Raw genomic sequence first — 288,358 nt, forward strand, 5'->3', positions numbered from 1 at the left:
GGAAACAAACAAAGTTTTTCATAAGCACCAAAAAATAGTTATTATTTTTTTATGATAATGTAAAAAGGTCAAACAATCCCACCAAAAGCGTCAATCTGTAACCTAGTCCATTCATTGTGTTCAGAAATAATCCTGGCAGTCAACAGACAACGCAACCCTTCTCAAAAATAAAAGTCACCAAGCTGAAAAAAGAAAAACATGTAGCTAATTCAAAATAGGAACACATTTGAGCGCGTTCACAACCATATCGCATCAGCCGCATAGAGCTTGAATGATTGTTTAATGTAGCAGAAGTGAGCAAATTCGTTTTTAAACGGCTATCAGCCGGTCATTAAAATGGCTGTGAATGCTGTTCGGAACGCACTCTATGAACTGTCATTTTTGTAGAATAGGGTGACAATGGTTTTATGGATTAACGGATGATTTTGTTAGATACCGTGTTATTGATGGTATAATGATTTTTTCAATTAAGTATGTATTAATTATTATTTCATTTTACTTTTTTTTAAGAGAAGGTTTAATATTTAGCTATATGTAGTTTATTTTAATTAGATTGTATCCATAGTGAATTCCAATTTAAAAAAAAAGATTGAAATGAATAGTTTATTCATTTCTTCTTTTAACGTGCAATAATGGTTACCTTTCATATAAAGTATGTTAAGAGGAGTAAAAAAGACAGATATTCAATCAAAATAGCACAAATAACACACCTTTAATATTTATAAAATACATGTTATTTAAAAACAATTGAAACAAAAATTCTGCCGAAGTTCTCAAAATTGTTTTTCAAGTTGTCCCTAAATCGTGTCGCGTATACAGACTCTATCACTATTAGTATATTAAGTACTCCCAATAATGGACATTTTGACAAAGGCCGCGCGTTTGTCACCGACTACAATAGACCTACAGGCGAAGTCAAGCATTCATGTTTGGACATCTGGGGTATATCGATCCGTAATGGGGAACACCCCATTTAATTCCATTTTTTTTTAATTCTCGCCATGTCATTTCACTTCTTAAGAATGCGGTCTAGAGACGATCAATTGATCATTCAAACGTTCGTTCATTGATTGGAGGATACTAAGAACTTACAATAGGTTTTGATATAGTGATTTCATTGGAAGTTTGTTTTAGACTATGGCTAGTACTAGTTGTGAACTAATTATATAATTTTCATTTAAACAAATTAAATTTAAATTCATTACACACAACATTAACAGCTTATTTTGTTAATTTGAAATTATAATTTTAACACCAAAGATCTACAATTTTACTAGTTACAAGAAGTTAATAAAAGTAGAAAATTACCATTATAAAATGTTAATTTAGTGGCTGATTACTGGCTCTGAAATTGACTCTGAAAAAAGTGAAGAGACAAATATGTTAGTACCATGAAAGTAAAAAAAGAACTAAATATGTTATTTCATAGTTCAATGTACTTACTACACTTATTACACTTACGAATCAAAGCAAACCCATATAACTTTAAACTAACAGTGATAATTAAGGGTAATTATGAACTCCAAAACTGGCAACACCCAATTCATGAGCTTGTTCCTCACAGCACCGAACGAGTTTCAACAACAAGCAGCATTAAATTTGAACAGGCCAGTAATCATGCAAACACTTTAAAACACCCCACTTTATACCGACCACCAATATTTATTGACCCCCAAAAATGTTAAGCACATCCTCTTGTACGTAAGAAATTAATAAGGGAATAGAGGGGGGGAGAAGGCCAAATTTAAATGGTCGTAGGGTAAATCACCCCGGTCTCGGGCTCTATTAAGTGATGGGTAATTTAGGAATACATAAAGTACATAATAGGATCCTTAACTTGGGTTAATGAGGTGAAAACGGACCGTTTACCCTAGTAGGTCTCAGTTAATGTTCGTTCAATCGTTTCAACTAAATATAGATTAACCCTGTATTATCTATGGAATCCATTTAACTCAGTACCTATTGATTGAAAGCAATTTAATTTGAGTGTTAATTTGAATTAAAGTTACTTAGACTTTTTATTTATCCTGCAACTATAATAGATAGAAACCTAAATCACTCTATGAATCTCAATTCCATTAAATAGCTTCAAGTCTTGTGGACTATGGGCTCTATGATTTTCTGGAAAGAAGCAAGCACGATATATAGTGTAAAATATATCGTGAAATAGTTACCATAATAAAAGGTTAAAATTAATAATAATAATTTAAAATTAACTATTTATTATGGTTGTGTGTTCTCACAAAGACTAAAAGGCCACGTTCAGCTGTATGAGATTCAAATAGCGAAAGGTTGCTGGCCCGTCTCCCAAAGCAATTAATAGCAATAAATTAGTATATCCTTTAGTCGCCTTTTACGACATTCTTCCACAAAAGACATGGAGTAGTCCTATTCTTAAGTTCCGGGAACACCCGATTCAATAACAAAATAAAATTTTGTAATGTTAATACTAAAAACAAAAAACTGGTTGTGACCTTTGAAAAAACCGTTTCAAAAGCGTTCACCGCCAGCAGATGTCCCCTGATTTTATTGCGATTTAATGCCATAAATAATTTGATTAGTCTCGTATTTATCAACATAAAACCATCTTATGGAAAAACGTCACCCATTCAGAGCCCTTTCATTGATTCAGGTATATTCATAGACCATTGAACGGTCCAGACAACCATTTATAAGCCACTAATGTTATCTAAATATCTTCACGGGAAGAAGACATCATATTCACGGTAAAAAAAAAATATAAAAAAATATTTAAATTTGAACTGTAATGCTTCGGATTAAGGATGCGAAGAAGTCTTTAGATTTAATTTTATTGTTGTTTATAGCATTTTTTTCGTGTAACCTTTTTGAGTTTGATATCAAAAGGTGTAAAGGTACACAAAAGGTCGTTTTTGCACTCGTTTCTAGCACGCGTTAAAAATTGAACACGAAATTCTTTGAAAACGATGAAATAATTTTTTGTTGTTGTTTTTTGTTTTATCAAGGAAGAGTGTTGATTTTTTTTAGGAAATAAACATTATGTACTTAACACTCCCACGTAAGGTTTTCCTTTTTTAAAGGTTCAAAAATTATATAAACAATTGAAATCAATATTTTTGTTAAAACCTCACTCACAAACTCACGAGTTCTAACGGGTTTTTATCTCATATGGCGATTGGTTATCTGAATCCCATCATCAAACGTTCTAACTAAACGTAACCTAGATATCTATCATCACCTTAAAGGAGAATCTTAGGTTTATATGATAGACGTTAACACACCCCATGTATTTTCATCTCTACCAGATAAGTAAGGACAGAACCATGCACTTTATGAATGTGCTTAAATTCCCTTAGTCGCTTACGACATACACGTGAAAGATTCAAGATAAATGTATCGTGAGCGTCTCATCCTAGAAATGCGGGAAACCATACGATAAGTCCCTACAAATTCATTCTTTGACCAGACCCCACACGAAGGCTAAACAGTAAAAGGTGTTAATGCGAAAAGATCACACAATTCCATTTATAAATTCAAACATTCGAATCTCGTTTAAACACTATAATCTCCTTTAAGCTCAGTGGCGCCCCCATTTGTTTACTTTAAACTTGTTACACTTCCCCATTTTTTTAAATAGCTACACGTTCTTCTGATTTAACTATATTTGTTTGTCGTATGATGTGGCCAAACCTAATAGACCCCTGATTCGTCTTGTTTTACACACTGTTAAGGTTGGTTTAACTACCTATTTATATTGGTCGCGTTAAGTGATGCTTAAGTAGCGCTGTTCTGTTGTTTTAGGACTTGTTTAGTTTTTCGTTTAAAACAAGAAAACAATTCAGTTAAACAGATTTTTGCAGATAAATGTTTATGGTGTTAGGTAGGTATAAAATATTGTCTCTTTTCTCACTGGTGTGTAATTACTATCTCTATATATACAGATAATTTCTTCTATTTTAAGCTAGAAAATTGTTTTTTATTTGTGAAATCTATTTTAAATATAATATTTTCAATATTGTCATTAAATTCTCTATTCTCACAAAAAATCTAATGAAAGTTCGTATCAGATCTTGGAATAATAATTCATTACGGCACATTAAATTTGCTAATTCAAGAAAATTAAAAAGCTAAGGGTGATAAATTGAAAGAATAAAACGATTCTTGCGAAATTAAACCCCGCATTGCCACCCCTGGCTGCTGAAATAGCATAATTTTCACCTACCCGTCTCCCTCGAGCTAGGTTTTCCATCATTAAATTTATTTTGGGAATCCCTAAAGATCGTATACTTTTTAAAATTTGATAAATGTGAAACCATCTATCAGACCATTAGTCGTGCGACAATACATAAGATCTGTACTGTACAGTATTTAACGGAGAACAAAATATTATTTCTGCTTGGAATACTACTTTTAATTTTTTTAAATATTAAGTATATTGTTATTAAATTGAAAGCTCCGCCCTTGAATTATATTAAAAATAGCGCTTCGACTTTTTTTCGTGTAAATTAATGAGATGTATAAATAAGAAAATTCATTACATGTGTTTCATGTTAGAATTTTCATGAAAATTACATTGTAGAGATTTTAGGCAGATCGAAAGACTAAAGACAGACAAATGTCCCGGAAAACTTGAACATCATGGTCACCGCAGCTTCCTAACGTTAGGAGGTTATTATGAAAATGTCACCAATTTTCCCGCGCGAGCGGTGGCCATTATTATAATTTAGGTTTGTTATTGCCTCTCTCCACTTCCCGCCATATTGCCTAATTGTACTTTTTTTTATTTTTTGATACTTGCCTATTTTATTATTACTTGTACTTATATAAGTACAATATAAACTAAGTTAATATATATTAATTTAAATATACCTTTACCTCTTACCCTCCTTTTCAATACCGTAATTTTCTTTTCATACACATATTTTACATGTCTATCTGACAGATCCATAATCACTAGAATTGAGATTTTTTTCTCTATTTAAATCTCATACCTAATTTACTACGCTATACATAGGATTAGCGCTTGATTAGGGATGAGAAGAAGCCAATTTAATGGAATTATTTGTCTGCCCCTCCCTTAAATGACATCCTAGATACGCCCTTGGAAATAGGTATACTTATTACTTGTAAGGAAAAGTAACAATCGTGGAATATTAAAGCGGGAAATGTTTTTACGATGACAGCGGCACGTTTTATTGCTAAGGTTCCTCAGCATACAGGGTGATACCAGGAATAATTAAGAATTAAAACAATTTTTATGTTTGTTACCTAACTCTTTATCTGACGAACAAAAGCGTACTTATGCCATCTGGGGAACAACCCAACTCTATGTAGTTGCAAATTTCAATTTATATGAGCTTTATTATAAGGAATGATAAGCAAAATACTGATGGAATTATGAATTTCGAAATACACAGCTGTTCTATCCTCCTTTATTTATTCTTGATTCGGTATTTCATTTAGATAAGTGTAGATTGCGCTAAATTGCACTTATGATAACCAAAATGAAGTAAACCAAATGGAAGCAACTGTAAACTCAGCCTCAGAAAAAAATGTGTCGCGCATTTGAAATTTTTCAAAAGTCCACTTTAACATAAACTACAACCAAGTAATAAACTAACTAATTAAAAAGAAACAGCCTGTAATCTCCTATAAAAGCGAGCCTCAAGTGCTAACTGAAACCTCATTTCGCGGGCGAGGCGCCCCACCACTATCAACTCGAGTTTAATAAAAAATTCCTCATCTCCGCTAAATTGTCCTCACCCTCGAGAATATGAAGCCGTTATTTAAAAATACCGCATTTTTGCGTATTATTTCGGTATAAATTTCATCTAAGTCTAAAGCGCCATTTTATTACGTCTCGCGACAATTTATATTTCAACTATGCAGATTGTCAAAGATAATTAAAATTGTTATTTTTTATACTTACGCGCCGAATTTTGGGAAGAAAGCCTTTAATTAATTCTGCAAAGAAACTGGGAATAACCTAGTACTTTTTCAGTTGGAAATATTTACAAAAATTTCAATGTTTGTATACTTTCTTTGCTTTAGGAGTAACTAAATACTTACAGTTTCGTTATAGCCCCACTTCTTTACTAGATCAAAAGGTTAAGGTTTTTTATTGTCTGATCTGGACGTCAGCATTAGCATCCAAAGGCAAATGTTTAACTAATATTTTGTATAAATTTTTTTTAATAAACAGATCCGGCCTCTGTGGCGCAGCGGTAGAACGCTTGTCTGTGACACCAGAGGTCCTGGGTTCGAATCCCGGCCAGGGCATGATGAGAAAAGAACTTTTTCTGATTGGCCTGGGTCTTGGATGTCTATCTATATAAGTATTTATTATAAAATACATTATCACTGAGTTAGTATCTCGTAACACAAGTCTCAAAGAACTTACTTCGAGGCTAACTTAATCAGTGTAATTTGTCACGTATTTATTTATTTAATATTAATATTACTTTTGAATTTGCGTGTAATTGTAGCCCTTGTAACTCAAATAGGTATTATTAGTTAATAAGAGTACTTTCTACCTATCCTTTGAGGTTTTGACAAATGAATATATCAGTCAATTAATATACCTACCTATGTACTTACACATATATATTTGTCGTTTTCTTATAAATATTATATCAACTGTAAAAATAAATATTGCAGTAGGCAGAAAGATTAGTATCCTAAAATAATGTGGTTAGGTATTATCTGGCAAAATTTTCCTGAAAAACAAATATGAATTTAACCATTGTTATTTTTGGATCAGGGATGTCACTATATCAGATACCTATCACACTCTTTCAATTAAACCAACGGTAATCTCTCTGTGCGATTAAATTACATTAATTGGGTAGGGGGCCGCCCTGTGGCACTACTCACTTAAATGCAAAATCTTCTCTAGACTAACGAGATAAGGTTCCAATTTGTCTAAAGTCGTTAGAACTGCGATCGTTCTTTGTTAATATTTGCGAATTGGCGTCAATTTTGCGATCGACGCGTTATATTATCAATCTATTTTCGACTATAGTAGTGTTAAAATAGGGTATTTTTTTCAATTTATTTATACATCTCAAAGGGAAAAACGTTTTGGGATGCACAAAGAGATGTTAGATACTGGTGTAATGCGATTAACTGTGTGTTAAGTGACAGGGTGTAATGATATGATTTCGAATGATTCTTTTCAAGCTATCAAAGTAATCGTTTATTTTAATGGGAAACGGAGATTAAAAATTATTTCAAGTCATTAGCAACAGTAGGTACCTACCTAATTGAAAAGTTACAAAAGCAATTGTACCTACCTATTTTTGAAAAAATGTGGATACATTTCATACTTTTTTATTTTAATAATTTCGTAAATTACCTACTTAATAAGTACTTAGCTAATACTTATTAAGGACATCAACATCCTCCTGGCATTAGTCCCGGTCGCATCCTCACCTCACTGAAGGCGATCCCGGGGTCCGCCTGCGACCACGAACCTACCTCCGTAATATGGCACGCGCGACGCCGTTCTTATGGCATGGATGTGAAAAGGGACAGCGATAGTTCTCGCGCGATAAAAACGGCGTCGCGCATGTCATACTAGAGGGGCTGGATAAGGTCACTCAGGTTTATACACAAACCGACTTGTGTCTGACTTATCCTTTGCAGGAGTACCTTACCTTTTATAGATCATATTTATTATACATCCAGTTGCCAGAATGCGTTTCAGGTTCCAGGATTTCACACAATTTATTCGCATTTTACAATGAAGGACAAATTAAACTAAATTGAGCTCTTTGGAACATTAGTAAGTACTAAGGTGAAGACTGCATGTAGGTAATAAACGGAAAATATTTACCTAAAAAATTAATAGGTCCATGCGTTTTTTGCTAACCGGGACATTTTTTGTATTTTTTAACGGAATTAATGACTTCTTTTATGGTACTTATTTGATTGAAATATTATAAATAACATTTAATTTTACTCTCTCCGGAAAAGTGTATAAGTATATTATGATCACTCTATTCATATAGATGTTTTAAAAGATGATTAAAGTAGGTACTCTAGTGCTGACAAACGATGAATTAGAAATCCAACCTATTTGCGCAAACTTTTAAACCAACATCTGAGAATGCGGTCGGGAATACCTATTCTTTGATGTCACGGAGTTCTTTTGTTTAAAGCAGGTTAAATTTAAACTTATAATTTGCAATTCAATTCTCCATACTTTAAGATATAGGTATCAAGGTTGACATGCGGAAAATCGCTATTTTAACGCATAATTGCTTTGGATGTCGTAGGTAAAAGGCGACTGAGGGATACGCTTTTAAACTTCAGATTCTTCTTTTAAGCGATGGACTAGTAACATGTCACTATTTGAATCTCAATTCCATAATTAAACCATTACGTATGTTTACGGCTACTAATCCAACTTAACTCGTAGTACTCTATCCAGGTAAACTTATATCTAAACTTGTGAACTGGAAATAAACCGTGCCAATTCTCTACACAAGTTGTCAGATCTCAAACCTACAATGTATTGACACGGAATTAATTCTACAGGCGTGCCAGCATTGAATCTTCACTTCCGAGCGCGCTGCCAACTGTCGGAACGTTTAGAACCGTTCTCACCTACGGAACCCGTCATAAACAAATCAAACATGGCCGGCCGCCAGATATATTAATGAGACAATGAGACATTAGCTCGCTACAAAATGCCTCCGCATTCGCGAATAATTAAATCGTAAAGTCCCTTCTACGCCCGCCTCCAGCACCCGTCTATTTACTCCTTTTTCATTCAACACAATAGCTGCTGCAATCCGACATTCGTAGTTCCGTTACGTCACTTTGATAACTTTGTTTATTTGCAAAACTGTACCTTAACGCACAGAAATAAAATCCAAATTAGACAGCATCAATTTCATTTTATAAGGCGTATTCCGTAGAGACTATTAATTTGAGCGCGACGGACCCCGCCTACTCAATATCGCGTTTACACACATGTCGGATTGTATCGTCGTCTCGTTCGCTCCGCGCCGCTTATTAAAATTCCTCGGTCGGTAGCTGCGTCTCTGTCGCCTGCGCCGAGAGGAGAGGCGGTCCGCGACCGCGGTTTGCGCCCCAATGCTGGCGCGATTTTCACCGCGCTTCCACGCGAATCGTTACGCGGACGCGGCGCGATTCCGAACATATTCGCAAACCAACCCTAATTTTATATTTGGACGCGAGAATTCTTATTTGGAAATTATATCTGGTGTGCCTTGTGCTAATACACTGTGACTGTTGTGGTCGATTGACTAGTTGTGGCACTTTACGTGAGTAGTGTAATTGAATTAGTATGCGCCGTGCGTACAGATGTAAATTGCTCAATCAAATATAACGGACACCCGCGAGTTACTAGCTCGTCCATTGATAACTAGATCGGACTGGCAATGTATCAAGGAGAGTTATAGGGTCGGGGTGCTTAGCTGGCGCTTATTACTGAAATGTCATCGAGCAGATGAAATGAAGACGTCGCTCGAATGCGAGCGCGCCGAGACCGCCGAAAGCGGCGGCAAAGGCCGTATATCGTTTAGCGTTGACTCTTTGCTCAGAGGGAAAGCCGATACTCCAGTGAAAGAAGCGAGCATAACTGACGCGAATAGCAATGATGCGGAAAGTACCGACGCGGCGCCGGAAACGGACGATAGTGACGTGGACATCGAAGATGTTGAGTCGAACGTCGGCGACGACAGAGACGACCGCGATGAGAGGGAGATGGGGAATGACGGGGAGGAGATGGAGGGTCGCAGTGGGGTCGTGGTGCCTCAGCCGCTGCTGCCCAGGTTGTACCAGGGCCATGCACCGCCACCGACCTGGCCCTTCGGAGCGTTCCCATGGATGGCACCAAACCCCATGTTTAGGGGAGGCTCACCAAATGGTAAGTCAAGTCTTTGATGTATTAGATCTTTCCTCTAGTTCGAGAAAAAATTGTATTTTCTGTATCACTACTTTTTGGTACATGGTCACCCTAAAAAAAATTTATTATTTGAAATTGCATTTATTGCTTAATCCAAATTTGTGATATTGATTGTTGACGTATAAAATGGTCTGTAAACTTAAGTATGTAAGGTAAATTTAAATAAGTACTTGGTTTTCAAAAAAGGATACCTACCAATAAGGTATCAAAATGACGTCAAACGTAAGGTTAAAAACATTTTTGGAGAAACATAATTTAAACTACATACAGGATGCGCCTTTGAACCAAAATCTAATATGGACAGGTTTTATAAGAAGCAACTCCCGTCTGACGTCCGCAACCATTGCAGGAGACCCTAACCCATATCATCATGGCACCGAAATGCTACACTTAACTTTTTAAAGCTAAAAATGCAAATGGTCCAGCTCACTGCGTTAATTTGTCCAATCAATTAAAAAGCTGAATTCAATTTACTACTTATCAAAGTTCAAAAAATACGAATATGAAGAGAAATACCTATACACAGATAACGAATAAATACATAAAATCACGCCTGTTTCCCGGAGGGGTAGGCAGAGACTACCTCTTTCCACTTGCCACGATCTCTTCATACTTCCTTGGCTTCATCCACATACGTAACTCTCTTCATGCAAGCTCAGCGGTTTCGGATAACGAATCTTGGAAAATTATGAAATTTACATTATTTTCTCCAATATGCCGAATATTGTGCCGTGTGGTTCCCGGCACCAATACAAAAAAGAATAGGACCACTCCATCTCTTTCCCATGGATGTCGTAAAAGGCGACTAAGGGATAGGCTTACAAACATGGGATTCTTTTTAAGGCGATGGGCTAGCAACCTGTCACTATTTGAATCTCAATTTTAACTTAAAGCCAAATAGCTGAACGTGGCCTATCAGTCTTTGCAAGACTGTTGGCTCTGTCTACCCCTCAAGGGATATAGACGTGATTATATGTATGTATGTATGTATGTTCTCCAATATTTAGCAAATTCAAAGAATGGATAACACCACCTCAGCAGCTGCATGAAAAGTATCTACTTGAAATGAAATTAAGTCTTCTTCTTCCTCCTGGCTCTAGTCCCGGTTGCATCCTCACCGCTCTGGATAGGAGACCGGGGTATGCCTTTGACCATGGACCCTGGATTGGGTGAGTCAGGTTTTTACACGAAGCGACTCCCGGCTGACCTCCGCTACCTTTGCAGGTAAACCTAACCCGTATTGGATCGATCATGGTTACACATCCAGTTGCCTGAATGTGCAGACTTCCTCACGATGTTTTCCCTTTGACTCTCTATGAACTAAAATGAAGTATGTAGGCATAATTTATTACTGTAAAATACCTAAGCTTATTTTTTAATGAAAATTGGCACGTGCACTTGCCTTAGTCTTGCCGTGAAAAAATTATTTAATGATTATTTGATGACGACAAACTGATACCTAAACCTATTTTTATGTTCGCCGCTTGGACAGGCAAATAATTAATCATACGAGACCAAGTTTACCCAATTTTTGAAAAATACGTAGTAGGTACCTACAGTTTGTTAAGTGTTGTATGTATTTCTATTTTATAAATCGCTTTTACCCAGGGCATCTCTCCCGTGGGAATTTCCTGAAAACAGTAGCCTATGTAAGTTTACCTCCCAAAGGTCTGCCTCTCGTCCAAATTTCGTTGCAATCAGTAAAGTTGTTTTTGTGTTTACTTGTTACAAACAAAAATGCAAAAATACAAATCTATTCTCTTTATAATTTTAGTTGGTTTAATAGATACCTATAAATAAATAAATGGTTTGGACATTACGAATACAAAGATTATGTATAAAATTAATATAGTTTAATTGATAAAGCCTCAATAAGATAAGATAAAATAAAGATATTTCGTTTTTGGGCTAGCACAATGTGCGTGTAATTTGTCCATACATTTACGAGTGTTGCCAGGGCAAAACTCTGGTTTAGTTAATTAGTTACAATTAAAACAAAGGAAATAATCTACATACAATGTGGAATCAAAATAAATTAATCATATAGAAAAAAAACAAATTATTTTTCGTGAGTGTGTTACAATAGAACATGCTAATTAACGATTTGAATATCCATACATATAATAAACTAGTACGAGTAACTGACTGTACTTAAAAATTATTTTCAAAAATCGTTAATATGATGGGGTATCTACTTATTTGAGATGAACAGAAGCTGAAAATGTGATTTTTAGAGTTGCTGTATTTTACAGACAGTTGTAAAGGATAAACATATAAACTTGGGATTCCTCTTCAAAAAATACTTCAGTAATTGAATTAACACTACAATAATATAAGTATTTCATGAATATAATTTAAATGCCAAAGAATATTTAAAATGTAATCACTATCAGGTCACAGGTTAATCACTCTTTGTATTGTAATTAAAAACATCCGTCCGAATTAGATCCAAATCAATTTAGTTTTTGACAATGAATATGTAAGTATGTTTTAACGGTACTAATACTTATATGAAAAAAGATATAGTGATAGAAGAGAAAGAGGAACGCTTAGAAGATTTGTCCATGTGGAGAGGATGAATGAAACGAGGTAGGCTCAGCAAATATACAAGGCCATTGTAAATGGGAATTTTAACATGGGAAGGCCAAGAAGATAGTGTATACACACATACATAAAATAAGTGATTTTTCCTTTACAGCGTAGACAGAGCCAACAAACTCGAAAATACTAAAAGGAATTGAGCTTGAAATAGTTGTTAGTACTTCACTATCATTCGAGATATTTACATAAGTACATACATAAAATCGCGCCTCTTCCGAAGAGGTAGGAAGAGACCACATCTTCCCACTTGCATAATTCTACGAACTTCTTTCGCTTTATCAACTTTTATGCAAGCTCATTGGTTTCGGCTACTCTTGACTTGACATTTTGCCAGGACGTCCCTGAATCGATAGAGGTACGTTTACCCAGCCTTTCCACACTACGGTTTCCATTCGCACTCTTCTTCTATATTTTTACTTCTTTCTAATTATAACCTCAAAATGACATGTGTTTTCAAACCAATCATTAGAGTAAATTAGATGCAACTTTGGTCCCAAGCGACTATCATTACTAAACATGCACGCTAGTGGCGGTGACATGCCGTTTATCAAAAGATTAATTAACAAATAGATAGCAGACGCATAATAAATGATTTTTCGGAGAAAAAAGGTGTTGACAACAGGCGAGAGGAAAAATATGGTAATTTACTAAATCTATAATCTATCATTTGACAATTTTGACAGGAACGGCATTGGTTTTTTTGTTTTGTTTTTCAAATTTATTAGTAACCATAATTAACGGTAATAAACGGTAAGAAAACTGTAACGAGTTAATTGTCCAGTAGTAAGTAAGTACCTATTCATTTACAGTTAAGTATTACGTAGCAAATATTACTGTTAATCTTATCGACAATGTTAAATTTTAAGGCAAACTAGAACCAAAGGGATATGGTGCAATTCACACTAAGTGTCTCTAAAGAGCTTACATAGAAGAGTAAGTACCTTGTAAGGATGTGTGTGTCTTCTTACTCTTTACGCAAAAAATTGCACAGGTGAAATATAACTTAGAATAACACATAGGGTAATTTTCATCCTAGTATTTCCACGAGATGCCCAGAGCACAGTATTTATTTTCGTGTAAAACAATCTTAAATTTTGAGTCGCTGTATTACTTATGTGTCGACTCGCCTTTAGTTTTAGTGTGATCTGCCCTCAATATTATAGTTATAAGAGGCATGCATATATGATACCAAGCTTAGAACATTTTTTTAACTTTTCATCCCCACCCTTCGCACCTTGCGATTTGCTAAATCTTTTATCCTGCGAACCGCTGTGATTTGAAGCTCCTTTCCCGCGTCTCTTTTCTTCGATACATTATACAACTTGGGGATTTTCAAAACAAGAGTGAATGCGCATTATTTAGCTTGCGTACACCACTTTGCTTCATTCTTGCTAAAATCATTTATAAAAAATAAACATCTGTTACTCAAATGCATTTTATGATTCCTATATTTATTAACTTCAATATCGTTCTGTTACTATAATTCAATTATTCCATTAACGCTATTTATTATAACGTGAATCAATTCGATGCACTCACGTTATTGATTTAATATAATATATATTAAAATTTATATATTTCCTTTATTGATTTAATAAAACATATAAATCATAATAGAACCGTAACTTTATGATTAAATTTAGAATTATTTGTATTTTAGTTCCACTTGAAAAGACTGTTTTAATTATACAATGCTAACTTTTGCCCGCGTTTTCGCATTAGCTGGAATTTTCAAAAGTTTTACCTTTCCTTATTTTATTGTATAAAAAGAACTTTCCACTCTTTAAGTTCACTACAATCATTCAAAACTTTAAGTCGTTTAATGTTTTAGTCAACTTATCTTATGAGGTACGTCAGCAATTGAGTAGGTATAAAGAAAATTATAAGAGTAAAAAAAAAACTACAATACCTTGCTAAAATAGGTAGTTATTTCTTAGTTAGAGTTAGATTACTTTTTCGAAATATTTTAGAAGATTCACGTAGGTAATATTAATTTATTCTTCAAGGAACTCAATAATGCGGCAAAAGAGGCTAATTTGAGGAAGGTTGATAAACTTACTGTTGACTTACATCACGATAATTTATTTTTAAACTTCAGTTAATAATGATCACTACAAATAAATCAGTTTCGAACACAAAAAGAAGCGATTTATCACGTTAAGTCAGCTCCAGAGAAACATAAAACTTACAAAGTTATGTTCTTCTGATGTTGACTGTAACAATTACCTGCGATCTTTCCCACAATCTAGCTAGACCCTAGCTACATTGAGCCATAGATCATAATGTTAATATAGGCACAATTAGTCATGTTTCATTACTGCATGTGATATTGAATAACACACTTGAAGTATTGACTTTGCACCTATCACTTTAACCAGACTCGGGCTTGACCACTTTTTATGACCACCGGAAACATTGAAATAGTATATGATGATAAAGTATGGAAAGTACAGAAGTGCCACATCTCCCTCAACGATCTTCACTGCAATATCTCTAGTAGTAAAATTAGTCTTGAGTCTACCTCATACACCTTATACGTACCTATTTTTAGGTAGAGAGCCGAGAATCTCGAAAAGACTAGATGACCAAGTTCAGTTGTAGGGCTTAATTATTGAACTGAGATTCACAAAGTGAGAGGTTGTTAGCCCATATCGCCTAAAAGAAGAATCCCAAGTATGTAAGCCTTTTCCTTGACTTTAACAATCTGTGCAAGAAGATTTACATATTCGCATGCTGTGTAAAATGGCAAAACATGTGAACTTTTTTTATTTTGTAACACCTGATGTAACTATGTTTTATGTGAATAAAAAGTTATTATTATTTATTATTAAGAAAAGTAGCTAGCACACACTGTTTTTTCAGACCAGCATAGACGCGCACACAAGATGAATGTGCACCTATTCTTTTAACTTTCACGACATCCATAAGATAGAGATGGAGTAGTCCTATTTTTGAGTTCCGGAACCTTAGAGAACCTGAAAAATTTTTCTTATTTATTTCGTATCAAATCAACACTGATCTGAATACCCATCTACACTAACTTTAATCTGTATTTGCTAGAGTGATTTGTCAATTCAACTAGCATCCTCTTAAAAAATTCGCAGTTCAGGCATTCATCTCATTAAAATATCTAGCAAAATAAGGCACAGTAGTAATAGGCACTTTGTTAATAATTAATCACTTTATATGCATTTCTATCGAAGTATAAACTGTCGAACGAAGTGATATCTATCTAATGATGCAAAAGTGTGAACGATTGTTGAAAAAAATTATGTTCACAGATCGAATTAAACTTAGAGTAAGTTTCAAACTTATACTTTTAGCGGAAATTTATTTTATTAGGTACTATTATATCAATAGGTATTATTATATTATTTGTTCTTCCTCCTGGCGTCAGTCCCAGTTACATCCTCAGCTCTCTGAAGAGGAGACCGGAGTGCGCCTTTTAATCATGATACAGAATCAGGTAATTCAGATTTTTACACGAAGCGGCTCCCAATCTGACCTCCGCAACCGTACTAACTAACAATACTACCTATATAGGTTCGTCTGGCGGCCCATAGAAGCATGTAAGTCCCAAAATTAATGTATGGGAGTGAAAGTTGGTTGTGGCAGAAGAAGCACGAAAGCAGAAGAATAAATAACAACGTGATACGGGAATGTTGTGATCAGAAAGAAGAAAGGTATTAGTGACAGGAATAGAAAAGGGAGTGCTTCTATGGTCATGTGGAGAGGATGAATGAAAGCATTGACTAGGTAAATATACAAGGCGAATTTAATTTTAAAAGGGAAGGACAAATGAGCGTCAAATAATCAAAATAGGTCCCTGACGTAGCCATATTAATGGGGATAAATTCCCTTTTCTATAGATACATTTATCAAAATATCATTTTAATTCTTATACTCACAGTAATTTCTAACAATGTGAAGATTTTTATAAAATGTTGATATTGATATTTCTAACGCGTTGATGTCTTTTGCTACATTAGTAGGTAAATAATGTTGAGGAAAATCAAACAGATTGACTAGTCTGAAAGTATTAAAACTGAGATTCAGTGATAGATAAAGGTTGCTTCCCTATCGCCTAAAAGGATAAGTTTGACTTCTACAACCTGCGCGGTAAAAGAAAGACTCACTAGCTCTCTACCAGACAAGCATAGGAAGCATAGAAAACATAACATAGGAAGCATAGGAAGGAATTCTACGATTAACGCTCATAATGTATGTCCTTTCTTCTTCATCGTCGTGCCGAAAACCCACCTCTCCTACCGAGTCCCGTTTGCGCCTTTTGACCATGATCCTGGAATGGGTAAGCCAAGCTTTTATCATGGCCATTATCACATATTAACACTAATTTGTTGTTTGCAGTTATTTCTACAGCGATTCATTCTATTTCCTTTAATTAAATTTAAAGTTTTTTACCACTATCGTGGAATCTAAGGTTTGCGATAATTGCTCAAACATTCAGCCTATCCATGGGAACTCGGTCGCTTTATCGACTATTTGTGAGAGATTGACGATCGGTTTTAACCGTATAGCCACTAAATACGAAACAATCTAAGAATTTTCAAAAGTCGCTTCCAATGACGCATCAGGTGTCATGCTCACTAAAAATCTGTGGAGTTCACCAAACTCAAGGCAGAGAGCCGGGACGATGATGGTACAGAGAAAAAATAATTGATTGGATAGCATCTTTTCATTTAAAAACTATCGTGTAAATCCATCCTTCCATATTTATTTTAATTATCAGTGACACCTTTAAAAAGTCTGCTGAGTAATTGTAAGACATGTTTTAACCAGTACTGCGACATTATTGTTTAAAAATTTAATTTTATTTATCCATTAAATTAAAAATGAAAAATGTCAAAAAATGATCATTATTACCAAATATCGTTCATAAGAGCACATTAACGCGCCAAGCGGTAACAACAGTACTGCCAACCGAAAAACATTAAATGCGGTATGTGAATTGTGCCCAAAAGCGTCCGCGCGGAGGATATTAAATAAATAATTACACATTTGTCAGATACTCCTAAAAAGCGAAATGGTCGCGACGACTGGTTGCCTTATTTGGCGCGCGCTGTGCTGGCAACACTGGCGAGGCACAGGTGAACGCCAATTATTGGAGAGCGCAAAAACCGTTCTTGGACAAATTGTGAAATTGTAAGCTAGCCTTTCGAACGCTTAGTCGAGGAGTTCAACTGATGGCTGAGCAGTGGGGCCAATTTAGCGGCATAATTCGACCGCCATCTTGTTTTTCTTGTTCGCACCTTTGGATTTTTATTATTGACAGTATAATTCTGCTGAATGCTAAGTTCAAATTACTGAATCTTGTGTTGTGGTTAAAAAAAAATTAACCTACCACTAAATTGCAATAAATCTGTAAAAGTAAAGACAACAATCTATAAGGAACTCCGCTACAAAGAGTAGTAGATACTTTCCGCTACAAAGAGACCGGTGTTTGCTTTCCTCTACTTTCTTTGGTCTTTGGCATTCTCAATTTAGGGTCCATCATACTTATAGCAAAGGTATCGCTAACAACTTAAAACTTTTTGTCCAGTTCTCTGGTATTAAGAGAAGCACAATTTACATCCACTTAAAGACGAGTAGCAAAATTTGTTAGGTTTTTTTTTATTGGAAGTTTGCGTGCGTTTATCTCAGTCTGCCTAATATTAAGCAAAATGGTTTTAGGTTCCTCAATATCTATCGCGAGATAAAACGACGTTGCGCGTGCCTGACAGCAAAACTGACAGGTTTTATAACATTTTATTAGGAATTACTGACAATACAGACACAGTCCCCACATGAAAGATAGCTTAGTACCTATATAATTACAAAAATGGGACCGAAGGAATTAACTAGCAATCCCTACTAATATTATAAATGCGAAAGTAAGTTTATGTGTTTGTTTGTTTTCTGGTCACGCATTATCTACGGAACCTAAATTTTGCGTATAAATTCCTACGGGAACTATAGTTATTATCGTTCCCGTAGGAATAAATACGCAAATAATATATATATTATATAGGTAATAAAGGTTATTTTTTTTTTAATCTGGAAAAGGATTTGAAAAAACCGGTGATGCAAAAAAATAGGTGGCGCTAAATTCGCACAGCTGTTTCTTTGCCGCCCAATTCATTCTATTAAAACGTTATTTTTAAAAGCACATTCGGTCAATAAGCGACGTAAAGATGCCCATTAAATAATTATCTGCTCGCATTAAAATCTCAATAATGTGTAATATTAGTCATTTTAGTTCGAGCAACTGAAATTGGCTTTTAACTTTTATTCCAAGAAGATTTTATGTCTTAATTATTCCTTGCTATAAAATAAAGGCTGCCGGGTTATACGGTCGATGATTAAAAAACAATAACACTGCAATAAATTACAATTAATATTTTCTGAATATGATTTTGTTTGCTAAAGATATGTCTGTAGTTTTAATCGAACTTTGATCCTGTTTTTTTTTTAAACTAAATAAGTACTTTTTCCGAGTTAAATAAGTAGGCACTTTTATTTTGTTATTGTTATAAACTTATTTGCGATAGTGTGACAAAACCCTTCAAATTACGATTTAAAACACACTTGGCACACTGCCATTCATATAAAAACCTACTGAAATTACTGGTATATGGAGAACAATACTTATACCCGGTACGAAACCTTGGCTGGAACAGAGCAGTTACAGGATATTTTTTTAAAAACTGTAACTGTTTACTGATTGACTAATAAATCACTCTCGACCGAAATACCTACCTAATTATTTGATAGATATAGTTGAATGTAAGTTTGTATTAAAGATTAACCTACATAACATTATATTATGATACTAACTACCTTTATGTATAAGTTAGTTTTATATGCATTTTGGTCTGTGTTAACCAATAGAAGAAAAACCCGAAAGAAATGTTGCCAGGTGACAAAAAGAAATTGATACGAGTATTAAAGAAAATAGCCTATGAGGCAAACGATCCAAACTCGCTACTTGTCAAACTTGACTTAAACCACTTCCATATGAGAAATGAGGCTTGCATGTTTTATTTATTCGCACGAAGACATTAGCAAAACATTGCAATTATGCTGAAAAACAGCAATGTAGGCATTACCCATTTACCAAGTTAGTCGTGAAACCGAACTATTACTCCTAACCACGAAGTATTTATGACAATTTGAACAGAATAGCTTATAAAAAACATATTCTGCCTTATCTGTACTATCATTAAGTCTACGAGTGGTATTTACAAGTTTTCGCAAAAAGAATATTTACTCTCTTTAAGTCTCCTAACAACTGCGTCGAAGATTTTTTTCATCGATTAACTTCGTGTAGCTACGATTACCAGCATTCTTCTATTTCCTTGCTCGATAAAGTATAATCGTATGCACGCCTACTTTTTCTCGGATGCATTTCAGAGAACACAGTATAAAAAAGTTGTTGAACAGTACGCTACCAACGATACTTATTTACCGGAAAATGGCTTAGGATCGCATTTTCTTGTTAATTACTCATTCGAATGTAATCTTGTTGCGTGCGAATGTAATTGGACGAAATCACGGATCGGATACATGCATGAAATTTGATGATAAACCTAATGAAATTACGTCGGCGATTACGTTTTTACGCCTTATCATAAATTACTGCGCATTTAATAAAATAATATGCAAAGCATCGATTCTCAAACTCGTAAACAGCTTCATTGCAAGTTAATCAAATAAAAGCTTGAAGCTGAAACTAGGTTAGTTAAGTGTAATAGGTACTTACATTTTAAATCTATTTATCACTATATTTTATAATTAAATAAAAAAGAAATGAATGTATCAGCTTGTATTAAGTACCTACATCGAATTTATACTGGGATTCAACTTCATGTATTTTTTAACAAATCTAGAACCATTGGGAACTTTTTGACTTGATGAATTTATTCGTGCTTTTAAACTTGCTCCATCAATAAGAATGATGCAAGATTTCCTAGTAAGTACTAAAGTAAAATATCTTCAACAAACTATCTTGCGCCGACCTTAAACAAATCAATGCAACCTCGAACCACAGACAATAAAAAAGGAAGACTCTACACAAATGCCTAGCCTTATTCGCCCGGTGATAAAATACAACAATCCTACAGGCACCCCACCTGCAAACCGCGCGGACACATCAATGGTAGCTACTGAACGTTAATGAAGATATAATATCCATCTCCAAACGTATTTATTCCCTCGCGCGCCAAAGCCGCCATTTTGTTTTGATGACAGTCCATAGAGCATTTTGTGTAATGGCGGCCAATTAAGCCGCTACTGGGATTACTTAATAGGATTTAGTTGTCAATGTCGCGGTTTAATTGGATTGTTGTAATCTGTGTTGTTGAATCTGCGGATTCATACTTTACATTACATGCCTTTACATTTTGATAATCATTAACTAGTTTATTATTTTGCGGTACCATCGACTTCTTCTTGTGCCTTTCAATGTTGGTATAGACTACGAGTAAGGATTTGTCCATTAGTATGTCTAACTCATATGTAGTATTTGATATTCCTCATATATACCTATAACACATCTTTTACCTATTCGATAACACTGGATTTATCAAATAAATACGTATTTAATTCAAAATACTATTTGAGAGCTGTAAATTGGAAGTTACTTTCCCAATGAAGGATCTTGGCGCACCCCGGACTCCTCTCCAGAGTGGTGACGATGCAACAGGGACTAAAGCCTTAAAAAACGAGGAAGAAGAAACCTTAAAAAATTTTGCGAAATCTCTTGTTTTCATGTGATATATGCAACGTAATTAGTGACTGAATGATGATTCATACCTTTGAGGAATAAAATATAAACAATAAACTTTTTAATTTACTTTTATTATTACAATCAACACAGAAAACATTGGATTGTAACGTCGTTTAAGAAAATTAAATCTAAACTTTTAATTACGATTTTACATCCGCTTGTTTCCCATTAAATTTAAATAAACCCAAAATAATGTGTAACTTCGATCCACATTTGGTTCTACTGACCATTAACACCATAATTGAGAATATAATACTTACTTAAATATTTATGGTTAAACTGCTACATTAAATGCTTTGGACAACCCTTTATGGATGTATCCTTGAAACAAGCGCCGTTGTTAACGACCTTCGTCAAGTCATCATCCTCCTGGAGTTTCTAGAGATGAGCCCGGTGTATGCCTATGATTAACTTTGAATAGATACATCAGATTTTTACTTGAAGCAAATCTAAACTGACTTTCAAACCAGGGGGAAACTTACCCATATTGAATCATGGTTACACATCTGGTTAGTCTCGCTTGCGTCACCTTTCCAGAGCCGAGCCCGGGGTCCGCCTATGATTACGACCATAGAGTGTATACGTCAAGTTTTTACTAGAATCTTATCAGACCTCATATTTTCATTTATAGTAAGTTACTATAAATTATTATTTCATATATATTCATTTTAAATTTAAAATAAGAAGATAAAGATGTTTCTATCCATCAATTAATTCGTAGTATGTCAGTTACAACTAAAAACTCGTCAACCATAGGTAAGTATAAAACCTCCGAAACCTACTTAGCGGCCGAACTGAACCTTTATTGGATCATGGTTATAATCCTCCAGTATCAACAGGCACATTTTGTAAAACTATCAATAAATTTACTATTTATAAAGAGGGCAAACCCCTTAATTCCTTGTTGTGTGTTAATAGAGGTCAAGATGGTAATTTTCAAATGTCAGTTGCAATATTCAATATTGAACATTATTACCAAAAGGAAATTGAAATATTACCATACGGATTGAATTAATTACCGAACAATGCTTAATTTAGAATACGCGCATAATATCATAAAATTGATTTAATGAGGGCAAAGTCTCTTAATAGGTTTATACCTATTAAGAGACTTTGCCCTATATGCTATGCCCTTTGCCAGAAAAAAAAGGAAAAGAAAATATTCAAATTATGCGGCCTTTGGGTGTGTTTTATTTTCAGCAATATAAAAGTTTTATATTTAAGAAATTGGGTAGTGCCTTCGTAGATCATAAAATGACTATTTTATATGATATTTGGCAATAGGTAGGTCAGTACATGAATAATTATAAAATTTAATATTTATTTCTTATGCATTCTTTATTAGATAAGTAATACAAAACTTTAATCTTGAAAAAATCTGTAAAGAAATCTATTCATAAAATAAAGATAATTTTACCAAGAATAAATTAAAGAAATTTAATTAATTACTGATTAGAATTAGGTATATTCTTTATAACTCACAACACATATTTACAAAAAAATTTAATCGATAAGAGAGGCTAATCTTTTTTGTTTATTAAATAAAAATCAGTATTTATGTGTATCGAAATTTGGAGCCGATTAACCCAAATTATTCACAGCGGAAGTTGGCCAATACCCCGACCACTCGATTATACACGCGAGTGAATCCATGCATCGATTCTGTATTCATACAACGATATTCATTAATATAATATGGCTAATGACACATTTCTTTGATTGGGTCGGCGCTTTTGTTTTTAACTGACTTTAAACTTTGGCGTTGCATTATACTATTTATATTGTACAGATATAAAACGCAGATAAATGGAGAAGAACATAGAGTATTTTTCTCATGGGATTTATTCTTATACAGGTGCCACTAAATTCGCGCGTTTATGTGGCGCTGAGTTCGCTCGGGATAAGCTAGGAAATTAATGATTTTCATAAATAATTCATTCGTCCATACATCGGAACGACCTATTTAGCCATCACTAACTCGACTAAACTGTTCTAGGCTTCCTCTTAGACTCGCCTATAAAATTAAGAGTCGAATTTCACACCATGCCCGTGGCAACCAGGAATAGAAATTGCTTTTCCATTTGGAATAAACAATATTTTCATACTTAGTATTGTATGTTACGAGTTAAGTTATACATTGATTATTTTTAGCTTTGTATCAATGCTTATATAGAACGGAAAGGTCAGCCATCAGGTCAACCGAAGAGCTTACATAAAAAGGGTGATGAATATGGACGAAGCGAAAGATATACGAAAGACGTATACAGGAATCGGCACAAGTGGAAATGTAATATCTGCTTAATCTTCCAGAAAATAGACGTGATTTTATGTAGAGAAATTATGTTTGTGCTAACATTATATTTTTTAAAAGTTCATTCATTTTTGTAACACGTAAACCTCATGAAGTACCATGATAGCAACTTCCACGCGGACAAAGTCGCCAGCAACAGTTAAGTAGTCATATATAATATAAGTCATAAAAAACACAAAAGATATATTGTTTTTCGTAGCCGTACAGCACAAAGTAACGCGCTATATTGCACATTTAGAATGTTGAGCTCTAATTTTGTGGTACAGCCATAACACGAAATTAGACCTTGACGCAGTTACGCAATGTTGCCAGTAAATAAATCCTTACTACCATACCATGTAGGGCTGATGCTTTTGGACAATTTCCAAATTTCGCGTAAACTAATATATTTCCCCTTTTGCCGTGTGGTTGCCGGCACCAATAGAAAAAAGAATAGGACCATCTCTTTCCTCGTGGATGTCGTAAAAGGCGAGTAAGGGATAGGCTTATAAACTTGGGATTCTTCTTTTCGGCGACAGGCTAGCAACCTGTCACTATTTGAATCTCAATTCTATCATTAAGCCAAATAGCTGAACGTGGCCATTTAGTCCCTATTTGAATATCAGTACTAGTATTATACATTCTTATTTTTGCAAGCTTTTGTTCTTTTGAACTTTGCTTACTTTTTATTTCTTACGTGCTCTTTTCAGATCGAACATGGTTTTTGATACATATTGTCTAATTTACCAACCTTTATCAAATTATCTTTTTTATGCTTATGACCGCCAATTACGAATTTCAATCTATAGATAATATGAATTCAAAATGCTTTACATACAGCCCTATTTTATTACTTCACCTGACCACCCACAAGACGTCCATTTCAGCGTGAAGGATGGTGACCACTTAAATTTGTTAATTTACTTTGTAATTTGCTTTGTATTTGATTGTTTTAAGTTTCTTCTAAAGATAATCAAATTCATTTTTATAAGATACAAAGGTTAAAGCATTTTCATTCTGTATGTTTAAAAAAATATTGACTTTGTAAAATCTTTATTCTATATTTCTATACATGCACAATGTGGGACTTAGAGTGGATATGTAACAGACAGGCAAACAGGTTAGTTTCCAAAATGATTGTATTGAGATAGTTTAAAAAAAGAAAGCAAATATAAAATAAATAAAATATTTCACCTAAATTACCTATACCGCTATAGACATACCAAAATCCAGCGGTGCAGACTATTTCAGCTTGACAGAACGGCAGATGGACAGACATACTTTCGCATTTGATATATTAGTATAGAATCCTAATCCACATTATTAATAAATAGAAAAAAAATGTATGTTTGTAACGAATAAACTCAAAAACTACTGGACTAATTTTCACGAAATTTGGCACACATTTACATTTTTTTATATGGTTACATAGACTTTTTTCTTGAATTTTCTATTTAGGTATATAATAAATGCGAATGTTTTTGGGAATGTATGGATGTTATGATATTCTGTCACGCAAATACTTAACAAAATTTGATCAACATTATAAGTAAGTACTTTTTATCCCGAAATTCCACATGGAAGCGACCTTCGAGGCGTAACTAGTTATAGATATGGATGAATAAATAATCCATAAATAAATCGTATTGCCCACATAGGAGTATATCAAAGTGGGAAAATTCGATTATCGTTGGAGAATTATCGGCACGAGGAAGAAGTAAAATATACTGTAAAGATAGAATTAAGCTTCTGAAATAAATAAATACCTACAGCACCTTTCTTGTCTCTTGTCCACTTGAGAGAGAAGAAGTAAAATATACCTACAGCACCTTTCTTGTCCACAGCAGGTCCCCCGACCGGCCCCCCAGTGGTTCGCTGCCAGCTCCGCAAGCACAAGCCCAACAGGAAGCCCAGGACTCCCTTCACGACGCAGCAACTCCTGGCCCTAGAGAAGAAGTTTCGGGACAAACAGTACCTGAGCATAGCGGAGAGAGCCGAGTTTTCCTCGTCTTTGAGGCTCACGGAAACTCAGGTAATTGTTTATTTTCAATATACTTATGTGTATTTTTATGACTGTCACGGTGAAGGTTTGAGATGGAGAAGATAAGAAAGAATCTTGACAAGGAACTTTATTGAAAATCATTAAGGTACATTTTCCATGGTCATGCCCTCTTAATTAACTTGACTAGACCTTGCCTAGACAAAATAATTCTAGACCTAGTATTTTAAAACATCTGTTAACATTAGCTGTATTGTTACATATAGGGACTGTTTTTTTATAACAAACAATAGCTTAGGGTTAGACAAGTTATTAATACTTACGTTTTAATTAGTGAATCACCTGCTAACTTAACCAATTAAAAATACATAAATACATATAATCTCTAATAGATCAATTATATTTCCAGGTAAAAATTTGGTTCCAAAATCGGCGAGCTAAAGCGAAACGGCTTCAGGAAGCTGAAATTGAAAAACTCCGACTCTCCGCGCGGCCCCTACTGCCTCCGTCCTTCGCCCTTTTCGGAGGGGGAGGCGCGCCCCCCCTTTTCGCAGCCATGGCAGCAGCCACCAGACCCCAACTCAGCTTCCTTGGGGGGCCGCCAAGCCACCAACACGCCATCAACATGAATATACTGAACTCCCTGCAACCGCATTGACGGTTAGAACACGCGGGAACGCGTGCAAATAGTGAACAGCCGCCATCTTCGTGAGATGTGTTCTGAAATCAAATTAGTGTCGCCGGGACTCATTTCAATTTTGGAAGAGTGACTGAACATAAGAATATTAGTTTTTTTTCCTCACAAAGTGTTTATGAACCTAAGTAGAAAAAAAAATGTTGAAGTGTTGTGCAAGACTTACATGAATATGTAATGGCGTCATAGAGTGTCTGTAAAAATACTTTTTTAGTCAATGTAATATAATAGGTATTTACTAAATCTTAAGGTTCAATTTAGGAATTTAAATAGTATTTATTCATAGTATGATGTTTGTTTTTACAAATTCAAACGATAAGTGCAATTTTTTAACTTGATGTAAGTGACTATTATGTAATTAGAAATATGATATGATTACTTACATCACAAAACTGTTTCCTATTTTAATTATAATTTTCTTAAAACTATTAAATATATATGTTCAAAAGAAAACACAGTTTTAAAGATCCATACAAACTTTAGTCAAACAAGATAAGTTTGCCTAGTTAAAATCCAAGGATACCTAGTTACATACCTTTGTTTTTGATCTTCTCCAAAACTTGTTAGGGCAAAAACCTACAATACATGTACTTATTTATTACTATAATACAATATGTCTATAATATATTGTTACTTAATCTCTAATACATTAATGAAACACAAGATGTCATACAAAAACAAGCGAACATACAATGTAGGTAAACTTTATTACTAAACTGTTATTTATTTTTTTTGCATTTTAACATATCCAGCTTTGTCGACTGTTTTGTAAGATATATCAAGAACCTATCTTTCTACAATTTACCTACTTACGTTGACAAATCAATACAATGTGAAGAAAATATAATTTTTCACTGGGATTATATTGTAATCATGTGTAGAGGGCTCTAGGAGTGATAATTGCAAATTTTCTGAGGTTCGAGTCAGTAAAAAGTAAGTACTTTAACTATACCAGTGTATCGATTAGTGTCCATAGAGTCAGGGTTGATAATTTTTGACATTTTGTGTTCAGACTTCCGACTAACAAAAACCATATTCAATTACAATTACTATTATAGCACGTTTGATTTTTATAAATATGAGTCTGAAACCCTAAATTCCTCTCTTAGTGCGCACCTAGCCAATAAAGAACTTTACCTACAGGCCTAATTTTAGGTATCTAAACCCAGTGATTAGGGCTGCGTATTTCAGTAAAACAGTCAGTCATTAGAACACAGAATGATTAAGAACGCACTATTTCTCCCCTTTTTTATGAAAAGTCACCGGCGTGTGCCTGAAACCGTTAATTATCACATTAATGATCAATTTATTGAAGCCTGCCACACTTTTTCATAACAAAACAACCCCATAATTAACTAATTTCACTTACATAACGCACTTCGTCCCAGTACATTAGTTTTCAATGACTCCGTGAATAGCTTTATTATAGACATTCATTGTGTATCTAATAACATAGCAAAAAGTTAGCAAATGATGACACGACCACATATTTTAACCATTGAATTTCAAGCAAAATGTAACTTACTTTTACGGGATGGTTAAGTACTTTTTTCATGGATAAATAGTATGTGACGTGCCATTCTCAAACTCTTACTACACACATAGACTCCTACGAGGTAGTTATATTTTAAATCTTATATGTTTCGTGTATGATTGTTTGTCAAACAATAGACACACAAACAAGTTTGACAAACTTTTGTCCTGTTCGTATCTGCCAATCGTGTCGATAGAATTTTAGTAGTTTCGTGTAGTAGTTTTTAATTCACGAATATCTGAAATATGAGCTTGAGCTGGGCTAAGAATGACAACTTGAGAACTGCGCAGAAATATCGCACGATGCAATTCAAGACGATAAAAACACATCATTGCTGTAGTTTGAAGTACAAAATGGCATTTCAATTCCGTTTTTTATTTAGATTCCTATTATTTCATTGGCTTTGTATTGCATTGGTACTTTTTTTTTACTGATTAGACCCTCCAGGAATGGTAAGACGGATATTTGCAGTAAAGATACTACGGTCTACCAACTCACTAGGATTCAGATTTCGATAATTTTCACACTACATAGTTATATAGTTATACTATAATTATTGTGTAAATAATTGTTAGTAGTATTCAATTAAATTATTGTATACGTAAGTTTAAGATAGAAAGCCTAAACTATTAGATTTTTTAATACAAAATGTATTGAACTACTGTGAATCGTGTATTTAAGACACTTAGATTAAAATATATTTTCTTTATTTTTGTGTATTTTTATTAACTTGTCTCAATGTAAATTTTTTATTTTCTACAATAGAAAAACTGTTAAATCTATAATTGGTATATTTTGGTCAATATAGAATGATGTTTCCACAATATTTAATGTAAGGCAACGCAACGCATTTGTAAATTATTGATTAAATTATAAATTCGTTATTAGTACATTTTCGTCGTTTTCTTTAACCTAGCATTTAAAAGATACTAGTTTATGGTGATACATCACTAGTTATCGATAAAAACTAACGTCAGGAAGTTGTCATAACATAACTCAATCAGTAAGAGATATCGCTACTCTACCCCTAGTCAAACCACATAGCTGAGCAAGTAACGCTACAACAAATTCTCTAAGAAATATACCATGACAGCCGCATATCCTATAATTGACACTAGATAAATTATACATTAAAAGAAAACATTTCTATTCCAAACGGTAAAGGTTCATTTTAGCGATACTGGCAACACTCATTGCCACCATACCTCATAATATACTTCCTGTGCCAACTAATTGGAAGCGTCAGAATAAAAAACCCGTCGAGCATCCATAATACCATAAAAGTTGGCGATACTTTAATGTAAAGATTTGTATGCCGCGTCGATCCTCGTTCCGTCTTCGCCATTAATTACTAATTTATTTATTTACTTACCAAAATGGCCGCTTATTTCTATATGTGGCCGGTAATTTATTGTAATTGGTCACTTATTCGTAATGATAGCTGGCTGAATAACCTATGTGGCCAGTGTCTTTTGAGCCGTGTGTCTGCCTTTTTGTTTGGATGTTCCAAACAAAAACTAACACGCAGAAAGTTTAATTTGTTTAAGCTTTCTTTGTTTACGTTGTATAATGATGAATAACCAAATCCAATGAAATAAAATTTGATGAACTAATTTTCCGACATATTTTTATTGGTTTTTCAAATCTTTTTATTGAACTTATGACAGAAAAAGTAATATCTATGTAAATCTGATCATTATCATATGATCCAACTCTGAAGGAATAGCGATGAAGATGCAATCGATAACTTAATTAGGTAATGATTATTGATGATATGACGTGTGTGTGTGTGAAAAGTCGACTTTTGATCAAAACCCTTGTGTTCAGTAAGGAATGACCGCCTGACATACATACATACATACATACATATGGTCACGTCTATATCCCTTGCGGGGTAGACAGAGCCAACAGTCTTGAAAAGACTGAATGGCCACGTTCAGCTATTTGGCTTAATGATAGAACCGAGATTCAAATAGTGACATCGCATAGCAAAACTACTAAGGAGAAGTTAATATTTGATGTGTAAGTATGTACCTAGGTATGTTTTAAAATGTGGAAGCTAAGGATGATATCAATAAATTGTCACGGGAACTGGAAATAAACGACATTTTTCATACTACGCAGGTGAAGTTGCGGGCATAATATAGAAAAATATAAATCTTAAAATAAAAAAACTCGAACACATTTTCTATAAATGTTAAAGTCTTAATTCCGGAGATTGTCCCGCAGGCCCCCGTGGCGCCGGGGAATGCAATGATATCAGTCAAGAGATCCTTCTACTTATCATATGCTATGCCCACCGTCTACTTTCCCATAGTGATGTGCCACAGGTCTGTCGCAATTTGCTGTTTTCTCAATGGCACCTCCTTGCTGGCCGATCTATGTATGGATTGGCATTCCTTTTTATCGCTTTTATATAACCTTACTTTGTTTCATGCATTACGTCGGGAAATTGATGAATTGTTGTTGAATATCATTGTCTTAATTTTTCCATAAAAGTATGTTAGCGGGATTAAAGGTAATCTTGCGTTGATTAAAAAGTATCGTATATATGTAATTTTACGTATGTTACATGAAAATTTGCATATGTATATGTATATGTATTATAATATATGTTTTGATTTAGTATGACATAATCATACTTATGAAAAAAATATTAATGTAATTAATTTGGTTACTTAAAGAATTTAATGCAATTTAACCCTCGCTTACGATGTTATCTCAAAATGGTCAGTGGACAAAAATTCGAACAATCCAAATTGGAAAGGGTTAGCATTTGATCTGATAACACATAATTATGTTTAGGCATAATTACGAGCCCTAATGGCTTCGGCGAGTGGTGGATGGAATTTTTTATTCATTAATATGACTAATTGGCGACTTAACGAAAGTTAATTTTTAAATTAACATAAATTTTGGTTGTTAAATAGTGCCTCTGCCCACAGATTACCCCAATATTATCTTTTCACAGATTACCCAATATATAGTGTACAGTGGCTTGTACCCACTATAGAATGGTAAACTATGATGCATAATAGTGAAATTATCACAAAAATATACGAAATTATGCTAAAAGTTCCCAGAGATAATAAACTTTATTCATACAAAATTAAATCTAAGACGGTTCAGCAATTTAACCTGGAAAGCGTACCAAACATAGACAAATTATGGTGAACCCTGGAATCTCTCCCGCGGACTATAGAACAGGGATAAATTGCATAAGAGAAAATCATATTATGCTATACCTCAATGTTTTTGGGCGTCTGGTTTTCATTTAGAAGCAAGTAGATTGCATGGCGATAGTTATTAAACTAACAAATAATATAAAAGCTTTATCAACTGATCAAAAATGAAATTAAATCCTAAATCATTTCAAGCATTTGGTTCGATTAATTTAAAACAATCTTGGGTGCCTACCCTTGGTCCTCACTTGAGAATTAATTCGAGTTTACAAGAACTGGTTACTTTTGAGGTTGTTACTTTTCGGGTTATACTTCCTTTTAAATAACTGCTACTGATGGGCTAGCATCATTACTTGTCTCAATTTGAACTTCAATTCCACCGCTAAGCCATACCAGCTGAACTAGGGACTTTAAGTCATTGACTATTGGCTCCGTTGGCTCCATAGGGGATAAAGATGTGATTATATGTTTGTGAAAGAACATTTTGAATAAAATTAAATTTACCTAAATCCTAATAAGCACTTCAATCCCTCAAGAAAACGTGAGAGCATGTAGTAGACTCATAAAACCCATAGTAGCGCCCCAAACAGTCAATTTGAATTCAGTTGTAGTGGGCGCGGTCACATAATAGCCGAGTGCCTATAACTAATCCGCGCACGCCCCGTAATCGATTCATTTGTCAATCGATATGAGTACTCGATTATGGTGTGGTGATTGCATCGAGTGGCGCTTTAGATTGAGATGTTTTTTAATCATGCTGAATTTTGAACGAGGTTCGTAATCGATTAATTTGTCAGGCGGCCATTGATTGAAAAAATGAAGTTCGATCGCAGATAGGGTATCCGTATACATACCTACAAATTCTTTACGAGAAGACAAAGTCAATAGTCACAAGAGTTAAAGATGATGTAACAGAGATTTGGAGAATAGTGACAGTTGCTATAGCCCATCACCTACAGCATAGGCTACGAAATTGAATTGACTTGACTTTCACAAACTGCGCGGGAAATAAAGCAGCTGGTACTCTTTTTTTTTTGCTACCTGACAAACACATGTAGTCATAGCAGCATGTTGGTAAGCATGATTATGTTTTTATAAGTTATAATGTTTAATCTCTGTCTCATCGATGGTAGTCCTGATTCTCAAGGCTTCGTAACTTATAAGCTGTGTAAGTAATTAAGCAGATTTTTTAAGATCGGCTATATTCTAAATGATTTTGTCCTTAGCCCATTCCGTCTTCATAAAATGGAAAATATGCAGTGGGATTTTTCGTTGTCCAAAACACGGCTAACATTAAAAGCTCATTCCATTAGTCAAAACTCAGGGTCCAAACGGGCCCAAATTAACAGGAGCAGTCACCGCCATTTTATGCCCAGGGCGAAATTTGACGGCCAAGACAAAATATGAAAGATAATCTGTCGAGAGCACGGCCGGTGCTTGCTGATGTTTTAATTAGCCCACAGGCAACGGCATTTAGCCGTAGAGCGAGTTTAGACTTCTCCTGTAGGGCTGGCAGCTTAGAAAATCGCTTACGAAGGTAGTTTTAATAGATTCTGAATTGAATTATGCTGAAAAATTAAAATATGTCAAAATAAAGTATGCCATACTATCATCATTGCTATCATTTTCAGCCCATGTCAGAAACCGCTTTCAATTACATTAGTAACTAATTTTTATAGTAGAATTGTTTTGAATCGTTTCACAGGTTGAATATTGCTTCTGTAAGTATATTTTGCAAATAAATAACCCGTGTTGAGCTAAAAGTATTTAAGTGAGTACTTAGTATTTTTAAAACAAAGAAATTGCAATTAATAAAGTTTTTAAATAAAACCATTCCAATTTTAAATCCAATCACAGCCCTATTCTGGTCAGTAACAGTTAAGGGCGATGAAAATTGTTTTACGCCTTTCCAGTGTCCGCGAACCTCTTCATTTGCTTTAAATTGAAAACCTGTGTTTAACGGCCTCTGTGAATGTGCGAGTATGCATTTCTGATTGCACTAAGTACAGAATTTATTTTTTAAATATAAAATTAATCAAGGGAAAGGCTATGAACTTGGAATTCTTCTTGTAGGCGATGGGCTAGCAACTTGTCACTGTGTGAATTTCAATTCTCTCATTAATCCATAGAAAGTGGCGTTTCAGTGTTTTCGAGACCGTTGTATACTCGTACGAGTATGTTTGTATAAATGTAGACTCAATACTCCAACCTGCCTAGACCAAAAGGATGTATGAATCTTTTTTCTTTGCCCTAAAGCAATTAATTGCCAAAATAAATTTTTTTATTACTCATATTCAAGTACTAACATACATACACGTATGTAGCTATGCTTCTTTTGTGGAGAGGTCGGCAACAAGTTTCTCCTTACCACGATCCCTGCATACTTTTTCGCTCCGTCCATATACATCACTCTCATGAAAGCTAGAGATTATCTTTTCCCAGAACATTCCCTATTAACGATTCAATGTATTTTTATTAAAATTTAACACAAGGATAGCTATAAAAATGACGCGGGTGAAGCCGCAGGCGCACATAATAAGGAATGACGGTAATTATTTACAAAATCTAATTCCCCAGCCTCCCGCGATCAAGTAAGTTATCATCGATATACCCGTGAAGCAATTATCCGATGCTCACTTTATTCCACTCGATTAATCGACTCGCGATTTTAATATCGATACCGATCGCTGCCCAATGAGTTATGTTTATTTGTTTTTGGTATTCGACTCTCTGTTATTATTACAGCATTTAAGTTTGAAATAAATTCTTCTTCTAATATTTATGAATGCGAAACAAAATTTATCCTATAACGAACTTTTGTGACAGATTTTGGTGACTTTTGATTCTATTCTGCCGCCCGTTTAGCTTCAATCTTGAAAACCCACTATGGCAAGTTACCTGAGTCCTTAAATATTTGTCACATGCCAGAGATATACTTACTTGAGTAAAGGTAAATCACTTTTCAAAAATTTGATTAGCCTCACATACCATTAGATCTCTCTTCATCTTCTTATTTAAGTGCTTACTCCTGTCGACGGAGTTAACCATATCGAAATGGAAGAGAGAGTGAGATAAAAGTACTCGTATATTCAACCAATGTTGTGAAACCAAAAGATATGACAATAATAATTGTCATGGTATGAAGTGGCCCACTTCATATCATGACAATTATTATACTTATATAATAATGAATAAAAAAATTTAATTACATTACATCCTGTTTCTCTTGGGGTAGGCAGAGACTATGGATTTCCACTTGCTAGGATCCTTATAGAATCATTATAAATACTTACCTTATTATCTTACATTTATTACATTAAAAATATAATTTTTGCCAATGTCTATTAAAAATGGACGAATCATCGCAATAGTAAGTTGGGAATAAGTACTGATTATGTTATTGTTTCACCTTATTTTCTTAGACCGGTTAAGATTTTATCTGACCTAGAAAAGAACTAGATAAAGCTATAACCAATACCTGTTCGCAATTGATCGATTAATGGGACTTTCAAAATGATGCCAACATGGCGATGCAACAAAAAGACCGCCTTACTATATTTATATATGTCAGTGTTGCCAGCTTTCCTCAGCGCCCCACAGCGAGTGTCGCGCCCATTATGTTCGGTAGCGTCAGAAGAATAAACCTAGTTGAATATTTTTCTAAAGGTGTGAAAGTTTAATCATACTAATATTATCACAACAAAAGATTTAAACTTTTGTATTTGTTAAAATAAAACTACTGCACCTATTTTAAGAATATTTGGCACAGATACAAGTAAAACCTTCAGGACTAACATTATAATTAAACAACTTTTTGAAAATTGTTTTTATTTATTCACTAAGCATTATTTAGCAACGTAAGTACCTTCTTTACATTTTATATTGATTGTTTCTGCAAACTGTCATAAAATGTACTTACTCCTCTACGAATTTCTTAAATAACTTAACGCAGAATCTTGCACCTCTAATATAAATAGGTACCTTGGTACCTCGAGTCTGCTCATAAAAAAAATTCAACAATTTAACATTACGAAATATATTTTAACATTAATTCCCTAACCGTACCAACATTTACAAATGTTGTGAACTAACTGTGCAGTCTCCGCTAATTAGCCAAGTTCGATTCCCAGTAGTCGGGCACCGGTTGTTTTTTGTCTGATATAATTTTTAGCCAATAAAGATAGTTATCATACACTAATTAAAGTGTTTTCTTGCGATTACGCATGCCTCTTATATAGATCTTGGCTGACCAGTTCGTTTCCATTGCCTTGTGTGGTGTGCAATCGAGAATTGCAATTTTCCGATAAACGCGGGAAAGTGAAATCGATTAATTGACATCGATACTTCATTGGTGTGTGTGTATATGCAGTATGTAGGTTTCATTATTCCTGCCATCCATACTTCAATTCAATATTAAGTTAACTAAGATTTTTTTATGTACCTACTTAGTTTACCTAGTGCTAACTAAAAAATCTGGAATCTGTTAGACCGATTTTAATAACGCATAGCAGAGCTTTGCATAGATATGTAAAAAAAAATATGGAGAAGCGCATTTATTATTATCAAAAATACAAAAAATATAAGATTGGACCAATTCATATCTTTTTCCATATATGACATTAAAGGTCATTAAGGGAAAGGCTAATAAATATGGATTTTTTCTTGTTATACAGCTAAACGTGTCGTTTCAATCTTTTCAAGATTGTTGGCTCTATCTACCCCGCAAGGGATATAGACGTATATATATGTGTGTATACATAAGTAACTTTAATTGTGTACCTACTAACTATTTACATAGTTAATGAAAGGAATACCTACGAAGATTTCTACTATTTATTTTTTTGGAAATTCTAAAGGATTGAAACCACAGACTAAAGCTAGTGAAATAATAAAGCCGTGCATTTAAATACGTTAATACAAATTAGGTACTTTTAATTATAAATAAATTAACAAGTAGCCAGGTTGAATTCCCCAAACGGCCGCCATCACGACAGAACTCACGTATTTTAATTTGCGTTCGAAATTTTAAGTGATACTTTTTCTTGATGTGCCTGGGCGTTGTCGCGGTAAAATGTTCGTTTTATAAAATTATTAAAATGCCTATGTATGTTTAAATAGTATATATTTTATTTAAATTAAGAATTAAACTCTGTCTGATTCGTATTTTTTTTAATTAAGTTGTACGCTCTTTTACTCATTACGTAGGTACAAAAAAATTATATTTCAGACAAGGCCTATCGTTGTTTTCTTAAAAAAAGAGGCAAACAGAGGTAAACAAGTAATTAGTTTCTTGAATGGTCAGGAGTAAATTCTCTACTGTACTTTCTTTGGTGAAGGTAAGTTAACAATGTATTATGTAAAAACTCATAGCGCTCTGTTAAATCAAATCATGAACATAGTTCATCATTATAAATTACAATTAATTAGAAATTGATACTGCTTAATTAATGTAAATAATCGGAAATGTTCGAAATCCCACCCGCCCACCACACTGGCCGGCCAGAACACGTAACATCTACTTTTTCCCACCCGGTACCCAAAGTACTTTGTCACACTCACCAACTTAAAATAACCCTTGATTATTGTACAAAATTGTCAGAGCTTTTACTTCGAAAAGGTTGTAAATAAAGTTCGGTGTTGATCTTAAAATCCGGTAGCTAAAAGCAATTTGTGAAATTACGTTCTTAGAATTGGAGTCAATTAAGGAACGTGTATGTAACTTTGGTTGTTGGCAGGCTTGAACGCTGATAAAAAAAAATTGTTATAACATACCTAAACAATTTTATTTTATATAGGTATTTAAGGGGATATTAGCCCGTTGCCTAAAATGTTATATCTACTTAATGTAACTAGAAATTGGAAACAAAAGACGAATAAGCTTAGTCCAAGAATAATTCAGTAGTCGTTCGTTCGGTAGCCATTTCAGCTAATCGGTCGATCAGCGAGTTTTGTTTGTCGCGGACGATTTTCGGAAATCCGATGTCTGGCGCACCGGGCAGAGGTTAGAATACATTTACAGTTAGTTTAAATTAGTTTTGTTCATAGCCGTGTGGTTTCCGGCACCAATAGAAAATGAATACCACCACTCCATCTCTTTCCCAAGGATGTCGTTTAAGGCGACTAAGGGATAGGCTTATAAACTTAGGATTTTTAGGCGATAGGCTAGCACACTGTAACTATTTAAATCTCAATTCTATCATTAAGCCAAACAGCTGAAGGTGGCCTACCAGTCTTTTCAAGACTGTTGGCTCTGTCTTCCTTACAAGTGATATGTAGACGTGATTATATGTATGTAGTTTTATTCAAATAGATATATTCTGAAGAGTAGCAAAGATTGACTCGGGCTTATTTAATTCGTTGACCGCGTGTGTGAAAATATAAATTGTAATGTAAATCGAAGGTACCGTGATGAAACCTAGACCCAGGTAGATGTGGAAATAATCCAAATTGTTACAAATTATACTTATCTACTATTTAACCCAATACAGAAGCAGGACTGCAGATTAATACCTAAATCACTTAATTTATAAATAACTGATTACTGAATATGGCAATTTCTGAGCTTCAAAAGGACATTGAGTAGGTAATTGCTTTTCAATCACTAATTGGAATAGGAGTCTTTGCATAGCCATGCATTTGAATAACAGACATTTAAGGACATAATTATGCACAAGAGGAAATGAATACATTATCTTACGTACATAATATGAATTTTAACTATGTTTGTGATACTTAAAAAATTATTCGTATTAAACCTATCATCAGAATATCCTCCTAGCTTTATTTATCAGGAGGTTGCACTTCACCTCTCTGAAGAGTAACTCGAGGTCCATCTGCGAATAAGGCCCTGTTGGTTAGCCAAGGTTTTCACAAAGCGACTCCTGTCTTACCTCTGCAACCTTACGGGGAAACACTAATAAATGCAGTTACCTGAATAGACAGTTTCCTCACAATGTTATTTTATATAAATAAATAGAGCAGCGGTTAGAAATCTAATTCTTATTTATAAAACTCATCTTCATGTCATAAGACATCAAAAATGTACTTAAATGTTGTAATTTCTTTATCTGTTTATAATGGCTTATCTTGGGAAATTTTGCATAGCAAAAGAAAGCAGATATCACACAGGATTCTATTATTATATAATTATTAAATAGTTCTGCGAAACACAACTAAATAAGTGTTCACGAGAATCAAACTGGTTTACTATTAAGTTTACACTAGTATAAATAGCAAATATCATCATATTAGTTTTCTGTAATATACACAAATTGTGAAGATAATAACTTGTCAGTGCGATAATAAAATAAATTGTTCTGTGTTATCCCAAATCTTCGGCTATAAATCTATTGTAATTACACTTATCTAATATTCCTGTTATAAAATCAGCCGGCCTTCTGGTTAACCTGTGCTATGGCAGAGATTCCTAAAGTGGGTGTGGTGTAATTAGTTACAATTAGGCCACAAAATAATTGAGCTGTGCCTCTGCTGTGACTCTGATGTCTTCCCGCTGATGTAGAAGCAGCTTAAGGTTGGTTCACACCAGAGACGGGACGCGAACCAATATTTTACAAGAGCGACTTATAGTTAACTTTATGTGAATTACTATAAGAAAAATACACATTTTCACAACACAACGCGAAAGTTGTCGCGCCTCGCGTCTCGTCTCGTCTTGATGTGAACTGCTCTTATGATATAAGCCACCCTTGATTCAGACTGATACTGGTCGTACGCGGACTGTTTCTCCTAGATGGACCCGGACAAACTGCATGGATACAAGCATCAATACAAGGATCAGGAAAGAATTCATTTTTATTAAGCCTCGAGCTGTTTGGATGATTTTATTAAGTGTTTTTCGACTAAAATGTGTTCATTACTTAGATCTAAATTAGATCATTTAAAATTTAAGTTTCGGCAAGCATGAACAGTTTGAGAATCACAACTTTGTCTATCGGATGCCCATGTGTCGACTTAGAATATTTTTATCCAATTAACTTGTTACATTCTCGCTTCCGAAAATATCTAACGCGGCAGCTATAAGAAATATCAAAGAGTTCCACGAAATTCGACCATTATCCACCGGTACCTCCCAAATAGAGTGCGATCAAAATGTCAGATAACCCCCTTCACTTGGACTCTACTAATTGGTGCAATAAATTTGAGACGGCGCAACAACTCTGAATACCCATTACCTGCCCATCTTGGACCCTATTAGGAACTACCTATACTTCGAACTGTCTCGTACGCGCGACGATCTGTCAAAATTCCTCTCGTCAACCGATTCTCATCTCTATTCGCTCAAATTAATGAACGAACGTGATCCAAATCGTCTCGTAGACTCCGATCGCAGCAAAGAAATGTCATCTCGTTTAAATTCCATTTTCGAATTTTAAAAACAAATGTTCCGGCACGGAATACTCGACTCTATTGCGACTATTTAAAAATAAAAATCTCTAATGAGGCTCGTTCGGAAACGTGACATGCCTGTGACAAAATGTTGAACAGATATTGGCCATTCGCAATAAAATATGAGTCTTGATACTTTTAAATAGAGTAACATTTTCTTTAGAAAATTTTCGGTAAAAATCCTATCGTTAATATAGAGTCGTCGCGAGCGCGACCGTTTGGACCCGCGTCATGCGGACGGACGCTTTTTGTCGTTTTTAATTATATTTATTGTTCTCGTTATTTATTTATTGTTTTTGCGTTTTGTACCGTTCCTGCTACTGTGCGTGCATTTTAACGATCGGCCCGGAGATAGTGGGTGCATCCAAATTAGGCCGATTGTGGTTTGGGAGGATGCAAATGTGGTCCTTTGCATACGCAGAAAAAGTCTGATCGTGATTCAAGACGGCCACAAATGAAAACATCATTAATGCTATGCAAATGATCATGAGAACGTTTTGCTTGCTGTTAGCGTTTATAATCAGAATAAAATATATTACCATATGATACGATACGTAGCTTGTTATAAGATACTTTTTCTGGATTGTATGTTACTCGTTTTTTATTAAATAAAAATGCATTTTAAAGTTTCATTACTTTGTTACCAACACTTAAAATTAACTAACTTTTTGTAATAAATCCAGTTGCTCTTTAAATATAAACTTCACTTTTAAAGATATAGCAATCAAGGCTTTAACTAGACTATTTAAAAATTAAACATACCTACGTATACGTATGTACGTATCCTACGTATTTACGTCGTAATGAATAAGATTTTTTGAAGACCAAGTCAATATTTCAGCATTATACCAATGTCAATTATCCGAAAAATTCTCAAAAAATCTTTATCTTTCGTAATTGTTTTAAAGTCCGACATTTGCAAACAAAGCGCTGTCAATTTCGCAATAAAATCGATGAGACGCGTAAAGTCAAATTGTACACTGGTCGAGTAAACAGTAGAGTTGATTACTAACTCGTTGAAAAATAATATGTAATAATTAATAGATTAGTGACAAATAATAAGCTATGCTGGTCTGACGGCAAAGGGAAACATAGTGTGTACCAGCTGCTTCTCTTCCCAATTTACACGTTGTAAAACACAATCGAAGAAAAAGCTAATAATCTTGAGATTCTTCTTTCAGGCGATAGGCTAGCAACCTGTCACTATTTGAATCTCAATTCCATCATTATTGCATACAGCTGAACGTGGCCTTCAGATTTTAGAGACTGTTGGCTGTGTACACTAATGATGTTATAGGTGGCATGTTTAAAGGATATCAATTGGTGCTGTGGCGCTAGTGTAATGGGTACCTTTGAGCCGGGAATAGTCTGTGTTCGTATTTTTGTTAAATATAAATAAACAACAAAATCATCTGCAAGTTTAACTTCTTTTACTTTTGAGAACTTTTTTAAAAATTGAGTAGTTAGATGGTGTTGGCAATAGCTCTGCTATCAGTATAGATTTTTAATCTCATCAAACCACCAACTACTCAATTTATTGGCATGCTTTTTTAATTAAACACAAAATCTAAATTCACTTTCAAATTCAATTCAACTCTACCATTGTACGCATAGTTACTGGCACAGTATGTGATAAGGACGAATTACTAGCACAATGAGAGGAAATGTCAATGTAACGATGCGTCTGAAATTGGGTACTTTCATTTGCCCAACTGTTTCAAAAGTTGATCATGTAAACTACTGTATTTTAACGTAGGTACTTATTATAATACCTTTATGTAATATGCAATGTGTTTATACCTTAGGGGTAGACAGAGCCAACAAGCTTGAAAAGATTGAAAAGAATTGAAAATTAATTCAAATGAATCTCAATTATATGATTAAAACAATTTCAACCAAACCACTAGTCACTACTTATATGACTAGTGGTTTCTAGTCTATCGTCTAAAAGAAGAATCCTTAATTTATTAGCCTCTACCTTGATTGAATTTTTAAATCTGCACATTTATATAGAGATATTCGGCTATATGTAATACACAATCGAATAATTTAGAACGTATTCCTTTACTGAAGATGACTCCATGGATTTTTTTATTCCAATGTACACACTACTTAAACCCAACCATTTTTTTTTTCAATTCAGTTAGGTATTATTATGAGTTCTATCAATACAGTTACGACTAAATAATGAATTGGTCTCTGTTATAAAATTGCACGCAATAATTCAAAATAAACGTTATTTCACTGTGGGCTGTCGTCGTCAAAACATCGGTTTTTGTAACCATTACTGTATCTTTATCGATGTTTCTTAGAAAGCAATTGTAATACTAACGCCAAATAATGTTGCAAATATTAACTCTCGAAATGGATGCAGAATTACAAATTTTGATACTTGTAAAAAGCATTAGGTTAGGTAAATTAATTTATTTTTAATTTAAATTCTCTCTATCTTCATTTTATTTCTAAATAACCTACTTACGTGCATAAAAACTATTTTATAATACGTAATTTAATCTTTAAAAAAAATTTCCTAAGAACTTTAGATAAAAAAATAAAATTTGTTTTATGAGTATTATTAGTTAAATTATGGGAATAAGTACTTTAATGTAGGTAATATAGTAACATTTTATACTTAATTTCCCGCAAAATTGTGAATGTCAACCAGGGTGGAAAGGTCTTATAAAGAGATACTGATTCAATTTCATCATAAAATCATCCAACTTACCACGGTCCTCAAATTCGGTTAGTAATAATGGCTCTGTTAACTGGTAAGGTTAAATTATCGAAAAATAACAGATAGTACCAAGATTATCAAGTCACAATAAAATTACTCCATGAATGAACGACATCTTCAATGACGCAGCAGGTTGTACGTATTTGAGAAAAATCACACTTTTATGATCAAAAAAAATACTATTAATTATGTTCTGTAATATAAACCAACGAGCTGGCCTGAAAAGATTAATGAATGTGGATGTAGCAACAGTAGGTATTGCAGGTATTGTGGCAAGTGGAAAAGATGTTTTTGCCTATCTTTCCGGGAATAAGACGTAATCAATGCATCGTATTTAAGTATGAATTAATTTTGCTAGCATAAATTGATGATATTAGTCACCAACTTATAAGCTAAGTGAAATCTGGTTAACCCTTCGTTAAAGCCAAAGTTAGTGATATACTAAATACCATCGATATTCGATGGTATTAAGCGAAGAAAGCAGTAAAATATTAAAAGATTAGTATACAATAGACAGTAAGTACCCATAAAACTCCCACCATAACCTATAAAATTTCCTTAATTGCAAAATAGACGGTTGCCGTTACCAGATATCATTGTTGCATTGAATAAAAAAGTAACATGTTATAAGAATTGCAAATCATTGCAATCATTAGCAGATGATTCAGACGCCATATTAACATTCTTGGCGGGAAAATCATGTTCCCATCCGCTCTTTTCTAAGCTTGTCAATTAATTGTTATGTGTTCCTGGTAGGTACAGCACATTTCCTACAAATTACCGAGCGCTGGAATGGGAAAGTTGGTAGCTATACAGACTTTTTATGATGCAGCTTTGCTCTTCAAGCAGAACTCATAATTAATTATTTCTCAAAGTTAGACCATCGGAATGTAAAATTATAGAAACAACTGATGCAAGATTTAAAAAAGACGTGCTAAGTTTATTGGTGTCACAACCACCATGACAACCACTACGCCGAAGTCTAATTTCACCAGTAAGTACTTCCATGGTATATTATTCTAGAGTTCCATAAACCATCCAAATAAATTTTCTTTCCTTTACTCAGAACTTAGTATTTGTTCGCTTCGAATGGTAGGTAGTGTCACAGCTTCGCATTCTCAAACGAGAAAACACCTTTATATAAAAAAACCAAATTAATTCGGTTCGATTAGGTAAGGGGTAATCACAATTCTATAATGGTTGACGCATAATAAGCTAACAGAATGGTCAAAAAGGGACTTCATTTCATAGAGATTAATTTGGCTTGCGAATAGTTAAAAAGGGGTCGAAAGATAATCATAAAAAATATGAATGGTCCATTGGCGGTGAAAAATTTTATTTAAAAAATATATTTTATGAAGAGTCTATTTCACGGTATCACCTTAGTGTGGCATAATAAATTGATATCTTAGCTCCCACGGGATAAAATGAAATCTTAATTCATGGACTTCACACAATGACGACGTATGGGCACTCAGATTTTTTGCATTTCTCGAATGAATGAACTTTACTTATGAATGATAATTTTTTCATTCACCTGTGCCAGAGACAAGTTGGCGACGATAAAAATTTGTATTGTAACGTTTTATTATTTATGGTTTTCGGTTTGTGAATGGACACATAGTTTGAGGAAGAAAAAACGTAAAGGACTAGAGATTTTGACCATGAATGAATTATATTAGTAGGTAGTTAATGAAAAAAATATGAACTGTCATAATCATGAACAAGTTTATATACAAATTATATAACTAAAATACCAATTCTTTCTATTTAAAATGAATTTTAATATATGAAATCAATTATATTATCCCAATTTCCCTCTAATTTAAAAAATCGACTGTTAGTTACGTGTCGAGTCTACCGCTCGTAGAGGAGACGTAAATAGCAAAGACATTTCACTTACTTAGGTAAGTTAGAGCGCCTTTTACGTTACAAATACTAAAAGCTTTGTCTAAATAAACGACAAATACAACACAGAATTTACTCAAATTAGTTAAATATAAAATATACGCCACTAATTGCATCTATTAGCACATTTTCCTCGTTTTATTGATTAAGTTAACTAAATCATAGACCCCAAGATCTCAGTTAGACCAAATTAGAAAAAAATAAAACATTTTCCATCATTTATTTATTAATTTGTTTGCGGAACTATTGATAACCTAACCAGAGACCGAACCTTTTGATGAAGCACAATCAAGCACTCAATCACGGAGTGGATTACACGAAGTGGTAGCTAAACGTGGCCTATCAGTCTTTCAAGATTGTTGGCTTTGTCTACCCTGCAAGGAATATAGACGTGATTATATGTATGAATGTTTACAAAAAGGTACAAAAATGTCTATGATTGAAAGCTTGAATATGATTTTTTCGATTTCGATAAAAATCACCTCAATACATTTTTGTCCAGTAGATCGCTTTCGTTGGAATTTTCAGTAAGTAACCTGTGTTGGACTTCGGGTAATAGGCTATTTGACAAAGTTCTAAAAACTATCTTAGGGTATTTATTTGTTTATAAGGAGCCCTACAAAAATACTTTTCTGCCTTTATTACAGCTATTTTATTAAAAAATCGAAAAAGAAAATGAAATATTCAAATATGCCGCCAAAACGCGACTTTTAGCAATATGGCGGCCATGGCATGAAGTGACGTAAATTTCGTGTAAATATCATACAAAGCTTGTTGGTGTTTCGAAAAGTTTTGATTTTCTCTTGTTTTATTTAACTTGTGCCACGTCATATGTGTGAAAATTATTAAAACGAGTTCCTATAAATGTTGTGCAGTGCCTCAATGCACTAATACAACAATAAAATCTCCTACGAAACTGTTTTTTTCTATGCCGATGGATTTGAATATTCGCAAGAAGTGGTTTCAGATCATGATCTAAGATCAGTGGTTACCAAGATATACCTACTTACATTGATGTTTTCACATTCCTCAGTTCGGCAGCATAGAAATCTGGATTGTCTTTGAAGAAGACAATCCAGATTTCTTCTTCCAACCATTATTGCGACCACTTTTGGTAGGTTTCGACTGTCAGCTTTCGCGGAATTGGTTTCCATTATTAAATACTATGTTATCTGAGTAATCCTGAGCGATCAAACACTTATAAAATCTTGAAAAATAATAGCGAACACTAAGGAACGGTACGATCGACAGTCTGTTTATGGATAATTGACGTCATAATAGAAATAGCCAATCACGTTCGTTTTTAGTCACGTGACAGCTGCATATAAAAACCTAATTTTCTGAGACGGATTTTGTTTAAATAATGCAATATTTTTATCTCGCGTTATTACAAATCGCTCCAAAAAAATAATATAAAGACTGATGACATAAAAGAAATGTATATTTTTAATACAGTCAAATAGCCTATTAACTACATTTTACACAAAATTTGCCGTGGAAACATATCTAAGACAGACAGACATCCGCATTTATTATATTATTAAGTGGATACCTACCAGAATAGAGAAAAACAAAAAGGCACAACTTATTTCATAAAACCTTCAAGGTAAAATCGTAAACACAATTTAATTCGTCTCCGCCGAAGTTGTCTCAATGGCGTCGGCGAGCGATTGTTCAGTTGCGGGTAGTCAATACATTCCGGTAGCGAGTGACGCAACGCGGCCGACGTCCTCGGTCGCCATTCAGCGCCCGTGGCGGACGTGTAATGTTGATGCTGGATATTATTGCAGTTTTTAAAAACAATTTAAAATTAATTATTATAAAAAAAATTGTTACATTAAACAGATAATTTAACACAGAGTAAGTACTTAATTTATATATATACATGAAGTAAATTAAGATTTTTATATTAAACTCTTTTTAATAATAGGCTCATCAATATACAGGCGTACATAAGTTGAATTAACACAGACATACATATAATCACGTCTTTGTGTCTTGCGGGGAAGACAGAGCTAACAGTCTTGAAAAGACTGATATCTGGGCCACGTTCAGCTGTTTGGCTTAATGAAAGAATTGAGATTCAAATAGTGACAGGTTTCTAGCCCATTGCCTAAAATAAGAAACCTAAGTTTATAAGCCCATCCCTTTGTCACCTTTTACGACATCCATAGGGACGTGATAGAGTGGTCCTATACTTTTTTATTGGTGCCAGGAACCACACGGCACAGTAAGTTGATATAGTTGCTTAAAAAAAGCTTTATAATGCTGAGTGTCGTTCATTTTTAAAAAGCTTTAAGTTGAAATAAGATTTTCTATTCTGAGCCTTTAAAAAAATAAGAACAAACAGCCGCTCTTTATTTTTTTTAATTTGTAATTTACATTTTAGACCATCCAAGAATCTAAATTGAAGAATACAACATAAAACCATCGCATAACACGATAAACTATAATAAAAGGCGCGTAAACAACCTTTACACTAAATTTCCTTCCTGAACAAATTCTCTTCATTACGTGAAAATTAGACTTCCATTACACCTAAATGAAGTTTCAAATAATTCGAGCGCATACAAAACACTTTCGGGCTATTTGGCAAACGCAATTTTCCCCATCGTAACGGCACACGCTCGCATAAGTAGTAAAACTCTACATGCTAGACAAGGACAGTGATACACCATCCCGAAATACATTCCCCGCAATAAATGTGCGGGAAAGAAAGAGACGTAGTAATAGCCGGAAATTAGCACTCGTCTATCTTTCATTTTACACCCCAAATTTTCTTATTCCAATTTCCTTTCGCTACGAGGACCTTCATTTTACGGCAGTAACTGTTCGTTTTCGAATCAAGGGAAAATGTAACTTGAGTTTAACATATAAGGTAGAAAATTGTTTTGGTGCATCAAGACTGTTTCAGTCGTTCTATATTTGTTGGCGTTTTAGAACACTCTGTCATTTGAAATGAGTCATTTTCTGATAAGAATGCCCTATTGGTTGAGACGTGTGCGCCGCGAGCCGCGGCCCGATAATGCTATTTCCGAACGTAGATAGCGAATAACTTGGGTGTCGGTTTTTGCCAGTTTTAATAATAAAGTGTAGGGGAGACGGCGAGATATGGAAATGAGCGTGTGGAGAGAGGAAATTTGAATTTATACACCAGATAGTTTTTATTCACAGGGTGCTGTGATTAAAGAGTAGATTTGGCGAATATGGGTCGCTTTACATCTTTTTACGACGATATAAACCAAATTAATAATGCGTGAAAATATTTCTTCTGTGTCAGGTCAGGTAGCTGAGCAAAGGTGCCGATTGATTTTGGCGTGGGAATGGAAGTGCGATATGTGGGTTGGTGTATGTTACCTTCGAGTCATTTGCTCTGAAAGTAATGTGTAATGTGATGTATCGCTGCGGTCAATATAATCAATTTGACCGTTTTGTAGTGTAGTGACTAGTAAGTAATGTGGGAATTGAAGAAGTGCATCAAATATATTTTTTTTTGCAAACAGGTTTGTTCGTTTGTTTGTAATATCTTTATTGAACAGAAATATACACAGTTACATAAATAGTACATAGTTATAAAAGAAATAAAGCACTTGCAATGGCGGACTTATCCCATGGAGGTCAGATTCATGTTAATACGAATACCATCCATAAAAATGTGATTATACCTAGCTACTCACTCATGGCACTACTTATAAAAAGTGTGTAAGTATATTGTATCTAAAAGAATTGATGACCATCTATGAAATAGATAACAGCCTGAATAGCCTGATAAGAATTTCTGAAAATCCCTTAAAAATGCAGCCCTGGGCAAAAATAGATGTGCACTCTTAATGAGGATGTTTCCAAAATATTATTAAGTATGTGGTACTTAGGCACTTCATAAAAAAATCGTAAGTATCTTTACTTTAAACTAGCTTTTGCCTGTGACTTCGGCCAGATGGTTATGTTCTTGGGCTTGGGCTTCTCAAGGTCAACTCTATCTCTGTACCAAATTTCATCAAAATCGGTTCAGTGGATAAGGAGTAAAAGTGTAACAGACGGACGGGTTACTTTCGCTTTTATAATATTAGTAGGGTTGATCCTTCAGTGAAAGTTATTTCTCAGCCTTATGTAGCATTTTAGCATTGACAGCAACCTTTCGGGCATTATTAATCGATAGCCACGATACAAAACAATGAAGTTTACAATAAATAACCACAAAAGTTCAGAAATTACTTACTTTACAAAAAACAAAAGCTGCACATGCACATTTAACAGCATTAATTTATTTAATGAGATGAAAACAAATGCTATCAAATTAAAATTCTCTCCGATAAAAAGGCAGACATAGCAATTAATTCAAATCGATTTCCACTTAAACAAACCCTCGCCGTGAACGATCAGAATTTCAAATTCGACTTCCAGAAAACGCAGCCAGAATGGTGTAAAGGTTCTTTTTTGATTCCAATATGCCATTTAAACGAAACGCGCCAAAAGAAATAATAGTTGCAGCCCAGTTAGGTTGGCCAGCCTGATGCTATCTTGGCAGTTGGCACACCTGACCGACGCTAATTGGACAATAAATCAATTCTTCCCCGCTTCTTATTGGCGAATCGTGGCATTCCAATATTGAAAATTTGGCCGCGCGATATTGACAACATGATAAAAAACAATAGGGGGCTATCTTTTTCTTTTGTGTTCATCTCAGGATCCCGGTTCCTATTAAGGCTCGATCGTTTTATGTTTTGTTTGTGTCCAACCAATGTCTTATCGGCAAGACAATTTGTTTTTAGAACCTCGTTATTGAATTATTAATATTTATATTTTGTACAAATTTTATTTGATGTGACAGTTACAAATCAAAATGTATCGATCGAATGTAATTTTGGTATTTTTTATTCCACTTTATCAGCATTCTGCGAAGACAACCAGATTTTTTAATTAAACATTGAGTACTATAAAAGAAGGAAATAGCATTAATGCGGCGAGTGCGCGGGCGTCATCCATTTTAGAGTTATTAACAAAACGGAACGCGCGCCCGGCTAATCTGGGCGCGCTTGGAGCGTAATTAAATTCTGAGAACAAGCGAGCTATTAAAGCGAAACGGTAGCGCGACGCCCATTACAAAACGGAACGTGAATAATTATTTCGTTCCCGCCTTTTTTACTTTTTCCCAGTTCGATTTTCGAAAGCCCGCGTTAATGTGGCGTCGCTGCCCTTTGGCACGAAGCTCCGTGAACAATGTTCTCGTAAAATCTTATTCAATTACTGGAAGCATTCACTTAATAAACTGATAACGATTTTATTTTAGTTAATCATTTTTAAGGATTTTTGAGTGGGACGGAGGGTTTGCGTTTTTAATTAAAAGGATATTTATAACTTTATTAATAGAGCTTTTTAATAAGTTACCGTAGTTTAAGTACGTTGTAAGTTTAGTAAATAGAATTAACCTACTAAATCACTTCACTTAAACACATGCTTTATAAAAGAATATCTAAAACAATTGAAAAAAAAAACAAAACATACCTAAATAATAAAATCACTTGTAACTATCTGTCAGCATGATTAATCGACGCGTTTACAAACTATTTGTAAGTAGCTGCTCACAAAACATAACCATTACTTTGATTTAAACGTACCTCTTTATCAGACACCGTAAGTCGGGAGCTTATTATAACATCCGAATTGTATATCATCATGCCCAGATGACGCGAGGCGATACGGGCGCCAAACTTATGTCATATGTCAAAATATATGTTAACAGAACGGCCGATGAGGCAGCCTGATACCATGCTTTGAATATTTTAAGGCTGTCTCACAGTGAGAGGAGCTTTAATAATCAGATATTATTGCTATATGACCATATATTCTGCATAGACAAGCTTTTAAAAGATTGTGGATGAAGCCTAAGCTACTTGTGCGACGATAAGTCTAATCATTATGTTGAATATGGTTTTATTTTTTATTAAAAATATTTATTTGGTGTTAAATGTACCTATTTAGAAATGTAGCCAATAGTCAACTGTAGTTGTGAAGCTAGTCATTGAAGTGGGAATTATAAATATGAAAAATTGAATCCCATATTGTACTGAAACCGAAAATGAGGGCAAAATACTTAAACACAAATTTTTGCGCAGTTAAAATAAAGGTATCAAATTCATTAAAGAATTGATATGCAAGATGAAAACAAAACAAACTATAAAAGAATGGTGTTACAGTTATCACTGTCACTTTCACATTACCTACCACATATATAAGTGGATTTTATAATTTTCAAATTCTATGGAATCAGTAGTAGACTAAAATACCTACTTATTGAAAGCTATATTTATTAAGTCAAATAAAGATAATATCGTTGCAGTGTATGCCAGCCTTAACAAATATGACAAGCTATGCCTGTCATTTGACATTGTTTATACACAGTTAATGGCACTCCTCATTTGAATGCGTTGGTGGTCCGCTATGAAAAAGCTGGCTGCTTTTTGTAGCTGAAAACACAAGCAATCTGAAAAACTTCTACTAACTCTGCATTGGGTAATGATTTGAGTTGACAAGCTTTTTTCTGCGTCTTCACTGTCACCTAATGTGGGTACAACAAAATTTTATAATAAAAAATAAATAAACAGGACGGCAGATTGACCGTGGAATCTATTATAGGGGTGATGTTTTCGTGATGCATCTAATATGCGATGGAGTAAAAATTTATAGTTGCAAATCTTACTTATTGTTCCCAAAGGCTATATTACTTATTACACTAAAATAGCAATAAAAACAAAAAAGGCATTAAATAATAGGATTTAAATAAAAAAACATATATATATATATATATATATATATATATATATATATATATATATATATATATATATATATATATATATATATATATATATATATATATATATACGTATCACGTATTCACGATTTTATCCCTTACGATACAGACAGACTTGTGGCGACATCTCTACGCCACTCGTCACAACATCCAATCTCACAACTACTGTCAATCATCGCGAAGAAATTGACGCGCTTAACCAATAGCAGCGAAGAACCCAAATCGCGATTTCAGAGATTTCAAGGATTGGAGCTATATATACAACCTCCGACTCAACATCGTCGGAAAGCTGTCGGAGGCCCAAGTGCCACCAAGAATGGTCAGGGTTTTGGCCTCCTTCCTCACCGATCGCCGAGTTCACGTCGCAGTGGAAGACGCCGTCTCCTCCGTGCGCCCTGTGCGCGCGGGAGTTCCGCAAGGCAGCTGTCTGACCCCGGCCTGCTACGCCGCGTTCACCGATGACATCCCTGCCGTCGGCCAGCTAGCTGGAGCTAGCGCTGTACGCTGACGATGCGGCGTACTACGCGTCGTCCATACGCCCGCTGTACGCCGCCAAGAGGCTGCAGCCCACACTCGAGGCTCTGCCGGGCTGGCTCTCCAAATGGAGGCTCTCGGTGAACGTCGGCAAGACCCAAGCGATCGATCATGACGGGGACAAGACCCCACCCGCCTCCACTGCGACTGCTCGGCGAACCGGTGCCGTGGCGGCCACACGTCAAATATCTGGGAGTTACCATTGACCGGCGTCTCACGTTCAAGAAGCACGTGGGAGACGTCGTCGCGAACACCAAGGCAGCGAGAGGGAAGCTTCACGGAGTCCTCTCCTCCAGCCTCCCCCTGAGGACGAAGCTCGGGATCTACCGAGCATATGTCAGATCCCGCCTCACGTACGCGGCCCCGGCGTGGTACGCCTACTGCTCTGAGACCAACAGAAGTAGACTCAGAGCCCAGGAGAACCTCAGTCTCAGAGCAGTCGTCGGCGCCCCGCGGTACGTGAGGAACTCGACGATCCTCAGGGACCTGAAGTGGGAGGGCCTTGACGACTTTGTGGCCAGGCTGGCCACGAAGATGTTCGAGAGGGCGGACGCATCTGCACATGAACACCTGCGCGGCATCGCGCCACTCCATGCCCGCCCTCCGGACCGTCGCGTGAAGCCCTCACCTCGCTGCCTTGCGGCAGACGTCGTCGCCCAGTGATGACGCCGCCGCCGATGGGAACTCCCAGAAGACAGAAGAAGAAGAAGATCCAGGCCGCCACGGCCGCCCCACTGACCTGCCTACAGCTGTAGGCAGCGATGAAGCCAACGAAGAGGGTCAAAAACCCTGACCGTTTGCTCCAACTCCTACACAAGGAGTTTGGGAGGACTACACGACCGATCGTCGGAGCCGCGGTTCCCCAGGCATAACACCTAGCCTGGCGGAAGATCTTCCCTTTGGTGGCGGTCGAGCCGAATCATCGCTCCCGCTACATTGGTGACCCCGACGTGATTGGAAGCAACCTTCATCATCAACTCTCCAATCCTCAGTATCACTCCTCACTCTGCAAGCAGTCTCACAGCAAGCCAGCAACTGGGTATCGCAGCAGGTCCATCGCAGCCAACTCAACAAGCTTCCTGGTCCTGTCTCCACCCGCACTTACTCTCATCGTCTTCAGCGACCGACGCATCTACTGCAGCCCACGCCTGGATCTCTTTGACGGCCGCTCTTCTCTCCAGCGTGGCAGCTCTGCATGAATCTACCGGCGCCAACAAGTCGACTTCGCTCTCTACCGTCTCGACTCACCGCAGACTACGAGCAACGCAACGGCTCACTCCTGACTCACTAGGACTTCGAGCTACTTCCGACTCACTGGAAGACAACTGGCACTTGCAAGCTACTGAAGCACAGATTGCACAGCAAGATCAAGACTTCAGACCTCCGGTCTTGGGGGGGAGTACTGTGGCGACATCTCTACGCCACTCGTCACAACATCCAATCTCACAACTACTGTCAATCATCGCGAAGAAATTGACGCGCTTAACCAATAGCAGCGAAGAACCCAAATCGCGATTTCAGAGATTTCAAGGATTGGAGCTATATATACAACCTCCGACTCAACATCGTCGGAGCCGCGGTTCCCCAGGCATAACACCTAGCCTGGCGGAAGATCTTCCCTTTGGTGGCGGTCGAGCCGAATCATCGCTCCCGCTACAGACTCAATAAACACGAGACTTAAAGTTCAAAGTGATATAGGTAGGTACGATAGCTCCTAGATAATAAAAAAAATATCTAGTTTCATTCAATTTAGTTCACACCAAGTCTTAATAGCCTACCTTATAATAAATACCTAAGTTACTAGAGAAACATTTAAAAAATGAAATAAGTCTAGATAGTATCTACCAACCAAAGATTTTTTTTCGCTCAATTCGACATGCTGCTTTTTCCAAGGAGGATTTGTTACCACTAACGCCATCTGTCGTATTATTGTGATGGCGGGCCGCGCAATGCAAATCGTTCCGAAATTGCAGCAGAGAAAAAACGCAATCGGAAAAATCTGGCAGGTGTTCACTTCTCATTAGGTCCTTGTACGCACCTGCCTTCGCAATCTGCACGTATTACATTTTCACGAGCCGACCTTTCTAGATAAATTATTCTGTTCGTATGTAGGTAAGTAGAACTAATTAACGTGAAATTGAAACTTACACTACCTGCCTACGCCCTACACTGCTACATGGTTATCGATGCATAATAATTATCATTACGTGAAAGGCCTTAGTACTAAAAAAATTTAAAAGTCATCGTTTTTTAGAATAAATGAATATACCTATTGATAAACATAACATAGGGACTACAAAGTACTCAAATAAATTTAATTTTGTAAAACCACCTACTAAAACATACAGTAGGCCTGCTGCAGTCTACATTAATTTGAGTGCTAATCGATACTCTTATGGTGAAGTAAAAACAGTGAGAAAACCTGCCATGATACAATTATAGATATGTCTGAAATGACTGACGTGTCGCCTTCTTGCAATGCAGGAAATTGTAAAATTAGTTACCTACAAAATGGAATAAAAAACGTTACGGTAAGACTACACATTTACATAACAGTCCTTATACATAAGAACATACAGTCATATAATCACGTTTTTATCCCTTACGGGTTAGACAAAGCCACCGTACGAAAAGTCTGAAAGACCACGTTCATGTCGTGTCACTATTTGAGTCTCAATGCCTTTGCCAGTTGCCTGCCAGTCACCTAAAAAAAGAATATTAGTTTTGAATTATTTCGAATTCTATGATGTTCTCTTACATTTCCATACAAAATCTCTAGCATGAGGTCTTTTTTATCATAACTCTAAAATATAAATAAAGGCACGAGACACCGGCTATCGAATATGATGGATTGGTTTCTACCATTAGAGTAAGATCCCAGAGCCGTAAGACACAACTTATTTTCTAAAGAATGGATCTTTCGATTCTCAGTAGTCTTTCATGTACTTTTAATACCTGCATGTTTGTGAGACTTGCCCAGTGACACCTGCGCAGGTACCAGGCGAGAAAGGTAACTAAAAATCACAGTTACTTAACTTAAATTTTTATGACTGATTTTTATATATATTTTATAGACTATTACTCTGAAGTCATATCAGAGAAGTCAGACGCTTTTCATGCGCCAGAACTTTTGTCAGACGCTTTAAAGTTCTATCAAAAAAAAATTAACTTAATTTATTTTTAAATGTCTGACTTTTATATATGTTATTCAGATAACTATTACAAAGTTGTATTAAATCAGTCAGACAGTTTGTAATGACCAAACACCCCTTAAACACAAGAATTACTCAGCCTCGAGTATGAGCGCGATAGCACAATGCGCATGCGCGTCAGAGTAAAATATCTAATATTTGAAAAGTACTTACTGTTTTCAATTTCATATTTTTGCATATCTATTCAAATACGATGAAATTTATAATTAAAATAATAATTAATCATTTTTAAAATAATATAATATATTGCATATAAATAGGGGAAAATGAATTTTTTTGTAGCAATAGCCTTTCAAAAAGAATGATTTTTAATTTATTTAAAAAAATATATCTATTATAATAATTTCAATAAAAAAATAATTAATTATGATTAATCAATTGAATAATTATTTTATTGTCTCTTTATCATCTTCATCATCAAAATAATCATTTGAATTTTCATCATTTATTAAATCTCAATACTGTCCACTCAAGTCATCGTCCTCATCATCAGTTAGATTGTCGTTGCTGGCAGAATATTCCGTAAAAATAAAATCATAAACAATTAAAAAATAGTATAGTTATAGTAAACCTATAACATATAAATATAAGTGAAAGGCGACTAAGGGATAGACTTACAAACTTGGGATTCTTTTTTAGGCGATGGGCGAGCAACCTATCACTATTTGAATCTCAATTCTATTATTAAGCCAAATAGCTGAACGTGGCCATTTAGTCTTTTCAAGACTGTTGGCTCTGTCTTCTTCGCAAGGGATATAGACGTGACCATATGTATGTAGTCTACTTTAATTTCGACACCACCGCAACGGCTTCGATGGTCCAGTGGTTAGCGCGTGAGACTGTGAAGTTGGCGGTCCGAGTTCGAGTCCCAACAATAACAAGATATGTATTAATTTTTATTAAAAATATTTTTTTTGTGTTGTTTGAGTGTATTTATTAAAAAAACTGAAAATCAAAATACTACATATAATCATACGGTAAAAATATTTTGTCTGTACATTTAATATTTTGACTGAAACAAATAGATAATTTTTTTTACATTTTTATTTTTATATACAGTATGCAATATATTATATTATTTTAAAAATGATTAATTATTATTTTAATTATAAATTTCATCGTATTTGACTAGATATGCAAAAATATGAAATTGAAAACAGTAAGTACTTTTCAAATATTAGATATTTTACTCTGACGCGCATGCGCATTGTGCTATCGCGCTCATACTCGAGGCTGAGTAATTCTTGTGTTTAAGGGGTGTTTGGTCATTACAAACTGTCTGACTGATTTAATACAACTTTGTAATAGTTATCTGAATAACATATATAAAAGTCAGACATTTAAAAATAAATTAAGTTGGTTAATTTTTTTTTGATAGAGCTTTAAAGCGTCTGACAAAAGTTCTGGCGCATGGAAAGCGTCTGACTTCTCTGATATGACTTCAGAGTAATAGTCTATAAAATATATATAAAAATCAGTCATAAAAATTTAAGTTAAGTAACTGTGATTTTTAGTTACCTTTCTCGCCTGGTACCTGCGCAGGTGTCACTGGGCAAGTCTCACAAACATGCAGGTATTAAAAGTACATGATAGACTACTGAGAATCGAAAGATCCATTCTTTAGAAAATAAGTTGTGTCTTACGGCTCTGGGATCTTGGACTACATGGCTAGTATGCTCGGAACTCGCTTTTGACAAATACATATCTGTGAGGCCTTGACACGTGTCTAACTGTGCTTTCTAAACAATTAATTAACTATAAAATATTATGTGATGACCAACTACCGACCTACTTACATACTTATTGCTTTTTTGTTCTAGCAGTGTTAATGCCGTTTTTAATTAGGTAAACCCGTAGGTATTTGCGTTACGCGAATAAATAAATTTTCTTTATCAAATACTTATATACCTATCAGAGTAAATTGATTTGTGATATACCTATACTTTAACGATGCAATATAATTCAGATAATTCGAATAGCCAAATAGCTGAACGTGGCCATTCAGTCTTTTCAAGACTATTGGCTCTGTCTACCCCGCAAGGGATATAGACGTGACCATATGTATGTATGTATGTAATTCTAATTTGATGGTAGGTACCTACAGGTTAAAATTTTGTTTAACATTTTATAATAACTACTTCATCTCTTGAAGTAAAAAGCGACTAAGGGAAAAGGCACAGTTCCTTCAGTGGAAGCTATCAGCCGCTTCTCTCCCCGTAAAAAGCCTGGAGATTCTTCCTTCTCCAGTTAAGGAGAGCCCTCAACCGTCCAACTGAGTAAACTTTACCTGTAACTATCTCTCCGTATCTCACTTCCATCCATAGTGAAAGATTATATTATGGTGTAGGTGATCATTAGGTTAGCCGATGGCACCGTTTGGTTTTAGTGGGTTCAAGCCCCACATAACCCATTCGGCTTCCCGTAGCCGGCCGGGTAGACCAAGGTCTTTCCAAACGTAAAAAAAAAAAGTTGTTCATTAGGTTAGCTGAACGTGATGCCTTATTGATTCTGTCTACTCCCGTAAAGGACAAATAGGACGTGATACTGTAGAGTAATATGTATTATGATAAAATAAAAAATATCGCTAGTTCTTAATATAATTATTAACCCACTGTGCATAAAAATGTAAAAGTTTAGGCGCGAGGAGTAGTGCAGCAAAAAACTATATTATCCACTGTCAATGTCAAAGTCAACTAAACAAATGTCATTTGTCAATGTCCATTGTTTGTCCACAACAAACCAACGACAGACAACAGACAAATACAAGCGAAGCAAAATAAAAATCGGCTTCGTTTTTTTACGATGAAAAGTGATAATAACTCAGATTTTAACTAATTATGCATGTTATATGCAATTAACTACATACAAATCATACTTTTTAATTTTTGGTATCCCAAAAAATGGCAGACGAAGAAGGTTAGGAAGTGTATTTTTCAAGAAATTTCTGCAACAATATTTCTTATTATTTGCGTTACGATTAATCTTGTTAGCTTGTCTGATAATTATATACTGATGTCATTAAATATGTTGGTCAATAAATCCATTTTATTTTTATTTTTCAGCGCCATCAGACAGTAGTCTTTTGGTCATAGTAGTAGACACAAATCCGAACCAGCGTTACATAACAGAGGACCCCAAAGTCCTGACAAACTGCCTCGATGCCGTCATAGCGTTTGCCAATTCACATTTGATGCAGAAATCTGCCAACCAATTAGCAGTTATTGGGTGTCATTTTCATAAGAGGCATGTAGAAAAAATTCAACATAGTCAACTTATAAGACCAACCAGGATAACCTTTAATTAATAAAACTATCGGTTTTTTTTTCAGCGAATACTTATACCCCTCTCCTGGAAAACCTCTAGATGTGAGGCAAATAGATGGACAGTATGAATTGTTCACGTTGGTGGAGAAAACTATTAAAGCAAGGCATGTCATATTTACTTACTTATTTGTAACCATCACACAAGGATATCAACATGTATCCTGCTTTTTGTAAAACCCTACTGTATCAATCTCTTTTAACTGTGAAAAGAATAGGATATATTTATCAACAAATACAAAGATGTCAAAGATGTGAATTGGCACAAATTATTGTTAGTAATGATGTTAATGACTATAATGCATATTCTATTCTGAAAAAAAAATATTTTTGCTAATTGCCATGGGAAAATACTCTAGACTTTCATCATAGCATATTATTATGCATTTTATCTCCCTATGTCATTTGGAATTTTATATTTTTCAACAACTTACTTCTTCCAGCAGAGCCTGTAGCTCAAGCAGTAGCTTACAGTAACAAAATACATTATCACAAAGATAGGTTTTGCTATAATATATTTTGTAACTAAAATTCCAGATTTTAAATGATAATTAACTTACAATACTTTAATTTTAGGTTAGTGAACCTAGTCAAAAGTCAGCCGCTTGAAGAAAAGCCAGGGGAATCACTTCTTGCTGGGGCTCTCGCGATGGCATTATGTTACATAGCTAGGGTAAGTTCACCCATTATTGAACACAAGTCTAGATTTTTTCATTTTACCTATGAAAAGAAACCCTTGCATTTACATATAATAATCTTTGCTGGAGATGAGGTAAGCCATGTCTCATATTGGATTATGGGCACATACTATGGTTTCCATCACTATTAAATCATTACTCACAACAGAATGATTTGTACATAACCATGTGCATTATGCTTTTTTATTTGGGCACTGTAAACCATCTGAAGTGTCACTCTTTTATTTAATTTTAACTTCTTGTTGTTGCTAACTAAGACCACACAAACACTTATTTTTTGTGAAATTGCAAATATCTCAAAGTACTTAACCAAATGGTTCTAGAAATTTTGTAAGGAACATTCATAAAATTTACTTTCCCCTCAATTTGATTGGCAGACTTCACTTGCTTTGCTTGCTTGATTAAAATAATAATTGGTCACTAATATTATAGTTCTTATTATTTATTTAAATTTAAATTTTCAGATGCGTCGTCAAGCAGCGCCAGGCCTGCGCATGAGCAGTCGCATACTCATAGTGACTGGTAGTTCCGACACCGCAGCGCAGTACATCAACTACATGAATGTGTTCTTCACTGCTCAGGTAAATAGGTCATGAAATTTTAAATTCTTTTACTAGCAACAACTCTCTTATCTTTGGGTCTTCTCTTCATTATTTAGTTTATTTTTTTATTAGATTCTTTACATACATATAACCACGTCTCCTTTATAAGGTTATATGAGCCAACAGTCTTGAAAAGACTGAAAGGCCACATTCAGCTGTATGGCTCATTGATGGAATTGAGACTCTTATAGGGACATATTGCTAGCCCATTGCCTACAAAATCCCAAGTCGCCTTTCACATCATCCACGGGAAGATATGAGAGAGTGGTCCTATTCTAAATGCCGGGAACCACAAGCATATCATTGTTTTTAAATACCCATCTGATGATTCCAGAAGCAACAAGTGCTCATCGACGTGTGCTCGTTGGACAAGCACCTCAGTTTGCTGCAACAGGGCTGCGACATCACGGGCGGGTTGTACCTCAAGATACCAACGTTAGAAGGCCTATTACAGTATCTTTTGGTATGTAATTTAAATTAAAGTTTACCTGGTGAAAGATCTGGTCAAGGGTACCGAAACCTCTGATGAAAAGTAAAGTATTGGATCGTGGTAAGTGGAAAAATAAAGTCTCTGCCCACTTCGCTGGGAAAGACGCGTGGTTTTATGGATTTGTCATTTAAATTGAAAATATTACATTGTTATTATATGCATGGTCTGTTAAGAATAAGAGTCGACTTTGTCTAGATTTCATTACTTTTTAGAGATAAACAAACAGCTCCATTGGGAGCATGCTAGTTTTTTAATAGAGAAGAGTGTTTTAGTGTGTTGTTATTTGACAATTTTATGCATGTAATTGTCAACATATTACAAAGTCTGAAGCAGATTTAAGAAGGATTATATAAATATTGAAAAGCAATGGTCTTAAAATTGAGCCTTGAGGCACCCCACCGGCTCGTTGCAATACTTCTATTTCATGTCAAATTGATACTTTTATTAATTAACTGGCGACCCGCCCCTGCTTCGCACGTAGCATTTATACATATAAACCTATTGAATTACCATCTATAAAAAACCTGCATCAAAATCCGTTGTGCAGTTTTAAAAATCTAAGCACTTGATTGAGTTAGCCTCGAATTAAGTTCGAGACTTGTGTTACAAGATACTAACTCAACGATAATATATTTTATAATAAATACTTATATAGATAAACATCAAAGAAAATTTTTCCCATCATCCCTGGCCGGGATTCGAACCCGGGACTTCCGGTGTCTCAGACAAGGGTACTACCGCTGCGCCACAGAGGCTGAAATAAAACGGAAAAACGCGAAAAGCTACTTCACTTTATACTATATACCTAGTGGTTATGTGATTTCCCAGTGGGTGTTTCTGCCCGACTGCTCGGAGCGCACGAAGCTGGTGCTGCCCGGGCGCGGCCGCGTGGACTACCGCGCCGCCTGCTTCTGCCACCGCGACCTGCTCACCGTCGGATACGTGTGCTCCGTGTGTCTTAGCGGTCCGTATATATCCTGATTATATTATTAATGCGAAAGCTTGTACTCACAAGCTTTCGCATTAATAATATAATATGATTTAACAAATTAATGTATATAACAAACATCCATACCCACATACTCATGTGGGTATGGATGTTTGTTACTCTTTCACGCTAATATGTACTACTTAACCGTTAACGATGAAATTTGACGAATTACGATGAATATATAACTGATATATTTTATTTTACAGTGTTCTGCAAGTTCAGTCCAATATGCACCACTTGTCAGTAAGTATATTTCTACTTATTATTTAAAAATGCAAAGAGATATGAGATTAATCTTTTAAAATTAATTATGTTTCATGAATTGTGACATATTAATGTTTTAACTCATACACGTTTTCAATAACAGTCTCTTATGTTATTCAGTAGGTACTAGATTCCCGCGTATTTGCTTGCATATAAATTGCATCTTTTGCGGTAACCTGATGTATAAGCTGTAATGTTTTTTATAATTTGTTGCATATCTTGGTACTAATAAGATAATAATATTTTTTTAATAAAAAACAATTATCTTGATAAAAAGAAACAGAATATATTTCTGTCCAAATAAAATAGCCACAGCAATTTAATTGAAATGATTGAATTTTTAAGTATCGTTCGTTAGTAAGTATTCCAAAACGACTTACTCTAGGGCTCAGCTCAATTTGTGTAATTTGTTCCATAAACATTTGTTTATTTCATTATAGCGACAGTAAATTTAGTTGTTTTTTTTTCAGCACCGTGTTCAAGATCGGTGGCCCATTGCCCATGATGAAGGCGAAGAAGAGGAAGAAGGTGTGAAGAGACTGATGCGTTTATGTAAATATGATTTAATATACATTTTTAAGTACTTATCGAAATAGTTTTATTTTTATCATTTTGATTTATATTAGTTGCGACTGGTGCTTTCATGGTGTGAGAAAATATTGTGAAACCTGCACTTTCAGGCAATTAGTTGTGTAACCTGCAAAGGTGCCCCTGCAAAGGTAGTAGAGGTCAGATGGGAGTCGCTTTGTATAAAACCTGACTCACCCACAAGGATCGTGGTGACAGGCTGAAAAAGATGAGTTTTAAATTCACACCATACATAATTATGGTATTATTTACATACCAAGTTGAAATAATCTTTTGTTCATAGGAAAAGAATAAGTTCTAGAAATTATTCTTACACTATGACTTGCAATATTTCAATTATATCATGAAACCATCCGGTTGAACGTGACTTTTCAGTCTTTTCGAGACCGTCGGCTCTGTCTACCCCGTAAGAGGTAAAGTCGGGGTATATGTATGTCCTTAAAATATAGTTTTTGCTTAGGCGTCAAAGCGTAACGATATCTTCAATATCTTTAAATGCAATACAATCACAAATAAACTAATTAGGCGATTAGCTGATTTAAATGAGATATGGAAATCGTCTTTATGACGGTAGGCTTTGTTACAAGGAAAAGTTTATCGGAGATTGAAATATCAATTGCCCTTGTCTAATACGAAACTCATTATAATAGAAAGTGCAGTGACATTGCATAAAGCATAAATTGTTTTCAAGGATGGCACATAAGGTCACACTGTTTTGTTAATAAAAGTAATTAGGGTAGATATTTATATAACTGCCTAATTATTTATTTAAAAAAAATCTAAATCTTACGCTGCGACCACGTTGCAATGCCTGTTTTTAACTAAAAAAATTGACAATTGTTTTTATTTTTTCTAAAATCTTGACACCTGGGATTGCTTTTATTTCTGTTGTAAATTACCAAAATAATAAAGTTCACCTTTTGCTAAAAAAAAATATATGAAATAAATAAGATAAATAAGATTTAAATACATGAATATATAATAGATTGAAATAAAAAGATTAAACATAATCAGTCTGTATATTTTTGAGTTATCAAAAAAACAATTAATTAGCTTACATTTAGTGAGTCGCCATGATTGATAAAATGAATTACAACATTATGAAGCCTTAATTTTAACCGACACGTCCTAGATTCTATTGTATATAATCATGAGTTATAAAAGTAGTTTAGCTATAGGTAATAAAAGAAAACAATATAGTGGAAATAATATCCTCTTTTATACACTTCAATTTGTGTCCAATTTTTTTTTGCGAAGCTGACTGAAACATACTTTTTACAACCGATAATTTGTCGATAAACAATGCATTTATATTAACTATCTGACTGATTAATGATGTTATTGCGGTTGCAATATAGATTATTTAGTGTTAGACGCGATAAAAATATTTAAATCCAATTTAATTTTTCACACATTTGCAGAAGTTCGAGATAAAAATCTATACAAGATTAAAATAAAGTAATGAATTGACATTGTTATACCTCTGATTTCCTTATTGATAAAATTTGAAACGCAACCCTATAATACGCATTATAGGGTATTATTAGAGTTGTGTATAATCTTTCTTTTCAAAGAACGATGAGAAAGAATTTTCCTGATCGGTTCCGTATTTCCGAAGATTACCCCTTACTTTATTGATTTACTTTTTTACTTTGATAATTTACTTGATTAACTTTAGTCCCCACGTGCTACTTGTCTATCTTAACTATGCGGAGACTAAAATGACGAAGTTAGTGGATAATGGCTAGCTGTAAAACGGAAACAGTATCACATAATAAAGATGGCTTATTATACTTGAGTCTTGCATCGCATCCAGTTTTCTGCCCCAACCATTGCGACCAGTTGCGACGTCACATTGACAAGTATTCCAGAAATTTAGTAGAGTATGTTTGTTACTCCTTCACGGAAAATTTTACTCTTTCACGAAAAATCTACTGGACATATTTTGATGAAATTTGGTACATATTATGTTATTCCCGGTTACATTCTAAGCTCTCTAGGTAATTGTTTTACATTATAACGATAAGAAACTATACCTAGAAAAAAACCTGGAGTGTGACAAAATACTACATAATAGCATTAACGCGCACGTATCGTTCTATTATTTTATGTCGAACGTTTTGAATAATGTTCATCACAGAGTTAATGAAAACCGGTAAGGTGCGCGTTTAATACTTGTATTATTTTTGAATAGTATGAAGCAACGCGAAAGTTTAAAGTCAGTTGTTACAAAATAAGCTAAATAAAAAAGATAATTTCTTATCGGCTTCCGCCCCACTTTGTGTAGCCAGTATGAGGAATTTCCAATGTGTAATTTTGCTACTTTTCTATTCAACTTCATTTCAATACAATTATATCGAAGCACTTATTTCATTCAATGATTAATAACAACTAAACTTAACAAATGGTCATGGCCTTAACAAGAGTTAGAGATGAGAAATGAATTCAGGATGGCAAGTTGCTCGCGTATGATTTCCCGAGTTAAGTTTATTGTCTAAATCATGGTTTACTTTTCAAACAATCTTAGTTGAAGGCATGTTATTTCTAAGCAATTAGTGTTCTAATAGACTGTCGATAAATTACAGTCGAAACTTGGCCGTAACTTAATTTTCCGTCGTAAATTATTAAAACGACTAAAATCAATGATCTTACCTCAGGAAAGCAAACCTACAAACTTGCCGATCTATATTTGCTATGTTTTGTCGATGGCTTCGAAAGCATTATCTATTTCTGTTTCTAATACTCTAGCATCAGTACTAGGTCTTCTGTCTACTACTGTAGGGTTTAAATTAGTAGATTTTTCGTCCGTCGGTTCCGCCACTTTGGCGTCGGCGCTCCATCTTCGATTACTGTCGATTGTGATGTCAGGTTTAACTGGTTGGTTCACGTGGTATTCCATCGTCTTTGGCCTTTCTGCTGGTGTGTAGTTCTGAAAATTATCGGCTTTTAATAATCGAACATGATGACGAAAAAAGTGGGGGGAAACGACCCAGAGGCCGCTGATAAAAGCGGTGGTCGGATCAGATCTCTGAGAGGTTGGAAACAGAGATCAGCGTCGCGCTGCATCAAGCGACGGATCTCAACCGATGAAAACAGTCACACAATCAGAGTCACGCTCACGATACTCGGTATTAAGTGACTAGTTAAGGATAGATAGAGAGTTATATAGGCAGTATAAGCACCTTATTATAAAGGCAGAGAATACATCTATCCACTTGGCACGATCATTGCATACATGTATATTTGCTTCATCCACATTCATCAATCTTTTCACGCAGGCTCGTCGGTTAAGTTTGACCTTGATCGACCTTACACCAGAACACTCCCAATTTGATACACTACTATTTGATAGGTGTGTACCTCAAAAAAAAAAGAATAGATAGAGTCAAAAAACTTCTCTTCAAACTTTATTATCTAGGAGATAACCGTTAAATTATTTTTACATCTCATCTTTTTCAATAGGTAAGCTGTTGTAAATTTTTAGTTTATAAGTTGTCTTATTGTCAGCTTAAGTATTCATACCTCTCCATAAAGATCCTTGCTCAAGGAATGCCTCTTCTTGTTGGCCTGTTTGAGCCTCCCAGACCTGGAGATAGACAGTTTCCGCCGGCTATCCATGGGGGGTTCACCATCTTCCAAATCCCCTTCATAAACAATCGTTCGAGATTTCTTCTCGCTTGGGGTAAATAGGGATTTCAGATATTTCGCCATTTTGTTATTTCATTACGCGCTGGAAATTATGAGATGTTAATTTAGTATACATTGATACCGTCGGATGCCGTAAATGGTAAGTAAAGGAAAAGTGCTAACAGCTGATTCATTTCCAGGACGGGCAAAGATACGGCAGCCAGCTTCTGTACTAGGTAATACTACACATAAAGATAGCCACATCTAGGTAGGTATATCCCTTGCGGGGTAAACAGACAGTTTTGAAAATTAATACTACACATACCTTATTATTCAAATACCAAGAAAATATATGGTTATAATTGACTAACAGCAAATAATGGAATCTGGGTAAACATATATTTGGCCAAAGCATTTAATATAAAAATACGCCAAATTATTTTTGTTCATAAAACGTAGTGCACATGTACTTAGCTAAAAGAGCGTCCGTATCGTGTATACCTGTATCTCTTTAGAGAAATGCGTCTAATCTACGGAAACAAACTCTACAAATTAATGTAGAAAGCCTATAAAAAATTGCTGGCTTTGGATGTATGGAATTGAACTTTGGTATCTATACCTAATAAATAGTAATAAATAGTAGCTACCTATCTCTTTAAAAAACTTAATGCAAGGTTTTTCTACATTTCACAAGTTACATACAGACTAAAATTAACCCCTGCGATGCCAGGGCGGAACACTAGTTTTAAACAATTGAAACACTATCTCGAGATATGAAATCTAGAATATAAAATTTCACCAAACTCAAGGTCTCACCCGTTCAACCGATAACCTATCGAAGTCTTCAGCCGATCACAAAATTAAGTTAACATTACAAGTAACCAGGCAGGTACTTACTGTTCACTATTGCTTTTCCGATAAGGTTGTTTGCAATTTAACAATGCAGCCTCCGCCCGCACGACTAAACACGCACTGCACTGTAACTGCCACCTATTATTTACCATAATTTCATCTTGTGATAAGATAGTGATAAATTATCTCCGATAAGCGTTTCTTTTGATAATGAATTAGAATTACCTTTATCTGTTAATGATTGTTAGTTTTTGATTTTTCGATTGCATTGTGGGTTACCCGTTTAATTTTATTTGAGATTTGTTTGAATATTTTGAGTATGAAAGCATAAAGCTGTCATTATGAGTGCACAGCAACAATCCAGGATGCATGTATATCTTTCCCCTGAATTCATCGTAATATTCATGAAAACCTTATCTTAATCCCTGAAGTATCAACTGATAGTTTTCGAGAGCGATATGAGCTGTGGAATCATTTACAAATTGTATACACAACATTTGATATGTATGTAGCAAATCCCTATGAAGAAAAATTGTAGTATATTAAGGTATGGGTACCTAGGTACCGTGATAGGGGAACTACCGTGGTACTAGTGTCAAAGAACGAACCACAATATAAGTATTTCAAACTGTAACATCTGTTTATATTACATAAATATCTACCCATTTTAAAAAGATTTCCGTACATATTTTAAATTTTGGTCTCAGCTTTTGTCTTCAGAAATTATGAGGTAAGAAAATTGAAGTCGGTAAGTAATTTTAAAAACGTTTATTAAAATAATTTCAAATTATGTACAAAATGAACAAACTCAGTATCAAACTTGGTAATAAGCACCAATAACATTCCACAAGAATGATCAAATCATAAAACACGCCAATGTATTAAACATTTTTCACAACAAAAAAATAGCCTAAGTACTTGTATTGCATTTTTAATAACATTTATTAATTTTAACCGAAAACAAAAATACACGTTTCTTTTTGTAGGAAGTACTCATTTCTATATTCTGTAACCGCCTTGATTAATTATGCCAACAAACAAATATACGTAAGAGTACTTGTGAATATTTAAATAATATATATATATATAAATTAAATAATATATATAAATTGGAAAAACTTATTGATAGTATATTAAATTAATGTGATGAGAAAAGAACAGAGTAGAGAAATGAAAGAGTTTGTAAATTCATGACAGTGTCTTTAAAGTTAGGAGAGCTTTGAAAGTTTGCGGACAGGTAACTAAGTGCAAAAAGTAATAATATAATATAAAATGATACAAAATAGTGATATAATAGCAGTAACATAGAATGTCAACATTTTGAGCACGCTAAACAAAATTTATAACGTACCTAGTTTATTTGGTAATAGAAGGCCAATCATCCGATACATATTTACAATATGTAAGTTGACAATGTATACACATAAAAATTTAGAATATATTATATAATGTAAGTAGACATAGCTTTGTTTATTCAATGCATTATATTTATTTATTAATTATAATTATATTTATTAATATTATTCAAAAGGTCAAATTACAACGGCGTCAAAAATATAAAGGTACATTACAACCCACCCTTTAGTTTTCAGTACAAAGGTGCCCAGAACACTTGCTGCATTACCACGCTGGATAGCTATGGCCGTTCTTTGCACCAAAAACGAAACAGAGCAGGAGTCTCCAGTCTATTATATTATGTTATATTTAAGAGCAGGCCGCATAATTTGGAGGGCATTCATAAACGTCCACAAATGAATCTTCTTTCATAAAGATATGTTAATTCTCAAGAATAACAAATGAATTTAATGTGCTTTATTAATAAAAAACACGACCGATATAATTGCATTATCTCGTTAAACTTCATTATTTATAATATCAATAGGTAGGAAATAGGTATCTACTAACTATTAAGATATTTAATATATTATAAAACATTTTTTGTATTGCCACTAGTTTAGGCACTCTTTAAACGAAATGTGATAATAATAAATTGATTTATGTAACAACTAAATGGATATTATACATAAAAAAAGCTAACAAACTAATCGTTGTCATGATCTTATGAGCAAATGAAAGTAAAAATAAAAGCCATAAAAATTAGGTGAATTTACATTGAATGAAAGAAGGTAACCTACCCTACATTTTATATACAAAATATGTACATGTTGTAATTCTCAAAACGCTATTTATTTTGAAAAACGCGAATCAAGGCGACTTCTATCATAAATCTACATCACAGCAATTTTCGCCAAGCTAAAAATTTTATGATGACAATAATTTTTTATATCGGCCTCTTTCAGAGCTTTGATACATTATATTACCAGAAGGCTAATTTACGCTGAGACAGTATTTTAAAACAAATTACTTTGGTTTTTGTTTTGTCAATTATTCCTACTAAGATTGCACATTACTATATAATAAGATTTATGATCAGTCAATTAAATATAATTTTAATATAATATAATTATATATATAAACATTAATATCGTATCGTATTAAAATTGCTATGGAATAGACATAACATGTAACTACAATAAAGTATGCTCTCGCGCCTTTTTGAAAAACGGCCAAGTGTGAGTCATGAGTCGCGCACGAAGGATGCTGATCGACCAAAAATTGCTTAAAAATATGAAGAAATGCCATGCAATTTCTTTAGTTAAATAACACGCGTCTACCTGTAACCATTCTTAATATTGAGCAAAAAATACGAAAAAAAAACACGTTTGTTGTATTGGAAACCCCTTAACGTATTTAGTATGTATTTGTTTTTATAGCGGCAAAAGAAATACATAAGTAATTTATAAAAAAAGGAGTTTTCTATCGGTCATGAGATACACCTGGTGACGGACAGACAGACAGCGGGGGTTTAATAATAACTCATTTTGTCCTTTTAGGTACGGAACATTAAAAAATGCTAATGGAAGCCTCTCAATGGATCTCTTTTACTGCTAAGTAGACAAATAGCTACCTATAGGAAGGTGAATTATATTCCATATCTTATTCAAAATTTTTCTGGCGTTTTCAACGCTCAGCAAATATTTTTTGTTACCTTCGTTCAACTATAGATACACAGATGAAGGCAAAAATACACTCACTTTTATACGTCATTTTAAAGTAACATACAATTAAAAAATTGATCTTAATGTATTGCAATAAAACACAAAATCCTCAAATATAAAACTTTTGCTCATTATGAATTTTAGCTCAGCAGCTTTATATTTAAGCATTGTGTGCTTAAAAGAACAAAAAGATCCATTTTCGAACCGCGGGACCGATTTGTTTGTTTCGGATACTTCAACGGGATTGAGTCTATTAAATAGAAGTCAATGTTTTTTACAATCACATTGTCATATCGTCTGTGTCTGAGCGTAAATCCTCCCTCAGTGTTACTCATTCCTTTATTTACATAAATAACTATAGCTTACACTGTCTGCTCAGTGTCGTCCCTAGTACTAGACATAGCGTCCGAAGTATTCATCGAAGTAACCGTTCTATACAATTTTAGGTTAGACTCTGTATAGTCTAGAATCTTCCTACTGGAATGTCGGATGTATAGCATTTGTTTATGGTATATTTTGAGGGCGCCTTTTATGGTTATATACGTTAGGCCACCCAGGATGGTCCTGTGTAAGTTGTTTTGTATGGACCTGAAGAAGATTTTGCCAATTATTGTGGATATAGTGGGGAGCAGCAGCGCTGAGCAGAATATTCGTGTTGGTGACAGGTGCGAGTTGCCGTTCTGGTTCTGGTTGTTGTTCTGGCCTGTCACGATGGCGCCACGGTCGCCTTCCACTCTGAAACATTGCTTCCTTTTTAATTTTCATTGTAATATGAGCTAAAACTTAGTTTATGCGACAGGAAGATTCAATTTTAACAGTGGGTCCCTGGCTTGGGAGTTTTTTATGCTTTAAAGATATAGCGGCGATTTTTTACACTGCTAAAATTCATATATCAAATTTTAATTCACACTATTTATTAAGGCTTAAAATTGGTTAGAAATAAAACTATCATCAAAAGGTCTTTATTTAGAAGGCATCTGTAGCGCAGCCATAGTCCCACGAACTAGAAAATTCTATTGACAGATCCTACATTCTTTTTAAATTTTTTCAATATCAAACCAGCAGTTCGAATGTTATCGCGTAACAAACAAACAGATAAAATGTATTTTCATCCCCAAGTAGGTAAGTAGAAGATACAAAACAAAAATATAGTCGTTGAATTAGTATGTATCTCGTAACACAAGTCTAGAACTTAATTTATATTTTGCAATTAGTAAAAACATGATAAACATATACATAACGATAATAATCTTCCTTGGCCGATTAATTTCATCACGAACAAAAATAAATACGATAGCTTTAACATGGTCAGTTAATAAGTTAACCCCAATACTACGTAGCAAACAAAGTCCGCATACGAAAATCCTATCAGCTGATAATATTGACAAAACATGCAACCGTTTATCCACCGAGCAAGCAACTGGGAGAATATTTTATATTGTCATTATCCAATAGCAAATCGTTTGCAAATGTTAAACCAGAATAACATTTCTTGGCTATAAAAGAAATAGACAAGACATTAACTCAAATAATACAAACAATTAACATCACGGCTCTTTCCCGAAGCGGTAAGTAGGCGGCATTTTTACAGCTGCACACTTCGTTCGCTACGTTCAAACTCTTTACATGCAATTTCTTCACATAGCCTTCTTTGCCGTGTGGTTCCCGGCACCAGAAAAAATAATAGGACCACTCTATCTATTTCCCATGGATGACGTAAAAGGCGACTAAGGGTAGGCTTATAAACTTGGGATTCTTGTTTTAGGCGATGGGCTAGCAACCTGTCACTATTTGAATCTCAATTCTATCTTAAAGCCAAATCGCTGAACGTGGCCTTTCAATCTTTACAAGACTGTTGGCTCTGTCTACCCCGCAAGGGATATAGACGTGATCATATGTATGTATGTATGTACATGAATATCCCATTTTATGTTTATGAATAGACCACAGATACCAAGAAGTTAGTTACAATAATAACTCTTTCATTTAGTAGGCGGTAAAAAATAGGAAACTTATATTGAGGCATGTAGCACATGTAAGTACATAAGTACTTCCTATTTTTCAACACAATTGCAGTGGGCCGGTCATGCGTAAACAAGCAGCTGTTTTTTTTTAAACAATCACGCTAGACTTGGGTACGAAATTTATAAATCTAACAGTTTCGAAGAACTATTCAAAACCAGATAAATCTAACAGGAATCAAACCATAACGTACATTAATAGAGTACCTATACAGATCCACTACACACCTTCATTATTTTCAGTGTATGAAAATGAAGCGATATTTGTATGGGGCACATTCTAAATAAGTAATAAAGATCGTTTACGATCTTTTAGTGATAAAGTCACCTTTTGCTGCAATATTTTTTAATACATGTGAATATGCTGTAATTTATTATGGTGCAATAAAGAGTTATTGTATATTTGTAAGTAAAACAATAAACATTTTTCCCAGACAACTGAAAAACATCTTTCCACTTCCCATGATCCCGACATACATTTTGTTTTTGCAAATTCAAGGTTTAGGGGACGTTCATTCATTATTGACCTAACCTTTCCCCGGAATTTCCCGACCCTAGTCTACATATTGTACCTACTTATATACAAAACTTAACATCCATATGCATTAATTATACATTCAACATTCCTCAACAGCCCTTATTGCAATCACGAAGACAAAACAGACAGACAAAATAATTTTAAAGTACAAATACTTATAGTACTCACCCGCCAAAAGGTAGTATATACGCCAACGCTGGTATCTTAGCACAGTACTTCCTCAAGAACAGAAGAACGGAGTCCTCCCAGTTGTACATCTTGGCGCTGATGAGGGTCACAGGTATGGTGGGGAGGAGGACCAGCAGCACCAGGGGGTCGGCTGACTCCATCATCTCCAGGCCCTCGCGGTGACCCACCACCTGGAATTACAGGTTAGGGGTTCATAAGTCATCTTTCTGTCGTCATTGATCAGATGAGAAATATATTAAAAAAGACATAATTTTTTTAAATACTGAAAAAGGCTGCATGTATTTATCCCTCGTCGCAAGTCAATACGGCCACAGAGGTATTGAGAGGTTGCTAATCCTGTATTGCGTCTAATAGTAGAATCTCAAATTTATAAACCTCTCTCTGGCAACTGGCACACCACGTTTTTTTCGCTAGTGCATGGCTGCAGTTCATACAGTTCTAGTCTAGATGGACAATCATGAAAGTTGCAATGGCTTGTACACTTTTCTTTGTGACCCATTGCAGTACGTAGCGTTGCGAAATGTGAATGAATTGACTGATATTTTCGTCCTGACACCAAACTCTCTTAAAGACGTTTCGATACATTAGTTGTCTTTTTTTAACTCGGTAAACCACAAAATGTAATTTTTTACAACACAATAAAAACGTTACAATTGAATGAGCTGGAAAGCGGAAAACAAATGCATAATGACAAAATTACATCCAATTGAGTTGTGAGAGAAAGTAGTAACGCCAAATCTATCGTCCTATTATGTAAGCCAAATAATACCTCACCGGTTGAATTATACAACTTAACATGTGCAATGGATATAGTTTTATTTGAAGACACTATATCACATACTAAAAACTACTGGGAGTCACACTAAGTCATACAAAATTCAGAAACGATACCTAAATGACCTTGATTTTTTTAAATTTCATTTCTTAGAAAGCCTAGTTCCTAGTTCGAAAACTCTAGAAAAATCCACAAAACTTCATTATTAAAATTTAACAATCACATATATAATTAACACAATTATAATAGCGTAGAATATAACACGACATGTGTGAAACAACAAATTCAAGTACAAAATTATGAAACCAGTCGAAAACGAACTACAAAATCAAATAGTTTAACAACTAAAACAAAATGACTCATATTAAATTAACATAACTAGAATCTGCGCGATACTTGCCCCAAAACATGTTTATTGGCATTCAGACTGGGTTTTTAAACATTGTTTTCTATATATTCGCCTTTTACGACATCCATTCATGGGAACGAGATGGAGTGGTCCTATACTTTTTTTTTATTGGTGCCAGGAACCACACGGCACTTCTATCTATGTTTCAGCGAAACCCATGTTTCGGCTGTAACTTTATAAGTCAGCTTACCCTTTTTATATTTCTATAAGAATGAAGAAAAAAATCTTTCAAACAAAAATTAATATGAATAGGAATACATTTTGAAGAATAAGGAACTGAATCATGGATCAAGTCAACAAACACTGACGATCCTAGAATGTGACTGATTCTACTCTTTGATTACGAGTATTAATTCCGGAATTCCCCGCAATAGAAGGATCTAGCTCATTTAAACCATATCTATTTCTAATATCATAGTATTTGGATTTCCCGGAATCAGGCCACTGAGAAGTCCGGTTCGAAATTTAGATTTTGTATGCATGGAATAACGTGCTATCCATCTGTTATCTGCTAATTATGACGTCAAACAACCGATTTTGTTACGCACGTAAATTTTTGCGAGCACTTGCTAAGTACAATGAAATCCTTTATTCACCTAATACGAATCCGTTATCTATACAAGCGATGATCCTACGTCAGGCTAAAACCGTTATGATTAACCCTATTTATATTTTACCGTAAATGCTCTTTGTGCCGAAAATTCGTGACGAGATAAAAGCATGTGTGAGTACCTGCTGTAGACTAGCTGTCATGTTAAAAGTAGTGACGAAGTCTACAATGTCATCTGTTACTTAGAATTCAGCTTTCAAGTAGAGAAAGAGATCTTTAAATCAGTGCAAAATAAAATTTTTCCTTTTAAAAATAAATTGGGATATAAATAAAAACTTAAATGGAAAAGAAAACATTAAAAATTAGTATGTCGCCTGGATAGCCCGTGTAAATAGGGCCTATCCTGCGGGGAGCTTAACCGAAAAGAAAAGTATGAGAAAAAGGAAATGGAAAAATATGATATTATTCAAGGCTAGACGACCGTATAACTAGGCAGTTTAAAAGGTACTCACCAACATCCACCGTGCAGAAGAAATCCTCGCAGTGAGACTGACCAGGGCTCTGGGAGGCTTCTAAGTTCTGCCGACCGGCTATTTGTAAAGTCCTTGAATAATACTGATTACACCAAATGTCTATGTTCACTTCACAAATCGAAGTAGTATAATGACTAACGACTTAATAAAACTCATAAATTAACAGTTCCAGTCGAAGATCAATTAAAAGAACGGAGAAGATAAAAATTCGGAAGATTCCGACATTAGAGATTTTGACACAATGTTTTTAAAAAGAAAAACAACACACTATCGCTCATGTGGCCAGTCAGACGCTAACCAAAGAGGCCTTCCGCATTAGGTTTTAGAAGGAGGTACCTCGCCACTACCTAGATGGTGCTAGCCTTGAATGAAAAACCTAAAGATATGGGTAAATAAAAATAAAAATGAAAAGATGGGACATATCGGTCCAACCATTCTCCCCGGCTTGGAAGTTCAAAGAACTTTCAAAGAAAAGAAAGTTGAAGTATATTAATTATTACAATATATGATGAGAGAGAACACGGCTGAATTAAGAGACAATTCAACAATTAACGTAATTTAAAAATTATATTTTTAGGCAAATGAATTAAAGTTATTTATTGAGTTTATAAATGATAAAATTTAACAACCGGTCTTTTATAACACCGTATTTTGTTTTTAACTAAGGCAACTCTGATAGTTTCATCATTGCCTGGATATAATTTTATAATTAAACCTATAGGCCAAGTAAATGAAGCGAAGTGAATGAGATGAGACCCGAAATAAGTATTACTTTTTTTAAGTTTAAATCTTACGACAGTTCTAGCATCTAATATCCCGAACTTTAGTTTCAGAATGTAAATAATTAAACCGAAACAAAGAAGTTTATCAGCTTTGATTAACTTTATATGCTTATGGAAATGTACACTGTGAACGACACGTAGTAAAAGTATTTCACATATTAAATGTGCCTTAATATTAATAACTGACACCTTCTTTTTGAAACGCAATACATAAATCGTAGTACGCAAAAGTTTCTCCCAGGAAGAAAAACGTTTAGAGAACTCATATAATACGAGCGATTCATTTTGATAAGTTAAAACATTGACTTTGAGTTCAGGTAAATAATCCATATTTGGTGGGTTGATAAACCAAGGAAGGTAATTCCACCACAAGCTATTGGAAAGCAATAATTCAGCATATAGTATGACTGGGGCATTTACACCTTGAACATCGAATGAGCGAGCTACAATAGAGAGGATATTCCTCTTAGTACATTTATCATGTACATCGCAAACAGTAACAAACAACTTGTCATCACCAGGCTCCCACGCGAGACCTAACACCTTGGAAAAATTCCCCCCATTAGAAATATTCACCGTACTTCGGTGAAACTCGGGTAAGTGGGACAACAGCTCAGAAGAGTTGCTAGTCGACTTGACAAGGTCGAAAGATCCTGCCTTAAATAGGGAAACCAATTGTTTGGACAAAGAAACTACAATTTTATCATTAGGCACTGAATAAACTAAATCGTCTATATGAAGCCTACTCTTAGAAGCAGCGACTGCTTCAGGAAACTCATGAGACGTACCCTCAGCTAACTGCTTAACAGTTCTCATAGTGAGATAAAGGCTTGACTTCAGTCCAAAAGGTAAAGGACTGAATTGAAAAGTATAAGTAGGTGGGAACGACTCATTGAATCGAAACAAAATACGCCAATATTTCCGATCATTTTCGGGATTTATAATTTGTAAATACATTTGTTTCACATCAGCCGTCATAGCTATTGGAAACAATCGAAAATCAATAAGTAGTAAAAATAAGTCCGCCTGCAAATTAGGGCCAACGTAAAAGATATCATTCAGAGAAAGACCAGTATGCGTTTTAACGGTTGGATCTAAAACGATACGAGGCATAGGCTTGTCTGCACGAATAACCGCGTGGTGAGGAATGTAATAGCCCTCAACATTTAAAGAAGATTGGGGAACTTCAGATAAATAGTCATTATCGATGTAATCTTGAATTACAGATGTGTAATTCTCCCTTAACCCGGAAGTATGTTTAAATTTTCGCTCTAAAGCCATAAATCGACGAAGAGCAATAGCCCTTGAATTACCTAATTCTGAAGGCGTGCGACAGAACGGCAGAGGAATGGAATAGCGGCCACACTCGTCACGTGACACCGAAGATGTGAACAAATTTTCACATTCTGTTTCTTCCGGACTTAGATATTTCATCAGCGGTATCTCCTCTAACTCCCAGAAATTCTGAAGGACATCGTTAAGAGCGAACCCAGTGAACGAAGTAACAGAGGATGTTTTGGGTACATCACCCATTAAAACATAACCAAAGGTAGTCAATACAGCGGGTGGCGCGCTAGTGCCTGATTCAACTCTGTCACCTAGGTAAATATAGGGGAATAGCTGAGCGCCAAGGATTAAGTGTATATCCCCGGGAATGTTCCAGGTAAGGTCAGCCAAACAAATATTTTCTAAATGAGTAAAATCAGATTTATCAATAAAACAGGATGGCAATTCATCCGTTAGACAATCAACCACTAATGCACTAATTTGGTATGACTGTTTGCTGTCTACACGAGACTCAATATTTAAAACAACATGCCCATGAATAGGACGCGTTGACATACCAATTCCCTTAACAAAAGAATTACTTAATGGAATTATTGGTAAGTTCAATAATTTGCAAGTGTCGGTTGTTATAAGGTTATTCATTGAAGCATTATCAATCAAGCAATGAATCAACATCTTACTCGCATCCCTACCCTTGGCGTAGACCTGTGCCGTAGCTAGCAAAATAGCGCTCGAATGCACTTTAGCATTAAAAGACATCGAAGCGGCATCGGTAAACAAAGATGACGTCACAGGGGCGGGTTGATACGGCGGGTTCTGCGCGCCACTGGCGGAGTTCATACTCAGGTTCGAAACATTCTCTACGACCTGACAAGCGGGCCGCTGACTAGTGCACGCGCACTCGACTCGAGATGAAGAATCAGTTTTACCGACTTGCGAAGTTTGGAAATGAGTTTTGCTTTTAATAGCATTTTGCTCAGAATTATGTACTCTATCGAAATGCAACAAAGTATGGTGTCGCTTGTTACATAATCTGCAAACAGCTGACGAATTACAATTGGAAACAGTGTGGTTTAATCCACAACAGTTAACACAACCGTTCTTAGATTTAATAAAATCATATCTACTTTTAGGTGAATCTAAATTGCGGAAAGATGAACAGTGATACAACGCATGCTTATTGCCATGACAACAAGGGCATTTCTCAAGTGACACGGAATCAACAGTGTTGTCACAATGAGACAACAACGTGTACGTATTCTTCTTACGCGAGTTATTAGAAGACTGAGAAAGAGGTTTATTGACGTTCGAATTTTTAGAGCTTAAATTATTTGAACGTTGTAATATTTTAACTTGATCACGAATAAATGTAACTAAATCATCAGAGGAAGGTATTTCTTTCTCACGTACCGATAACTCGAAAGCTTGTACAGATTGAGTGTCTAAATTACGTAATGCACAATTGAGGAAAATAAAATCAGACAATTCCGAAATCCCTAACTGTTTTAATGCTAATATAGAAGCAGAGTATTTCTCAATGAATATCTCTAAGCTCTGTGCAGTATAAGAAGTATTTTTCAAATCAAAAATATTAGACAAATAATGTGCACCTAGCGTGCGTTTGTCTTGGTATCGTTTAACTAAGCTATCCCATATTATTCTATAGGTTTCGCCAGTAGGTACAATTCCGGCCGTGATCTTGAGGGCGTTGTGCGTTAATTTACCTATTAAATATTGCACCCGCTGAGAATCTGACAATTGAGTATTATTATGTATGTTAGATTTGAATGACTCATAAAAAATAGGCCAGTTCTCAGTACGTCCATCGAAACTAGGGATCTCAACGGCAGGAAGTTTAATATGAGTTTTTTGATTACATTTTGATACCGTGGGCTCCTTGACCTTGACCTCGTCATTCACGTTATTACGAACACGTTTGATACGACAGTACAGATCGTCAAAGACGGCCAACTCTTGATAATTAGGAACAAATTTAGGGTTATCTTCCAGCATTAGCAAATTAATTTTATCAATTATTTTTTCAAAATTACCACGCAAATCGTCAATTGTCTCTGACGTGGCCATGAAACTTTCACAGGATTTTAATGTATAACTAGTAACCTTCTTTGAAAGTTCAAATATATCACTAATACGGGAAAAAAGCATTTGTTTTTTAGAATTCAAAAGGGAAATTTCGGGATTATTCTCCATTACATCGGATAAAGCCATTATGGAGATAGAAATGAAATAAATGAAGTCTTGTGGTATTTCACAAAACCAATTAATAATTATTATTGATTATTTCGGTATGAAATAATATCAGAAAACCGAAAATAACGTTAAGGGGAAATGCTAAAAATTATGCAAATATGACAAATTTTATAATATGGCGACAGATGAAATGTTCAGGGATGAAATCCCTTTCCTCCCTGAAAGAATTCAGCTTTCAAGTAGAGAAAGAGATCTTTAAATCAGTGCAAAATAAAATTTTTCCTTTTAAAAATAAATTGGGATATAAATAAAAACTTAAATGGAAAAGAAAACATTAAAAATTAGTATGTCGCCTGGATAGCCCGTGTAAATAGGGCCTATCCTGCGGGGAGCTTAACCGAAAAGAAAAGTATGATAAAAAGGAAATGGAAAAATATGATATTATTCAAGGCTAGACGACCGTATAACTAGGCAGTTTAAAAGGTACTCACCAACATCCACCGTGCAGAAGAAATCCTCGCAGTGAGACTGACCAGGGCTCTGGGAGGCTTCTAAGTTCTGCCGACCGGCTATTTGTAAAGTCCTTGAATAATACTGATTACACCAAATGTCTATGTTCACTTCACAAATCGAAGTAGTATAATGACTAACGACTTAATAAAACTCATAAATTAACAGTTCCAGTCGAAGATCAATTAAAAGAACGGAGAAGAGAAAAATTCGGAAGATTCCGACATTAGAGATTTTGACACAATGTTTTTAAAAAGAAAAAACAACACACTATCGCTCATGTGGCCAGTCAGACGCTAACCAAAGAGGCCTTCCGCATTAGGTTTTAGAAGGAGGTACCTCGCCACTACCTAGATGGTGCTAGCCTTGAATGAAAAACCTAAAGATATGGGTAAATAAAAATAAAAATGAAAAGATGGGACATATCGGTCCAACCATCGCCTACATTTCCCAAACGCACACCAAAAACTTTTATTTCAACGCTTTATATTTTGACTAATCCCTTAATACTAAATTTCGCACACACATGATTGGTAAGTACTTTTCAACCCGGTAGAAACTACCGTTCCCGTGGAAGCAATAAACAAAAATTCTCGCCGGCGAAGTAGCGTATAAACAGTCGGAAGAATTAGTCGAAAGAATTGAGAGAACAGTCGGAAGAAGTGAATACAACGAGAAACCGCAAAGATTAAAGAGAGAGGGAGAGAGTGCCTCACAGTTTTCATAAACATTCTTCTGTCGGTCAATCGTCTGTAGGTGAAATTCCGTAAAAAATTATATATTGATTGACAACAACAAAATTATGCAACACTATGACTCATGTTTCGTATTGGACAGATACTGATAAAATATCTCATTATTATTCATATTACTACTATAATTAATAGTTTATCTACAGTTCATCTTGGTTAAACATAAATAGCGAATATGTTTATGCAGGTACGTCTAGATTGCAGTTGAAAACGTGAAATATAACAGCAATTTTATATAGATTCTTTGTATTATTGCTACTTTTAACTTCCAAAATAATTGGAGGAGAATTTCTTGCATTTGAAGGCAAGATGAGCTAGGACCTATTAAAGACTTTATTTTTAATAATTCCATAGCTCTTTCTTTGATTATTATTTATATATTTATCTACATCAAGGAATATAAGAATAAAACTTAAAATAAAGAGAAATCCAGTACAATTGATTTTTATTTTATAGATTTATTAAACAAAGAGAAGCATGAATATTTCGGCACAAGTATAGTCTTATCAAAGATGACGAAAGCAATCAACACAACAATATGATAAATTAATTCAGATATAGGTACATATACTGGCAACAATAACTCCATGTCCTTTATCACCTTGAAAAGTCTCCAACTCATGAAATATAAATCAATATTTACCACAGTTTCGATACTTACTTACTTAAACGTTATTAAGACGAAGACACCATACGTAAATTGCCAATTATCATAGTTACCTACGTATTAACGAACCAAAATTGAAACAATACATTTGACGCCGACAAATCATCGTAATGGATTGATTTCAAGCGATTTTTCACGCTTTATCAACGTGGATGTTTTGTAAACAGCGCAACACTTGATAACTTAGTTATGTATTTACCAAAATAAGATTTTTAACGTGTTAAAGAAATTCTATTTTTTTAGGAATACATAAATTAGCCATTATCTGCAACCAACAAGTTTCATTTACCTTTTGACCTTTTCCATCACAAGTACTCTTTTTCAGAACATTTTTTTTTTATTCGTATAATAATGCAGTTGTATTTAATACGAAGCGGTATCTTTCACGCGCACGTATCATTTTCAGTTTAAAACATGCAAAGACTTCAACACAACCAACCTGAAATAAAGCCAATGCACCAATGGCAATCGCTGTCAAATACTCAGCCACAGCCATCACAAAACTGCCAGCTCCAAGCACAAGCTCATTAAGACTCTCAAACTCTACTGCATACAGTAGGTATACGGAGCCACCCGTGATCAGCACAAACATCAATGCTAGTATGTAAATGCCTACCTGCATCACAGTAACAGCTCCGTACGTTATAGCAATCCAGTATATAGATCCCAGTAACACTCCACCGGCGATGAATGGGCAGATTTTGTGGGTGATTTCTTCGACGGCGTCTAGTAATGCAACGAATGCGCCCATAGACGGGAACACCACTATATATTCTGCTTTGCACTGTGGACACAGGACCTTTCTGGCAATGTTGCCTCTTTGCTTTTCATCCACCCACCGCTGGAGGCAGCTCTGATGTACCTGGAACAAGCGATTTGATCAATGAAACAGATAGTGCAGAATATTGTGCCTATATTTTTATATGCAATCTAACTATTTGTAATGGATGTATAATTCCAGCCTCAATAAAAGATGGTATACTTTAGAGTAGAACCACTTCATATCTTTCCCATGGAAGTCATAAAAGACGACTAAGGTACTCTCGTAGGAGGGCTAGCAACCTGTCACTATTTGAATCTCAATTCCATCATGAAGCCATACATCTAAACGAGGCCTTTCAGTCTTTTCGAGACTGTTGCCTCTGTCTACCCCGCAAAGGATATGGACGTGACTTTATGTATAAGCGATGGTAATATGAAATTGTTATAAAGGCTTTGGTGGCTTTTTTTAAAATAAAACAAAACACGAACTAAGCATTTGTGTAAAAATAGATAGAGTTATAATTGAAGGTAATTAACTGAATTATAATATTATCAAGTGCTGCATTGTCGACGATAACGTTGCTATTAAGATAATGATTGATCGTTTATCATATAAAGAAGCAAATAGAGTATACGAAGTTGCTAACACGTACAGTATCCAGTAGTAACTAATCAATTATAATTTAATTAAGTACCGTAGTCATTACATTGTGCCTACCTTACATTGTTTTATTAATAATTATTTTCTTACCTTGTGTAATGTAGAATAATTAATATTTATGTATAATTTTGCATGCAAATTTTATAGCTGCGTCAACTTTATGGCATTGTCTTTTTTTATATATCCTATACTTATTCCTACTATTAGTATTTACTATCAATTATATATTTTATTTATTTATTGGACGTCCTTTATCTTTATATTATACCCGAATAAAGCCATAGCGTCCGTTTTCATGACACGCCTATTATAGGCAATAATAGGCGTGTCATGAAAACGGTATACATATAAACATATACATATAGTCACGTCTATATCCCACAGTTTCGAAAAACCTAAAAAACCACACTCAGCTGTAAGGCTATATGATGTAATTTAGATTCAAATAGTGACAGGTTGCTAGCCCATCGCCTACAAGGAGAATTACAAGTTTATTAGCCTTTCCCTTAATCGCCTTTTACAACATCCATGGGAAAGATATGGAGTGGTCTTATTTTAAAGCGCCGGGAACCACACGGCACTTTAAAAGAAAACGGCATGTCGGTAAAAAAAATACAATCTATGCCCCACTGTATATTACCAATGCATGATAAAAAGACCTTCAATAGCGTTTCTCGCTGCATTGTCTTTGTATAAAATTTTCATAAATTAGTGCCACGTCGGTAATTGAACAGAATAACAAAAGTAATTCATCACCATTCCTGCTCCGAGGAAGTTTAACCAAAAAAGCCGGCTAGCCATAGCATTTCGAAATAAACGACCATGATATTTTCCATGGAAAAAAGTACAATTTAATCGAACAACATGTATTTAACTGCATATATAGAGTTATAGTTTATGTGTAGTATATATATATATATATAGGAAGATTATTTATTATTGATTGACCGATGTATCAAAACACAGCCCCAGAACGCTTGGTCTGAAGATATGAGAGTCTTCATATCTAGTCTAGAGGTGTACTAAGAGAGGATTTCCTGGAATTCTCGCGGGAAGGTAAACTGCCGGGATTCTCGATTTACGCGGGCGAAGCTGAGGGCGTACTCTAGTCAAAGAATTGTACTAGACGTAGTGTAATCTAATTTTCTTAAGTTTCTTCTTTTAGGCGATAAGGTAGGAATCTGTCAATGTTTTAATCACAATTCCATCTTAAAGCCATACATCTGAGCGTGGCCTTTCAGACTTATCAAGTCTGTTGACACCGTCTAAATGTATAATATACTGTATGTTTTCATGTATTATAGGTAGTGTTATCAAAGGCCATGGACGACATAGCAACCTCTCCGAAGAGGCTAGGTACCTACAAACAGAGTTATGTAGGTACCTAAATTAGTTTGAGTACTAACTGATGCTCATACGGCGAGGGAAAGTATGAACAACAAGCCCCATTTTCTAAGTGGGGCACGATAACAGAGATTTTTTTTATTTTGCGAGTGATGAACAAATTTGGCTCAGCCAAAGGCCGGAAATATTGCAAAACGCTTCAATCCTAACATCCCATGAAAACCTACAATCAACGCTTCTCCGGCGTCGAAACTGTCACAGTACAATGACCGCGGTCAATGTATTGACATTTAGGTACTTACCTTGTGACAATAGAAATTCATGTTTGCTATTCGCAGACGTGAGACATCGTTTACTTATACGAACAGGCTAAGGCGAGTTCTCATTCATAAAACGTCATGCTAGTGGCATTTTATCCTTAAATCCGTCGTATGTTTATTTGTTAACTCTTCACAGCTAAACCATATAACCAAAAACATACAGGTGAAAATGTTACCGGGATTAACGCCAGGAAGAATAAGGAGTGTGAAATACGCAAAAGGACATAGCTAGGATACTTTTCACGTGGGTGGAGCCACGGGCGAAATCTAGAACATAATAAACAACACCCCTCTTTTCCGAAGGGGTAGGCAGCAACAACGTCATTACACTTGCCATGATCCTTGCATACTTCTTTTGCTTCACCCATTCATTAATCTTCCTAGGAATAAACTTGCCAACTGATAAAAAAATACAGACAAAGTAAGAGAAGACTTTCCAACTACCTTTACTGAAAAATATCTAGCTCATAATCCCATCTCAAGCAGTATTAATAAAAGATATTAAATATGCAAACAAAAAATCATAATAAAAATTTTCTTATCAAAACATGATAACATTCTGTGAAAAAAACGCAATTCGCTTTGTGTGTTGTGATTTTATATTTGAGAAAAATCTGTTAAGCACAAAAGGTATTGTTGCTGTCAGATAAACTCCTACAGGACAATAAACACTGACAAAGAATTGGAAATTTCACATTATCTTAGTGTTTTATCATTATGAATGTATAGAAAATTATCTCAATAAAAGCAATGATGATAATTTTCACAGTTGTGCACATACCTTATGAATCACTCTTTATTTAAAAAATACAAATTCCATTGAACTTCAGCTTTCATCAGACCTCAACTCAACTACAAAGGAGAAGATTCTCAACTCAAGTGCACATGTGTTAGTTTTGAAAGAAATCTGATGAAAGGGTCTTAAAAAAATAAACAGATACCAACTTCAAATTCTATGGCTGAATATATTTAGAACATACATATGTTGTCATGTCTTATAGACAGAGTCAACAGTCTCGAAAAGACTGAAAGGCGACATTCAGCTGCATGGCTTCATGATGGAATTGAGATTCAAATCCAAACAAATCCCAGGTTTATAAGTCTATCTCTTAGTCGCCTTTTACAACATCCATGGGAAAGATATGGAGTGATTCTATTCTAAAGTGCTAGAAACCAAACAGCATTGTGTAATTTTCAGATCAATTTGGATAAATATTTTTTCATTTTATTAAATGGACCTCTTGCAATTAATAGCCTGACTTAATAACTTGACAAGGCTTATGTTTTATCTTCCGTCTCTATAATTGAGATCTATCAAGTAGGTAGATAGAGAGATATAGACACACATTATTATTATGCCTTTGACTTTATTACTGGAAATTTCAAGAGTTATCTACAGTATTCAGATTAACTTTCTCCCTATTATTGGCAAACATTTTGCAGCCTCTGTGGTATCAACGCATCTTTGAGGGCTAAAATAGTGTTGAAAAACAAATAGAAGGAATATCTACTTATTCCAAAAAAGGGATTAAAATCTGTAAAAATTACATAGGTAATAATGAAAAATGTAGTTTCTTGATAAATTTTTCATGTAAGACCCAAATTTTTTGATTGCATGATAAAGTATTTAAAACATTGATACCATGTGTAATTTTATTGTGAGAATGAAACGCAACAGGAAATGGAAATCTAATAAACTTGGGATTTATTAGTAAGGTGATAGGCTACCAGCATTATTTAAATCTCAATTCCATCCTAAAGCTGAACACAACCTTAACATTTAGATTCCAATTGGAGTAAATATTTGAAAGTAGTTTTTTTAGAATCATGATTAAAAAATTAATTATACCAAAACACCTTCCTATCAATACGTCAGCTTACGTAAAAAAGGTTCTTTTTCAAGAGATACTGAAAATTTTACGCATTTTGCGCAAAATATAAAGCAATTATATTGATAAGTTATGCAATTTACAGCCTGCCGCGCTTTCACCGCAGTATAACAGTAACTTGCTTAAATGTTGCATTGGCAAAAACTTACCCATTTTGTGGTTCCAATACATTTGCAAGGTTGCACCCACGCTGCCAGCTTATCGTCGGCCTCTGTAGCAAAGCATACCCAGCAAGACTTCAAATTCTCATCATCAGCAGTTTGCAAAGCTTGTGATTGCGAGGTGCCCGTTCCCATATTTGTTTCTTGTGCTGGAGACTTTTCACTTGACATGACAAACTGCGTATCCACAATAATAAAAACACAGACGTTGTTATGTTATAGGCACGACCACAAAATACTAAACGCAAATAATGTATAATATCAATACTTTGTTTTTGTTATCAAATAAAATTACACAAATTATGTTTCAAAATTAAATTTCAACTCAGCTGTTTTAGAGTCGTGTCCGACATGAATGAAATAAATTGATTAGATTGAATGAAAATTAATATTGTAATGCAATGAGATGTACTTGTGTGACATTGACATACGATTGTCAAAAATCGAGTACAATGAGATAGACAATCGATAATTTTAAGAAAACAATCGTAAAAGTCGTATTAATAAATATCAAATCTATCTGTATATCTACATTATCGATACCATTTAAATACCTACAAACACGTCCTAAATCCTTACTGGCTATACAGAGTGAACAGTAAATAAACCGAAAGGCCATTTAAGCTAAATAGTTCATGATGACTTATTCAGATGAGATTGACCGCCCATCAGCCAAAAACTCAAGTTTAACAGCCTTTCTCTTGATTGAATTTTACAATGAAAGGTATGAAGTGGCATTATTTTAGAGTGCCTAAAACCAGAAGGCAGTGAAACTACTAGGGCCAATCTTCGGAAACACTCAACCGTTCTTGAAAATTCTTTCACCGTTAAAATGGTACTGTGGTGACATCACTTAGGTATGTCACACACTAACTGTCAATCATCGCAAAGAAATCAGCGCTCAGCTAATATCAATGAAGAATCTAAATCGCATAAACAAAGATTTTACGGATTGGAGCATAAATACAAACTCCAACTCAACATTGTCGGAGCTGCGGTCCGCCAGGCATAGCATCGAGCCTGGCGGAAGATCGTCCCTTCGGTGACGATCGAGCTGAATCATCGCTCCCGCTACAGCTTTGGAGAAAAGTACAGTGCGTGTGCGAGCGGGCTTGCATGAACAGAATTATGAATGTGGATGAAGCGAAAGAAGTATGCAATTATTGTGGCATGTGGAAAGTTGTAGCCTCTGTCAATCCCTCTGGGAAAGAGGTGAAATTTTATGTATGAACACAATGCATGATGCTTCAAATGGAAAAAAAACTAGCAAAATCCAACAAATTAAGTTATTTTTTAAAGTGTGTGTGTGTCGTCTATTCAAGTGGAATCGCACCGCAAAATATACTAGATTCTAATCGATTCAAATCGATGAAATTTTACACTTTACAACACCAAAAGTATGGTATTTTCTTCTTGACAAGTTTGTTTTTTTAAGTTTTTAAGCCTCAGATAACAAAACATTTCCATCATTAACATAAATATCTAAAATAAATACATAGGTACCTTTTGCGGATATAAATACCTAACATTGAGTAAAACTCAAAATTCCTTATTCTTAGATACCTTGACATACCTATCAATGTGATTTCGCCAAGATCTAACTGTGACGGCTGAGAGAAGATGATGGCCAGGCAAGAGAGCCTTTGAATCAATCAAAGTCAACGTGTCAATATCAAGAGATTTCTCATTTCTATTTCACGAGTTAGAATCATTCTTTAATATTATCTGTGGTTAGGATACGAGCAAAGCAACACAACACATTGCAATGCAATTAATACTGCAGTCCAAGTGGAATTGGTGATTTATCAAGGAAAATAAAATATTATTAAGTGAACAATTATAAACATATTCACCAAACCGTCAAGCAACATTTCGTAAGTTTTGTTTTAAAAAATACCTATCAAGTAGGTACAACATTAACTTCATACATTGTCGTTTATAAACTTTCTTTTAGTTAAAAAATATAATACATACACTGTATATACGTATATTCTTTTTACATAAACAAATTTATTATATTTTAATTTACTAATTTTCAGTCAAAGTTTTCAGAGTAACCGTTACGTACTCGTTTACATAACTGCATACCTTTGCCTGCATAAGTTGAAGTTTGCAGGAAAATAAAGTATAATTTATAAGTTAAATAGTTATTTTTCTTGTATCTGTATTTATTCTTGTAACTATCTCCTATCGGAATACTTTCTGACAAAACTAAAGCAATAAATAACACTGACCCATCAAATTGAGTTTAGTTCACAAACATGATGTAATAATGTGTTCATTTGATGCTGGGTAGCCCTTAAATATAATTTATTAATAAAGCCTGTTGCATTTTTTGACATTTAAGATCCACATAAAATACATACAAAAATGACTCTTTCCCAATGGTAGGCAGAAACTACATGTTGCCACAATCCTTGCATACCTTCATCTCTAATTTTATCCATTTTCTTAACTCTCTTCATGTGAGCACTTCAATGCTCTGCAGAGCTAGCATCGCTTTTTATTATGATGTGAAACAGGACAGTGATAGTTAATAATAAATGCGCGCCCAATATAAATTTTGCACATGTCATGCTAGCCCTACAGGTGGGTATTTTAAGTAACAGATCCAAGCAACCTGAATTTGAGTATAGCCTCATTCAGATGTAAGAAGATTCAAATAGTGACAGGTTGCTAGCCTGTCGCCTAAAAGAAGAATCCCAAATGTATAAGGGATAGGCCCTTAATCGCCTTTTACGACAACCATGGAAAAGAGAGTGGTCTTATTCTGCTTTTCTAATGGTGCCGGGAACCACACGGCACAAAACAATGTTCTCACAATTCAATCTGTGCATGACTAATACAATTTTATATATTTTTAGACAGTATTTAAGCTAGCTGCCACAACTTATTTTTTAGCCTTTATGGTGTTCGGCCCAGGGCTAACAGCTATAAGGATTATTAAAATAATGTTACATTTATTACTATAACCAACCTTAATCACTGTTTGGGAAATATACTTAGTGTTCTTTTTCACACCTTTTTACTCTTTTATTGAACAAACATCTTTAACATTTCTATACAGTAAAATTTTAAATATATAAATTAAGATTATACAATGTGGCTTTGGCTGTAAAGATTATTTTATCTTTAAAAAAGGAATAAAATTAAAGCACAATGTCCTTAATTTATTATTGAAGTATGTTTGTTCCTTATCAACTTTTCATATTATCAGAAATACTCCTGAGCACCTGGTATATTTATTGAATAAGAAATAAGTACTTGAAAGAGTTTCATAAATTTGTGTAAATTTTTTCATCAAGAAATACCATAGGTATGTAATGAGAATTTATTTAAGAATAAAGTTATAATAATACCTAGCTGTTTTGCCCAAAAATCAATTCATCATTGCAATTTGTTATCTGGGCAAAAGCTAGCAATTTTATAAACAAGCATTATAATCTAGCTTTTGCAGGTTTGCTTCAGTGGGAATTTAGTTAATTTGTTTCTTAGTTAATGCTTAGTCCAGCATAATTAGGTTGTTTTGTTTGGCATACCTTTTCCTTTATTTATGTGCAGATTTTGGGCACAACTGCTTTGTCATAGCAGTATATTATGACTGCTATTATTCCATTAATCAGCTTTTACTAAGAAATGAAACTTTATTATTCAATAGTTCGCTCACATGGAATTTACAGAAAAAAGTAGCCTTTTTTATTGATAATTTCCTGGTCTATTCTATCTGTATATCAAATTTCATCAAAATCGGTTTAGTAGTTTTTGAATTTATTCATTAAAAACATACAGAAATACAAATTTATTTCTATTTATTATTAGTGTGGATATGTTGTGATCTATTATTTAATTATTTATAGTCAGAAAGGATATATTTTTATATTATCGGCGACTGGATAACCTTGGGCGCGCGCGAGACAAGAGGGGACGGACATTCGTACCTCAAGCCAATCAAGTTCCTCTCCGCTTCACCAACCCAGTCGTGTCGCACCACGCGTTGAAACCGCGCGTCTTCCCGCGCAAATTTGACATTTGTGTTTTTTTTACTTTCTTTTTTTTCTGTGCCGCAAGACCCTGTAGTGTGCCGGTTGCGTCATTGCCGTGAACCTAGGTGAGACGTGATTCCACTCGTGTACAACGCTAGCTAATCGTGTGAATGATCTACCTGCCTCTTGCATGAAGTACCAGGTGTATGGATGTGTTTAAGCAGTATCGTAATGACGTCAAGAAGTATTCATATTGGTATTTATGGATAGTGACAGTACCTATACTTACCTTTGAGTACCTATTACTAGTACTTCCACATGGCCGTGTTAGGTTTTCCCGAGTTTAATTCTTCCTTATTCCATTCTTAACCTGGATGTATTAGGAATTACATTATTAAATTAATCAAAAAATACTATTGAGCGTTTCCAAGAAAATAGTGAATTAGGCATGAAAATATATTGTTTTTTTTAGGAAGCATTGGTCCCAGTCTCCTACATGTGGTTGCGATGAAAAGATTACATTCACGTCAGAGTCCGTGAGGTGGTTTAAGAGAAAGCTCGTAGATAACAAACCATCACAGTTTGCAATGTAGGTGGATCTGACACCGCTTCTATAAACAAGAAATATCTCAAAAAGATTGCAGTGCGTATCATATTGCTATTTCTGATCGATATCTGGTGTGATAACTTTTATCTCATACACCTATCTTTATAAAGGTATCCATAGTTTAGCGCCTTGTGTATTATGTAAGGAAGGAGAAGACCATAGTAAAGTCCTTTTAGTTACTATCAAGTTTATGCTGTATAAAATCACAGAATCAGTAAATTTAATGTACAGAACGGACTTAGACTTAGTTCTTCTTTAAGGTGATGGGCTAGCAACGGTACCTGCTACTATCGTTCTAGAGTCTCAATTCCATCTTAACTTAAAACGGCCTTGTCTAGCCTTGGTGTGTCTTTTCGAGATTGTTGCCTCTTTCCCCGTAAGAGACACCGTTGCACTGTGCTGATTGGCTGATCAAAGCCGTGTCTTGATGTATATGCAAACCTGATATGCACTGTCTTCAGACGCATCACAATACATTTTTCAATTGAAACATACCTACTGACATCGATCATAATGATCGAAGCCTACTGAAAATTAGTGTTGAGTAGCATTGAACGACAAGCTTTAATTTTCATAATTATACCTGTTTTATGAGATCGTTGAGGTTATCTTCATTGAACTATCAGTAACTAAGGTTGGTTGTGTATTCGTTGTATTATCACGTCAAGACATTCTATTCTTGCAGGTACGAGTATAGTGAACCGTAATACTCGTACATACACTGCAGATAAAATTGAGTTCTCAAACTTATGGCCTCGTTACGAAAATATATTATCAATGAAAAACTATACCAAGTTACTTACCAATCTTTCGCAATAATATAGAAATCTTTGGATCTGAAGTTCTCCTAAAAAAGAGTTGAGAAAAAAAATAGCTAATTCTTGTTTTGTCTTTTCAATTTACTATAGTAAGTACTACCTACTACTAACTCCTTACTGATATTATATTATGCGAAAGTCTGTCTGTCTATTCTGCTTTCATAGCTAAACCGCTGGACCGATTCGAATGAAATAATAGTTAAGAAGCCGCGTTATAACAAAGAATACCTTTCTTCAAAAATCAACCCCTAAAATACTAAAAGAAGGCCTAAAATTTTTATGAAAATTATCAATTTTACCCGTGTGAAGCTGGTGCGGGTCGCTAGTACTTTATAAACTTTAGGGAATATGAAAGTACCTACCGAAGCCTTGGATTGGATTACTCGCAAAATGATCTTTTAAATTGCATTGTAAAGTCCAAAGTCAATTAAATTCCGATGTTGGTTTGCCTTGAAAATGCCATTATTAACTGCATAAAAGATGGAGAGTATAGAGTAGGTTAATTTTTTTTCCTACGGACAGAAACTTAAAACATTCATTTGTTTTGGGCCTTGGCGTGATTCTTTACGAGTTTGCTTGTCTTCTGTTTCATTGTCAAACCATAATTTTTTGGTCTGCCATTTGTACTCAAGCCATCGCATCAGCATCATGGCGAAACTTTAATTATTCTGCATCATGTGAGCAGTAACGTTAATTTGATACAGACTAATAGACAGCGCTACCCTCGTTATTTTCTCAGTTTTTTTTATTATTACAGTCAGAAACTAGGTCATTCTGGTAATAACCCCTTACGTGACGAAAGGATTCGAATAAACAATTTTAAATTCTCATCAAATTTAAATCATCACTCTGGAAAGGAAACTGTAAGGAACTGATAAAAGAAACTGTGTCCCACAGTAGTTAAGTTATTATTCTTTTGTTCTCGTTTTATTTTGTGTTTACCGGATACTAAGGTCACTTTGTCACGCAAAAAGTACGTCGCTGTTATGGCTACATTATGACACTGCATTTTATTACTGCCTCTGTAGACTCAACATACATATATCATGTCTATCCATTACGGAGTAGACAGAGCTACAGTCTTGATAAGACTGAAAGGCTACAATCAGCTGGATGGATTACAGATGGAATTGAGATTCAAATAGTTTCAAATAGCAAGTACAGGGTGGGCCATGAATTTGTTTACATTTGAATTTGACTTCGCGCGCAAACAGCAGAGGGGCGTGGTGCGGGGAGAGGTCTAACAGCTAGCTCAGTTCTTGGAAATTTAGTTGACATGGATCGCTTCACGGGACCGCAGCGTGCCTTTTGGGTAAAGCAATTTTATTTAAACAATAGTTCGCTCACTCTGTGCGGCGTCTATTTCGCGTGGAATTCCATTTACACGACCTAAATGAGTGCCCAAGCTCAGTTTTAATAAAGAAATGGGTAAACAAATTTGAAAAGACCGGATCGACGCTGAATGTGAAGCAAACCGGCGGCCCACGGACTTCACGGAGTGATGAGAACGTGCAGAGAGTTTCAGCTTCAGTTCGGCGCGATTCAAATTTGTCGACGCGCAAACGCTCGGCTGAATTAGGCATATCTCGCACGTCTTTACGCCGCATTTTGAAATGTGATTTAAAATTACATCCATATAAGATTCAATTAGTGCAAGAACTAAAGCCTAATGATTTGATTTTACGCAAACATATGCTGAAACAATGTTGGATCGCTTCCGTAACTTTGACAACATCTTGTTCTCTGACGAAGCCCACTTCCATCTCAATGGGCACGTCAATAAACAAAATTACAGATATTGGAGCAGCGAAAATCCCAGGGCTAAACAACAAAGGCCTCTTCATTCCCTTAAGGTCACTGTATGGGCAGCCATTTCAGCTACAGGAATCATTGGACCTTATTTTTTTGAGGATTTTCGTGGCTGTACGATCACAGTAAACTCCTCCGAGTATGTGAAGCTGCTGAGAGAATTTTTGACACCACAGCTGCAAGAATTTGCCGGCTACAATCGGCAGACGTGGTTTCAGCAAGATGGAGCGACTTGCCACACGTCTAATGAATCCCTACCGGTCGTCAAAGAAATGTTCCCAGAAAAGCTCATTTCCCAAAGAGGTGACATTCCGTGGCCACCTAGGAGCCCCGACCTAACGCCAGCCGATTTTTTTCTTTGGGGATATCTAAAACATCGTGTCTATACCCACAAACCAAAGACATTGCTTCAATTAAAGGCGAAAATAAGAGAAGAAATGTCAGCGATCCCACGATCTTTATTACGGCGAGTATTCGAAAATTTTCGTGCTCGTTTAGAGGAATGCCAACGCCGTGATGGTGGCTATTTAAATGATATTATTTTTAAAAAGTAATTTCCATTTTATAAGCTATCTCTTAAATAAATAATTTTTGATGTAAATATAATAGTTTTTTTTTAATGAATTTTTAAAATGTTAACTAATTCCTGGCCCACCCTGTAGATTATAATATATACCAACATTGTAAGAAAAAGCTCAGTATAGGTTACATGTTCTACACAATGTTAAGCCGCAGAAGTCTAAGAAGGTATTATTATTTATGTGGCTCTTAGATATTAGTAGTAAAAAGTTGACCATATTGACTATGACCAAAGTAGTACAATCAATTTATCTAATTGATACTTATGCATAAATCTCATAGGTATATCAACAGCTGCGATCAACAGTAAACTGGTAACACAATTTGCGCAACTGTTCAACGTGACTTGTCTCACACGAGGTTTGACTTTCAAACCAGTTTGGATTTGGCCACTAGCGGGAATAACATGTGAAAATAGTGGCATTGAAGTCCTGGGTTAACGTCGTCGCCAGAGTTGATTTGATATGGAATAGCTAGTCATTTGATAGAATATAATAAGGATGCCCTGCCCTCCTCATTCATGAACTTTTACAACGCAATATGCCGTATCATCTCTTCTATAATTTCGGATAACCAAACAAATCTAGTTTTGCCACCTCACGGCTTTGCCTGGCAAGGTATGACTTACCCAGCTTCGTAAAAAGAAAGCTCCAATGCAAAAACGACCGAAGGTATGATTAAAACGAAACGGAATGTTTTCCACAGCAGATCCCTTGCGGGGTAGACATAACCAATTGTCTTGAAAGTACCGAAAGGCTTTACATCAGTTTTAAGCATTTGTTTTATTTATAAACATAACCTTTAGATGACTATACGATACATATAAAGAGATAAATGGATAAAACCAATAAATCGACCGATATAAATAAGGAAAGTAAATTATTTAGCATTTGAACTGCAATAGCTCGTAATAAACTTTCCTTATTTATCTTGAATTGGAACCTTTGACTTTAGTTTATTTACGGCAAAATAATCGCAGGCTATCGATCTTAGTTCATCGGTACTTTTCTTACGGATAGCCTGAAGCACATATTTCAAGAGATAAGTTTGAGTTGGACACTGAATGAACGACGGACATGTCAACGCACAGCCAAACCGGAATTTGACAAATTCAGATCTCTAGACCGAAGAGAGGATTCCTCGAATTACCCGCGGGAAAGGAAAACAAGATTTTTCGTTTTACGCCGGGGCGTAATAATTTATGTTTTTACCGACTTTACCATTATCAATTACCTTCCACCCAGTAATAAAAATAATGTCGTCACAAAGTGCACATCGACCAGGAAAATCCTACATAAATTAAGACTAGGTATTTAGATTATTTTTATTTGTTTCTGCGTAATTAACCTAGGTAATAATATTCGATTGACTATATTATTGTTGTCAAGATAACCACATATTTGTTATAAATTTATTTAGTACATTATTACAATCCAATCTTCGTTCCCCAAGTTTCAATAGAAGCGGTAGCCGAAAAAATAATAATTTTACAAATCATCACCGATTTGATTGTGTATTATCAGCGTGAGAACATTGCACTACAATATTGGGTAAGTCGGTGATGTAAGTCGAACAACTTATAGAGCACTCTTTTATATCGTTCAGAAACCGTCACACTTCAATTAAAGTGTGCAAAAACCAATGATACACGGTTATTTTTTATAATTTTGTCAACATGCCTAAACAATGATTTGAAAAATTTTCTTGTATCATCTACCTAAATTTAGTATTATTTTTTTGCTTTAGAATTTCGGTTTAAAGCTTTTAGAAAGTGATATACATATACAATTATGTATAGCCAGCCCTAGATTCAATATAGACATTGAAATTCATTATTACGCCGCCATTTGTCGTGCATCCCTGACCGTATGATAATACTTTATAAATTAATTGCAATTCATACTATCTTGTATTTTTTTCATATCTACATATTATACTTGTGTGTGTAGTAGACGGCAACGTAAACAAATAAGAATACATAAACAATTATTCATGTTAAAAATTGTTTAAGGGCTATCAACCTGTCGTCATTTAATTTAATCTCAATTCAATTAATAAGCCATACAGCTGACCGTAGCCTTTCAGTTTTGTCAAGACTGTTGGCTCAGTCCACCCCGCAATGGATATCGACTGTATGTATACGTGATATGTTACAATGTATAAGGCATTTAAATAATAGAGCTATAAAGATCTACAAAAAAAATTATAAGAAATATTTATAACGGTTTAAAAAATCTTATGAGAAGTACAAAACTAAAAACAGAAACTTTATTGTAAAAAATACAAATGTATAGCACAATTGCCGGATTTAATGCTAGGAGCATTTCTACCAGTCAACCATTGGGTCTGACAGAGAACTTTATGTGGGGTCAAATATAATTATATTTAAACCAACACATATATTAACAAAGGATACCTATTTATCAAGTGCTCTTTGTAAATCGTCCGTATTAGACTTGCCGACATAGCATTACAAGACTGGCTGTAAATTAGCCATTGTTCTCAATTACGTCCTGTCTAATGTTATTACTATTTTATGATCAATACCAGTAGATACTACACAAATTATTAGTTAGATTAGTTGACCTAAGAAGAAGCGTAGTAAATTAGTATGGTAGATAGCTATACCTTACAGAACTCATTGTTATAGCTAAACTATTTCAATTATATACCTATTATTCCTCATCAGAAATTTACATCCCATTAAAAATGGGATACAAGGTAAAAGCAATTAAAAACTTACTCAAAATTATACAAAGTAATAAATTACATCACGTGAAGTAGCCATTTGTAACTGATCAAATTACATCACCTTGAATTACTTAGAAATCAAGAAATTTCGGAACTAAATAGCGTTTTAATATGCAATACCTTATTCCATCAAGATTCGCAATTGTTATTCCAATATTTTTTGTCAATTCAATTTTAATTGCTAATTAAGTATGTAATTAATATTAATAGTGCTATTGATTATTTTAGGGTTTATTTCTTCAAAAGAAAAAACTAAGCATCTACGAAGGTTCGGTAGTGTATGTCCGTAGTAGTTCCTGAGATTAGCGCGTTCAAACAAACAAACTCTTCAGCTTTATAATATTAGTATAGATTAAGCGTTGACAAGAATCTAAAGACCGTAAATATGTATTTCTAGAATGACAGTATTTTTTTTTTCTTATTATTCTTTATTATGCAATTTACAAGAAAGGGGGATACGTGACTTAGAAACAGTAACCAGTGGGTTATTAACAGAAACACTAGGTATTGAATAATTTTTGGCGCAGCCCCAGTTGTTTTGGTGACTGGCCGTCAGCTGACCCGGCTTGACCTTCATTCTTCATATCAAAATTGTGGGTGGTGTATGCCTTGTAATGAAATATCACTTTATACAGTAGTAAATATAAATCTACGATATTTTTTAAAATAGTTAATTCTTTTCTTGTAAAAAAAAACTTCTAAAAGAATTGAAGCTAAATGTTTCTTTTTATTTATTAGAATTTGGGACTCCATTTCCGCTCATGTTTAATCTTGACACAATATGCGCCTTTATTTTGTGGGTTTAAAATTTAATCCATACATTTTCCTTATATTTAGTATCTTTAAAGCAGTAGGATACAAAGCGACTTCTTCACGTAACTAATTCATAATTAATCGCCCAATCTATCATACCCTTCCATCATACAATATTTTAATGACTGCTTATCGTGTACGTGAGATTTAGAAATTTTTATATCTAATCTGAAATTTCCCAAGTACCTATACAGGTTCTAAGCTGAAGGTCGTGAAACTAGGACCTGAGTGAATGGTAATTGACCATACCATCAATTTTGGGTAATTAACAGTTTGCTTGTAATTTGGATGGATAATTATGAATTTGTCCTCACTCACTAGCATTTTTATACACTTTATTATGCTGGCAATTTTAATACAATCCTGAATTAATATTATAATTTAACGACTAGCAACCTCAGATAATTATGATAACGAGATAACGACTATAAATAGATAAAATACCAACAATTTGGCCATATAAATCTGTCAAGAACTATTTAGGCTTTCTTTGATTTCTGGAGTCGTCTTGAGTCTTTCCAATTATATCGCACTTCGATCTTTGCTTTGATCTATAAAAGATTTATTGACTTTGACTGTACCCTTCCCTCCACCTTCTATATGGCGAATTTGTAAAATACTATACATTATTTTTTTCATAATATAATTATTGAAATACTAAGACAAATTCATAAATTGTTCATATACTTTATACGCTAATATGCCCAAAATTTTGTTTCCTTATTTTCAATACATATTTTTGTCATAAATAATTAAGTACTTAGTCATTAACTATTTAAAATGACTTTGGCTTAATTTTTGTGTAAAAAACAACGACGCTATATTTTTTATCTGACAGAAAGCTACATTTTGGTTTTTCAAATATTTTTTTTACTGATTTTTAAATCAATTGGCTCGTCGAGACGCATGAATGGTCGCAAATCTCCATGATCCGGTCACAGAATAATTTGAAATTCAAATTCGGCCCCATTAATTCCAGAAATGTTCTTGAATTCGTATTTGGTGAGGAAAAAAGCGCATTTCTTAAAAGTACTATACTTACTGCTTTTTTAACATTTTATTTTCTTCGTTAATTTTATGACGTAAAATTTTGGTCACGCATTAATATATTATTTATTTTAATTTTTTATACCTATTTTTTATTGTTTTAATAAGCGAATATAAAAAAGGCAAATGTTTTAATAAAAATAAAAATAAAACAATTAATTAAATACATAAACCGATCCCTAAGCTTGTCATGGATTAAGCTCCAAATGTCGTTACTATCAAAACTTGCTAATTATTCAATAGCAATGTTAATAATCCTTATCTTCTTATCTCTACGTGACTAAAATACGAGATGTTATCTTACTAGGTGATATTGGTATTGTAGTTCTAATTGAATACAACAAGCAAGCTATTAATACCTCTATGGCTTGGTGATAAAGCTCACGACATATTTATAAAGTATAACGTATAGAAGCATTATGATTCTTGGTCAGTAACGTTATACTCGCATAAGGCCACAGTCGTGTTGTATTTGATAGTAATTTATTAATGTTAAGGTGGGTTTTAATGACTTTACATGCAGTTAAGTGTTTAATGATTGTGTTATAGTTTTAACAATTAAGCATGTTAGTAGGTACGCATATCTTGCAGTTTCCTTGAATGTAGATCTTGAAGTGGAACATTTTTTAATAAGCTGTTTTAAAGAAAATTTTTATGAGTCTAAAATCTACAGCACACAATAATTTATCAATTAAATTCTTTCTAATTAAAAAAAAAAACTTACTCTAAAAACATGAAAAACATACCACCCAATTCACACATTAAACTTTACACACACAACCTTAGAAACTACTTAAAAAGAAGACTGGTATCTGTGACTGGTAGGTAAGTTAAGTACATCTAAAGTTACAGATAATAAATACTTTCCGGAAGTTACCTTACAAATGTAGGTTGCGGTTCGACTAGGAGATCGGTTACCTTTTATCGATTGACAGAATTATTAGAAAATTTGTGTCTGCAGTAAATAGTATATTTTTTCGAATACTGGTTGGCGCTTATGGAGATGACTTTTCTGTAAAAACAAACAAACCTCTGCAAATCACACATCAGGGTATCCCTCCACTTGTCAGGATCCCTGCATACTTTAATCCACGTTCAGAACACTCTTTAAATTAGCTCATCGGTTAAGCGTACTCTTGACCTGAATTTTCGTTAAGACGTCCTCGATAAAAACACTGTTCCTTTTTCTACTCTTTAATAACCAAATAGGTGAACAATATGTATAGGCCACCTATTGGTTAGCAGTAATAGCCCTTAAAACCATAACCTGTGAACGTACCCCAACACATGAAAACACATACATATTTTGGTCACTCCAAGGTCTTTTAGAAATATTTTCGTCTTTGGTCGAACCTCGTGACATATCAATATAATCGTACCTAAATGAGAAAATCATATAACTACTTACGTATAGAATGAATGTGACTCCACTAGAGCTTTGGTTAGCAATCAACAGCAATACAGTACATAGCTATCATTGGTTCATGGCCATGTTAGGATTTGATCCTGTTTTTCACGTTTTTGTAGTCTGGTACTTTAACCCTTCGACCACCAATGTTTGTCTGTTCTATAACGTATCACGTTCTTGTTACAGAGTAACGGGCCAACATGTGTCCCATTTGGCCTCTCCATCTGATCATCATCTACCTCCTGGCGCTGTGCCCGCTGTGGGTGTTCTGCCAGGCGGTGCCCAACCTCCTCGCCAGCTTCACCCCCGACCTGGTCTCCGTGCACATGGACGACTACTACTACGTAGATGTTGCTGTCTCTGGTGAATATCGTTATAGTATTATATTTATGCAATCCATATATTGTAATATATGGATTGCAATAAGAATACTCCTTACTCCTACTACCTGTGTTTTTTTTCTGTTTTTCTTTTTCTTAGGATGCAATAAAGAGTCTATCTATCTATCTTGTTACAGGCACGGGAATGCAACCCGGCGACAGTTTCGGGTTATCAACGGTGAACAATCACATAGCTACAGGGGAATGGAATTCCACGTATCAACTGATAGAGACCACGGACCGGTGGGAAGGGAGGATAAGGGTCAGAGGGAACTTTTTAGGTAATTACTAGCTGTCCCGGCAAACGTTGTTTTGTTACATAAATATTTTTTAAGTAATTTCTAGTTAAAAAAAATGTTATGGGTGGACAACCCTTATCACTAAAGGGTATGAAAAATAGATGTTGGCCGATTTTCAGACCTACTCAATATGCTCACAAATTTCATGAGAATCGGTCAAGCCGTTTCGGAGGAGTACGGGAACGAACATTGTGACACGAGAATTTTATATATAATAATTCTAGTTCCCATATTGCGAAACGATAAATATGAGCCCCTATAACTAATAAATACAAGGCAAGATCTTGGGCAGAAGGAACATTGGACAACGACAAATCTATTAACCAGTTTCTAAGTCAGACTTACTTACTGTAAACTTTACATCAAATATTCAACAGCTTTTTGCCAATTGTCAGTCGTTCTTACTTCGAATTCAAATTTTTTGTAGTTTTGTTTTTATCTTGTTTGGAAAAGTTGCCAAAGATATGCTGTTATTGCTAATCAGATACCTACTACCTTTCGTTCGACGAAGATATTCTTTGTTGATCCAAATTCCTCCTTATTTTTAACCGCCTTCAAAAAAAAACTATTTGTCAGTTTGACCTGTATGTATGTCCGCGATTGTCTCGCGTTTTGCAACGACCGACTTTGATGCAGTTTTCAGGAAACTGTTTGTTACACTTAGTTTTAAAAATTTAACTCTTTTAGCAAATGTTATTGAGAATCTTCAATTGTTTTAATTAATAATATCTTTTATTCCAGGTAGAACAGACTTGAGTGTGGAAGGGAGGCGGGGCGCGGCGGCGTTCCCGGTAAACAACTCGCTGCCCGTGGTGGTCACGAGGCCGGTCCGGGTCATTGACAGGGTGTTCACCTCCAGTGTTGCCACATTTGTATGTTATTTACTTATTTTTTTATTTTTACTAATTTATGTACACAGAAAACATCACATCAAATATAATCACGTCTATATCCCTTGCGAGGTAGACAGAGCCAACAGTCTTGTAAAGACTGATAGGCCACGTTTTGGTTGTTTGGGTTAATGATAGAATTTAGGTTCAAATAGTGACAGGTTGCTAGCCCATCGCCTAAAAGAAGAATCCCAAGTTTATAAGCCTACCCCTTAGTCGCCTTTTACGACATCCATGGGAGAGAGATGGAGTGGTCCTATTCTTTTTTCTGTTGGTGCCGGGAACCACACGGCACAGAAAACATCGAGACTGATAAACACAAGAAACAAAATTACAAAAGTTCTATCTGTCACCTGGATGGTCGCATTAAGCTTTGAAGTCTAGGTAAAGCAGATTTTAGTATAGAAGGTGTTTTTAGTAGGTACCCAGAGTACTAAAGCGAACGCTTCAATTGGACGCATATACCAGCCCCCGTAGCGTGACACGCGTGACGCCATTTTTATCGCGCGAAAAACTATTGCTGTCTCGTTTCACGTCATAATAAAAAGCGAAACAGCGATAATTTTTCGTGCGATAAAAGCTGCCGCTGTCATTTAGTACCTATTGACTTACGAACCTTCAAGTTTTTCTAGTTACTACATACATACATATACATAATACGTCTATATCCCTTGCGGGGTAGACAGAAAAAACAGTCTTGCAAAGAGTGATAGGTCACGTTCAGCTGTTTGGCTTAATGATAGAATTGAGATTCAAATAGTGATAATAGAAGAATCCCTAGTTCATTAGCCTATCCTTCAGTCGCCTTTAAAAACATCCATGGGAAAGAGATGGAGTAGTCCTATTCTTTAGCGCCGGGAACCACACGGCACCTAGTTCTAGTAACTAATTTTAAATATTTTTCAGGTGTCCCTCATCTTCATAAACTTCGGGTGCGCGATGCACTGGCCCACGGTGAAGGAGGTGGTGAAGAAACCTATAGGGCCCGCCATCGGCATGGTCGGCCAGTTTCTGTTCATGCCATTGGTAAATAAATATATAAATAAATATAAATATACACGGGACAGATTACACTGATTGAGTTAGCCTCGAAGTAAGTTCGAGACTTGTGTCACGAGATACTAACTCAACGATACTATATTTTATAATAAATACTTATATAGATAAACATCCAAGACCCAGGCCAATCAGAAAAAGTTCTTTTCTCATCATGCCCTGGCCAGGATTCGAACCCGGGACCTCCGGTGTCGTGTCACAGACAAGCGTACTACCGCTGCGCCACAAGGGCAAATATTGTTCATTTCTTCCTTGAAATGTAAACTGTTGTTATATTATGTTAAAAATAATTCCGGATGCTACCAGGGTAAAATTGATGAACTTATATACTTGTGAATGTATGTTATGTTTTCATACAAAAAAACTAAGCCGATTTTGATGATATTTTGGCACAGAGTACGTACTCTTCGTTCGTATATTAGTAGTAGTTTCTTTAACAATCTTTTATAGTCTTAAATAATGAAAGTATATTATTATAGAACTAAAAATTAATTTCGTAAAAAAGTTCACTCGATCCATCCACGGCGGCTGTTTACCATCAATGAGTAGTGCATTCATCGCCATCCGTCCACACTATTTACAAAGAGATAATACAAAGATTTGTATTATTGTATGTTTCTAACGAATAAACTCAAAAGTTCTGTATTGATTTTCACGAAATTTGGCACAGACATAGAATCTATTCGATATTACTCGAGGATGCTTGGTTGTTTTCTTGGATTTCTCACGGGAGCGATGCCTCGCGCAAAATCTAGTCTATAATTTTGCCGCTGTAAGACTTTTAAGGTGCCGCTACCTATCCATTAGCCGCAAACAAAACCCACCAACTTATATAATTTATCTGTGTAATCTGACCCGTAGATATTCATTTATTTGATTGCTGCATACAAAACCCACCAACTTATATAATTTATCTATGTAATCTGACCCCTTCATATTTATTTATTAGATTTTTTTTTTCTATATTCCAGATCTCGTTCGGCCTAGGTTTCCTCATCTTCCCGGACACTCCAGAGATGCGCCTGGGCATGTTCTTCACGGGCGTGTCTCCCGGCGGCGGAGCCTCCAACATCTGGACCTTCATCCTCGGGGGAAACCTGAACTTGTCTCTCGCCATGACTTCTATGTCCACTCTACTGTCGTTTGGTGAGGAATCTTTTGAGTGATAATAATATGGGCCTTTTGAAAGGCATACAAGTCAAAGTTACTTCTTTTAAGAATTTTGTTTATGTACCTGTGTATCTCTTTATACTTACTTTTTTCACATTACGCAATAACTTCTATGCGAAATCAAATACGGTTTTAACATTTTCAAAATTATATTCGTTATATTATTATTACGTTCATGTAGTCACGTCTATATCCCTTGTGGGGAAGACAGGGCAAACAACTAGAAAAGTCACATTGAGCTTTAATGATTTATGCTTAAGGTTAAATAATGGAATTGAGATTCCAATAGTTACATGTTCCCATCGCCAAGAAACAAGAATCCCAAGTTGTAATCCTTGCCGTTAGTCGCCCTTTTACGACATCCATAAGAAAGATAAGTAGTTCTTAAGAGCCAATACGGCACCCAGCTTAGAATAAAATTTATGATAGATATTTCATCACACATTTTCACAATAAATACTTCTCTTCCAGCCGTGATGCCCGCCTGGCTGTTCTCCCTCGGGCAAGTGGTATTCGCGAACGCCAACATCGGAGTGCCGTACACTCGGATAGCCACGTTCGTGATAGGCCTCCTAGTACCTTTGGGTATAGGGCTGGCCATGCAAAAATGGACGCCAAAGTTAGCGGCGTTCATGGTCCGAATTCTAAAAGGATTCTCGACGACGCTACTTTTGTTCATCATAGTGTTCGCTATAGTGACAAATTTGTATATATTTGAGCTGTTCACGTGGCAGGTTAGTGTTTTTTGTTTGTTGCTATTTGTAGTTAAGAAGTGTCTCTCTAGAACCTGGGGTTTAATACGGGGTGTATTACAACCCAAAAGTGGGGAGTCAGGTTTTATAAATAATGGGTAGAAGGAAATTTTAATTTTCACTTTGTACAGTTTTAATGTTAAATAATTTCATTCTATTTTTAACCCACGCCGAAAAAACCACGAGATATTATAAAGTATGTAAAATCATAGCTTCCGAACTGATGAACCGATTTTAATTTTGTTGATTAAAGAAGGTTTTAAGAAATTGAGAATGTTTTAAGCTTTGAGTGAAATCGGTCCAAGATGGCCGCCGCCACAAGATGTCGGATTAATCTTTTCCACGATTAGTTTAATAAGCACAACCCCCAATATTGAGTCAAACTAAATTGAGTCGTAGAATAAGATTCGAAATTCGAATCAAGACATTGATTTGAAATCATTTTCGAAATTAAATTTTTAATATTATTTTTTTCAGATAATAGTAGCGGGCATGGGCATCCCGTGGCTGGGGTACATGTTCGGGTACGCGCTCGCTCGCATTCTCAAGCAGCCCCACGCGGACGCGTTGGCCATCTCTATAGAGACGGGCATTCAGAACACCGGCATCTCTATATTCTTGTTGCGGTACGCGCTGGATCAGCCTGAGGCGGATCTCACCACGGGTAAGGGGATATAAACCATCTCCGGAGGTCTTCTGGGTGACTCTTTGGCTGGTCAAGCAAATTCTTCCAGCTACTTCCCAAGAGACTTATTGTACTCTAACGTCTTTTCCTGTTAGCGTCAATTTTGATTACATCATCTCTCTTGGGAGGAGCCTGGAGTGCGCCTTACGACCATTAGCCTGGATTACCCTGGATTGGGTGAGTCAGGTTTTTGCACGAAGCAACTACCATCTAATCCCCGCAACCTTTGCAGGGGAATCTAATCCATATTAGATCATGCATTGCAATGCACTAGATGAAGGCCTATTCCCTTATACGACCACAATATTATAGTACTATTGTTCATAATACCAACGTATTTGTTCGCAGTGGTGCCAGTATCAGTGGCCATCATGACGCCGATCCCCATGACCTGCATTTACATCTACCAGAAGATAGCGGCTTGGTGAGTTACCTTTGATAAGCTTTGTTTGTCTCTAGCTAGAAAATATAACCAACCCGGATAAAACACACATGAAACGAGAAAATTTGTGATAAATTTTTCGATATCTCCAATATTTTTTTTTCTATTTATGAAAACTATAATAATTTAAACGTAAATCAGTAAAAATATTATAAATAATAAACGTAATCTAAAAAAATCTAGTTAAAAGTCTTTTAGTTAATTTTTTTGGGTTTTAAAAAACGTTTTGTTTTTCCCTGGTTGGTTATATAAGTCACTGGTTTGTAATCGTTCGGAAAGTAAAGTTAAAAAATACACACTTTAGTTATATTTGGGGAAAATTTTTTTACGTAAATATTAAATTTACGTAAAAAGTTTTAAGATTATGTATATGATTAAGATATATCTCTGACTAAACTCCTAACAAATTTTAATTTGTTAAATATGGATGTTTGTTAGTGATTTTCATATTAACTGGGGTTTGTGGGAAAGTCTTTTGATATGTTGTGTGTTGTCAAGGGTGAATAATTTTCAATTGTAATGGGAGCATCGAACAAATTAGATTTTATATTTAGATTGTTAATGTATTTTTTATTATTGGCTCAAATCATTCTTGTAAAAATGCAAATGTCTGCATATTGGTATGTTTTTTTTTTAAATGGTTCACTTTTCAATTCATTGGGAATTCAGATTAGATATATAAAAAAATAAAAAAGTTAATTTTTTTTTTCAAAATTCTTCAAACAATTTTTTTTTTATTTTCATATTACATTATTCGTCACGAACATCATTACATTCCGATTGTCGTCCTAGTTTGGGAGGTATGTCGAAACAATTAAATTTATACGGTGGCGGGACTCTCACTCACATTGGGAAAATGCATGTTTTTGTTTGGGAGTAACGGGAAATTGTGTGTGTGTTGAATAAATTTTGACTAATAATGTATGCCTCAATCTTGAGAAAATGCTTGGTTATACAGTATATGATATGAGTGAAACAGTTTTTTCAAACCTTCGTGATTTTTATAGTACCTATTGTAGTCATAAATTTTTATGCCTAGCAAAATAAAAAATAACTAAATTTAAATGGGATAAATTATGAAATTATCATAAAAGGCTGACTACTTAATCGCTGAATTTCTTTATTTGATCTCCAGTACAAACATAACTTTTTTTGTATTTTTATTTTTCATTATTATCTCGTATCAATTCTGTTTCACTCATAGTCTTATTGTTTTCGGATTTATTGTGCTTAAGACGAGAACTTACATAGTTTAGCCGCAAAATAATCCTCTTAAAATTTTTGTGTGCGGGATTCTTCCAAATTTTGTTTATGGAAAAAATGGCCTTCTTGGAAAAACGTAGATTAGTGTGTGACTAAAACTATCTAGTTATGTTCCTTGTTACTATAATTTCGTTGAATTTAAGCTTAATCTTTGTGATTTGATTTGTGTTATTAATAATTTATCTGTCAACCGTCTGGAAACCATCTTGAATATTTTTTATTAATCAAGACGGTTGCCAGACCGAGCCTTATTTTAGTGAATAACAATATTCAATAATCGATGAATAATATAATATAATTATATTATATATATAATATAATTAGTCCGAGAAAATCCTAAATTCCTTCACCCCAAACCGGAGAACGAGGTCATCTTTCCAACATTGTTCTGTCTTGTGTATAGTCGCCTGAGGAGAAACTTGATCCGCCTATGTTTTTGTTTTGTATGAAGAGAATGTCATGTTTATCTGCAGGCGAATACACTTAACTTAATTGATTCGCGGACGTGTGACGTAATGTCAGGTCAAGAATACCCATAGAGTACGACATAAAAAGGTGTAAAATTTGACAAGATTTCCGTTTCCGCAGTGTCGCAAACAGAAATCAACACCGGAAAATTGTCGAAGACCTCACTCCAGTATCAGAGCGAGTCGAGCCCGACGTCGTCGCAGCCGCTGATGTCGAAAAACGAAGCTGAGCGGGTCTAACGTTGTTATGTCGCTGTTGTATGCTTGTAGTATGCCGGACTTGATAGCTTGGGTCAAATTATTGACTATTGTCGATAAATTTTATAGATGTAAATGTTGATGTTGAAAACTTTAAATGCTTTTGCAAAAGGAATTTATGAAATAGATGTCAGTTGCTTAAGAAAGTAAGTTTGAGTTATTTTTTTTTTTTGTTTTTACTGTTACAGTCGTGTTACGAAAGTAAGTTTTAACCCAAAATAACAATATACTAAACATGTTAATTATTATTTATTGCTAATGAATTGTTTATTTACGTGTCTGACGAACAAAATTTGTTGTTTTTTTTTTACTTATTGTTGATTTTTTACTTACAATGTTTTTGACTTTCAAACAATCCATTATAGTGAGTGCAAATAATATTTTCTTTTTTTAATTTAAACACTGTAATTGTTTTGTTCAGCCAGCTATAATGTCCGGTAATGTTCCCAGTTTTCGTAAAAATGTATTTGTGACACTATATTTTATTACAAATGTTGTATCTTTTTTGGAAAACATTTTTTGACGAAAATCAATGTCAATTTACAATATAATAATATACTGTAAGTTTACAAAAGGCAAAATTATTTATATTGTTTTTGGAGGTTTTATACATTTACAGATAACGCCTTCATATGTTTTGGCGTAACTGTAAGGCTGGTCGCCCACTACAGCAGTGTGAGTAAAACCCGCTAAATCGTAGTTACAGCATTCAAATTTAGTAAATTGTGATTGGTGTCCTTTTACATAGGGACTCATATTTATTCTTTTTGATATATTTATGGTGTAGACGTTACATTAGACTTTTAATTCTTCCTACTACAAAGAGGCATTCAAAAACTCCTATTTTTCTGGTGAATAGTTTCTGAAAATCCCACAGTAATCCATACGTGCTGTAGATGAATTTTCAGTGTATTTTCTTCACACTGCTGTGAAAGACGGCCAGTAAAAAAAATGACATTCCTTCTGTCATTTGTATGAGTTCACCTATAAAAGTTGAGATCGCTGTCACTTGAATATGTTATTGTGTTTATTGTATTACCTGTAGCATTTAGCGTGCATTAGGAACTTTACAACTGTAATATGTTGTATTTTTATTTGAGTTTATTGTCTTGTTTGAACATAAAAATGGAATGTATGTTATGTAAGATACTATTTTGTTCACGGTTCAAAAGTCATTGAAAGTCTTTTGTAAGTGCTTTTTAAAGCATTTAACGTTAATAAATTATTCTTAACGATTCATATACATTTGACATAAAAGCGATAATCAAATACAGACCAAAATATCTTATTTTGACAATATTTTTTTGTTTTTTTTTTCAACGGATTTTTAAAATGTTTTTTTTTTCGATTCAACGCGACATATTTTCTCAAAACAGTTATAATATGTCATGTATAGTTTTCCTAATGCACGATTTAACATTCGCACTGAATTAGGTTTTGGGATTTGAATGTATTATAGTTGCATGGTGCCGTTTATTTTAATTGTGTCTCATGTCCGACAATCACATGACTCGTTTTATAGGTGAAACAGGTGTGGTGCGAGACGCCATGTTGAAGAGATCAGTATTGTGTTAAGTTATGAAAGAAATCAATATTTAATACAATTTTGCAACTTATTCTTGTGTTTTATTTAGAAAATTCAAGATAATAAAGAAAATTAAAACAAGCACACAGAATCGGTATAAAACAGCTAAGATATAAAAAAACCTATTAACAGAAAAAAATAACGGTTTAACTAATAACGATTGCGTTTGCTCTGTTGCGGGTCGAGGTGACAGTATAACCCTGACTAGGTACCTGCCTCCCCTAGCCTCCCCTTCACTTATAGGGAGTCCCGAATTCCGCTCCAGTAGAAGTCCGCCCCCCCCCGCTGGTATATGACGTCAACGGCTGCGGACGCGGCAGTGAGGCCAACAAAGAATCCTCGGATGGTAGGTTGTGTAGAAATGGGGTCATCAACCTCTTCCAAAAGCCTATGTCTAATTTCACTTGATTGTTAATAAAACTACTATACGTGGGGTCATTGACCTTACTCACTGAGTGTCTATTCACTATATGATCACAAAATATCGAGTCTCTCTCTCTAATTAAAGTCTATGTCACTTAATAAAGTCTGAATTACTCACGGTTTAAAGGTTCAGTCACTGAAATCCAATAGCACTATCACTAATTGGAATACCTACTCACTATGTTCAAGTCTTATTAGAATCCACTAAACTAATTGAAGAATTAAAAAACGAAAACAATACACACAATTTGTCCGTCCACTAACCACGCACAACACCTTATACTAATTTCCTAACACTATTAAACTATTACACTAAGAGGTATTATTCCGACTTAATTTCTTGAAGACTTTTTCTTTCTTGCAGACTTTTTCTTCCTTGAGGACTTTTTCTTTCTTGAGGTCTTCTTTTTCTTGATTTTTCACTTTAAACTGGAACAATTGCACTACGATGCCCTCTGCCGCCGATTTTACTATTGTAAGTCGGAGTAATACCTTAACGCGAACCTCAAATTTCGTGACGATTTCTGGTGTTGTGCATAGCTTCGCTTAGGTGATATTTATTTACTTTTCTCAATTTCACATGATAAAAACATAACAATTTCCATTTTCCAAATAAAGTAACAAAAATTCTCATCATATAAAATAATTTACAAATATCACAATTTCTTTCTCAAAGAGATTTTCACAAAAGTTTGTCTTCAACCTATGCTTTCATCAAAATTTCTTGTCAACTTTTAAATATTTCTCGAATATACAATATAAGATTCTAATAAATTCTAAGTTATACAAAAATACATATATCATACTTTCTTATTACAATACTTTCGTTTCTATAAACAATATACTTTTCGAGAAATTTACTTACATTTGTTGACTTCAAAAAACATAATTCAATTATTGACCTTGTGTCCTTGACTTTTATAAAAATAGCGTTATCACTTATCTATGACGGTCTGCGTTATCGTTTATCAATTAGGTTTCATAAATAATAATAACAATATCTAAAATATGCCTCTAAAGTGCTCATTCGCTTTCTAGTGTACTATCTAATGCAATTGACCGTCGTGGTGGGGGTATTGTTTGATCTCGCTTCTTTTGTTCTATACAATACAATACTTAATGAGTGTGCTACAATATGACAATGTTTTACGAGTGTGCGCTATGTTAAATTTAATGTGTCGCTAACAAACTCTCCCTCGTGCTGCGCACAAACTCTTGAAGCGACATCAAACGTTTCTTATTCTACTTATGCTATTACATCTTTGCTATAATGTCCATGCACTTTTATTTCACTTTTACTTTCACTAAATTTCACTTTTGCTCTGCTTTGTTTTCACTATTCACTGGCACTATCACTACTAGCTTCGAAGCTGGCCGTCGCAGAATGCCACCACCGGTAGCCACATCAACGACTCTGGTCCGGTCGTCGGGGCCCGGCAGCGTGCGCACTACCCTCCCGCGAGGCCACGTGCCTCGCGGTAAGGCAGGATCCAGGACTGCTACGATGTCCCCACATCGGATGTCTCGGGTTGGCTGGCCGACGTTCCTCCGTGGCAGCAAGCCAGGAAGATATTCTTTCAGCCAGCGAGACCAGAAGTGGTCCGCTAGCCGCTGCGAAGTCTTCCACGAAGGTTTTCCGACAAGATCGGAATCGGAGAACGCGCCCAGCCTAGGCGCGCCGCAGGATCGCCCAATGAGGAAGTGGTTGGGCGTGAGTGACTCTGGATTGGTGCAGTCTTCCAGTTCGGTGAGAGGTCGAGAGTTGATAATGTGCTCGACCTCAAGCAGAAGAGTGTGTAGCGTCTCTTCTGAAGGATTCTTCTCTTTGAGCACGGCCGTCAGCGAAGTCTTAACGGACCGTACCAGTCTCTCCCACGCTCCTCCCATGTTCGGAGCACCAGGCGGTATGAATTTCCACCTGACGCCAATGTTGTCCGCGGCTGCCTCTACCTCTTCTTTCTTCAATGCTTCTACAGCTTCCTTCAGCTCTCTGTTGGCACCCACAAAATTAGTACCATTGTCACTATAGATTACTTTTGGCATACCTCTTCTCGCGGCGAATCTTCTCAGGGCCATGATCATGGAGTCGGTTGACAGCGATGTAGCCAACTCTACGTGCACTGCTCTGGTTGTGAGACAGGTGAACAGTGCGCCCCATCGTTTTTCATGTCTTCTCCCAATGGTAATGGTCATCGGTCCGAAGTAATCTACAGCTGTGCAAGTGAACGGGTGACTGTTGTGAGACAGTCTTTCTGGAGGCAGATCTCCCATCGGTATAGTCGTCGGCATGGACTTTCTTACTTTGCACCATTGACAGAGGTGCGCGATTGATCGTACTGCTGCTCTTATTCCCACGATCCAGTATCTTTGTCTTAATTCGTTGATGACAGTAGCGTGGTTTCCGTGATGGAACACATTGTGGTAATGTTGGATAAGCAGTCGTGTTATCCAATCCCGTTTATCTAATACTATCGGGTTCTTTTCTTGTTGTGTTCCTTCGACGGCGTTAATTCTTCCTTTCAATCGAAGTATTCCGTCGATTTCGACTATATCTAAATTATGCAGCTTCTGACTTTTCGTTAAATGTTGACCTTTTCTCAACGTATCTATTTCGGCTTTGAAACTTTCGTCTTGACTTCGTCGCATCAATAGTGCCTCTGCTTTCGCTAACTGATGCGTTTCCAACGGAATAAAGAGTTTTTGTTGCTCTTTTGAAATCTTTTTTAGAACAATTGGAGTCTTCTTCCTTTTTCTGTTCTTCCTCCATGGTTCATCTTTCTTAGTCGCGTTGACTTTCTCTTTTTCTTGCTTATTATTTCTTAATATTTCGACGAATTGAACCACTCTTGCCGTGGACCTTAGGAGTCTATTCCAACTTGAAAATCTTTTCGGATCTGGCGTAGAAAACTCTTTCTGTCTCGTTGTTGCTACTTTTTCAATCTTCTTGTCCTCTTCGTGCGGTTCTCTCTTGATTTCTTTCGGCTTCGGCCAATGTTCCTCAGATTGTTTTAAGAATTCAGGCCCTTCAAACCATCTGTGTCTTTCGTTGAAGTTTTCGGGCACATCCCTGGTTGCATCGTCAGCCGGGTTTTGGTTTGTCGGTACCCATCTCCAATCTTGTGGTTTCGAAAGTTCTTCGATTTCGGCCAAGCGATGTGCCACGAACGTCTTAAATGTCCTCGGGTCTGATTTGATCCATGAAAGAACCGTCGTTGAGTCTGTCCAAAAAGTCTTTTTTACTACCGTCAGATCCATTTCTTTTTCAATTGCGCGCGCTAGTCTGCAACCTAACAATGCTGCTTGAAGTTCCAGTCTTGGAACGGATATCGGTTTTAGAGGAGTTACCCTGTTCTTTGCTGCGATCAACGAGGTTTTCGCATCTTCTTCTATCGTTTTCCAATATGCTGAGGCTGCATAGGACGTTTCGCTTGCATCCGTGAAGACGTGTAGCTCTCCCTCGGTGTGGTGAGGAGAGATGCATCGTGGTATTGTGAGCTCTTCTATTGTCTTCATATGTTGTAAGTATTTACGCCATTCGTCTTCCTCTGATGCCAAAATTTCGGTGTCCCATCCAACTCCGCTTCTCCAGATATTCTGCATTAGTTTCTTACCTTGAATAAGAACTGGAGCTATTAATCCCAAGGGATCAAATGTTGACATGATTGCGCTGACCACTTGTCTTTTCGTAGGGGTCTTTTCTCCTCGTAAAATTTCCCTTGGTACGTTTCTCATTGCTACTCGAAATGAAAAGCAGTCTTCTTGTACTTTCCATTTCATTCCGAGCGTTTTCTCTTCTTGCTGACCAAGTTCTAATTCCTTTTTCAAACTATTATCTCCGTTGATCCTTTTCAATACATTAGGACGGTTGGATGCCCATCCTCTTAAATGGAAACTTGCTTTCTTATGTATTTCGTCGACTGTCGTGGCGACTTCTACCGCATGTTCTTCTTCCCAAAAACTTTGTAGATAATCGTCCATGTAATGATTCTTTTCTATCGCTTTGATGGCCTCATGGTGCCCTTGTCCGTTGTCTTTCGCGTTTTTGTTTTTCACAAATATTGCTGTACTGGGTGATGAGGCCGCTCCGAATATCACAGTTTTAAGACGATACTCCTTCATTGGTCCTGTCCTGTCGCCTCCTCTCCATAAGAATCTCAAACTATCTCTGTCGTCTTCTCTCATAAGGATTTGCAGGAACATCTCTTTAATGTCGGCTACGACTGCAATAGGACCTTGACGAAAGCGTATTAACACACCCCATAATGATTGTAGCAGATCCGGTCCAGATAAGAGCGCGTCGTTCAGACACTTCCCATTGGATCTTGCTGCTGCATCAAATACTATCCTTCTTTTCTTTTTCGTTGGGTGAGTGACGGCGAAGTGCGGTAAGTACCACAATCTCGTGGATGTACTATATTTCGGAGCTTCTTCTGCGTAGTCTGAATCCAACAAATGTTGTATCTGTTTCTCGTAGTCGGCTTTCAGTTCAGGATCTTTATCCAACTTTTTCTCTAAGTTTCTCATTCTGCTTTCCGCAGTTGATCGATTGTCTGGAAGAGTTTCGTCTTCCGCTTTCCAGATTAATCCCGCTTCGTATTTATCGACAGCAACTTTTCGCACGACTTCTTCCAATTTCTTTGTTGCTCTCTCTTCAATGTCAGACGATGGCTTCCTTTCAGTGACACCTAGTGCTTCTATTGCGAAGTGTTCTTTAATTATGGCATCCAAATTGTCGTCTTGACTTTTCAGATGCGCACATCTCATAAACTGTACTTGTTTCGTTATCCCACCATCGCAACCGTGTAATACCCATCCCAGCTTCGTGAATGAAGCAACGGGTTCGTCCTTCTTGCGTTTCCTAGTGTGTCTCGATACGATCAGTTCCCAATTGTCCTGACCTATTAACATTTTCGGAGGCATGTCTTCGTAACATATTTTGTCGATAAGAGGCTTCAGGTGTGGACAGGCTTCCAATCTCGCTCTATCCACTGTTTGCGGTGACAACTGGATTTCTTTAATTGTTCTCACGTTATTTATGTTCATTTTCTTCCGTTGGTGGACGCCTTTAATCTTCAAATTGATTCTTTCAGAATCCGTGTTTCTTATCGTATTTCCACCAACTGTTTCTAGAGCAAGGATTTCTTTCGGTCCTGTGGCTCCTATTTCTTTTGCTGTAGCTTCGTCCAGCAATGTGACTGTCGAACCTTCATCCAGAAGTGCTAATACTTTCACAGATTTCGTTGGCCCGTATAGCTGTACGGGCATTATTTTCAATAGCGCTTGTGGTGTTTTCAAAGTGTTGACAGTTCCAGTAACACTAGCTTCTTCTTTCCTCTTTTCATCTGTACTGTTTTCTTTCTTATATTCCTTATGAAGAAGCGCATGGTGTAATCTCTTACATTGTCGGCAGGGTCTAGACCTGCAATCATCTTTTCGATGTCGTCCTCTTAGGCAATTGAAGCAAACTTTCAACTTTTTTACCATTTCCCACCTTTCGTCGATACTTGCGTTTTTCAATTCTTTGCATTCCGAAAAATAGTGATCTCCTTTGCATTGAATACATTGAATTCCCCTTCTCATGGGTTGTTCAACTGCTACGTGTGCTGACTGCCTCTTTGGTTGTATCACTTTCTTCTTTTCGTTTGATAGCAGCACAACACTTCTATCGGCTTCTTTGTTCAGGAAGTTAGCTAATATTTCGAGATCAGGTTCATCTTCGTCGTATTGTGCGATATAATCGCACCATCTAAATTGAATAAACGCTGGTAATTTTTCCGTGATTTGTTTCACTATTTCCGGTGAGTGTAGGTACTTGTTTTTCTTTAACCCTTTGATACTTGTCACACTGTTGTTGACTTTACATGAGAATGCACTAAGTTCTTGTACATTTTCACTTACACGAGGAAGCGCCCTTAATTTGTCTAATTCGGCTGTGACTAATAAGTCCGCTCTACCGAATCTTCTCCTTAATGCTTCCATGACGTCATTGGGTTGAGAATCCGAATATAATATATTTTTCACTGCTTCTCTTGCTTGTCCCACGATGCTTTTTCTTAGTCGAGCCATATTCTGAACTGCCGAAAACATAGTAGATGTTTCGGTGTATACTGTTAGGAAAGCTAGCCATTCTGTACTATCTCCATTAAATGTTGGTAACTCAAACATGTACTTCGGTGGCAACGGTTTGTGTTTCGAAGTAGCTTTTTCGAATGCCGCTGCTATAGCTGAAGCGAGGTTGTTCATTGGTAGATCCTCATTTCTGTTGAATGGAACTTCCATACATGACGCGTTGTCTTGTGTGCCAGCCATCCAACTTCGTACACGATCCGCCCTGTCCTCTGGTTCCTCTAGGTCGGAATCAGATTCTTCCTCAAGAAGTTTCGCCTCTGCTTCCCTTTTCGCGGTTTCTGCTTTTATTTGTTCCAATTTGAGTTCCGCAATTTCTTTTTCCAATTGAAGTTTCCTTCTTGTTTTCACTGACTTGCTTGTTCCTGCTCTCTTGCTCCTAGATGGGGAGCGCGTTGTCTGCGTAGGCTCGCTATCTCTCGGTTCCATTGGAACTAATGTCATCGTGCTTCCCGGTAGTGCTTGTTCTCGCGTTCCAGTTTGCATGCTTGTGTTTGTGGAGTCCTCAGTTCCACTTGTAGTTCCTCGACTTGTAGGAGTTCTATGTGTTGTGCCTGTTTCTTCACTTGTTGTAGTAGGTGGACGTAATGGTTCCATTTTGCCTTTCTGGCTTCTCGTTACTGGCATTTTGAAAGGTATTGAAGATCCGGCTCGAAGGACCACGCCTTTGTTGCGGGTCGAGGTGACAGTATAACCCTGACTAGGTACCTGCCTCCCCTAGCCTCCCCTTCACTTATAGGGAGTCCCGAATTCCGCTCCAGTAGAAGTCCGCCCCCCCCCGCTGGTATATGACGTCAACGGCTGCGGACGCGGCAGTGAGGCCAACAAAGAATCCTCGGATGGTAGGTTGTGTAGAAATGGGGTCATCAACCTCTTCCAAAAGCCTATGTCTAATTTCACTTGATTGTTAATAAAACTACTATACGTGGGGTCATTGACCTTACTCACTGAGTGTCTATTCACTATATGATCACAAAATATCGAGTCTCTCTCTCTAATTAAAGTCTATGTCACTTAATAAAGTCTGAATTACTCACGGTTTAAAGGTTCAGTCACTGAAATCCAATAGCACTATCACTAATTGGAATACCTACTCACTATGTTCAAGTCTTATTAGAATCCACTAAACTAATTGAAGAATTAAAAAACGAAAACAATACACACAATTTGTCCGTCCACTAACCACGCACAACACCTTATACTAATTTCCTAACACTATTAAACTATTACACTAAGAGGTATTATTCCGACTTAATTTCTTGAAGACTTTTTCTTTCTTGCAGACTTTTTCTTCCTTGAGGACTTTTTCTTTCTTGAGGTCTTCTTTTTCTTGATTTTTCACTTTAAACTGGAACAATTGCACTACGATGCCCTCTGCCGCCGATTTTACTATTGTAAGTCGGAGTAATACCTTAACGCGAACCTCAAATTTCGTGACGATTTCTGGTGTTGTGCATAGCTTCGCTTAGGTGATATTTATTTACTTTTCTCAATTTCACATGATAAAAACATAACAATTTCCATTTTCCAAATAAAGTAACAAAAATTCTCATCATATAAAATAATTTACAAATATCACAATTTCTTTCTCAAAGAGATTTTCACAAAAGTTTGTCTTCAACCTATGCTTTCATCAAAATTTCTTGTCAACTTTTAAATATTTCTCGAATATACAATATAAGATTCTAATAAATTCTAAGTTATACAAAAATACATATATCATACTTTCTTATTACAATACTTTCGTTTCTATAAACAATATACTTTTCGAGAAATTTACTTACATTTGTTGACTTCAAAAAACATAATTCAATTATTGACCTTGTGTCCTTGACTTTTATAAAAATAGCGTTATCACTTATCTATGACGGTCTGCGTTATCGTTTATCAATTAGGTTTCATAAATAATAATAACAATATCTAAAATATGCCTCTAAAGTGCTCATTCGCTTTCTAGTGTACTATCTAATGCAATTGACCGTCGTGGTGGGGGTATTGTTTGATCTCGCTTCTTTTGTTCTATACAATACAATACTTAATGAGTGTGCTACAATATGACAATGTTTTACGAGTGTGCGCTATGTTAAATTTAATGTGTCGCTAACATGCTCAAAATTTAAGAAAACCGTATTTCCAAGAATCTGTTTTCTTTGTGCTTCACACAACACTTCGAGTTGAAATTTTATATATCAAATATTATTCATAGACGTAGACGTGGCGAAACTAGTATATATATACGATACAATTGCGTATAAAACCTACTTACAATCATCAAAAAAGTATTAATTCTGATAACCATGACCAAACCGAAAATAATAAAAAATAAATATCTGACAGTGAAAAAGTATCATTTAAAATTGAGCCATGTGTTGAGTCGCGTCAGCCGCCCAAAACAACAAACTAAAATGGATTGCAATAGGAAAATATAAGCCATCCAACGCACAATAATGTAGCCTCCGGTCATTTAGTCACCCCGCATAACAATAACTCTCTGAATTGCTAGCTTCATTACAAAACAGAATGGGTAAGCCAAAATTCGACCTGCCGACGCCAAACTTCCGATACAAGATATCTAAGAGACTGAATATCCTGAGCGTTCCTAGGCAGTACATTCTTGACACAGGAGAAGGCATGCCAGCTTTGACGCCCAGGGGAATAAGGAAGTCTGCACTGAATGGACAGATAACTGACAGGGTCAATGACGCAGCTTGGCCTTATATACGGTAGGTAATCTCATTTGTCTATATAAATGTATGTAAGTATTCAAAATAATAATATATGCAGATGTGTAACTTCTGTACAACATATAAAAATACTTATCTAAGTACGCAAAACTTAACAGGTTCCATCATGATTAAAACTTTGTATACTTTTAATATCTTAGTCGGCTACTTTAAACTGAAAAACCTGACTTAATTTCACGGTTCCATCCTAAGGCACGATACCAAGCCAACTGCCAACAAGTTTATCTCAGTAACGTCACCAGCAGTCGACTCTGAACCCAAGCTAAAGCCACGGGGACAATCTAGCACCAGGATAAAACGAAAACTTAAAAGCATGTCCTTTCAATATTGTCGTTTTCAGCCGCTTCCTTCTATTAAAACGCATGTACAAAAAGCAATTCAGCCTCGAACGCCTTGAACGAATCGACCGTATGATAGAACTGGCCAACGCTACATGCTACTCCAAACTGGCTAACTGTGTGCTGGACTTGAAGAAACAGGATACCAAGGAGGTGAAGAAGAAGCGAGGGTGGTCCGAGAGCGAGTGGAAGAAGCACATGGACTATATCAGTCAAATTGCCGGCCCTAAGAAGACGTTCAAACCGGAGCCTGTCAAGGTAACATTTTCTTAATTATCTTGACGCTGTCTAGAATGGTCAAACGAGTAGTTATTTCACTTCTTTTGCGTAGGTGAGCTTTGGGCCATGATCTTTGATTGAGTAATCCAGGTTTTAACACCAAGCACTCCCGTCTGAAAAACCTTTGCAGGAAAACGTAACCTATTCGGATCATGCTTAAGGCAGCGCAAGCGAATGTGCCTATTCCAATTACGTCCATGGTACAGATATTTAGTGTTTCCTTTCTAAAGGGCTGATTCTAAAGTACCTATTCGGAATGGCATAAAAATCATGAAGAACTTATATACCGATATTTATAGTTTCTTAATGTTCATTATATCATGACAGAGAGGAGACAGGAAGCCAATAGAAGCTCTGATGCCGAGGATCAACAAGATGTGTTCCATCCCGCAGTTCAAGGTGTACCGGCGGCCCTCGCAGGAGCCCTGGTTCAGAGACCCCGTCAAGGTAAGTTCACATATTCCCTACGTATCGACCGTTATGGGTAATTCAATAATTTCTACAAGGAATCATGTCAAGTACAAAACGAAGAAGGTTCTGTGCCTACATCCTGAAGTCTGGTCTGAGGGCTTATTCACGAACGTTGATGGAATATTAGGGATGTTGCAAATATTCTCATCCGCATCCACAATGCGGAGCTTCCGCATAGATTTAGTCATTTGTATGCGCATCCGCAAAATATCAATGCGGATGCGGATGTAAAAAACGAAAAATTGGGGAGATCCGGGGCATGGCACATGCCGTTCGCGCGTGATATTGACTAATGGGAGCGAAGAAACATCAGCATTCGCAATCGCGGATGTGAGTTTTCAAAAATCCGCATCTTCATTCAGTCCGCGGATTTAAAAAAATCGGCATTCGCAACAATCCTGGATCTTAATAGAATTTATCATCCCTCTCTCTCTATCTTTGAGGTAATCCGAAGTGTTATAAAAACAAGATATGACATAATATGGGGTTTCAAAGTTCGTGATTATGGGGACTGAAACCTGATTTTTATACATTGAAACGCTTTGAATACATACATTTTTCATGACAATCAAGAAGTATTCTTCTTGATTTCAACTTTACTCGTCCAGAATTTTGTATTTAGACTCCTGCAGGTTTGACTTGGTAAGCGCGACACCATTCATATTGCGCGATAAACTCTCGCTGTTTCGCTTTATATTATGAAGTGAAACGGGACAGCGATATTTTATAGCGCGAAAAAGGCCTCGAGCGTGCCATGCTAGCCCCGCTGTTTATCCCGAATATAATTATTTATTCCATGCATTTTTAGGTTCCACCTGGAGCCCTGAAATACGTGATAAGCGACCGAGTGAAGAAGCTAGCCGCTCCGAGAGTTATACCGCCCGGCGACTAACACCCCTATTGCAAGAGTCGTACGGGCGGAATTTCTGTCGCAGTTTTAGAATTCTGTTTAATTATAGTAGGTATTTGAAAGCCGTAAATCTGATCTTTACCGTTATGAAACTAATTTAATTCCCGAAAATACCTAAATGTTAAGGTTTAATAACAATAACAAAATAAAGTTATCTAATTGGAATATAAAGTCAGGTACCTTTTATGCTTATAAAGCTTAAACATTTGTATGCCAATAGTAAAAAAAACACATTTGAAGTCTGTTAGGTCTACATTTTAATGATATTTTTACCAGAATAATATTTGCCTTGTAATGCATTCACTCGGAATTGCCGCCGTGAATAGCAGGCTTTATATTTGTAAGCAACATTATTTTATAGTCATTGTAATAGTACACCACCCATACGACTTAGAGAATCATTATAACAGTAAATAAAACAAGAAGTAACATTTACAATTTTTATTTACATTGTACAATAATACAATAAAAAAGAAACTATTGATTGACAGATCACATAAATACAAATAAATTATCCTTATAATTACACATAACTACGCTATGTATTTGGGCTACCGCATTGATCACTAATTATTAGACACCGGCCCTAGAAATATTAAGTAGATCTCAATTTTTTGCCGTTTTCTTCAGTACAATTTAGTATCTTATTTTAAAGCAGTTATGGTCGTGATTCATAAAATTGGTAACTATACGACCACGCACTGGACTTGTGATTGTAGTGGGGAATCCACAATTTTGAAAATACAATCATATATTACACTATACAGCCTTCTTAGAAAAAAAATTTTTTGGGTCCTAAATTTTAAACTAGCCGATTGGGCGACTTGTGAAGACATATCAACAGGTATCTGATGCCTATTCCTAGGTTATCTAAGGCCATGACTGAAACACATTACTGCAGGCAGTGGATGACGGCGTTGGTGAAGTCCTTGGTGGTGGACTGGCCCCCCAGGTCCTTCGTCCTCACCTTGCCGTCCGACAGAACTCTGGAATTCATTTATCAGTCGTTGTGAAAAAACATTCGATACATACCTAAATTGCAATTGGGCCAAAACGAGTCTTATAAATCGCCTTCAAAGAAGATTGTTATGGTATCTGACGTTTCGCTGAACTGATTTTGATGCGGTTTTCATGGTTTTCAGGATATAAGGCTCTAAAAAGGAGGATAAAGTTTGGAGGTTCTCTTTTTTATTTTTGACTTCCAAAATGTTGCCAGCTTCCCTTTCGATTTTCAACTGTCATGTCTGTCAACGGTCATAATCAAAAGTTTAGCTATCATGTACTCTGATTACGTCATACTTCAGGCGTAAAATTAAATAAGTCATCAACTATTTGGCGTAGAAGATTTCATTGCTTTTGTTTAAGTTTATTGCTAACCAATGCTTTTACAGCGAGGAAAAACATGGTGAGAAAACCTGCACATTCAGACAACTGGATGCGTCACCATGATCCAATGATTGGGTTCCCCATGCAAAGGTAAAAAAAAAACCTGAATAACGTAATCAAGGATTATGTACCAAAAGCACAACCAGGGCTTCTCTCCAGAGAGGTGATGATGTGACCAGGACTAACGCCAGGAGGAAGAAGTAGTAGGTTGAAATGAAGACTGTCAAGATTTTATTTTGTTATACTTATAAGAATTCCCTGCCAAATACTGTAAGAGGTGTACTACTACCGTTGTATTTTTGGCGTAAATAAATAAATAAAATGATCAACTACTCACTTGTTGATGGCGTTCTTGATCATCTTGGAGTAGGAGTGCAGGTTGACGTGCGACAGCAGGTTGGCGGAGCACAGCAGCATGGCGGTGGGGTTGGCGATGTTCTTGCCCACCGCCCCGGAGAAGATGTGACGAGCGCCCTGGAAATTTAAGAAAAAAAAATCTCACCTTGACGCATAGACTTTAAGATTTGGAGAACAACAAGTTACAAAATTGCTGGGACTACGAGAATGATCTCTAGCTAACATCTCGTCTGGAAAAATAATTAAAATTTGAAATAAAAAAAGAACATACGAACAGTTCGACTTTCGAACTACCGGTAGGACTAGAGGGTATAAACGAAAAATCTCTCGTCGTTAAATAAAATCGTAGCTTACAAAGTAACTGCACACTGAATTCCTTTGATTTCATTATAAGACTCAGTAAATATCGTTCTTCGTAAACACTTATACCATGGTACAGTTCCATTATGGAACTACTGATAATAATTTACGTCATTGCTTCCTCAGACGGAAAAATTTAAACCTTTCATATATTCTAACCTGTTCAAATACTGTTCACTTGGCGCTTAAAGCGACTCTAGCGCCGCCTACCAGGCCAATGGCGAGATCACTACAATGTTGCCATACATATCTTTTGACGTTATGATAGCCTGGTACTTGAGTTTCACTTGATCAAAGACTGCACACCTAAAATGTCACCATTTCAAAGACAAACCCCAGAGATGACTCCAGTAACTCCACTCATTTCATGCTATCCTAGTACCTCACCAAAAAAAGTATCCGCCGTATGTGAGAAGTAAAGATCGGAATAGGTAGATTGAATTGGGGTCAATGAACTGAAACGTATATATTAATATGGAGATGCCTCCGTCCGGGATTGCGGATTTGTAAATTATTACCATTTTTTCCGGAATTTTTACAAGTGGGATGAAGAATATATTAGTGGTAGCTGTAGCTGGTAGCTTCCCCCGACTTCGTTCACGTAAATTGTAGTCCTATGTTACTCGCGGACAATGTAGTTTACTGTAAGTGTAAGTACTGAAATGGAATCCCGGAAAAGAGGCTTATCCATGTTATGCTTTCTATGGTACATGATGCAAATACATAAAATCAATCTCTGGTGAGAAGGTATCTTATGATGAAATATGACATCAAGTGACCTGTTCGAACACCGCGCACTCGGCACTGTAGGACGAGCCGGCCACCACGCCCGCGCCGCCCACCAGCCCGCTGGCGAGGTTGTCCACGATGTTGCCGTACAGGTTGGGGGTCACCATCACGTCGAACTGGTTCGGGTTGGACACCATCTGCATGGTGCAGTTGTCCACGATCATCTTCTCGAATTGGATGCGGGGGTAGAGTTTGGCCATCTGGAATTTAATTTTAAAGATTAATCCTTAGCGGTCCTTACCTCAAACTGCACACAGATTTCTTCGTACAAAGATTATAAAATACCAATTGATTGGTGGTGTAACACAAGTTACCCAAAATTCGGAATGAGCAAGGAAAATAAGGTGACATTTCAGTTTTTAAATACAGGTTTAGTCTAAACTTAAATGACAAAGTTATCAGTTTGAGTTCTAATTAATTGTTCTAATAAGAAGTCACGTAGGTATTAAAAATGTTCAAGATCAAAGGTCGATCATTAACGAGATATAAAATGATATGTCTTTGAAACAAAATTTTGTAATATTTTGATTGGAGCAGGTGTGGATAAAGTAAAAGAGTTGGTATATCTCAGAACACTGTTTACAGTAGATTGAAGGTGCGACATAGTGATATTGAAAGGAGAGTGAATGCGTATAATAAGGAAGCCGAAAATTTCTCAGCCAGAAGCTTGGGGTATGGCTTTGACCATGGATCCTAATCCATTTTCCCTCTCACTGTCCTTTCGATCCAGGGATTGGGTCAGTCAGGTTTTTTACACGAAGCCACTCCCGTCTGACCTACGCAACCTTTGCAGGAAACCTAACCCGTATTGGATCGATCATGGTTACACATCCAGTTGCCTGAATGTCCATCGACGCTGAAGCTTCGATTGTGGTGATACACACACAAATTTCAAATAAAATGATAATCGACTTACCTCCTCACAACTGCGCAAGAAGAGACCGTCTCCCAACTTCATGATGTTGGCTTTGTGGACGGCTGTGACCTTCTTACGGCCCATCTTGACCGCGTAGTCGAACGCGAATTTGGCAATGCGCTCCGATTTGGCTGCCGTGATGATCTTCAGGCATTCCACGACGCCTGGACGAAGAAATCATTTTAATGCTAACATCATCGTCCTGTAGTCTTTTTTTGTACAAGGGAAAAGCCCGAAGCCGGCCTCGGACCGCTAAACCTCTTGTACACTGGGAAACCTAAATCCAAATTTGCTTAAAACTGATTTCAGAGTCACGCGTTTAATCAGCGCCGGTTACACGCGCGCGGTTAAATAACACTAGATAGTAACCCCGTTTTAAAGAAACACAGCTCAAACGAGCCGACCAAACAGTTTCACCTGTCAGTGCTGCTAAAGTACGCGAAATGCAATACTCAGTTGCGGTTTTGAACGCGCTGCTCAACGACGCGTTTTGCCGGCGTTACTCTAAAACCAGCCCGAATGTGCAGGTTCCTCACGATATTTAAAATCTCCTTAAGACTATTAAATTAGCATTTGTGTATCGATTAAGACCCACATGGAATTAAACCTTCCATGTGGGTCTTAATCGATACACGAATGCTAATTTAATATGTTGCATGTTATAAATAGACAGTAAAGAAAATAAAACACATACCAGGAACAGACTCGTGCTCCAAAGCGGAGTACTCTCCCTCAGTCTGCTCTCTGATGATGATGCAGTCCACATCGTGGTGACGACACTTGACATTCGGCAGAGACTTCACGTGGACGACGTTAGCGTACAAGTCTAGGGCATTGCGGAGCTTCATGTTCAGGGTTTGCAGCTCGCCGGTGTGGGAGAAGTCTGGAGTGGCCAGGATTCCCTGTATTGGTAGAGAAAAAGATATTTATTCCCTTAATATGGGTATGTAATATAAATGTGTACTATTAACAAAGTCGCGGAGATCAGGCAACATTTATAAAACGTTATAGCTGAAACTTAGATCAAATGACCCTGGACTTGTTCCTAGGGGGGATGTTATACCTGATGAAAACTGCAGCTTCTGTTTTTGTATTGCTGAACCCACCTTGATGCAAATCTTGTTGCGCGCGATAGAGTTGACGACGTCTTCGAGCGGCGCGCTGAGAGTGGGGTTCACCTCGGAGAAGAAGAACGACTCGAAGTCCACTGGGATGTTGGTCGCCTGAAATATGAACGAAATTTACTTACAATTGCCTCATAAAGTGTTTATAACCAGTGATAAGTTCAAAATGTTATATTATTCAAACGGCATTTCAATTGCATCCTACTCGTAGTCTTAAATGACACAAATGTATAAACTGAAAACACTTTTTATTTGACTCCGTTCTCATCTATGAATTTGGTTTTATCGAAGGGTTTTTAAAAAAAAATTGGGCAATTTCATCTTTCTGTAGATGTCACAGAAGGTGACTACCAGACTAGCTATGTGTCCAAACTAATATATGTTATTTAATTTTTTATCCCATTTGACCTCGAGCTCTGAAGCCAGCAACGAATTATAGAGGAAAGAGAGAGAGCATAACAGAGAGTATTACCTTGAAAACCTCCTGAACGGAGTAGACCATTTCTGGACCAACGCCATCTCCAGGAATAAGGGTGCACTTGATACGACCCTCCTTTGCGTTAGGTTGCTGGAATCACATTAATTTTAATTCAAGCAAATTCTCAACTTTTTTAGTTCGAATCCCTGTAATGATGTCAAAACATAATGTATTTACTTTTTAATAATATATGTATACATATATTTATAAGACATTTTGATGTTACATCCTAGTAATAGATATTTGATGACGTTTATTGAAAATTGTATTTGCCAGATGGCATTCATAGAAGTAAGTAAATTTTAACATAATTTTTTTTATTCATTAATTAAAAACTAATGATAATGAGATCATAAAAGTCACGTATGCTTATCTAACATCTACCTAGTTCTATAATGACTAACTTACGTTTCTTCAGCTATATCTGTTTCTAAACATAAAACATAGAAGACAAAGGCTGTTCGTAAGTTACAGTTAACTTTTGACATTGCATTTGGACGACACAAACATTGCAATGCACATCTAACGGGAAGGAATCATGCGCTGTTTTTTTTTTGGTCTTAAAAAACATTTCTCAAAAATATTAAGTATATAATTACATTTCCATGTTACAAATTAAAGTAAGAAAGTTTTTATAATTCTTTGTTATATCTTCTTTAAATAAATTATCACAGAGTACTAAGAGTCAAATGACTGTGACTAAAGGTATTAGGTGAAATCCCGGAAACAGACTGCAATTATCAAATACAATATCATTTCATGAATACTCTTTTCTGCAATATTTTTAGAAATGTTTTCAAATGTTCAATGTAGGAGTTGTAGTTCATACTGTAAAGTGTGGAAAAAACAACAAATACTGGTGAAAGTCATGCCGAGTCAAGACAGCCATTCACAATAAAATTTTGTATTTATATGGTGCTTTTTTTACTTGTACCAATTTATGACCTTTGGATGAAACACTCTTATGTAATGTATTAAATCTTATATGTTTCATTTCTCAGTGTCTATTGGTTAACTATTTTACCCTTGCTTATTAACTTTCTGATCAAAAGATGATGTTTGATGATAATTTTCTAAGCAAATAATTCTAAATATCCCTGATTGCCAATGGATAATGAAAGAATGGCTCCCTCAAGTTAGTACTTTAGGAGGTAAACCCAGAATATCATGCAGAAAACAGAAAACTTAAAAGGCTTACAGTTTCATCAGGATAGGAGGCTGAAGAAGCTATTCAATTAAAGTGAACAAATAATAAATATAAATCCCTTAATATCCCACTTGGAATTTTTGGTCACAATTTCATCATTATGCCATACAGATTAATGTAGTCTTTCAGTCTTTTCAAGACTGTTGGCCCTGTCTCCTCGCAAGGGATATAGACGTCATAATATGTACATACATACATACATACATACATAAAATCACGCCTCTTTCCCGGAGGGGTAGGCAGAGACTACCTCTTTCCACTTGCCACGATCTCTGCATACTTCTTTCGCTTCGTCCACATTCATAACTCTCTTCATACAAGCTCGGCGGTTTCGGGTACTTTTGACCTGACCCTTTACCAGGACGTCCTTAATTTGATCAAGATACGTTCGTCTAGGTCTTCCCACTCCGACCTTTCCCTCCACACTCTCCTTGTATATCTGCTTAGTCAACCTGCTTTCATTCATCCTCTCCACATGACCGAACCATCTTAACATACCCTTTTCTATTCCTGTAACTACATCTTCTTTCACATCACAACATTCCCTTATCACGCTGTTCCTTATCCTGTCACTCAATTTCACACCCATCATACTCCTTAACGCTCTCATTTCCACTGCATTTATTCTGCTTTCATGCTTCTTTTGCCATACCCAACTTTCACTCCCATACATTAATGTCGGGACCAACACGCCCCTGTGCACAGCCAGTCGAGCCTTTTTGGATAGTTTCTGACTGCTCATAAAGGCATGCAAAGCTCCATTCACCATGTTCCCCGCGTTCACTCTCCTTTCAATATCACTATCATACTTGCCATCTGATGTAAACTTTGATCCTAGATATACAAACTCTTTCACTTGCTCCACTTTTTCTCCTCCAATCAAAATATTACATGCTGTCATTTCTTTCTCCATTTCAAAAACCAGTGTTTTAGTTTTACTTACGTTCACTTTCATTCCTTTCTCTTTTAAAGCTTCATGCATACAGTTTACCATCTCCTGTAACTCCTCCGCTGATGACGCCAGTATAACCTGATCGTCGGCATAGAGCAGACATTTGACGAGTAACTCATTCATCCTTAATCCACTTTTAGACTCTTTCAAATCTGTCAAGCAGCTATCCATAAATAGGTTGAACAGCCACGGTGACGCAACACATCCTTGCCTAACGCCTTTCTCAATCTTAAACCACTCAGTGTGCGCTCCGTTTATCCTGACACAAGCACTCGAATCCTCATATAAGGATTTCAGTGCTCGTATTAAGAGACTGCTCACCCCATGCATAGAAAGTGCTGACCACAATTCATTCCTCTCAACTCTGTCATAGGCCTTTTCCAGATCTACGAATGTGCAATAGACTTTTTGACTCTTGGCCAAAAACTTTTCGGCTATGCACCGCAAGGAAAAGACCTGATCAGTACATCCCATTCCCTTTCGAAATCCCGCTTGAGCATCCCATATTTTGTCATCAGTTTCATTCCTGACTCTATTAATCAATACCTTAGCATACAATTTGCCGACGACGCTAAGCAGGCTTATACCACGATAATTTTTGCAGTCCAGCTGTGACCCTTTTCCTTTGTAAAGTGGCACGATAACAGCCTTACACCAATCTTTTGGTACTCGGCCGCTTCTCCAACACAAATTGAAAAGGCAGTACAACTGACTAGCTACTACGCCTTTTCCTGCTTTAAGCATCTCGACCGACACTCTATCACACCCAGCAGCCTTTCCCGCTTTCATACTCTTAAGTGCTTCCACAATTTCGAACATTTCAATTTCGCCTTCCATCTCATTCTCTTTTTCTTCGCTATAGCAGAAATCTTTCTTATTTCCTTCCTTTTTTTCAAATAAACTTTCAAAATAGTCCTTCCATATCTTTAGTACACATTCTTCTCCTTTCACAACGCTACCATCCTGGCATCTGATCCTAGTCAGCTCTCTGGTTATAGTATTTCCTCGGGCTGACCTTACGGATTTCCAGAATACTTTCAGATTTGACTGAAAGTCTTCTGATAGCCTTTTATCAAAATCCTCTTTATACTCTTCTTTCTTTCTAATCACAGCTTTCTTAACCAAATCTTTCATTTTCTTATATTCCTTACGTGCTTCATTCACATCTTCATCTATAACCTCTTGCATTCTTAAGTTAGCTTTTGCTGCTAACAAATCCAGCCATGCTTTCTTCTTTAATCGCACAAGTTCTTGCACATCTTTACTCATCCACGCATTTTTGTGATTTTTTCCTTTCCTTCTTCTACTTACACCACACACTTCAACAGCTACTTTCACAATTCTTTCTTTAAATTCCTTCCATCCATCTTCAATATCGCTCATTTCCTCTAAATCTTCAAATTCATCCTTCAGTCTATTAATATACTTCTTACCTACATCCATATCTTGCAAATTTTCTACTTTTACTCTTTCCAAAGCGCTGGTTTGCTCCCTTACCCTGTGCCGCCAGCGATTGAAGATACCCCTTATCCGGGATATCACCAGTAAATGGTCCGAGTCAATGCCAGCACCGCGATATGCACGGGTATCCAGCACTTTGTTCTTCAATCTTTCATCTACAATCACAAAGTCTATCATACTTTTTAAAATACCTTCCACTCTTGTGTAGGTGTGGATCTCTTTATGTTGAAACATTGAGTTCGACACAAAAAGATCCCACTCTAGACAAATTTCTAATACACTTCTTCCATTATCATTCACCTTTTCGTCACCAAACGCACCAAGCACCTTCTCATATCCATCACGCTTTACACCCACCCATCCATTAAAATCACCTAACATAATAATCTTCTCATTTGGCTTGGTAACTTTCAATACTTCTCTTACACTATTCCAGAACTCCTCGTTTTCGCTTTTTGCTGATGTTGTACCCCTCGAACCCACATCCCAAGGTGCATAAACACCTAGAACGAAGATCCGAGTGATTCCAACTTTCAGCCTAATCCATAGAAGACGAGGGCTGACACACTCATACTCATTCACGCACTCAGCCATTCGTGCAGAAAGAATTAGACCGACCCCTTGACAGCCTCGGCTGGTACTGGAAATTCCAGACCAATACGCCGTGTAAGGGCCGTGCTGCGTCGCGTCGCATCCTTTCCGCTTCGTTTCATTCACGCACAACACATCCAAACGTCTTTCATCCATCATCTGGCATACTTCCTCAATCTTATCCTTCATTCCTCCTCTTACATTCATCGTCGCAAAGCGGCTTTCAGCAGACCGCATACCGCTCCCGCCGGGAACGAGACGTGATGGGGTGCGGACACCATCGCCGCCATTTAGGTGCTCTTTTAAAAAATTTGCATCCATGCGATTCCCACGAGACGCAAGGGAACAATTTTGTCCGCCCCAGCAGAGCCCCGCATGCCAGGGTAAGGCTAGCCATTACCTGGGGGTCGCCCAACCCCATGGCGGAAGTGGCACGCTCGAGACTAGGCTCGCCCCTAGCCATGCATCCATCGGCGCGGCAGACCTTAGATTGGCAGGGATTTACATTAAAGAGGAATCCCAAGTCTATCCCTTAGTCGGCTCTTACGACATCCGTGGGAAAGAGATGGAGTGGTCCTATTCTTTTGTAATGGTGCCGGGAACCACACGGCTTATAATATGTACGTATGTAATTTTAAAAAAATGTGGGTGTCTGTAGTTATGATTCCAATTTTGTGTCAAAAACTGATACATTTTATTTGATAACAACAATGAGGAAATCTATACTAATTATGGTTACCTGAACAAACAATGGAGCTGAGTTAATAAATATTGACTTCTCATTCAGTGCTTACTTGTATGTGTACAGTAGGAGAAATACATCAGAAGAGTAAAAATATAGCAATTAAAAAAGGAATTATTTTTTCCTTTATTCTGGGTTCCTGTAGTATAAAAATATGAATTGAGAAACTTCTTTTTTAAATTCGGATATAAAAAAACTAAACACTGATGAATTTTAATTCAAAAAGAATTTTGATTAAATAATTAATTCTATTTTAAATATGTATTGTGCATTTTATCAAAAGCTCTTTGCTCCCATAAGACAACAAAATGCGATAACAAAAATTATGTCTTGTAAATTCTTTCTACAATTATGTACATATTGTTTTAGTTGGGCAAACAGTACAAGTTTTCATTAAAAAAAAAAAAAATTGTCAATAACATTGTCTACATTTTAAATTGAAATAGAACAGCTCCAAAGTTTGTCTACAAATGTCCTTGCAATTAGTATGGAGTGTTAGTGTTCTCACCAGGCTTACACTGTGTGGGGCAAAACATACACTTTTGTCAGCTGTTACCGCACTTGTGTGCACACCCTTGGCTACATGTTGCGAGCCCTGAAATAAAAATGTTTATGTATTATTAAAATGTAAGTAAAATAAATCCTTACTGATATAAAAGTGAAAGTAGCTCTTGTCAGTCTGTTACGCTTTTTACACCTAAACCACTGAATAAATTTTAATGAAATGTGGTGTAGATTAAGTTGACACTGAAGAAGAACCTAGGCTTAAGAAACCATGCAGACAAAGTGGTGGGCAAAAACTATATATAAAATCCCAAGATCATTGGTAACAACAGCAAAACAATTATTTCTATGAGGTCCATTGAATTTATTCAAATGATTAAAACAGGGGAGTATAATTGGTTATGTAATATGTAAAGACAACACTGTTGTAGAAACAGTAAACTTTATCAAAGTAAAAAATTCTGTATATAATTACAACTAAAAAAATAACTGTCTTAGAAAAATAGGTTTCATTACATGGTTGGCAGATAAGTGAGCTGGCTGGAGTCTACCTAGTGATCAAATTTCATTTAATCATGAGATCTAGATCATAAAATTACTTCTCGTAATCTTCGTTTATTGTGATCAAATGGCACTCAGCACGTCTTTCTCGTTCCTTCATAAAGTATTATTAGCACCTTTGATCACGTGGGAGGTTACATTTAAGACAATGTTATATTTACTTGATTAAGTGCATGTAAATGCAGTATAAAATTGAATGCACGATTTAGAACTCGATAACACTTTAATTTGATTACGAAACTGATCTAATTCATAATAATTTTTGGTGTAAAATCCAACTAAATACTGATCATGAGATGAAATTTACATGAATGTTATATAATACCCACCTGTAAAAGGCTTCGAAGAATATTTCGGCTGATCATGGACATGTTTGTAGAGATTAAAAAACCTAAGAAAGGTTATATTTTTAAATAAAATTAATTTTGAAGTGCCTTTGCTCGCGAAGACGTAACTTTTAGTTTCAATTTACGTAAGAATGACAACAAAATGACAGCTGATTAGCGAATTTTAATTTCCAAAACCGAATCAGCAGTCTTAGTATTTTGCTCCTCATTAACCAATTTCATGATATTTATTTAATATAATTTATTAATTACATTAAAAAATTGTAACTACGTATGTGCTGGATAGTACATTCATAGCATTAGATAAACTAAAAGAATAACATTTTCTTTTAAAACTTATGAACATTGATTTCGTGGAACGGATAGTAATTACGTTCCGTTTTCATCCATTCTAACCACTTCCGCTTTCTTGAGAAGAATAAAACGTAGATAGATGACTTAATGTTAATTTTAAGTAAAATAAACATATTTTCAAAATGCACGATATTGCAAATATTTAAAGAAATTATTACATTTATATTTCGATTTATCTCAGCCCAAGTATGACTTATATCTGCTGCAAAAAACCTCCATGTCTTTAGTTTATGATCATCATTGATTTTACGTCAGGGACTTCAAGGCGCTGACTGTCACCGGCGCAACATTTGAACTCGTGTGAAGTTGTAATAAACTCACAATTGATATTAAATTTAAATAATGATTTTCAAAAGCCCATCATAGAAGTAAAATTAGCTGCAGCCAATTAGCGGTTTATTGTAATACTAGTTCTCTATACAGGTGAGATGCACATAATATACTGCCCTTTAAAAAAATTATATTTTTCTTTTTATTATGATTTTATTAACACGCACCATACTCAACGGCCCACAATGAGCCTTAATAATAGAAGTGTATTGGTCTTACATAAACCAGAAACAAATATTATGTGAATATTCAATACTTGGACCTATCAACCTATTTCGTATCCCAATTTTCGTAAATTTGTTTTTTAATTATTATGAACTAACTAACGAACCAAGTGTGAAAAATGTTACTATCTGGCGCTCCCTTTCATTCGGAATAAAAATATTTAATATTGACTCTAGTAAGTGAGTGTTTTTAAATTCTTGGTATTGTTTAAAATATTGATTTGTTGAGTAGCTACACAGTATACACCCAAGCGACCATTTAGAACATGGAAAACCGACAAGACAAAATTGGATAGAGCAAAATAAGCGCTTTTCTCGAGATAGGCTTAGGGAGTGTGGCAATGGCAAGTTGGAAGTCGGTAGTCATCTCCCTAATGAAGGAGAACAGTGAGCAAAAAATACAGCTTACTTTAATTGTCCTTCGTCCGGGTTATAGTCCAGGTTAAATCGTCACCACTCTGGAGAAGAGCCTGGGGTGCGCCGACCATGGATCCTTAATTGGGTGAGTCAGGTTTTTACACGAAGCGGTTCCCCTGCCAAGGTAACCCGTATTGGATCCTGATTAGGTACACATCCAGTTTCCTCAATGTGCAGATTTCTTCTCGATGTTTTTCCTAATTGTAAGAGAATCGATTGGAAATTAAACTAATTTACGACATACGGATGGATATTGACTAATAAAGGTATAATGAAGAGGGTTGTGTTGTGATGAACAGATGAGCTGTTTTCATGTACCAATTTGCCTACTAGCCAAACGCGTACTCTAGATGTTTGTTCTAGGTTGTTTACAGATAACAAAGTCAAAGATCACGGCGTGAAACGGTTGATGAAATAAATCATTGCCTTAAATGTAATCTACATAAATATCCGTAGGTACTTATGCAACTCATACTTTGTATTAATAAGACAAATTTAATTGAAACTTTTATTGGTACGGCAGATTTTTTTAAATGTTCATTAGTCGTTCGAATTTCTAAGTAGGTATCCGTTACTTTTTATTTACCTGAAACAAGAACATACCGTAAAATTATACGAATTGATTAATTGGTAGAAGCAATGACCTCACTAAATTGTTTGTAATCGATTCAATCTGTTAATCAGTCACTTTTTTACCTAATCAATCAGTGACGTATCTAAGTACCTATTTATTTACATGAATTTGTTTTTTAAGTTTTTAATGTCGTATTTGGTAACCACGCTATTTACAAAGTTAAGAATTAGTCGTGTCAATATACCTATAAATTGGGCATGGCGTTAAAACGTTTTCGTAGAAATGATAGTTTATTTTAAACTACGTAAGTAAGCGCGTGTAAATAGTTTCTTATTCTATTGAAGGCGTCCCTCAAGGAACAGTCATAGGTCCACTGAATTTTATTTGCCATTTGTATGATTCAGTTGTAATGTGGTTATTTCATAAATTATTTCGTATTAATAAGTTCACTTGTTCAAATTTAAAGTAACCGCTATCTAAGTTATTGAAATTTATTTGCTAATCGTCCGCTAATGAATGAACTTCTCAAAATCATCTCCGGCGAGACGTGATAAGACGTTCGAAGGTTACATAACTACATATAATACTTATCTATTTTTTTATCTAAGCTAAACAATAACATTTTTATTGTGTCAGTACAGTGCGTGCCCCAAACCGATTTGGTCGGGTTTAGAGATAAACGAGTTCTTTACAAATCCTTGTGCAAGAAAAATGTTGTCAAAGTAGGTTTGATTAGTGATTTCTTTTATTTGTGAAGCTATTTAGGAATTAGTCAGTTATTGTGAACGTTTTTTGGAAATAATTGAAAGACTGTTCATGTTCAAAGTTAACCACTTGATTTCAAAAAAATATCGTAACCGTTTCAGAAGAGAAGTTGTAAATGATAAGAAAACATGGGAGAATTTACCGTACTATTCCTACCTCAATTATGAGGGGGTCATGCTACTTACTAAGAACCTAGTTAAAACAATGCTATCTGTTTTAAATTTATTCATAGTTCTGCATCTTTAATTGTTTTAACAAAAAATCAGAAAAGTTCTGTATTATGCTTTTCTGCTATCCTCGATATTGCCGTTTTTCAATTTCAAATTTGCCATCAATATTTGTGTTTTTTAATAACGTTTTCTCCTTTTCTGTGTCTAATCAGTATTTTTCGGACGCACGATCTAGTACAGTCAACCGCATATCAAGTTATCCTGCATGCAACTCTATGACGTTGTATTAGATGGGAATGTTCGTTTTGTTTTTTCGAATTGTAATGATATTGGGTAGGTTGCTGCTGCTGTATGCTGTTGGCGGTACACCTTCAAATCGGTTATCAAGCATTTCAAATCTTTCCTTCGTCATTCACTCAGCATTTTTTTAAAAATTTAATGTTCATCAGCGCAAACATGGCGCCGGTGATCAACCTGAACAAGCCCCGGTACGACCAGAGCACGTACATCGGCCGCGCCAAACACTTCATGCTGCTCACCAACCCGCTCAACTGCCTCGCTTCGGACAAGGAGCTCGATGAGGCCAAAGAGATTGTCAATAACTTCAAGTAAGTTCCAACAGATAGGTCTTACAACTGACAAGGCGAAATAAATTGTAAAGAAAAAAGTCTGAAAGCAGGCCCCAGGTTTCGAAGCATAGTGGCGAAGATTGCGACTAGAAATAGTACACGATTAGAGAGAGAGATCCATGTAAAAATAATACATAGGACATAATTATCCAAGACCCGAGCCAATTAGATAAAAACTTTTTGCGCCTTGACTAACGTGACTGGAGATACCCAATTCCGATGACCATTGGAGTCAGAGGTAAGCTAAATATAATAATGGATATTGTTATAATTTAAAATTTTAATCGGTTTGTATATTGGTGTTTCAATTCCTGCATTTGTTTTTATTTTTTACAAAGTTCTCTGTATGTGTGAGGCTAGATTCATATCATCAACATATGCGTGTTTTCAAAACATTTCGAAGACAAATGACTATTGTCCTTTGTCATTTCATTCATCGTTAGAAATCTACTTTTTTAATCAGGAAGTAGGTTGAACTTGATCATCAAAACAATTCCTTTTTTGCCTGTCCGAAGTACCTACCTATACTTACACCTTAGGAATGGCTTTTAACTTCTATTATGCAAATAAAAAATACATCATCACAATATCATGGGAAATAGTAAAGGCAATGACAAAGGGGTTTAGCATAATTAAAAATTTGTAATTTTTTCAGAAAATCTGGTCGAATGCCACCAGGCTATGACGAGGAAAAGCTGTGGAGAACTAAGTACTTGTACGACAGTGCTTTCCACCCGGACACTGGGGAGAAAATGATGACCATCGGGAGAATGTCTGCGCAGGCACCGATGAATACTTTAATTACAGGAGGTAGGACGGAGTAAATCTCCAAAGATTTAGGTTCTGTAAAGCGTATCTGAGATATATCAGCATGGTTTATAAAGAATGCCCTCGAAGAAAATTGTTACTTGAGTACTTTTTCTTCTATTAATGACCTCAGGGTAACGCATGAAACGTTTGGCTAAGCGCCGTTTGTTTGTTTGTATTAAGGTTTTAGGAACGTTACTGTACCTATTGTTTTCACAATCACTAATAACGCCCTTCGAATGATTTTAATTAAATAGACCCTTGGCAACTTGATTAATCTCAAGCTGAAATTTCCTTTTTATTATTTTTTTCTTCATTTGGTATATCTATATTTTAAGATGTTTCTCTGGATATATAATATATGTATCTTATAAATTTTTTTCTAAAGGAATGATAACGTTCTACAAATCGACTGCGGCGACCATCTTTTGGCAATGGATCAATCAGACGTTCAACGCAGTCGTCAACTACACAAACCGCTCAGGCGACGCACCTATGCCCACATCGTAAGTTGTCCACATTTTTCTTTAAAAATAATTAATATTTAGTTCATAGCATCTTCATCATCAATCCATTGAGGGCAATCATCTTATGGTAGTGTATTAATATATCTTCAATGCGATTGACAAATCTAGCGTCGCATTTATACTTAAAGTAAATTACTATGCACACCTCAGTTAACTTCTAGATTAATGGTGAAATATATAACACCACTTGTATCACCTTAGTCTTAACCAACATCTTCAATTTCAGTTACAGTATAAGCTCTGACAATGGCTGATGACTATTCAGCCTTGTGTGTTCTCCTCGTTCCAAGACACAACCACACACATGAAAATATTTCCGTGCCCTTTTTAAAGATTCTTATGTATTTCGTGTCATGTATTGTTACAGGCAGTTAGTAGCATCATACTGCGGGGCGTGTGGTGGAGCCCTAGGCACCGCGTTGTATCTAAATAGCAAAGTTAAGGTTAGTGATATTTAATTTACCTTGAATTTTGTTAGTTAGACTATCTAAGATCTTTCTCTCATGTTTGCGTATCCCCTGTCACACGCTCCACTTATATGTATCTGGCCTCGACGTCCGCTCCCTAAGTATGTTCCCGGGATTTGGAATCCTTAGACATGGTGGAATTGGTAACGTGTCGGAAACAATCTGACAGTGATGTAGGTACAAGTTGTAAATTGGTTTGTTTTGTCATTAAAGATTTGAAATTGCATTGCATGCATTAATTCCCAACATAGATACGCGTATTGAACTGATCAATTATCACAGAGAAGTCATATGTACCGAAAACCAATGGTGAAATATCCTTATGTGATCGTTGATAAATGATATGCTATCAAAATATACACGTAATGTTTATCTTAAGATAGGCACGTCATCGGAGGTGTGTCAGTTTGTTTGTGAAAATGATAGAATGTAAAGGGATGTTGACTTTGTATATTTAGTAATTAGGGCCTCCGCAAACGTTGCAACTTTTCCGTTACACGTCAGTCGCTTGATAGTTGATCGATATGTTAATTGGTCAATTCCCATTTTTCCACTGGAAAAATAAATTCGTAAATTGTGAGACATGTTTGCTATTGTATTATTCATCAAACTCAGGTAACTATCAACAATGTTATAAAACTTACAAAATTTATGTAGCGAGACCGATGATCTATGCTAAAACGAAATGAGAAAAAATTGTACATACATATACATATTACCACGTCTATATCCCTTACGGGGTAGACAGAGCCAAAATTCTTTCTTGACCAAAAAGCCACGTTCAACTGTATGGATTTATAATGGAATTGAGATTCAAATAATGACAGATTACTAGCCCTTAGTCGCCCGAAAAGAAGTGAGAAGAGGAAAAGAAATGAAGTGGTCCTATTATTTAGTGCCGGGAACCACACGGATTTGCCATTTGAAATATTGGGGAAGTTTAACGGATTTGTAGTAGTAGTAGGACATAAGATTAAGATGGTTGATGTTACATACAGTTGCCATGTTTGTGGTCATCCTAAGCTATCGCCAACGTACATATATTCTGCGCTAATGAGATGTGAGAGTTAACTTAGCACTTCACGAGAGTAAACAATTTATATTACCCACCATTGTGACGTCATGGTCCAGCCCCCTGCAGTAAACACGGGGTTTCCAAAGGACAAGAACATTTACCCGACTATTTATATGATTGAGAAATAGAATAGAGATATGAAAAAACCATGTGCCTTTTGCTGATTGTTTATCTTAAATATTCTTTGCAAATTAGTATCTACACCTATACATAAATTTTATTTTAAAAATACATACATACATGCATAAAATCACGCTTTTTTCCCGGAAAGATAGGCAGAGACTACATCTTTCCACGATCTCTGCATACTTCCTTCGCTTTATCCACATTCATAACTCTCTTCATGCAAGCTCGGCGGTTTCGGGTACTCTTGACCAGACCCTTTGCCAGCACGTCCATTACATACATTTAAAAATTAAGTTTGTTTTATGTCTACTGAAATAATCTTGGTCGAGGGTATTAAATTAAACCTTAATTGAACTAGACACTAGACTAACACGTACGATATTACACAGAGCTTTCGTTATTATGGTCCGTCATGTCTTGCGGAAACCTACGAAGTAATGGCCAGCCATCGCGGATTACCAGATCATTGCCAGTCATATAATCCAGACGTCCTGAAGGCCTGTCCAAATTAATTAATTTATTGTTGTTTATATTTTATCAGAACATGTCTCCAGTATTCGCTCGGCTAGTGCCATTCGCGGCAGTGTGCGGCGCCAACTTCATCAACATTCCTATGATGAGGAGCGGGTGAGTGTCACAAAAGAACGTTTAGTAAAATCTTCTAAAGGCAAAAGCGACGGATATAATACCAAGTGAACACCATTACGGACTTATGACACATTTTTGGAAAAATCCACTAGAACTATCACAAAAAAATGCTAAATCTTCGTTATTTACAAAAACGTACCAGTGTAATAAAATTTATATAAATAGTTAGACGTCTTACTTTAAAGAACTGTCGTGCTAACACTATACAATCTTGTGCCGGTTGAAAGCAAAGAAGTTTTTTTTTAAACCTGTATTCCTAGAAGTAGTCCAGTGAACGTTGATCGAGCTAGCAGTCAACCATTCTAATATTAAACAAACTGTATCACCCAACGCAGCGAGCTGATAAACGGCACGCCCATCTTCACGTCGGACGGGCAGCGGGTGGGCAACTCCAAGGTGGCCGCCAGGACCGGGATCAGCCTCGTCGTCATCTCCAGGGTCATCATGGCGATGCCGGGAATGAGTGAGTAGCTTGATAGATAACTGTAACAACTAAATCATGATTGGAAATGATGATTTAGTTGTTAGAGTTATCAAACACTGCAACTGTTTGGATTTGACCACTATAAGTAAATCGAAAATATTCTGGCTGATGTGATGGATATACTAGTCAAGATTACCGGCCAAGGAAAAGCTGACTCTGCAGGGTGTAAATGAATACATGCAAAGATGAGGAAGATCACTTGACATTGTCGCCTGATTTTATGCCCCGTGCCTATCTAGCCAATGATCGCCATCTTTTTTAAATACCTATTCCTTTTCAGGCACTACTACGCTGTTCTCTCTAAGCTGCAGTTTTATTTATCACAATCTTAAGACCGTTGACAAAAGGTTTAACTTAATGCTGATGCAATATCTTTTAACCTTTGTGATAAAGAAAAAGTGAAGTCTGGGCCCCTGCTGCGCTTTGTTCTGTAAGGTCGCGTGTTGTCCCCAGCTCTGTGCCCCATAGTGACGAACGCGGCGGTGCGTCGCGGCTGGTTCTGCCACCGGCCCATGATGGTGATCCCGTTCCAGCTGTTCCTGGTCGGGCTCTGTGTCACGTTCGCGACGCCGCTCTGCTGCGCTCTGTTCTCGCAGACCGCGTCCATCAGCGTCGACAGTCTAGAGCCGGAATTGAAGGTGAGACATGACTCATCGTATACCTACTTATAATTTTTAGGGGAGCTATGGGCCTCGAAACTTCAGATAGAAAGCCAACAAGATGTGTAAGGATATAATTAGCTAAACTAACGACCTTGCATGAAAGTTTGATTAATGTGAATTTGTTTTTCGTTCTTTCGTCAAATACAAATATTAATGTTTATGATTATGATATAGTAAAAAGACTTAGTGAACCGACTAGTCAGTAATAATAGATAATAAGACCTAAACGTGCTGAGGGAAATAAAGATTCTGTTATACTTAACTAAAGGAATAATTTAGAATACCATAATACTTGTGGAAGAATGTTTTAATTTCCCAGGTATTTACTTTTATTTTATTATTCGATTTACTAAATAGCCAATGGTTGTCTAAACACTTCCTTCAAATAAATATCCGATTACTTTATTTTTACAGGAGTTGGCCAAGAAAAAATTCTCAAGATACAAGGAGTTCTACTACAACAAAGGATTGTAAGCCATTGGACGAGCTTGAGAACACAGTAGAATTAAGAAACTTTGTTGTGAGTCATGTAGCGAAGTATTTATTTACTTCTATTGAAGCTAAAGGTACAGAGAGTATATGAAAGTTTCGTTTCGTACCTAGTTATAAAAAAAAACTCCGGAATGGCCATATCTGTGGTGCGACCTAGATATGAGCTTGTTCAGTTTAATATCAAAAATATAAGTCAGATTATCATTGACCGATTAAGAACACTTATTATACTTAATTTATTTGTTATTGCCAAAAATAACAATTAGCAAAATTTAGTTTTATGTTTCGAAATATCTGCTTTATGTTTTCAAGCGATTTGTTTTTAATTAGTGTTGTAACTTGTGAGTAGTTCAACCAAAACTGCCAAGTATAAATTAGAAACCTCGAAAAGATTAATCGATGGACAGAAGAGAGACAACTATGCAATTTTATAACTGATATATACATTCCTTTTTGTGATAAATATTTACATTTTTGATATTTACATGTTGTAAATAAATCATTTATTTCGAGGCGATAAACTTGACATTATTGATTTTTCTAGTCAAGTCACGTATTTTCATAAAACAACCAATGAAATAAATTGTAGGTATTATACATGTTATTGTGAATATTTTTGGTTTGTTTAAGAATGCAGATTACCCCTTGGTTAGGTTATTTTTAAATCTATAATTTCAAGTTATCGCTATATTATTATCATTCCAAATATGTGCAATTCTAATTGTGTGATATTGTTTTTTATGCTGTTGTTTATGCTCAATTTGTTTTTAGCACATTGCTTTTGTTTTTTTTTTTTTATGATCTGAGCACTGTTATTTGTTTTATAGATTTTATGCATTTCTTAGAGATACTTTTGTTATTTAATATTTTCTTTTTAGACCAGCTTATATCAGCTATTCAAATGTTTTATCAGGTCTATCGGGAATATATCTATTCTCTATGTACCTATCAATACAAAATTAAGAATTGTACTAAAGGAGTACTTATACTTTTTCAGAAACAACGTTTTGTTGTCATCTTATATTTACTTTCAGAAATAAATAAAGGTGTAGTAAAATGAATTGAAATACCTAGTTTTAATGTTTATTGAGACAGAAGGTCTGTCTGAAGACAATAATTGTGTTATCTTGCCCCAAGGGCCTATTGCATGCATTTAAGATGTATACTTGCGATGTGTACCAGAAACGTTCAAAATAAACGTGTTTGAATGGTTACCCCTTTGTTTTATTACTACTATCGTAAAAGTAGACTATACACCGGTACTTGTCTATCTAAAAATATACACACATACACAAAAATAAAAGATGTACGAATAAATTATATGCATGTATTCAAAATAATTTCTATTAGCGTTCCATTACATAGTAAAATACTTTTAAGGCAAATTACATTATTCTTATTCTTACACAATTTATATAATCAAATACAATAAAAAATTGATTAAAAGAAAAATTTTAAAATTCTAGAATTGTTTTGCAATGCAAACATATTTTTGCATAAACAGAGTAAGATTATATACATAAAATTGTGCTATAAAAATGCTTTTAACCAAGATGCAATCCCTGGTGATAAAAGGAATGATCCCTGGTTTATCATCGAGTATTTACATAAACTGTTCATTATTTTATTTATATATTTATAACTACAAATTTTATCTTTACATTGGATAAGTTAAGAACATTATAAATACATTTCAGACAACCATGAAGGTTTAAGGTACGTAAATACATACATACACACATATGGTCACGTCTATATCCCTTGCGGGGTAGACAGAGCCAACAGTCTTGCAAAGACGTAAATATCCATTGTAATTCATTACACACAAAATAAAAAAAACAATGTGTTTGTCTAGGCAATAGGCTTCGTTAAAAAGTCAATAGCATCCATGACATTTTTCAACCACTTCACTTATTACTATACACATTAGGAACCAAGGTAGAAAGAAATTAAAAAAAAAATGCCTAAAATAAATTATTACTATTAGGCTATGTACTTTATTGTTACTTAACCTATGGCACTTTTATTCCATTTAGGTTTTAAAATAAGTTATACAATTTCTCGATAACTATTCATCGATTTATTTTATACATTTCAAATAAAATAAAATAAATCTACAAAATAAAAATTAAATATAAAAATCGTGTGAAATAAAAACACTTCATACAACACAAAAACAGGTAATCACATAAAACACACACATCCCACGATCACTCGTTGTAGTTGATGTACGCGTTGAGATAGTCCCCCTGCGCGTCTAGAATCAGCTTCTGCGGCGGCGCGCTCGCCGCGCTCACCGGGGCGGACGCGCCTGGAATATAAACAAAATCTAATAATACAAGTGCCGTGTGGTTCCCGGCACCAAATAGAAAAAAGAATAGGAGCACTCCATCTCTTTTCCATGGATGTCGTTAAAGGCGACTAAGGGATAGGCTTACAAACTTTGGATTCTTTTTTGGGCGATGGGCTAGCAACCTGTCACTATTTGAATCTCAACTCTATCATTAAACCAAATAGCTGATAAATAACAAATAACAAATTAATATATATTTATTTACTTATACCTTCGAGTTCCTTGCGTCGCTTCCTGTTCTTCTTGTCCCAGGGCGCGTAGGGTATCTTCAGATGCACAGTTTGTATGTGAAGCTTGACCGCACTGCTCTGTGTGAAGCGGCGGTTGCAGTGGTGACATTGATAGCGCTTCTCGCCAGTGTGCACCTGGAATTATACGAATTAAGATGCCTGTACTCAGCTTGAGAAACAACAGTGTTGCCCTCTTACACGCACGATAAACAACCTGCAATTACATCTATACTAGTATTAGTAGCGCGTTCAAACAAACAAACAATCTCAACAATCAAACTCTTCAGCTTTATAATATTATAAAGCTGAAGAGTTTGTTTGTTTGTTTGAACGCGCTAATTTCAGAAACTACTTACTGGTTCAAATTGAAAAATTATTTTTGTTTAGAATAAACCATTTATCGAGGAAGGCTATATAATATCACGCTGCAACTATTAGCAGCGAAGAAATAATGGAAAATGTGTAAACGAGAGAAATTATTCATCCTTGAAGCCCTTCAATGATGCCCGAAATAACTATTTAACGCGGACGAAGTCGCGGGCACAGCTATTAGTAATATCTCGTAGTTACTTATATAAAGTAGTCGTAAGATGAGACTCAGACACCACGCATTAACATCAACGTTTCAACGTTCCCATTCACACACTCCTTTAGTCTTCTTTTAATTTTGTCCCCTCAGATATACTCACGACAAGATGGCGGTCGCGGTTACTGCCCATGCTGAACCGGCGGTCGCAGTGCGGGCAGTCGTACGGCTTCTCGTTCGTGTGTGTACGCATGTGCACCACTAAGTTCGCGTATTGCTGAAAATAGAAAGGAACATTTAAGTGGTTAGTGGTTAACCTTTACACAAAAGCAAAGCGAGGTCAGATGGATAAATTAATGAATTTGGATTGACTAGATATAGTTAAAACCAGTATTATGAATACACAAATCTAGGGTAATTAAATACAAAGAAAAAAGTATAATATGGGCAAGTAACTAAGAAGTTACAGAAACAAACAAGTTGAAGAACATTCACCTTTCTCAACAAATAACAAAAAATGTCTTATAATCGTATTCATCCAACTACAATAATAAACTAAATTTAAATTGACGTCCAGTGAAAATGCTGCAGTGTAGTTTGTTGCGCCGCGTCTTCCACACCAGCGCTTTGGAAGCGGTAGTAGTTATAATTTAAACCCTATTTTGAAAATAAATCTGTTCTTTTCTATTCTTTACCAATACCACTCACGCGCAACGCGACTATGCGTTCGTTCACGCGTTAACGTATTGTGTCCAAGTCCGACTAGTTCACTCATGAACTGGCATGACTTTCCTTGCGCATTCAATCATCGTGAATTGAATGGAGGTCCCGGGTTCGAATCCCGGTCAGGGCATGATGAGAAAAGAACTGTTTTCTGATTGGAATGGGTCTGGATGTTTATCTATATAAGTATTTATTATAAAACAAGCTGTTGCCCGCGACTTTGTCCGCGTTAATTTCGAGTTGAATCTTAATCAAACAGTCAGATAACACAGACACACAAAATATGTAAAAAAAAAATTCTCTATCCATTTCAGTCAAAAATACTAAATGTACAGACAAAATATTTTTACTGTTTTATTATATGTATAGATATAGTATCGTTGAGTTAGAATCTCGTAACACAAGTCTCGAACTTACATCGAGGCTAACTCAATCTGTGTAATTTGTCCTGTAAAAAAAATATGTGTTGGCGGTGTTTTGTGATCAACCAGTTTATGAACGACCATGAACGGTTTCGAACGAAAAATGACTTATGTCTGGCCCAATAGTAATGTATAAATACGTACCTTAGTAGTGTGCCCGCAAACATCACACATGTACCGCTTGAGGTAGTCGTGGCCCGGGTGCTCCTTTTCATAGTGATTGCGGGTTTGCACGTCATTCGGAAGGTATTTGCCGCACTGAAATAAGATATAAATAAATATTTCCGACTTCTTTTGATATATATCTAATTATTCTTCTGATATAGATCTTATTATTCTTCTTTAGAATTCCGGCACTTTAGAAAAAAAATCACTCTATATCTTTTCCATGGATGTCATAAAAGGCGAGTTAGGGATAAGCTTAAACTTTCTTCCTTTTGTAGGCGATGGATTATCAACCTGTCACTTTGTTGTGTTGGCTCTGTCTACCCCGCAAGGAATATGGACGTGACTATATGGCATTGCACGAAACCACAAGGCACTTAATTTACAGACACTCTGTTATATTGATCTTTTTTATTTCAATCAAACTCCCCCTTATAATTTCCAAACACACATATATGTAGACTGTTTTAAGTTTATATTTGATTTAAATTCATATGGCTTCTCCCGTCTCTTCTCGTTCTGTTCCGTCCCGTCCCAACCTGTTGTGTCCCGTCCAGTCCTATCCTGTCCCATCCCAACCTATTTAGTGCCATCCTGCTTTCCGCAGCCGATACATATTTTTACATGCATACATACATACATTAAATCACGCCTCCTTCCCGGAGGGGTAGGCAGAGACTACCTCTTTCCACTTGCCACGATCTCTGCATACTTCCTTCGCTTCATCCACATTCATAACTCTCTTCATGCAAGCTCGGCGTTTTCGGGTACTTTTGACCTGACCCAGTATAGATACATATGTACATACATACATACATATGGTCACGTCTATATCCCTTGCGGGGTAGACACAGCCAACAGTCTCGAATAGACTGAATGGCCACGTTCAGCTATTTGGCTCAATGATAGAATTGAGATACAAATAGTGACAGGTTGCTAGCCCATCGTCTAAAAAAGAATCCCAAGTTTATAAGCCTATCCCTTATTCGCCTTTTACGACATCCCAGTATAGATAAAGAGTTTTATCTATCTATCTACGATGGAGCTCACCAGTTCGCAGCTGGTGGAGGTGGGCAGGCCGTTGTTGATGATGTCGGAGTGCGCGCCCGCCTTGCTGGGCCGGCCGCGGCGGCCTCGCGGCTGGGAACGGGTACACTTGTCTCCCAACCGTTTTGTGTCGCGCATTTTTGTTTTTATAGATCTGTACAATTAAATACAACAATTACTAGGTGTAATAGAAAAGGGTATGTTTAGATGGTTTGTTTTTATAGACCTGAACAATTAAATACAACAATTACTAGGTGTAATAGAAAAGGGTATGTTTAGATGGTTTGTTTTTATAGACCTGAACAATTAAATACAACAATTACTATGTAGGTGTAATAGAAAAGGGTATGTTAAGATGGTTCGGTCATGTGGAGAGGATGAATGAAAGCAGGTTGACTAAGCAGATATACAAGGAGAGTGTGGAGGGAAAGGTCGGAGTGGGAAGACCTAGGCGAACGTATCTTGATCAAATTAAGGACGTCCTGGTAAAGGGTCAGGTTAAAAGTACCCAGTAGTTAAAAGAAGTAGTAGAAACCGCCGAGCTTGTATGAAGAGAGTTATGAATGTGGATGAAGCGAAGGAAGTATGCAGAGATCGTGGCAAGTGGAAAGAGGTAGTCTCTGCCTACCCCTCCGGGAAAGAGGCGTGATTTTATGTATATATGTATGTATGTACTAGGTGTAGGAAGTATAGTAGCAAAGGTAGGTTATAATGATGATGATTGTTTGTATGATTTATAGGTCACTAGGTACAGTCTTCATCAGTTACGAACTAGACATAGCGAATAGCCACAATTATCGTAGGCAACGTGTTTTTCATAAACACTTTTTAGTGCCTTGAGGATTCCAGCACTTTAGAATAGAACCATTCCATCTTTCCCATGGATGTCGTACAAGACGACTAAGGCTATCAACTTGGGATTCCTCTTGTAGGCGATGGGCTGGCAACCTGTCACTACATATTTGAATTTCAATTCTATCATACAACTGAACTTCTGTTCAAGTCTGTTGGCTGTGTCTATCCCGCAAGGGGTATAGACGTCACCCTATGTATAAATGTACTTAGATTTTTTGTGTGTGTAAGTTACCAATACTGGAGTCAGATTTTTCAAGCCATTTAAAACATATGAATGCTATCTACAAATGGGACCAAGCAATGGCTTACCACCTTCCAAAGCTAGAATGAGCTTGAGAAAATTTTGTGCCACTAGCGGTCACCCATCCAAGCCAGGTTTCACCTAGGGTTGCTTAACATGAATAGAATAGAAACGTTTGCTTACAGGGTTGCTTAACATGCGTAAGCGCTTCAAACGCTCCCTTAACCCTTTCCACGCCAAGAGTTTTCGTCAAAAACGTTCACCACACGCCACGGCAATAAACGTGGTTGATTTACTAGTGTTGACAATATTGAGTATCGATATTATTAATTTGTATTAAATAAATCATTATAAAACAGTTATATTTTAAGTTCATGGGTTTTATTTTATTATTGTTACTCCTTGAAACATTTTAAAATGTATTGAAATCTCAGTGGCGTATTAATACAGCGAAAAAACGCACAAGTAATCATGATAATTAATTGCATCACTACGTGTCTGATAAATCAGACAGTGGCGTACGCTTAATATGAATTTTTAACGAGTGTTAGTGATGTGTCAACTTCCGGTCATAAACTTCGATACCTTACGAAAGATATACTTTTAACTTATTGATTTAATTAATTAAATGATGGAGACAATTATTATTTTACTAATATTGATGATCGTATTATTATTATTTAAAAATCCTTCAATCAGGTTATTTTTATTTTAAAGACAAAAACCGATTGAATGTTGTAAAAATTTTACCTACCCTACATGACTAACTTGAATCATCTGAAAGTGTAATTTTTCGTTTCGTCGTCTCAATTTTGTTTTACTTACAATTGCCATGGCTAAAGGTAAATCCTAATCAACTCCTTTGCAGTGGTCATATTTCAATAAATATTAATTTGCAATTATAATAAATCTACACAGCAACGCAGAGATGATAACCCAGAAAATAACATGACAGGGTACTTCCATAATTTATCGATACCTCCTACCCTCATTGTACAGCACGAAATAAATAGTTCTAGAAACATCTAACGCCTCTGACGTCACTTCCGCGTCTTATATATCAGTCGTTGGCGTACGAGACAGATGCATGATCGTGTCGCTATAGTGTTGTGACATACCATGCAATTTACTGAGTTCGATGCAAAACATCATTTGAAAATAAATGCATTTTCTGTGCTAAAACTTGGTAAAATTACGACACACTAAAAAGTTTTATGGCCAAAACAAAAACCTGTAATATTTTTAATTTCTTAGACGTTTCTTTTGAGAGTTCCAGATTTCTGGTTTAAGTAGTAACATTGTAATGTAACATCACTAATGTCTGATATATAAGACATTGGCGCTGAGGGTTCAAATAAAAAAAAAAGTCAGAATCTCTGATAAACATGGTTTTGTTTTTGATAATTTATTATTCAAATAACATTATAATAAATCGTGAAATTGTTATTTTTGATTAACTAAAGTATGAACTGTCTAAAAATGTTATGCATATGTCGTCAGGTACTATAAAGATAAGAAAAAATACAGCTAAATTGGTAAGATTTATTTGACTGATATATCAGACTTTGGCGGCGAGGGCACGAAACTTAAACGTCTAATATATCAGACTTTGGCGCTGAAAAGGTTAATTGGGCTACCGGCTCAGCTGAATAAATATGTATAGCCCAAAATATAAATTCCATGACAGCCCGAGAAGATGATAATAAATATGAAGGAATTATGATAAACTGATATATAAAAATGGACCCTTGAAAAAAGACTAGTAAAATGTAATCACTGATTTAAAACTTTCTCGTTGCATTATACTATCTATAAATACTAAAGGCATTAAATGCCCACGTAAAGTACCTTTATTGAGCGACTCGCTCGTTGACCACGCATCCTTGATACTTTTACCATGATTCGTCGAAGTACTTAGTTTAACAAGTTTAGTTACAATAGTATCACTACATAGTATAAAACAAAGTCGCTATTTTAGTCTGTTTGTCTGTATGCTTAAATCTTTAAAATTACGCAACGGATTTGATGCGGTTTTTTGTAACAGATACAGTGATTCAAGAGGAAGGTTTTTATGTACATATAATAACATTTATAATTTTGCACCCGTGCGAAGCCGGGGCGGGTCGCTAGTTAATAAATATAGAGGCATGGAATAATAATTTAATACCTGTAGAATTAATAAATATGTATAGTGGCATATAAAATATAGTGACTTACTCGTTAGTAGTGGCGTGTTTGTTGGAACTGCCCAGATGGGTGTTGAAGGCGTCCTCGTTCAGGAAGTGGATGCCGCAGTCCGCGCAGTACAGCGGGTGGCTGGGGTCAGCCTCCGTCGCGCTGCTCAGTTGCGTCTCCTGACGGTTCAAATATATATATATACAACATTATACACGGGACAAATTATACAGATTGAGTTAGCCTCGAAGTAAGTTCGAGACTTGTGTTACGAGATACTAACTCAACGATACTGTATTTTATAATAAATACTTATATAGATAAACAACCAAGACCCAGGCCAATCAGAGAAAGTTCGTTTTTCATCATGCCCTGGCCGGGATTCGAACCCGGGACCACCTTTGACACAGACAAGCGCACTACCGCTGCGCCACAGAGGCCGTCATATACATATATATATATATATTCTTAGTAAAAATATGTGTCGTGTGGTTTACGGCATTTTAGAATTGAACCATTCTCATATATTTTCACGGATGTCGTAAAAGGCGACTAAGGGATAGGGTTATTGGGATTCTTTTTGTAGGCGATGGGACAGACATATAGATAGATAGATAGATAGATAAAAGCTTTTTTTCAATACCTATCACAATACATTTGTTGGACTCATACAGAATTAATGAGCTAGCAAACATGTCACTAAATCTCAATTCCATCATACAGCTGAACGTGGCCTTTCAATCTTTTCGAGACTGTCGTCTCTGTCTACCCCGCAAGGGATACAGACGTGACTGTATGTACGCAGAAGAAGACAGTGACCTCAGCTGTGTGCGCGATCCGCTGGTGGCAGTAGAGGCCGGTCTGGCTGACGAAGCTGTGCCCGCACAGGATGCACATGAAGCTGGACGGGTGCTTTATGCGGATGTGGGTCAGGTGAGTCGAGATTTTGCTGGAACAATCACAAGCAAAGATACATTTATAGAAGGTAACATTTACAAGCCGCGCCATTTGTCACAAACAGTCATTAAGTAGGTATAGAATGCCATTCAAACTTTTTAAAACCCATTTGGAACCTGTATTCGCAAATAAATATATATTTTGATTTGATTCGTGTGATAACATTAACCGTGTGGTTCCCGGCACCAATACAAAAAAGAATAGGACCACTCCATCCACTATTTGAATCTCAATTCTATCATTAAGCCAAATAGCAGAACGTGGCCATTCAGTCTTTTCAAGACTGTTGGCTCTGTCTAGCCCACAAGGGATATAGACGTGACCATATGTATGTATGTATGTATGATTACATAAAGTCACGTGTATATTCCTTGCGTAGAATAGACATTACTAGACATACTTGGGGTAGACAAAGCCACGAGCCAAGCCTAATTCTATCATAAAGCTGAACGTGGCTTATCAGTCTTTCCAAAACTGTTGGCTGTCCACCCCGCAAGGTATACAGACGTGACTATATGTATGTATTATTTGTTACTAAGAAAATTACCTAAACTTTTTAATATACTTACTTAAAAACTTTATCACAGTGCGGGCACTTATATGTGACATTCTTATGCCACTTGTAGTGCATTATTGCTTGATTTCTGAAAAAAAAAAAGAAATGTGTAATAATTAAATTTCTTACTTCTTCTGAAACTTCTCACTATTTATTTGCTTCCATTCCAAGTTTTACATTAGATTCCTATACAATTATTATGTGTACAGGTCCTAAATAAATCTAAAATGTAATTTGTATTAGAAACAAAATATTTTAAAACTAGCTGTGCCCGCGACTTCGTCCGCGTGTAATAGTTATTTTGGGCATCATATTTATTTTTGCAAACATCCATGCGGTCTCGCGTATTAGAAAGAACGCTGGTTCGCCGTATTAAATGTTTCGCTGCAAATTGCTTATAACGACTATATCTCAAAACCTATTCGTCTGATTTATATACTGTAAATGGCAATTTTAGTCTACATGAAAAGCCGAAAGTAATAAACATATTTATTTGGATAAGGATTAATACTGAATTTAAGAAAATTGGTTTCAAAATAACTTATGTTTATAATGAAAAAATAATCTTAAAAAATGAACATGAAAGTGTTTATTGTAAGTAAACCTTAAGAGATAGATATATGCTCTCGCGGACTTTTTTGTGGCAAAAAATGAGTACTTCACATCTTTAGTACATTGTTTTAATATATATTTGTTAGTTTGCGCAGCGTTCGCGTGGAAAGCTCGCAGATGGCCGACTCATTCAACTTTCACCTGCATTGTTGACGTTTCCCGTAGGAAATCCGGGATAAAATGTAGCCTATAGCCTTCCTCGATAAATAGACTATCTAACAGTGAAAGAATTATTCAAATCGGTTCAGTAGTTTCTGAGATTGGCGCGTTTAAACAAACAAACAAAACAAACTCTTCACCTTTATAATATTAGTATAGATGTGTGGTTTTTGTTTGTTTTTTTGTAAAAACTTTATTGTACATAACAAATTTATAGAAGTACATATAGTATGACAAAAACGGCAGACTTATCTCTAGAATGGATTCCTTACAGTCAACTACGTATCTGAAAGGTTTATATCTAGGAACAGAATAGTAGCTACAGCTAGGTACAACGTAAAATACTTCATAAAAAAAGAAGAATACAAAAGTATGAGTAAAATATAATGTTCTAAAAATAAAATAAAACAATATACATACATAATATGGGTGGTCTTAAATAAATAAAAAAAAAATACCTCTCACCTGTTGTAACACACATGTTTACACAGTTGGCAGGTGTACTTGACCACGTGGCTTATGATCATGTGCTTATACATCTTGCGGGTATCTTTGAAAAACATTTTGCATACGTCGCATTGATGCTTACCAGAGATTTTCTGAAATTATAGCATTTATTTATGTAGCGACGGTGCACGTCTCAGGAGCCAGGGATATTAGAAAAAAAGTATCCTGTTACCGTAGAAAAAGAAGTAATATACGCGACTAAGGGAACAGGCACATTTACCCTAGTATAGCCTTTACGACTTCTATGTGTAAGGTTTCAGAGGTCAGATGGGAGTTGCTTCGTGTAAAAATCTGTATTACCCAATCTAGGACCAAAGAGCATATTTCGAGCTCCTCTAGAGGTCAAAATAGATTTTTTTTTGTTTATTTGATAGATAGATAGATAAAACTCTTTATTGCACTATAAGAGTAAAACATACAAAACAGCACAAAGCAGGTCTGTAGAGATGGTACAAAGGCGGACTTATCGCTAATGCAATCATTTCCAGTCAACCTTTGGGTGGAAGGCAAACAAACAATAATAATTTGGTACAAATATTGAGTGTGAAAGAGAATAACCAAAAATCTTACCGGATCGTGTTTCGCCATGTGATTATTATAAGTGGCCAGCACTCTGAAGCCTTTAAAGCAAAGGTCACATGTAAACTGGGACTCCAAATAGTTCCTTGAAGATTTCCGTTCCAAAACTAATCTGTACTGTTCTTCTTGACTGACAGCTTCCCTGAGAGGGAAATCTGGGGGAATCCCAGTATCCTTTTTTCTTTTCTTTTTGGTGGCACCTTTCGGACATTTGACGCCGCGAGAGCCCAGCCATAAAGGCCTAACTTGAGACCATTTGGAGCCGGAAACGTAGCGTTTGTTTAGATGTGCGTGGGTGTAATGGTGTTTTGCTAATGCCCTTGAATGTGAAGTAAATTTGTTTTAAACATGGTTAAACTAAAATAGTGTTTTCAACATACAATCTAAAGTGGTTTTGAAGCACAGCTTGCATTTTCTAACCAGGTTTAAAATATTTTTCACATACTATAATTCTTAAAAGGACTGAACTCACAAATAAGAAGTCATAAACCAAAACATAGATAATATCACACACACATTTTGGTGTTTGGCTGCCTTAATACATTATTAGCTCATATTGTAATGATGTCTTACCTGGTATAACTAACTTCAGGACATTTCCTACACACATACTTGTACATGTGTTTGTCTGCCATGTGCGTTTTGAGCATGAACTCTGTTCGGTAGTAATACATACACAGATCACACCGAAAGGTTCCGCTGGTGTGCTGAAAATATATTTAGGATTAATGTGTTTTATATTAAAAAAATAATGGAAAACTTCTCTTTAATTAGTGAGTGATACAACTGGTGATACTCAATAATAAAGGGTATATATTTTCAAGTCTCACTCTGCTGCTTATAGTCGAGAATAAGAGACAAATTCCAAGACTGAAATTCCCATGGGAATGGCAATTAGCACGATTTGGAAAAAACAACAACCAACATACATTGAAATTACATTGGGAATTTTTGCAGTACAAGTCTTACATGTTTGAAGTGATTTTATTATTTAACAAAAGACATCAGATATTTAATATAAATAAAAAAACAAATTACCATATCATGCATCCTCAAATGAGTTGTCAAGCGATTCTCATTATTATAAGATTTCGAACATATCTCACACTTATATATTCCCGTACCACACATCTTAAAGATCTCTGCAACCGCTTCCGCTTCTTTCATAGTTATTGGATACAATTTTGCATACTCCGCATCTATTTCTGAACCATCCACATCATCTTCAGTTTTAGCGTTTTTGAGAGGCGGTTCATCAGTCTCCTCATTATTAATACTTTCTTCAATAATTTCATCATTAGCATCACAATCATCATGCATATTCAGTTCACCATAATCATTCAATTCTTCATTGATTTCATTCTCAATTTTAATTGTTTTCCCGTTGTCATTATTTTCTTCAGTGACTTGATAATTATTATAGTTAACTACAGGTATTTCCTCCTTGCATGGCAAACCGAGACGGTTGGATCGTGTCCATCGGAACTTAACTTCTTCAAAATACGCTTTATTTTGGTTAACAAAAGAAAGTGTAGGTGCTATGTTTAGGGCTTCACGATTAATTAACTTTAGATCTTCGATTTTAATCTGAAAACATCACAGAATTATTTGTAGTACTAGACTTATTGGAAATCATATAGGTATTTTTATATCTAAGACATTGATAATGGACATTATATCTTTTGTGAAATATTAACCATATCTCTCATACCAAAACATTTTGAAACATTAGTCAACAAAGTCACATCTATATCCCCTGAGGGGCAGACAGATCCAGCAGTCCTGAAAAGACAGACAGGCCTCACCCATCCGCACAGCTTTATGATGGAAATCAAATTCAAATAGTGACAGATTGCCAGCCCATTGCCTACAAGAAGTATCTCAAGCTGATATAAGCCTATCCTTTAGTCACCTTGGCTATAATTTCTATTTAGCTTTCAACTACTAAAACAAATTACCTCACTGTTCCTTTGAATGATTTCTCTAAGCACATAATTGGCAGTTTGGCATTTGAGTCGGAATTTCTTGAAGCGTCTAACATAACTTGTGCATTCCAGGCATAAATAGCTTGGCATTCCATTGCCCTCATAAGTCTGAAAAATAAAGACAAATAAATTTCATAAAAGTTATAGTAAGTTTATCTCTTCAGAAAATGGCAAAAGCTTATAAATAAAATTTTAATTTTCATGAAACAATAGAGCACTGAGAGTTGGTGATAGAATAGTGTTGTGATTGTGATGGTGATTGGTGATAGAATACAGAATGACAAGGGCCAAATCCTACAGTGGTCATGTACCAATGATGATTCTGAGTTATGTACATTAGTTTGATCGCTGACTGATGCTCCTACAGTGAGGGCAATGCTTATCTTGAGACATTCAGGCAAATGGTGTGTAACAAGATCCAATATGGGTTAGGTTCTTTTGCTAAGTTGGAGAGTCTAGTTCTCTAGTCTGATTGCCAGGAACTCATTTGATATTTTCTAACACACCTCACTCGAGACAAAATCAGAAGAAAATTAGAATAGGTCAATAAAAATAATGTACACCAAAATATCTACCTGTAGGCCAGATAAAGCGTTGAAAGTTTGTCGCAATTGACCTGTATCCATATTGAATAACTTAACATCAGTGCTAAAACACACTGTGCATGCCTTTAATTCTAACATTTCACTAAAATTAATTTAACATTTCATAAATAAAAAATAGCAAAATTTAATTTTTACAAAGATGCAGTTCAGGTGACAGTTTGATTTGACAGAAAACCAAAGCAAAGTCAAAAGTATTTAGTGCTAAACTACCATAACTTTAATAGTGTTGCCCTTTCACACGTTCTTTTGTTGTATATACCATATGTTATAATTTGGTTTGCCTTGAAAAACTATGAAATCAATTTCTTTGTTCAATTTACAGCGTAATTCTTCTTTATTTAAGCTTTAAGTGTTGGAGAGACGAACCTCTTTAGAGTTTCAGAGGGTTTTTTACTACGCTTTTATTAGCTTAATTTCATCTTTGAATTGATTCTATTTTTGATAGATTTTGTTTTATCTTAATATAATAATTTTTCATGTCATGTCTCTCTGCCTCTCATCTTATACGTAACTTAAAATAAAATCTTTTATTTTACCGAGTGCTCTGTTATTTCAATTAAACCACTAGTCTGCTAAATTAGTATATCTCTAATCCAAACCCAGAGGTGACATAAAGGCGCATCAAAACCTTAATTTTCTACCACAATTTTTTTATATTCTCGGTAACATTGCTTTCCAGTCACGGGTTAATACCCCCAACCATAAAAGGGTTATTTATTACCTCGATCATACTGGACCTACCTATATGGATTAACTCACTCTCTTGTGATAAGAATACATGATTAGTTGGTCAGATTGCCAAGTGAACAAGGGCACAGAGGCAGTAGGTACATAGCCAGACAATCAAGGGTTATTCAGAAACTTCTCTACCATTTTAAGATAATCCATGGGAAATATAATTAAAAACGTATTTTTTTTTATACCCAGTTTTATTTCACTTACTTAATTTAAACTTAACAAGGAATCTAGTTTCACTTTAATATGTTTCATTAAACTCAATATTAAAATTAGTCTGCAATGTCACATTTTCTTTTGTTTTATCATCCTCATCATCTGGCAAATCAATATTATTGGAACTATAGTTTGATGTCTGCGGTGTAGGAATGGCTGATCGACAAAAGACTGAAGTGGTACTAGAAGGCTGAGGACAAAGTATAATTGTTGGCAATACTTTTGGCTCAAAGATATATGGTTGTGGTGCATTCATCTGCGCAAGATCACCAGGGTTTTCATTTGACAAAAGGACAGGCCATAAGAATAACAAATTAAATCTATCCATCAGAGCATTAAATTCAGCGCTATACTTCTTTCTGTTGTTTTGATAATATAAATTCAATGTTGGATCAGCATGGTCTTTGACATAAGACATAATAGTTTTGCAGCCAGTTATTGTAGCTAAATGTGGAGGTAAAACATATTCAATTGTATCTAATTTATTATTTCCCCACAAATCAGGGTTATTTCCTAATTGTATTGTTCTTACTGAATTTGATTCTTTATTTCTTGAATAACATTTTACTTTGACCACTGGTACACAGTTTTTATCAGCATCCTCACCAAAATATTTTTTGAAATCAGCACTTTGTGTAAATTTTTCCTTGTTTAGCTTACACCTTAACAGCAGTAAGAGTTTTTCAATGTTTGTTGTATTGGAACTGTCGGAAGTAGGGAAGGGACATACCTCTTCAGTCTCTTCCTCTTCATCCTCCTCCTCGTAAATTGTTTCATGCTTATAATGATCACTTTTTAAAGCTTCAGTTACCAAAGTGGCAACAATAGCATCCTCAATTTCCTGTTCTGAACTATGTGCAGTGACAACTTTAGATTTTTTTTCTTTAACTTCACTTTGTATCCTGTTCTTTAAATTTTCTAAAGCATTATTTAAGTCTTTCATAGCATTCCCATGCCCCAGTCTACGGGAACCACGGCGAGGGGCAAATGATAAATCTAAATTTGGATACCGCTTCATCCATTTCAATAATGTCTTGTGCCTAGCTCTTAGTTGAGCCCTGTCTTTTCCAGGGAAAAATTCACAGACAGTGGCATAATTCGACATATTCTGATCTTGATTGGCCAAAAGTTGTACTAGCTTCTTGTCTTCTTTTACTGACCACACAGTAGATACTCTATTTTTGCATAAAACTTGGTAACGGTTTCTTAGTTGTACAACAGATCTTCCAGGCAGATATTGTTGTATTTTTCTGAAGTTATTCTTTATACCAAAATGATCAACAGCTGTCAAGATCACAGCATCTTCTTCTGGTATAAACCTGCCTTTCCTTTGCTCTTCCAATCTCATATATTTGTTGTAAATTTGTACTTTGGTACGATTTTCCATAGAAGCCGCTACCCTTCCCCATGGTATATAATTATCCTCCTTGTAAAAATCCACCAGTCTTTTAAGGTATTCTTCTTCTTCTTTTGACCATTTTTGTCCTATGTCACTGTTCATATTTGTACGGTAGTACACAAAACACTGATATCCTGTCCTACCAGTATTCAGTTCTTTAGCTATCTGATCCCAGTCCTGCATTTTGTGGGAAAAGGCAAGCTTTTGTAACAAATTATGCTCAACTTTGGACCAACTGCTCTTATTTATAGATGGATGCAAGAAAAGTTTCCATAGAGATCTATATTCATGGGCACTGTGTCTGTGGTTCAGCTTATTGGCTATAGTCTCCCAATCGTATTCCTGATCTACAGGCAAAGCTAAATCTTTTAAACTCTTCTTGTTAACAGCTTCAATCTGTTTTCTTAGTTCATCAACTTCATCATCAATATCATCATCTCCAATACTGCTTGCCTTAGCATGCCGCCGAAGGCGCGATATCTGAGAATTCAATTCCTTAACTTGAAGATTTTGCGACATTTTTAAAATTTGACGAATAAAGTCACTTTTGTCTTTCACAGTCCAACCAGGAATAGATGGTATAGAAGAAAAATCATACATTTCAGACTTCATCATCAGAATAGTGTCATCATTAGGGGGAGCCGGAAAAAAACTTTTATCCTTAAAGTAAGGTTTGCCACAAGACACATATCGGAATTGACTTGGTCTTTCTTGTGGATCAGCAATATCAGAAGCCTGAATAGATCTCAATTTTGCTTTACACTCTAAAAGTCTGGACATTAACATTTTTTCTAACTGGTGAAGTTTTTCATCAGTGAATTTGTTCAGTGCTATAGCCATTTCAATTTTGGACAAATCATCAGTCATTTGGTTAACGATAGGGCCGCTTGTGATGGAGGGGCAGCTCTCTGTGTTCGCCATATCAGAATAAGCTGTAGAGTCTTGCTCATCAGCTTGAAGAACGGCTCGAAGCTGCTCCAATTCTTTCATTTGAGTTTGCGTATCCTCATCAATTTCATCATCAACATCCATTTCGAAATCCGACATTATGTTAAAAACTATGGAAAGATAAATGATCTATAAAATTAGTGAACACCAGAGATTTATACTACAGGAATCAATCTTAATATGATAAGGAACATGAAGGTATCATGAAATGAACACACAAATTATAGAATATTTCATTAAAAAAATTCGCAAAATCCCAAATCTGATGGTGTAGGGTGTAGGTACCTACAACAAATCAATCAATCAAATCAAATGTCAATCAAGACAAGTCGTATGTCATTCTGGCGTTGATACACACTTAACAGGACAGGCAAAAGAAAGGTGGTGTTTCCTCTAATATCTGTTGATGGTTAACAATACATTGATGTTCATAGAACTTTGATATCTTAGCCAAGGACCACAATATAGTAAAAAGTGCGACATTCACAGTCTTCGTAGTTCCCATAGTTTCTTTAGACATTACATATTAATTTCTGTGCCATAATTCATAGACTATAGACCTTGGACGTCAATTTTGTTTTGATCTAGTTTTGTTTACATTAGTATCTGTGTGTGTATTGTTTCGTAGTTTGGTTTACAAAGTACATACTCAAACTATTTCATAAAATATAGGTTAATTAGAGCAAAGAACGCCTGAAAACTAGATGTGGTTTATTATTTTATATTCACTAGTATCAAGCATTAGCAGCCGCTAAGTAGGTACGAACATGGCAGAACCGGGGATAATTAGAAAATTGAGCGAAGAAGTTGTCAATCGCATTGCAGCTGGAGAAATTGTCCAAAGACCGGCTAATGCTTTGAAAGAGCTAATTGAGAACAGGTGTAATATTTATTTAGTATACGAGTACTTTATATCATATATAAACCAGTTTTACACACATGTAGGAATGACAAAAAAATAGTTACCGTCCTCTTCCGAGGTCTAAATTATATTTGTACCAAGTTGCTCCAAAATCGGTTTAGTGGCTAAACTGTGAAAAACAAACAAACTCACTGTAGTTGGGATTAGGGTCATGTGTGTACAAGACTGTTACTTTTAAATATCTACTCCAGATTTGGTAGCTAGCTTAGAAAAACATGGTAAGATCAGCTGGTTTTCTTTTCATTAAAATTATTAAAGTAAAAGGCGTTTTAAGTTTACCACTTGTCACTATGTATAAATATTCAATTAATAAATGACAGGGTTCAAAATTGCCGTTACCTTTTCATTTATCCTAAAAACTGATCTAGCTGTACTGCTGTACAGCTGGTCTAACTGCACAAAGCCAACAGGTTTCAGTCCAGACTAAAGGCGCTACTGAAAACACTCTTAAGTGGAAAAGAGGGTTAAGTTATTTTTTTTTAATGCAGTTTGCATCAGTTAATCAAGGGAAGGTCTAATAAAAGTAGGATTCTTTTTAGGTAATGGGGTAGCAATCTAGATCTCACTACCACCATTAAGCAAGGGATAAAGATGTGATTAAATACAGTATGTTAAATGACTGTTCAATCTTCACTGTTAACTTTTTCATGTGGTTCTTTCTAGTTTAGATGCAAAGTCAACCAACATCATAGTCACTGTAAAAGCTGGGGGTCTGAAGTATTTACAGGTAAGTTATTAATTACTAATTCTATGGTTCTATCCTTTAAGCTTTAACAATTGTCTCCAGTTTGGCACAGGTTTAGTTCTCCTGCTCGGAATATCAGGTCTTGGGTTCAATCCCAGTCAGTTTATTATGTACACTTTACTAACAAAAAAAAGCAACATAGAACAATACAAAAAACAGGCTTCTATATGAAATACACATTATCACTTAACACTTATGGATTAAACAGACCCAATAGTCTCATAAGTATCATCATTAGCCGGTTGGTCTGAATTGTACTGTTGTCTTTTACTTTACGACATATATAATAAAAGAGAGGTGGTCCCGTGAAATAATATGGGAAGTTTTTGTTTAGCTTAGCTTTTGCTCACTTGGTGTAAAAAATGACTAGGGCAGCATAGGGTCCATTTCATTTTGGTCAATAGAACACCTCACGAAATATCATCATAGCCCTTTCATGTCGCGGTCATGATGTAGGTATTCTGGGGATGTTGGCAATAAATAGACAAATAAGCTGACACCAGGTGAGTCTTACAGATGTTTAATCATATCAAGCGCCCTGACGTGCGTTTAACACTTTTACTCATCACAAGCTGCTAAAGAAGTTCAAAAATATCTTCAGATCCAAGACAATGGCTCGGGCATCAGGAGTAAAGATTTGGATATTGTCTGTGAGAGGTTCACAACCTCCAAGCTGAGCGAATATGATGACCTGAAGCAGATCAGCACGTACGGTTTCCGCGGGGAAGCCCTGGCCAGCATCAGTCATATAGCTCATCTCACTATACTCACTAAGACGGCTGCGGCTAAATGTGCTTACAAGTGAGTTTAAGATGATGAAGTCTTGCTTTGCTAGTAAGAAAGTTTTCATAATAGTAACCTACTGTACTATTCCTACTGTAAATAATCCTATTTACAGTAGGGTGAATAAATCTCTGAGCCGTGTGGTTCCCGGCACCAATAAAAAAAGAATAGGACCACTCCATCCCTTTCCTATGGATGTCGTAGAAGGCAACTACGGGATAGGCTTATAAACTTGGGATTCTTCTTTTAGGCGATGGACTAGTATATTGTCATTTGACCTTTCAGTCTTTTCAAGACTACGAAAACGTTGGCTCTGTCTACTCCGCTTGGGATATGGACGTGATTGTATGTATGTATAGAGTCAGATCTGGGTTGTATTCTACAGAATATGTTTTACGTGTTCCACACAATAGTGCAATGCAATTGATAGTAAGAGAGCCCCCAGGGCTCTTGAGCTAGTAGAATAGTAGCATGACAATTTCACCATTACATATGTTCACTCCTTTTTCAGAGCTTCATACGAAAACGGCAAACTGAAGGGGCCTCTAAAACCATGTGCGGGCAATACCGGTACACAAATCACAGTGGAAGACTTATTTTACAATGTGCTAGCCCGTAAGAAGGCCCTCCGAAGCCCTACGGAGGAATACACGCATATCATGGATGTGGTCGGTGGATACGCAATACATAATAGTCATGTAGGCTTTACATTGAAGAAATTTGGAGAGAATACCGATTTGAAAACACCGATGAAGTCCACTGTGATTGATAATGTTAGAATTGTGAGTTTTCTTGTGGTGGTTTTTAGTTGTCAATACTGAACAGCCAACATGGAAGAGTCGGTGGTTAGACTATAGCCTTGATCTAGGAGTGGGTCAGTCAGATTTTTTTTGCATGTAGATAAGACAAGAGCCATCTTAACCAGTTTAGTTTAGTTTTAAAACCATTGTCTCTGATGTACCCCCGCGGCTCCGACCGCGTAAATAAATAACTTTTACAAAAAGAAAACCGCCTCCAATTGGTGTTCAATTTCTTAAACCTTCCAAGTGTAACAGACACTTTCATCAAAATCTTACTTACTAAACTAAACATACATACATACAGGTCAAACTGACAACCACCTTTTTCTTGAAGGCTATTAAAACTTCGTTAATTTCCGTTTTCGCGGGAGTTTCGGCTAATTGTCTCATAGTGCACCCCAAGACGATAAATATAAGTATTTCTAGACTCAGCGGTTTGCGCATGCGTTGCCAATGCCAATCGTTGTCCTATATTTTTATAATACTTACTCACTTTCGCTTACAGATTCATGGCAACGCGATAGCTCGCGAGCTTATGGAGATAGAGCTTACTGATCCCACACTGAAGCTTTCGGTCCACGGGTACATCACCAACGTGAACTTTTCTCACAAGAAGGGAACAATGTTGTTGTTCATCAATCATCGATTGGTGGAGTCGCAGGGTAAGTAAATAAAAATCTTATATATAAAATTCTATTCTAAAATTTTAACCAAATTTTGCATGCAGTAGGTCTGAGAATTGGCTAACATCTATTTTTCATATATTTCATAAGTGTTAAGGGTTGTCCACACTTAACAATTTTTTTTAACTAGAAATCACTTAAAAGCAAAATTATATGGCAAAACAACGTTTGCTGGGACAGCTAGTAAATATATAAATAATTGAATGTGCAAGGTTTCTAACGATATTTTCCCTTACCATAAGAACATTGGTAACATCCATATTAACATTCTACATCAATTAATGCCTTCATTTGGTATATACCTAGTTGCAGTGGAATTCGAACCACCCTCAAAATCTGTTGTGTGCAAATGTATGTTAATATTTTAACCTCTGTGTTTCAGCAATACGCAAAGCTGTGGATTCTATCTATTCTACTTATTTGCCCAAAAATACTCATTCCTTCGTCTACCTGAGTCTTGAACTAGGTAAGTTAGTGACATGTTTTTACTTATTTCTTCTTATAATCTGTCGTCAATAATAATTTATTCAAAATCTCAAAATTGCTCTGCGAGTTAAAAGGGGGCTTGAACATTAGATTATCTATAGAAGAAAAGAAATGGGAACTATATTTTCTATCACCAAAATTTCAATTGAATCAGTGGATAAGTAAGTAGGGCATAGAACGTTCGACCGAAATATTAGAAAATGAAGGGGAGAATATAAGAAATTGGTTTATTCATTTTACTAATCTTATGTAGCAAAGCGCTTTCTCTTTCGCACAATCACTAAGAAATACAAAAGAAATTCCCTTAAGGTCAAAGTGCGAAGAACTACATTTAGTTTTTTACCGATAGCAATAAGGCCTAAACAAGGTTCATTATTATTACTTGTAATTATTCCAGATCCTAGAAACGTGGATGTGAATGTTCACCCAACAAAACACGAGGTGCAGTTTCTTTATGAAGAGCAGATCATAGAGAAGATAAAGGCGTGCATAGAGAGCAAACTCCTGAGCTGTAACTCTACTAGGGTGATGTATACTCAGGTATCAAACATAGCCCCTTCTGTTTATTTTTTAGTGACACCATCAAATCAGTCACTTTATCTGTTCAACTAAACATTCTGTCAAAGCAAAAGCTTAGCGCTAAACGAGTATAGCTGAATAACTAATATGGCTGACTAACTAAGTACTTTTAAGCCCTCAGAACGCGATCTGGTGATCATATGATGTAATGAGGTGGTTCACATAAAAAGGAAGTATTTCAATAATTTTATTCACTTTCAGGCCAGATTGCCTGGTGCGACGGCGGTCGAAGAAATTGTTAAGAAAACAACAGATGGTGCCAAAGTTTATGCCCACGAGCTTGTAAGGGTAAATGCGGATGTTCAAAAAATTGATAAGTTCTTCCCCGCCGCTCCCAAAATTATTGAAACCAAATCCATAAATAATATAGAACAACCCAAAGACAATCTAGAACCTAGAAGTGCTGAAGATGATAAAGCAAAAAGAAATATGGAAATAGATGATGGTACGCAAAAAAAGGAAATAGATAATAAAGATATGGAAGTAGAAAATATTCCTAAAATTGTAATCGAGGAAACATCAGACGATGTTCTAGAAAATTCCTTAGTAAATGAACCAGTTAATAAACAACCCGATAGATGGAAAGCCCACACGTCTGCAGATCAAGCAAACATAACTTATATAGATCCTAAAGAATCGTTTAAAACTAGAACATTCAAATACGAGCGTGTTGAAACAAGACTGACTAGTGTAAAGGAATTGAGGTTAGATGTTGAGAATAAGTGTAACAGTAATTTAAGAGAGATTTTAGCAAATCTCATTTTCATTGCGTGCATTGATGTGCATAAGTCGTTGATACAACACGCAACTAAATTGTACCTGTGTAATACTACTAGATTAACGTGAGTATATTATTCATAGTATTTTTGAAGTCTTTTCAATTTTATAAGTAAACAATTTTGTCTTTTCCTTAAACAAAGCACATATTTAACTGCCCCTTATTTACGAACGTTGACAAGTTATATCTCTTAACTTCACACTATTTATATCTTTGTGGTGAAAGGCAGAGTAAAAAAAGAGAAGAAAATAATATATCAACGTTCGTAAATTGCCCCCTTAAACATTAACGTTATAAGGCAATTTTTTATTTTTCTACCTATGAAGTAAACTGAAGTGATAGAGAGAGGGACATTGCTTTTCAATCATAAAAAAGTCCCTGGAGGGTCTATTCACGAAGGCTAATTTAATGAAGCATACTTCTCTGCGAACTTTCTCTTATCATCAGCCCCATCTTCAAAAATCACAGAAAAAAATACATTCATTAGGGAAATACCTTAGTCAGTTCGTGAATTAAGCGATAAGTAAGATGAAAAGTAGCATTATAGCTTTTTTATATAGATTTAACAATCAAATGTTTTTGTTTCCAGTGAAGAGTTGTTCTACGAGACGATGTTGTACGACTTCCAAAACTTTGGCTTTATCAAGCTGTCTAATCCGTTACCTCTAGAAGAACTCATTGTTCTAGGATTGAGTTCACAAGATGAGTGGGATTCAGAATTAGGTGAGAAAGAATGCTTGTTTTTAACTGACTTCATAAAAGGAGAGGTTCTCAATTGGACATTGTTACGGCATATATGCGGCATTCGTAATTGAAATTTTTCTTTTTTTTTTAACATTACACATGTGTCACGCCTTTATTCCTTTTAGGGTAGATGATCTTAAAATCAAAACTCGAAATTAAAACGCATTAAATTTTTCAAATAAAAAAAAAAACAAACTTAGCCATGGATAATGTATTTTTTACATGATTTGTTCCAGAAAAATGAACCTGCCAATTATATTATTTCAGGTGACATGCACGATCTTGCTCAAAAAATGGTGGAGCTTTTACTCAATAAAAGGGCTATGCTGCTTGAGTACTTTTCACTCGAAATTAACGCCGATGCAGAACTGTTAGCGTTGCCTCTTCTCTTAGGTAAGTTACTTAATAAATAAGCGAGGTAATAAAACAGTCTAGTGGTCAACTGATACTGTTCGGTCAACACAAACATATCACCCTACTCAGTTTTACTCCGAACTCTCCTCTATTACCTATTATATACGGTCTTAACACACAGCATAGATAATGAAGAAGCTGTCTATGGTTTTACCATACATACGGTATAAAGCCAACAAATTGTCATTGGTTTAGCTTTCATTTCGGGTCACCGCAAGACATATCCATCCTGTCAATGTCATCTCTTCATAGCGTTTTTGGTTTTGCCGCGCAACGGTTTTTCGCTTATGAAAATTTTTTCATAAACTCAAAATAATTAGTATTACTGAATGAAAAGTGTTTCAAAGTGGGTTTTTTATCTACCACGATAAGAAACCAAAAAAATATTTTAATAATTTTACGTAAGTAATATGCAAAGTTCAAACGTGAGTGGGTTCAGAGGGTCCACATCTGCCGCTCCAAATGGAGAGCAAAATGTGAATCCGGTGGCTGAGGGCAGTAGTATAACTAATTCGTTCTTCATCTTCGGAAGATGAAGACAGTCATGCCAGTTTGCCACCAAACAATCGACGTAAGTACAATAAAAAATCTCACGATGCAAGAATTGATTCCTGGATCAATCAGGTCGCTTGCTTTTCTAATTACATTGTGAACACTGTCCCATATATGCCTGCCATGTCAAATGCTAATCTTTGTAGTGTGATGATGGGGCTGCCCCGTCAACATAACATCAGGGCTTTTTGAGAAACCCTAATTTAACAATACTGATTTGGCTTTGGGCGAAGGAAGTATCGAGCTTTAAATTAATGTGATTATTCCACCAACTGAGAAGAAACATTTGAAAGAATTGACAACTTTGCAAAATTTGGTTCCAAGAATATTGTCAAATCCTTCACAACAAAGCATTTTGAGCATAGGTCTATTATCATGTCTTCATCCAAAAGGGATTTTAGAACCTGCCCCAAATCTAACCACAGGTTATTCAAAAAATGTTCCTAGTTCAGAAACTAGATGGCATCATGCAACCCATCTTCGATCTGCAGGGCGTCAACCATTTTGTTTTTACAAAATTTGTATCTCAGATTGATTTTTCTGTTTTCCTCCAAAAGCAGAATTGCCTTGTAAAAGTAGATTTGCAACAAGCTATTTTTCATATCAATAGCAGAAAACCACAGATGATTTCTGTGGATCATCTACCAGGGGCAATAACTACAAGTAACTGCCCTAACTTTTGGTCTTTCACCAGCCCCTCAAATCTTTGCAACAGTCACAAACTGGCTTTCAGAATTTCTAAGAGCCTGAGGTATGAGATTGATAGTTTACTAAAATAACTATTTTCTGTCTGATCAGATCAAAACAGCACTATCTGTCTTGTGTGGTGACAGAGATTCTAGCAAAAAATCTAGAATTCTCTGGTTGGCAGACAAATTACAAGTAATTGGGATGTCTGTTCAGATAATCGATTATCTAGTTCTCACAGAGGACACCCAACAAGGAATGTGTATCCTACCACAAGAAAATCTCTTTTCTATAATTAAACCAAACAAACAGCTATCTGTCTTTTCAAGACTGTTGGCTCTGTCTACTGTGCAAGAGACATAGACGTTAATTATATGTATGTATGTAGTCATACAACAGAGAGGGGACGGATCTAAATTGGAGGCTTGGAGCAATAAACCACAGCTTTACACCATTGAGCAAAAGAGAAGTCACTCACTTCCTGGCCTAGACGCAGCGGATGCGAACTAGGCGCTCTCCTGAATGGTCATTTCCTCTCAGGGAAATACAATGTTCAGAACACTTGGCACTCAAACCTAGAAGAACTTTATGCAGTATATGTGTCAATAGAGTGCCATCTAGAGGACTTGTTGGGTATACACAGGCCAATACAGTTGATCCCTTCCCGGAAGGATAAACCGGTATTGTCGACGCTCAGTTCTAGAAGAGGTCGATCAGTGCCCGAGTGGTACTTACACTGGCCTCGGAGGCTCTGTTCAAAATGTGGGGAGCACCCTAATATAAAATTATTGGCATCCAAAGAAACAGGAGTGGTCAACCTCTATGTTTGACTCTGAAGGGTCAGCAACTTTTTGCGACGCATTCAGTCGACAGTGGGACTACAATTTAGATTGGATATTTCCACCTGCCAACCTTATTGACACACCTTAATTGTGCAAAAGGAACTTATATCCCAACAGTCCCCCTTTGGATGCAATGCTTTTGGCTACCAGACCTGCAAACCAGGGCACTGTGTGAGCCTGTAGCAATCACGAACCTGCGGAAGGTTCTAATAGGCCAGATCACAGGGACATACTCTCTAATGGTCAGCAAATTATCTCTCCAGGCATGGATGATTGAGGCTAGTCGAGTCAAATCTCACACTGGTCTATTAAAGAATGGCATTTATTTAGAAGTATAAGTAGTTGGCGACCATCTACTCTTTCAACATATAAAGCTCCTATAGGAGCTTGGTTTTCTTGGGGCCAGCTAAAAAGAATAAATGATAAATAGACTAATGATATGGCTTGATTTTTAGGCAGTTTATTCTAAAGGAAACACCTGGCTTATAACACAATAGGTTCACACAAATAAGCTATTTTGACCTTTTGTGGAGCTGTTAATAATTAATATTCAAACAATTTCTTTATTGACAAGTATTAAAAGTTATACTTAGAGCTTAACCCCAGACTAATAAGAGCCCCCAATTGGGACCTAAAATGGTTTGATTAGTTGATCAAAACCCCTTTCATAGAGTCATTATTCCATTTCTCCAGGAGAGCAGCTATAGTTGTATATATTACATTAGCTGCGGGAAGTAGAGTTCATGATTTAACACTACTTGTTATAACCGAACAAGGTATAATATAAGATGATATAATTATGTGGCCTCAATTTTGAATTTTGTTCTCTAACTGACTCTAGAAGTTATGAGCAGTCAAGATGGCGTTTATTGCCCCATGCTGAGGAAAGAGTTTGCCTAGTTTAACTTAGAACTTTCAATAAATCCTGAACTTGAGGGTGGAAATTTAATATTATATATATAATTATTTTTTTTAAACCTTTTATGGGAGCAATATGCCTGCTTTTACAGCTATGATAGCTGTGTGTATAAGTACTATTTTCAAAGAAATTATTATTGATGCATTTCCTGGAAGTATAAGGTCGGCGGTGGCCCTTTCAGCTGTTCAGAAAAATTTTAATTGAGGAATTCATCATTTCACATTAATAGGAGTAATCATTACTGCTGTCAACATTACTGCCATCCAGTATATAAGTCACAGATTAACTTAAATGACTGAGAACAAAATAACTTTTTGAATATTTAAGTTGTTATGTAGAAAGATGTAATAACATAATTAATGATGTTGATCATTAACTTCATTTAGTGAATAAAATTATTAAGTACATTATCCTTAAACTTAATAATAATTGTTTTGCAAATATATGGAGTAGTAAAGAGTTAAAACATGTTATGCTTAAATGTTACTTTATTTCAAGCTTGAAATTATCTAATTTAAATAAGATTTTCTTTTGATTTATTGAGATTAAATGTTGTTTTAACATTTATCAGGTCTATTGGTAATAGGCATGTAAATATGTTGCAAGTGATACTTTTCAATTTCTGTTACCTGGGTATCACAATTTTAATGTTAGTGAGTTGATTTAAAAGATATAACATATTTTTTATTTTTTTTCAGCTTACAGTTCACATAGCGTTTTTGGTTCCTTTGATAAAGGTTCTTAATCATTTCTTGTCACCAGCAGATAACAAACAAGTCTTCATTATCTATGCTGTGTGTTAAGACCGTATATAATAGAACTGTTTTGCATTACAACAAAACAGATATTATATACAATTAACACACAGCATAGAGCAAGGCTCTTGCTGCTGAAGAACTACTATGAAGAGATGACATTGACAGGATGGATATGTCTTGCGGTGACCCGAAATGAAAGCTAAACCAATGACAATTTGTTGGCTTTATACCGTATGTATGGTAAAACCATAGACAGCTTCTTCATTATCTATGCTGTGTGTTAATTGTATATAATATCTGTTTTGTTGTAATGCAAAACAGTTCTATTATTTTGTTATGTTGACAATATATGGTAGTCATTCATATAGTCACGTCTATATCCCATGCGGAGTATACAGACCTAACAGCCTTGAAAAGACTGAAAGCCGACGTTCGGCTGTTTGGCTTGATAATAGAATTGAGATTCAAATAGTAACTTTATATAGTTTAATAGCTAATCTTTTATGACATCCATGGGAAAGACATGGAGTGCTCCTATACTTTTTTTATTGTTGGGAATGGTAGATATACTTTCGATCAAATCGTAGACGTTCTGGTGAGACTTGACCTTTCAAGAGTATAAATATAGGTATGTATCTACTGTTAACTGACGAACTACATGAAATGTGGATGAAGCAGAAGAAGCATGCAAGGATCGTGGCAACTGCAATGCAATAGAATTATGCGTATTTCAGATGGTCATACGCCTTTCATGGGCGCCTTACCGACCTACCTCGTTCGTCTCGTCACCGAAGTCGATTGGGAGTCAGAGAAAACATGTTTCGACACGTTCAGTCGACAAACAGCCATCTTCTATTCTCAACCGAACCCTGATAAAACGCCGCAAGTAACTAAAGCCGAGTTTTGGAGACAGGAACATGTGATATTCCCAGCTATTCGAAGAAATTTCTTGCCGCCAACAAGTTTTGTTAACAATGGAGCGATATTGCAGATCGCGAGTTTGAACGATCTCTACAAAGTGTTTGAAAGATGTTAATGTAAGTAATAAAGGAATGTTAATACATTGTTGAATTTGTATTTTATTTCATTAAAATTAAATCTAAAAATAATCTAAATATTTATTTATCTCAAAATGAAAAAAAAGAAAACGCAAGTTACATTAAAGTGAAAAGAATTCATCTACTTTGGTCTTGTAGTTCGCTTTAACCAATCCAATCTACACTTTTACAGTTAAAAGTGAAAAAGTTAAGATGATTTTGGTTTTAGATTTTAAAAAAAAACCGCGTAGGTAATCTGATGATTTTATTAAAAAAAAAGAAGCTTAGCTTACAGGTCAGATCGATAAAAGATCACGTGTCGACGACATAATTGGGATGTACCACTAGCAGCGGGTCGTCTTCTATTTCTTGGTCTGAAGACTTCTGAGACGCTTTGAGGCCCGTCGTCGATAGGGGGATGATTACTTGGTCCTGCAAAAAGTTATAAAACCTCATATTTTATTAATCTTCTTCCTCACGGCGTTAATCCCGATTACATACATACATATTATTACGTCTTTATCCCTTGCGGGGTAGACGGAGCCAATAGTATAGAAAATACCGCAAGGCCACGTTCAGCTGTTTGGCTTTATAATGGAGCTGAGATTCAAATAGTGACAGGTTGCTAGCCCATCGATTACAAAATGCTCACTTATCCGATGCGCCTCTTGACCATGATACTGTATTGGGTGAGTCAGGTTTTTATACGAACGTCAGACGTCCGCAACCTTTGCAGGGAAATCTAACGCGTATTAGATAATGATTAGTTACACACCCTATATGAGTATGCAGATTACATCACGACGTTTTTCCTCACTGTAAAAACATCGGTAAGCACTCAAACTAATGATAATTTAGAACAGATTCGTGGATAAATTGGATTTGAATCGTCGTCACAGATAGAACAATATACATACGTGGTACATGAGCCGGTCAATGACCTTCTCGACGAGCGTCTTCCTCTCCAGCAGCTCGTCTTCGTTCTCGATGCGCCCCTGCGTCACCAGTTGTTCTAGATACCAGCTCACTACCGCACTCTTGCGCATGCCGGAACTTTCTGATCCTGTTACAGATGAAATAAATTGCTATTTGACCAGGTAAAGCTTTATTTATTATTATTAACTAACTGTGCCCGCGACTTCGTCCGCGTGGAATAGTTATTTTGGGCATCATCGTAGCCCTCAAGGATGAATAATTTTCTCCATTTTTTTTCACATATTCCATTATTTCTTTGCTCTTTATAGTTGCAGCGTGATGTTATATAGCCTAAAGCCTTCCTCGATAAATGTAAAAATAATTTTTCAATTAGAACCAGTAGTTCCTGAGATTAGCGCGTTCAAACAAACAAACTCTTCAGCTTTATAATATTAGTATAGATTTACAGGACTGACTGATTGTACCAACGCACAGACCTAACCACTGGGTCTAAAGATTTGAAATTTGGCATGTAGTTTCTTTATGTGGTCTAAAGGTGCACTAGAAAGGATTTCTCAAAATACCTGTGGTAACAGAAATTACCCGATTTTTTTTATTTACGCGCTGTAAATGTCGTACCTTCAGATTATGTACCTTTTTTACGGTGTAAGAATTTTCATGATCAATTCAGTATTTCCTGAACCAGAACACCTGTCGCCTTTACAAACCTTTAAAAATAAGTTACAAACGATGGTTGCTAAGGTACGATAATTTCGGCGCGTTACTGTTGGTGAAGTGGTCAGAGCGATTGGTTTTCAAGTCGGAGTACCGAAGCCTTAAGCGAAATTTGATAATTTCCAAAATATTAAGGTACTAAACATACAAGATGTAGTACATACCTCTGGTTTCAGCCTCGTTTTCCTCCTTCCTCATAAACACGACTAACATATCACTGAGCGCTTTGTATTCCTCGAAGGAAAGAGTCAGTTTCTTCTTTGGAGCTGAGTCGCCGTTCACTTGACCATCTGCAATACAAATAAAACTTTATTCTTTTTCTAGTTTTCATCCCGGTTAAATTAACTTCATTATGTTTTCGAAACTTGTTTGACCATCTGCAATACAAATAAAACTTTATTCTTTTTCTAGTTTTCATCCCGGTTAAATTAACTTCATTATGTTTTCGAAACTTGTTTTCTTTACAATTTTTTTGTCATATTTCCGGGAAATATAATGTCGAACTTATTATGTCCTGTCGAAATAGAAATCTAATGAATTAGTGCACTTCGAAGAAGAGTTCTAGATTCTGTTGTAGTGTGACATTTATCAAATTAGCCAACAGTCTCATAAAAAATTAAAAGGCTACGTTCAACTGGATGATAGGTTGGTAGTCTATCTTAGTAGGTAATCTGTAGTAGCTTGTATGACATTCATGAGAAAGGGATGCTCATTGTTTCAACAAAGGATCTCTATGGTGTCGCAGTATTATTTCTCCAGAAACGATTCCCGTGGAATTTGTGGGCAATAGCTAATAATAAAATAATACATACTGGTGCCATTGGTACCGTTGGTAGCAGGTACTTCTTCGTCAACTTCCATGGTGGGTTCGAGCTGGGGCTCGTCTTCGTCCAAGTGGATGTCAGGCTGCTCCACTCGAATGATGGACTTGTTCAGTAATCTGAAAATTTCATTATTAATTTTCAGTTGATATATGAATTTTATGGTGGGTCTTATTTTTAAGGGTTCTGTATTTTGTGCCATAAAAGACTTGTGCATATTTTTTTTTATTTGGTAACTGATTAAAGATTACCAGCTTAACTTAATTTTACATAGTTAAACATTTTAACAAAGGCTAAAATTGAATCACCAAAATATTGCTAAAAATTCGTTAGCTATAAATGTAACAATCAATGACTCTATCTAGTTATCTTCAGTGATTCTATAAAACCTCTTTATCAACTATTATGCCTCAAGAGGAAATAATAAAAAGCCCATTGTCCATCACAGGCTGCCAAGCGGAGTAAGGTCCCATAGCCGTTCTTTCGTGATTAATTTACAGTGTTACATTTTAACATGGTTTGAACGCCCTTCAACTCGCTACTGACCTATAGGCCTCGGCCACGTGCTGCGCGGTGACCCGCCCGCTGCAGTGCATCTTGGCCATGGCCTCCGCCAGCCGCACCATGGACTCCAGCTGCCGCACGGTGATCCGCCAGGACCCCGCCCCGGCGCTGGTGCCGTCTCTCGCCCGGAGTACTGTGTAGTATTCCACTAATAATTTGCCGGCGTCCTGTTGGAATTTGAAAATATAATTATTACGCTTAAAATCGGAATAATATAAAGAGATGTCAGATTTGTTTAGGGAATTTGAACAATATGGAATTGGAATCTGGACACTTAAAGTTTTGTGAAGATATTTTTTCAAGTCTTTTGAACTATGTATATCGGTTTAAAGTATTGCACAATAAGAATTTCCAAAAATTCTCTTTAGCAATTGTATATATTACATCATCAATAAAAGCGTGCATCTTATATCCCGGAAAAAATACTATTCCTGTGAAATTTGTAGTACAAGCACTACAAACGATTACTATTAAACACTCTACACGTACCTCGGTAATAATCGGTTTGAACGACCTCGCGAACGCGATGTACCTCAGCAGATCTTCCCTAGAATACACGCAGTCATACGTCTCCTCTTTATTGCAATGCAAATCTACAATCTTCCTCGCGATCGCATAATCCACCATTTCGCTGCTCTCGTCTATCAATATGAAGAACAGGTCGAATCTGGACATGATGGGCGCGCTGAGAGACACGTTCTGCTGCAGAGACTTGGCGCGGTCGTAGCGGCCCCCCACGGGGTTGGCGGCCGCCAGGATGGAAGTACGCGCGTTCAGGGTCGCCCGGACACCGGCCTGGGGACCAATTTATATTATATCATTATATAAAATAAATAAATAAATAAAATAAAAATATAAGCTTTCAATATATTTATTTAACACAAATGAACAACATATTTATACGCATGTTTAGCAAATAAAAAGTCATTAAAATTTTTAATACTACAGCATCTTCGTAATGACGTTTTTCTTGAGGAGACACATTAACCATGATCCGGGGGTCAAGTCTTCAAGTCATTGCTCTTTTAGGCGATGAACTATCAGAATCTTTATTCCATCATCAATGAAATATGCAACTGAAGTTGGCCTTTTAGTCTTTTCGAAACTATATGGGCTCTGTCTACCCAGTAAGACCTTTTTTTATCTCATTGGTGCAAAGCTAACAACACAAAAACACAATACTATATTAATATTATGTGCAAATCATTGTGATTTCGATTCTGCTTATTATAGACGTGATTATTTTGTGCTTGTAGCAATAACGATTTTTATTACCTTGGCCAGTGATATAGTCTGTTGTTCCATAGCCTCGTGTATGGCCACTTGATCAGCGGGGTCCATCTTGTCGAACTCGTCTATACAACACACCCCGTTGTCGGCTAACATCAGAGCGCCCGCTTCAATCACGAAGTCAAACGATTCTTCGTCCTGGAAAATTAGAATTTTTAGTTAATGGTACTAAAACTTTGTTACATAAGATAACTTGTCAGCTGTCTTAGGATATCTTGACAATTAATTTTGAATTGGTTGTAATTATTATTGGCCTGGTGGAAACTTTGCCAAACATCCGCCAGAATTGCAAAATCACTACTTTCTTCAATATTTGGAGGTCAGTTTATCTATTCCGCTTGCTCTCATCTATGCGTGTTTTATCATCATCCGTTTTTTGTTTTGTATCGATGTAGAATTGTCGTGTGAGTATCAGGTGATATCAGATGTTTCATCAATATATTTGTCTCTTGCGTAAGCTATCTACGCACAATGATTTATTGTTATATTAGTGACCCGCTGGTGTAGTGTATCACAGTAGTAGCTCACCCGCACGACGGCGGCGGTGAGGCCGGCCGCGGAGGACGCCTTGCCGCTGGTGTAGTGTATCACAGTAGTAGCTCACCCGCACGACGGCGGCGGTGAGGCCGGCCGCGGAGGACGCCTTGCCGCTGGTGTAGTGTATCACAGTAGTAGCTCACCCGCACGACGGCGGCGGTGAGGCCGGCCGCGGAGGACGCCTTGCCGCTGGTGTAGTGTATCACAGTAGTAGCTCACCCGCACGACGGCGGCGGTGAGGCCGGCCGCGGAGGACGCCTTGCCGCTGGTGTAGTGTATCACAGTAGTAGCTCACCCGCACGACGGCGGCGGTGAGGCCGGCCGCGGAGGACGCCTTGCCGCTGGTGTAGTGTATCACAGTAGTAGCTCACCCGCACGACGGCGGCGGTGAGGCCGGCCGCGGAGGACGCCTTGCCGCTGGTGTAGTGTATCACAGTAGTAGCTCACCCGCACGACGGCGGCGGTGAGGCCGGCCGCGGAGGACGCCTTGCCGCTGGTGTAGTGTATCACAGTAGTAGCTCACCCGCACGACGGCGGCGGTGAGGCCGGCCGCGGAGGACGCCTTGCCGCTGGTGTAGTGTATCACAGTAGTAGCTCACCCGCACGACGGCGGCGGTGAGGCCGGCCGCGGAGGACGCCTTGCCGCTGGTGTAGTGTATCACAGTAGTAGCTCACCCGCACGACGGCGGCGGTGAGGCCGGCCGCGGAGGACGCCTTGCCGCTGGTGTAGTGTATCACAGTAGTAGCTCACCCGCACGACGGCGGCGGTGAGGCCGGCCGCGGAGGACGCCTTGCCGCTGGTGTAGTGTATCACAGTAGTAGCTCACCCGCACGACGGCGGCGGTGAGGCCGGCCGCGGAGGACGCCTTGCCGCTGGTGTAGTGTATCACAGTAGTAGCTCACCCGCACGACGGCGGCGGTGAGGCCGGCCGCGGAGGACGCCTTGCCGCTGGTGTAGTGTATCACAGTAGTAGCTCACCCGCACGACGGCGGCGGTGAGGCCGGCCGCGGAGGACGCCTTGCCGCTGGTGTAGACGGCGCGCGGCGCGAGGTCGCTGACCTGCTGCAGCAGCTGCGACTTGGCGGTGCTGGGGTCGCCCACTATGCACACGTTGATGTCGCCGCGGAGGGTCGTGCCTGGGAATACCGACCAATTTATACTTTGCTAATAACTTTTGTAAAATTATCCCTTTTTTTTTTGAAGTCGGTTAAATTTGGAAAATTTTTAAGTGTAACAAATACTTTTTGAGTGCCGAGACTAGCTTTAGAAAAACAGGAACTTAAAGCAACATTCTATCAAAAAACATACAATGGATACGTAAGATTCAAAAGTACTAAACAGTTTGCTTTCTTTAATATTATTTTTGAAAGTTTTTGTTACCTTCAACAGTAGTTTTTGCGACGCCTCCAAATAACATAAGAAGAATTCCCCTCTTGACCTCATTATTGCCATGAATGCTTGGGAACAGACTTGTAATTAAGTTATTGTAAAGATTACGGTCTCTCGACATCTCGTATACCTAAAAAAATAAAACAAACAATTAGTTCATAATAAGGCTCCTGTTACAAGTCAGGTTGTAATGATTCCTTGCATGGTATAGATAGAAATAGATTCAAGTCAAAATTACAATACGATATGAAGTATTGCTCAATGACAACAACATAACTAAAAATAGCTTAAATAGTTACAAAAAAAGGTGTAACTTAATGTAAGTTTTGTTGACTGTTTACACTCCTCATTAAGGCACTTGGATAAGACTTCACTGACCTTGTCCCACTCTTTGTCAGTCATTTGCTTCCTCATGTCCTCAGTGGTGAGGTCGTCGGTCGCCATGTCAGCTGTACCAAATCTACGCGATATCGCTTGTACACTGCATGCTAAGAACGCGGTCCTGTGAATGAAAGGAATTTATAAAAGTTTCCAGGATCATTCACCAATAATAATATAAACATTAACACACACAACACATAAACTTAATTCCCTCTAGCTTTTGCCCCCGAGATAGGAAGGGTTATTCCAGAATATCTGTCTCTTGCTTATCAGAATTATTAATTTCTTTAGCATGTGTCAAATTATATGCCCATTTCCTTCTCGTGTCAATCTGCACGAGCATTTCCCAATGCTACAAATTGTGGAGTCTACTCTCTTTTCGGCATCTCCCCTCTCAATTAAAATGACTTGCATTATAAAATATCTTGCATACCTTGATGTCATACTTATTCATTGATTACTACACACTGATTGCCTTTGTATCAGAGAGAACTAATGCCAGGAATAACAATATAATAGGAATAGCCATTATACTTTTAAATATCTCACTTGTAATGTAACTCTCTCACACCAAGCGCTTTCAGTCCCTTAATGCCCTCCATCTGGCCCTCGTTGGCCTGTCTCGTGCGTGTTGTGAGTTCCGCTTTGGCCCCTGGGAATGATAGTGATCCCACGTCGGGGACAACAATCAGACTTCCTGTGAAGTCATAGCGGTCTCCAGCCTGAAATAGACACAAACATTTTGGAACTCCATAGGTTAGTTACATATGTTACTAATTGTTACAAGTTGTGAAATTAGGAGCTATGACACAAAATTTGATAAATTGTGTTCTTTCCTGTGGCTTGCTGAACAATATGGCTTTGTTTTTGTTACCCAGCTTTCCTGGTATTCTCATTACCAAGGCAGTTTTTTGGTGTCTTAAGGATACATACCTGTACTGATTCCACAGCCTCTGCCCTCAATATGACTTCAAGGGAGCGAGGTATGCATCCCCTGGGTAACTCTGCTTGAGTCTCCTGTATGCGGATCTTCTGGAAGTCCACAAAGACGGACTTATCCGCATCCAACATGAAACGGCGACGGTTTGCACACACAGGGTTACGGCAAATGGTGGGGATTGTGTACTGAAAAGATTAATCAATAGATTATTTATTTGTACAAAAGATATAGAACAAAAACGAGATTTGCCCCTATAGTCAAGGATCATAATAAAAGTACTTATGATGTCAGGTGAAAATGAATATCAATGCAGGATATATTTTTCAGGATTTTTTTTTTAAATAATCAAATCAAACTTTACCTTAAATTGTTGTTCAACATTTTTGATAACTGTCTGGCAGTCTAAGCAGACAAAGGTGCCCAAGACCAGCTCGGGATGCACCGGATGTGTTCTCACTATCTGACCTGATATCCTGATCAGTGTCCCAATTTTAGCTGTCGTCAACTCTCTAACTTTATGCCGAGTAGGAACATCCACAAATGACACATAACATTCTTTATCCTGTAAATCTTTTTTGTCTCTACTCTCCGCAAGACTTAAAACATAGTTCAGTATTGCTTGGTTAAGAAACGGGTAGATACGGTAATACTCTTCAATTATTGTTGTGGCAAGATTCTGATTATACTTTTCAACATCATCAAAACTAACTTCTAGTGTGCTAAGTTCAGGTTTAATCAACTCTTTTGCCTGTTTCTCATACTTAATTTCATTATCTTCTTTGAACCTGTAGCAAAAACATAGTTGCTTGTCTATTTATGACCAAGTATAAAAATAAATGTTTGATTTGAAAAATCTTTACTGTTTTTCATTGTATCGAAAGATTTGGTTACAGTATATGAGAGTTAAGTCATTACGAAAAAAATATTAAATTGGAAATTGCTGAAAACTTACTCTTCAAGAAAATCCTGAAATAGTTTTTGGCATCTAACCCCAATTTCATCTTTTACTTGGCTTTGTGTGGCAAATGTATCTGCTACATCCATATTGGAATTTCAGATTCACCAAATATGATCGGAACTACTAATACTTTACCAACACAAGTAATAACATAAAGATATAGCAAAACGCTTTGCCGGTATAAAGATCCACAGTTCTTCACTAGCGAAACGGCGATTTATGTTGAATCAAACTATCAAAGTTATTCATTAAACAGTATCACAAGTTTAGAACTCATATAATTATTACTATTAGTGCGGTTACAAAACCACAATTTAATGGAAAAACAATATTTTAAAGCAAAAAAGCAACGTGCGAGAAACAAACATAAAAAAAATGACACTTTATTAAAGTAGTGACGTTTTGGCGGGAAATATTTTTTTTTACTCTGAGAATCAAGCAAAGGAATCAAACAACCAAAAAACAACAGAAGAAAAATTAAAAAGATTGGTAGAAAATTAACGGTCACTGTCATTTATGTGTCAGTCACGTGAAAATAATCAACGAAACGAAACAAAACAAACGTGAATGAAAATTAAAAGCTTTGGTAAAAAGTTGTACATACTTTTATGTAATTAAAACTATTTTTTCTATTGAGATGACTGAAAAACATGTTGGTTTTCTGTTCAATGCAGCGTCCTGCCTGTTTTCAACTGAAAATAAAAACGTTAAGAACATATTGAGAAGTTATTACCTGTAAGTCTGGCTTGCGCTCCCGTGAGAATTTCCTCAAATCCAATCATAAACTTCTTTTTTTAGGCCTGTCTTACCAAAAGCTCTCTTGGCTAAGGCAAAATCCGGTGTAATAGTGGTTTTGACTGCAATTTGATGTAATGGACAGGTTAAAAGTATGCCCGCCGCGGAATATTAACCCTATTTTGTGGTGAAAGAATTAGCCCTTTCAAACAAAACAATGATTTTAAAACTTTACATCTTTATAATATTAATATAGATATAAAATGTTTAATTTCAGGATGAGATGTGATGAAATATCTAAGACAGGTGTTCTTCCAAACAGATATTTTTCACCTAAACTTAGATGTCCACATTGTTGCATTGAATGGGACAATAGTTTATTAAAGGTAATGTTCAAAAAAGTATCTTCAAGCATGAGCTTATACAGATATGGCATTAAGTAACTTCCTTCACATTTTATTTGAGACTGATTTTTTAACTAATCAAATTCTATAAGCTGTATTCAAAATCATTGCCAAAATGCCAAAGATCAAACACTGAAAACTGTTGGATAGCTTCAAGGTCCAAGTTAATGTATGATACATAACATACTTAGTAGAAATGAGATTGTAATCTTAAGGAAGATTTTTAAAGTAAAATCTATATCCCTTACAATGTAGACAAAGCCAACAGTCTTGAAAAGACTGAAATTGGCATTAAAATGTATATAGTGAAAGTTTGCTAGCCTATCACCTTATTACCTTAGTTATGTTTTACAACATCCATGTGAAAGATATAGACTGGTTTTATTCTAAAGTGCAGGGAACCCCATGGTATTCCGTGGGAAAAATATAAGAACCTGCCCATGGTTGAATCGGTAAGGTGCCTGGTTGAAATGTATGTGGCACAAAAAGGCGCAGTTTATAATTCCACTTCTGCCATGTACCAAAGACTATTTTCAAAGTTATGCACATTAGTTTGAATACTAACTGATGCTCTTATGGTGAGTAGAAGAGTAAAGGAATATGCAGAAGTGTAGCCTTGAGCATAAAAGTCACTTTGCCATTATTAAACTTATATGCCATCCATCCATCTGTCTTGTCATTCAATTTATTGAACTTTATATGACATTTGTATTTCGTGGGGTGTGATTCCTGGCAACAATAAAAAATGAGAAGAGCCAATCCATCTCTTTCCCATGGATGTTGTAAAAGGCGACTAAGGGATAGGCTTATTAACTTGGGATTCTTCCTTTAGGCAATTGGCTAGCAACCTGTCACTATATAAATATCAATTCTATCATTAAGCCAAAAATCTGAACACGGCATATCAGTGTTTTCAGGACTGTTTGCTCTGTCTACCCAACAATGGATATAGACATCATTATATTTATGTATATAGATGGTAATATCATCATGCCCTTACAGATTAAATCAAGAAAACTCAGCAAACAACAGCGGCGACGGTTGCGACTTAAAGCAGTCAAGAAAAAGGATCCCAATTTACTCAAGGAGTTATCTTATAAGAAAGAATTGGTAAAATATATTAATAAAAAAAAGTGAGTTAAAGTTACAGTGAAATAATTTTGAATTAAAATATATTTTTGTATTACAGGAGCATACATGTTCATTTTGTAAACACACCACTAGTATACCAGTAGCAAAATTGGACAGAGAAAAAGATCCACAAAAAATTTCTGTAGGTACAACAAATGGAATTGAAGAAAAAAAGAAAAAGAAAATAGATAATGTTGTTTTAAATAATCCAAAGAAAAACAGTCAACAAATCAATGTATATGCTAATTCTAAGGACATATTTTCCTTGAAAAATAATGAAAATACTTTGAAGACTGTTAAAGAACAGCCTAAAGTAATAAAAAATAATAAAAAGAAAAAGGATAAGTTTGCTGGACTTTGTCAGAAGGCTGTGCTTGCTACAGCTAAGTTAAAAGAAGAACAGAAGAAACAGAACAAACTTAATTTATTCTTAAAACCATCTACATAAATAGGTAATGAAATAACAGATTTGTTGTATGAAATATATTTTTTTTGTAAAGTATTTCTAGTCTATTTATTTATTCTCCTTATTATAATCAAGTGTATATCCATAACATTAGTATTAGTATGTCCTGTAATGACATGTAGATCACCTTCCCTGTAGTTTTTGTAGAAATTGTATGAATCATTATTATCTAAATATTTATATACATCTATTCCTTTTTTCTTTGCATCTAAAATTAGATTTTTGTGACCCATAGCCCCAGCAGCATCAGTTGGGCCATCAATACCATCAGTACCAGCACTTAGGAAATTGACATCAAAATTATCAAAGGAATCTTTAATTTTGTTAATTTTTCTTGAAAATTCTAGAGCAAGTTGTTGGTTTCTTCCTCCTTTTCCATTTCCTTTTACCTCAACAGTTATTTCTCCACCAAAGATCAGGCAAAGATCTTTATCTACGACACAAGCATCACTTAATTGCCTTGGTAAATTGGAGACTAAACCAGGAATCTCTAGATTTTCGAGTTTCTCTTCTAACAATTTTGTATCCAATTGACCAACTACAAACTGACAAATATAATTTGTCAATTCCACATATTTTTCTGCCACAATTTTAACATTACCTGTAACTTGGTTTGAAATTTCTAAGGGCCAGTAGTTCAATTCCTTTGCTTTATTGTATGCTGCAGGAATACTTAATTTATTTGATCCTATAATATGATTTTTGACGTTATCATTGGGAAATCCTTTTGATTTCTCTTTTTTTAAAACCTCTTTAATTGATGGAGGTAGGACGTCGTATAGTTCATACTTCTTAATTATTTCAAGTGCTTTCTGCTGATTATCCTCGTCTTCAGTAGTTGGTCCACTAGCTATTAAATCCAAAGGATCTCCCACAATATCGGAAAGTATTAATGAGACAACCTCAGCAGGTTGTGCTTTGATAGCTAACTGCCCTCCTTTCACATCAGAAATTCTCTTTCTTACACTATTAAGTTCTGTGATATCAGCACCTGAGTTACCCAATTGTTTTATAAGTCGAGTCTTCTCTTCTATAGTAATTGGATCTTTTGGTAGAGGAAGAAGTGCCGATCCTCCTCCTGATATGAGAACTAAAAGTAGGTCATTTCCACCTAATTTAGTCACTAGTTCTTTTATTTTCCGGGCAGTTGATACTGCATCAGCATCAGGCAAATTATTCTGCGCACCCTCACAGTAAGTAACATTACTTTTATTTTTCTTATGAACTAAACTTCCAACAGGAATACTAATAATTCCTTCACAAATTTGGGTATTTAAAATGTTTTCTACTTCGATTGCCATATTCTGAACGGCCTTTCCAAATCCAACTAAGTATAAGTTCTTCTGTTGTAAATTATAGTTCTTACCAGCTATATTCAACTGTTGGTTAGTCACATCAAATTTGATTGATTTTCTGATTAGATTTTCGGGTAGAACTGCTGATACACTACTCTTGAATATTTGCCGTAAATCACTGATCGTCGATTTAGCCATATTTGCTTTACTGAATTTTTTAAGAAATAAAACTGTAATCTTTGTATTATTGTGTAAGTGTAAGAAGTTTCTTATCATTGTATATTGTGTACAGATTATATCATTATTTATTTTATCATTGATACACATGAACCTCATAACATCACACTTGATACAAGCATGTTGCACTTAATATTGTTTCCTTAAATGAATCAAGGTCAGTCTTGTCATTGCCAAAGTCGAATTTATTCCGTTTTAATAAAAAAAATATCAAACGGCGGGTATTTTCCATAATAAGCTAGTCAGTTATTTTTATGAACAAAATTTCACTTTACAAATTAAATATATAGTGAGTCTAACTCGCTCTATTTCATGCGGAACGGAACGTCGATTGCACTGCCGCGCTTTACAAACATAACATGTCATAACAAGTTCCCCATTACATTTAAGTTTTTGCTGGGCTCCTATCTCATTGTTGTTTTTCCAAAGGTAAAGGTAAAAATAAGTTCAAGACCTGTGCCTATTTACTTCTGTGTTAATTTGGAATAATGGAAGAAGCTGTTTGCTTTTCACAAAGTTTTGTTGATAAACAAAATGTGCGATCATTTTCTAATATTGTCAAGCCGAATCTGTTGAAAGAAGATGCGCCTTTTCTTCTCCACGTACTCAAGGACGAGAAATTAGTAAGTGTTTTGTCCACTGATATTATTCAAGTCTTATCAAAAATTAAAACTAATGTAAGAGAAAAGTCCAGACATGACTTTAAACAATATTTTATATTTGAAAAGAATGACTCCACACATGATCTGCAAGCGTTGAATAAAACAGACATATTCAGTATGTGCCACAAAGCCCTGAATGATATTATACCTAGCAATTTCTTTGGTGGAAAGGACAATGAAAGATTGTTCCAAAGATTTGTTCAAGTGGTTATTTACAGTACAAAACGACAGCACATACTACTTAAAAGTCATACAAGAAAATGGAACTTTGCAGTTGGCCCCTGGAAAAGTATTTGTGGAACTAGCACAGAGACTATTCTTACTAATATTATCATTTGGATAATTGATAATATTTTGTCTTCAATGATTTGCCTGAATTTCTACGTAACGACTTGTAAACTGGATGCTGATGAGTATAAACTTTATTATTTCAAGAAAAACCAATGGCAAAGTTTTTATGATAGAACAATATCAAACATGGTTCTGAGATCAGTTATAACCAAAGTTGACTGTTATTGTGTAGGTAAGCAGGTGAAGCGGTCTTACAGTCACAATAAAAAAAGGAAACTTAAGAGTTTTAAGAAGGATATACCAAAGTTACATTTAGTTTTGAAAAAGAATAACGATTGCCGGCCGATCGTGAGGTATAAAAGCGACTCTTTAAGTCTGGCTGAGAAGTATAAAATTAGGGACAGGCTGAATTTTCTGAAATCCTTAACAGGAAAACCCCATACAAAAATAGAAAACCAGTTTTCCTTGGTATATAACGAATGGCTTAAACGGAATAAACCACGACTTTATTTTGTTAAGACTGATTTAAGTAATGCTTTTGGGGCAATAGATAGAGAAGCTTTACTCAAGATATTGGACGAGAGATATCGGAAATATAAATCCGAAAATATTGGTTTGACTGAAAAATTTAAGCAACAATATAAGGAACTGATAGCAGAATTGAGGAAACCCATCTTAGTTCGCGCTGGATCCACGATTTTTAATTGGAAGAAAGGTCTTGTTCAAGGATATAAATATTCGCCGGCGCTTTCAGAGCTGTATTACACGCATATGGATGAAATATATTTTTCTCAACATCTGCAGAAGGCGGAATCTGGCATACGACTGTTTATCCGAGTTGTAGATGATTATTTGTACATTACAGATTCTTTGAAAGACGGCCAATCATTTTTAGACGCACTAACGAGTTACAAAAATGTTAATTATGAAAAAACAGTCACTAATTTTCATCAAGAAGGTATTAAATTTAGCGAAGAGATAACTATTCTTGGCTATACATACAATACACTAACGTTGCACGTGCGTCGGGCGAATAATGTATTTACTGGACAAATGTGTTACAAAATAGCATTCTCACAAGCAATCATGAATTTATACAACTTTTTGGAGCAACGCATCGGCCAATCGAGTATTCACATAAACGAGCACCTTTTCAATTTGCGCCGTAATACGGAAGAGGAAATTTGGACTCATATTTTTACTACTTTGTGTCTTTCTGCAAATAAATTTTGCACGATTTTAGCAATTCTGTGCGACGGAAACGCAATGAAGCAATATTTATCGCTGTATAAGAAGAAAGTTACGGTGAAACTTTGTAACACAGTGATAGAGACGTTGATGAAGAATAAATACAAAGATGTGCCTTTCGTTTATTGTATAAATCATTTTAGATATTTATCATGGAAAGCGTTGATTATGTGCGCGCAAAAAACTCCGAGATGTACGACTCTTGTACCATTTATTGGCGCAGAGTTGGCGAAGTGTAATTGTTTGTTTGGAAGATGGAGAGAGCACGCTAGTAGGATAGACGGCGGTGGCGTTTGTTCGCGGCCGGCCGTGAGGGAAATCTGCAGGCGGTCCGATTGGAGAGTAATCATGAAGAAATTCGATGAATTGCCACCGGGATTCGAGTGCTATAATCGCAGGAAGTTCTTGGAGTTGTAATATTTTAACCCTTCAGCTGCGGCGGCTATACGCAAACTGCGCACCTCGTCTGCGGCGTTCAAGCGCCGCGGCGGACGGGCGCGCAGTGTCTTAGATTTTGTTGTATATCTGTATATAATTATTTGGGACCTACCCAAAAATTTATTTTTTTTTAAAGATATATAAATGAAGAATCATATGCAATAAATTTTGATGCGAAAAAACACTTGCGTTTATTATATTTAGGTCACTGAATTCAAAACTTACCGAAAAATTATCCATTGTAAATATTTTACTGATTTTGCAATTTACATCTTTCATATATTCTGTTTTTGTTTACTATTCCACAAAGTCCAATAATTGAGGAATTTAATGGTGCCAAAAAGTTATTATGTCCCAAGTAAAATTCTCTAAAATCGTCTTCACAAATAATCCAGTAAGAATCACGATTTCGCCATTTTGCAACTTCTACAACGCAAACTTTATACTTCTATTACCATGAAAATATTGAAATGTAGATTTATTTGAGGCATTGTAATCGTAAATAATGTATTTGGCTTCACAAAACAACAAGTAAAATGTATCTAAATGTCTTAAAATAGTATATTTCTACTAAAAACTGAAAACTTACCTAGAAAACTATCATTTTTTCAATTGGCTCGTTCATTCACTTACATTTGTCTTTGCTCAACTGTAAGGGCAGTGTGGCAAACACGAAAAATTGTAGTTTCGTTTTTATATCAGACATATATAGCTTGCCTAGAGAAAATGAGCGAAAAACCATAGCCAAAAACTAGAAAAATGTATGTCTGTGTGCGTGACTTGTTTGCCTTGCTTGTCTGCTGATGGCCGTATCTGGACAAAATGGCGGCATGTGGTTAACGCCTAACTGCTGATGGCCGTATCCGTCCACTGTCAATGTTTGTCTAACTGCTTTAGGTCGGATCTGGGCATATCTACAGGATGTTTGTTTTTAGTTGTGCACGTTAGTAATTTGGAAAAGAGTGTCTTGTAAAAATAAAAATAAAATGTTGATTAAAATGTTTCTTTTATTGGAATACAAAAATGTACAATGTTTATTGGTTTCCACTACTCTAAACCTATTCAATTCATAGTACATACTAGTAATTATTTTTACCAATGATTCATAGTACATACTAGGAATTATTTTTACCAATGAAAAAATAAAAATAAAATTACAATTTTGTAAAAATAATTACTGAACTGTTTTTGATAAGTTTTTTTTTTCAATAAATCTATAATGATAAGAACTATGTAATATATAAAGACTTATTGAAAAAAAATACTTTCATCAAAATCGGTTCAGTAATTTTTGAGATAGGGAATAGTGTTGAAGTCGGTTGTTTTGTAAAAAAAAATACTTATTTTTAATGAATTATGAATTCAAATTAAACAAAAAAATTTTGCGTAGGAATCGAAATTTTAGATTCCCATCATTTCACTTTACTGATAACAACAACGTTTTAAAAGGGTGTTATTTAAACAGTCTGCAGAATATTCATATGCAAAAAAGTTTACACAAATTCAGAAGCGCAAGTGAAGAATAGGATAACAGAAGAATAGGCACCAAACTGCACTGCAGCAGTGTCTCTAAATGACGTCAACTTAAATTTTAAACAAAGCATGTTTGGACTCAAAACACGCATGCGTTCGATCGAGCTCAAGCCGACTGTAACCAAACTCAAACGTTTATTCAGAAAATAGGCCTTTGTAGGCACTTTTTTACGTCAAATTACATGTAAAAATTATCGATTTAGATAAATTAAATAGATATGTATTCAAAACTCAAATTTAAAATTATTAATTCTTTCAAAGCTAAAGACTACTAGCGCTTCGTAACCGACCACTGCAAGAGAAGAAACGCCGAAAGAAACTCTTTTCAACAGTATTGGTCGCCTACTCGCCTGAAGGGCTTTGAATTTTTTTTTTTTTTATTTTATTTGTATATTCATTCTATGTATCTTATAACCCGTAGACCAAACCAGTGCAGTCCTAAGAAAGAAGGGATCAAAGAGAAAAAAGTATTTTTAAACAATAATCCTAATATTAATATTTAAAAATAAAATAATGTATACATAAATAGATAAACACCCAAGATCAGAAGTCAATATGAAAAAGATAATTTACCAACTTGACCTGACTGGGGATCGAACCCGAGACCTGGAAGTAGCAGTCTGGTGTGTTGACTACTACATCACACATTTTATATAAATATATAACTAATATAAATAAATAGATAATATTTAATTATATATTTTATATATATGTAACTACAGAAGTAATTTACAAACTATAGATTTTCTAAAGTATGATACTCAAGCCAACATTGGCCAACACAAATATACACCGTGCAATGACTGCACGCGATGTTACATTTTTGCCTGCATCTAACACAACGTCCCCTCTTAAATTTATCTTGTTTTTTGGTTCGCTCCTCGGTCACCTCATTATGAACAGGGAAATGATTAAAATCCCTGTTCAGCCTGCTACAGGTGGGGATGGGGACCTGGCGCGAACGTGAGGAGACGTTTTGTCCGAATTCTAAGCAGAGCTCTTCAGCAAGCTTGAAACGAAATTGGCGGTGAGTCATTTTTTTATGCTGGCCAATGTTAGCACAATATATAATATATGCATTTAAAATAGATATATTTAAAAGACGTCTAAAAACTTTAATATACCATTTGATTCCCCTCTTTCTTTCTAATAAATACATGCTTAGCTTTTGATCTTTGAGATCGACGCCTCCCATGTATTTATTATATTCATGGACCACGACTGGTTTGGAGCAGGGTTGGCCAGCCCTGTGCCCTGGAGCCATATCTGTTTTGTGGTAAGTAGATACAGTGGTGACAAGCTTCACATCTTTCCATGCTATGACGGATACATCACCACAGTGTCTACTTACCACACTACCCCTAGCCATCCTTTTATCCTGCAAATTTTGGATTTCTACGGGCGTGTCTTTTCGGCGACGGTTCAGAGTACCGACTACGTCAGTTTTATGTTTTTTTAGAAATTGGGTCAGAGGAACAGAATTATAAAAATTGTCCATGAACAGGGTATATCCCTTGCCTAAATAGTTCTTGAAAAGCTCAAGGACTATTTTGGCAGTGGATGTAGTAAACCCGTAAACCGTTTCTGCAGTTGTCGTGCCTTTGCCGGCATACAAAATTAAATTTACTACGTATCCAGTTACGGCCTCACAGAGTTCATAACTTTTGATACCGAATCGAGCTGCTTTGGAACGAATGCATTGTTTCCAGCTTAAATGACCCTTCCAAAGCAGCAACGATTCGTCTATCGATACTTCTCTGTGAGGCACGTAAATGGACTGGAATTTTTTATTTAAATAATCTATAATAGGTTTTATTTTAGCTATTTTCTTATCACGCCCCTGTACATGTATGTTGTTGTTATCAGTAAAGTGCAAAAATTTTAAGAGCATTACGTAATGATCCCTTGACATCAGTTTTCGAAACTCCGGCATACCCATCACACCCGTCATCCAATATTCCTCTAACCTACTTCTTACACATATTGACATAAATATCATCACACCTATAAGCCTATATAGTTCGGAAACCGAAGTTTCCACCCAGTCGTTCATGCGAGATTTACTTGGCATGGAGTCTCCGGTTTCAAAGAAACCGGTTATTGTTTCCCAAGCGTAATGATTCGTTTCGTGGACAATAGAATCCATCAGAGGCTGGTCCCAAATTTGAGTAAACAAGCCTAAAGGACTTGTTCCCTCAATTTTAGGACCAGCTTCTTCGTTGAAGTCCTCCCTGACCCCTCTAAATTCGTTAAAATCAGATGACCAAGTCAATGGCTCCTCACTAACTTCATCTTCAATAAAATCGTCATCTGATTCCAACATCTGCTGTAACTGATCGAGAGTCAATTCTTCCTCGGCATCCTCATCACTTCCAGAGTCGATGGCTAATTCTTCAGCCAGCTCAGGATCCAGTATGTCTTCATCCTATTAAAAAAACCAAACCCTAAACCACATGCAAGCATACACACAAACATAACAAAAGCGGGTATTGTTAGAGATGCCAACCACAATATTTTTATAAAAAGGAATAATTAGTGTATCCCAACGATGAACAGGAATAGAGATTCCTGTTCATTTTTATTCAATTAACTTTCAATATATTCATGCCATATTGCCAATTTCGCTGAATTACGTTATTGAGCATACACCAAACACCTTTATATCAATGAAGTTACAATACATTCATACCGCATTGCCAATTTTAGCAGAATTGTGTTATTGAAGCACAAACCAAACACCCTTAGTTACATTACCTTAGTTACTGGATGGACTAGATTTCTATCAGATAGTCCGGTGCACGATGAGAGCGGCAATAAATAAAAATCCCTTTCTCAATGCAAGTAATTTATACTTTCAAAGAGTGTTATGAAAATGAAACTTACAGGTTCTCGGCCAAAAAGATTACGCGGCTGACCTTTCGTACGTTCCTCTGGTACCTAAAAAATAATTATTTTGTAAATAACATTGCATGTTGTGATAATAGGTAATATTTTGTTTCGATAATCCTTACAATAGACATCAATAAGTGAGCAATAAGTTAGTATACATCTCGACATATTATTATCTTGGTAGTTAAAAAAAAGTTGAACATCTACTAAAGTTATCAAAAAAAAGAAAACCATTCTTACAGCAGCTACTTTTTCGCCGCCATGGACCAACTCATCCACGATCTCTATGGCTTCGCCTTCCACAGATAAATTTTGGGGCCGCCAAGGCTGTAATAAAATATACGAAATAATCAGTTTTTGTTTTTAAAGTAAAAGGGAAAGTTAACAAAACTGGAAAATAACATACTCTAATCCTCCCTGATCCAGATGTCTCCAAGACTACATCTCTGCCCCGAATAAGGGATCCCTGAGGAGTTCTAGTCACCTCCAAGCCGACAAACATGCTTCTGGAAGTACTTGGGGTTTGGGGTTCCATTTTAATCTGTCAATAAAATAAAATTATTAGCATGTATTCAAACCAGACATCGATGTCATCAGAAAGTGCTCACGGAGACAAAACTAACGAGCTAAAACACAGCGCGATACGAGTTACCGGAGCGTAGATCCTGTATACCACCTTCCGACTGCATCATCAGACCCTCGATGTCACTTCATCAGAAAGTGCTCACGGAGACAAAACTAACGAGCTAAAACACAGCGCGATACGAGTTACCGGAGCATAGATCCTGTATACTGTATACCACCTTCCGACTGCATCATCAGACCCTCGATGTCACTTCATCAGAAAGTGCTCACGGAGACAAAACTAACGAGCTAAAACACAGCGCGATACGAGTTACCGGAGCGTAGATCCTGTATACTGTATACCACCTTCCGACTGCATCATCAGACCCTCGATGTCACTTCATCAGAAAGTGCTCACTGAGACAAAACTGACGAGCTAAAACACAGCGCGATACGAGTTACCGGAGCGTAGATCCTGTATACCACCTTCCGACTGCATCATCAGACCCTCGATGTCACTTCATCAGAAAGTGCTCACGGAGACAAAACTAACGAGCTAAAACACAGCGCGATACGAGTTACCGGAGCATAGATCCTGTATACCACCTTCCGACTGCATCATCAGACCCTCGATGTCACTTCATCAGAAAGTGCTCACTGAGACAAAACTGACGAGCTAAAACACAGCGCGATACGAGTTACCGGAGCGTAGATCCTGTATACCACCTTCCGACTGCATCATCAGACCCTCGATGTCACTTCATCAGAAAGTGCTCACGGAGACAAAACTAACGAGCTAAAACACAGCGCGATACGAGTTACCGGAGCGTAGATCCTGTATACCATCTCCCAACTATCATGACATCATGTCATCAAAACCAAACGACATTTTGACTAAAACCAATAAAATAAATTTCGTAGATTTAGTTTCAATCAATGAATAAATCACAGAGGCTTTTGAAAGCATGCTGTATATTAGCGTCGCGATACAATACACAGACAGTGTACGACACAAGTAAGATGGCGGACATAGTGCGTATGTGTGCGTGTAACGGATTCTCAGTCTTGAAAAATATAAGATATTTACAAAATCCATGTATTTATTGTAAAAAAGTTAGTGTATTTCAATAGTATAATAAATTTACTATCTAAAACCAATTATATCCATTACAGAGGTATTGGATATAATGCATAAACTAACACGAAAGAAATATGTAACACACTCCATCTACTTTTGAAAAAGCTAAAATCCTTCTTTTTTTACTAAATCTATAAACTTTTACACGTAATTGCTTCGAAAGTAACTATATAATAACGAAATAAAAACATTTACATACCTGTTTGTAATTACAGCCAAAAAAGACGAGTTTTCTCACACGTTCTTCAGTCACTTTGCAACACAACGAAGTCACAATTTGAAATGACTTGGTTAGCTAAATGAACGGATGAAATTCATATTTGACAGTTGTCTATGACGGCTTCATTCGTTAGAAATACATTTCAAATAATAAAACACCTTATTTCTTGTTATTAGATATTATATTTGTGTAAAAACTACGACGAGTGCATTTGGACGGATCCGGAACAAAGCATTCCTAGTACATGCCCGGATACGGCCTAAAGCTTACGAAGGGTTAAACTTAAGTGTGAAGTTGCCTTTATAGAAAGTATGTTGTGAAATATAATGAAGGAATGCCTGATTTTGTCTGTAATCTTAAAAGAAGTTTGTCTTCAAACAATAAATACCTTAAGTCTAGTATGTCAAGTACACTTATAGTTTAGTACACTACTACAATAGGTAAAAAAAATACACAAAAGTTTTTACTAAAAGTATATCTTTATTTTCCCTTATTCAGTCTAGGTACATTGTGGACGGATTTGGTTTAAACTATATAAAAGGCACTATTATACATAAAAAACATTGATTGAAATTGTATATTAAATTGAACAATTATATTGATGCTTAAAGCTAGTAAAAAAGTATATTTATAAGAAATATAAATTATAAATTTAAAAATAATATCAAAAAGTTATATTGCAAAATAAATGAAGTATAAAAAAATATTAAAATAATCCTTATAAACTATTATTCAGAAATTTAAATTAAAATACTTTTCTCAAAAAAGTAAAAACTATATTATGGTGATTTAGCTTAAAAGTCCTACGCGCGTAAAAATAAAATTACTACAATATAGAATTAGAATACAATTATAGCTATAGTAGCTACACAATAAAAAAATACTAGAAAACAAACACAAAAAATGTAATAATAAAAGCCACATAGAGACGAGATTCAAAGTTGCAGCATAATATCAGATTGTAATAAGAAATACAGATTTATTTAGAGAGTAAAATAGTAACTCCTAAAAGTCATTGCAGGAATATATTACAACAGTACGTAACAGTTTTCCACAATTGGGTACGGTACAATACGGCACACAAGTTGATTTGCAAATATTTTCTATTTAATCATACATACAGAACTAGAGACGAGGCATGGCGGTCGACCCTCAGCATAAGTGTCATCTGCCGTTATTTTCCTTTAACGTACTCTCAAAGTTATAAAAGCACATTTACCGCAACAAAGCGACGACAAAAACTGCGAACGCGATTAATTCGCCGACGAATCCTACTCTGTACGCGTGGGACAAGAAGTCTGGATCAGACGCGATATAGTAAGCCGCTTGAGGGGCGTCGCTGGAGACTATTCGAGCGGCTCTGAGTAACGCTTTCCCGGCGACGAATTCCGCTGAACGCTGTCGGTGTGAGAGCGGCTTTAGGCGGACTGCGGCGTCGTCGAATATGAGGTCGGAGTACGGCGGTGGGGAGTAGAACATGCTGAAGCTGGAAGCGATATAAAATGTTTTAAAGGATATACCAGATTTAGCTAAGCCTCGAAAGTAATTTTAAGTCTTGTGTTATGGCGTACTTCTTTCTCTTCCTTCCCACGCAAAATCATTTCCATTATAATCCGGGGATAGAACCCGGGATCTGTGGGTCAAGTATTATTTCCACACATGTCAGTAACTCGACTGTATTACATACATCCATACTTTGATTTTACACTTTTGTTATTATAGTTGCAAAAATCCACGTTTTCCGCTTTTATGACTTAACCGCTGAACCGATTTTGATGGTTTTTTTATGGATATCATTCGAATTCAAACACAATCTACTTAGTTTTATACATACATATACTTGAGATAAAATCAACACTTATTAAAGGTCAAGCATATCAAAAACTTCTAGAATCATTTGTATAAGTACCTGAAGTCATCAGAAGTGATGGCGCCATACAACTGTTGCGCATACACCATCAGATTGGAGTACGTGTCCAACTCCGTGTGGTTGGGGCGACCCATCAGCACTGCCCCCGGAACTTTGCCAAGATTGCAGTTTTTGTACTCGTGCGTTTTGGCCCGGGTACCTGGAAATAATTTAACTGGTAAAAAATGTGATGAAAGCAAGCAGAAATATTCACAATAAAAAACAACGAAGTCAAAGTCGGTCATAGTTCCCATTTATCGCCACTTCTAATCCTGATAAACTGAAATCTCACACTCTCAAACAGCGGACGTCGCCTATGTAGTTTAGTACTAGGTAAAGTACTAATAAAACTCTTACCATCAGGACATAATAACTGCAAGTCATCAGCCAGCAAGTCTCTCGCCCACCACTCTCTCCTTCTCCCGCCAGAGGCCTCAGCTGGTGCGGAATGTCTGACAAAAGCCACGTCTCCACCGCCTTCCACCATACAGCGGACGGCGCCTATGTGGCCGTAGTAGTCTTCGCTGGCGTCGCGGCGGCAGCGGCTGGGGATTTGAAATTAAATATACTTTTTAGTAAATACTCTTAGGAGGTCGACAAAGATATGTATTGTGTAAAATTGAGGTGAAGGGTCAGGTTAGAAGTGTCCTAAAACATGGAGCAAGCATGAAAATATTGATAATAATGGGTTAAGCAAAACAGTTGAGATGTCGCGGCAAGTGGAACGATATAGTTTCTCAACAACAAATAGGTGTGAATTTATGAATGCATGGTTGAGGTTCATGTAAAAACTGACTTCAGGGTTACGGTGATAGATTCTTCGGGTTTTGTTTTAGAGCAATGAGAACACACCGAGACTAACGCCAGGAAGATGATGGAAGAGATTTACAATCTCAACTTGCTGGAGGGGAGACAGGATGGGCCTTTGCCCATGATCCAGGATTGGGATTGGGGTAGTACCTAGTAGCAATATACATACAAACATACATAAAATCACGCCTCTTTCCCTCAGGGCTAGGCAGAGATTACCTCTTTCCACTAGCCAGTAGTATCTAGTGGCAATATCATCGGTAAAGTGTGATGTCTCACCGGAAGGAGCCCCCGTGACACAGGTGGCACAGGTTGTCGTGCGGCACGCTGCCCGCGTCCACGAACTCGGAGCTGAGCGCGCCGGGCGCGCACGACTTGCTGAAGTACGACGCGGCCGCGTGCGCGCCGTCCGTGCCGTACGGTCTGGAAATAAAAAAAAAATATATCATTGACATTCCGTTTGTCAATGTCAAAGTGTTTCCTGTTATCTCGCTGTTAATAGCGGAGCGCGCGCTCTGATAGGTGGACGGGCTGAAATATTTTCGTGCCATAAAGCATTTAATTTTATTTATTTATTTGGTCTACCATTGTTTGCTACATTGATACATGATATACAATCTAATACATATGTTAATTTAATTGCTAAATGTGCAAACCATTGAAGGTAAACACCACATACTCAATTTCGTAGTTGAAAATATTAATAAATATATTAATAAAATGTTGATTGAAGTTCAAAAATTTTGAATATTTTTTTTTCAATTAGTAATAATAATATACAATTTGGAAAATATTGTTAATACAGTTGATACAATTAAAAATTAAAAATATTAGAGACTATTCATGACATCTTTACAAAACCTCGCCTTACGCTTTCCCACAGATACATCGGCGGTATAACTTATAAAAGTGGTAACAATGTACGATCTGTTATTTGCAAAGTTTCTCACCTTATCCACCCGTTAGAGATGAGATACGCCAACGGGTAGACCCACCCGGCCGCCATGCCGATGCCGGTGTGACACGTGTTCTTGCCGCGTAAGTACGTGAGGTCCGTATCAGGATCCTGTTCCTTGGCAACTGCGACGGCGTAGTACCAGCTGTTGCCCGATGAGTATATCTGGGAACAATGTTTTATGTGTTACGAATTTTAATGTCATTTTTGTATACTATTATTTTCAGGTACATCCTGTTTATGCAAAGAAAAAACTGTTGTTTGTTTTGTAATTTTTTGTTTCGCGTGGTGATTATGTCCTCACAACAGATTTTTTTTTTAAATTCTTACTCTACTTCCGTTTTATCATCGCCAAATATTGTTTTTAGGTAAACAGGTACTACTCAATTTTCAGAAAATTATTTTAAAACGTTTTTACAAAGAACTATTTGCGATGCGTTGCGTTGATGCGATTACACAAATAAAGTGAAAATAGAGCAGACACGTTTGAAATTAAAATTTTCATGTTCACTCAAGTACCTATTAAAACATAAAAATGTGTTCGAAATTCAAATTCTTTACAAACATAGGTGCTTTCTCAAGTATTAATATTAAAACATGAAAATGTGTTCGAAATTCAAATTTTTTACAAAAAAGAACGCACTTAAACAAAAAAAAAACTAACTTGTTGCATAAAAGGCACGAGACGGTGTTTATAAGCGGCGTGCAGCATGTCGGCCGAGTCGAGCACCGCGAAGTCCGCCGCGCCGTCCGCCACGGCGCGCTCGCAGTGCCGCGTGCTGTGCCCGCGCCAGCACACCAGCGTGGGCGACAGGAACGCTGCTTTCAGAGCCACCTGTTGTTGGGATGGGAAAATTCATCAAAATCAATTTGTTGTCTGATTAAATTAATCTAAAAGTCAAATTTAATTAAGTCTTTAAAAGACTGTTGGCTCTGTCTACCCCGCAACGGATATAGACGTAATTATATGTATGTATGTATGTTAAAATTTATCACGTAAACTGAGCCCGAAGTAAGTAAGTACAGTAACATGTACATCTAAATAAGAGAGCAAGTAAGTAGGTGAGGCGGACATTCGTCTTTGTTTTGAAGTGTGTCTTCAGTTTCTTATCAAAATCACAGACAAGTGTACAATTTCGAAGCGGGTTGTACATCTTAATACTTTGTAATATATATGTACTATGACGAGAGCGAGAGATAGAAAGAGTCCTCCTTCGGGTGAAAGAGGACACGCCTAGGACTTCCTATTCATCTCTGCGAGAAACCACAATCCAAGCCATCCATTACAAAACAAACAACTTTAAAACAGAACAAAGCAGTGTTCACTGACCCTCATCTTGACACACTTGTCCATCTCCGGGTCGCTGGTGACACAGAGCACCGCTCTCTTCACGGGACAGTCCATGATCCCCATGACCGCCTTCTCAGCTTGGTCGCCGACGAACTCGTTGCGGAGTATGTGGCTGGCGGTCTGGTCGTCCTCTTCCAGTATGCGGAAGTTTATTGTTGAGTCCTAAAATATTGAAATAATTCAATAGTAAAACAATAATTGACGGCTTCTGTGGTGTAGCTGTAGTAGGCACTGTTTGTGACACCGCAGGTCCCGGGTTAGAATCCCGGCCAGGGTATGAGGAAAAAAGAACTGTTTCTGATTGGCTGGGTCTTGGATGTTTATCTATATAAGTATTTATTGTAAAATATAGTATCGTTTAGTTAGTATCTCGTAACACAAGTCTCGAACTTACTTCGAGGCTAACTCAATCTGTGTAATTTGTCCCATATATTTATTGTATAGATCTTTATATTACTTTGTTATTATATCATACATACATACAAAAAATCACGCCTCTTTCCCGGAGGAGTAGGCAGAGACTACCTCTTTCCATTATTATTCTACTATTACTTTTCTTTGTTATTATATCTTCCGTACTTATCAGGGTGGAAGCTAAATTTTAAATTTCTTTGTAATTTTTAATTGGTTGATAGGTATGTTTCTTATAGGAAGACTCATGAATTACTTTTATTTATAAAAAATAATTTGGCTTCGTTAACAATGTTAAATCAGTCATTGCCCAAAGTGGCATTAGAATTTTAAGCCTTGACTGAAGTCCTAAATGATCCGGTTTCTAATCTAGAAAAGTAAAATAGCATTTAGCAACTATTTGTCTGTCTGTTTTACTAGTTGATTTGACTGTTGTTGTTGACTGTCTTTTTTACTAGTTGATTGAAATACGCTTTAGACTGGTAGATATGTAAAAATAAAATAATGGATAAGAAAACATACTTGTAGCAGCAAGTCCGTAGTTCCGTTGGACTGAAAGAGGTGGAATGGCAGCTCAATCGGACGCCCGGCCGCGTCGTAACGCACTTTGAACGGAGGCGGCGTGGTCGATATGCTGAACAAAAACATTAATATATATTAACACTGTGTTAGAGAGCCGTGGTGGTTCTTTTTTGAATAGGACCACTCCATCTCTTTCCCACGGATGTCGTAAAAGGCGACTAAGGGATAGGCTTATAAACTTGGGATTCCGCTTTTAGGCGATGGGCTAGCAACCCGTCACTATTTGAATCTCAATTCTATCACTAAGCCAAACAGCTGAGCGTGGCCTATCAGTCTTTTCAAGACGTGATCATATGTATGTATGTTAGAGTAAAATTCTCGGTTTACTTGTTCCCCAGTAATCTAAAAAAAGTTGCCCATGTGTGCCTTTTGGTTGAGCAATTCAATATTTCCAAAGGTAAGCTCTTACAAATAAATAAACTAACAAACTGTATATTAGTATAGAGACTTAGTCACTCTGGCATTAATAATATGATGAAGTTTTTTAAGAGATCTTTCAAAGGTACATGTAATTGACAAAAAAATATGTTACATCCTTAAAAATTGTTTTCACAAGTAACTAGTATCCAACTGATTAAGATAAAAATACTTACCCATTATAATCATCATCTTGATTACTAAAACTGTTCCTATTATATTGGTCGTACGGATATCTGGGAGATGCAGTACTAGAATACACAGGGTTGCCGAATGCATCCCTTTGTTGAGTGACTTCGCTCATGTTCACCGCCAGGTTTAGAGGGTTCGGATCTCCGTACAGCTCCACTATCTTCTTCAGGATGTTTTGGAAGCTGTGGGTGAGAAATAATAATAATCAAATTGAGACATTTGTTCCATTTGATGTGATCTTGTGAAGGGATGTATTAGAAAGAATTTTTCATATTATCACTGAGAATTAGTCTCGAGTAATGTGATTTTTTCAGGTTTCAAGGCAGAAAAAATATTTATGTACCCCACTCGGGAGTAACGTGATGTTACCGTAATAAAATTAACAGATTACTTTTTATATATAATAAATATCGATTATATTTGTATCAGAGAGAAGTCGCAAAAATTGGTCGAAATGTGCGCTCAGTTTGTATAATCATTCGATCGAATAGGTAATGTCATTAACGCGAACAGCGTTATATAGTATACTATAACCACATAGTATAATGCAAAGTCGCTTCCCGCGTCTGTCTCTATGTCTGCATGTATCTTTGCTTCTGTATATACCTTTTAAACTACACAACGGATATTAATGGAGCGCTGGAGGTGACGACGGCGTCGGCGGGCACGCGGCCCCAGTGGCAGCGCGCGTGCTGTAGGGAGACAGAGAGAGGCGTACCGGCGGCGGGTGGCGGCGGCGGCGGCGCTGGAGGTGACGACGGCGTCGGCGGGCACGCGGCCCCAGTGGCAGCGCGCGTGCTGTAGGGAGACAGAGAGAGGCGTACCGGCGGCGGGTGGCGGCGGCGGCGGCGCTGGAGGTGACGACGGCGTCGGCGGGCACGCGGCCCCAGTGGCAGCGCGCGTGCTGTAGGGAGACAGAGAGAGGCGTACCGGCGGCGGGTGGCGGCGGCGGCGGCGCTGGAGGTGACGACGGCGTCGGCGGGCACGCGGCCCCAGTGGCAGCGCGCGTGCTGTAGGGAGACAGAGAGAGGCGTACCGGCGGCGGGTGGCGGCGGCGGCGGCGCTGGAGGTGACGACGGCGTCGGCGGGCACGCGGCCCCAGTGGCAGCGCGCGTGCTGTAGGGAGACAGAGAGAGGCGTACCGGCGGCGGGTGGCGGCGGCGGCGGCGCTGGAGGTGACGACGGCGTCGGCGGGCACGCGGCCCCAGTGGCAGCGCGCGTGCTGTAGGGAGACAGAGAGAGGCGTACCGGCGGCGGGTGGCGGCGGCGGCGGCGCTGGAGGTGACGACGGCGTCGGCGGGCACGCGGCCCCAGTGGCAGCGCGCGTGCTGTAGGGAGACAGAGAGAGGCGTACCGGCGGCGGGTGGCGGCGGCGGCGGCGCTGGAGGTGACGACGGCGTCGGCGGGCACGCGGCCCCAGTGGCAGCGCGCGTGCTGTAGGGAGACAGAGAGAGGCGTACCGGCGGCGGGTGGCGGCGGCGGCGGCGCTGGAGGTGACGACGGCGTCGGCGGGCACGCGGCCCCAGTGGCAGCGCGCGTGCTGTAGGGAGACAGAGAGAGGCGTACCGGCGGCGGGTGGCGGCGGCGGCGGCGCTGGAGGTGACGACGGCGTCGGCGGGCACGCGGCCCCAGTGGCAGCGCGCGTGCTGTAGGGAGACAGAGAGAGGCGTACCGGCGGCGGGTGGCGGCGGCGGCGGCGCTGGAGGTGACGACGGCGTCGGCGGGCACGCGGCCCCAGTGGCAGCGCGCGTGCTGTAGGGAGACAGAGAGAGGCGTACCGGCGGCGGGTGGCGGCGGCGGCGGCGCTGGAGGTGACGACGGCGTCGGCGGGCACGCGGCCCCAGTGGCAGCGCGCGTGCGCGCGCAGCCCGCGCCGGGACCCGTCGCGGCAGATCAGCTCGAACTGATCCTCGGTTACACCTCCTGCGACAATCGTTAATGCATCAGTTCGCCAACCTGACAGATTTCCCGCTTGAATAAATAGAAAAGTACAGAATTCGGCTGTGAATGTATACTGAAGTGGGGGCATGTCAGGTTTTTACACAGATTTTTAGTTATTGGTAAATTCACATTTTTTTTCACACACAAAAAGAAAAATGGCCATTCGAAATCCTCTCTTAGTTCACCCCTAGACTACAGAAAATTTACATTGATATAACTTGAAAACTCACCCAAAATCTTGTTCGACAGCAACGCGTGCTGTATAGTGGTGTCTCTCACGAACGCTATGTCGCCGGTGCCGTTGGCGATGAGGCATTTCAGGGCTCCTTCGTACCCGGCGTAGGGATCTCGTAACGTGCATCGAATGCCTGGCCCGCCGGTGCATAGCTTACATAGCCTGTGAACAAACATTAAATATGAATAAAGCATTCATTTATATTTTTTTTTTCATTTTAAGCATTAACTTTTTTTTTTATTTTATTGCTGCCAGTACTTTGTTGTTCATTGCCTTTTCTTATGCATTTCCTTCTTCCTTTTCAATTCAAGAACCTTATTCTAAGGCAATGGAGTAAAAACAAAAACATAGTTTTATTTATCCTCCATAAAAATTATCATAACTCTGACATATTTTTTTTTATCTTACCACACACATTTTAATTTTGTCTGCAAAATAAACCTAAAAATATACTTTTAATGTCTACTGCTATGGAAAATTTAGGTGTGATAGTATGGAAGATTGCATACTCACTTATCAGAGTTATCACCAATGGGATTGTATATGTCTTTGAGCGAGTTCGGTGCGCACGATTCTCCAAAGAAATTCGTCGCCGATTTCACATGGTTGTTGCAATCCGTTATCTTGAGACCACCTTCTTGCATCAACTGTGAGTTAATGAAAATCACTTAAAAGTTATAAAGAAAAAGGTCTAACAGATAGATAAGGTCTAATAGTCTCTTTTTTAAGTAATTTAGGATAAATGGCTAAATTTATTTCTTCTCATTTTGGCCTGTTGCCAGTAGAAATCAATGTTGCTATGCCTTATCAGAAATTATCAAAAATATCAAATTTTCGGCATCCATATTCTTGAGTTCATCAGCTCATCTCCCTATATATATTTTATTTAATTATTTAATACTCCCAAATCTTCATGAATAAACATAATAATAAAACAAAAAGCTTACAATGTGTATAGGCATGACCCATCCAGCCAGGGACCCAACTCCTGGGAAACAGGCCTTTGCCCCTCGCAATCCATGTAGACCTGCTCCAGGTTGAACAGATGGAAGACTTCCTTTCTTGACTACCGCCACAGAGTATTGGTAAGGTTCTCCTTGGCCATACAACTGAAAATAAGTTTGTTTTCACTACACTTCTTCTAAAATCATATTAATTGTTGATGCAAAAATATGATTGGTTGTGATTTTATTCAAAAATAAAAAAAAAACTATTTTTTTTTATTAATTATTAAAGGATACTTCATATCACTTAATAATAGGGAACATGCAATAATTTTAGTTTTGATTTCATTTTAAAGAATTCCATGTAAAATAGGTCTTAACATATTAAAAAAATTAAAACAATCTAATTTATCGTAAAAAAATGCGGCTTTAAACTGATCGTTTAAATTTTCGCGCCAAAACGGACCTACACTTCCAATGACGTCACACGTGTCTGACACTGGTCGTGCTTGCCTTCGTTGATTACAGTGTTTCCACAATGAGGGGAAATTCCCCTTTTAAGGGGTAATCAGGGTCCAGAGGGGAAGAAAAAGGGGAAATTTTAGGTAATCATATATTAATTTTTATTATATATAAAATTATATCGACGGCCTCTTTGGCGCAGCGGTAGTACGCCTGTCTGTGACACCAGAGGTCCCGGGTTCGAATCCCGGTCAGGGCATGATGAGAAAAGAACTTTTTCTGATTGGTTTGGGTCTTGGATGTTTATCTATATAAGTATTTATTATAAAATATACAAAGTATCGTTGAGTTAGTATCTCGTAACACAGTCTCGAACTTACTTCGAGGCTAACTCAATCAGTGTAATTTGTCCCGTATATATTTATAAAAAATATATTTAAAAATTAAACTTTTAGTTACAACAAAAGTGCCAAAACTACAGCAAAATAATTTTTGAGGAGAAAAAAAGTTCTGAAAAGGGGAAATCGGAATTGAGGCATGGGGAAAGAAAATTTTTAAAGTGGAAACACTGGTTGATTATCATAAATTGCAAATTTTCTCGACTTTCCACTAAGTTTTTTGTAATAATTTAAAATGGAATATCCATCTACATCAAGTGATCACAAGACATAATACCGAAAAAATTCGGATAAAAAGTCGTGTTGATTCATGTTTTGTGTCTATGTGTCCATCTACTTTAACAAAGTTTCTAAATGCCTGTGTAGATCATTTTCTCATACCCCAAATAGACTATAGTATAATCATTTGTTGTGCACTTGTTAATCACCTTTAATTAAAATTGAATAAAAAACAATATTTTCGAAGCATAGTTTTATTTTATAAATTTATGAAATATTTGAAAAACAAAAAAATGTGCTTATATATTATATATATCTTTTAATTTCGGAAATACAGCATCTATCCAGAATTTAAAAAAAAAAAAAAAATATAAATATTCATTACAGATACAATGCTGTTATCATATGGCACACAACATTTTGGTGTTATTTTATTGTATTTCACATAGGAAAGTATGGCAGCTTCGGTTGAAGGATATTTGACTTCTATTGTATAATTTTCAGTAAGCCCGTCAGGTGTTGCTCCAAAAATAGGATACTCGGCATTAAGAAGTAGTCCAGCTTCTTCAATTTCAATCTGAATTGCAGAAACAAAAATATGAATTATGTACTACAAAAGCCTTGAACCAAACATTACAAATTTCTTTTATTCATAATATTCAAACAAACAAAAACCACCAAACTTACCTTTTCTTTCTTGCTTACTACTTTGAGAACTTTTTTTTCTAGTATTTTCCCTCTACTCATCGCAATGGAAGTAAATTTTGAATGTTCTCCCATAATTGCGTTCAGAAGGGAACCATTTATAGTTCTACAGTGAGCGGCTTCATAAAGAGTTGAGCCAGTAATTCTGCCGTACCTGTAAAATAGAAAAATAAACTTATATACAGCTAATATGCCAATCAAGTTTATGTTATGTGAGTATGATAATGAGTTTATTTTGTCAAAATATTTTTTTTATTCATGGTATTTTAGTGATAAATACAATAAACAAAACTAAGCTAGAAGTCTTACTACTTACCTCAACTCAAACCACATTGGTGAATCACTTTGATGTTTGGTGGTGGAAAATACCATATTTATATTATCAGTGGTCATTTGCTTTGATAATGCTTCAAGAAATGATTCTGGAGAGTCCAACTTTCCAATCAAGCTTGAACACACCTTATGAATGCTTGTCTTATTGAAAGTAGCGAAGAATACTTCCCTGACAATCTTTTTTATTGACAGCATCTACAAATTCTTATAAAATATCCACCTAAAAATATGCAGTTATTATTGTAACACACATTTAACTTCTTTTCAATCTCTTTAAATAAAAAAGCTGCTTACTTGAGAGAAACTGTGATTGACTGAAACTTGACCCATTTCTTTGGCTTTTATGACAGATTTTCCAGAAGCACATGTAGATAATTTCGACTTCTTCCAATAGCATGTGACGGACGTAATTAGAGGCTGCTCAGACCTTCTGTGCACCATAGCAATAGTGCAGCAGCATGCTTGCACCCACTTGTATATGATAAAGTTTTAGTAATGATAATAAATACCTCATAGCATTTAAAATAATCTTCTTTATGAACAGTTTAATTATTCATTAATGTCGTAATACTTGACCTGCAGAAGCTGCACAATCTTCGCATTGGCAGGACAGAACTAAGCTTTGTGCTTCATTTATTACAGCTGTAACACGATAATCTTCTTTTCGTAGGTACTTTGTGCTCTGGAGTAACTCGACTTTTCACTGTACATAATTAATCCATCTCCATCTCTTTTGATTTGCACATAACCGATTGCGTTATCGCCGTAAGTTTCTCTCGTTGAGCTAAATTATAACTGCTATGTTTAGAAATTGCTGAATAAAATGCAAACAACGTTTAAAAACATTCATGCATACCGTACTAATTTAGTGCCTTTCATTTCTACACTTGAAAACTCTGCACTCACGACAAAAAATTTTTTTTTATGTAAATTTTTTGAGTCTGTTTTATTAAATCTAACTTCCATTTTTATTAAAAACGTAAATAATACGTAAATAAAGCACTACTGCCTATTAATCGCAAAGTTAACTTCTAAAAGTTGACACAGCACGAGTGACGTCACTGAACGCTGATTGGTGTTTTGAAATGCGTTTCGTTTAACGTAATTTTAATTCGTAATAATTGCTAAAAATCAACATAATTTAAAATAAAAACGTTGAAGAAGTTCTTCTTTTATATTTTTTTAACATTTTATACGTAAAATTTTCATAAATATCATATTTGCATCTTCCCTATTGTCAAAATGTATGGTTTAACAACATTGGTTGATTTCAAATAAATTACTTAAAAATTATTGTGATATTTAATAATAATATAAGAATTTTTTTTCAGTATGTTGGGTGTGAAAAGAGGACCAGTTATTCTCCAAAATATTGTAATAATTTACAAAATATAGAATATTGTTACAAGGTATTTTGTTTGTAGGGAACAACATGTCTTAATCGTGAGCTATTGGCATTATAGAATCCTATCAACCAGATATTATATTCTCTTTCTCTCTGTGACACCTTATCATAACCAGTGGACATAAATTCATTTACATTGAAGTTTACCTCCTGAGCTATGGGCACCAGAGAGTGATACCGGCCAGCTACGTAGACCTCTCCAGCGTCAAGTGCCAGCAATGAAGCTTGTCCCTGGTCCACCATGGACATACATTCTTCTACATCAAATGCCTGAAAAGATTAATTTTACTTTATTAAAATAAGATTTAAACTTTTATCTATGTAGTTTTGGAAAATTATTCAGATTCATAATTTAATTCATGGTTATATGTATGATTGATGAGAATGATTTAAGTTTAATCTTTGAAAATGTATGTTGTTGAATTAAATACGACAATTGTTTCATCACTTATTTTATAGTTGCACATTGAATGCCAAAATTGAGAAATAAACAATGAAATATAGTACTAACAATCACTACATCAAAATTCTTTAGGCAGGCACTTTTTCTTCTTTCTCATTGTGTTATTAGTCTTGTTTACATCCTCACTTATATGGAGAGGAGCCTAGAGTGCGCCTTTGACCATGATTATAAATTGGGTAAATGCAGGGAGACAGATTCTTTTGTGCAGTGTGACTCATCTACCAACTTACTCTTTTGCATCTCAACTCTATGTATTCTTCCCCAAACAATCCCTTATCAAGCATCATAATCTTCATTAGCTTTTCACATTTCTCTTGCTCCAATAGGGATGTTGTACACCATGTCAGAATCTCCTGCCCTTCCACTGGCACATATCCTTTGAAGGTATTTATAACAGCTTCAGACCCAAACCTAGCGGCTACGTTAGCTAAAATAAAAGAAATAAATACATAAAAAGTTGATATTAATTCTTCAGTAGCCGCCCAATAATAAAATCCAATATTTACAAATTAAAACTAATAACGTTTATCCAACAATAAAAGATACAAACACAAACAACCATATTTACCAACTAGAATAGAGGAGATCAAAACTATTTGAGTTGCTTTCATCTTGAGTTTTTAATGATATTAATGAGAATTAAAAAGATTTAGTCATTATTTATGTAAAGTTTAGCGAAACAAAAAATTTATCGGTTGATCGGTAAACGCCCCAAAAACCAACCAAACCAAACTAAATAAACTCTATTTTGACGTTTTGATTTGAAGGACGTGATCGTTGCGTGACATTTTACTTTTTTACAGTGGCCAAGATTATTTTCACATCACCTTCACCAAAGCCTTATGTGCGTTCGTTCGTGATCCATTCGTTCACACCAGTGTCATTGTCACAGATAGGCCGGCTGTTATAGTTTTCATTACTGTCAGCTCAGCTGATTGACTGACTTTGACAGGACGGAAATTGTTGTTGGCGAAGGTGAAATTTTTATGTTTACTGTGAATTTGGCTTACGCTTTGATTTCATTATCTATTTAAAGTATGAATTTATATTTATTCTCAACATGTTGCCATGGCCACTCTAGGAAATCCTTATGAGATAACTGAAATTTTATGTTTTGTTGCAGGTTTCATTGATTGCTTTTATTTTGGAAACCCACGTGCTGTAGAGGCTTAGAAATGGTGGTGTTTACTTGTGGACACTGTGGAGAGTCTGTCCAGAAGCCGAAAGTTGAGAAACATTACCTTACAAAATGTAGAAACCGTAACCCTAATTTGTCATGTATGGACTGTTTCAAGGACTTTCTGTGAGTAAAAAACATGGCATCTTACAAAATACAGCATACAATTAAGTCTTTTTTTTGGTAACGTAAAGACTTTTCTTATCGGATAAATACATTCTAGAAATTCTAACCTGTTAAACCATTCTGATTATTTGATATTATTAAACCAATTATTTTGGTCAGGTTTTGATGTAATATACTCTAATCAATTGTGTTTTTAGGGGCACAGACTACGAAAGTCACACTAAATGTATTACTGAAGAGGAACGCTACTCTGGAAAGGGCTTTATGGCAAAGGAGAAAAAAGGTGAAAAGAAACAAACTGCTTGGGTGGAGATGGTGCAGTCTGTCCTTGATGAGCAGAAGAATTTAACTGGTAATGTGCGCAGAATCATTGAGACAGTAAGCAAGCATAATAACACACCTCGCAAGAAGCCAAAATTTGTTAATTTTGTTAAGAATGTTTGCGGACATAAAACAAATGTTAGCGACATTGATCAAGCTTGGGACTTAATATCTGTTAAACTGTCGGAGTTATCTAATGCACAAAATAAAAATCAAAACCAGAAAAAAGCTACTGCTGTTACCAATGGTGACACCAAGGTTGAAAAGCAGAACGGTATTACAGAAGCAGATACAACTAAAGAAGAGGATAAAGTAGAAAATGGGGTACATGAAGTAGAAAATGGAGAACATAAAGAAGAAAATGAAGAAGTGAAGCCACCTGAAGGCGAGAAGAAAATGTCCAAAAAACAGAGGAAAGAAGAAAAGAAAAGGCAAAAATATGAAGCAGAATTGCAAAGTGCAGTAGCTGCACCTGTTGAAGAAGAGGAAGAGAGTCAGTCTAAGAAGGATAAGAAGAAGAAGAAGAATAGGACTGAATCTCAGAATGGAAGTGTAGATGAAAATGTTGTTGGAGAAGGCAAAGGGAAGAAAAAACGCAAACGCCAAGACACTGCCAATAGTGTTCCTGAGGTGATTGAAAATGGTAATATTGAGAATGTTGAAAACGAGCCTGTTATAAAAGAAAAATCTCAGAAAAAGAAACTCAAAGTGGGGCAAGTAGAACCTCTAGATGAGAGTGTTTGTCTTCATGACCAAAATGTAGCTCTTGGTGAAGAGGAGGCACCATTGAAAAATGGCAAGTTTGACTGGCATGCTGTCATTTTGTCTGTCCTCGAAAAAAAAGGCAATGAGGTTCCCTTCAAACGCTTGCAAAAGAAAGTTCTATCTGAATTTTCTGAGATGACTGGCCAAGATGTTGATGATAGGATTGCTGATAAGTTTATAAAGAAATTGAAGAGTGCGCCAAATGTAAGGGTAGACAAAAACAGGGTTCTTCTGCTGCAATAATTATACTTGTCACGAGGGATTGACATTTTATTATTTTTAACTGTCCATTGCAGATTTTCCTGTTTTATGTTATTTTTTTTTTAATTTGTGCCTAGTTCACTATACAAGGTAGCCAATACAAAATTCATTAGCTTCTAAGTGCATAAACTAATGTTTTGGTTATCGTGATCATAATTTTCTGGATTTTATCTGTGCTTTGAGTATTTTTAATTATTCAAATCGATGGTACATGACTAAAAGTTTAGAAATTAGAGTGTGACATAGTCATTTTGTAATGCCTTTACATATTTTGTGCTGGGACACAATGAAAATAAAATGGATTAAATATTTCTCTCAATATTTCCATTCTCTAATATCTTCCATAACGATAAATGTTTCAGATAAATTGGCATAATATTTAAAGAAATCTATTAGAAAATAGTGTTTTATATCCATCTAGAACATGTAGAAATCTACGTCAAAATTTTGTATACTTGTAAATCTTGTGTCTATTGAGTTTGTCATATGAATAAATTGTGAATGTCCATTAATGTTTTATTATTGCGAATGAAATTTTTATTAAAATAATTTCACGGATACATATCATGTCTTCATCTCTTACGGGGTAGACAGGGCCGAGAGTCGAAAAAACTTCGAATGCCAAGTTCAGCTTGATGGAATTGAAATTAATATATAAAAAGTAGTCGGGTTGCTAGGCTCATTATAGCTACAAAACAATTATTTTTTGCGTGGGAAAAAGCAGGCCAGCATGAAAGATAAACGTGATTAAATCCATTTTTAATCACTTTTTACTTTCCTTACTCGGGATGAAGATTTGATATACGTGTGTAAGAAACTTCAGCCTATGTGGGCAGGCTAAAAGATAAATGTCAATGTTGCATTTAATTCAAAGCATGGGTTACTTCCGTCGCTCAGGCGAAACGAGTAGAGATAGGTATAAAATGTCATATTATCACGTTTATATACGTTTGTATGTAAGTATGTACATAATTAAGAGTGGAAGTGGAGAAGAACATTTAAAAGACTGGTGATTTTCATTCTTTTAAAAATTATGATTCCGTGCGATTTGCGAAAATTTTCTATATTTTTTCGGTGGTACAACACTAATAAATCATTTAAATTCGCGCGTGTAGTTCGGCAAAATCCGCGCGGGCGAAGCTGCGGGTAAAAACTAGTATAATTTATAGTTGAGTTTATAGATGTCGTAGTGAATCGTAGAGTATCAAATGTTCAGAGGCGGGTATCGTTGGTGGGCGGCCGCCCACTGCGACTTCTCAAGTATCGTGAAAAATTATGAAAATGACTTCGATTTTGTTTGAGGGCGATGCTCTCTACTGTATTCATGACAAAACTGTTTTTTTTAGAAGTTCATGCAAGCTTGCAATTACATAACACCTTTAGCTTACGCCTTTTTAAGCCCGAAATATGCGCGATTTTCCCGTACACTTCCAAAGAAAAATTTAATTACGTCTTCCTACACCAAATAAATAGTTTCCCTAGCTGTGCTTTATCAGTAAAAAATCAGAATAAATCAAATTAATCGCATTTTTTATAGGATACCAAACGTCTTCATACTGAGGAGCTTAGAGCAACACTTGCTTCCGACTCGGAACACACTCTGGCCCGTGTTGCTCTAAGCTGAGGAGCAATCATAGGGTTGACCCTCAGTTACTCGAGAGTAAAATAATATGCGTACATATTCATTTATTATGCATACATATTCGTATCTTCGTTCATGCAGATGGATTCAGTGTTTTTGACGTGAAAGACGGACGGACTAGGAATTTACAAACAAATTTAGTAATATCAATACAAATGAAATACTTTTTAGAAATCAACACATTCCTAAGAAGTCATTTGATAAAACCTCTTATATAAGTAAATAATAGTCATTCCGTTATATTACTTAGCGTTTCCATAAAAGTGCCTAGCTTGTATGCCGAGTGGCTCATCTAAAAATAGAAATAAAAGCGACACACGTCTGTTCGCAAGCTCCCATTCGCAATCACGACACATTTTCCCAGATTATAGTACCTCGGCTTAGAATTCATTTACCAAAGAAAAAAAGACATAATAACGTGAATCTTACGTGTCGTGTCAGATTTGTAAATGAACACATATTAACGTTGGTATATTCATAGCATCGAGTCAAGAAATACCTTCCTAGGTTTCGTGAATTTTCGCTCCTGGGAAAGGTCTCCATTAGGTATTTTCTTTTCTACTCGTCTTCATCCTGAACCACATTATATATACTTAGACCTGGTACACCTTCGACCAATCGAGTCTAAAGGAGGTTATTGTATTAATTTTGATGATTTTCTGTGTTGAATTTTTATCTATTGATACTTACATATGTCTAGATTCATGACCTATGATCTATTCTCCAGGTTACTAAGTAAACATAAGACTTATTTGGCTTTTGGAATGTACAATCTTGTTTATTTTATCTTTGGTTTATGGCCTTCATGCGCAATATGAGTTTTATGGCCTTGTCATAGTAACATTGTCGTAAATGTTATTATATAACAAGAGTAGATATAGGAATTATGTTAGCCTCACATCTTTAATAAAGATATTTATATTACTCTTAATCATACATATAAACACGTATTTATACTTTGCGGTGTAGACAGAGCGAAAGCTAAAAGGCCTCGTTCAGCTGTCAATCATTGGCATAAATACGAAGCAATTTTCTCGATTATGTCTTCCTGGGTCAACTTATGCCCCCAGTCTAGGAGTGGGTAAATTAGGTATTATCGTGACTCAGGAGACCACCAGTCTGGATCATGGTTGTACTAGCTGATAGTGCTTTATTCTCTTAGATAAAAGGAGTTGTCCTATTTAATAGGTAAATTACCGAAAACCACATGCCATAATATTAATTATCTTTAAGATCATGCTGGTTATAGGTAAAACGAAGAAAACACATAGTGTGTGTTGTATGCTATCCATTCCCGTCAGACTGTAAAATGCAATCTAGGGAGAGAATTATTAACTTAGAATTGTCTTTTTAAAGTTTTTGAATTCATTATCTACAAGCAAACTACTTTTGTATTTAAGTAAGTATACATACATACATATTTAAAATCACGCCTCTTTCCTGGAGGGGTAGGCAGAGACTAAGGTACCCGCGGGTATCAAGGCCTAGCTATTATTATTAATCAGTCATGTACTTAAATTACTACAAAGTTTAAACAAAAAATAGCTTCTCTAGCTTAAAACCAAAACAATATATAACTTTTTTTAAAACGCAATCTGTAGGCTTTATTATACTAGGGTAGGATAAAAAGGCCTATACTTTAAACTATTCAAAAATCAACTTATACTACGTAAATTGGTATTCTTGAGATCAATAATCGTTAACATAAAGCAATAGGAAGCAAACTATTCTTAGAAAAATAAATTGTCCTTATTCGCATCCATTAGGACATTGAAAATCATCAGCATCTTCTGCAGTCAAACCGATACACTCTTCGTGGTACCACTTGGAGCATCGCGAGCATTGCATCGTCCATTCTATCTTCTTTGCAGGCATGACAGTACCAACTCACTTGTTTTTGTGATTTATCTTTAACGGAAGTAGACTTTCTTGCAGATACAGTTTTAGCTTTCTTAGGATTTAAAGTCTTTTTAAACTTCCTTTTTTCTTTTCTACCTTTAAAGTTTTCGTCTTGTTTATTTTTCTTACTTTTGTTACCTTTCACTGCTTTACTATTTATTTTCTCTTGATTATATTTGTCCCAAACTTTTCTTTAAACTTCCCGATTGCAGATGATTTCTGATTGTTCTTCTAGGAACCTTATATCTCTCTACAGCCTTATACGTACTCAAAGTTCCTCTTTGTACCGCTCTAACAGCAGATGCTATTAGATCGTCTTCTGACCACAATGCCCGTTTGGGAGGCATCGTGACCGTAAGCACTGAAAACAATGATAAATAAATTGAAAATGTATAAATACGTACATAACACCCACCAACAAACATCATAAAAACACGCTTCTACTTATATAGCAGTTAAAAATAATAATAAGGTCTATAGTTAAATTTTATAGGTCTTAATATCCGCCAATCACGTGTTTACAGAAAAAATAAAAATATAATAAAATTTTCACAACTACAAGTCCTTTAATACGGTAACCTAAGAACAAGCATACATTAATTAACGGACATTAAATAATGGTTAGTAAATATGATATTTTGAAAATAACTTACGTTTTATTGGAATACATTTTTATAATTCGTGCCGCGTGACCGTCACCGCTGAATGTTTTCGACGACACTGGCGGGGGAAGAAGTGCAAGCGTTCGTCCGCTATTTCGCAGCGACTTGTATACGCTCTGAGCTTTTGTGAGTGTAACCTTGATCGTCGATTACTGTATTTTGTGCGTTTTTTGTTCCTTAGGCCTTATTGCCCGACAGGCCTAAATACCCGCGGGTACCTTACATCTTTTCACTTGCCACGATCTCTGCATACTTCCTTCGCTTCATCCACATTCATAACTCTCTTCATGCAAGCTCGGCGGTTTCAGTATATATAAGTATAGAAGTTTGGATTAGAACGGGTTCTTAATCCTCAATATAACGTATTCACGACGATATCATGTATGATGCCCCCCTTGTTTGCCCCCCCTCGTCCATCAGGCGGCGGTCATATGTGGCACGTGCCGGCTGCCCGCTTATTACATATTATTACACTGGAATATTGCATGACTAACAATTTGATTCCATCGCTATCTTAGTGATTTTCTAATAGTGCATGTATATTTCAGAGGTAAGATTCAGTTATTTTTAACAAAAGCATTGCAAGTGAAATGTGCTCTAAAGATTTTCAAAGTTTTACAAAGAAACAGTTTCAAGAACAGACTTGACAAATATTTATAAACTTTAAAATTTTGCTAATGGAGTGCAGAAATTATCACATATTTTATTTTCTTAATAAGTAAGCATTACCTAAAAGTCAACCTTTAGAAAATGGAAACTGATGAGCGTGTCAATTTGAGATAGAATGTACGTAACTATCAAAAACATAGATTACTTACTTATAACGAACACGTTATTTAATACTTGCAGAATAAAAAAGGAAATCCTTGATACCATTTATTCGGACTATCGATTAGATCTTATAAAGTGTCGCAAGTAACCCAATTTATTGCTGTACCCTACTTCTAGTAGGGTCACTTACGCCTTCTTTTTTCTTTTTTTATTTGCCTTCCACCAGACTTTCGGTAATTCTGCCAATGCCATGACTTGAAGAGACACGAAGTTACGGAATTGGGCCATGGTTATACGATCTGAAAGAAGAAGGTAAACAACTGTACAAACACAAAAAGACAAACACAACAAGTAAGTAGGTATTGTTAGTAAAAGAGAAAATAATAATAATGCAGCCATCTCTCTTTAGAACAAATGGTACTCTTCATGTTGGCTTTGGCCCCATGAACGCCTCCCAAATGCCCGGGCTCCCATGGGCTATAGCATATTATTAATGTACCAACATAATGTGTAGTGAGTGTGTAGTGTGCATGTTACCCTCACGCCTTAAAAATATTCCGACCCATGTGCTATCAGTTCAGTCACAGATTACCCCCAATAGATCTTTCAAGTCTTCTTCGCATTGAGAGTCAGGTTCGAGAGTCAGTGGTTCAGGTAATCAGTGGGTGCTTTTAATGGCTGAGAAACATGACACATACATACCTACATAAATATAATCACGTCGTTATCCAGTACGGGGTCGACAGAGGCTACAGCCATGACGAAAGATCACGTTCAGCCGTATGACTCAAAGATGGAATACTCACTATTCATATAGTGACAGCTACTTAGGATTCTTCTTTATCACCTTAAAAAAGAATCCTTAGTTATAGACTTTCCTCTGATTGGCTTAGCTTTATCGAATTAGGTCCAGGTTTGTCTTATTTTATTGCCCTATGCGTCACAGGCTAGAGGCTGTCAAATAAACCAGGTCCAGTTGTCGATAATCGCCAAGTTATTCCAATAAATTAGATTCGATAGCGCTCCGCGATGACTTTATTGGTTTACTTTGAGATTTATGGCGTCAAGTGTTCGAGAAAGTATATATATACATACATATAATCACGTCTTTACCCCTTACGGGGTAGACAGAGCCAACAGTCTTGCAAAGACTGAAAGGCTACGTTCCGCTGTATGACTTTACGAGATTCAAGTAGAGACAGGTTGCTAGCCCAAAAGAAGAATCCTAAGTTTACTAGCCTATCCCTTCTTTTTTCTCCTGGCATTTCTCCAGGTTACATCCAGCGTTGCCGAACTATCAATAGTTTTAGTATCGATAGTTGACCTCGAAAATCTACCCTATCGACAGTAACTTCGATAGTAATCCTATCGATAGTAACTTCGATCACAAATATCGATAGTTAGTTGCAATAGTATATAGCCACTATCGATACTATTGTTTTAATCAACTATCGTGATGGGCAACACTAGTTCGATCCTCAACTTTCTGGAGACGACCTTTGGTGAGTCAGGTTAATACGATACAACTCCCATCTGACATTCGTAAACTTTGCAGGGGAACTTAACCCATAGCGGTTAATGGTAAAACTGTAGTAGATGAATAGGCCTATACCCGTCGCTTTTACTTAATCCATGGGAAAGAAATATAGTACAAGAGAGTACCGGGCACTATACGACACTATTACCCCTACAGTGTTGCCAACACAAGTGCTATTTCGAGATATTTAGAAGGAAGTTCGGCCTTGAAGGTATTGTAACGATGGCTCTTCAGTTTTTAGCGTTACATCCCTCTTGAGTTTGCTTTGAATAGCCTACAGTTTCAAGAGGATTTTCGAAGAAAATCTTCTTATCGTGCCGAAAGAGAAGACGGAATTAAACATCCCTTTATTATGTATATAAAAAAAAGGTAAGTTGTATATAGTTAGTATGAATATGTACCATGCGCTATTACCTACTTACATAAAATTAAAAAAAGACTCAATAATTTTGTATTTTACAAACATACAAAACGTAGACTTAGTTTTTTAAAATTATTCTTACAAGAAATATACAAATATTTATATATATATTATATCATTCTCAAGATAAAATCATTGGCCTTCGACTGTTGGCCCTGTCTATCCCGCAAGGGATAAAGACGTGACTATATTTATGTATGTATGTATGTATCACTTCCAGAACTAGCTTTCAGCTGTGATTTCGTTAGCTTTTTAATTGTAGTCTATGTATTTCAAGGATTGTATCTGTTGTAAAGTTTCATACATTAAAAAAGTTTCACTTGTAGTTTCCGTAAACACGGGAATTCCAAAATATCTTACCTTCTTTTGCTCAGCGCTTCGAAACATATTATTAAAGAAAAACAAAGCTTCTATAAATTACAGCCATCTGAAAGCATGTCTTTACTAATGTTATACCTTTATTCACAGAGTCTTGAAAAACACTTGAAGATAAAACAACTCTTATACTTATATCAATTCGCGTAAACAAATCTCAAGCAAACATTTTCTTATAAATCCGAGAAAATCCGCAAGTGATTTTAATGTTCTCAAAGAGGTTTCAACGTTAATTCGATTTATCTGAAGACTTTAAGTACTTTTTAGAGTAAAAATATACAATTTATGTATCTAAAATAAAATATAAAATAAATTGTATTAAATTTATGACTAGCTTTTTCCCGTTTAAATATTCTTATTTTAATTTATTTGAAAGTACTTTACCGTTTTTACTTTATATTTAAACATAAAATCTGGCTATAATAATTATTATTGTCATTAGACAATTTTTAAAGACACGGCTAGTCAAATTCTTATTATTTTTTTCAAATGTATATTATATCTTAGGCTTATAAACTTAGGATTCCTCTTTTAGGCGATGGGCTAGCAACCTGTCACTATTTGAATCTCGGTTCTATCATTAAGCCAAATAGCTGAACGTGGCCATTCAGTCTTTTCAAGACTGTTGGCTCTGTCTACCCCGCAAGGGATATAGACGTGATCATATGTATGTATGTATGTATATTATATCGCTTTCAGTCTTTTCGAGACTGTTTGCTCTGCCTACCTCACAAGGATTGAGACATGGTATGTATGTAAAATGGTAATTATTTTTTCTACGTTAACGACACATTTATATATAGGTACCTTCAGAACAGCGACCCTGTTTCTCCCGATCATCGTTCATATGACAAACAGGATTACTTGGACAGAAACATTGGTCCTCAACTAAATACGACACAGTATGCCCAATCAGCCGACACACGCTTATCCTCATTTATCATCCTGTCAATATCTTCTGCTTACTTAGATATAAATATCTATAAATAGGCTTATTATTTTAACAATTATGATAAAAGTAACATACATTTCAGAATATATAAAAATAAATGATTCTATTAAAGTTTAAATTACATTTGTTGCCCAACGTCGGTATGTCAAAATGTATTTTTCACCAAGTTTCATAATAGTTTATCAAATATAGAAAATTTCACCACCTTTGAAGTATTTACATTGAAACAGAAAAATGATCAGCATTGGTTTACAATAATCGTAGACAAAGTTATCGCGTAATAAATATAAAAGACAAACAGTCGAGCCTCGTTTTAATGTGGATTGAAAGAAGAATGACCAACATCTCTCTTATCTCTATATGTATCTATATATATAAAATGAAGCCTCTTTCCCGTAGGGGTAGTCAGAGAGAGAACATATCTTTCCACTTGCCACGATCTCTGCATATCTCTTTCGCTTTATCCAAATTCATATGTATGTGAAGTTATAAGGGTGGGAAAACCGTAGAATGTAACTAGAGATAGAATTAAAAGCAAGTAAGTACTTAAGTACAATAAAATCTAACCTCGCTTTGAAATTATACGAGTAATGGCTAATATTGCTTGGAATATTTTGTAGGAGCCTGATGTAAATCGAGTTTACGGCTTGGCGGTAAGGAAGCGATTACACTGTGCATGTTTTGATCTAGTATATTTTCTAAAAATACATACAGACACGTCTATATCCCCTGCGGGGTAGACAGAGCCAACAGTTCTATAAAGACTGATGGAAGAAGGTCGGCTGTTTGGCTTAATGATAGAATTGAGATTCAAATAGTGACAGGTTGCTAGCTCATCGCCTAAAAATACATAGATACCTATAGAAAGTTAAAAAGCCTTTTCCTTAATTGAGTTTTATCGTCTGTGCGGGAAGTAATGTAGTTGTCACAAATAAAGATTTTTTTTTCTACCAGACCAGCAAGAAAGTTATTTTACATTGTTCAAATAATTACTTTTGCTGTAACTTTGTCCGTCCTCCTTTTTTGCTTGTCTCGAAAAAGCCCAAAGGTATTCGCGGTGTCGTCTAATGTAACAACTTTAGTCTACATTTACGTTATCCCAAATGTATCATAAGGTTGCTACGTGTTGTCTCAAATGTGGGTTTCTTAGAAATTCATCTACGAGTAATTTGAGCTTCGTTAGAAACTTAATACCTAAAGGGACATAATATTATCAGTATTCCTTTGATGTCTATAATATTGTTTTGAATTGAAATTCTATCTTTCGGCACAGCATATTTATAAGTTGCATGTGATTTGTCTTCTAACGACCGCGACCGATCAATGAACTCTTTTCTGAGTTATTTTACAGTGGCTTTTACCCGCGGCTTCACACGGGAATTTAGTACTACCTTCATAACAGGTTTTCCCCAAATGCCATAGGAATAGTATTTATCTTATCTCTTTCAAGGTTGGTTCCCCTGCAAATATTGTGAAGATCAGACGGGAGTCGCTTCGTGAAATTAAACAACCTGCCACCTCATCTAGGATCATGGTCAAAAGGTCACTTTGAACTCCTCTCCATAGAGATGAGGATGTGACTGGGACTAAGAAGGAAAGAAGATATAAAAGCGAATGGACTGAGTTAGACCCGAATCTTAGATCAAGTAGGTAATTTTGTGTTGTGGAATACTCAAAAATACTTAATTTAGTAAAAAATACGTATATAGATAAACATTAACATTCCATCAGGGCTTATATAAGTGTTAATTATATTATATTAAAAGATCCCAAAGATCTCGGAGAGCTTCTCAAATTTTTAATTGGTAAAGTTACACCTTGACAAAGCAGAGACTCGAAAAAAGCAATCAAGTATTTCTAAATACCTTTTTTCCCCTCCTTTTCTTATTATTTTACTTTGCTTGTTCAAAATACAATTAAAAGTGTTCCGTCCAATACAAATGGGATGATTCAAAAAGTTGTATAGTAGTGATAAAAATTTCAGCGCAACCGAAGTTTAAGAAAAACTTGAACGATTCACAAGATTCTTATTTATTTAGTTTGCTTCATCCACCAATGTTTTTCAAGCTCGTCGGTTTATCTTGACCTCGTTTGACCAGAATGTCTCCGATATGAGAATGGTACGTTCGGCTCTTTTCCTTCTAATGTTATAGAAAAGTTAGCAATAAAGTGGAAGTAATCATATCTCTGTAGTACGGCGGGGCAAAAAAAAAACATAGTGTGGTTTCTATTCCCGCACATATTTTAATCAATCAAGGGAAAGTATATAAACCTGGGATAATTCTTTAAGGTGATTTTCTTGCAACCTATCTCTGAATCTCAACCCATCGTGAAATAAACGTGGCCTTTGAGACTTATGTTTATGCTTATGTATAAAAAAATTACAGTTTGAACAAAGCCTTATTGGTCGGCCGGCAGTAAAACCCGGAGATCCAAGATACGCTGTTGGATTCGTTTTCTACTTTGTTAGTTTTTATAATGTTTCCGTGAACACCACTTTATTCCGCCGCCATTTTTAATTTTCAGTCAAAACAAAATTTAAAGGTTTTTTGTTTTTCGAGTAAATGACAATATTCTAAAAATCGTCCTACTATCCACACATTAGTCATACTGTCTTTTTAATTAATATTCTTAAGAAATCAACAGCACTTGAACTATTACAATAAAACACAAAAAGTAAACTTAATGCTATTAGAGAATTACTTATTTTAAAAAATCTCATGATAACGCACCTATCTGCAGTGAATTAAAACATTTATTTAGATTTGCATGATATGAACAAGACTATGAATATTGACATGATTGTCGTTTCAAAAAGGGTACAAGGTATCACTCAATGCTGTGAAACCACTTCAAATTATTAAAGTACTTACTACCGCTACTTTATGCGCAACTGTAAGAAGTGGCGGAAGGCGGAACAAACTACACAGCAAATGAAATATGAATTGTAGCTTGATCCTTAAAAGGTCTCTTTAAGTGTTTGTAAATTAATTAACAACTGAAAGTAATTTGACTAATGGAACTGTTTACGATATTTTCTTTTGAGGAATCTTATCGTGTTTCGTGTCTAATGTAATAAAGAGGGAGCTTTTTATAATTTAATTTGAGAATTGCTTAAGATGTATTTACGAGAGTATTGCCATGACTAGAGGTAAAGAATTACTTTTTTAAAGTGGTCATGTATTGATGATTTGTTTAGATATAAGTACCTACATAATTGAATTGATCATGGCTGGACGTCGCGAAAGAGGATATACGAGTCAATGGACTGAAATCCGAGGACGCCGAAAACCGAACCAAGTGGAGAGTGAAAAGTCGGAAGGCGGACCCTGGGTACCCGAAGCACTTCTGTGGAGGGTGCAACCGAGAAGGATGAGATGAGAGAGATGGTACTATGCCAATACGTTGTCGTCATTCTAGTACATTTCTTCTTAGTACTTAGATAACACAACACTTTATTTTTGTGCAGTCGTGTAATAAGTATGTACTCACATAGATGTTATCATAGCGTGTTTCTCTAAGATGCTCGTAAGTTATTCATAGATTAGCATTTTCATCTCCGTGGTAAATGACGACCCGACTCACACACACTATGCCAACTCTCTTCGATGAAAAGGCGCTAAATTGGTGCCAAAAAGCGCCAAAAAGCGCGTAAAACATGCGACAAAGATCAATTTCAAGTATTGACGGACAATAAAAGACGATTTGACGTTGAAGTTTTGACGAGCAATGAAATAGGTACGAATTTCTATCATTAAGCCTAACAGCTAAACGTGGCCTATCAGTCTTTTAAAACTGCTGACACTGTCTACCCCATAAGGGAATACGTATAGTCGTAATTCTATGAATGAAAGAATGAATAAATAAAAGACGTCGTCCGTCAAGTGTATAAAATTTGTATTAATTTGAGTAAAGCCTTATTTTTCAACGACTCTTTAGGTTTTTCAAGCTTATTCCGTTTATTATCTTAAACCCTAAAAAATCGGTGGATTACTGAAAACAGACGCTAGGCTTTCGAACTTTGGGCGCTGATATGTTCAAAAATGTTAATTTAGCGCCGTAAGCGCTATGTTGGCAACACTGATTACACGATGTATGTATAACACTGTGTCAAGTCAAATGTGTAGTGGGCGTGTAAGCTATTTCTGGAGAAGAAAACAATCTTGTTGGTGTAGGTACTATCAAAACTAAAGTAGGGATGATCGATATTCGAAAAACATCGATGTTGACATCGATGTCATAATCGAAAGCCCGACATCGATATTCGATATTTATCGAAAACTGAACATCGATGTTGGATATCATCGATGATTTATGCAATAATAACTGACAAAAAAATAAAACACAGTGTAAAAGTTCGGAATTTATTAAGAAAGAGATCAAATGATTACATATTCCAATATTTTTTATCAATTGACTGCAGGAAGAGTAATTTTGATAAAGAAGAACCTTTTAATCTATTTCTTTGTTGATAAAGAGTAGAGCCAGCTTTTGAAAACAGTCTTTCAGATGGCGTTGATGTCGCGATAGTACTCAAATATTTCAGCGCTATTATTTTTAATTTCGGGTAAGTGGAACCGATGACATTATTCCAAACTTGGATAGGATCTTGTTTAAGATCAGATACTGTATTTTTCAAAAAGTAGCTTAACTCGGAAGGCATTTCGTGATCATGAGGGGAAGGCGTAGAGTTTTTGACATTTACAAGTTTATAATGTTCGCTCCACAAATTAAATTCTTCTGTTGGATCTGGCGAACCACTCATAACTTCTTCAATTACTTCTGCTTCCGTTGTAGTAGTTAGTAATTCTTTGACTAATTTGACTGCTTTCGAACATGCTATGCGGTCTTGAAAGTGAATATTTTTGAACCTTGGGTCTAGCAATGTAGATAAAGCAAGTATTTGAACATGTTCCGAGGGTAACAAGCGTTTACTGATTTCAGTCATTATGTTCTGCTTAAGATCCTGACCCATAGAACTGTTTGTTTTAATGTTGCTCATTTTTAAGTTTAGCATTCGTGTTATGGGAATAACTTTGCTGCTGGTAACGTAGTCTTCTCCACAGATTTCTTTAGTAGCAACTTCTATAGGGCGTAAAACTTCAAAAATTTCAGTCAACTCTTCAATACCTTTTGCAGTTATCATTGGAGGAGCACTTGTATGGCAATTAACAATTTGATTAATTGTTGGTCGCAGTTCTAAAAATCTTTCCACCATATAAAAAGTGGAATTCCAGCGAGTGCTGACTTCTTGTATTAATTTTAGATCAGAATGCTTTCGTAATTCATCACTCGCCACTACACTATGCTTAAACCAAGTGACAATCCTTTTGACAGATCCAATTAATTCTGGCAATTCCTTTGTTTTTGCGATTGATTTTTGAGCTACCAAATTAATTAAGTGAGCAAAGCAAATAATATGGCATTTTTTTCCAAATGAGATATCTACAGCTTTAACAACATTTGCTCCTCCATCAGTTACCACAGCGGATACTTTTTCTGGATCTATACACCATTCATGACATGTCTGCAACAGCATTCTTCCAATGTATTCAGCAGTATGTGATTCGGCTAACTCATAAACTCCTAGAGTGACTGATGCCATTGCCATACGTTCTTCGTCATAAAAGTGTATAGTGACACCAAGAAAACTCCTAGTCTGCATGGTATCCGTCCATATGTCGGTTGTCAGGGTAATATTACTACGTAGGCCTTTGATTTTATTTTTAAAAAGATTCTGTGTAACTTCATATCGGTTCTCTAGCATTTTCTTGAAAGTATGCCTGGATGGGACTTTATACAGAGGTGCAGCTGCTTTCATTAAGTTTAGAAATCCTTCATTTTCAACCATTTGGAACGGCTGTGAATCTTTGCAAATCATAAACAAGATAGCATTTGTAAGGCGAATTCCTTTAGCTCCATTTTCAGAAAATTCAGATATGCTCCTGAAACTTTGATTTACTGTCGGCTGAAATATTTTTGTGCGAATAGACGATGCACTTATGTCACTTGCATTAAAACTACAATCAGAATCAACTGAACTATTTTCATGTAAAGCAGAGACAGGTGCGATTATCTCAGCAGAAGTAGAAGCAGTTGGCATTACAGGTTTTACGAATGTCTCCTTAAATGATCTCTTGGCGCCTGTTTTATGAACTGTGTTCTCCTCGTTGCTATTTTTTCCTAATAATGAACTATGCAGTTTTTCAATGTGCAACTTAAGATTTGTGGTATTGCCACAAGTTTTTATGATTTTATGGCAAGACCGACATCTGGCTTCATTATTTTCAAGTCTTTCAAAAAATTCCCAAAAGCGACTTTTTGGCGGCATTTTTAATTCTGTTCCTGTATTCCTGAAAACAAACAATGAAATTTAAATAAAATTCAGACACGAACTCGAAATAACCAGAACATGCAAAAATATTCATAGAAAATACACAAAATAAAATGTTCTGTCACCTTACCTTAATATACTATTTTCAATGCAAGCAAAACAGTAAGAATCCACACCACAGCCGTAAAAAAAGAGATAAATTGTCTATGGCCCGAGACATTCAAATTTTGCGCGAAAGAAAACGATAATTGTTTTGCTCTATGCTCTCTTTATCTCATATACAGCATTCATAACCTTAAAAAATAACAATTTCGTTTAGCATGCACAGAAAGCAAACAGATGAATTCAATATTTAGAAGTCAATCAATAAATACTTACATATTGTTGTATTTCACGTAATATTATATGCACAATAATAGAATACTATCAAATGAGTAAATTAAAACAGCCGACGCACGCACAACAAATTTTTTTATCAATAAACGAATGGGAGGGGTCAGGGGAGTGAGAGAGAGCGAGCGAGGAGACGACGAAGAACGTACGACGAATAAAAGGAACGACCGGTGCGCCCTGAATGAATGAATACGCGTTCAAAGTTCAAAATAAACTTGATTTGTGTTGTGGATGCGTTCATAAAAGACATATTTTGTTTCGTAACTTCGTAAGTTGCATTGGTCGTGTCGTGCGTGAGGCCGTGAGTTAACATCGATGACAGATGCCGTTAACATCGATGTTACGATATTTTTCGTATAGCAATATCGATGTTAAAACAGCGATGTTTTTGCTTTCAACATCGATGATCATCGAACATCGATGTTCATCGAGCATCCCTAAACTAAAGATTATCCAGTTATACTAAGTACATGGTCTCAACATTTATTTTAACAAAATTCAGGAGAAGAACGAAATAAAAATCTATTACAAATGAAAATGTCGTAAAAGGCGATTAAGGGAAAGGCTAATAAACTTGGTTTTCTTCTTGTAGACAATAGCTAGCCACCTGTCACATTTGAATCTCAATTCTATTAGAGCTGAACGTGGCCCTTCAGTCTTGAAAAGATGATGTAGGCCGCCCGTGATGTAGGCGTTATTAATTTATATTGTTTTAAGACGCTGCCATAATCCTTATAGTCTTTCCTTCCCTTTCGTTAGTCCCGGTTACATCCTCTCTTCTTAAGAGCGAAAAATATTAGTATTTCCAATTTAGTAGTTACTGAACCGTTCTTAAAACTTTGGGTTTTTAATTCTAGTCACAACCGAATGACCTCTATGAGTCAGACAAAGCAATTCGTCAAGAATATAATTGCTTAAAACTTCTGTCCCAAAGCGACGGTTTCCAATTTAAATTGAGAAATTATGCCGCTTCTACAGCTAATTAACTATCTTAAGCTGAGGAATTAAGTCAAAGAAGCCTAAAATATAGCCGGCTACATGAAAAAAAGATTGTCTTCGGTCGCCCTAATTCAGTATATATAAAAATACTCGCTGCAGCTTATTGCATTACATTCGTCGCATTGGATACACACCTCGGGATTGGTAAAACGTCGAAAATAGTATTAAAGTGGCACTTTATGTTTACAAGGTGATGACAAATGACTAAATGTTTTGAGCGCCAGTGGTCAAACGGTTAAGCCAATCGAATAGAGAAGCGTGATGCATAGATTCGAATACTTCTACGGACATGTATTAATTATAATTTTTTTTTATTATAAACTGATGCCATATTTCTTATGGCAAAGAAACACATCGTGAAGAAACCTGCATATGCACTTAGGCAACTGGATATAAAGCGTTATCTCTTTAGCTTTACCTATCCATGAGTTCTGGACAGGACGTAACCAAAACTAAAACCAGATGGAAGAAGTATAAACATACTTTGGAGCTTTCTCAATCGGTGTCTTCCTCCTGGCTTTTGTCCCGGTAACGTCTTCGCGTCTCTGGAGAGGAGTCCGGGGTGCGCCGGTACACTTGTTCCTCGATTGGTTTTTACACAAAGCGGCTCCCATCACACCTTAGCAATCTTTGCAGATGAACCTAACCCATATTGCATTATGGTTTTACAAACAGTTGCTTAAATGAGATGGTTTCCTCACGATGTTTGATCTCACTTTCTCAATCTGTGTGACTTGTATTGTTTTTTCATTGTCTTCTGTATCAGACGATAACGTAAGCATCATGTGGTTCAAATTTCACTTACCGAGATTAGGTTTTCGAGACACGCACAGGTGAAAATTGTCAAATAATGATCTTTTTTCTTCCTAATCAACGTGAAAGGCAATAACTTAAGTGTACCTAAAACATACGTGATCTTTTTTAAATCAAGGAATTATTCTAACACTGATAAATATTCACCTAAACTTAGGTACATTAGTGAAAGATTACAACGTTCCAAATGGTATAATTTTATAATTTTTTAGTGTTTCATAATTATATTGTTTTTCCGGAGAAATTCAGAAAATTGGACGCTCGACAGGGAATCGGTTCCTGATTTAATACATACACACATACATACATATGGTCACGTCTATATCCCTTGCGGGGTAGACAGAGCTTTGAAAAGATGATATAATTGAGATTTAATATTTGTTAATATTAAAAAAAAATAAAGATCTTAAAGACTGTTCAGCCACGTGCAACTAATCTTATTTTTTTAAGAAGCTTACTAAACTGCCTAAGTTTAGTTTATACGTTCATTTAATATGGCTAACCGTATTTCAAGGTGGCCCATATGTTTACCATTTAGGCCTATTATATTGTGTTCTACTTATCAAATCACATATTGCATTCAAATAATTATACAAGTTACCAGTAATTTCATAAACATATCCACTCCACCACAAAACGCAATTAGTAAACCATTAATAATAATGCTGTATTTTATTTACGTTTGCCTCGACCAACATACGGTATCCCTATGATAAAACAACAAAGGGATTTCAACCTCGTCACACAAAGGTGGAGAATTCCATTGTAATAAAAATAAACTCTCATTATATCTGACTAAGATACTTCTCTTGTTACTTTGTCCTCATATGTCAGTTATAGGTACGTTGCGTTATACGCGACTCAGAAACCCGAGACCTAATGGCTGACGCAAGGAAATGTCGGCAGAGGATTGGAAGAAATTTATCAACAGGCTGCTTACTTGCTAGTGACGTGGCCATAAAGATTGAAATGATATCGATGCTATGTCGGAGATGACAGTACATACATACATACATATAGTCACGTCCATATCCCTTACGGGGTAGACAGAGCCAACAGTCCCGAAAAGACCACGTTCAGCTTCTCGGCTTAATGATGGAATTGAGATCCAAATAGTGACAGGTTGCTAGCCCATCGCCCAAAAAAGGATCGCAATTTTATAAGCCTATCCCTTAGTCGCCTTTTACGACATCCATCGGAACGAGATGGAGCGGTCCTATTATAGGAGGAATATCTGTTTAGGGAGAAGTAAACTCGTACTTCCTCTGAGAATAGCGACGGAGACTTGGAAAGCTGCACGACTTCTGTTCTGTCATAAAACGTGCGTGCGTGTGGAACGCATCAATTAGACATTTCAATCGTTGTATTGCTTTCTGGTTATCTATTTTTTAGTAATTCTTATTAAAATAATAATTTGTGAATATTATTTATGTAGTAATACAAAAATTCAAAACGATATTTTTTTGATCTCTTTACCATTTTTTAGGTTTGACTGGCTGACAATGTTTACCAAGAAGTCCATTTTCTGTTGATTAAATACTAAATTGAGTTCAAATTAAATAAAAAAAAACAGTCTGTATAACTGATGTCTATTTATCGATACACTTAGTACCTGGTCTATTCCGGCTTAAACGCTCAGAAGTAACGACGTGCTCGGATTTTTACGTATGCATGGGTTAAATAATGCCTCGTTTGCTAAACAACTTCATGTGAGCCCGGGAAAATTAAGTTAAGTCAATCCCAAGGAAATCCTTCTTAATCTCTATATTACTGACTTTAAGGATATTAAATGAAATTGTAGAAGAACAATTTACGTGGACTTAATGAAAGCTGGCCGTCCTTGTAAATTTCTCTTCTGCAGTATGCTAAGGTGCGCGAAAACGTTGATAAACTTATCAAACTTTATAAATTTTTGCCAGTAACACACTATAAAATATTAATATTTCGGGTCTAGTACAAACTGTATATGCATTTGCGGCTATATTTATTAATTTAGATTAGCTATATATCACAACTAGCTATTCCAAAAAAAAAATATGCAATCATGCTCCCGTGATTTTTTTTTCTGGAATTTATTTTTTGTTTGGAAAAATAATTAATTTATTTGTTAGGAATTACTACTGGACTTCCAGTAGTAAAATATATAACAAACACGAAAGCAGCTAATTTGATGTTACCCCCTTTTCACTCAATTTGCTTCGTTCTGTCACTTTTATATTTGTCCGCCCTTTTGTAACGTGACCAGATTTTTTATTGTGTCAAAGGAAATAGTCACACGTTTGTCATCTATAAATATTCTACTTGGTTCATTACTCATTTTTTTCGTAGAATCTTCTTTTATTTATTTTTTTTCAAATGTACAGTATATGTACTCGTCTTTATATATTTTTCTTGGAACCTACTGTCTATATTTTGTCGGGTTGAATTGTAACGATTAAAAATAACTAGACAACCGCCTAAAATGCAACAATTTCTTGAAAATCTCTTCTACTGCCATCTACCTAGACGCCATATTTCAAGTTTCTAAATGCAGTGGTTTGGTCTATACGGGATGTGCGTTGAATATGTCAGTCGATCAATGTGCTCTTTTATATAATTACTTATTTAGAAGAATTTTATTTTTTTTATCTATTAATATTACAAAGATTAAAAAAACATGTCTTCGAACAAGTTTAAAATTATTATTATGTCATTATATAAGCACTTATTTAAAAATTTAACACTGCTTAAATGCGTTATTTACTTATTTACTATGATTTGTATTAGTTTAAGGTACATTGTAAGTGAATTTAATTCTTTATGAGTCAATAAAGATCTTTAAACCTATCTTGAAGACATTCTGTCTGTCCCTCTACTACCAGTCAGCATCATAGCAATTTAAACATTATGATACCAAGCACATGTAAAGAAATGAAGTCGATTACTGTTCAAGCCGACATCTCCAGCAATACATATAACATGAGCTTAACATGAATGCCATTATAGGTCAGGTAGAATTTCAACACGGCGTATTGTGTTAATGATTAATATTGGGGGTGAATCGTATCAGATGGCCTACTTCGCACATCTACTGTAACAAGGGCGAAGTGTGTGGGGGGCCTTATTCGGTGGTCGGAGTTTTGAAATAACTTCAATAGATTTTGTTTTGTTTAAAGAGTCGATGCGTCGTGTAAGAGACTATGATTTTCATGTAATACACACACATATTCATAAATATTTTTGCATTACATACATGATGTCCCGTCTCTTTCGCGAACGGTTAGGCAGAGTAAACATCTTCCCACTTGCTATAATATCTGCACACTTCTTTCGCTTCATCCACATTCATAATTCTATTCATGCAAGCTAGTTGGTTTCGGATACTGTCGTATTTGTTAGCGGAATAAAATTAATTGAATTATCTTGTTTATTTATTTTTTATTTAAATTTTATTGCACAAAATACAAATGTATAGCACAATTGGCGGACTTAATGCTAGAAGCATTATCTACCAGTCAACGATTGGGTCTGATAGAAAACTTTCTGCGGTGTCAAACTAAATAAATATCTATATTTATACCTACGCAACATAAAAAATATAGTGATTATAATAAACATACATAAAAACTACAAAAAATAAACAATATACATAAATAAATAGGTGCAGCGATTATCATTAATTTAAATACTTAATTATTTTACTAGTTAATTAAGGGAACTATCCGCAAAGTTGCTTTACGTATACAAACTGAAGCAAAAATATTTTTGTAACGCAACTTATGTCGGTGTCGTATTAAGCCAAAATACTAAGGTAGTACTATACCCAAGGGTATGCTATTTCGAGAATTTTGAAAGCAGCCAATCCGGGCCTGAAGTCTCTTCGACAAGATAAAAGGTTCTGCTGTATTATTCAGACTCACGAGTTTCTATAAATGTAGACGTTCACAGCTATTCACGAATTTTGATGGGCATAATCTTCTCTATTTCTTCGGTTCCGAATTGGGGGCCTATTCACTATGATGATAAGCTATGTACGTACATATAGTTACCTTTTATCCCTTATGGGTTAGACGGATCCAACAGCTTAAAAAGATTGAAAGACCATGATCAGCTGTATGGCTTAATGATGGAATTGAAATTCAAGTAGTGATAGACTAGCCCATCGCCTAAAAGAAGAATCACAAGTTTTTAAATCCATATGTAAAATCCAAAATAAAGTTATCTTTTTCAATTATCGTAATAACGAAGCCTTGAAACGTCAATATAATATAAAAATATGAAATAAACTATAAATGAAGCGGCTGTTATTAATTTAAATCCATTACGAAAATATACAGAGTTGAACTCCTCGACTGGGAAAATTAATTAAATTCACTTCTCCAATTAATTAAATTTGTTATCTTATATAAAATGTAATAAGTATCTACGTGATTATTTTCTCAAGTTTTCCTTATTAGTAGGGGTCGTTATAATAAGGTTTTCTCAAACTTACTAGAATATAAAAAAAATGTTTCACAAAAATATTTTTTTTTTACCAATTTAATGCCATTAATATCATATAATTTATTAATGGATTTCATTAATGGCTTACATGCAGGTACGTTAGTACGTAGGTACCTGCGTTTTGTTTTTATATAAATTGAAGCCTATGTGTTATTCTGATGGACAACGTATGACTGTTAGTGTAACTATTAAGTTTAATCCGAATAATGAAAGAAGTATCTACGCTTTAAAATTATTAATAAGTTATATTATAGCCCTGAAACACGCAAAAACCTGTAGAAAATTATATTAAATGAAATAAAAAATAATTTTGAAGACAAAATATGGAGACCAATGTTTTATTATGACAAAAATATTGTGAATACTTTTATATTTAGGGTTTTTTGTTGCGTGGTTATGGTTAATTATGATATTACATACATACATGTATACATTCAGTCAGAAAAGTATCGGGAATGGATTATTTATTTATGGTTCCAAATTCAAATTGTTGTTTTTTTTGTTGTTGTTAGATTGGCACAACTGTTTTCCATTTTGGCGCGGAGTTTGAGTTGCATCTGTTGTTTACATTAAATACAGTGCTATTTTTAGTTATATCATATCTAGTGTGTATTGCTAATTTCATAATGGATAAAAACATCGAACAAAGAGTTTGTCTTAAATTTTGCATTGCCAATGGAATATCGTGTTCGGAGTCACTGAAAATGTTACAGAAGGCTTACGGTGAATCGACTTTATCAAAAACTCGTGCTTATGAGTGGTACAAAGCGTTCAAAAGCGGTCGAGATGTGATGGAAGATTTGCCTCGATCTGGTAGGCCATCAACGTCTGCAACTGAAGTTAACATCGCAAAAGTGAAGGAAATAGTGACTGAAAATCCTCATTCAACTTTGAGAGAGATAGCCACCGAACTTTCTGTATCTCACGAGTCGATTCGTACCATTTTAACTAATAATTTGGGTATGGAACATGTTGCCGCTCGGCTAGTCCCAAAAGACCTGAATTTTTTTCAAAAACTCAATCGCATGAGAGTCGCTGAGGACATGCTAGAACGAGTCAATTCCGACCCAACATTCATGAAACGCATTGTTACTGGTGACGAGACGTGGGTTTACGAGTTTGACATGCAAACTAGTCAACAAGCTTCGGAGTGGCGCCTTCCAACTGAACCGAAACCGAAAAAACCACGCCAAAGTCGTTCAAAAGTCAAAGTCATGTTGACTGTTTTCTTTGACTATCGCGGTGTTGTGCACTCGGAATTCTAGCCGGAAGGTCAAACGGTAAATAAGGAATATTATTTGAGTGTTATGCGGCGTTTAAGAGAGCAAATCCGACGAAAAAGGCCAGATTTGTGGAAAGAAAATTCTTGGATTTTGCACCATGATAATGCACCTTCGCACAAGGCCATCATTGTGAACGAATTTTTAACCAAACACTCAACAAATACCATCGAGCAACCACCATATTCACCAGATATGGCTCCAGCCGACTTTTTTCTTTTTCCTAAACTCAAATTACCACTTCGTGGCACCCGTTTTCAATCGGTAGAAGACATAAAAGAGAATTCGCGGCGAGAACTGACCTCAATTCCGGAAACAGCGTTTAAAAAATGTTTTGATGATTGGATTATTCGTTGGCGTAAGTGTATCGTTTCTAAAGGAGCATATTTTGAAGGTGATAAAATAAATTTGGATGAATAACAAACAGTTTGTGTATTATTGATCTTTTCCTGCTACTTTCTTGACAGAGTAGTATAATAACACTTTGGGGGTAGACAGATACAAAAGTTTGAAAAAAAAATACTGGAACTTACCTTACTTAATTGAGACATTAAAAGAATATAACAACGTAATTTACTTCTCTATGTATAAAATATTTGTGCAATTTCTCTTTGCAAAACTGGCTGCTGTAGCAATTAATCGTGATCAGATGGGTTGGACGGCTAAAATAAATCGTTATTAGTGTTCACCCTCATTAATTCACTAAATAGAATCGTGAATATCGTTACGTTCAAATAAATTACGCATCCACACATCACAACGAACCATAGACTACAAATATTTTTTCAAGCAACGTTTTACTACAACTTTTAATATTTTTTTTTGTTCCCTCTATTTTTAAGGTAAATCACATATATCTGCAACTCGTGTGTAAATTGTAGCCAACGTATCATTTCGTACATACATACATGTAATCACGGCTTTATCGATGTTTCGCTTTTTATAATGACTTGAAACGGGACAGCGATAGTTTTTCGCGTGATAATAACTGCATCAGGCGTGCCTTGCTACGAGGCTGCTACGAATTTCAGTAAATGCGTGAAAAAGTAAAACATTTGTCATCAACTTATTACTTAAATTAAGTTAAATGAAATAAATAAATTTTAAATTAACTTATTTGTTTGTATTTAAAATATTAGTATGATGATGTAGTTGTATGCACAGAACTTTAATCATTTGTGTATGATAATACCTAGTTTAGGATTACATGCTTATAAGAGCGAACCTCAAGACAAAAGTTAGTATTTCATAAAAATTTAAATTTCAAGTTTTGAGTTACTTGAATTTCAACATAATAAGCCGATATACTTATTCACGTAAATTGTTTCTACAAGATAATCATTTCTCTACGCTAATGAGTTAATGTAATAATGATATGTTCCTATATCTTACATCTATTATCTTAATTAACAGGATTTACTGAACAAATACGTAAAATACACAATACAAGATATTTGATTGACTGATAAAATGAGCATGATTTACACTTTACATTTTTATTTTTACATTAGGCATACGCAGACACTTACTATACTTCTTTTGCTTCAACCACATTCACAAGAAATTTTTATGATGGAAATAGAGACAGTTGCTAGCCCATCAGTTTCAAGTTTATCAAACTTTCTTTTTATCAGCATGGAAGCATCTTTTTTGTATAAATGTCGTATTTTGCTCAATCTTTTGAATCTCAATTCTATCATTAAGCCATATAGCTGAACGTGGCCATTCAGTCTTTTCAAGACTGTTAGCTCTGTCTACCCCGCAATGTATATAGATGTGACCATATGTATGTATGTAGGTATGTATGCCGATTCCCAATTTTTATCGGGCGAAACAAACTCCCATTTAACACTGGTCCACACGTTATCGTTAAATAATAAATTAACATGTCGTGTCCGTATTTACAAAACGTCAGTCGTGTCAGCGGTGGCGATGCGGTCGTAATCGGACAACTCAATCCGGCCCTGCGTCCTTTAGTCCGGCCCTTATAGTCCAGGGGATGAACTTACTTGTTTTTTTTTATTCAATATTGGATTAGGCATTTGTCTTCCAACTCTCCTGATTTAAACTTTTTTGTTGTACAAAAATACGTTTAGTCTTCTGCCTACTGGTGTTTATCCCGGTTAAACCCTCAACTCTCAATTGGAGACGAGCCCCAGTTGCCTCTTTTGACCTCTTGATTTTGATTGGTTGAGACAGGTTTTTACACAAAGAGTTCTCCGTTTTCTTTTCAGGGGAACCTAACCCATATTAGGTGACGATGAGGAATCTTTATCAAATAGCAGGTACCCATCGCCGCGACTCTATCGATACAATTATCTTGTCAACCCTATAACAAATACCGGAAATTTTGCAAACAAAACACATTATTTATGAAACAAAAAACAAATTTGGTCATGGTAGAAGCTGCACTAGATGCATGTGATATGATATGATTTGCCTATAGTTTCCTTTTACGACATCAATTGGGAAGTCTGAGTGGTCCTATCTAAATTGCTGGTAATCACAAGGGACAACTTTATGTAAGCCTAAAGTAAGTCTTGTAATTAATTTTGGGATAAATCTGTGTAGCTTTTTAGTTTTTTTATTAGGCACTAGTTTTACCCGCAGCTTCGCCCGCGTGAATTTAGCGCAATTTACAAAAAACGACAGCCAAGACGATGAATGAAATTATAAAGACAATGTGAAGAATAGACAGAATATTAAACTTTACCTTCTGTACTCTAAATGTTTGACAAGCAATCACTTAAAAATTGATCGAGTCAAGTCGAATACCAATGTAATTGCTGTCGAAAGCGGTAACGGTTAAACTCGTTACGTTCGGTTAAAAACAGAGTCCGCTTTGAAAGCAAACGATTCCAGAATCCCGCAATTTGGAAATGTTTCCGTCGGCGGTCGGACGCATTGACATCTTATATTACTACTAAAGTATATAGAACTGGCATTTCATGGCGGCTTTGACTGCTTAATAATAAATTAAATGGCGCTCAGTTTGTTACAACTTGGCGACCGCTTATACATAAAAATATCCTGGAGTGAGGTTTCATCCACCAACAAAACCACCTCCAAAATTTGCATAAATAATTTTCTAACATGGCTACTGCCTTAAAAACATGAGTGATATTTCAGCGATATTGGAATCTATTTGTTCTATTAATGGAAACAAAAAATAAATTTTCTTTGGGATGTCTCTTCTAGTTAATCGGTAAATACTCCCTCAATGGTCAGATGCGAGTATTTTCGATGTTTTGTTTACATTTAGATTGAACTTTTGCAGTCAAGCAAATACCAGGTAGCTTTGTGGTTTTCTTAGTTCCAGTAAAACATTACTTTTTTTATAAGGAATGCAAATAATATAACTGTACGTAATTGTTTAATTATTATTTGCTCGAAGAAAAAAATATAAAAGAAAAAGATTCTTGGTTTTAATGAAAAGACTACATACGAGTAAAATACTTTTCAATGTACGTTGCCAAATACTATCGCTAAATAAAAATTTTAGCACTATCCCCTGGTCCTCCTTAATCCCAACAGCAACCCGTTTTACAATTAATCATAGCGAAGTCATCCGATTAGGGTTACCATCCTTTAAGTTTCGAAGTATGTGAGATAGAAGCGAAATAATTATGCTGGGATTATGGCAAGTGGTAACATATAGTCTCTGCCTACCCCCGAGATATATACTAGATTAGGTTTCAGCAACCGTACTTTATTTTCACTTGTCTTGTAAAAAGAAGTGAAAAGTCTGTGTCAGTCTATCCTTTTGTCCATTCATAAACGTTACCAAAAAAATCTGTTCTGTGTAAAAAATATTTTTTGTTTTTGTCCGTAGGTATATGTTTTACCGTACCTTGTCGCTGCCTCAGACTTCAGATATGCTTGGGGATCGGCCAGTTACACCGGTTGTAAGTACAATAGAACCTAAAAGTTTGACGTACTTCTAAACATTAGACCACGTATAATAAGATGATGGTCATTGTTGTTATATCTTGTTAGTCGTACTCGAATGTTTTGCACAGGTTAAAATCATATTGTGGTCATGTAGGTACCTACCAAAAACTATTTTCTGAGTTATATGCTTTGAGTTTGATAATTGATTGCTTACCGACGCTTATACCTGTTGCAGGCTCTCAATAGTTTCTTTGGCCTGTCCCTATATCAGATGGTCACCCTAATCCGAAATGTCCGCATGACGTTATCAAAGCGGACACTCGCAGCCTACCCCTGAGTTAGGTCTGAAGTACAGTGCTAGTTTGCATTGAAAATACCTGGTATATCTACATTCTACTGGGATATCTTCTTATCTTACAGTGTCTTATCCTCGGAAGTATTAGGTTTTTATTGTACGTAAGTTTTGCCTAACGCATTATTCACCCGTATTGCAGGTTTCAGGACTTTTCAGGACATTCAGGACTTTTCAACAGGTAGTACATATATTTTTGATTGCACCTGTTCCAAAATGCCTGTAGTCCTTCATCGCGTAGTTAGCCGTCCCGAATACCGTCATAGTCATAGTCTATATCTGACTTCTTTAACTTTTTTTATATTAGATAATATAATAAAGGTATAGAAGTCAGGTCAAAAGTAAGTAACATCAACAGGTTGGCACGAGGAGATGAGAGATGTGGTTTTTGCCAACCCGTCGGAAAAAACGTGTAATTTTACGAGTTAATACATATAATCACGTCTAATGAATCTCAATTAATGATTTAATTGAGCGTCAATTATGTTCCAAAGAGGAATCCCCAGTTTATAAGCCTATCCCTTGGTCGCCTTTTACGACATGCATGGCAACGAAATGGAGTAGTGTTATTCTTTTTTTTATTGGTGCCATGAACCACAGGCGTACGAGTATGTTACGTATTTTATAGACTAAAGTACTAGGTATTTTATAGATAACGCGTAAGTACCGGCAACTCTTTGTCATGGGACTGTAATTGAAATAGAAGTGTATGGATACAATGTAGACATTTATGTCATTGAAAGACATGGTTTCACGCAATTGATTTTGTACGTTTATAATTAATTCTACGATATGACTCTTCTCCGCTTGAGTGACTTAATTTTATATTCATTCCCGTACTTAGCATTTACGACAACGTAAACATCTGAACATGTAAACAATGCCCACGTTGGTGTTGGTGCGACTAATGTAATCATAACATATGTATGTATAATTAACACGATATAAACCGGAATATTCACAATATTCTAAGTAATTAAGAAAGAGAAAGAGGCATGATTTTATGTATGTATGTATTCTAAGTAATAAATGACTTGTTCCTCCCGGCGTTAGTCCCGGATATTTTCTTACCCTTTTGGATAAACTGGGGCATACACCTTTCACAAAGCGACTTCCAGCTGACCTCTGCAACCTTTGTAGGGGAACCTTAGTCATATTGAATCAAAATTACATAAATCTGAGTATTCAGGTTTCCTCGCGATATTTTCCCTCACCGCAAGACATCGGTTAGAACTTACACATTAGTACAAAACTGAAACAGAAAAGAGACATTGGTATATGGCCGAGGTAGGATTTGAACCTGTGCCTACGTAATAAGACCATCGACGCTCCTCTACGGAATTATTCTATTCCAACGCCTTCTAAAGGATGATCTAATACGGCTTAGGTTCCTCTGCTAGGTTGCTAAGTTCAGACCTGATTTATCTGATCCGAAATCGTGGTCACAGGTGGAAATAAATGAGAGTAATCAAGTGTTAGGGCTGGCAACCTGTCACTATTTGAATCTCAATTCTATCTTAAAGCCAAATAGCTGAACGTGGCCTATCAGTCTTTACAAGACTGTTGGCTCTGTCTACCCCGCAAGGGATATAGACGTGATAACATGTATGTATGTATGTAATCATGTGTTTTAATTAGAACTGTAACATGACAGCGTTTAAGGAATTCCCACGGGAGCAAGGCACCGTGCAATACCTAGTACTTTATTAACAAAGGATGCCTCCTTTTCTTCCTCGTACGTTCGTTCCTTGTGGAATTTCTTTGATGCCGAAAGGTTATACGATTTTAATTCAAAAAAGGGAATTTTAATGTTGCTCTCAACTTTGATGCCTTTGTAGAAATAATTATATAAAGCTGCGGCATGTATGAAGTACTGGTTTTATAATTGATTAAAAAAAAAGGTCTAAATTTTTTTTTCAACAAGGCGACGCCTGGGTGTTAACCCACGTACCTACAGCGCAAAATGTGTATGTATTTTAGGATAGGTAGTTTAGGAGAGCAATTAGAGAGGGGAAGGAAATTCTGTGGGAGGAAAAATTTACGAGATTGTTCGCAAAACACTCGAAAACCATTAGTACGACGATCGATTTGGATTCTACTATCCTACAAATATGAGAGTTCGTAAGAATGTGTCTGTGTTTGTTGCTCTTTCACGCACAAACTATTCAACGGATTTTCATAAATATTTGCGGAATATACTACTCAAAATAACATAATAATTTATGTAAATAAAAATTCACAATTCGTTTTTTTTTTCAATTTGATTAAAACAAAATACTCGTATAACTATAACTGTCAAGTAAGTCGGTAAAAATCCTGTTTCATTGTTCACAGCAAGTAAAAAATAAATACTAACCGCAGCTTTGCACTCGTCAAAGTTTAATTTCCCGTTAGATAAAACATTTTCATATAAAGCTAACGATAGCAAGGACGAAATATGGAGGCAGTAAAGCAAATATATTGCAAAATTTAATGCCAATCTGTCCGTCTCATCATAAAATGTCTAAGAGCCCTATAAAGCTACATACTTAGTTGCTATCAATTTTAGCGGATACGCTGAAACTGGAGCTATTAGCTTGCTAATAGCTCAAATTTGCTACAGCTTAATGCACCACGGAATTTTTTTTACATCATCTATATCTATTCTATACATATAATAAATCTGTAGAAGGGTCAATTCTGTACATTGACAATATTGAAAAAATAAATAGCAGGGGGCGTTACTGGATCGATACCAAACACAAATATGTGATTAAAAAAATTTTTGTCTGTCTGTCTGTATGTTCAGGCATCACGTGAAAACTAACGGTTCGATTTTGATGAAACTTGGTATAATTATACCTAATATCCTGGGCATAAAATAGGATACTTTTTGTCCTGGAAAAATACGATGAAAAAAAATCTAAATTTCTAAAATTAAAATTCAGTTTATCCCATAGACGTTGTTCTGTAGAACCGTGAACACACGTTACGTTACCCGCAGTGGATTCAGCGCCGTAACATGTAGTATCGAAAGTCGGAATTAGCTTGAACCGTTTGCGGCACACGCGGACCGCTACTAATTACTATGAAAAAAATACTTTAGTCCGGTCAATCTAGACATTCGAAGCTACATTAATACCCATCAAGCTGAAAATGGGTATAATTGTTTAAAACACAATCAAAAGCATTGTTTCAAAATTCCCCATGATATCGGTTTTAGGAAAAAAAATTACCCAAGGTCAAAGGTAAAAAATGGGTGTTTCGCGATTTTCTTCAAAACGGTAAGTTTTTCAAATCGGAAAATTACCTCAGAAATAAATCATAAAGTTATCTTAAAAAAAGGTATCAATATTTTTTTTCAATAAAGCTACCGTTTCTGGGATTTAACGATGCAAAAAGTTGCAAGCATCATAATATGCACACGTTTCCACGCCACCTCTGAGGTAGTGTACTATTAGCGCGTTTTCTTAAATTTTATTATTAAACTTGAAAAAGTCTGAAATAGGTTAGAATAAACACGTGTTTTCACCACGCAGTGGCAGTCAAGACTAACTTTCGCATTTATTATTTAAAAAAAATTGAATAACCCTAAGTGAAGAAAATCATTTTAGGACATTAATAAAGATTACAATTAAATCAAATTAAAATTAAAACTACTTATAAAATGAAAGAAAAAAGATGACTACAAACTAAAATTTAATTTATAAATTGTACAGTCCCTGCATAGTATCAACATGCGGGAGTGTGCCCAGAAGGCTGGCAGCATTGCCAATTTGAATGGCAATGCTGATTCTCTGAGCCAGATAATTTCCAGCCCTCCGGTCAAGAGATACCTCAATCAGCTTTTTCGACAATTGTCGGAAAAGCTGATGGGCAGATAGGCCCAGAGTTTCTACCCCAAAAGGTTCAAAAGTATAGGTATTACCGATACCTACATATTTGCGCCTTTTGAAGTTTTTGCCTCATTTGAAGCAGAACCGGCCTTAAATTTGTGTCGACACAAGTAGCATCCCACACCAAAGGCCGCCCCAATCTCCAGGGTACCAAAGTCATACCATCCGGTCTCTTGGCATCATCCCGAGTCAGACCGTTTGGTTCTAGAACGGCTGGAACATGGATGGTGGCAAGAGCACGGAGGATTATATTATTTAGGGCGGCATGGCGCCCTAAACGGCCGGCACTCCTAGGGCATGAGAGGCCGTGGTGTCCATAGCCGTCAACGGTATCCCCGCTAGGACTACTATTATTAAAGACTAACAGTATTTCATGTGTTGAGCATTCTGAGATAAAGCAGGTATACGACCCTAGCCACGTACACAATTAAACAGAGAGACTGATGTTGTGAATGAAGGGACTGGGTTTCATTATACTTATGTATATTTTATTTTTTTAATTCAAGTTAAAATTACCGAGAAAACAATTTTTACTTATATTACTGCTACACAGAGTATATACGAGACGTGCTTATGCATATTATGACGCTTGCAACTTTTTGCATCGTTATATCTCAGAAAATTATTGATTCCTTTTTATAGATAACTTTATGATCTACAATCTATGTCTGAGGTAATATTCCAATAAAACTTACCGTTATGAAGAAAATCGTGAAAAACCCATTTTTTTACCTTTGACTTTGGGTATTTTTTTTCCTTAAACCGGAATCATCATCAATCATATACTTATTTTCAGCTTGATGGGAATTATTGTAGCTTTATTCTTATTTTTTGGTCTAAATTGACTGGACTACTTACTACAGAACGCGAACTCAACAGCAGTAGCTCAATAGAGGGATATCATTAATTTATTATAGGCTTAGCCGTAATTGGGTCCAATAGATATTTATAAGATGTCATTGTCAGAGTTACTCAAAATGGAGAAATAAACCATCCACGCGAAGACCGACATCCGCGCGGACGGAGTCGCGGGGGGAAGCTAGTCATACATAAATACATATAATCATGTCTATATCCCTTTCGGGAAAAACAGTCCCAACAGTCTTTGAAAGACTGATAGGCCACGTTCAGCTGATTAACTTCATGAAATATATTTTTTTTCATTCATGGGTAACAGATGGAGTGGTCCTTTTTCTTTCTTTTTCCTATTATTATTAATGCGAAAGTTTCTAAGGATGAACTACTGAACTGATTTCATGAAACTTTGTATTAACTACCTTAGACATTGAAATAACATATTAAGTTAAAAATTTAGAGAACGTTTGTTATTTTTTTATGGATCTGCTAGCAATAATGCAATGATCAAATAAATAATAATTAATAAATTAAAACGGGATAAATTACACAGATAGACTAAGTTAGTTTTTTTATTAGTAAAATTACATAGATGAACTCAACGGTACTATATTTAATAAGAAATGCTTAAATAGATAAACATCCAAGACCCAGCCAATTAGATATAGTTCGTTTCTCGTCATACCCTGGCCGGGATCCGAACCCGGGACCTCCGGTGTCACAGACAAGTGCACTACCGCAACGCCACAAATGAATCAAATCAAAAGAAAGAATCAAATGAATCGATGTTATAAAAAACTAGCTACTCGTATTACCCGTAGCTTCGCCTACGCCATTTTAAAGCTACATACAAAAAAATACTGGTTTTTCGCAAATTCTGCGGGAAAATTTTCCGCGGTTTTTACAGGAATTAAAGGACCTTATGTCCTTTTCTGACTCCACACTATATGTATGCACAATTTCATGATTTAGATCAGTCGGTTTAGTGGTTTTACTGTGAAGGAGGTAACAAAACAAATTCATTTTTACATTTATAATATTAGTTTTATTTACATGAATAGTAAATAGGAAAAATCGGAGGAAACATTAATTTACAAAGGCGTAGTTACATTACAGTCAGGGTCAGGTCAACTCTACTTCGTCAGAAGTAGAACACCTTCAAAAATACGCGGAAAAAACCGCGGGCGTACTCTATTAAAATGAGTGACTGACTAATCAACGTTAAAAAAAAACAGAAGGGCTTAAGTGTATTAAGAAAACGAAACCTTAGCGCGTTCTAATTTGTATCAGCGCCATCTATGCATTATTGAAGTAAGCGAAATGGAGTTTGTTAAAAAAATCATTAACTTCTAGTTTGTAGTTTAGATTAGTAACTGAAAATGAAGCGTTCGCGAATCTTAATTGAATCCCAACCCCCTTTTCTTGAAGATGTAGGCAGAGTCAATGTCTTTAATTTGCTTCGAACTTGCATATTTCTTATGTTTTTATTTCAACTTTTACATTAATTTTTAGGGTTCCGTACGTAAAAGGTAAAACCGGGACCCAATTGCTAACCCTACGCTGTCTGTCTGTCCGTCCGTGTATCTCGTAAATCGTTACAGCTAGAAAGCTGAAATTTTCAAAAATTATGTATTTCCGTTGCTTCTATAAAAATACATACATACATATAATCACGTCTATATCCCTTGCGGGGTAGACAGAGCTTACAGTCTTGTAAAGACTGATAGACCACGTTCAGCTATTTGGCTTTAAGATAGGATTGAGATTCAAATAGTGACAGGTTGCTAGCCCATCGCCTAAAAGAAGAATCCCAAGTTTATGACCCTACCCCTTAGTCGGCTTTTACGACATCCATGAGAAAGAGATGGAGTGGTCCTATTCTTTTTTGTATTGGTGCCGGGAACCACACGGCACTTCTATAAAAATAAATACAAAAAAATAAAATATTAAGTATAGCAAACGTAATTTTTAAGAATTTTTTTGGTCGGTTGTACTTAACAGGTAATGTGAATATTAAAAATACATATTTAAGTGGCAAACGTGATGATGGTACGGAACTCGTCGGGCGCGAGTCCGACTCTGACTTGGCCGGTTTTTATTTTTATATAAGCTCGTCGGTATCCTATACATATTTACGTATATGTATCTCTTACGGGGTAGACTGTAAGGATACGTTCAGGTGTTTGACTTAATGATTGAATTCACATTCAAATAGTGACAGGTTGCTAGTAGAAGTGCAAAATATTATTGAGCCTCTTTGAAGGTATGTACATATGTGGTAGACTAGAAACAAAAAATTGATGTTATATTTTCCTAGACTTGTCTGCGCCGTACGAGGGCAAAACGTGGATGTGAGAATGGTGTGGAGGTGGCAAGAAAATACTGAAACCAATTGAGGAGTACTAGGAAGATGTGCTTGTACTTACTCTTATTAACTTGATACATACATACATAAAATCACGCCTCTTTCCCGGAGGGGTAGGCAAAGACTACCTCTTTCCACGATCTCTGCATATTTCCTTCGCTTCATCCACATTAATAATTAACTTGATTAATGAATTTAATGTCATTTTATTCGAATTATGTTGCGCTGCATTTCTATGGTCACAAGAGATGATGAAATTTTCGAAGCGTGAATGACTAATAAACTACATATGTACATGCATATAGTTACATCTATATCCCTTGCGGGTTAGACAGAGCAAACAGCCTTGAATGATAATGGAATTGAAATTCAAATAGTGACAGTTTTCTAGCCCATCGCTTACAAGAGAAATCCCAAGTTTATCAGCCTATCCCTTAGTCGCCTTTAACGAAATCTATGGGAGAGATTACTAAATGCATCAAAATATTATCTTTCGTTGCTCGTTGGCACAATAACTCTTGTTCTACGTGCTGAGCAAAATGTATCGGCACTGGACGCCCTAGTTTGTAGATCGCTGACCCACGTTATGATGTTATAACGTTGGCATTTTCTTTAAAATACCGTGTTTTTTACTAATTTGTCAGTGATGGCACTCGTTACAGGACAAGGTAGGTTGACATAAACTTTGTGTGAAATAGCACACATAAAGTTGTGAGCACACTAGCTGTAATGAAACTACTACATCGCAATGTCAATTTACATTCGCCTTGTGAACTTGTCTGTGAGCAACCTTAGATTAATCATGCCACCGAATAACATAACATTTTCATACAATGTATACGGGTTCGCTCTTTTAATTTCACACATTTGTGGCTTCATAATTTGTGTTACATGCTTTCCCTATATGGAAATACTAAATGTAACGAAACCGTAGGTACGTCCGATTCGAAAAGGGTAATATTTTTAGTGTCAAGTATAAAAAATATACTTCATTTATACAATAAAATTATAAATACCATACGTACATGAAATCAAGCCTCTTTCCCGGAGGGTAGGCAGAGACTACATATTTTTATTTATTATCCCGGTATACTACACTTCATCCACATTGTTGGTTTCGTGTACTCTTTATCTGACATTACTCAAAAAACTTTAATGAAATTACACATTTAAAAAAAAATTGTTATGTAAATTTATTCCCCAATATTATGGAAATTAATGTTTTGAAGTACTTGGTGTTAAAAGCCGACTTGCCCAATCCAACCGTCACAGGGCGCACTTCGGGTTCCAGAGAAGTAAAGACACAACCGGGACTAACGCTAAAAGGATTATGAATCGCATCGCGTCGCAACGTAACGTAATTGTGTTCTGAGCTTTACATCGATGAGACAAGTTCTCGGCCATTTTACCTCAGGAGAATACGGCAGTATAAATAAATATATTATCCATTTGTTTTCCATATTTTCTGAAATAAATAACACTTTTTACAGGCAAAAAAGTTGAAGCTTCGTGTGTCGTTTATCCAGCGTAGGATGCGAAACGTGGGAGGATAATGTGCTCAACTGAAGTATAATCCCTATTGTATGCTCTATAGTTTAGAAAGATCATCTGCATTCTAATTGCAACTTAAATAACGTAAACAATAAAAGTAACACGCACACAGAGATCACTTCGTTATCCCATGTGAGGTTGTCAGAGCACAAGACTTCAGATTAAACCTTTTATCAGGCCGAAACTTAACACAGAAATTATATTTTAGTCTAATAAAAATCTTTTGGAAAAGGAGTTAATTTAAAATCTTCTTAAGTTAAGTAGTTTCTTAAGTTGAAAAAATAACGGCATTTTTCACTCGATATAAATTTTGGGATTTTTTCATTCAACACCGTCAAAGTACAAGAGTACTAAAATACACTTTCAGTATTTACAGTAGGCTGTGAGATTTAAGAATGAAACTGTTAAATGCTAAATGGAGTTAGCACCTAAAATATTTATATTAAAATTATAAAAGCGTACTTGTAAGGATGTGTGTCTATTTGTTACTCTTTCACGTAAAACTATAGAGCAGATTTTTATTAAAATTAGCGATAATATAGCTTAGACATTGGAATAACATAAAAAGTAAAATATATAGAGATTTAAGGTGGACGAGGTCGCAGACAACAGCTTGTATATAATGAACAAAACATAATTAATACTATAGCAAAGCGCAGAGTTCTATTAATATGCTGCATAACTAAATTATATTCCTGGATTCTTTAGCAGATAATACATGAACCCATGTTTCTTTACCGGAGACATAGATAGGCAGAGACTACTACTTTGTATTTGCCACGGTACCTGGCTTCTTTCGCTTCTTCCATCAAAATTCTTATTTATTTAAAGTAAACAGTTAATAATACACACATTGTAAGGAAGAAGAAGACAAAAAGATTACGAGTCTAAAGCTGTTGTGCATAGACTCTTTACAAGGCAATATTTCTAGTAACCACAGCTGCAACAAGTGACCCAACTCATGACACTTTGTAGTTACAAGTTCTATTAATTCAAGTTTGTTAAATTCATACTCTCATGAAAATTATGTCAACAGGCGCGCGATTTCGCCCGCTTGAAACAAAAATCCTGTCATTTTCCGTTCCCGCGGAAATACTCTAATATTAATTTCAAAACCCAGCGGTTAAGGCTGTGCGTTTTCAGTCATTCCATCAGTAAATGAATGAACGGATTACCGAAAGACAACTTACATGCTACTTTTTTCTGAAAAGTGCCACAAGAGAGAAGGCTCGGGTGAAAGCTATAGTCACTACATATTATAAAGTCCTCTTATTTTCTCTATTTGTATTGCGCTAATCTCGGAAAGAAGTGAAGGGATTTGGTTCCTGTTTGAAATTTTGGGAAGACGGTTTTCCAAGGAAGGTTTATATCTATAAATACTTCCCGTGCGAAGCCGGGGCGAGTCGCTAGTTAAATATAATCGTACAAACTTCATTAGCTTCCAAGCTCGGCTCAGCTAATCGTCGGCTTTGTGCGTTTGACGTGTAAAGTACACCTACATACGTCTATGTAGTACATGTGCACTTAGTATGCAGTACAAGTGTTATGCAGAGAATACCAAGTACTTACTACTTGGTTTAGGTGCTTTTTCAGTTTACTTACAGTGTGTACCATCTGCTTCTCTTCCCGTGCAAATTGTAAATGCAATTAAGGGAAAAGCTTATATAAATATTCTCTTTCTGTCAATGAGCGTGACCTTCCAGTATTTTCTGTAAGTAATCTGTACGTTTGTATGTACGTTGTTTTTGGGAGTATTTAAGTGCTAGTAATATTATTTTGCGTATTTCCTGTTACATAATTTGGGTAAGGAGGTATTCTTTATCGTTTGTATTCACTACCTATACAGAAGTATAGGTAGTGAATATAAGAAGAATCTTGTCGGCGGATTGATAGTTCACTAACGAAATATACAACTATTAAAAAAATTCTCTGCCTACCCAAGTGGGAGACAGGCGTGATGAAATGTATGTATGTATCAAAAAAAAAAAGTCTAATACAACTAAATTTCTCATACTTAAATCTAGACTCCAAAACGTGACATTGATCTGAAAACCAAACGCTTAACATCTCAATTTGCAAAATTAGAATCCTATATCCACAGCAAACGAATCAATAGTTCCACAAAAATAAACTCCAAGCAGACTTGATTTCCAAACGAACTCAATGTTTGTACGTTTAGGGTAATCGCTTACCTTCCTATCTCCCGCCATTCGGAGCTCATGAAGACGTAGCAAAACAGTCGGCAAGTGAATTGAGCTCTAAAATAACTATTAAAACGATGGAGCCACGATTTTCCAGTCTCTTTAACATAGAACTTTACTAAAGCCGTCGTGTTTCCTTTGCGGCCTAACGAATTGTTCCAAGAATTATTCCAGTTTTTATAATGTTGAAAATTTGCATTCAACATCGTAAAGAAATAAGTCTCATTCTCTTCATGGAGTATTATTTCTTATAGCTATTTCACATATACATACACATAATCACGTCTATCCCTTACGTGGTAGACAAAACCATCGTTTTTGAAAATACTCAAATGCCACGTTCATATAATGACAAAATACTAGCCCATCTATTAAACGAAATTAAAAAGTCAATGAAGGGAAAAACTCTTGATTCCAATAAGAAAAAAAATATTGTTTTTCCATTATGACAGAATGAATCAGGACCTTTTGGTCAAAAGGTGAGAATCCGACAAACGGTCGCTAATCATAGGTATGATAATACAATAACACAATTTATAAAAAAACACTGTTAAAAAGTTACTATTAAATATTTATGATATTTTTACGTAGAGTTTAAAGCACCGGGTACAAAAAAGAACAAACTCGTTGACTCGGTAAAATTTGATGCTTAAATGTTTCATTTGAAAGGTATTTTATTGAAACTGTAGTTGGAATTGGACAGTTTTACTTACAGTTACTGCTGAATGACAAAGTAAGTTTTGTTACGTCTATATTACTTGTTACAGGAACTGATTTTTTTGGGATAAATCTGTTATACTGAGTTTGGAGACACTTTGTATAACAGATTCCCGTGTGGTTCCCGGCACCAATACAAAAAGAATAGCACAACTCCATCTCTTTCCCATGGATATCGTAAAAGGCGACTAAGGGATAGACTTACAAACTTGGGATTCTATTTTAGGCGATGGGCTAGCAACCTGTCACTATTTGAATCTCAATTCTATAATTAAACCAAAAAGCTGAACGTGGTGGAACCATTTAGTCTTTTCATGACTGTTGGCTCTGTTTACCCCGTAAGGGATAAAGGCGTGAATTATCACGCCAGTCTGATACAAGTGTATTGGATATATAATTAGGTATGTTATGCTGAGCTCACGCATTGCTAAATGACGGAATTGAGATTCAGATAGTGAGCCCATCACCTTAAACAAGAATCTCAAGTTGATTAGGCTTTATTTTCTTTTTTTTTTCTAAATTTAATAACCATAATATATATATTTTTAGAAAAGCAAGGGCATCAAAATCTTCCCTTAACCCTTAGTTATCATTCAATCCCAACAAATATTACTTACGAAACGTTGCTTGTTACATTGCCATATTTAAACTGTTAATATATATAAGTAAATGGCTAAACCGGTTTTGATGGCCGGTACAAATGTATTGTAACAAATGTAGTTGGGAAAAGTCATAGACTTTTTTCGGTAATATTATAACATATAGTTCTCATCTCATAAAGTTATCTGTTAGACCCAATGGTTGACTAATAGATAATGCTTCCAGCATTAAGTCCGCCAATTGTGCTATACATTGGTATTTTGTGCAATGAAGTTTAAATAAATAAATAATGCCTACGAGAGTGGAAAAAACGGGCGAGGCTGCGGGCGAAAGCTGGTCGGTTATAAATGATGTTAACCGGTGACATATTTGCGGCATCTGAGCGACCCCCGCATGGCTCGAATTCGTACACTTAACACCATTATCTAAGGGTGACCCTCGTCTGAGATGGCTGTCGGTGGAGAATGACCCGGGTTCCAATCCATGTTTGTGGATTTTTCAACAAATGCCAATCATGTTAAGGAAGTGAAACAAGATACCGCAGTATTTATTTATGTAGGTATGTTATATTTATCTAACAAAAACACAATATATAACTTTAATGTAAAAGGAGAATCGTCTCAAATCGATATCCTTCTTTTTATCAATTCGTTTAAATTTCTTAAAACTTCTCTTAACTGTAACAAACAATTTTCTGAAAACCGCATCAAAATCGGTCCAGCGAAACGCGAGATATTCGCGGACAAACAAACATACACACAGGTCAAACTAAGAATCACCTTATTTTTGAAGGCCGTTAAAAAATATTGTATTGCAAAAATGGCTATATTAGTGTTTATTAATTATACATTCAGTCAGAAAAGTATCGGGAATGGATTATTTATTTATGGTTCCAAATTCAAATTTTTGTTTTTTTTGTTGTTGTTAGATTGGCACAACTGTTTTCCATTTTGGCGCGGAGTTTGAGTTGCATCTGTTGTTTACATTAAATACAGTGCTATTTTTAGTTATATCATATCTAGTGTGTATTGCTAATTTCATAATGGATAAAAACATCGAACAAAGAGTTTGTCTTAAATTTTGCATTGCCAATGGAATATCGTGTTCGGAGTCACTGAAAATGTTACAGAAGGCTTACGGTGAATCGACTTTATCAAAAACTCGTGCTTATGAGTGGTACAAAGCGTTCAAAAGCGGTCGAGATGTGATGGAAGATTTGCCTCGCTCTGGTAGGCCATCAACGTCTGCAACTGAAGTTAACATCGCAAAAGTGAAGGAAATAGTGACTGAAAATCCTCATTCAACTTTGAGAGAGATAGCCACCGAACTTTCTGTATCTCACGAGTCGATCCGTACCATTTTAACTAATAATTTGGGTATGAAACATGTTGCCGCTCGGCTAGTCCCAAAAGACCTGAATTTTTTTCAAAAACTCAATCGCATGAGAGTCGCTGAGGACATGCTAGAACGAGTCAATTCCGACCCAACATTCATGAAACGCATTGTTACTGGTGACGAGACGTGGGTTTACGAGTTTGACATGCAAACTAGTCAACAAGCTTCGGAGTGGCGCCTTCCAACTGAACCGAAACCGAAAAAACCACGCCAAAGTCGTTCAAAAGTCAAAGTCATGTTGACTGTTTTCTTTGACTATCGCGGTGTTGTGCACTCGGAATTCTTGCCGGAAGGTCAAACGGTAAATAAGGAATATTATTTGAGTGTTATGCGGCGTGTAAGAGAGCAAATCCGACGAAAAAGGCCAGATTTGTGGAAAGAAAATTCTTGGATTTTGCACCATGATAATGCACCTTCGCACAAGGCCATCATTGTGAACGAATTTTTAACCAAACACTCAACAAATACCATCGAGCAACCACCATATTCACCAGATATGGCTCCAGCCGACTTTTTTCTTTTTCCTAAACTCAAATTACCACTTCGTGGCAACCGTTTTCAATCGGTAGAAGACATAAAAGAGAATTCGCGGCGAGAACTGACCTCAATTCCGGAAACAGCGTTTAAAAAATGTTTTGATGATTGGATTATTCGTTGGCGTAAGTGTATCGTTTCTAAAGGAGCATATTTTGAAGGTGATAAAATAAATTTGGATGAATAACAAACAGTTTGTGTATTATTGATCTTTTCCTGCTACTTTCTTGACAGAGTAGTATTAGTGTTTATTAGGTACCAGACAATCTTTGGGTCATGCGGAAAGTATTATCTCACACAAATCCTACTAATATTATAAATGCGAAAGTTTGTGAGTAAGTCAGGATGTCAGTATGTATGTTTGTTACTCTTTCACGCAAAAACTACTGAAGGTATTACTATGAAATGGTATGTAGGAAGCTGAAGACCCAGAATAACATATAGGCTACTTTTTATCCCGGAGTTTCCGCGGGATTGATAGGGTTTCCATGCGGACGAAGTCGCGGGCGGCCTCTAGCAAAATTATAAATATACAAAAAAACCTAAACTAATACTTTCGTTGATACAGTGTAACACCAAATAGTGTATGAGTTTAAATATTTATTGCATTTGTAATGTTGTTGTAGTAGGCATTTATTATGAGAAAAGTTTAGGCCCCAAGTTGTCGAAAAGTCTCGAAAACAATGAAAGGCACTGCATTCAGCTGGATGGCTTGGTGATGGAATTAAGATTTGGAAAGTGAGAAGTTTCTAGAGGAATCCGAAGTTAAATATAGTGGTAATATACCTTATATGATGACACAGATTATGTAGGAAGTACTAAGTAGTATGTAGAAACACGTTTGTCTTTGTAATTTCAAAACTAACTGAGACCAACGTAGACTTAAATTGTTTAACTTTGTTGTTTAATGTTCTGATGTTGCGCGTTGTCTCCTATTACTTGCTTTTATTTAATTTCACCTGTCTCGCTGTAATTACATCTTGCTAGTTAAATTTGACCTACTTTCCATTGTTTGAAGCTGAACTAACCATAAAACGGTCTTCAGTTTATATAAGAATAAAATGCTGCAGTGCAATTTGTTACCGCTTCTTCTGCACTGACGCTTTGGAAGCGGCAGTAAACTTAGTTTTAAGTAATTTATTTGACGTCAACCAATGTTGTGAAACCAAAAGATATGACAATTATTAAGTCACATGAAGTATCCCATAATAATGAATAAAATATTTGAATTTGAATTATAAAATTTGGGCGAACGTATGGCTTTGGGAGGTGTAGCGTATATTGTCGCTCCTCTTCTCGTGCAGACTGCAAGAGTAAATCAAAGAAAAACCTTTTTTTAATGATAGATTTGAGTGGTAGACCGGTGGTAAGCGAGATGAAGCCTAAGGTACACAACGTACGCAAGCTAAAATAAGACCTAACACTCTAAAATCCCTAAGGAACGCTAACCTTTCACTATCTTAATCTCAATTCATCAATCTACTATTCAAATGAATGTTGCCTCAAAGCATTAGGAATCTGTCTACCCCGTAATGGAAAGGCGTGGCATGTGTGTGTATAAACCTAAATGAGTTCTGCTCATGTTTGTTGGAACTTCTGGGCTGTAACTTTGTATTTGTCTTTTTATTACATGGTTATTCAAAGGGTTACGACTGCGAGTTCAGTTTATAACATTATAATGAAACGGGAACAGATAAAACAGATGACACGTGGATAAAACACAACACGAGCTATTGGACAACACAAAACAAGGGATTGGCAAATCATAAAAAATAATAAAATTTATAATCACTACATAGTATAAAGCAAAGTCGCTTCCCGTGTCTGTCCCTGACTTACAGTATGCTGGTATCTTTAAGCCTACACAACGGATTTTGATGTCGTTTTTTTTAACTAGATAGAGTGATTCAAGAGGAATGTTCATATGTATGTATAAATGTTTCCCGTGCGAAGCTGGGACGGGTCATTTGAGTTATAAAAGTAGAACAGCAGCAAAAGAAATAACAATTAAAATGAAATGTAAAGATTTTGTAAGTGATAAAAAGTTACAAGTAATAACAAAATGACACAAGTATTAGTGCTAGATGCTAATTAGTTCAAAGTCAACCTGTATACGTATTAAAAAAAATCTTTTCATGTAGTAGGTATTAGAAATTATGGAGGAATATGAACACAATCCTTGTATTGTGTTACCTTAGTCACATTTATGCGATTAGATAAACAAGTATAGAGTAATCCGCGACGCAGTTTTCCGCGCGTTATGACTTGAATGCGCAATGTTGTGTATATCCAAAGCTGGCTACTCACGTTTCCTCAAAATCTTTACATTCAGCATACAGCCAAATAGCTGAACGTTGCCTATCAGTTTTTTCAAGACTGTGGCACTATCTACTCCACAAGGGATATAGACGTGACCATATATATGTATGTATGGCTCCTCACGGCGCGAGTGAAGGCCGTGGGTTCGCGACTTAGCTGGCGCGGCTGATCCCAAAAAGGTCCGCCATCGCGACGTATTTCTTAAACATTATTACATAAAACATACTGAGGTTAAAGTAGCTAATTGTGTATTAAGTAATTTTTATTATTTTTTACTTTAAATGGGAACTTAAATTTTTGTCGTGGTTTTTTTTTACTTTTCATTTAAAATTTTAGTGTATTGGTATAAATATAATATCTATTTTCTTAAAAAATGGTCATTTCGTCGTAGAAATCACACAAAATGGTGAACAGGTTTGAAAAGAACATACATTGTAAGTACGTAAAAAATCACGTCGAATCTCTATTCCATCATTAATCCATACAGATGAATGAATGTAGCCTTACGGTATAAAGCTGAAGAGTTAGTTTGTTTGAACGTGCTAATCTCAGGAACTACTACTGTGTTCGAATTGAAAAATTCTTATTGCGTTGAATGGACCATTTCTCGAGAAAGGCTTTCCGCTTTATATAACATCACGCTGCAATTATAACAAAGAAATAATGGAATATGTGCAAAGAACCGGGAAATTTATTCATCCTTGAGGGCTTCAATGATGCCCAAATTAACTATTCCACACGGACGAAGTCGAGGGCACAGTAAGATAAATTTATATTTGGCTTTGCTTGACTTCTTCCGCTATATTTAGCTTTACACCGCTCATCAATTTGATGTAAAGCCTTCAAAAATACTTCTTCTGTTATATTCCAGGTAAATTTGGTGAGGTAATGGTAAATATTGATGGACGTGAATTACTTCGAACATTATATGACCTAAACGTGATATACAAACCATACCGAGTTTTAACTTTGAACAGCGCCATCTTTCCGTAAGCTGCGTAAACTTAGAACATTTTTTAATAAAACGATGATTTTCAAAAATGTTTATACCTAAAGGTATTTTTTAATCTAATTCGAGTATTAACAATGTGCACGGATTTATGGTACAGAATTGTATACTTTAATGCAGTACATTTTGATGCACTTTTGAAGTACTTACCTATCAACTGTAAAACGACGTATAAAATAAACGTGAGGATATTTTTTGTTCGATTTTGTTCTCATCTTCGAATATAGTAAGTACTAGGTGTTGCCCGCGTCTTCGTTCGCTTTAAATTTTAACAAATAATATCCTAATAGGTGTTGCCCGCGACTTCGTTCGCCGTAAATTTCTATAAATTGTAACTTGTTATATTATTCGGACCTCTAGACTATATATTACTGCAAAGTTTAATGAAAATTCCGTTCAGTATGAAGTTTTTGCGTAAAAATGTATTAAACACACACACATCCACACATCCTTACAACCTTTCGCATTTATATGGAACAACTCGGTGAGTTGTCTGCGGTGGACCTGCTGTGATACCCAGTTGCTGGCTTATATAATGAAGATTAGTTGATGATGTTCATGAGGAAGAAGGTTACATGCTGAAGTTAAAATGCATGATGCGCAAAAAGGCACAGGTTCGAATCCCACTTCGGCCATGTACCAATGACTATTTTTCAAGTTATATAATGTACATTATTTTGAATACCTACTAACCAATGCTCTTACGGTGGAGAAAACATCGCAAGGAAACTAGCACATTAAGGCAACTAGATTTATGTGTGCCGTGTGGTTCCCGGCACCAATAAAAAAAAAGAATAGGACCACTCCATCTCGTTCTCATGGATGTCGTAAAAGGCGACTAAGGGATAGGCTTAAAAAGTTGGGATTCTTCTTTTAGGCGATGGGCTAGCAACCCGTCACTATTTGAATCTCAATTCTATCATTAAGCCAAACAGCTGAACGTGCCCTATCAGTCTTTTCAAGACTGTTGGCTCTGTCTACCCCGTAAGGGATAAAGACGTGATCATATGTATGTATGTATGTATGTAGATTTATATCCTTGATCGACCCAATACATATTGTCATATTAAATGGCAATGCTGATTCTCTGAGCTACTCGTAGATAATTTATTTAAAATGCACCTTATTTAAATTACGTGGAAATAATTTTAGAATGCTGGTACAACAATATGATTACCTCATTATACGTAATGCAACAGGGGCCTGCTAGTGCATTCACATACAAGCATAATGAGCGTTCTTGTAACTACATAAAAATGCGAGCAGATGGTAAGAGCTCTCGACAGCGATCCCCTACCACTGACCGCTAAATAGCTGATTTCGGTCGCGGTACTAGGACATTATCGGAAGAAATACTCGTGCTTTGTGATTCCCGACACTTAAGAATAGGACCACTCAATCTCTTTCCCATGGCGACTAAGGAAATAGAAGCATTTATCTATCGCGAGCTTCCATGCTGGTATGTAAGCGAAAAACATGGCGTATCCCAGCACTCCCAGCTGCTTCTGGTCCTATGGAGATTTAAAAGTTAATCAAGAGAAAAGGTTATAACTCTGGGATCTTTCTTTAGGCGACGGGCTGGCAACCTGTCACTATTTGAATCTCAATCATCAATCTCTTTCAGTATTTTCGATACTGTTGGGTCTGACTACCCAGTAAGGAATAGAGACGTGATAACGTGTATGTAATTTTTTTAAAGGTAAATTAAACCTTAGTAGTGGTAACGTGGTCGTTCCAAATGCAAGTACGAGTATGTTGCTCTCGAACGCTGAAAATAAAGCGAACACAGCGGTGACAGCGCTCCGGCTTTGTAGCTGCGTGACACGTGGACAAGCGGCTGGATAGGAATATTTTGACACTAGCCACATTCATACATATATAAAATCACGCCTCTTTCCCGGAGGGGTAGGCAGAGACTACCTCTTTCCACTTGCCATGATCTCTGCATACTTCCTTCGCTTCATCCGCATTCATAACTCACTTCATGCAAGCTCGGCGGTTTCGGGTACTTTTGACCTGACACTACACGGCTTAATAATACATGGTAGTTTTTAATTATGAATTGATTAATTAAAGTTCATTTAAGCAGGCCCGTGACTTGAACGCGTAAAATGAAAAACTCCGCCTTCTTAACTTTATTCCCCTTAAACAATTTTTTACGAAATACGTTACGTTTTGTCATTGCTTCTAATAATGTGTAATCAGGAAAATGGAAATTATAAAGGACAGACTGGCAAACGTTTTTAAATTTGTTTTTCATTAAGGTTTTTCCAAAAGTATTTAATATACAGTCATTCCATTTTTATTGATAAACTTATTATAGAAAAACCAAAAAATATGTATTGAATACGACTCACAAGTTAGATTCTATGACTTACGTAGTCGTAAGTAAAGTTCTGCAAAACGAATTGTGGTCATCAGTGTAGGACGTCAACCCACATCTATTGACGTAACAAAGTGCGCACAAAGTTACTGGAGGTTTCCAGCTGACCTTTGTAGTTATTTGGAAAACATATTGAAACATCTGGGGCCCGATTTTCAAACAATGAAGAAAAAGGTTTTTTTAAAGAATTTTCTCAATCCATTTCAAAATTAAACTCAAAATTAATATGGTTACTCGGTAATTGTGTCGCCCGATTTCAAATAAATGGTTATAAAGATATAACTAGGGATCCGCTCCGACTTTGCACAGGTACCATTTATAAATATAAACCTTCCTCTTAAATCACTTTATCTATTAAAAAAAAACTATATCAAAATTTGTTGTGTAGTTTTATAGATCTAAACATCCTTACAGACAGGGACAGTCTCGGGAAGCGACTTTGCTTTATACTATGTAGTGATAATGCCATCATCACCATTTAGATATTATAATGCGATAGTGTTACCTCTTTACAGTTAAACCATTAAACGAATTTTTTAACCGCTCCTGTTATGTATAATTTCCACAGGAACGGGAAGAACAGGAACTTAAGTTAAATGCGGGCGGAGTTGCGGACTCATTTAATAAATTATTTACATGCTATATCTTCTTCTATTTTTTGCGGGGTAGACAGAGCCAACAGTCTTGAAAGACTGCATGGCCACGTTAAGCTGTTAGGCTTAATGATAGAATTAAGATTCTAATAGTGACAGCTGGCTAACCCATCGCCTAAAATAATTTCAATTCAACTTTACTATTTAGTAGTTTTATTTTACAATATTTTTCCCATTACGTAAAAAGCGACTAAGGGATACTCTTCTAATAAACTTGGAATTCTTCTTGTAGGCGATGTGCTACCAAACTGTCACTTTTAAAACTCAATTCCATCATAACGACATACAGATGAACGTGACCTTGCAGTGTTTTTGAAGACTCGACTCTGTCTACCCGCAAGGGATATAGACGTGATTATATGTGAGTATTTTATCTTCTATCGACGCTTTGGGCACCAATTTAAGCTAAGCACATACGAAGGATCAATACCTTAACTTTATACTTAACCAACCTTTCCCCGGTAAGTTTCTTGATTGAAACTTTCTCGTGCCAGTTTTCGTCATTAGGAATGAGTATGAGTATAGATATTTTTAACCGCTTTTAAAAAAAGAAGCTTCTTTATTTCAGTCTCTGTATGTTTGGAGTATTATTTCCTTAAATAGTACTATCCTATATAAATAGTCCGATTTGTACAGGGGTTAGTGCGTCTTTTTCTAGATTGGGTAAAGACCTAAGACATAAAGAAATTTCCAAAATAATAGTAAAAGATTATATGTATGTATGTAAATTTTATTCAAACGCCACCTAGGGATTTCTGTTTAAACATACATACATACAAATCGCTATCACTTCTATCCCTGCGGGGTAGACGGAGGCTACAGTCTTGAAAAGACTGAAAGGCCCCGTTCAGTTGTATGACTTTATTATGGAATTGAGATACTGTTGAAATTGTTAAATATTGTACTTAGTTGAAAAATATTATTAAAATTTAATTATTAAAAATAAATAATTATTGTTTTTTCACAATTCATCACGACTTGGCCAGCTTCAGTATCGGAAATAGGTAAGGTTAAGGCGTAGACAGAACAAAAACTTGATAATACTGAAAGGCCACGTTTAGCTGATAAAAATTGTGTACTTGACATTCAAATAGAAATGACAGGTTCAAATCGCCTAAAAGAAGAATCGCAAATAATTTGCCTTTCCTTCGATTGACTTTTACAAGCATGTTTATGTTTTTTCTACGTTACCAAACTAGATGAACGTGCGTCTATGCCATTAGTCGACTTTTACGACAACCACGTGAACGAGATGGAGTGTTGTAAAGTGCCAGAAACTAAACGGCACTCGTAAGGTGTACAAAAACTAAATAAAATATCACGAGAAAAACTAGTTGTTTCAAACAGTCTGAACAAACCAATCGAGACAAATTCGCGTACAAATCGAATCCATTTAGAAAACGAGCAATTGGTTCCGCGGTGAGAATTCAATCGTACAGTGTAGTATGGTCTTTGAACGGTTGTCTATTTTTGAAACTAATAAACTTGGGATTCTTATTTTAAGCGTTGGGCTAACTTTATTTTCAAGACTGTTGGCTCTGTCTACCCCGTAAAGGATAAACCGTGATTACATTTATGATATATTTCTGTTCATTTGTATCAAGATTTTTCTAGAACGGAGTCGCCTTTACGGTAATAAGCACATTCATCTACTTAGTGCTTATTGCGAATTTCCAAGATGAGAGCGGAGAAAAAACTATGCGCCAGCTGTTTCTTTTGCGGCAACATATTGTAAATATACATATAATATTTAATCAAAAATATTATAACCTGGGTTTTTCAATTAGGCGATGAGAATAAAATACTTGTTAACTATCTTACCTCTATGCGGGTGAATTTAATTTAAGTTAGATACACTTTAGTTAAAGTATTGTGATCACCTAGAATATTCACAAAGTTTATCTCATTACATGTAATATTTAGTTACACACAATTAAAAGTTTACAACAAAGATGTGGAACAGAGCATTGTATCGCGGCATAGCCTTAGAGTGACAGAGGATCAAGTTAAAAGGGAGATGTGACAGGTTTTAAATTAGTTTTTCTGCCTACCTTTTTAATTTTATCTCTTGGCGTTGACCGAGTCTAAATTTAAAACTGGACTTACTTTTCACTCATTTCGGTAATCGTCGCACCTATTTATTTATGTATATTGTTTATTTATTGTAGTTTTTATGTATGTTTATTGTAATTATTTTATTTTGTATTTTGTGTAGGAATAAATATATTTATTTATTTTGACCCCACATAAAAAATGGTTGACTGGTAGATAATGCTTCTAGCATTAAGTCCACAAATTGTGCTATACATTTGTATTTTTTTGCAATAAAGTTTTAAACAAATAAATAATAATAACGACTAAGTATAGCATTTATATAAAAGTGTTCTTCATAGTTGTAGTTATTATGTTCTGTCAAAATCAATTAAATAGCAAATATAACGAGTATGTTGATTTGTAAATTCAATAATGTTACCCGCGAGACAGGATTTGCCTAGTGTCGAAATCCTTACGAATTCTGTGAGTTGTAGGTACTTGTATATCTTTTAAACTAAAAAAGCTATTATTTGCAATATTTGCGATTGCCGCCATTGTCGTAATGACAGTCTCGTAAGAATATCTTTTTGTGTTTTAATGGCATCAATTTAAATTCATAAAAAAATTGTTTGCTTAACATTTTTGATGAGCCACATTGCCTCTCTTCTTTCATCTGCGCTATGATATGAGAGCTAGCAGTCGCGCTTATTACAAAGTTACGGGGTTACGGCTTGCGTGATAATTAACAGATAAAAGTTAATATGCGGCAAATTTTGCGTCTAAGCTTTTGTTACCCCGTTCCAATTGTCAAGTTGTTAGTTATATGATTGGAGGTCAGGGGTTCAAATTCTTGTTTGATTAATTGTTGTAATTTATAATTCAGACAGTTTTGTAAAGAAAATGAATTCTCTTATCTTCAGATAAAACTGTAAACTTCTCATAAAGCACATGTCATCATTAGTGATAATTACTTTATTGTTATACTAGGTTTTACCCGCAGCTTCGCCCGCGCAAATTAAGCGCCACATATGTTAGCAAATTTAGCGCTACCTACAAAAGAATACAGGTTTTTCGCAAATCCGATGGGAACTATAGTTTTTACCGGGATGACCGTATGTAAGTACAGATTCTTAATTACTTAAAATTTCAAGAAGATTGATTCAGAAGATAACGCGTGAAGAGACAACGAACAAATAAACTTACTATGCATGTATAATACTAGTTGGGACTGGCATATATCTCATACTCACGAATTCTTGGATAAAAAAAATCTGATCTAAAAATGTCATTTTTATGTAGCTACTAAGTTAACATTTCGTCTTTGAAATAACCTCAAACAGAACCGTTCCATCAGGGAAAATAAAAAAATAAACATTAATTCTGTTTCCATTACAAAAAATTTTCAATTTAATTTACTTTAACATTCCTTTGAGGGACCTTATCTTTTTACTTTGAATTTTAACCCTTCCCGGCCACGGTTTTTCTTTTCCCTCGGTGTTATACGTAGAATAGACAGCAGTAAAATTAGATATGCTAATGATACCACAAGAGGTTGACCTGGATACAAGTGATTTGAATATCCGCCGATATGGGGTTCATACACGGATGGATTTTAATGCTAAAATGTTACTACATGTGTTTGAGCCAGTCCGTTACTGTTAGCCTTTTACCTTTGTGAAGTCTGATTTATTTTATTGAAGTGAAGACAGAAAATATCCATTTTTCTACCTGAATGTAAACATTAGTGTATTTGCAGAGATTTTACGGCAGGCGCCCAGATACTGTCTAAATGCTACATCGTATTAAGAGGTCGTTTGAAGTTGTAATAAGGTATAAGGTCGCCTTTCGCTGCTATGTTTTTAATACATGAGAATTTACTGTAATTTATTGTTGTATCATCAAGAGTTGTATTGTATTGTAATGTTGTAAAAATATTTGGATTTCACCTACTTTGTACGGATTACTTAATTTTGTGGTTTGGTTACTATATTTAAATGAAAAAATAAATCTATTAATAATTTTCTTTCAGACAAATTTTTCAGATTGTTGTAACGCTTCCTTAATGCTTTTAATCTGCGCTGCCTCTTTTATTATGGATTTTCCTTTTTATTTTGGTTGACTGGAAGAAATCCCGATTGGGATAAGTCCGCCATTGCACATATTCTTCTATATCCAATGACTGTTTTATTTTTTTATATTCATTTTTATGTGCAATAAAGACTTTACAAACAAACAAACAAATTTCAGTTAGGTTGTACAATTATCTTAACATATTTATATATTATAGAATTTCATCATATCGTAAACTGATGTAATTCACAGCTGTTGTTTCACTTGCCTTTGAAAGTCGAGGTTCTCATAAAATATTGCCTTTTCATGGCGCGAAATTTTGCAATTTCAGATTTTATTATAATCGTTACCAATAATTGAGTTATGCAACGTCTCATTTTTTTTTATACAAAATTTTCATCGAAATTTTTCAGGCGTAATATAGTTAGCTGAGTTCAATATTTTTGGAACGAATAATCCTACCTTTCTAGATGATTGCAATGCAGTTTCACTAACCATAGACAGTAGTCTACGATAAGTAGTAACTTATCAGTAGACTTTTAGGTATTCTCTCTGTTCTTTTTAACTAATTTCTGCTTAAACTACTTTTCTATCAGTCAATCTCTCTCTCGTCACCTATTTAGTAGTAATTCAGTTTATTTTCATACTAATGGTTTTATTAGCAACGAAATATAAATATATTGAACTAATTTGTTTTTTTTTGTCATGTCGCATTTTTTACTTACATATAACTCATTGATTTTACATCTGTTAGGCATTGGAAAATTTGTTATGTGTATTATTTGAATTCACAATTTGCTTCACTCTTAAATGTTTCAGTTCAACTATCTTAAGATATACATTATAATGCAAATAATAATACTGTTATTGGTAACAATTATTCATTTTCCAAGTAAGTCCCAATTAATAAAGATATTATTTTTTTAAATTTCTATTTCTGTAGTCGGTAGTCGATTGGTTATGTACTATGGTGCTTATGCAACTAAAATAATACTGTACCCGTTCAAAGCCCGGGTTCAAATTCGAGTGCTGTCATGTTCCAATATCCGTTTTAACTTATCTTAGTTTCCAAGTCTCATATAAATGAATTATAAAATTATTTTTAAGAAATAAATATCTTAAATTATTATAAGAGTTTCATTAGTTTGACTGCTTATGGTAAAATTGTGCTTTTACGTTAAAGTAAAGAATGGCAAGAAACCTATACATCCTGGATGTGTGCCCATGATCCAAAAATTGTTAAGTTAACCAGCAATGTGCAGAAGTTAGACAGGAGTTAGATTTAGGTGAAAACCTGACTTATCAACTTACGGTAGAACCATTGTCGGACCCCAGGCTCCAACAAAGGGTAGAACATAATCAAACTGATGCTGGTAAGATGTTGCAAAGCTTTCGTTATCGTAATAATTAACTTAGTTTACGCTTACAGCAACTTTGACTGGAAGTCCAAATGATCCACCGATGGAAAATACTTTCATTAGAGATTTACGTGCCGCATATCCTTTGCTGCCTGTTCCTAATAAAGATAATCCGTTTAAAAGGTATGGCAGCTCGTTAATAAGAGAGGACTTGAAGAAATCACTAACTGAATTGGCGATAGTAGCTAAAAAATACGGGAAATCAAAAGAAATTGATGATGGATATGCTGACAAAATTGATGAAGATTTTGAAAAAATCATGTCGGAACTCACTTTACTAGTAAAAGATATAGAAACAGCATTTTCAGGAACTCGCAAGGAAAATCACATTACTTCTTAAAGTGATATATTTATTCAATCTTTGAAATATAAAACAGAATTACCGTAAGGAAAAATAAGAAAAAATAATTAAAAATTCTGTTTTCATAAAATTTTTGGGGCTGACAATTTGTATATTTATAAACTTGGGATTCTTCTTTTAGGTGATAGGCTAGCGACCTTTCATTATTTAGATATAAATTCATTCACAGCCGATTGATATCTTTTCGATTATTTATTTACCTCGTAAGTTATTATCTATCTACCTCTTAAGGGGTGAAGGTTATATGTTTGTATACTTTGAGGGTATATAAAGTACAGGTTTAAAAATTTACAACTGCATCATTTTTATTATATTTTTTGATACTCAGGTACTTTTTTCCCTTTTTAAAATTGGACAGTGTTCATGTAACACATTGCATTATTGATGAAAGATACAGAAACATTAGTATGACATTTTGTAACTGTTGATCCTTTGAAATGATTTTCATCGTTTTTGTAATATTCTGTAACTTTTTAAATATTAACTGTCAACAAATAATTCAAGGTAATACATAAATGATTATGATTATAAATTTTCTATCACACAAATTTATTGTTTGCTCATAACTACTTATATGTGTAGATCTTCAAACACAAACACTGACTGAGGCGTCGTTGTTTTGAGCAGTTTTCTTTGGAATGGTCTCACGAAATCTGTAGAAGGTTCCTTATTGTAGATATTGTAAGCAGGCCTGTGGCGTTTCTCGTTCAAAAGTTTTGTCAGCTTATAATCTAATTTTTCATATTTGTTCGGATGTATGCCTCGATACTCACGCGTTCTCGTCACTCTCGGAATAGTTGTAGCAGTTGTATTACAATATCTTTTCTGCATCCATCTTTCGAATATTTTTTTTTCGCGCGAGTTGAATTCGTGACTTGATGAGGACATGTAACTTTTGGTAAACAAACGCTTGCGTTGTCTTTTATGTCTGAGAACTCTAAGATCTTGTTTTTCATTGATATCTTTTAGTTCTTCTCCCATGTTTCCGTCAGTACTATGGTTGGCTTTTCCATCACCGGAATCTATTTGTAGAAATTTGAGTTGGGATTTCAATTTTTCAGCTGCCTCTTTGTCGTTTTTTATATCAACTATTATTAATGGAGCTGATATGAATTGCTGTAGAGATTTTCTGGAGGGCGCATTTGCGTAAAGATAATTTTCAAGGTCTTCTTTGTTCATTTTCAATGGTCTCATCATGTTGGCACTGAGTGAGATTCTTCCATTCCCGTGTGATCTTGCACGTGGGAATATCTTTCTGGTTGATATATCTGAAATATTATTTATATGTATTTATTACCTTAGTACTTTGGTACTTCGTACTTTGGTAAAAGTTCTGCCAAATAATCTGTCAGTTTTCCATCAAGTGTATAGTTTTAATTTAACAAAGTAAGTTAATAATAGAAGTGAATCCTACTACTATTATAAAGGCGAAAGTTTGTATGGATGTATGGATGTTTGTGAAAGATCACGCAAAAACTACTGAACCCATTACCATGAAATTTGGTATGTAGGTAGCTGAAGACCCAGAATAACACATAGGCTACTTTTTATCCCAGAGTTCCCGCGGGATTGATAGGGTTTCCATGCGGACGAAGTCGCGGGCGGCCTCTAGTAAATAAATATTTACGAGACAGATTACGCAGATTGAATTAGCCTTGAACTAGTAATTACTTGAGCGGATTTTTCTTTTATGTTTTAATTTATAGCCTTATATATTGTTATTAAATAAACTTGGTTTACAAATTTTTGTTGACATTGTCAAAAAAGGAATGAAGTTTACAACTTTGTCTAAAAATGACATTGTCTAAAAAGTAATGAAATTTACAACTTCATGCGAGCCCAAGCAAGAATTTGAGACGATTTTGAGTCAAACGTTTTGGTTCCAAACTGTGGAACTTATGTTTATCTAATTTAGCCGTTTCAGTTTTGTGGAGTATAGATTCTTCCATACTACCTTGAAAGCACGTGTAGAAATAACTTACTTGAAATCTGAATCAGAAAAACCATAAGATGTATAGCGTCCATATCAATCAAAGGTTTTAATAAAAATTAGAAAAACTGCATGATGATGGGATATAGGATTGGCTTTTCATGGCATGAAATTATGTAATTTCAGATTTGACTGTAACCGGTAACAATATACAGTTATATAACCAATATGCAACTAAACTATTAATTGTAAGTGGATTATGGTTAGGCGGAGTTAAGTTAATTTTTCAGACGTAACAAAATTAGCTGAATCTAAAATTTTTGTTGCGAATTCATTTTTCTTGATGGCTGTAATGCAGTTACCATCAGATCAGGAGATTAATATTATTTATTTTCTTTTAAACTAGTCTGGATCTCTTCAATCTCTCTCTTATCTTTCTTACTTCAATTAAGTTTTTAGCTTGTAGTCATCTTAATACGAATGTTCTTATAACATATAGTCAAATGATTTCGTTTTTATTTTTGGCCAGCTTTTTGACTTACTAGCCATACTTTTATTTCTGTAAAGCGAGGTCAAGAAAGGCCATAGAATTGGTTAAATCGGTTTTGGTTGGGAAACGGCAAGGCCTATTCGAGAATACACGCACGTGCGTTCCAATATTTATTGGTTCGATGTGTATCCAGCTTTAGGTAATAGGCAATGTGATATTATAATATCCACTTACATCGCTCTCAAATTTTTGTGGTCAGCTAATTTTGTGACATAAGTTATGATGCAAATAATAATATCGATATTCGGAACAATTTTTCTCTTACCAAGTAAGTCATTATTGTTTACAGTTTCTCGCTTGCTCATGAAATTTTGAAACGTAATTTAGTGTGTATAATTGTATTATGGATATTTGCGACGGACATTCTTAGAATCTTAGAAATAGCTCTGCCTATGATGACTTTATCTTAAAATAAATTAGTTCATTATATTATTTAAATTATATTCAATATTTTAAATAAAACTCAGTAAGTAAACGTTTACAGCAACATTGACTGAAAATCCAAATGATCTAGCGATAAAAAATACTTGGATCAGAGATTTACGTGTCTTACATCCATGGGTGCAAGATCCCAACAAAGATTATCCTGTTAGAAAATACGAAAACTTATCCTTAAGGAACTTGAAGAAATCTTTGACTGCATCATCCAATAAGTACGGTAAATCTAAAGAGACAGATGATGAATATACTGATGATGTTGATAAAGAATTAGAACAAATTATGTCGGAACTTTCTGTACTAGTAAACGACATAGAAGCATTTAAATGGAAAAATCGTAAGGATGCATTACGGGCGAAGAAAAAAACAACCCCTAAAAGAAACCCTAAAGGAACCTCTAAAGGAACCCGCAAACCTGGTTTTACAAAGAAGCCTGCCAGCAAAAAATTTGCCTTAAAATATTTAATTTTAGTGTATGTCTTGGATAACATCTGAAAATATAACAAAATATATGGAATTCGTTCAATGGTTATTGCAACGTTTTGAAAAACCAAAGGCCTGTACTGTACAGGCGTTTAATTGAACTTTATCATTAAAAAAAGAATTATACTTACATATCTATATTATTAAATTAAAAACGATATAATTTAAATACGAGTATTAATAATATTTATTAATAAACAAAAGTAATATGCAATATTGATATTATTAATATCTGAAACTTTATATGTCAACAGGAAAGCTGTCGATTTTCTTTATAGACATTTTTTATATAGACCTCTCGATAGTTGGATGTTTTCATACATGATCGACCGTTGGCAAGGCATGTTTAACGTTTTGCTGCTTAGATATTTGTAGAAAATTTTGAGTATATTCACCATGTGGTTCCTGGTACCAATAAGAAAATAATAGGACCACTCCATCTCATTTCCATGGATGACGTAAAAGGCGACTATTCTCCTTTTAGGCGATGGGCTAGAACCTGCCACTATTTTAATCTCAATTCTATACATACATATAATCACGTCTGTATCCCTTGCGGGGTAAACAGAGTTAACAGTCTTGAAAAGACTGATAGGCCACGTTCAGCTTTTTTATCAATTCTATCATTAAGCCAAACTGCTGAACGTGGCCTATCAGTCTTATTAATACTGTTGGCTCGCTCTGTCTTCCCGTAAGGGATAAAGACGTGATTATATGTATGTATATCTATTTGTTTATTGTGACATTTGTAAAGTTGAGTTATTGGTGACGCACACTTAAAGTTATTTATTTAAAGACCCTCTTCAGTAGTCACCGTAATTATTATCACTGAAGTGGTGGCCAAGACAATTCAAAGTGAAACTCGAAGAAGAATCTACGAATCACGACTCAACAACTCTTAGTCTAATTGCGTATGTAGACAATTAAAACTTCTTTCAATATGGCGCGTTCCAGTTATATTGTATTCAGTTGGAAAGTTTCCCGCTGGATTAAAATTCAGTGGTTTCCATTAGACTTTGGCCCCTGTTTGAGTGGGCATTAGAATGTGCGATTCACAAACTTTTCAGAGATCCCTTCGTAGGATAGGAAGCAAACGATTTCAGTTTATTTTTTATCAATTTGGTAAACAGGTAAGGGCGTCAAACATAACTTAGAATTAAATTTATACATGAATAAAAAATATACTGAAATCAAATAATAATTAGAATTAAATGTAATACATTGAATAAAAATTTTAAAAGAAAATTAGTTTGAATAAGTAGTCTAGTAGTAACAAATATGAGATAATACATCATACACACATTTAGTCACGTCTATATTCCTTGCGGGATTGACAGGGCTAACAGTCTTGAAAAGACTGAAAGACCACGTTTGGCGTAATGATAATGGCGTAATGGAGTAACTGAGATATGATAATTGATAATTATTTGATAATGATTTATCCAAATATTTGAATAAAAAATAATAAATGTATATTCCTCGGTTTTACCTTCGGCCATAATCATATAATTAATGCTTCCATACTAAATTTTAATAGATTCATTAATATCCATAATATTTTTATTAAAATTATCCCATCATTATCAAATGTGAATAAATTTTTGTTTATGACGAAAAGATTCTAACGCACCGATATATATAAAATTTAGCGTATATAGAGCTTCCATCTGGACCTTCCGAAGTAAAATAGGATACTTTTGTTTCTAGAAATATCCTTGGAAAATTTTGGAAATAAACATACGGAATCCTCTTTACATTGCGTCGCCTTATTTCACTAAACCTCTTTATTTCGTTTACTTTCCCCGGGCCCTGGGCTCCAACGTTTTTGATTATAGTATCAATAACCAACAGTTTCAAATAAATATAAATATATACGGGACAAATTACACTGATTGAGTTAGCCTCGAAGTAAGTTCTAAACTTGTGTTACGAGATACTAACTCAACGATACTATATTTTATAATAAATACTTATATAGATAAACATCCAAGACCCAAGACAATCAGAAAAAGTTCTTTTCTCATCATGCCCTGACCGGGATTCGAACCCGGGACCTCCGGTGTCACAGACAAGCGTAGTACCGCTGAGCCACAGAGGCCGTAAAGTGAGATTAGTGGTTCGTTATTTGCATTCTTTAGCCGTCTTCGCCTTCGAGAGTCTAAATTGAGATGAAAAAAGATTTTGATGAATTTCCTTGCCTTTAAAATACGTTATTACAATGATATACCTACTAGTGAACAAAAGATGGTCCCCAAAAGGGGAAAAAATAAAATTATCAGGGAGTTCATCTTGAAGATCTACTGTACTTATTTATATTTTAGGAAAATTAAATTTGTTCATTACTTTTGAAACTACTTAGGTATATTGTAATTTACTCATTGAAACTAACTTAAACAAATGCGACAATGCATCTGTAAAACTTACAATAAAATTGAAACAAATTATTTAGAACTTTTTAAAATACGTACACACACATTTCACATTCTTCATACCTTATATTGTCAAAATAAATAAAGTCAACTTGCATTCTAACTGGCTTTTTGATTGAACTGAGATTCATACTCGTAGGTATAGTCCATCCCATCGCCTGACGAACCCAAAACTAGTAAGTATACTTCTTTAAAAATACTTGTTTCAATTTAGTACGATAACACTGTTATGTTTATGAATAATGCGAAATTTATTCTCTTTGAAATAGCTAAAGTTTTTGTTCTCAAAACATTTAGGTCGTAACTTACAACCTACGAGTATATTAGCCGTCTAATACGAGAAAAATCACCTCGTAAAAAATCTAAAGCCTAGAAAGAAATTCTTCGTGAAATGTGAGAAGATTACATTTACATAAATAAAATACTATTTTAGACATACAGGGAATACGCTAGGAATTTTCTTTTTTGCCCGAAGTAGACGATTATTTTTATTTATATATCATAAATGATATCAGTAGGATACACAAACATATATAATTTGAAGAATGTAGTAGAACACTCTTGCCGCGAAATGCTTTAATCATTACTCTTACGAATACTGAGATATAATGCCCTCTTATAAGAGAGGATATTATTAATTGGGATTTTATTATTATATTAGGCTTATACACTTGGCATTCTTCATTTAGACGATAGGTTAGCAACTTGTCACTATTAAAGGCTCTGTCTTTCCGGCAAGGGATATAGACTTGATTATATATTATATGATATTATTACTTTTTCACTCGAGAAACAAACATAGAAACGTGTAATGCAAAAAGCTTTCTATATCCAGTAAGTAGGTAATTTAGGTTGTACGTTATCTGTTAGTTCATTGATAAAAAAAGGCAGAGTAGATTTAGAAACTGTGAAAAATATATATAGTTTCGGGTATAAAACTGCACGTTTTTGGACTGACTTCGGAAAAGAAAGACAGGAACATGAAATAGCTATTAGTCCCATACCGTGTAGACAGAATTCAGGGCGTCGGTCGGTGGTCGAATCGGTAAGGTGCCCCGGTTAAAATGCGTGATGTACCGGTTCAAATCCCACGTCGGCCATGTACCAATGACTATTTTCGAAATTATGTACATTTGCTTGAATACTAACCGAGGCTCTTACGGTGAGGGAAAACAGCCTGAGGAAACCTGCATATTCAGGCAACTGTATATGTAACCATGTATCCAATTGTGTTGGTCTTGGATTCATATAAATAATTAGACTTTATTTAGCTAACTTGAGTTTATTGAATGAACACAAGTAATACAAGAGTCTGCCGCGAGAGATGGCTGGCCCTCAATCCTGTTAGGACACCACCTTCCTTCAATACGGGTTTGATTTACCCGCAAAGGTTGTGGAGGTCAGATGGGAATCGCTTCGGGTAAAAACCTAACTCGCCCAATCTAGGATCCATTGTCAAAGGTATACCCTGGGCTCCTCTCTCGAGAGGTGAGGATGCAACGGGGACTAAAGCCAGGAGTTAGAACAAGAGGTGGACAGAATTAAGACTGCATTTACATTTACAAGACTTGAAGGCCGTCTTTGCTTGGATAGATTAAGATAGTGATAGGGTGTCAGTCCTGCACTGAAAAGAGTAGAAAACCAGCGTTATTACGCCCCCGAGGTCATATAAACTGGAGTAACAATGTAGAAGCAAGGTAACGACTCCAAGGCTACGACTGATGGTCAATTTCGGGCGAAAGCCATAAATCCGCAATGCAGCTTGCATTCTAATAAATTGTGGGTTGATTTAAAAGCGAAAGAACTAATCACTACATACATTATAATGCAGAGTCGCTTCCCGCGTCTGTCCTTCTGTATGTATGTATCTTTCTAACTACAAGATGGATTTTGATGCAGTTTTTTTGTTGAAGGTAGGTTTATACGTATAAATAATAGCCGTGCGAGGTAGTGGCGGGTCGTAAGTGGATTTAAATAAGGAATCTGTATGTACCTTACTAATAGGTATTTTTTATGCGCCAGCCACACACATTATAAAAGTCAACGCCTAATTTCTGTTACCGCGGGAATTTCGGGAAATCTACTCATCCACAGGGCATCACTAACCCAAATATTTCAAGTTTCTAAACCCAGCGGTTTGTGAGCTGTGCGTTGTTAGTTAGTCAGTCACTCAGTTATGGAGGAGTAACTGTTTGTTACGAGTATATATTGAATCGCCTCCGCCTATACTTTACGCCGTATCAGCAACATCGATATTAACTTAGTGCTTTGATTACGGTTTTACGTGCAGTGCAGCGTCATTGACTATTATTTGCTTACAAACCGGCGCCGCCATATTTGTTAGAACCTTCGACATACCATTATTTATAGAGAACGCAATTCAAATTTTCAATTCTTTCTTTAAGCTAAAGCTGTAAATACTATTTAAGAAAAATGTATTTGTTTTGTAAACAAAATTGCAAATGTGTTAAGATTTTTTTTTATACAAATTATACTTTTAAAACAGTAAGGTAAGTGTGTTAAGGTTAATAGAGTTGATAGTTTGACACTTAAAAGTTGTGTTGTGCCTCGTGTAATTTTATTTTATAAAGTTTACTAATTAACGTACACCAGGTAGGTATTGTATTTTGGTGTTCAGAGATTAATGCATAAAGGAAACACTTAAAAAACTGTGCCGAGTAAATCTGGTACTTTAGAATAGAACCAATTCATATCTTTCTCATGAAAGTTGTTAAGGCGAAACGGATAAAGACTTAGGATTCCTCTTGTAGGCCATGGACTAGCAACCTGTCACTATTTGAATCTCAACATACATACATACATATGGTCACGTCTATATCCCTTGCGGGGTAGACAGAGCCAACAGTCTTGAAAAGACTGAATGGCCACGTTCAGCTATTTGGCTTAATGATAGAATCTCAATTCCATCATAAAGCCCTATACAGCTAAACGTGGCTTTCAGTTTTTACGAGACTGTTGGCTCTGTCTACCCTGCTAGTATATAGGCGCGACTGTATGTATCCATGTAAAAATTTTAAAAAATAATATTTACATTCTATTATTAAAAAAAAAATTGTTCTGGAATCTTTACGATTTACTTGTAAATGCGCACTCTCGTTTACAGAGCAGACCGATTCTATGTTTCGAACTATGAACACACCCCGTTATTTTGAAAATCGTTAAAAATAACACGTTTTGTTCCATGTTTGAATTGGTGGAAACACGGTATTATATTTCTTTGAGCATAGATAAGATAGTAGATAATGATAAAGCCGTGATATAAATATGTATAATTTCATTTACTCGATTAACCAAATCCTTTAAATATAATCCGTATTAACTTAAATAAAAAAAAATTCAGTTTAAATAAAAAACGACTAAAAAATAAATTTAAAATTGCGTAGTCCCTGTACTTCGTTCGCTAGTAGCAAGTGAGCCTAAAAGACTAGAAGCATAATCTTGACCTAAGAAGTATTCAACACTTTGGTCACGGGAGAGCTCATGTATGCATGTAGGTAAATGTTCATACATACATAACAAACACACATAAAAATCACGCCTCTTTCCCGGAGGGGTAGGCAGAGACTACCTCTTTCCACTTGCCACGATCTCTGCATACTTCCTTTACTTTGTTATATGTTCAATTTACGTAAAATCGTGCCGTGTGGTTCCCGGCACCAATACAAAAAGAATAGGACCACTCCATCTCTTTCCCATGGATGTCGTAAAAGGCGACTAAGGGATAGGCTTACAAACTTGAGATTCTTTTTTTTGGCGATAGGCTAGCAACCTATTCGAATCTCAATTCTATCTTAAAGCCAAATAGCTGAACGTGGCCTATCAGTCCGCTCAGGTGTGTTGGCTCTGTCTACCCGGCAAGGGATATGGACGTGATTATATGTATGTATGTACGTAAAGTCCAACAGTATATTACCCTCTTTCGACAGGGTTCTAGACCGGCCACAACTGTCGTCTGGATATCGGTAAAACACGGTCCAATCGGGCCCAATCCCGATTGCGAATAGAATATAACCGCACGGCCGCCACTCCACCCAAATTTGTTCCTAATGGCTACTCGGTGGCTTTTTATGTCATTTTCTTTAACTTACTGTACTGATAGTGTTAATTTCTAAGATTGGTCTACTAATCGAATCTGTAACGCGATAACTTCCGAATCGAATTTTAACCTCCTACAATAAAAGTATAATACGGATACAAATAAATAAATACAAAGAAATTTATTCAAAATGGATTAATTAATTGAATGTCGATGGATAGCTTAATTCATATGGTAGATCTACGTATACTCAATATTTAAAAGTTAACATGTAAACGCTTAATATTTTCACAGAATATTTACTTCTATTTCTACACGCACTTCACTACATAGTATAAAACAAAGTCGCTATTTTAGTCCGTTTGTCTGTATGTTTAAATCTTTAAAATTACGCAACGGATTTTGATGCGGTTTTTTGTAACAGGTAGAGTGATTGAAGAGGAAGGTTTTTATGTATAATAACATTTATAATTTTGCACCCGTGCGAAGCCGGGGCGGGTCGCTAGTTTAAAATAAATAACAATACTCAACAGGGCTCCCATAAATTAAAAAAATTGTTTGTTTTTATCTATAGCTTCTATATATAGTTATACCAAAAAATCAAAGCACGGTAAGCCTCCGTAAAGTAGGTGGCGTTTCTTCACCCCTCATCCCGGAATAAACAGATCTGGCAACTCATTAAAACTTTTAACCAAGTCTGCTAAGCACCGATTAACTTCAATATTGTATTGGTTACATTGAGTGGGCCATGAATTTAGAAGTAACTTATAAATTGTTCATTAGGATTCAACTTTACTTGGTATTTGACTAGATGCTGTCCCCGGATTTGCCTGCGGAAGTTTGGGGCTTTTTTCGGAGTGTAATTCTTACTATTCTGATCTTTACGGGTTTTCAATCTGCCTGTGAAGGTTTTCATGCACCCTATTTTCAATGACATAAAATATCGTATTGTTTGACTAAATCATCTTCCTTTTTATTAAATTAAATTAATTAAAATTAGAGTATTATTTAAATTCCCAAAACATTTCATAATTCCCACTAAAATTAATAAAAAGTTTTTGCCTGGTTTTGAGGAAGAATAAAGCTCGTGTAATCCGTGAAAATTAAACTTGCACTTGACTTACATTATCAAAGAGTTTCAATATTCACTTTAAAAAAATTAACTAACTGTAATGTCCAGTATTGTATAATTTTTTTTTTAAATATTTTTGTTGAATTACAGTTAACAAAAAAAGTCATAAGTTTACCATAGTCGATTAAAGATGGCGTTGTTCAAAATTAAAACTCGCTATGGGTTACTTTCACGTTTATTCTATACTCTATATCTAAACTTCTCTAACTAACTTTGCCAAATCGAAAAGCGGTTAATAATTAACCGCACTTTTTGCAAGACTGTACCAAAATATGATTTTGTGTGTGGTCCTTTTTAAAATATTTAATTAAATATTTAATAATCTACTAATAATATAAATTACAGATAATAGACAGACTTTAACACTGTTTTGTTAAACCAAACCAAACTAATTCTTTTTGTTAAAACCTAAAGTTGTGTCCCTATCCCGTGGGATTCACGTCAAATTTCTCTAATAATAATAAGTCTCTAGACCCTACGGGTTGGGCTGAGCGTTGTATGTCAGTCAGTCACTCAGCAACCGAATAGTTTTATATAATAATAGATTTTATTCACAAAACTTTAGGTAATTTTGCCTGTCCAACTTGGAATTCGGCCATGGTTAATCCTACTTTATAGGTCGATAATGGCCGCCTTAATATTTCAGAGTGTAAGACACACTAATCTGCCTAAGTACCTGCCAATTTTGATGGATGAATGGCATTAAATTCTTAAAACCACATAGAGGGATACTTAACTAACTCAATTTTTGTATACTTTATCGTTAATACTTATCAGTTTTCACCCTTCATGGAAAAAGAAGAGTAAATTTAGCTGTAAAAGTATATTACGAAAATCCGTGAGTTAATTTTATACATACATATGGTCTATATCCCTCACGTCTATATCCCTTGCGGGGTAGACAGAGCCAACAGTCTTGAAAAGACTGAATGGCCACGTTCAGCTATTTGGTTAGTTAATTTTATTATTTCACTTATTTCTGTATTAACGTACCATAACTAATTATATTAAACTGCATATTAAGGTTACACCTTTTTTCCCGGAGAGATAAGCAGAGACTACATCATTTCACTTGAAACAATCCTTGAATTCTTCTTCTGCTTGATAAAACTCAAAAGTATAGAAAAAACAAATGGAATTACTAACGAAAAATCATCTCGACTTAAAATTGGACTATGAAAATGTCTTGGGAATGTAGTACGTTCTGAATTACGACCGAGCGCACCATATCCATTCCCGAATTGGGCACGTTCATACGGCACGTGTGTTGCAGCCCTAATTTTTTGGTCTAAAACACAGATCTAGATAGACACCACCAGTTTCTGTATATGAAAATCAAGCTTGTCAAGAATTTCAATCGGCAAAGTAAGTTTGAGCTTCCACGCTGGACTGGTAGTAGTAAAACATAGTGTGTACCAGCTGCTTTTTTTTCCGTGCAGATTGTAAAAGTCAATCAAGGGAAAGGCTAATAAACATGGGATTCTCCTTTTAAGTGATGGGCTAGCAACCTGTCTTTTTCGAATTACAGCTGAATGTAGCGTTTCAGTACCGTTGGCTCTGTCCCCCCATGTAGGTATGTACGTATGAATACATTTGTTTAGTTTGAAGTTTTGTTCTAGTCACAATAGTTGTCTGGTAGACCTCGTGAGGTCTAGCTAGATCTAGTCTAGTAGTAGTCTATGGTCCTAACGGTGCAGTATACTGGCAACCATACGATTTTGATCCCTAGAGCACACTAAACTTTGGTTGACCGCTTTTGAGAAAATGTAAAGTTATTTTCGTAGAGCAGCTGGGAGACTAGGTACGCTTAGTTATTATTTATTCTATATCTGTGGTAATTTCTAGTTATTTCAAACAATTTTTTATAGACTCTATTATTCTTTTAAGATTAAAGTAGGTAAATTGGTAAATAAGAATATTTAAGTAAATTGCTTAATGCTAAATAAGTCATTATATTTCGCACGCATTTAACAGTAATTTGGATAAAGGTAGCTACGATTTATTTATACAATGAAACTATTTAGACTACACAATACGGTGAACACAATCATGATTCGCTGTCACCGCGGAGGCGCCATCTGTTGACGAAGGTAGACAGTAGGCTTACCCCGCCATCTCTTTGATCCATTTACCTGGATCATTGCGTAGTTTCGTGTTATGCAGGCTTTGCTAAAATGGGATTTCATTAAGGCTTTTAATAAATTTCTGGCGAAAGGTATTCAAGTTCCTACGAGAAGCGAAGGCTTGTTTGTTTGTGATATCTTCATTGTACGTAAAATATAAAAGACTGAAAAATAAAAGAAGTATGCAGGGATCGTGGTAAGTGAAAAGATGTATTCTCTGCCTACCTCTCCGGGGAAAAGGCGTGCTTTTATCATGTAACTAAGATTTATTTATACGATAATATCATGATTATACTCACATTATACCACACAATGCAGTAGTCACAACCGTGATTCGCTAGAACTGGAGAGGCGCCATCTGTCGACGAAGATTGGCAGTAGGCTTTCCTTGGCCATCTTTTTGATCCATTTACTAGATCTGTGACTTTGATCATTGCGTAGATTCGTACTGTGCATTCAAATTATTAAAATAACAGACGCAGGTACGTTTAGCATAGAGGTGTAAAAAATTTCTCGTCAAAACGGTCAATTCAATTCGCTCTGTGGTCTAGAATTTTTTTAATATAATAGTGTGTACCAGCTGCTTTTCTTCCTGCCGCAGGTCTTATAGTGAAAAAAATTGATGGACTTGAAAATAAAATTATTCCAAGCGATATGGATAGCTGTCTTTAGAAATTTGAATAATATAACACTTTATCATATCTACAAGTGTTAATTTAATGATTAAGCAATTCTGCTTTTAGTTCTTTTAAGTTAATCACGTCAAGGCAATAGACGCGATATGTTTTTTATACGTGTGTGTTTTATATAACAAACCAGTTTCTTTTTTTCTCTTATTTGAAAGATGTTTTACGAAACTTGACCGTAATATACATATTTTGTCTAAATATTATTCTTGCGTTTGTTTGCTTAGGATGGAAAAATATGATGTTACCTACATATTTATTTATCCTTCCATTGGCTTTCACGGTTAATGGAATTCAATGTCAGAAAATGAACAATTTGGTTTTGAAGTATTTTTTTAGATATTGGTGTCCACCCGCGGCTTCGAATACAGTGAACAATACGCGAACAGCATATTAAGGTCAATCGATGATAGAACGCAATTTTCAAATGACGAAATATGAATAAAATTTCAATTTCAAATGACGATATATAAAAGAAATGTATGGAGTCAAGTGACCCTCGTGAAAACGAATAAAACCCTAGTGAGCATGAATTTTCTTGGCTTTTCCTGGGATTTTGCTGATAAAATAAGTCCTTAAAAATATGGCGGAGGTAGATCAGCTGATTGTAATTTAATACGTGTCTTTTCCCGCCAAAATAATATCGAATATATAAAAAACTTGTGAATGTCTTGATAACGACGATTTTGATTTACGTATTTAGTTGTTTCGATCCAAAACCAAATGTCAAATAATTAAAAAACAGCAACAAACAAGATTCAATAACGTTCCAGCTCAGGTTATTTAACGCGATCGGGGACCAAAGACAAAACGTAGAAAGTATAAATACTCTTTGATCTATTATCTGACGAAATAATAATTGCTATGGGCTATATAGCGATTCCTTTTGCTCTATTGACATCATTTGTGGGGAGAGAGAATATTTACGACAGTTGCAGACGTCTCAATTTAATAATGTTGTTACTTGTGCTCGGGTATTGAAGATCTCACTTTGATGAAATCCCTCTTAAGATTTTCTTTGAATTTGATGAGTTCATATTTCTCCGTGGAGTTACAATTTTCCAATCCATACTTTAATTATATGTTTATAATCTTTTTTTCATCTTTGTGTGTTTTCAGTTGCACACTTCATTGCTATGCTTCGGGACCCGGGCTCTGATTTCCAACATTTCTCTCCGAATTATTTTGTCCGGTGTTTGGGATCCTCAGATTTAAGTTCACAGACTAGCATTTAATATTTTACGATGCCAATCCAGAATTTCTTTGGCCTGTCCCTAATGAATGAATGAATGAAATAGTAAATAGTAAAGTAAAGAATGAATGAAATAGTATAGTAAATACTCTATTTTGTTTAAGTAACCAGGACTCATAATATGTTAGTAAACTTAAAGCTATGTTAGTACTAATAGTAATTAATTCTTCTTAGTCGTGTCAATCTTGAAAGAGTGGTCGTGGTCATCATGTAGTGTTGGAGGCGGGCGCCAATGTGCGCCTTACGATGTCCCGTCATTTCTCCCTGCTGGAAGTCATCCTGCTGCACTCGTTAAGTGAACCGCCAATCACAGACTTTATTTGGTCGGTCCATCGAATGGGTGACCTCCCGCGCGGTCGAGAGCCTTCCACTTTACCCTGGACAACAAGCCGTTCTATGGATCGGTTGCCTCTCCTTGTAACGTGTCCAAAGAATGATAAAATGCGAGATTGTACTAAGGGAAATAGTCGCTGCTTAATACCGAGCTCTTGGAGTATCGAGACGTTAGTGCGGAACTCTGTCCAAGACACACCAAGCATTCTCCTCCAGCACCACATCTCTAGGGCGTCTATCTTTTTTCTTTCCACTTCTCGCAATGTCCACGTTTCAGCAGCGTACAAAAATATGGGGAAAATAAGCGTGCGCACCAGTCAATTAATTAAATTCATAAAATTACATTAATAAAATTCATAAAATTTAAAATTATATTAATAAAGTTCATAAATGTCATCAATATAATTCTATTGTTCAGCCCATTTCTGCACCATCCCCCCGGCAATAGTGCAGCAATGGTTGACAAATGGGCCATCCAGCCTGCTCGCCACCATGCGCAGGATGCTGTTGTGGCTCAATTTATGGCTAATGTGGATGAAGCAAAAGAATATGCAGGGATCGTGGAAAGTGGAAACATGTAGTCTCTGCCTTCTCCGGGAATGAGAAGTGATTTAATTCATGTATCTTCTATTGCAATATATCTCAATTCTCTCATTAAGCCAAATAGCTGAACGTGACCATATGTATGTATGTATGTATCTACTATTGCCTTGGGGAAATATAATATAATTGACATGTATACCTGTGACATAAATTCAACAATTTCTTATGTCACTTCACTTTATATTATAAAGCAAGGTAGCTTCCTGCGTTTGTTCGTATGTTTGTAAGTATGATGTCTGCTTAAATCTTTAAAACTATACAATGGATAAAGACGCAGTTTTTTTAATATATAGAGTGAACAGGAAGGATTATACATATGTATGTGCGAAGCCGGGTCTCTAGTGAAGAAAAATAGAAAAAGTCCTTTTGAAATATAGTCGATCAACGCGGACGCCGGGATCAATAGATTCAGATTTATTTTGTTAGGACAGAGCTGTATTCAGAATGGTAAATTGATATGTCAGTTTGACGTAAAATATTTGGGACATATTGTATACCTATACTATATACCAAGCTCAAACACCATACGTATGAGATTCTTGTAAGTTGTGACGTTGTTCGCGATAAGATTAGGATCTCTTGAAGGTTCCCAATTCTAATATTGTTTAATGAAAGTTTTCTCATTAAACAATATTAGAATTGGGAGGGAAATAAATGAAAAAGGTCACTATATAAATCTCCAAAATAAAATCACTTCTATATCTTTAAACGGGGTAGACAGAGTCAACAGTATTTAAACGACAGAACGCCCACGTTTCAACTGTATGCGTTGAGTATTTAACAAGACGCTGATGGAATTAAGAATCTCAATTCCTTGATAACCTAGCTGAAAGTGGACTTTGAGACTATTCGTCTTCTGTCTACCTTGTAAGAGATAAAGGCGTATCAAAACATTTGTAGAAAGAGATAAAGTATTTTGAGGACTACTCCTATGTAAAATTTGTTATGTGAAATGTGCTCAGTTTTCCTCATAAACTATTTAAAGCGAGTGCATCCCCTCCACGCCGTTTTTTACGTCAACAAGTCTACTTTTGCATTAGCGGAACTAGGGTTGCCAAGTTACCAGCAGCATGTCAATTCTGCTATTTTATTTTAATCCGAAACGGATCTGAAACGCATTGATTACAACTTTTGGTATTCTACTATCAATTTGTCAAAACGAAGCCGTTACGCATTGGTTACGCAGCCGAAACGGTTTGATAACCAATAACCAACCGCTTCCGTTTCATTTGCGTTTCAGCTATCAACGTAAAGTTACTGGAATACGGTTTGACAATATAAACGCAACTGTAACCAAGCTGAAATGCATCCGAACTGTTTCGGTTAACAAATAGCAGAATTGGCCTGCAGGTAATGGCCGGAGTGAGACCTGCGAGTTGGTCCTAACATTATCGTAAAAAGGTAGAACACTGTACATAGTTAAGAAATTTTTAGCTACTTATTTAGTGACTTGTACGAATAACCCTTTTGTGATTGACCGTATGAAATTCTACGTATATCACTTTTTTAAGTGCAAACCATTATGTATTTGTAAAAAGCCTATGAAAAGCCGGACTGCCGGACAATCGATCATAAAACCTTGTTATGTTTTTGGCAACCCTAAGTGGGACCATGAGTTGTAACCCGCTAATGACCTATTCAACTCTATTTCGTTTCTTTTTCTGAACTGCATTTGATTCTCAGAACATAACTAAGGCCTTTAATCTCTTTTCCGAGTGCATTGGCATTTGTCTTCGCAGTAAGAGAATAAACGTGAGTAGTTTATGTTTTTTATCACAAACTTGTACTTATACATATGTACTTTATCACTTTTTTTAATGTAGACAATGTGCATTCGTCCACGATTTAAATTTAAGAGATCTATATTAGTGAATTGACGTTCGGTGAAAATGCTGCAGTGTAGTTTGTTCCGCCGCTTCTTCTACACATGCGCTTTGAAAGCGGTAGTAGATATAATTAGATTTAAGTGATGTGACGTCAATAAGTGATACCTTGTATCCAATTTTGAAAATAAATCATTCTAAGTATTCTATTCTTTATACACTTTCAAGTTCAAATAAATATACAAACATAAACCCAAAATAATTTCTAAGCAAAGAAAGGAACGAGCATCATAAGCCGTTTATGGCTAGTCATAAAATGCCTTTATCATTCATAAGTACGTTCCTGTTGTAACACATCAGGGCTGATTGTCTAAAGGCCGACTTATTGTCTGCGGACGTGATAACATGAACAGGAGGAAACGGCCATTTTGTTGCTCGTTTTTACGAACACATGGGTAACGTGACGTCATTAAGGTTCGTTGTCTCGCGGTATTTTTTGTTGAGAAATTACTATAGATAGGGAAGAATTTACATTACACATGAATTAAGTACACTAATTTAACCCCAATCCAAGGTCATGGTCAAAAGGGTAAGGCTCGGGTTCCTGTCCGCAGGTGAGGATGTAACCAGGATTATCGCCAGATGCAAAATATACAAAAATAATTACGCCTTTTTTCAGCAGTGATAGGCAGAGACAGTACAACTTTCCGCCGGCGTAGAATAAAATGAATGAATTAATAACTCTTTATTGCACACAAAAAAGAGAAGAACCACGTTGTTGAAAAGTTTACGATATACACGGTATAATTTTTTCTACCCCGCGTGTCTGTAGCAGGTTTTTTTTATCTTTGAACGAATCATCCAGCGAAAAGTGGGAGTTTATTATTAATGACTATGGTAAAAAGATAAGAGTGGTCCTATTCTAAATTGACAAGAACCACGCCGACCTTATTTCGTAAACACAGGTCTCTGATCATTTTAAGGTTTTTATGGCGTGAAATAACATGCGTTTAACATTAGCTACCCAGTAAAGTGAGTTCTGTCTCCAAGTGTTTGCCGAACAAAACCTTGGCTCTGACCGTGAAAGGAAAACAGACGTTCATGAAATAATATGGAAAAGTGCTTTTACAAGTATTAAACCCATGTTCACACTGATTCTTCCTCTTTCTCACCAGTAAAGTTAGTTGTGGGAATTTAGATTTTTATTAAATAAAAATTTTAGGTTTAACAGAGGTTTAATATTTCTTTATGTGTGGAAACTATGATGTTGTAGGTCCTATTTAGAGATATAATGACTCTATTTTGTGTTAAGTTCATAAGTTTGTATGTAGATCGATGCTGAATTTAAATGAATTAAAAAAATTACCCGAACTTTCCAATTCCAAATTATTGTCATTATGCAAATCTCGGGTCCTGCCTAGGGTTCGATCTCCAAAAATTATGAGATGAATGTCAGACATAGAGATCAAATATCAACAAGAAGAAGAATATCAAATTCGAACCAACAGTACAGTACTGAAATTTTCTGCACTTCATCTGCGGTGTCTAATTTCCTTAAGTCCTAATAGGGACGTTAGTTGGGTAATTAGGCATGTGTTTCCCCTGGCAGCCACTTCTGTCGAGAGCTCTCTAGACACTTTCCCGCAAATTAGGGAATCTACAGAAGATTATAAAACTATATTGTGCAGATTCGAGTGACTTAAAGAATATTATTCTTTTGTAATTGGAGATTTTCTTTTTAAAACTTAGCCTTAACTTTAACCCAACATTATACAATCTCCGGTTAGGTCATGATGGAAGAGTATTTTTTCTATTGACCTGGGTCTTGGATGTTTATCTATTTAAGTTTCAACACTCATCGTATGAACGTATTACCTACGAGCATTCTTTGGGTTGTGGTCAAAGTCAATTTCAAAAAAATCATGCAATTATTATGAAAGTAAAAAAGATGAAGCGAAAGGAGTAAGTATGCAGGGATTGTGGAAAATGGAAAGTAGTCGCTACCTCACCCGAGAATTAGGCGTGATTTTATACATGTATGGCTCGTATTATCGCAAAGGTTGGTGAAAGGCAAATAAAGGCCATGGGTTGGTGAAGGGATAGTAATCTTTAAATTTTCTGCCTTCTTTCTCTTGGCTTAAGGCTTGCCAATACTCTAAACACTCTGGAGAGGTGGCCGGGGTACGCCCTTGACCACGTGGATCCTGGATTGGATGAGTGAGGTTGTTACATAAAGCGACTCCCATTTGACCGCCGCAACTTTTGTAGGTGAACCGAAACCCGTATTGGATGAATGAATGGGTGAATGTGCAGGTTTCCTCACGATATTTTCCCTCACCCTTAGGGCATCGGTTTGACTTGTCTACCTGACGAGTATAAGAAGAAAATATGTTTGTATAATTGTCCAGGGCGAAGGGGATCAAGAAGTAAGTAAGTAGAAGGCGCGATCAAGAAGTAAGTAAGTAAGAAGTCAAATGTGTTGTCCGCTCTGTCTACCATGTCTCTGGGCGGCGACGGCGTCGACGGCTGGACGCGTTGGTTAGTAGTCAAACATTACACGACTTCGACATACATACATATAATCAAGAGTTTATCTCTTGCGGGGTAGACAGAGCCAACAGCCTCGAAGATACTGATAGACCACGATCAGCTGTTTGGCTTACTAATAGAATTGACATTCATATAAAGGGACAGGTTGCAAGCCCGTCGCCTAAAAGAAGAATCCCAAGTTGAGACCAGTCCCAAGAGGACATGGGAAAAAGATGGAGTGGTCCTATTTTTTTTATTGGTGCCGGGAACCACACGGCATATTTTCGAAATCTTTTATTTTTCTGTAACAACTATATTTTTAACGAAGCACTCACCGGTGTCCGGTTGCGTTTGCGTAGACGGGCGCCGACGACGTGAAGACGCAATATTTCTTTGTATAAACGCGGTATAAATTGATATACGGCGCTCAAACAGATGGTATTACTTGGGCTATTAGTTCGGGCAATAACGAGTTAAGTATCTTTGGAATCTTAGCAAATATTGTAAGAACGGTATTTCTATAAATATGGTGTAATGTTGCTTTTACATACATACATATAATCACGTCTATATCCCTTGCGGGGTAGACAGAGCCAACAGTCTTGAAAATACTGATAGGCCACATTGAGCTATTTGGCTTAATGATAGAATTGAGTTGCTTTTACTAGGAAAATACCCTGATAATTCCCGTTCTCGTGGGAAATTCGTAAAATATTTTCAGTCAACCCGTACTGTTTCAGTATGGACTAGTATGACTCATATTATTCCGATTTCTTTGTATTCAGTAATTTATGTAACACCATATACACACTACTAAATCATACCCCGCGTTTGAGGAAAATTCAGGAAATTCCACTACCTCAAAGCTTACTATCCCGATAGCACCAGATTTACTACTTCCTAGTCATTGGTATGCGGCCCGTCTCCCACAGGTTCTACGAATACTTCTGTCACATCTCCGCTCCCTGAATATAAACTCAATAGGTCATTTAATGTATTTACCGGTTTGAGGTAACACTATTCAGTTATAATGGAGAAATCGGAATAGTACATTATTTTTAATCCAAAGACGGAAGTTTCATAATTTGTTATATTTATTTTTATATGCAATTTTTTGTTTCCAAAAAAACAAACAAACAAAAGTATTATTCCAAAACGAAACGAAAAATGCTCTTTGTCTCTCAATCAAGTCGTCTTTTTACCATAAAGTAGTTACTAGATTTGGCTTCGACCGCTTAAAAGCTTATGAACCTTTTTCTCTGCAAACCAAGCTATAGTGTGCAAAATTTCATAGAGATTGGTTTAGTGGTTTTGACGTGAAAGATGGTCAAATAAACACTCTTTCACATTTTTAATAAACAAATAATTGAATGAATCTTATTCGTTGTAATATTGAATTACAATGCATAAGATTCATTCAATTATTTGGGAATATTAAGCACCTATGTACTTTGACACACGATTATTTTGCAAAAGTTCTGAATGGCTTAGAGAACATAACCCTATACGCGCCCGCTACACATTTTTCGAGTAACATTCAGCTGTTTGCACGAGTCAAATATAAAACAAATGTTAGATTTCCCAAGCCGAAACTAACAAAACTACAATGTTACCAACTTATGTATGTTGCAGCACTGAATGTTTATGAGGTAAGTTATTTCATCCAATTATTTTTACAAAGTAGACGTAACAATACTACTCGTAAAAGAACATTTTCATTTATTACCGTAAAGAGTACTTACATATGTTGGCAGGATTTTATTTTTTTATGGTAGTTTTTTAGACCTGTGAGCTTTCCCGGAGTTTTAAGCAGAGACCTTTTGTGCAAGCTTTTCAGATATATATATATATATATATATATATATATATATATATATATATATATATAATATCACTTAAATGCAATTTTTGGCGGATTTTGAAGCATACATTGTAAATGAATTCAAGAGTTTTAAAGAAATAAGGAGGAAGTTTATGCTATAGCTACAAGAACATAATAATTCACGAATAAATTTAGAGAATATCATATTCTGAAAATATAATTTCTTCCTCATATGATGTTTTGCAAATAGCATTAGGTATACTGAGACTGAGGGCTACAACTAAGAGCTACAAATTTTCCTATTTTTCATATGGATGTCGCTATTCTGTTTCCGTGGAAATGTCGGGAATACTCATAATAAGTATGTTAAATAATTAAACTTACTTGCCAAATTTCAGTGTTCTACGCCCAACACCTTCGGCTTTACGTACCTGTCAGTCGACTCTGTAAATTTTTAGAAGGTAGTTTTATATAATTTGATCATGCAATAGGATCACCATTATATCCTATTTCATATAAAAAGTGATACATGACAATGATAGCTTTACAAACTTTTTACACGTTATACATACATATATAGTCACGTCTATATTCCTTACAGAGTAGACAGAGTCACCCGTCTTGAATAGACTGAGAGGCCACGTTTAAATGTTATCGGTGAAAATATAACAAAAAAGCAGGGAGCAATAAAAGACATAATCCCGGTCCTGCCTTTACGGGACGCGACGTTTGAAGTTATTGTTGAAGTTCTCAAGTTTCCCAGAAAACCAGAGGAAAAGTGGGATTAAATTAAATGCACTTCTTAGTTGATACTAGCTTTTGACCGCGGCTTCGTCTGCGTGTTTCCTTTTTTGCAATAAAGCTTATGTTCTTCCTCACGGTCATCTCTGTTTCTGTACCAAATTAAAAAAATAGTCTTTTGCACTCTTTTATTATACTTGACACTCAATAATACTCTGTGCTTGCTTTCATTGGACTAGGCAAATAATATAGTTGCTTTTTTTTGCCTATATTCTAAAATTAATGAAAATTCTTATTAATCCATAAAAGATAAAGTATTTGTGAACCTTCAGAGACTGAATGATGTGATTTTGCAGATATTTTCGTCGGGTGCTTGCCTGGTACGGAAACGGCAGAGAAATTTGACAATAAACTAAGAGATGGTGTGGTTTTACGCCACATCAAAAAACAACCTCGCTAAATGCAATATTAAAAGTAAATTAAGTTCAGTTTTCATAAATTTTTATGTTATTACACTTTGCCAACAGGCTCTTCGAGGAAGGAAATATATTTTCCAAGTTCGCGGGCACGTTTCAACGGCGCTGAGTAGCGTTTCATGGTAGTGGCATATTTCATACATATTATGTAGTTGGTTTCAAGATGGCCGACACGTGCCAATTTTTAACTATCGCATTTTTAATGAAACAAATGAATATGTGCCGTGTGGTTACCGGCACCATTACAAAAAAGAATAGGACCACTACATCTCTTTCCTATGGATGCCGTAAAAGGCGACTAAGGTATAGGCTTATAAACTTGGGATTCCTCTTTTAGGCGATGGGTTAGCAACCTGTCACTATTTGAATCTCAATTCTATCATTAAGCCAAATAGCTGAACGTGGCCATTCAGTCTTTTCAAGACTGTTGGCTCTGTCAACCCCGCAAGGTATATAGATGTGACCATATGTATGTATGTATGTATGTATGTATGTATGTATGTACAGATGTATATTCATTTGTATTGGAATAATTGAAAGATTGGAAGTTGTTATCAAAATAAACTTATCACATATGTTAAGTCTTGATAAGTATATCTACAGAATTAAACGGACATTATAGAGATTTTGTAGGGAGTCAAGAAAGGATGCGCTGTTAATGAAAGCAAGCACAAGAACAGCGCACTTCTTCCATAATTCGGTTCAAATAATGGAAGGTTGGCTTTATGAGACTGTTGGCTCTGTCTTCCTCGTGATGGATAAAGACGTGACATTTATGTAAATCGAATGAATAATGATAATAGTTTCCAATTCCAATCAGTGCACAAAGCAGTCACTATAGACTGAGGTATTACGGCTGTAATCTCACTTCCGGTTCAATTGCACTACAAAGCTTACCTACATACATATTAACGTGTTCAAATTTAAGGCACACGTTCACTGCGCAGCCGAATATTTTACCTTAAGATTTTTATACAGAGGGTGTCAAGGGGAACGTTTGAATGGGATAGCCTAAAAGAACGTAATTTGTACTAACTAGTAGTGGTAGTGTAGTGACGTAAGGTTCCCGGCACCAATAAAAAAAGAATAGGACCACTCCATCTCGTTCCCATGGATGTCGTAAAAGACGACTAAGGGATAGTAAGCCTATAGTAAACTTGGGATTCTTCTTTTAGGCGATGGGCTGGCAACCCTGGTATTTGAATCTCAATTCTATCATTAAGCCAAACAGCTGAACGTGGCCTATCAGTCTTTTCAAAGCTGTTGGCTCTGTCTACCCCGTAAGGTATAAAGACATGATCATATGTATGTATGTTGTATTTACTACACAAAAAACTAAACAAATAATTGTAATTTTCTCACATTATGTAAGTACGGTCAGATAAAAGAGTTAATTAGATAGAAACAGAGGTGGTTTGTTTAATCTGTTAGTGACCGTACATGATTTAAGCAGTGGACGGCATCTGTGACGCAGCGGTAGTGCACTTGTATGTGTCACAGGAGGACCCGGGTTCGAATCTCGACTGGGCTTGTTTGGATCTTGGAACCATCGGGTTAAGATTTAGTAATACGAGTAATCCCGATATTTGCATACGAATATTTTCATGTAGAATAATTTTTTCGGGTACCTACCATCGACTTTTACCATATCATCTCTGATTTGATGAAGAAATTTATTCTTGCACCTTACAATTGTTGCATTTTATTGATATATACGTGTATTAATTTTTTTTCGATTAATTTGTAATAGTCTGCCAAGCCAGTGTGCGGCGCCCCTTTAGATAATCGGCAACTTGTTTGACATCGCCGACGCGAAATCATTATATTAATTGAATTATATTCAGATAAATTATTTACGTTGTCTGTTTGTCTGGTTTATGACGTGATGAAAGAAGTGGAAATTGTTCATTAAATTAATAGAAATAAATCTATTGATTTAGGAAAGTTTCCTGAAATGCCCAACGGGAATGGGACAAAAATGAAACAAATTTGTAAAAGGAAAATTATATTTCCCTGTCAATAATAATATGATAAATGCAGAAGTGAGTTTGTTTGTTTGTTGCCTCTTCACAGTTAAACTACTGAACCATTTAAGCTAAGCGAAATATCTTTATTCTTTTGTAGGTGGCGCTAAATTCGCGCGGGCGGATCTGCGGGTAAAAGCGTGTTTTAAAATTAGAATAGTAAGAAAAATCTGCATTTATAACATCTGTAAATATATTTTCCTTTAATTAGATACCCACGTTTAAGTACTAATTTATCTAATTGCATTCCTTTTTTTCGCAGATGTATTTTTACGTCCGTACTCAAAATTACCATTCATTTTGAAACATCACTTATAATGAAAGCCCAAGCCTGAGCTTGCATTTAGCTTTGGAATAAAAGGGACGCTACTTTATTTTTCTACATGGGTTTCATAAATTCGGATTGGTATTGAGTCCCTAAATATTAAAATGGGAAAAGAAAGCCTAAAAGAATGAATGGTTCTTTTTACCGTAAAATTGAATAAGTTTCTTATTGAAAGTTCAATGATTCTAGCGTGTGTGATAAAACTGCTTTTTCGTATGTAGAAATGATAACAATATAACTATATTTACTTTTGTTGGAAAATCTTTCAACAATTGTGTGATCTATCCTCTGGCCCATTAAATAGCCAGCTATTTTCAGCAAAGGTAATTAGGGAAAAAATGTGGGACACAAGACTTAGATGACTGTGTTCAAAACAATAGGTAGTTGAAAAAAATATAAAGGGAGAGAGCTTAAAGAACGATGATAAAATTCTTTTTAATATTTTGCGCCGTTGCTAACACAATAATCCTGAAACGAGATGCTGTGTACTTAATTATTTTCGTTTACAAGTATAATGAACTCGGTTAATTACTAAACGGAGTTGGCACCGTTCCTAAAAAGGGTCATCAGCGTGAAGATTTTTGTCGCCGTAAAGATTTCCAAGTGCCAATTTGTACGAGGAACCCTAAAAAGGGTATGAATATAGCCAAGTCATGAATATTTATGGCCGTAATAATCGGCTATACTGTGGGTTCGGCAGAGAGCGTTCGGAAAATTAATCATTCTCATATTTTCGATCCTTGATGTATCTCTGTTATTCTAATATCGAAATTGACGAACATTTTGCCGAATTTGTAAATTTTCAACGTGTTTTTGTTGCCGGAATGCTTGTAAAGAAAATATGTTTTCCACAATATGTATGTCTCTCAAAATCATAAAATCGTTTGTACTAGCTCTTGCGTGCGGCTTCGTCTGCGTTGTTCTCGGTAATGTAGATAACTGATTATCATTATTTGAAGATACCTATGGCTTATTTGGTATCACAGATATAGAATATGCACTCGTCAAAATATACTTTGTGAATCAAAAGGGGGTTGTTTCTTTTATATATTGACAATACATATCTTAGTATGAACGCACAAAAAAAAATTTTAGTCCTCTTTAATATATTAAGATTTCAACAAGAGCAAACTCTCAGGAAATTACTAGTATACGAAATATATTGAATTTGAACTCATGCCGATCACACATTTCCGATCTTTTTGTTATAACCATATGGTCGTTTCTGAGAACC

General features: G+C 35.8%; 19 protein-coding genes and 1 long non-coding RNA gene across 30 annotated transcripts; 9 read left to right on the top strand and 11 right to left on the bottom strand.

Moving 5' to 3' along the window:
* Positions 1-9,312: 9,312 nt before the first annotated feature.
* Positions 9,313-28,455, top strand: LOC106130716 (muscle segmentation homeobox). Its single transcript, XM_013329619.2, has 3 exons — positions 9,313-9,874; positions 25,434-25,621; positions 25,998-28,455. Exons 1-3 carry the CDS (start codon positions 9,460-9,462, stop codon positions 26,244-26,246), a joined length of 852 nt encoding a protein of 283 aa, XP_013185073.1. The 5' UTR covers positions 9,313-9,459; the 3' UTR covers positions 26,247-28,455.
* Positions 28,456-57,339: 28,884 nt separating this feature from the next.
* LOC106130767 (general transcription factor IIH subunit 3) lies at positions 57,340-61,558 on the top strand. Its single transcript, XM_013329691.2, has 9 exons — positions 57,340-57,522; positions 57,669-57,849; positions 57,935-58,033; positions 58,503-58,599; positions 59,089-59,205; positions 59,561-59,689; positions 60,545-60,680; positions 60,914-60,950; positions 61,442-61,558. Exons 1-9 carry the CDS (start codon positions 57,507-57,509, stop codon positions 61,503-61,505), a joined length of 876 nt encoding a protein of 291 aa, XP_013185145.2. The 5' UTR covers positions 57,340-57,506; the 3' UTR covers positions 61,506-61,558.
* A 1,001-nt stretch (positions 61,559-62,559) lies between these two features.
* Positions 62,560-66,230, bottom strand: LOC106130768 (uncharacterized). The gene is made up of 3 exons (XM_013329692.2): positions 66,084-66,230; positions 65,082-65,289; positions 62,560-64,488 (listed from the first exon to the last, which is right to left on the bottom strand). The coding sequence occupies exons 2-3, from the start codon at positions 65,268-65,270 to the stop codon at positions 64,252-64,254; spliced, it is 426 nt and encodes a 141-aa protein (XP_013185146.1). The 5' UTR covers positions 65,271-65,289; positions 66,084-66,230; the 3' UTR covers positions 62,560-64,251.
* A 561-nt stretch (positions 66,231-66,791) lies between these two features.
* Positions 66,792-85,852, bottom strand: LOC106130761 (E3 ubiquitin-protein ligase MARCHF5). The gene is made up of 4 exons (XM_013329684.2): positions 85,447-85,852; positions 80,938-81,183; positions 71,825-72,015; positions 66,792-69,832 (listed from the first exon to the last, which is right to left on the bottom strand). Exons 1-4 carry the CDS (start codon positions 85,627-85,629, stop codon positions 69,460-69,462), a joined length of 993 nt encoding a protein of 330 aa, XP_013185138.1. The 5' UTR covers positions 85,630-85,852; the 3' UTR covers positions 66,792-69,459.
* A 1,318-nt stretch (positions 85,853-87,170) lies between these two features.
* On the top strand, positions 87,171-108,551 carry LOC106130749 (ileal sodium/bile acid cotransporter). Of its 4 annotated transcripts, none has more exons than XM_060950956.1 (10): positions 87,171-87,332; positions 99,460-99,636; positions 99,791-99,934; positions 100,694-100,824; positions 101,749-101,868; positions 102,870-103,044; positions 103,540-103,802; positions 104,298-104,484; positions 104,854-104,929; positions 106,799-108,551. In XM_060950956.1, the coding sequence occupies exons 2-10, from the start codon at positions 99,474-99,476 to the stop codon at positions 106,905-106,907; spliced, it is 1,368 nt and encodes a 455-aa protein (XP_060806939.1). In that variant the 5' UTR covers positions 87,171-87,332; positions 99,460-99,473; the 3' UTR covers positions 106,908-108,551. The 4 variants fall into 4 exon arrangements, with proteins under 4 accessions (XP_060806939.1, XP_060806940.1, XP_060806938.1 ...); XM_060950957.1 differs by lacking the exon at positions 87,171-87,332 and adding an exon at positions 89,410-89,566; XM_060950955.1 differs by lacking the exon at positions 87,171-87,332 and adding an exon at positions 98,203-98,362.
* A 1,703-nt stretch (positions 108,552-110,254) lies between these two features.
* Positions 110,255-115,696, bottom strand: LOC132903233 (uncharacterized). Its single transcript, XM_060950892.1, has one exon. The coding sequence runs from the start codon at positions 115,694-115,696 to the stop codon at positions 110,255-110,257; it is 5,442 nt and encodes a 1,813-aa protein (XP_060806875.1).
* Positions 115,697-117,287: 1,591 nt separating this feature from the next.
* On the top strand, positions 117,288-120,156 carry LOC106130705 (uncharacterized). Its single transcript, XM_013329606.2, has 4 exons — positions 117,288-117,792; positions 118,154-118,409; positions 118,758-118,877; positions 119,710-120,156. The coding sequence occupies exons 1-4, from the start codon at positions 117,590-117,592 to the stop codon at positions 119,791-119,793; spliced, it is 663 nt and encodes a 220-aa protein (XP_013185060.2). The 5' UTR covers positions 117,288-117,589; the 3' UTR covers positions 119,794-120,156.
* An 81-nt stretch (positions 120,157-120,237) lies between these two features.
* On the bottom strand, positions 120,238-131,726 carry LOC106130772 (isocitrate dehydrogenase [NAD] subunit beta, mitochondrial). 2 transcript variants are annotated; one of them, XM_060950997.1, is made up of 9 exons: positions 131,569-131,726; positions 130,713-130,769; positions 125,216-125,311; positions 124,726-124,842; positions 124,314-124,521; positions 123,620-123,783; positions 122,694-122,903; positions 121,535-121,671; positions 120,238-120,797 (listed from the first exon to the last, which is right to left on the bottom strand). In XM_060950997.1, exons 1-9 carry the CDS (start codon positions 131,608-131,610, stop codon positions 120,704-120,706), a joined length of 1,125 nt encoding a protein of 374 aa, XP_060806980.1. In that variant the 5' UTR covers positions 131,611-131,726; the 3' UTR covers positions 120,238-120,703. The 2 variants fall into 2 exon arrangements, with proteins under 2 accessions (XP_060806980.1, XP_060806978.1); XM_060950995.1 differs by having other exon boundaries at positions 130,683-130,769.
* A 477-nt stretch (positions 131,727-132,203) lies between these two features.
* LOC106130678 (sideroflexin-1-3) lies at positions 132,204-141,551 on the top strand. 2 transcript variants are annotated; one of them, XM_013329577.2, is made up of 9 exons: positions 132,204-132,363; positions 134,870-135,028; positions 135,705-135,859; positions 136,245-136,362; positions 136,751-136,826; positions 138,593-138,678; positions 139,035-139,162; positions 139,637-139,821; positions 140,260-141,551. In XM_013329577.2, exons 2-9 carry the CDS (start codon positions 134,877-134,879, stop codon positions 140,317-140,319), a joined length of 960 nt encoding a protein of 319 aa, XP_013185031.1. In that variant the 5' UTR covers positions 132,204-132,363; positions 134,870-134,876; the 3' UTR covers positions 140,320-141,551. The 2 variants fall into 2 exon arrangements, with proteins under 2 accessions (XP_013185031.1, XP_013185030.1); XM_013329576.2 differs by lacking the exon at positions 132,204-132,363 and adding an exon at positions 134,110-134,207.
* Positions 141,552-141,665: 114 nt separating this feature from the next.
* LOC106130681 (zinc finger protein 135) lies at positions 141,666-155,196 on the bottom strand. The gene is made up of 14 exons (XM_060951035.1): positions 155,005-155,196; positions 154,403-154,537; positions 153,483-154,031; positions 153,018-153,151; positions 152,436-152,763; positions 151,824-151,957; positions 150,601-150,675; positions 149,894-150,023; positions 149,117-149,253; positions 145,807-145,957; positions 144,736-144,849; positions 143,610-143,723; positions 142,902-143,055; positions 141,666-142,648 (listed from the first exon to the last, which is right to left on the bottom strand). The coding sequence occupies exons 1-14, from the start codon at positions 155,110-155,112 to the stop codon at positions 142,548-142,550; spliced, it is 2,364 nt and encodes a 787-aa protein (XP_060807018.1). The 5' UTR covers positions 155,113-155,196; the 3' UTR covers positions 141,666-142,547.
* A 737-nt stretch (positions 155,197-155,933) lies between these two features.
* Positions 155,934-158,636, bottom strand: LOC106130687 (snRNA-activating protein complex subunit 4). The gene has a single exon (XM_013329586.2). The coding sequence runs from the start codon at positions 158,429-158,431 to the stop codon at positions 156,011-156,013; it is 2,421 nt and encodes an 806-aa protein (XP_013185040.2). The 5' UTR covers positions 158,432-158,636; the 3' UTR covers positions 155,934-156,010.
* A 145-nt stretch (positions 158,637-158,781) lies between these two features.
* LOC106130747 (DNA mismatch repair protein Mlh1) lies at positions 158,782-170,071 on the top strand. 2 transcript variants are annotated; one of them, XM_013329668.2, is made up of 11 exons: positions 158,782-159,212; positions 159,918-159,981; positions 160,601-160,800; positions 161,294-161,450; positions 162,088-162,244; positions 162,648-162,731; positions 163,149-163,291; positions 163,532-164,172; positions 164,698-164,831; positions 165,120-165,245; positions 169,759-170,071. In XM_013329668.2, the coding sequence occupies exons 1-11, from the start codon at positions 159,100-159,102 to the stop codon at positions 170,058-170,060; spliced, it is 2,121 nt and encodes a 706-aa protein (XP_013185122.2). In that variant the 5' UTR covers positions 158,782-159,099; the 3' UTR covers positions 170,061-170,071. The 2 variants fall into 2 exon arrangements, with proteins under 2 accessions (XP_013185122.2, XP_013185121.2); XM_013329667.2 differs by having other exon boundaries at positions 158,783-159,212; positions 161,294-161,564.
* A 238-nt stretch (positions 170,072-170,309) lies between these two features.
* LOC106130746 (DNA replication licensing factor Mcm6) lies at positions 170,310-178,972 on the bottom strand. Its single transcript, XM_013329665.2, has 14 exons — positions 178,587-178,972; positions 177,996-178,419; positions 177,628-177,819; positions 177,244-177,416; positions 176,692-176,815; positions 176,305-176,443; positions 175,903-176,060; positions 174,372-174,524; positions 173,586-173,891; positions 173,079-173,263; positions 172,524-172,651; positions 171,876-172,001; positions 170,979-171,124; positions 170,310-170,493 (listed from the first exon to the last, which is right to left on the bottom strand). Exons 1-14 carry the CDS (start codon positions 178,676-178,678, stop codon positions 170,374-170,376), a joined length of 2,466 nt encoding a protein of 821 aa, XP_013185119.2. The 5' UTR covers positions 178,679-178,972; the 3' UTR covers positions 170,310-170,373.
* Positions 178,973-179,125: 153 nt separating this feature from the next.
* On the top strand, positions 179,126-181,364 carry LOC106130683 (uncharacterized). 2 transcript variants are annotated; one of them, XM_060950918.1, is made up of 4 exons: positions 179,126-179,178; positions 179,605-179,713; positions 180,734-180,841; positions 180,921-181,364. In XM_060950918.1, exons 2-4 carry the CDS (start codon positions 179,606-179,608, stop codon positions 181,308-181,310), a joined length of 606 nt encoding a protein of 201 aa, XP_060806901.1. In that variant the 5' UTR covers positions 179,126-179,178; position 179,605; the 3' UTR covers positions 181,311-181,364. The 2 variants fall into 2 exon arrangements, with proteins under 2 accessions (XP_060806901.1, XP_013185036.2); XM_013329582.2 differs by having other exon boundaries at positions 179,132-179,327.
* On the bottom strand, positions 181,270-182,994 carry LOC106130682 (glycerate kinase). The gene has a single exon (XM_013329581.2). The coding sequence runs from the start codon at positions 182,957-182,959 to the stop codon at positions 181,373-181,375; it is 1,587 nt and encodes a 528-aa protein (XP_013185035.2). The 5' UTR covers positions 182,960-182,994; the 3' UTR covers positions 181,270-181,372.
* A 246-nt stretch (positions 182,995-183,240) lies between these two features.
* On the top strand, positions 183,241-185,719 carry LOC106130638 (telomerase reverse transcriptase-like). The gene has a single exon (XM_013329534.2). The coding sequence runs from the start codon at positions 183,349-183,351 to the stop codon at positions 185,476-185,478; it is 2,130 nt and encodes a 709-aa protein (XP_013184988.2). The 5' UTR covers positions 183,241-183,348; the 3' UTR covers positions 185,479-185,719.
* A 6,615-nt stretch (positions 185,720-192,334) lies between these two features.
* LOC106130732 (transferrin 2) lies at positions 192,335-206,327 on the bottom strand. Its single transcript, XM_013329636.2, has 16 exons — positions 206,144-206,327; positions 205,806-206,002; positions 205,260-205,382; positions 201,594-201,755; positions 201,160-201,293; positions 200,642-200,808; positions 200,249-200,393; positions 198,455-198,652; positions 197,802-197,913; positions 196,848-197,030; positions 196,182-196,352; positions 195,513-195,682; positions 194,842-194,985; positions 194,110-194,297; positions 193,753-193,912; positions 192,335-193,329 (listed from the first exon to the last, which is right to left on the bottom strand). Exons 1-16 carry the CDS (start codon positions 206,184-206,186, stop codon positions 193,059-193,061), a joined length of 2,568 nt encoding a protein of 855 aa, XP_013185090.2. The 5' UTR covers positions 206,187-206,327; the 3' UTR covers positions 192,335-193,058.
* Positions 206,328-206,491: 164 nt separating this feature from the next.
* Positions 206,492-208,733, top strand: LOC106130734 (cell growth-regulating nucleolar protein). 2 transcript variants are annotated; one of them, XM_013329642.2, is made up of 3 exons: positions 206,492-206,550; positions 206,699-206,878; positions 207,076-208,733. In XM_013329642.2, the coding sequence occupies exons 2-3, from the start codon at positions 206,751-206,753 to the stop codon at positions 208,205-208,207; spliced, it is 1,260 nt and encodes a 419-aa protein (XP_013185096.1). In that variant the 5' UTR covers positions 206,492-206,550; positions 206,699-206,750; the 3' UTR covers positions 208,208-208,733. The 2 variants fall into 2 exon arrangements, with proteins under 2 accessions (XP_013185096.1, XP_013185095.1); XM_013329641.2 differs by having other exon boundaries at positions 206,516-206,610.
* A 4,566-nt stretch (positions 208,734-213,299) lies between these two features.
* On the bottom strand, positions 213,300-220,058 carry LOC132903264 (uncharacterized). Its single transcript, XR_009657361.1, has 3 exons — positions 219,977-220,058; positions 213,902-214,046; positions 213,300-213,498 (listed from the first exon to the last, which is right to left on the bottom strand). It is a non-coding gene; the product is annotated as an uncharacterized LOC132903264 (long non-coding RNA).
* Positions 220,059-220,834: 776 nt separating this feature from the next.
* LOC106130733 (zinc finger BED domain-containing protein 4-like) lies at positions 220,835-223,635 on the bottom strand. Of its 3 annotated transcripts, none has more exons than XM_013329637.2 (2): positions 223,197-223,635; positions 220,835-222,837 (listed from the first exon to the last, which is right to left on the bottom strand). In XM_013329637.2, coding segments are annotated over exons 1-2 (1,968 nt in total). In that variant the 5' UTR covers positions 223,199-223,635; the 3' UTR covers positions 220,835-220,871. The 3 variants fall into 3 exon arrangements, with proteins under 3 accessions (XP_013185091.1, XP_013185093.1, XP_013185092.1); XM_013329639.2 differs by having other exon boundaries at positions 220,835-223,112; XM_013329638.2 differs by having other exon boundaries at positions 222,949-223,635.
* Positions 223,636-288,358: the final 64,723 nt, after the last annotated feature.

Source organism: Amyelois transitella, chromosome 23 (assembly GCF_032362555.1).
Source record: "Amyelois transitella isolate CPQ chromosome 23, ilAmyTran1.1, whole genome shotgun sequence".
Taxonomy (NCBI): domain Eukaryota; kingdom Metazoa; phylum Arthropoda; class Insecta; order Lepidoptera; family Pyralidae; genus Amyelois; species Amyelois transitella.

Coding starts and splice junctions, on each gene's coding strand:
- LOC106130682 (XM_013329581.2), bottom strand. CDS start 182,959: ATGAGGTTCATGTGTATCAATGATAAAATAAATAATGATATAATCTGT.
- LOC106130687 (XM_013329586.2), bottom strand. CDS start 158,431: ATGTCGGATTTCGAAATGGATGTTGATGATGAAATTGATGAGGATACG.
- LOC106130747 (XM_013329667.2), top strand. CDS start 159,100: ATGGCAGAACCGGGGATAATTAGAAAATTGAGCGAAGAAGTTGTCAAT. Junction 159,982..160,600: donor GGGGTCTGAAGTATTTACAG/GTAAGTTATTAA, acceptor AAATATCTTCAG/ATCCAAGACAATGGCTCGGG. Junction 162,732..163,148: donor CTACCTGAGTCTTGAACTAG/GTAAGTTAGTGA, acceptor TAATTATTCCAG/ATCCTAGAAACGTGGATGTG.
- LOC106130705 (XM_013329606.2), top strand. CDS start 117,590: ATGGGTAAGCCAAAATTCGACCTGCCGACGCCAAACTTCCGATACAAG. Junction 117,793..118,153: donor GCAGCTTGGCCTTATATACG/GTAGGTAATCTC, acceptor TGTCGTTTTCAG/CCGCTTCCTTCTATTAAAAC. Junction 118,878..119,709: donor GGTTCAGAGACCCCGTCAAG/GTAAGTTCACAT, acceptor ATGCATTTTTAG/GTTCCACCTGGAGCCCTGAA.
- LOC106130638 (XM_013329534.2), top strand. CDS start 183,349: ATGGAAGAAGCTGTTTGCTTTTCACAAAGTTTTGTTGATAAACAAAAT.
- LOC106130768 (XM_013329692.2), bottom strand. CDS start 65,270: ATGGCGAAATATCTGAAATCCCTATTTACCCCAAGCGAGAAGAAATCT. Junction 64,489..65,081: donor GCAAGGATCTTTATGGAGAG/GTATGAATACTT, acceptor GATAATTTTCAG/AACTACACACCAGCAGAAAG.
- LOC106130772 (XM_060950995.1), bottom strand. CDS start 131,610: ATGTCCATGATCAGCCGAAATATTCTTCGAAGCCTTTTACAG. Junction 130,770..131,568: donor TTCTTCGAAGCCTTTTACAG/GTGGGTATTATA, acceptor TTTTTATTTCAG/GGCTCGCAACATGTAGCCAA. Junction 123,784..124,313: donor GGAGCACGAGTCTGTTCCTG/GTATGTGTTTTA, acceptor TTCTTCGTCCAG/GCGTCGTGGAATGCCTGAAG.
- LOC106130746 (XM_013329665.2), bottom strand. CDS start 178,678: ATGGATGTAGCAGATACATTTGCCACACAAAGCCAAGTAAAAGATGAA. Junction 176,816..177,243: donor GTGAGAGAGTTACATTACAA/GTGAGATATTTA, acceptor TTTCATTCACAG/GACCGCGTTCTTAGCATGCA. Junction 176,444..176,691: donor CTGACAAAGAGTGGGACAAG/GTCAGTGAAGTC, acceptor TTATTTTTTTAG/GTATACGAGATGTCGAGAGA.
- LOC106130683 (XM_013329582.2), top strand. CDS start 179,230: ATGACTGAAAAACATGTTGGTTTTCTGTTCAATGCAGCGTCCTGCCTG. Junction 179,328..179,604: donor ATATTGAGAAGTTATTACCT/GTAAGTCTGGCT, acceptor GTTTAATTTCAG/GATGAGATGTGATGAAATAT. Junction 179,714..180,733: donor GGGACAATAGTTTATTAAAG/GTAATGTTCAAA, acceptor ATGCCCTTACAG/ATTAAATCAAGAAAACTCAG.
- LOC106130681 (XM_060951035.1), bottom strand. CDS start 155,112: ATGTTAGAATTAAAGGCATGCACAGTGTGTTTTAGCACTGATGTTAAG. Junction 151,958..152,435: donor ACATGGCGAAACACGATCCG/GTAAGATTTTTG, acceptor CTATAATTTCAG/AAAATCTCTGGTAAGCATCA. Junction 143,724..144,735: donor TTTGCGGGCACACTACTAAG/GTACGTATTTAT, acceptor TTCTATTTTCAG/CAATACGCGAACTTAGTGGT.
- LOC106130749 (XM_060950956.1), top strand. CDS start 99,474: ATGTGTCCCATTTGGCCTCTCCATCTGATCATCATCTACCTCCTGGCG. Junction 101,869..102,869: donor AGTTTCTGTTCATGCCATTG/GTAAATAAATAT, acceptor TCTATATTCCAG/ATCTCGTTCGGCCTAGGTTT. Junction 103,045..103,539: donor GTCCACTCTACTGTCGTTTG/GTGAGGAATCTT, acceptor CTTCTCTTCCAG/CCGTGATGCCCGCCTGGCTG.
- LOC106130732 (XM_013329636.2), bottom strand. CDS start 206,186: ATGAAAGCAACTCAAATAGTTTTGATCTCCTCTATTCTAGTTG. Junction 205,383..205,805: donor TAGAGTTGAGATGCAAAAGA/GTAAGTTGGTAG, acceptor TAATCTTTTCAG/GCATTTGATGTAGAAGAATG. Junction 197,914..198,454: donor CAAGATGATGATTATAATGG/GTAAGTATTTTT, acceptor GTTTTTGTTCAG/CATATCGACCACGCCGCCTC.
- LOC132903233 (XM_060950892.1), bottom strand. CDS start 115,696: ATGCCAGTAACGAGAAGCCAGAAAGGCAAAATGGAACCATTACGTCCA.
- LOC106130678 (XM_013329576.2), top strand. Junction 136,827..138,592: donor ATCTAAATAGCAAAGTTAAG/GTTAGTGATATT, acceptor ATATTTTATCAG/AACATGTCTCCAGTATTCGC. Junction 138,679..139,034: donor ATTCCTATGATGAGGAGCGG/GTGAGTGTCACA, acceptor CACCCAACGCAG/CGAGCTGATAAACGGCACGC.
- LOC106130761 (XM_013329684.2), bottom strand. CDS start 85,629: ATGTCAAGTGAAAAGTCTCCAGCACAAGAAACAAATATGGGAACGGGC. Junction 81,184..85,446: donor GTATTGGAACCACAAAATGG/GTAAGTTTTTGC, acceptor CGCTTGTTCCAG/GTACATCAGAGCTGCCTCCA. Junction 69,833..71,824: donor TATATACTACCTTTTGGCGG/GTGAGTACTATA, acceptor GCAATGTTTCAG/AGTGGAAGGCGACCGTGGCG.
- LOC106130716 (XM_013329619.2), top strand. CDS start 9,460: ATGAAGACGTCGCTCGAATGCGAGCGCGCCGAGACCGCCGAAAGCGGC. Junction 9,875..25,433: donor TAGGGGAGGCTCACCAAATG/GTAAGTCAAGTC, acceptor TCTTGTCCACAG/CAGGTCCCCCGACCGGCCCC. Junction 25,622..25,997: donor TGAGGCTCACGGAAACTCAG/GTAATTGTTTAT, acceptor TTATATTTCCAG/GTAAAAATTTGGTTCCAAAA.
- LOC106130767 (XM_013329691.2), top strand. Junction 60,681..60,913: donor GTGCTCCGTGTGTCTTAGCG/GTCCGTATATAT, acceptor TTTATTTTACAG/TGTTCTGCAAGTTCAGTCCA. Junction 60,951..61,441: donor CCAATATGCACCACTTGTCA/GTAAGTATATTT, acceptor TTTTTTTTTCAG/CACCGTGTTCAAGATCGGTG.
- LOC106130734 (XM_013329642.2), top strand. CDS start 206,751: ATGGTGGTGTTTACTTGTGGACACTGTGGAGAGTCTGTCCAGAAGCCG. Junction 206,879..207,075: donor GACTGTTTCAAGGACTTTCT/GTGAGTAAAAAA, acceptor TTGTGTTTTTAG/GGGCACAGACTACGAAAGTC.